General features: G+C 38.7%; 6 protein-coding genes and 3 pseudogenes across 17 annotated transcripts; 6 read left to right on the top strand and 3 right to left on the bottom strand.

The window, feature by feature from the left end:
* Positions 1-6,471: 6,471 nt before the first annotated feature.
* Positions 6,472-8,525, top strand: LOC306667719 (mortality factor 4-like protein 2; annotated as a pseudogene). Its single transcript has one exon. The product of its transcript is annotated as a mortality factor 4-like protein 2 (transcript).
* A 6,253-nt stretch (positions 8,526-14,778) lies between these two features.
* On the top strand, positions 14,779-17,596 carry LOC306668608 (disintegrin and metalloproteinase domain-containing protein 1-like). The gene has a single exon (XM_079152130.1). It carries the CDS (start codon positions 14,904-14,906, stop codon positions 17,409-17,411), a length of 2,508 nt encoding a protein of 835 aa, XP_079008256.1. The 5' UTR covers positions 14,779-14,903; the 3' UTR covers positions 17,412-17,596.
* An 18,241-nt stretch (positions 17,597-35,837) lies between these two features.
* TMEM116 (transmembrane protein 116) lies at positions 35,838-151,445 on the bottom strand. 8 transcript variants are annotated; one of them, XM_079149600.1, is made up of 12 exons: positions 147,269-151,445; positions 138,116-138,162; positions 137,562-137,625; positions 120,725-120,856; positions 48,033-48,137; positions 43,415-43,468; positions 40,751-40,800; positions 39,769-39,852; positions 39,291-39,429; positions 38,789-38,933; positions 37,772-37,845; positions 35,838-37,051 (listed from the first exon to the last, which is right to left on the bottom strand). In XM_079149600.1, exons 2-12 carry the CDS (start codon positions 138,127-138,129, stop codon positions 36,845-36,847), a joined length of 1,068 nt encoding a protein of 355 aa, XP_079005726.1. In that variant the 5' UTR covers positions 138,130-138,162; positions 147,269-151,445; the 3' UTR covers positions 35,838-36,844. The 8 variants fall into 8 exon arrangements, with proteins under 8 accessions (XP_079005726.1, XP_079005720.1, XP_079005724.1 ...); XM_079149594.1 differs by lacking the exon at positions 147,269-151,445 and adding an exon at positions 145,858-146,631; XM_079149598.1 differs by lacking the exon at positions 147,269-151,445 and adding an exon at positions 138,654-138,831.
* LOC306667199 (four and a half LIM domains protein 1-like) lies at positions 71,258-73,692 on the top strand (annotated as a pseudogene). The gene is made up of 2 exons: positions 71,258-71,965; positions 72,144-73,692. The product of its transcript is annotated as a four and a half LIM domains protein 1-like (transcript).
* Positions 79,751-80,766, bottom strand: LOC306667193 (RING finger protein 11-like). Its single transcript, XM_079149660.1, has one exon. The coding sequence runs from the start codon at positions 80,722-80,724 to the stop codon at positions 80,260-80,262; it is 465 nt and encodes a 154-aa protein (XP_079005786.1). The 5' UTR covers positions 80,725-80,766; the 3' UTR covers positions 79,751-80,259.
* On the top strand, positions 112,568-114,242 carry LOC306667190 (high mobility group protein B1-like; annotated as a pseudogene). Its single transcript has one exon. The product of its transcript is annotated as a high mobility group protein B1-like (transcript).
* ERP29 (endoplasmic reticulum protein 29) lies at positions 146,889-154,533 on the top strand. The gene is made up of 3 exons (XM_079149637.1): positions 146,889-147,099; positions 151,452-151,590; positions 153,745-154,533. The coding sequence occupies exons 1-3, from the start codon at positions 146,956-146,958 to the stop codon at positions 154,245-154,247; spliced, it is 786 nt and encodes a 261-aa protein (XP_079005763.1). The 5' UTR covers positions 146,889-146,955; the 3' UTR covers positions 154,248-154,533.
* A 3,112-nt stretch (positions 154,534-157,645) lies between these two features.
* On the bottom strand, positions 157,646-225,598 carry NAA25 (N-alpha-acetyltransferase 25, NatB auxiliary subunit). 2 transcript variants are annotated; one of them, XM_079149521.1, is made up of 25 exons: positions 225,164-225,202; positions 224,569-224,617; positions 216,567-216,652; positions 215,624-215,762; positions 211,777-211,895; positions 204,861-204,935; positions 203,233-203,340; positions 202,793-202,871; positions 198,385-198,496; positions 197,722-197,811; positions 195,361-195,530; positions 192,989-193,101; positions 187,998-188,205; positions 186,831-186,920; positions 182,677-182,857; positions 181,507-181,606; positions 176,638-176,789; positions 175,893-176,018; positions 172,545-172,788; positions 172,024-172,147; positions 171,202-171,267; positions 169,439-169,536; positions 166,784-166,894; positions 164,610-164,756; positions 157,646-160,690 (listed from the first exon to the last, which is right to left on the bottom strand). In XM_079149521.1, exons 1-25 carry the CDS (start codon positions 225,185-225,187, stop codon positions 160,568-160,570), a joined length of 2,934 nt encoding a protein of 977 aa, XP_079005647.1. In that variant the 5' UTR covers positions 225,188-225,202; the 3' UTR covers positions 157,646-160,567. The 2 variants fall into 2 exon arrangements, with proteins under 2 accessions (XP_079005647.1, XP_079005648.1); XM_079149522.1 differs by lacking the exons at positions 224,569-224,617; positions 225,164-225,202 and adding an exon at positions 225,525-225,598.
* A 1,580-nt stretch (positions 225,599-227,178) lies between these two features.
* LOC306667185 (GTPase KRas-like) lies at positions 227,179-229,652 on the top strand. Its single transcript, XM_079149650.1, has one exon. It carries the CDS (start codon positions 227,505-227,507, stop codon positions 228,069-228,071), a length of 567 nt encoding a protein of 188 aa, XP_079005776.1. The 5' UTR covers positions 227,179-227,504; the 3' UTR covers positions 228,072-229,652.
* The last annotated feature ends 7,191 nt before the right edge of the window (positions 229,653-236,843 follow it).

Genomic DNA, 236,843 nt, shown 5'->3' with positions numbered 1-236,843 from the left:
GGATAGATCCTCCAAACAAAAATTAAATACAGAAGCTATAGAACTAAAAAATGCAATTGATAATTTAGACTTTACAGACATACATAGATTATTTCATCTATCAATGACCGAATACACTTTTTTCTCAACAGCAGATAGATCCTTTTCTAATATAGACTGTGATATGTAAGCTATCACATATGTGGGCATGCAATTGTAATACTACCTTAATATATTTTTAGCATCTGTATGTTTATTTTGATTGCCCCCTTTCCATTGATAATAATTTTTGTGTTCTTCCTTGATCAGACTTGTTTGATTTTTATAAACTTTTAGTTGTATTATTTCTTCTCTATTTCATAAACTTCTGTGGCTACTCTTATTTTTTTCCTTCCTAATACCTATTTTGAAAATAATTTGTTAATTTTGCTTCTTTCCGATACAAGTACTTTAAGTTATAAATGTTCATCTGAGGGGCTGAAATTGTGATGTGCCCACCTGGCATATGTAAGGCACTGGGTTTGATCCTCACCACTGCATAATAATAAATGAATAAAATAAAGGCATTGTGTCCATCCACAACTAAAAAATTTTTTTCATGTTCATCTGAGTACTGTTTCATCCCAAAGATTCTGATATCTTAAGCTTTTATTATCACATAGTTCAAAGCCCTTTTTATTTACTTTTCTTGTGCTTTCTTCATTGACCTGTGAGATATTTATAAGTGTGCCATTTAATTTTGAAGTAGTTGACATGTGGGAATTGGCTTCTATATATCTTAAGGTGATTAATTTCTAATGTAATAATGTAGAAAAAAAAACAGTTTGCATGATTTCAAATTTTGAAAAAGTAATGGAAATGCTTTTTATATTGATTGTATTGGTTATGCATGTGTCAAAACATGTCAAAACTGATCAGATTGCATATTTCATATATGTGCATTTTATTGAACTTCATTTTTACCCCAATAGTTATGAAAAAAAAAAAAAAAGACTTAGGTCCTGGGGACATTCTGAGTGTACATGTTGCCAAGATGAGGAAAATTCAGAGAAGAGGTCAGAGAAAGAGGGTCTGGTATGGTAGGAATACCACCAAGGGAGAGCTCTGTCCTGAAAAATCAAGAGAAAAAGTGTTTCTAGAAGAGTCTTACACTACTAATCTAATCTACCAGCAAGTCCTCTTGTCTGGATCTTCAACAGATACCTAGAATGTGGCCTCTCAGCAGTACCCCAACCCTTCAGTGCAGTGAGAGTCACCCTCAATTCCTGTTCGGACAACAGCAGAAGTCATTCACTGTTCTGTCCTTCCACCCTGGTCCCCCTAGTAACCCATGAGGCAGAGGGGTTCTTAAATGTGAGATCACAGATGAACTTTTAAATGTTGCTGATAGACAGGATTAAAGGATGCTCACATAATTTGATAAAGGAGAGTCAGACACTGGCAACCTGCAGTTTGACAGTTTGGTTGGATGGCCAGGGATGAGAGCATTCTCAATAGTAATCACCCTTTAGTAGCATTAATATAGAGATCAACATTTGGAAAGGTGTTGCGAGAGATGCAAAGTATATCACTACATATCATGAACATTGCAAAATGTAAGACTCAAACACCAAACATTACTGAGAATGTATATGTTAGAAATCCCCGCAGTGCTTTGGGACTAAACTGGTGTATAACTGCGAAATACAAATTATATTCTAGTTAAATTTACACTTTACCTATCCCATGACCTAGCATTCTACTTCCTGGGACATACCTGAGAAGTCATGGTATGAACATTACTGGCAATAATGTTCACAGCAACATTGTTCATAGTCTTTCCTAAAGTAGAAGGATACAGATAATAGAATCATTAGTGAATTGTGAGAGATTTGTATAGACACCAGCACAGAACAATGGAAAGAAAGCAACTATGATCTCATGCAATAACATGGTAGAAACCTAAATGAAGTGTGAATGAAGGAAGCCATGAATAAAGTTGTAATTATATATATACATATGATATCTAAAGACGTATACAACGAGATCACGTTACAAGCTGTGTATTTAGAAGGTAAAACTACAAAGAAGTGTGAAAAAGCAGTTACCATAAAAGACCACAATTACTGCTGTACAAGGAGGGCTCTGTATATAAATGGGCATGGAGGTCACTTCTGTGGAGGTTACAGGGTTAACTATCTGACGAAAATTAAGGTCACACAGCTCTTCCATTTTAATAGTTCCCCAAAAATCTACATCTGATTTTAAATTCCACATAGCAGTGAATGTGCTACATTTCACAATTTTAAAAATGTTAGAGCAGAAGACACCACTACCACCTGCCCACACTGTGTCCAGCAGCTTTAGGGTCAGTGGTTGCCATAGTCACAAATGTGAGTCCTGTCTGTGCTGGCCCAACAGGAACTAGGGATGGTATACCTCTGTACATCAAGACCTGGGGAAGGTCTCAGACATGTCTGCAGCTCCAGGATGGCAGCCACCAGGGGTCTTAATCCCTGGCACCACCTGGTACTCACCCAGTGGGAAACAGGGAAAGACTCCTCCCCAACCCAAACCCTTGGGACTGTGGCTGCTGGTGCAAAAAGCCTAGCATCAACTTTGCCAGTCCCTTGGTATCTGGGGAAGGTCCCAAACATGTCTTATAGTGCCAGACAGGTATTAGCACCCCAAACGGCAGCATCACCTGCATTCACCTGGTTGGAAGTAGGAAAGAGCTCCTTCCCAGTCCATTGTCTTGGGATTGTACCTACTCACAGAAAAAGTCCCAGCCTCACTCAAGCTTTTTCCTGGGGTCCAGAGGAAAGTTCTGTCTGTGCCCTGTAACTCAAGGACTGTGGCTACCGATGTCACAAGACTGGGCTCCACTGGAACTCACCCTGTGTGTAGAGACATCCCTGTCCATGTCCTACAGCTCCAGGGCTACTCATACTAAAGCCACAAGGCCCAGTGCCAGCTGCACTCAACCCTCAGGACTTAGTGGAGTAGTCCATGTGCTACAGCGCCACATGACCAAATGTTTTTTTTCACTGCACATGCCCTGGGGGACCTGGGGGTGAGGGGGTCTCCTCCAAGGTCCCAGTCTATGGACTCAAGGTCATACATGTGGATGCCGAAAGCCCTTGTGTCACTTAAACTTCTACCTTAGGACCTGGAGAAGATGCCATATGGGTTCTCTTGCTCCAGGAATGCAGTTACCAGCACCAGAGGCCCCAGCACCACCCACAATCACCCAATGGCACTTAGGGAAGGTCCCCTTTGTATCTCACAACCTGGAGTCCATGGTCACCAGTGCCACAGTCTCTGAATATACCTGTGTCCATCCCACAGTCCTGGATAAAATCCCAACCAATCCTGTGGCTCCAGAACTGTGGTCCCTGGTATCACAGGCCTAGGCATTTCCCGCATTTATCCTTAGCATTCTGAGGAAGTTCTCCTTCACATTCTGTGGTTTGGGTACCAGGGCTACCAGTGCCACACACAACCCTTGGGGTCACCAGGACTTATCCTGAGGGACCTGCGGACAGTGGTGCACCACTGATCTGTGGCACCTGCCACCACAAGCCCAGGGCCATTAGTGCGCAGCTCTGTGGGGCCTGAGGAAACCTACTGCTGGATGTCTTTGTCCACTGCAAAGTTGTAACTACCTTCATGAACCACTACACTCTCAACTAGAGTGGTACTTGAGGTGGTGTCAACACCAATCAAAGTTGAAGAAACCATATAGAAGCTACACATTTGAGTTTACCTACATTCAAGCCAAAGCATCTACCTGATACCTTGGGTCCCATCTAAATGAAGAGTCCTTTCTACAAAACCTAGTCCACCAAACTGCAAGAGGCAATTATTACACCAGATGCACAGACATCAACACAAGGACACAAGAAGCATGGAAGGAAACATGATATATCCAAAGGAAAACAATAATTCTGTGGAAATAGATCCCAATTTGAATAATCTATGAAATGCCAGAGAAAGAATTCAAAATAATGATCCTAAAGAAATTTGGTGAGCCAGGCGCAGTGGCATATGCCTGTAATTCCAGTGGCTTGGGAGGCTGAGACAGGAGGATCACAAGTTCAAAACCAGCCTCAGCATTGGTGAGGTGCTGAGCAACTGAGTGAGACCCTCGTTCTAAATCAAATACAAAACAGAGCTGGGGATGTGGCTCAGTGGTCCAGTGTCCCTGAGTTCACCCCCATACCCCTCCTCAAAAAAAGAAACTTGGTGAAATGGGAAAGAATACAGGCAGATGATATGAAGAAATCAGAATAATAATTACAGGGTATGAGTGACAAATTCGCCAAAGAGGCAGAAACTATAAGAAAAAAACCAAAAACAAGAAACAAAGAACAAAAGAAAAAGAAAGAAAGGGTGAGAGAGAGGGAGAAAAGAACTAAAACGAGAGTCAGGAGTCCCTGGGAGATCATGGGACACGTTAAGGAGACCGAGATCCACATTACGGGAATTCCAGGAAGCACGCACACCAACACGGGAAACGCATCGAAGACATTTTTCATAAAAAAAGTAGCTGAAAATCTCCCTCCTGAATCTTCAGCACTGTGTGTGTCCAGACACAAGAAGCTCAAAGCACCCCAACCAGATTAAACTGAAACAGAGCTTTGCCAAGGCATGATATAGTCAGAATGTCAGAATCACAAGACAAAGAGAATCTAAAAAGAGCAAAAGTATCAAGTCAAATATAAGGGAATGTCCATTAGACCAGAAGCAGATTTCTCAGCAGAAACCTTACAGGCCAGAAGAGAATGGGTTATTTTCAATGTCCTGAAAGAAAAAAAATATATATATACCAAAAAAGAATACTCTACCTAACAAAATTATCCTTCAGAAAAAAAAAAAAAAGAAAATCTTGTCCAGATCAGCAGACCAGCCCCTCAGGAAAGAGTTAATAAAGTCCTACACTAGCCACAAAAGGATGATAATCAACATCATGAAAACACACTGATGTATAAAACTCATTGGAAAAAAATACACAAGAGAAAAATTGAAGAGAATCCAATCTTAGCATGACAGAAAACTACCAAATCATAACAATAAATAACGTGAGAAATGGACAGGAACCAACAAATAAGAAAAAATAGGCAGAAAGTAATTAACAAAAATGATAGAAGACAATTCATACCTATCAATAATGACCTTGAAAGTAAATGGATTAAATTTACCAATCAAAAAACAAAGACTAACTGAGTGAATAAAAAATAAAAACAGGATGCAACTATATACTGCCTACAAGAAACTTACTTCACTGGTGAAGATACACATAGACTAGCCAGGCATGGTGGTACATGCCTGTAATCCCAGTTACTCAGGAGGTTGAGGCAGGAGGATCAGAAGTTTCAGACCTGCTGGGGCAACTCAGCAAGACCCTGCCTCAGAATTTAAAGAGGGCTGGAGTATAGCTCAGTTGTAGAATGCTTGCCTAGCATTTGCAAGACCATGCACTTCAAAGGGGGAGGGGGAAGGTACACAATGACTGAAAGTGAAAGGTTGGAAAGAGATATATCACACAAATGGAAACCAAAAGCAAGCAGGAATAGTTGTGCTCACACAGGACAAGCTGAACTTAAATAAAAAGCCATAAAAAGAAACAAAGAAGGTAATCATGTAGTGATAAAAGAAGATAGGATAAATATGTATGCACCCAACATGGGACTGCCCAAATACTTAAAGCAAATAATATTAGATCTACAAGGAGAAAGGTTCTAATACTGCATTTTCTTCAATGTACAGCTCATTCAGACAGAAAATCAACAAAGAAGCTGCCACGCTGAACCATACTACAGAGCAAATTGACTAACAGATATTTATAGAGCATTTTACCCAACTGCAGCAAACACACATTCTTCTTTTCATCACTGGGAACATTCTCCATGATAGATAAGATGTCAGGTCACAAATCAACTCTCGATAAATTCAAAAAAGTTTGAATCATATGTACCACAACAGGACAAAGGTAGAAATCAGCAAGAAGAAAGGAAAGTAAACAAATACATGGAAATTGAATAACATGAATAATGAATAATTGAAGAAATTAACAGAGAAATAAAAAAAATTCTAGAAACGAATGGCAGTGACCATACAACATATTAAAATCTGTGGGATATAGCAAAAGCAGTTCTTTTTTTAATTTTTTTTATTTTTTATTTTTTTATTGTAAACAAATGGGATACATGTTGTTTCTCTGTTTGTACATGGCGTAAAGGCATACCATTTGCGTCATCATAAATTTACATAGGGTAACGTTGTTTGATTCATTCTGTTATTTTTTTCCCTTCCCCCCACCCCTCCCACCCCTCTTTACCCTCTATACAGTCCTTCCTTCTTCCATACTTGCCCCCCTCCCTAACCCTAACTCTAACCCTAACACTAACCCTTCCCTCAAAAGCAGTTCTGAGAGGAAATTTTATAACAATAAATGTGTACATTAAAAAAATAGATTTAAAATTAACGACCTAAGAATGTACTCAAGGACTCAGTGGTAGAGTGCTTCCTTAGCATGTATGAGGACCTGAATTTGATTCCTACACTGCAGGAAAAAAAAAAAAAAAAAAAAAGAAAAAAGTCATGTACTCAATCAATGACTTAGAACAAACCAAACTCAAAATTAACAGGAGGAAATAAATAGCAAAGGTAAAAGCAGAAATAAATAAAATCAAACCTTAAAAAAATTATAAAAGACCAATGAAAGAAAGAAGCTGGTTCTTTGAAAGGATAGACAAAATTCACAAATCTTTAACAAGACTAAACAAGAGGGCTGAGGCTGTAGCTCAGTGGCAAAGTGCATGCTTAGCACATGTGAGGCACTGGGTTCAATCCTCAGCATCACATAAACATGAACAAGTAAAATAAAGGCACACTGTGTAGGGGATGACCCACAGGCATACTTGGCAGCAGTCACTGAGTCAATGGTGTGAGCAAAGGCCTACCACTCAGGCTGGACTGGAACACCATCCAGTGGACTTGTGATGCTTGACTGTAGCTTTGGGAACATTGGCAATAAGCGGAGTTAATGACTTTTTCGTTCGTTGATGAAGAAGGAGCCTCCTCTCACGTAAGCAGCTGCATAGTCTATGTAACCAAGATTGGTACAAAATAAATGGATTTTGCTTCATCACCACCACAGGCGAGTCCCAGGTGTCTGTGTGTAGGTGACGCTGCTGCCCTCACCCCTCCAAAGAAGAAACCCCTTTCAATAAATACTGTCCATCTACAACTATAAAATTAAAAAAAAAAAAAAAAAGACTAAACAAGAACAAAAACAGAGAAGTCAAGTAAATTCAGAGATGAAAAAATAGACATTACAATGAATATCACAAAAATATGAAGGAGTATGGCGGGTAGAGGAACGGCGGAGATCACACGTTGGCTGCTGGAAAGAATCGGATTCTCATTTCAGATCACCATCAGGAAAGCTAAGCTTGCCATTCAGTAAGGATCAGGAGATCTGATCCTGCTTCCAGAACCATCCCTGATTATGGAATTTGGGGTCGTGTCTCCCATTTCATCTTTCCAGACCATCCCAGAAGATCTGTAAGACTCCATCTGGGAAATCACTAGGAGTTCTTGGAAGGGAAAGGAGGGGGATTGTTGGTTGGAATAAAAACAGGGTTGAATGAGTTCCAGAAAGCAGGGTTCTCAAACTCGTGGACAACAATCTGCCCAAGAAGACAACTTTAAAAAACCAACTTGAAGCAACATGTAGAGAAGTAAGATGAGAGGCAGTCCCTCAGGAAAGAAAACAGCTGGTCCACAGCCAAAGAATCTTGAGCCTGCTCTCCCAGGAAGATGCGCGGGGGTGGGGGTGGGGTCGCTCTGCAGAAAACCCCCTTCAGGATCCGTGAGGAAGACAAGGAAGAACAAACAGAAGACTCCTGGAAATGGAGATGGTGGCAGTACCAGCGAAGAAAAGGGCCCGGGCAGACCCCACTGCGGAAAGTGAAGAGGCATTTAAGAGTAGAATGGAAGGTAAAGTGAAGATTCCTGAAGGATTGAAACCGTGGCTTGTCGAGGACTGGGACTTGGTAACCAGGCAGAAGCAGCTGTTTCAGTTCCCTGCTAAGAAGAACGTAGATGCCATCCTGGAAGAGTAGGCAAATTGTAAGAAAACACAGGGGGATGTTGCTAACAAGGAATATACGGTTAATGAAGTTGTGGCAGGAATAAAAGAGTACTTCAATGTGATGTTGGGCACTCAGCTGCTCTACAACTTTGAGAGGCCCCAGTATGCTGAAATGCTTTTGGCGCACCCTGATGCGCCAATGTCCCAGGTTTATGGAGCGCCACATCTACTGAGATTATTTGTACGAATTAGAGCAATGTTGGCTTACACGCCCCTTGATGAGAAGAGCCTTGCATTATTGTTGGGCCATGTGCATGATTTCCTAAAATATCTGGCAAAGAATTCTACATCTCTGTTTACTGCCAGTGATTACAAAGTGGCTTCTGCTGAGTACCACTGCAAAGCCCTGAGAGGGTCTACTGACCCCTCACTATTATGTCTGGTATCTGTAAACACTTTCTATTCTTAGTCTTTTCCTTGTATAATTGATGTTCTTTAAAATCATTAATGTATAACAGGGCCTATGTTTCAATTTGTTTTCTGTTTTGTTTAAACAAAATAAAAGGAGTGAAAGCTCCTTTCCTCATTTCAAAGTTGCTATCAGTGTATGCAGTAATTAGACAAAGAAGAAACATTCAGTACAACATTTTATTGCCTAGTTGACAACATTGCTTGAATGCTGGTGGTTCTACCCCTTTGACACTACACAATTTTCTAATATGTGTTAAATGCTATGTGACAAAATGCCCTGATTCCTAGTGCCAAAGGTTCAACTTAATATATATACCCAAAAACCCAAGCATTTGTGCTTTTTTTTTTTTTAATGGTGCTTGAAATAAAACAGCTCATCCTCTGCAAATCCATCTATGTTGTTCCTTAGGCATTCTATCTTTGCTCACATTGTTGAAGGATGGTGGTTTGATTTATGATTTTTCTATTTGAGTCTAATGTACATTCTAACATGATAGAGGCAATGCATTATAGTGTAGCCACAGTTTTCTGGAAAAGTTGATATTTTAGAAATTGTATTTCAGATTTTAAATAAAATTTGTTTCTAAATTTCAAAGCAAAAAATATATAAAGAATCACAAGAAACAACTATGAATAATTATATACTAAAAAAGTGGAAAACCTATAAGAATTGGATGAGTTCCTGAACACATACAACTTACCAAAACTGAATCAAGAAGGAGGATGTGAGGGTGGTGATCTGGCTGTGACATCTGTCACCCCATTGATCTCCAGGGTTGATTTGGCTGATCTGGCTGGCTAGGTGGGTGTCCCCTTCCTCCCTCACTACCCCATGTGCGTCCCTCCAGAAGCTGCATGCTTGGTTGAAGAGAGCGACCTTCCCCGATAGAGGACGACGGTTCTTCAGTCAAGAGTATATGAGTAGCTGTGCTCCCCTGCTAGAACCTCCAAACAAGCTCTCAAGAAGAAAGACAAACTCTAAACATAACAATAAAGAGAAATTAGACTGAAGGAATGAATAAAAATCTCCCATCTAAAAAAAGGTCAGGACCTGATGGCTTTACTGGTGAATTCTAAGAACATTTAAAGAAAAGACTAGGGCAAGGCCCTAGGTTTGATGCTGAGTATGTGTGCACACAACACACAGAATAAGGAGAAGAGGAGGAGGAGGAAATTCCAGTTCTTCAACTATTCTGAAAAACTGAAGTGGAAGGTATGCTGCCAAATTTTTTAATGAGGCCAATATTACCCTGAATCTAAAACCACACACAGACACCAAAAAATGAAACTACAGAGCAATATCCATGATGAACTTGGAGGCACAATCCTCAGTGAAATACTAGCAAACAGAATTCAGCAGAACATCAAAAAGATCACACATCATGGTCAAATGGGAATTCACCCCAGAGATGCAAGGATGGATTAACATATACAGATCAAAAAACATGATGCGACACATCAAGAGAATGAAGGACACAAACTGTACCCACCTTTAATAGGTGCAGAAGAGCATCGGTAAGATTCAACATCTCAGAGCTGGTGGCATAGCTCAGCGGTAGATCATGTGCCTAGATTCAACATCCCTTCATGATTAAAAAGTCCACCAATTAGGTAAAGAAGAAACATACCTCAAAATACTGAAGGCTATATATATTAAAAACAAACAAACAAACAAAAATCCAATATTATACTGAATGGGGAGAAGCCGAAAACATATCCTCTAAGATGAGGAAGGACTTCCACTTCAACCACTCTCTTTAATATAGTACTCAAAGCCTTAGCAAGAGCGATTAGGCAAGAGAAAGAAAGAGAGGGTATCCAAATTGAAAAGGAAAAAATTACATATTATCCATTTTTTTAAAATTTATTTTTATTGTAAACAAATGGGATACATGTTGTTTCTGTTTGTACATGGAGTAACAGCATACCATTTGCATATTCATACATTTACATAGAGTAATGATGTTTGATTCACTCTGTTATTTTTTTCCTCCCCCCCCACCCCTCCCACCTCTCTTTTCCCTTAATACAGTCCCTCCTTCCTCCATTCTTGAGGGTGACATAATTTTATGCAATGAGAAACCTAAATGTTCCATTAAAAAGCTGTTAGAATTGATGGATAAATTCAGTAAAGTTGCAGGATACCAAATCAACATAGAAAAAAACAGTAACTTTTTTTAACAGTAGTATTTTTACACAATAGTGAGCTTGCTTAAATAGAAATTAAGAAAGCAATCCCCTTAGCAACAACTGCAAACAAAATTAATGAGGAATAAATTTAAACAAAGAAATGAAAGATCTCTACAACAAAAAATTTAAAACACCAATATAAGAAATTATAGAAGACACCAAAAAAAAAAAAAAAAATGGATAGACAGTCTGTGTTGAAAAAATTAACACTGTTAAAACAACCACACTGTCCAAAGCAATCTACAGATTCGGTGTGATTCCAATGAGAATACCAGTGACCTTTGTCACAAAAAATAGAAAAAGCAATCCTAAAATTCATGTGGAACCATAAATGACCCAGGATGGTTTAAGTAATCTTGAACAAAAACCAACCAACCAATATAGGTGCACCATAACACCTTACTCCCAAAACATTCTACAAAGTTATAGTAATCAAACAGTGTGGCACTGACATCAAAAAACAGACACAATGGACCAAAACAGAGAACTCCACAAATTAATCCATGTTAGTTGTGCAAAGTGATTTGACAAAGGTGCCAAGAACACACAGTGGAGGAAAGAGAAAAAACGGTCTCTTCAATAAATGGTGCTGGCAGAAATTGGATGTACATATGCAGAAGAATCTAAGCAGATCCTTTCCTCTAACCAAACACAAAAAACCCAACTTGAAATGGATCAAAGATCAAAATGTAAATCCTAAAACTTTGAAATCACTACAAGAAAACATAGGGGAAACACTTCAAGCCACTGGTGTACATGGTGAACTTTTAGATAGGAGTGACAACGGGACAAATTACAAGAGGAAAAATGGACAAAAGGAATTTGTCAAGCTTGTGAATAGGTAAGGCATCAACAGAGATAAGAGAGAGCCTACAGAATGGGAGAAAATACCTGCAAGCTATTTATCTGATAAGAACTTAATATCCAGAATCTATAAGGGACTAAAAAAGCTGAACAACAAAAAAACCCAATGACAACAACAAAAAGTCAATTTAAAAATGGGCTAAAAGAACTACACTCACTTCTCAAAAGAAAACATAGCTGGGCACTATGGTACACACCTGTGATCTGAGCAACTGGGGAGGCTGAGGTGGAAGGATCACAAGTTTGAGGCCAGCCTCAGCAATTTAGCAACCTTAGTGAGGTCATCTCAAAATAAAAAATAAAAAAGGGACTGGGGATGTGGCTCAGTGGTAGAGTGCCAGCCTGGCATGCATGAAGCCCTGGTTTTGATCCCGAGTACTGCCAAAAAAATTAAAAATTAAAATAAAAAGGGCTGGGAATGTGGCTCAGTGGCAGCATGCTCCTGGGTTCAATACTCAGTACGGGGGGAAAAAATAACCTGAAAAGAAAACAAAAAAACACACACAAAAAGCCAAGGAGTACATGACTCCATGTGCAATCTCACTAATCATCAGGGAAATGCAAATCAACATGACCATTATCACCTCACCTCCATTTGAAAAGATAAAACATAACAAAAACTGGCAAAAATGTGGGAAAAGGGGAACTCTTTTGTTGGTAGAAATGCAAATTAGTACAGCCATTATGGAAAACAGGATGGAGGTTCCTCAAGAGACTAAAAATAGGACTACCATACGATCCAACAATTCTGCTACTAGGCAAACAGCCAAAGGAGACACCAAAAAGACATGTGTGCTCCTGGTCCTTGCAGCACTATTCAAAACAGCAAGAATGAATACAGAAAATGTGGTACATACACACAGTGGAATGTTATTCAGCCACAGAAATGAGATCCTGTCGTTTACAGCAACATGGATGGAACTGGAGGTCATTATGCTAAGCACCATGAGCCAGAGAGAAAGAAAAGTGCCACATGTTCTCACGCATTTGTAGAGAAAGTAAACTCATGGAAGAATGGAATGGAAGAGTCACTAGGCTGGGAAGGACAAACAAAGGGGGAGGAAAGAAGTTAAATAAGGCACTGAAATCACTAAGAGAAAGAATTAGTTCATTTTTCTAGAGCACAGGAAGGTAACTGTGGTTTAAAATACTCAATGACATACTTCAAAACCAAAACATAGAAATGACAAATGTGTGAAGAGATGGAAATGCTTATCACCATGATTTGATTATTATACACTGTACACATGTATTGAATTACCACAATCTAACCCAAAAGATGTACAAACATTACGTTGCAATACAAAATTTTTAGAAAAATGTTGAAAAATAAGAATGTTAATAATGTTGAAAAGAGGAATGAGGTGATGAAGAATAGAGAGAGCAAGTATGTGAAGTTTTAGAGACTCATTACGAAACAAAGGCAAGATGTGGATCATTATTGGAGAGTGACATAGGCTGAAAGGAAAGGTTTTATTAAGGAAAGATATTACAGCACACCAGTATGTTCAGCCAATGGACAAATGTTTAAGATATAAAAGAGAAAAGGGACCAGTGTAAAAGTGAAGCCCAGGAGAGACAGAAATGAAAGGAGACCCTCACATGCGAGTGAAAGGACCACCTTAAGAAAGGGACCAATATAATGGGGAAGATTTAGGCAGAAGTGGATCCCTCGAGGGTCTACACATGGAAGTGCTTTCTAGGGGTTTTCAGTGAAACACGAAGATGAGGGCTGGGGCTGGGGCTCAGTGGTAAAGCACTTGCCTAGCACACGTGAGGCACCGGGTTCGATCCTCAGCACCGCATAAAAATAAATAAAATAAGGGTATTGTGTCCATCTACAAGTAAAGTAAAAAAAATTTAAAAGAAGAAATTAGATGACTGAAATGATCCACAAACTATAGTAGGAGGGAAATTTGGAGACCATGAGTGTGTATTAGTCAACAGTAAGTGGCATGTGAGCCTTTCCGAAGACCTTTTCTACCCATCTGGACAGACACAAAGCAAGTACAAGCAACTGACATTCAACAGATGAGACGCTGTAGCACCCACACCTAGGAGTACTTCATTCATTCAAAAAACAATTCCTGTTCATCCACTCTTTTTTTTTTTAATGTATTTTTTTAGTGGTAGATGACACAATTTATTTTTATGTGGTGCTGAGGATCCAACCCAGTGCCTTATACTTGCCAGGCAAGTGCTCTACCACTGAGCCACAACCCCAGTCCCTGATCATCCATTTTGGATAAGCAGTCTTCTATCTCTTGGGGAGGGAGAGAGTGGGGTCAGGATGAGCAAGCAGAAGTGGCCACTGCAAACGTGGAGATTATGGTCTAACACAGGAGAGACTTCCAGGATACAGAGCCTTCAACAGCCATAATCAAGGATACCAACATTTCAGGGCGACACTAAGAGGGTATGGTCCTGGAGATACCAACCAATGTGGCATGGTAATCACACTTAACAGAAGGCTGCTCAGCTGGCATTTCCCATACACATCTGTGGACAGCATTATAAAATCAACTTGAGAAATTGATGATGATGATGTTACAGAAACAGTGCTACTGGGCTGTAGTACAGCCAGTGGCGAAGTGCTTGCCTCACACGGGTAAAAGCCCGTGTTCAATTCCCAGGGCCACAAGAAACAAAAAGTACTATTATCCCTTTATCACAGGTCACCAGCTCACTGGGCTCTACAGCAGGTGCAGGGCAGCCACCCTACTAGCTGGATCTAACAGACTGGTCTTTGAGATGTGTACACATCTATAATGCTTCACTGAGCAGGAAAGATCACCCTGGGGTCAGATGTTCATGTGCTACAGAGCAAGGGATTTAGAAGAGAGGAAACGTGTGATGGAGTGTGCCCACTAGAAAGAGATCACCAAGCCCCCTGCTCTGGAATGTTTGGAGGTAGCCGAGCAACTGACAACAGGAGGGGTGGGGGAAGGGTATTCCGTGTGGCCCGGTGGAGGAAGGTATGGAGATTTTGTTTCCTCTCTCAAGATAGTCCTCCAATATACAGTTTGTAGTTCTTCATGATACATCCCTCCATCATGTCAAAAGGACTTTGGTGACGGAGCACTGAAGCTGACTCTGAAAGAGGACATCGCCAGAAATGGAACGTGTCTGAAAGGTATCAGAGAGATCAGAAGGACCAGTTGAGACCGAGCCACAAAGCTAAGCTTTCAGAGGTGGGAAGTAACCACTGTGTAGGCAGCCCATGTAGATCTGACACTCAGACCTGCATCTGAGAGTCTGCATATCAGGAAGGGCTGCCATCGATGGACAGAGGCTCCACAGTATCAACTGACTCACTGGGGCCATGTCAGTGTTAGCCTTGGTGAGAGACTCTGACGCTTCCCCATCTTCTCTACGGAAACCCCACATGGTTTGGCGTGAGGCTAGAAGAGTGCTTCAGACTTGGGCTCCCCAGATGAAGGGTCTGAGGCTGGAGCCAGCACCTGGACTTTTGTGTGTCAGGTTGGTGACCATGTTGCTGCTAGGGATAATTTTTCTCCCACGCATATGTTGTGACATGGAATCCACATATTACTCTTCTTATGAAATAGTCATCCCCAAGAGTCTGACAGTCGAGGGGAGTGAAGACCCAGAGGGAAAGGCATCCTACATGCTGTTTATGCAAGGCCAGAAGCAGCTGCTTCATTTGAAGGTGAGGAGAGACTATTTTGTAAGTAACTTCCCCATCTACACTTACCACAGTGGCATCCTGGGGCAAGAAATGCCTCCCATCTCACATGACTGCCACTACGAGGGCTACATAGAAGGAGCGCCAGGCTCTTTTGTTTCCGTCAACACCTGCTCGGGCCTCAGGGGCATCCTGATCAAGGAGGACACACCGTACAGCATCAAGCCCAAGCTCTCTTCCAAGCAGTTTGAGCACGTGCTATTCACCACGGCCCAACGAGCTCCCGTCTCCTGTGGCGTCCCTTCCCAAGACAGACCGGCGTCCACCAGCCAGCAACAAGGGAGGAGGAATCCTCTTCAATTCCAGGCGCTGTCCTACCTGTGGTCACTCACCAAGTACGTGGAGATGTTTGTCGTCGTCAACAACGAGCGGTTCCAGATGTGGGGCAGTAACGTCAGTGAGACCGTCCAGAGAGTTGTGGACATCATTGCTCTGGCCAACAGCTTCACCAGGGGCATAAACACAGAGGTGGTGCTGGCCGGAATGGAGATCTGGACCGAGGGGGACCTCATAGAGGTCCCGGTGGACCTGCAAGGTACACTCAGGAATTTCAACAGCTGGAGACAAGAGAATCTCTCGAGTCGCGTGAGGCACGATGTTGCCCACCTGATCGTTGGGCATCATCCTGGCGAGGACAAGGGCCAGGCATTCCTCAGCGGGGCCTGTTCAAGTGGCTTTGCGGCGGCCGTCGAATCCTTCCCTCACGAGGATGTCCTCCTGTTTGCGGCGCTCCTGGTCCACCAGCTCGGGCACAACCTGGGCATTCGGCATGACCGTGCGGCCTGCGTTTGTAAAGATAAGCCGTTTTGCCTCATGCGTGAAAATATCACCAAAGCAAGCGGCTTCAGCAACTGCAGCTCTGAGGATTTCCACCGTTTCCTTCAAGAACACAAAGGGACCTGCCTCTTTAACAAGCCGTGGTACCGAAGCCACAAGAGGGAGGAGCCTAGTTGTGGCAACGGTGTGATTGAACAATCAGAGGAGTGTGACTGTGGTACTCAATGTCAAAATAGCGAATGCTGTACCACGGAATGCAAACTGAAGGAGGGTGCTCAGTGTAGTAATGAACCCTGTTGTTCTGGATGTAAATTTCAAGCTAGTGGACACTCTTGCCGTGCTGTGTCAGGAGCATGTGATCTTGCAGAATACTGTAATGGTAGTTCTCCAATGTGTCCTGGAGACAGGTATAAGCAAGATGGCTCAGTATGTCGAAAAACATTCCAGTGCCTTAAAGGTTTATGCATGGACCCTGATGTTCAGTGCTCAAATGTTTTTGGGAGTACTTCAACATCAGGCCCAGCAGAGTGCTACACATCGATAAATGGCAGAGGGGACCGGTTTGGAAACTGTGGCCATCCTACTAGTGAAAATCCAAACTACGTCAAATGTGCAGACGAAAATAAGTTGTGTGGGAAGATCATTTGTACTGGTCTTCTGTCTTTACCAGAAATAAACGAGCACTTCACAGTGCTCCAGGTCCCTCATGGAGATGACTGGTGCTGGAGCATGGACTCCTTCAAAGAGACTGACACCATCGACATCGGGGATGTGAATAATGGCACTTTCTGTGGTGCAAAGAAAAACTGCCAGCAATTTAGTTGTACAGATGCCACTGAGGTCAAATTTGACTGTCAGGCAGATGTAACTTGTAATGGGAAAGGAGTCTGCAACGATTTAGGGAACTGTCATTGTGACTTTGGCTTTGAACCTCCTGACTGCACAAAGGTAGGAAATGGGGGTAGTATTGACAGTGGCCCTGTGGGTGGGGCAGAAGTGGAAGCTCCTCCTCCAGGAAATGACGAAAGTGAACAAAATGAAACCATTAATCGAAAGCGAGAAGAGGCTCTAGACCAAACACTATTAATCTTTATTATATTAATTGTTATAATCCTACTAGTTCTACTGATTTGCTGCTTCTGCATGTTTAAAAGCTCAAAAGCTGCACCAGCACCTGCACCAGAACCAGCACCAGCACCTGTACCAGAAGCAGCTCCCGCAGAAGGACCACCTCCAGAAGCAGCTCCTGCAGAGGGACCACCTCCAGAAGGAGAGGCCCCAGCAGAGCCAGCCCCAGGAGAGGCCCCAGCAGAGCCACCACCGGAAGAACCCGCACCAGCAGAATAGGAGGATGACTCCATATGTATCAAACTCCTCATGCACGGAATGGGAATGACAGACTCAGTAAAACAAAAGTTAAATGAGAACTGAGGGCTTCAGTGGCTCTGACTGCAACTCCACAGGCTGAAACTACACTAACGTGGGAGTATGGATTCCTCCATTTTTATTATTCCTTTAAATAAATGTTTATTTGATATTAAATATTTTAGTACTTTTTGTTTTTACACCTTTTGTTTGAACTTATCACATGTGCCTTTGGACATCAATGTCCTTGTCTCTTTGGGTCAGTGTTTTTCAGTCACCAGAAACTGTTTTTCAGGACATGCTCTCATGTACATCATTTGTACATGTACATGATTATATGATACAGTAAGTTTCTGAATTTATTACCATCACTGGGATTTTCATTTCAAGCAACAACTATCTATTGTGCAAGGACATTTGGTCATGTGCTTGATTGTTCTAACTTGCCTAATAAATGTGCATTTGTTCAGCAGGCAATTTTAAAATTCAGGAAAAAAGTTGCATTGTAGTCATGTTACACATGTCTTCATGTTCTGAATAGGGTAGTTATTGAATCCACTTTGTTCTGTGGCTCTGTGGTAAGGGCTGTATCTGAATAGGAAGAAGATGCTAGTGGCCCCTGGGTTAAGAAGCCAGCATTGAACGTAACCATCTTTCTAAATCTGTAGATGTGTGACATGATGTATATATGTCCAGTTTATTACTATATCCCAGTATTTCTAGATGCTTCCTACAGCCATACTTCCTAATTACCCAAAATATCTTTTTTCTTCCAAAGTATTTTTCCTAAACCTCCTTTGTTCTAATTGTCTAGTGATGAATTTCACACCCCCAGACATTTCATGGTCAAAGAACATCACCTAGAGCTAGGTAATTGTGTTTATACTAATTTTATAATAGTATAAAGATACCTACCTACCCACAGTACTGAGTATGTGTATAAAATTAAAATTTTTCTCTTCTATTTTTCTTTTAAAAATATTTAAATTAATAACTTATTGATTGACCATTAGAAGAAATCTTTCCTATAAGGTAACAGAGTTCTGGAAGTAGCAATTACTTCTCTGGGGAGAAAGTACAAAGCAAAATATTTACATTATTCATTCTGTACCAAGTACCGTGTTAACCATTTTACATTCATTGTCTTAATTTAACCCTCTCAGGATTGGGAATGGCTCAGTCCTAGAGTGCTTGCCTAGCATACGCATATCCCAGGTCCAATCCCCAGCACTGCAAACACCAAAAGGATGTCTTTTAACTTCCCAGTGAAACTTCCATCTTGTCCATGAATAAACAGAGATCAAAGAACTTGCTGTCTTGGGCTGGGTTTGTGGCTCAGTGGTACAGCACTTGCTTAGCATGCATGAGGCCCTGAGTTTGATCCTCAGCACCACATAAAAATAAAATGAAGGTATTGTGTCCACCTATATTTTAAAAAAAAAATTGTAATAAAAAAATTTAAAAAAGAGTTTGCTCTCAAGCTAGATAATAAGTGGTGGAACCTGTACAACTCCCCAGGTATGACTGAACTTATTTTCTATTGCCCCATGAGTACTTCCCTTCAGTAAAAAAATGAGAGGAAGATGTTTAAGTCCTTAATAGCCTAGAACATGGCTTTTTTTCTCAGTGAGTACTGAAACAAGATCCTTTCAAGTGAACACCGACTTCTATGAGGAGCCTACTGCAGGTTGCTTGCTTGCTCTCGGGGTCTCTCACTCTTTCTCTCTGCTTCCTGACTGCTATAAGATGAGCAGCCTTCTTGCATCATAATGTTCTACCTCACCCCAGGCCAGAGAATGGAGCTGGCCAGCCATGGACCCAAATTAAACTTTTCCTCCTCTTAAAAAACACAAGAACCCACTACATTGTGTAGTCATTATGGATTAAAGAGTCTTTTCCCCTTCCAGATCCTGACAGTATGGAAAGGAAGGCTGGCATCTCACTTAGATCTCAGGTACAACTAATTGTAGATGTTCAATAAATGTTGAACAAGTGAACAATTTAAGCAAAGCCAACCTTAAAATATGGACCATGGCTGAGAATGGTGGCACATGCCTGTAATCCCAGTGACTTGGAAGGCTGGGGCAGGAGGATCATAAATTTGAGGCTAGACTGGACAGCTCAGCGAGACCTTGTCTCAAAATGAAATCAAAAGAGGGTGGGCAGAGGAAGTAGCTAAAAAATGGAGCCCCCCTGGGTTTAATCTCAAGTACTGAGGAAAAAAATGGTGCAAGCTGGCACAGTGTGCACTGCCCACAATCTCAGCAATTTGGGAGGCTGAGGTAGAAGGACCACAAATTCAAGGCCAGTTTCAGCAATTTGGCGAGGCCCTCAGCACTTCGTGACACACTGTCTCAAAGAAAAAAAAAATGAGGACTGGTGACGTAGCTCAATGGTAAAGCACCACTGTGTTCAATCCCCAATATATAAAAATAAAACTAGCATATTCATGCAAGGGACCATTATTTAGCAATAAGAAAGAATGAGGTACTGATACATGTTACGATGTAAAAGAACTTTGAAAACATTAAGTGGGAAAAGGCATATATAGTATGATTCTGTCTATACTAATGTTCGTAATAGACATACCCATAGAAACAAAAAGATCAGTGATTGCCTAGAGTGGGGACGTAAGAAGCTGGTGGCAACATCTGAGTAATTGCTAACTGGCATATTTCTTTCTGGAGTGACATAAATGCTCTAAAATTTAGTGTCTTTTCAGACCTTCTTCTAGGTAGAAACTATACAGAATTGTTTTATTTGTACAATATAAGTAACACTATGCTTTTTTTAAGACTCATTATACCTTGGAGAGGGGTCCATGTCATACATAAGCTCTTCAAAGGAAGTGATTTATTGGGATTCCAGGGATTATAAATGATGACTATATTTTAATGCAACCCAAATAAAGCATCAAGATGTTGAGAGAAAAGTACTGTTGTCCCATGAAAAGCAATTCATGTCTCACTAATTCTATGATGGGTTAAATAATTTTAATGATACAGTAGGAAAATTTCTATAATCTTCAAATAAAATTTGATATAGATTTCACATCATGTTCTATGGAAACAAACTGATTCACCACAGATGTCATATTCTAATTTTTAATGACCAGACACATACTTAAATAGGAAAAAGTAAGGGAGATTTTGGAGAAGGTATCAGCAGGAGTATAGTTTTTATAATCTCAGATCACACCCATAAAACCAGAAAAAACTAGGATGGCAAAATCAAACCCTGCAAACAGCAGCTACAATAAAAGCACTGATAAACCTCCAACAAACTCAGAAATATGGGTGGATGAGGACAAACTATATGTAATTTCAAGACTTGAGTGATATTAGCATTCTTAAGTGAGGAAGCAGAGATAAGTAATGAGGTATTTATTGGATCGTAGAACAGAATTCCTGAACATTCAACAGATACTGGAAAATATAGCAAGCCAATGTGAAAATAAGCGCCAAAACTGGAAAGGTTTTGGCTCTTTCTTTCTTTCTTTTTTTTTTTTTTTTTTTTTTTTTAATTGGTACTGGGTATTGAACCCAGGGGTGCTCTACCACTGAGGTATATCCTCAATCCATTTTATTTCGTAATTCTATATGCTTTTTAATCACCAAATTTCAGTTCTTGCAAATGTATTTTTTGAGACTCATAAGTCATCCAGGCTGTCCTTAAACCTGTGACCCCTCCTGCATCAGCCTCTTGAGTAGCTGGGGTTACCGGTATGTTCTACCATGTCCAGTGATATTTTCATTCCTAATGCAAGGGGTTCACTATAAGGTCTGAAGAAGCCAGAGAAATCTAGAGTCCATGAGCTTTTCAAATGAATGTTTCAAAGAAAAAAAAGTCTTATACTATAGAGAACCTACTGGGAGCAGAATTCAAACTAATGAGGACAAAGAGGTAAGGAAAGAGATTTTAAGTAGAAATATTTTCATTGTCTTATTAATTAATATGCTGTTTATCATTAGGTCTTGGGACGTGGTCTTTACCATGTCTACATAGTATCTTGGTATTCCCACTGTCCTTAATGTAGCCATTGTGAACTGTAACCCCATGATGACTGCTGAGTAACCCAAGCTGGTTTTCCCTGCATACTTTCCAGCACACTAAAAATAAACAAAACTAATGTGGTATGTGGTGCTTTACAACAGGGACTCTGGTGATATCTGCATCAGGAATGTACCTGATATCTCTGATAATGGCTTGATATAAACTAGGTACTTTCTGGCTTGGGGATAAAGTCACTTTTGTCTGGACTACTACATAAAACCCCTTCTCCCAGCCCAAATTGTGGGAGTTCACTGGTCTTACTGTTGCCTGGGACCAAACTTGTATCAGTAAGTCTCCAAGAAATTGCAGTATGTGCAATACTGGATCCACCTGCTTCTTTATTTATCCCATGGCACCTTAGGGCTGGTTCTCATACACTGGGACTGGGTATTTCCAGAACAACCGATAAGCCAGCCAGAAGACCAAAATGAGCAAGAGGAAGTAAGTTTCTGCAGGGGAAGTCCTGGATTGGCCGCTTAACTTTTTATGTGGAGTGGTGACCTGTGTATTTGGCCTATATATTACATGTTTTCAGCCTGCCACAGGAGTATGGGGAAGTGTAGAAATGATCCCAGAAGTCTAGTATGATTCCTCCCATAACGAAGAACCAAAATAAAACTGGGTGTGGTGGTGCTTGCTGACAGTCCCAGCTATGCAGGAGGCTGAGGCAGGAGGATCACCCAAGCCAAGGAGCTGAAGGTCAGCCTGGGCAATAGAGTGTAATCCTGTCTCAAAAAAGAAAAGGAAGAAAAAGAAGAAAAGGGAGAAGGAAGGAGGGGGAAAGAGAGGCAAAGACGAGGAGAAAGAGGAAGAAGAATGAGGGGCAGGAGGAGGAAAACAACAGCTACCTCACTGGAGGGTCTGAGACAGCAGTGGAGTGCAGTGGGAGTACTGCATAGATACTGCAGAGCATGAAGATACACTATGGCCTTAAAAACAAAGGACTTAAGCACAAAATACTACTGTTAGGTCTCTCAAGATCCATCCTGAATCAAGAGGGACTTTGTTCAGTGGGGAGAAAAGGTGGTCCCTGGAAGTTACCACTCACACTACAGAGCCTTGAGGCATTTACTAATGGAGAATCCTGTGGTCCTTATAGGCCCTGAGTGTAGTTTGTGGAGCTTCCCTGTTCCATACCACTGCATTCCCCTGGAGAAAGAGCACAGCCTTTATATAAGTTATTCCTTCTTCCACTCAAGCATGGAGGTCATCTTGATACCCACTATTCCCTGGGTCCTATGAAGCAGCTGAGCAGCTTCCCCTACCAGACAGGAGATCCTAGAAACTGCCCTTTCACAGTCCCAGGAAGTACCTTGGAAGCCCACCTTGAGTGGCTCACCTGCAAAGGCCCCAAGAAAACAATTTGGGGGCACTACCCACCCTCCTGCTGCATTGGACACACCCAGGTAGCCCTGCCCATCCACCCCTGGCCTAAGGAAAAAGTCAGGTGACCCTCCACACTCTTCCACTATCCCAGAAGCAGCCAGGTGGCCCCATCCTTGCCTCCTCAGCCCCTAGAAGGTAGCCAGGCAGCCTGCCTTGAGTGACTCAGCCCACAGAGGTCCAGGCAGGCAGATAAGCAGTCCCATCCACCTGTGACCCCACAAATTGAGCAGACTTTTCTGAGTGGCTTGGCCCAGCAAGGCCCTCAAGAAGCAACTGTCCCACCCCAAAAAGCAGATGAGCAGCATATTCTCAGAAGCTCAGCACAGTGAGACCCTGAAATAAATGCTTATCCCCACAAACCCACTCTGGCCCCTAGGAAAACAGGCAGACCTCCCTAAACAGGATGGCCACCAGAGATCTTGTGAAGACATCTCTGCAGCCCTCAGACACTGAGAAGTGACCAATCTGGGCATGTTGGTGTGGTCTGGTTCCCATGAAGCCCTCAGACACCAACAGGCACCCCATCTCACTATAAGGAACATTATTACACCATACCCAGCTGGGCCCACCAAGGCGGCCCCACCCTCACACAACCTGCAGAAACTGATAGGCAACCCACACCCACAGCTTGGTGCAGCTTGCCCAGAAGTACAAGTGAACTTGTCTTACCTAAGGGAGCTGCATCCCAGTTGGCAATGAAATCCTCCAACTCCTGTTAGCCTAGGCCACTGAAACACGTACATACATCAACAATGTTGACTATAGCTAAATAAGCTACATGGATACTACATTAAAGAACCCATTAGGAACCAAAGTCAATGCAGCACATACTGTCAGCAGAAAGACAGCAAACATATTTCCAGCAATAAGTATTTATTTATTTATTTATTAACTATGAGAGCCATCCTGTAAAACTGGTAGAGGCAAATGATCTACCAGATGCACAAATACCAATTTAGGACACAGAAAGCATAAAAACAGGTACCATGACACCTCCAAAGGTGCACAATAACTCTCTAGCAACAGAACCCAAAGAAAAGGAAACAGACAAACTGACAATGAATTAAAAAAATGATTTTGGGAAAACTTCATAGATACAGGAGAATACAGGTAGACAGTTCAAAGAAATTAGGAAGGCAATTTATGACATGAATGAGATATTCAGAAGAAAAGAGAGATCATAAAAAAGAACCCATCAGAAAACTTGGAGCTGAAAAACTCAATAAATGAAACAGAAAATACAGTCAAGATACCCCAGAAGCAGAACGGATCAGCAATAAGAAAAAATTTCTGAACATGAAGAGAGGGTGTTTGGAATAACCCAGTCAGGTAATTTCAAAAGGTTGGGGATGGGGGACAGGAGGAGAAGAGAGAAGGAAGGAGATGTATAAAGAAAAGAAGGAATGAGAAAGAGATGGAGAGGAGGAAAAGGAGGAGAGGGAGAGAAAGAGGAAGGGAAGGGGGACATGGAGAGAGAGAGAGAGAGAGAAAGGAGGAAAAAGGAAGATAAAAAAGAATGAAGAAAGCCACTTAAACTCTGGGACACCATTAAGTGAACGAACATTTGCACTGTCAGGATTCTAGGAGAAGAGAAGGGCAAATGCATAGAAAACGTATTCAATGAAATATCTGCTGAAAACCTTCCAAAGCTTGGGAAACAGATATCAAGTCTAGGAAGCTCAAAGAACCTGTAATAGTTTTAACCAAAAAGATCCTCTCCCCAACATTATAGTCAAACTGTCAAAAGTACAAGACAAAGAATTCTAAAAACAGCAAGAAAAAAACATTAGGTCACTTATAAGGAAATTCTCATTAAACTAACAGTAGAATTCTCAGTAGAAACCTTATAGGCCAGGAAAGAATGGGAAGACAAATTCAAAGTCCAGAAAGAAAGCAACTGTGAACCAAGAATACTATACCCAGCAAAGCTGTTGTTAAGAAGGAGGGGGGGGATTCAAGATGGCGGACTAGAGGGTGGCTGCGTTTCATGTTGCTCCAGGACTCAGGACTCAAGAAGAGGAGATATAGAGAGACTTGGGACCAACTCAAAGCAGCCGGGTGAGTCTCTCCCATTGGGGAGGCGTCCCAGATGGGGCAGTAGTCCCCGAACGCAGGGAACTTTGTGAAGTAGATTTGCCCGACGAAGACACCCCTCCCCCCGCTGGAGCAGTGAACGCAGACAACTGGGAGCATCGGAGAGGAGGCCGCTCAGCACAGCACTTGGACTCGGCACAACCCACCCGGGCTCTGGGAGGCTGCCCAAAGGAGGGGGTGTGCGGTGAGCTGTTTGGACTGAAAGCGACCACCCCTGAGCACAGGGGGCTGCCCAGAGGAGGAGAAGCATGGGCTCGGCACGTCGCTTGGACTTGGAGCAGCGGGCGGCTATCTGAAGGAGCAGTGTGGTGAGTGGTTTGGACTCAGAGCAACCGCTCCTAAACACAGGGGGGTTGTCTGGAGGAGGAGGAGGAGCGCAGCGGGGTGCTTGGGCTTGGAGTGACTGCACCAGGGCTACGGGTGGCAGTCAGGATGAGGAGGTGCACACTAAGTTCCTGGGACTCGTGACGAACACACCAGATCTCTGGGTGACTGCCTGGTGGATGAGGTGTGCGGTGGGTCACTTGGACTTAGAGCAACCACACGGAACACCAGGCGGCTGCCGGAGGAAGAAGAGTGTGGCGGGTCACTAGGACTAAGAGTGACTGTAAGGGGCTCCAGGTGGCTGCTCAGAGGAGGGGCCGCATAGCCAGGCGATTAGGTGCAGAGCAGGGTCCCAGGTCCTAGGCGGCTTCTTGGTGGAAGAGCCGCACAGACAAACTGAGGGGCGGAGCGAAGGCTCCAGGACTGCAGGCAGCTTCTCTGAGGAGAGGCAGCCGAAGGAGATTCGTCTGCGAAGGGCGAGGCTTCCAGGCCCAGGAGGTAGGTCCAGGTCCCTGGGAACATTGCAGAAGAAGGCTGCCCAGCCCAGGCGGTAGTTGTGAATTGAACGGAACCTCTAGGAGGGGAACTGACCAGCGAGACCTCCCCATCGGGTGAGTCCTCCCTGCTGGGTGAGGTTCTCCCACAAGGACTGTAAAACCAGAGACACAGGCCCAAACTGGCCTTGCATCAGCCCACATCCTACTTCCCCTTTGGATGACCATTCGTCAGCAAGTGAAGGTACCTCTGCCCACTAGCAGGGAATATACCCCACCGGAAGGCCACCACCCCTAGGGAGTCAGCTTCCTTGTGGAGCACTGCATTATCAACTTCCTCCAAGACTTCAGGCTACTGAAGGCTAAGAGGGGATATACTAGAAATCTTCAGGGACATTATAAGTCAATAGAGGAAATCTGCAATATCACAGCGGTCAACTGATACCTGAACAATATGAGAAAACAAGGAAAGAAAATGCTGCAAACAAATCTAGATGTTACATCAATGAAACCCAACGAAAGCATGGCAGAAGAAATGACAGAAAGGGAGTACAGAATGTACATAATTAAAATGATCAGGGAAGCAAATGACGAGATGCAAGAGCAAATGCAGGCACTGAATGATCGCACCAATCGACAGTTAAAAGAGCAAATACAGGAAGCAAAAGATCATTTCAATAAAGAGTTAGAGATATTGAAAAAAAAACAAACAGAAATCCTTGAAATGAAGGAAACAATCAACCAAATTACGAACTCCATAGAAAGCATAACCAATAGGATAGAACACCTGGAAGACAGAACCTCAGATATTGAAGCCAAAATATTTAACCTTGAACACAAAGTGGACCAAACAGAGAAGATGGTAAGAAATCATGAACAGAATCTCCAAGAACTATGGGACTTCATGAAAAGACCAAATTTAAGAATTATTGGGACTGAGGAAGGCTTAGAGAAACAGACCAAAGGAATGAACAATCTATTCAATGAAATACTATCAGAAAATTTCCCAAATCTGAAGAATGAAATAGAAGATCAAGTACAAGAGGCTTATAGGACTCCAAGTATACAAAATTACAACAGACCGACACCAAGGCACATTATAATGAAAATACCGAACATACAAAATAAAGACAGAATTTTAAAGGCTGTGAGAGAAAAGAACCAAATTACATTCAGGGGGAAACCAGTACGGATATCAGCAGATTTTTCAATCCAGACCCTAAAAGCTAGAAGGGCCTGGAACAACATTTTTCAAGCCCTGAAAGAAAATGGATGCCAACCAAGAATCTTATACCCAGCAAAACTTACCTTCAAATTTGATAATGAAATAAAATCCTTCCATGATAAACAAAAGCTAAAAGAATTTACAAAAAGAAAGCCAGCATTACAGAACATTCTCAGCAAAATATTCCATGAGGAAGAGATGAAAAACAAAGAAGCAAATCAGCAATGGGAGGAACTATCCTAAAGGAATTGTCAAATAAAGGAAGAACCAAGTCGTGTCAAAATAAATAAATAAATAAATAAAATGGGCCAAATGACCGGGAATACAAATCGTATCTCAAAAATAACCCTGAATATTAATGGCCTGAACTCATCAATCAAAAGACATAGACTGGCAGATTGGATCAAAAAGTAGGATCCAACAATATGTTGCCTGCAAGAGACTCACCTCGTAGAAAGAGATACCCATAGACTAAAGGTGAAAGGATGGGGAAAAACATACCATGCACATGGACTCAGCAAAAAAGCTGGGGTATCCATCCTCATTTCAGATCAGGTGGACTTCAAGTCAAAGTTAGTCAGAAGGGACAAAGAAGGACATTACATATTGCTTAAGGGAACCATAAATCAGCAAGACATAACAATCATAAACATCTATGCCCCAAACAGTGGCTCATCCATGTATGTCAAACAAATCCTTCTCAATTTCAGAAACCAAATAGACCATAACACAATAATACTAGGTGATTTTAACACGCCTCTCTCACCACTGGACAGATCTTCCAAACAAAAATTGAACAAAGAAACCATAGACCTCAATAACACAATCAATAATTTAGACTTAACGAACATTTATAGAATATACCATCCAACCAAGAGTGAATACACTTTCTTCTCAGCAGCACATGGATCCTTCTCTAAAATAGACCATATAATATGCCACAAAGGTAATGTAAGCAAATACAAGAAGATAGAGACACTACCTTGTATTCTATCAGATCATAATGGATTGAAATTAGAAATAAATGAAAGAGTAAAAAACAGAAGCTACTCCAACACCTGGAGATTAAACAATATGCTATTACATGATGAATGGATAACAGAAGATATTAGGAAGGAAATTAAAAAATTCTTAGAGGTAAATGAGAACAAAGAGACATCATATCAAAATCTTTGGGACACTATGAAAGCAGTACTTAGAGGAAAATTTATTTCATGGAGCGCATTCAATAAAAGAAGTAAAAATCAACAAATAAACGACCTAACACTACAGCTCAAAGCCCTAGAAAAAGAAGAACAGACCAACACCAAAAGTAGTAGAAGACAGGAAATAGTTAAACTCAGAGCTGAAATCAATGAAATTGAAACAAAAGAAACAATACAAAAAATTGACAAAATAAATAGTTGGTTCTTTGAAAAAATAAAATTGATAAACCCTTAGCCACTCTAACAAAGAGAAGACAAGAGAAAACCCAAATCACTAAAATTCGGAATGAACAAGGAAATACCACAACAGACAGGATTGAAATACAAAACGTAATTAGAAGCTATTTTGAAAATCTATATTCCAACAAAATAGAAAATTTCGAAGACATCAACAGGTTTCTAGAGACATATGAATTGCCTAAACTGAACGAGGAGGACACACACAATTTAAATAGACCAATTTCAAGTAATGAAGTAGAAGAGGTCATCAAAAGCCTACCAACAAAGAAAAGTCCAGGACCAGATGGGTCTCAGCCGAGTTCTACAAAACCTTTAAAGAAGAGCTCATTCCAATACTTCTCAAAGTATTCCATAAAATAGAAGAGGAGGGAACCCTCCCAAACTCATTCTATGAAGCCAATATTACCCTGATACCCAAACCAGACAGAGACACATCGAGGAAAGAAAATTTCAGACCAATATCATTAATGAACATTGACACAAAAATTCTCAACAAAATTTTAGCAAATCGCATACAAAAATATATTAAAAAGATAGTGCACCACGATCAAGTGGGTTTCATCCCAGGGATGCAAGGTTGATTCAACATCCGGAAATCAATAAATGTAATTCACCATATCAATAGACTTAAAGTCAAGAATCACATGATTATTTCAATAGATGCAGAAAAAGCATTTGATAAAATACAGCACCCCTTCATGCTCAAAACACTAGAAAAAATAGGGATAGTGGGAACATTCCTTAACATTATAAAGGCCATCTATGCTAAGCCCATGGCTAATATCATTCTAAATGGTGAAAAACTGAAAGCATTCCCCCTAAAAACTGGAACAAGGCAGGGATGCCCTCTTTCACCACTTCTATTCAACATCATACTTGAAACGCTAGCCAGAGCAATTAGACAGACCAAAGAAATTAAAGGAATACGAATAGGAAAAGAAGAACTCAAACTATCCCTATTTGTGGATGATATGATTATATACTTAGAGGAACCAGGAAATTCCACCAGAAAACTTTTAGAACTCATAAGTGAATTCAGTAAAGTAGCAGGTTACAAGATCAATGCTCATAAATCCAATGCATTTTTATACATAAGTGATGAATCCTCAGAAAGAGAAATTATGAAAACTACCCCATTCACGATAGCATCGAAAAAAATAAAATACTTGGGAATCAATCTCACAAAAGAGGTGAAAGACCTCTACAATGAGAACTACAGAACACTAAAGAAAGAAATTAAAGAAAACCTTAGAAGATGGAAAGATCTCCCATGTTCTTGGATAGGCAGAATTAATATTGTCAAAATGGCCATACTACCAAAAGTGCTATACAGATTCAATGCAATTCCAATTAAAATCCCAATGATGTACCTTACAGAAATAGAGCAAGCAATCATGAAATTCATCTGGAAGAATAAGAAACCCAGAATAGCTAAAGAATCCTTCGCAGGAAAAATGAAGCAGGGGGTATCGCAATACCCGAACTTCAACTTTATTACAAAGCAATAGTAACAAAGACGGCATGGTATTGGCACCAAAATAGACAGGTAGATCAATGGTACAGAATAGAGGACATGGACACAAACCCAAATAAATACAACTTTCTAATACTAGACAAAGGTGCCAAAAATATGCAATGGAGAAAAGAGCCTCTTCAACAAATGGTGCTGGGAGAATTGGAAATCCATATGCAACAGATTGAAACTAAACCCATATCTCTCACCCTGCACAAAACTCAACTCAAAATGGATTAAGGACCTTGGAATCAGACCAGAGACTCTGCAGATTATAGAAGAAAAAGTAGGTCCCGATCTTCAACACGTCGGCCTAGGACCAGACTTCCTCAACAGGACTCCCATAGCACAAGAAATAAAAGCAAGAATCAATAACTGGGATAGATTCAAACGAAAAAGCTTTCTCTCAGCAAAGGAAACTATCAGCAATGTGAAGAAAGAGCCTACAGAGTGGGAGAATATCTTTGCCAATCATACTTCAGATAGAGCACTAATCTCCAGAATCTATAAAGAACTCAAAAAACTCTACACCAAGAATTCAAATAATCCAGTCGACAAATGGGCTAAGGAAATGAACAGACACTTCACAGAAGAAGATGTACAAGCAATCAACAAACATATGAAAAAATGTTCAACATCTCTAGTAATAAAAGAAATGCAAATCAAAACCACCCTAAGATTCCATCTCACCCCAATTAGAATGGCGATTATCAAGAATACAAGCAACAGGTGTTGGCGAGGATGTGGGGAAAAAGGTACACTCATACATTGCTGGTGGGGCTGCAAATTAGTGCAGCCACTCTGGAAAGCAGTGTGGAGATTCCTTAGAAAACTTGGAATGGACCCACCATTTGACCCAGCTATCCTATTCCTTGGTCTATACCCAAAGGACTTAAAATCAGCATACTACAGAGATACAGCCACATCAATGTTCATAGCTGCTCAATTCACAATAGCCAGATTGTGGAACCAACCTAGATGTCCTTCAATTGATGAGTGGATAAAGAAACTGTGGTATATATATACAATGGAATATTACTCTGCCATAAAGAATGATAAAATTATGGCATTTGCAGGCAAATGGATGAAATTGGAGACCATCATGCTAAGTGAGATAAGCCAATCTCAAAAAACTAAAGGACGAATGATCTCGCTGATAAGTGGATGATGACACATAAGGGGGAGGGTGGGAGGAGTTAGTGTTAGGGTTAGGGTTAGGGTTAGGGTTAGGGAGGGGGGCAAGAATGGAGGAAGAAAGTACTGTATAGAGGGTAAAGAGGGGTGGGAGGGGTGGGGGGAAGGGAAAAAATAACAGAATGAATCAAACAACATTACCGTATGTAAATTTATGATCATACAAATGGTATGCCTTTAACCCATGTACAAACAAACAACATGTATCCCATTTGTTTACAATAAAAAAAAAAAGACAAATTAAAAAAAAAAAAAAAAAAAAAAAAAAGAAGGAGGACTCATCACCAGCAGAATGACCCTAAGGGAGTCCTGAATCAGAAGTAAAACGATGACTCCCATCATGAGAACATGCAGAGGTATAAAACCCAACAGCAGTGCTGAAACACAAAAGAGAAAGAGTCAAACCCTATCATTATTACAGATAGCCACCAAACCGCAAAGATGAACAAGAGAAAGAAAGGATATACAAAACAACAGAAAAAATTAGCAGAATGACAGAAGTATGTCTTTATGAATAATAACCTTCAAAAAATTTTTTTTGAGATGGAGTCGCTGTGTTACCCAGGGTGATCTTGAACTCCTGAGCTTAAGTGATCCTCTAGTCTCAGCTTTCTTTTTTTTTTTTTTTTTTTTTTTGGTGCTGGGGATCAAACCCAGGGCCTTGTGCTTGCAAGGCAAGCACTCTACCAACTGAGCCATCTCCCCAGCCCTAGTCTCAGCTTTCTGAGTGCTAAAAATTCAGGAATGTGCTACCACACTTGGATCATAAGTTTGAATGTAAATGAATTTAATTCCCCAATGACCTGGACTGGCTGAATGGTTTGGAAAAAAAGACACAATGATGTATTGCAAATAAGAAACTTTCTTCGGGGGGCTGGGGTTGTGGCTCAGTGGTAGAGCGCTTGCCTGGCATGTGTGAGGCACTGGGTTCCATTCTCAGCACCACATGTAATAAATAAACGAATAAAATAAAGGTCTATCAACATCTAAAAAATATTTAAAAAAAAAAAAAAAAAAAGAAACTTTCTTCGGCAGTAAAGGCATACATGGACTTAAAAGTGAAGAGATGGAAAAAAATATATTATACACATGAAACCAAAAGTGAACAGCTATACTTCTATCAAATAAAATATACTTTAATTCAAAGCTGTAAAAAAAGTCAAGAAACAATGACAGAGGGATTAATACAACAAAAGAAAATAACAATTATAAATACATATATGCAACAAATGCTGAAACACCCAATTATATGAAGTAAACATTATTAGATTAAAATGAGAGATAGGCTCAAACATAATAATAGTTGGGGACTTCAACATCCCACTTTCATCAATGGACAGATCATCCAAACAAGAAAAATCAACAACAACAACAACAAATTAGAGTTAAACTATACTATGGACCTAACAAACATTTACATAATATTTCATCCAATAGTTATTGAATACACATTCTTCTCATCAACACATGGAACATTCTCCAGGAGAGACCATATGTTAGTCCACTAAACAAGTCTCAACGAATTTTAAAAAACTGAAATCATAGTACGTATATTCTCTGACCACAATGAAGTAAAACTAGTAATAAACAACAAGAGAACTTCAGAAATTGTGCCAATATATGGAAACTAACATACTCTTGAAAAACCAATGGGTCAATGAAGAAATCAGAAGGGAAGTTTAAAAATTTCTTGAAGCAAGCAGGACACAGTGGTGCATGCCTGTAATCCCAAGAATTTGGGAGGCTGAGGCAGGAGGATTTCAAGTTCAAGGCAGGCTTGACAATTTAACAAGATCCTCAGCTGCTCAGTAAGATCCTGTCTCAATATAAAAAATAAAAAGAACTGGGGATGTAGCTCAGTGGTAAAGAGTTCCTAGGTTCAATTCCCCGTACCAGAAAAAAAACTATTGAAGCAAACAAACATGAAAACACAATATGCTAAAACTTGTGAAATACAGGAAATACAAGAAAGCTGTCCTAAGAGGGAAGTTTTAGAGAAATAAGCCCCTCAGTCAAAAAAGTAGAGGGCTGGGAGATGGCTCAGCTGGTAGAGTGCTTGCCTCGCAAGCACAAGGCCCTGAGTTTGATCCCCAGTACCACAAAAAAAAGAAAAAGAAAAAAAAAAAAAAAAAAGTAGAAAGATTTCAAAGAAACAACTCAAGGAACCAGAAAAGCAAGAACAAACTAAACCCAAAACTGGTAAAAAGAAAACTAGGTTTAGAGTAGAAATAAATGAAACGGAGGCTAAAACAAGAAATACAAAAGATCAATGAAACAAAGAGATTGTTTCTTTGAACAGAAAAACAAAATTGAAAACGTTTAGCTAGACTGACCATGACAAAGAGAAAACGCAAACAAATGAAATCAGAGATGAAAAAGGAGACATTACAACTGATGCCACAGAAAGAAAAGACCATCAGGGATACGACTGTATGTCCCCAAACTGGAAAACCTAAAAAGTGCATGAATTTCTGGACACACATAACTTACTAAAACTGATGACTTAGAAACTTGAACAAATAACAAGAAGAATGAATCAGTAATAAAAATTCTCTCAAAAAGAAAATTCAGGACCTGATGGCTTCATTGCTGAATTTTACCTAACTTTTAAAAAAAATCTAAAACCATTCTTTTTAAACTATTACACAGAACGGAAAGGGAATCAACTTCCTTATTTTACAATGCCAGCATCACTCTGATACTAAAACCAAATAATCCCTGATGAACACAGACACAAAAATTCTCAACAAGATAGTAGTAGATACAATCCAACTGTACATAAAACTGTTGTACACCATGATCAAGTGGGGTTTATTTCAGGGGTGCAAGGATGGCTCAACATACACAAATTGCTAGACATGACATCTCATGTTATCCCGCTGCTCACATTGACTCTTTTTCAAGGTTTATAAATGGAATCTCTTTATTATCAAAAAGCTTTCCCTAGGAACCTGATGGTGTTCATAAGACTAGAAGAATAAGTAGAAAAGGTGGCCTAGACTCTGCTCAGATGAGGAAAATGGAAGATCATTAATTTTAAGCAAAAGAAAGGACTGTTGGTCAATAACTTCCCTGTCACACATCAAACTGAGCTTGATATGCCTTTTATGCAAAATGACTGCTACTATGATGGTTATTCAGAGGGTTATACAGATTCTCTTTTGATTATCAGCAGTTACTCAGGGAAAAGGGGAATTGAGATAGATAAATAGATAGATAAAAACTATTTTGGGTATGTGGTTTACATATGGTTTATGGCCTACCAATAAAATCAGGTGAGTCCTGTGCGGTCAGTGGGGATGAACAAGAGGGTCTTCCAACCACTTCACAATTTCAGAGCAGAAGAGAATCAGTCCCCATGTCATCTATGTATGGTCACTTCCCAAATATACAGAACTGTTTATTGTCAATCACAATGTGAATAATGTGAATAAACAACACATGGTAATAGATATCCACACACTGGTCAAGTTTTAGATGAAGGAGCCAAGTGTGCAAGTAGTATTTACTGGGTTAAAGACATGGACAGATAGAAAACCAGTGAAAATACCCCTAAATCTTCCAAAAACATTGCAGTATATCTTTTGGGAAGTGTGAAACATGTTGTTGTTCATATGCCCATTGACCAAAAGCTAAGGAAGCAGCTGGGCCATGCAATTTTCCGTGATATCCTACTAAAATGCAACCACTGTTGAATCTTTCTCTCATGAAGAAATAACTCATTTTTCAGTTCTCCTGGCTCATGAGCTTAGCCATAGCTTGGGAATAAAGCATAACTGTGTGGCCTACAAGTTCCAGGGCCAGAACCTGTGTACTACACAATAAATTTATTACTGTAAATAAGGACTTCGATCAGATGTTGTATGAGCACAATGTTGACTGCTTGCTTAATAAAATGACCTCCAGAGCTCCTTTGGAAACCTATATTGTGAGAATAAGGCTTCATCATGGATGAGTGGCCTCCCAGAGTACTGTAATGGCACCTCCAAGTGGTGACAGACAGACTCGCACAAGCAAGACCGCACCCCTCGCAAAGAACAAGGTTACTGTTACCAGGGCCAGAACTGGAGAAGCATTGCTATAAAATCTTTGGAAAGGGTACAAGAGTTGCCTGGAAAAGTTATCATTACCTATGGAATATGGTTGGAAACCATGGCAGTGAGTCTAAAGAAATGTTTAAGTTCTGTGCAAAATGGATCTAAGGCTCCACACATTGAACAACATCGAGCAACCAGTACCCCATGAAGAAATGAAATGTTGAAGGACTGATGTTTTTGAAGCCACAGAAAGGGCTGATGAGAGGGGAAGTGAAGGATAGTATTCCACATGGTCCACAGAAGATTTGTACCATCAAACCTACTTAGATATCGCTCTATTCTACTATGACCACAAACTTAACGAGTGTCCTGGGAGGGATGTTTATAATTTTAAGAACTGCCTCTATGTCTACGGCTATTGTCGCTTCTAGGGTTAGTGGGATAATTTGAATAGTGGCTCAGCTGCACATGTCATCTCTGACTCTCATTATGACCAAAAAGCCCAAAACCCCCGGTAATTCTTTTTTAATTGGTTTATTTAATTGTTGTGTTACAGTCATACATAAAAGTAAAATCCATTATGAGTTCATCCACACACGACAGCTTGGTTGATTTCACCCTGCTGCTCTTCCCCTTTCCCTCGTTCCTCCTCGACTCCACTGTTCTCCCTTCTGTTCTCATGAGACTCTTTCCCAACACCCCCTCAACTGTTAAGAGCTTATTTTTCTCTAACTTCCCTTGACTTTCTGAAACTGGCTTATTTTACTTAGCATGATGGTCTTCAGTTCCATCCATGTGCCAGAAAATGTCATAATTTTATTATTCTTTATGACTGAATAAAACTCCAGTGTGTGTGTGTGGGGGGTATGACATTTTCATTATCCAATCTTCTATTAAGGGACACCTGAGCTGGTGATGTAACTTCAGTATTATGAATTGTGCTGCTATAAATATTCATATGCATGTGTCACTATAGTATGCTTTTAGCTCTTTTGGATATATATCAAGGTGTGGGGTAGCTGGGTTATATGATGGGTTCATTCCTAGTATTTTCAGGAATCTCTATATTGCTTTCCAAAATGGTTGTACTAATTTGCAGTTCCATCAACAATGCGTAAGTGTACCTTTCCCCCCATGTCCTCACCAATATTTATTATTATTTGTATTTTTGATGATTGCTAGTCTAATTGGAATGAGGTAAAATCTCAGGGTAGTTTTGATATGCATTTCCCTGATTGCTAAGGATGTTGTACATTTTTTACATACGCTTCTTGCCATTTGCCAACAAATTTCTTCTTTTGAGAAATGTCTGTTTAGTTCATTTCCCCATTTATTGATTGGGTCATTTGTTTTTTTTTTTTTTTTGGTATTATGTTTTTTGAGTTCTATATATAGTCTGGATATTAATCTCCTGTCAGAAGAGTAGTCAGCAAAGATTCTCCTATTCTGTAGGCTCTCTCTTCATGCTCTTGTTTCCTTTGCTATGCAGAAGTTTTTTTATTTGAAGCCATCCTACTTACTCTTGATTGTATTTTTTGAGTTTCAGGGGGTCTTGTTAAGGAAGTTGGTGTAGGATATGGTTACCCAATATTCTTCCCAATTCATTAGTGATAAATAATTTCAGTTCCTGGATATTCCGGCATTGTAATTTCAAAGAATGGTGGAGGAGCTAGTGGCAAAAGTAACGGTAGACTCTAATGGATCTAGGCCTCTGCCATAGACTCTCTTCTGTGAGCATAATAATGGTGTCTGGGTATCGACATCACGTTGCGCCTCTTTCTTTAGCTGGTGGAACTTGTGCTGTGTCCATCCATGTACTGCACAGTGGAGCAGACCCTGGGATGCCACTGTTAGAGCCTGGAGGAGGGGCAGGGATGATGGAATCCACTCTTCAGGTTTTGCAGAGACCCAGGAATAAGCCCCACAACCCTTGTTTATGAAGCATGGTTACACTTCCTCTATCTGAAACATCAAGATCTGGTATCTATTTTTTATATTTTTCTAGCTCTTTCTAAACTCACTCTTTACATCTTAACATATTGACTAACAGCTCATCATATTTCTTAGTATATATGTGAGGACAATGAAGTGGCTTCAATGCCCCCCCTTACTGATCCATTTCTTGGAGATAACTTTATCAATTATTCTTTCGTCAGTCTGATAAATGAGGAGAATCATTCCATTACCTCCCACCCGACACGTTCACTAAGAAAGGTTAATTAATCTCATTCAATCACTCTGGATTGGAGAGCATCAAGACTACCAGTGTTTCTTAAGAATGTGCCTGGTAGACCTTTTTTTGCTGCTGTTGTCTTTTCGGTCTACTCATCTCTTAAAAACACATCAATAAGATGAAGTTGACGAAAGATACACATGCTCTGGAGCCCACAGCAGCACTTCTACCAAAGCATCTGCCCTGCTCTGAGGAAATTTTCACATTTGTCATAACAGGGCATAAATAATACACGTTCTCTTTTCCTTCGAGGGTGGGGAAATTGTGCTTACTGAGTAAAGTCTGTGTAAGAGAGTAGGACAAGAGGGTACAAGAAGAGAAATCCTGGATTTTGAAGGTGTTACCTGGAGAACATAAAGGGCCATGTGTAGCTTGGTGTCCTGTGGCTTGGTCAGCTTTATGATTATCAGCACAACAGCTGTGAATATAGAATGTGTAAATTCTGTTGTTAGCCCTCACTGCCTGAAGCATAAACTTCCTCAGTACACATGTCTGAGCATTATTAGAATTGGAAGGTATGAGCTTACTGAATATCAATAGTGAGATTAACCAGTTATGCAAACCACAGGCCTCTGACTTCTAGTCCTTATTGATTAAGGACTAGATCACCAAGGTCTTTCACAAACTTTGCAGATGATTAGTGTGACAACAGTGGCAAGATATACTAGGAAGATGATAAACTTTTTTCTGTACTAGAGGTTGGACACAGGAGAGCTTAACCACTGAGCTATGCACCCAGCCATTATTTCATTTTATTGGTACTGGGGATATCCAGCCCTTTTTTAACTTTCTGTTTTGACACAGGGTCTCATTAAGTTGAGGCTGACCTGGAACTCATGATCCTCTTGCCTCAGCCTCCCAAACCACTGGGATTACAGGTATGCGCCACCATGCCCAGTCTTTTTATCTTTTGAGACAGGGTCTTGCTGAGTTGCCAAGACTGACCTTGAACTTGGATCCTCCTGCCTCAGCTTCCCAAATGGCTGGAATTACAGGCGTGTGCCATCGTTCCCAGAAAAAGATAATAATTTACACTACTTAGAGTATCAGAATTTACCAAGGTCTTTCATAAACATTATCCAATCTTATCCTCACTATCAACTTAAAAGGCAGGTGTTAATAGATGAATTCTGTCATTCTCATATCAGCTTGCACCTCATGCCCAATTACCTTAATTTCAATATAAAAAGGAAAAAGGGTTGGGGGGTCAGGGAAACTGGAAATATGGGTGGGGTCAACATAAATTTTATAAGCTGAACAGGAATCTACAGTTATCTGCCTTGGTGAGATCACTTGGCTTGATCAGAACCCAATATACTATTGCCCTTTTCACTCCCATCTCTTCCTGTTACGATACCTACCTGGGCCCCAGCAGCATAAGAAGGCCACTGGATAGAAGCGCACTCGCTGCTCCCCAATGTAAGTCACTACCTGCTGTTCAGTTCCCAGAAAGTCAGATGATTTCACAAACTTCTTACACACTGCCTGGGCTTGGATGAGTAAGACCTAAACATAAGTGTAACAGTGAAGAGTTTGCCTAAGGCTTAGTAAAAATTCCCATCATTTTAGAAGGATCATTCTCTAAGTATCTTCCAATAGGACAGACCAGGTTTTACCAGCTGAGAACTCATAATCCTCCTGTCTCAGTTCCCAAACAAGCTCTTTTTCCCACTCATCATCTGATTTAGGATACCCAAAAAACTGAGGTGGTGTAATTATATTGTCAAGATCTCTTGGATACTTTCTTGGTGCTAGGACCTTAGGAAGTGCCTCTTGGTCCTATCTTCCCCAGGCCCTGGGAATATTAGTCTGTCTCCTCCAGTCCCCACTCTTTCCACAAAGGTGGGGAGAGCAGTACCATACCATAATAGTTAGGAGGCTGAGTAAAAAGCTAGCCAAGAAAATGGTGATACTATAAAAATAAAGTGTGCTGCAGACAGATGTGTTGGCAGAAGGCAGGAGTTCGGCCATGACTGATGGTGGTGAGAGCATCAGGATACACCTAGGAAACAAATCAGTGAACAGGAGTACTACAATAGCTGTCAGACATGAGATAGTCACTCAGTGCGACAAGTTAATGAAAATGTAACTGCACTTATCATTTTGCTAACTCTTATCCATAAGATTTCGTTCCTTCTCACAGACACATTATCTTGTATTCACTTTGTTATGTTATGTTTTTATTTGTATAGTTTTAGGCTTGACTACACCTTGTTTCACAGCCCTTTTCCAGTACAAGTACCTTGGACAGAAGGTATGTAAAAAGTCTTTTCTCTACATTTATTATAGAAAAGAACAGATGTAATTCATGATAAAAATGACAGATTTGGTTCTTTCTTACCTGTTGCTCTGAAAGAAGTTGTGGAAACATTCACTGACATTGCCCAGACAGAAAACAGGTGTCATCAATAGTAGAGGTATCAGGCTGGGAGGAAAAAAGTTACCATCCCAATATCCAGCATTTTTCATGCTTTTCTCCCTTTGCAGAATTTCTTCCCACCCACAACCACATCACCCCGCTGATCTCCACAAATATACACACTTAATTATTCAAGAAAATACCTGAATATCTTAAGTATCCTTACTTTCCAGTTCCTGGGGAAGTATAGCAGGAAATGGATTTCGTACATTGGTTAATGAACCCTAACAGAGTATCCAGAGAATCTCTGATATTATATGGTTGGATAAAATTCTAAGTGGGTCAAAATGAAAGGAAAATCTACCAAGGAGCTCTGTGTGCAGCCTGTTTCACTTTTCATGGTAGCCAGGAATAACTTCATTCTCATTAGCCCCTTCCTGAGTGCTTTCTCAAAGTATACCATTAAATAGACAGCGAGTTATCTAGTCAAATATAGCCAACTCCCTGTAAGAGATAAAGATTTAGGAGCAAATGTTACAAAGGCTAAAATCAACCCTGATGTGACTGTCACTTGAGGTGAGATCCAGACCCTTTCTGGACTTTATAGTTCTTATAGTCTCACCTAATGTTATAAAGTGGATAAGATCTTGAAGACCTTGTATTACAACTCATAAGAACAGGAATTTGGAGATCCAAAAACACAAAGGAATTTGTTCAAGGTCACATAGAGTTGATGATAGAACTGGGGCTAAAACCCAATTCTGTAACAGCAAATGGATTCCCCAGTTATGTGGGAAAACAGAACTAATGATCACATATTTATTGCTTCCTACTCAATAAGGGTCTGTGAGGACTTAGGAGTGACAATGGACATAAAGGACACCCAACTATTTCTTCCTACCTGGGCACTAGAAAAATGAGAGTCTATACCTTAGTAAGAAGAAAAGAAAAAAAAAAATCTTACCTTGACAAAATGAGGGTGATTTGACCAACTCGACAAGTATAATCTACTACCTGTGAAACAAATAAATGTAAAAACTGTCTTACGACATTGCCAAACACATTATAATAAATACCAGATCATCACATAACACTCTATAGAACAAAAAGGTTTCCAAGAGCCAATTTACTCTCTCAAGCAACGTTTGCTATAGAATTCATGAAACAGATAGCTCCTTAGCATTGTAGATGATACAATTTTATCTGTATTACTATATTCTAAAAAAAAAAAAAAAAAAAACAGAATAAGCTGGCACAGTGGCACAAGCCTGTGATTCCAGTGGCCCAGGAGGCTGAGGCAGGAGGGTCACGAGTTCAAAGCCACCTGGGGATATGGCCCAATGGTTAAGAGGCCCTGGTTTCAATCCCTAGTACCAAAAAAAAAAAAAAAAAAAAAAAAGTGAGGCTGCAGGAAGTAGTTTAATATAAGATTTGAGTACCCAAACAAGTTTTCTTAGGAAGAAAGACAAATATGAAATCACACAGTAACCCTGCATTATTTAATAATAGTTCTTTTTCTCTTTTAGTTTCAGAAAGGTGTGGATTTTTTCAGAGCCTATGAAGCTCTGTCTATAAGATGACCAGCAGAAATTATAATAGGCAAGTATTAATAAAATAGTGCAGAATCAATCAGCTCTTTGGATATAAGACTCTCAGAATCTAAAAGATAGAACACTTTAAGACTCTACTTGTTGCACTGGGCATGTAACACAGTGGTAGTGTCTATGCTCAGCAAACACAAGGCAAGCACTGCAAAACAAACAAAAACTCCTTATTTAGATCAGACACTGTAAAACTTCTAAAAGATTAACCCATCTAAAAGAGGAATCATTTCTCCCAATGGGACTTTAGGATGAAAGATTTTGAACAAAACACTTTAAGTAACAGAATAGAAAACCTTTTTCTTTCTATTTTAAGGTAGAAACCATATCCTACTGTGGAATGGTCATTAACAAATATGCACTAAGTGAGCAATTAATCATAATTAGAGAATGGTCACTGATCTTCCTTGAGAAGTCTGGATCAGGAATAGCAATGATTTTAAGTAGGACAGCTGTTGTTGACTTGAGGGAAATGTGTAAAATTAGTTTTCAGTGACCTCATCCACCAGCTTCCCATCTCCTCTTTTTATTCTGTCAGGTGGTTATCTGCTTTTTAATTATTGTTCTTACCTGACAATGGATCTCTAATAAAAAGCTTACTGCTAATAGTTTATGGGAGAAGTCTTCCTAGGGCATTTAGAAAAGAATTCAAAGATGAAAAAAAGATCTTTGCAGTTCTTAGTATACAGCTATAATGGCAGAATAATAAGCACTAGGGTAGTATTTTAGACTAGAGTTTGACTCCTTGAAACTAATGATATCACCTAGGTTAAAAAGAGTAGTATATGTATCTGTGAGTACAGAAAAGAGACTATCATATATGAGAGCTAATCTTATGTCTCTCCAATTTTCCTTCAAAGATTAATTTATTCCTCTCAGAAACATTCCCCATGTTGTCTCCATCCTTGGCTTCTGGTCTTGGAGCATTTTCTTCAGGAAATTACTTTGTGACTGAATAAGTGCTCACAAATTCCAATCAGTCCCTTGGCTTTTGAATGAATTAGTAAATTAATTAATGAAAATAAAAATGTGAAATACTAACCCTATAAGGCTTTTGAACTTTTTAAGCATTCATCTACCTAAAGAGAGGAAAATGAACTATTTCTTTGTAGTGTCTTCTAGTTCCAGGATTCTAGGATTATGCAGACAAATATGTAAAAGGATAAACAGCCATGGGTCCTTACTAACTTGTAGGGAGCAAGGAAACCATACAAACTGAAGATACAGAAGAATAATTATAAGTGTTAAATGTCCAGAGGTAAACATAAGAAAAAGGTCCCAGAATATAGTCTGGTTGCTTGCAGCTAAACTAAAATGAAGATAAAATAAAATTTAAAATACAGTTCTTCACTCTCACTAGTTACATTTCAAGTGCTCAGTAGCCACATATGGCTAGTAACTACTTAACTGTACAGTGAATAAAATTTTGGGTATTACAAAAAGTTCTATTGATTTCCTCCTGCCCTTTCTCCTTACAGCAGAGAGAAAGAAGCGGGGAATGAGGGAGGAAGAAAGAAAGACAGGAAGGGAGGGAGGGATTTTAAAAACATTCTCTACCCCTGCCCTCCTTCAACAGTGAGCATCTTGAACAAGGCTACCAAAAAGCCAGATAAATATCTTCTTAAGAAGTAAGTTGGGTTGGGGTTGTAGCTCAGCGGTAGAGCGCTTGCTTGGCATGAGCGATGCACTGGGTTTGAGTCTCAGCACCACACATAAATAAGTAAAATAAAGGTCCACTAACAATTAATAAATATTTAAAACAATTTTTTTTAAAAAAGAAGCGAGTCACAGGGCTGGGGTTGTAGCTCAGTGGTAAAGTGCTTGCCTCACACGTATGAGGCACTGGGTTTGATCCTCAGCACCACATAAAAATAAATAAATGAAGGTATTGCGTCCATCTAGAACTCTCTCTCTCTCTCTATATATATATATATAAAGAAAAGAAGTGAGTCAGCTCTCCTGCTTCCTAGTTGCCATGTCCTGAGCTGCTTCCCTCTGCCATGGCCCTCAGTCATGTTCTACCTCACCTTGGGGCCCAGAGCTATGGATTTGGTTGACCATGGACTGAACTTCTGAAACTGCTGTAGTCAAGAAAAGTTGGATAGTCACTACTACAGGTTACCAGAACTTCACAACACAACTAAGATATTCCTGAGTCCTAGAACAAGGTAATATCTTTTGTCATACAAAACAATTCTTTGAAAACTGAATTATAATTATTTATCTATTTGGAAAAATGTAGTTACTAAAATAAGTATTTCTTCTTAAAAATAAATTTCTTGAAATTAAAAAAAAAAAGAGATGAGGATTTCATAGAATCATAGCATCTTAGCATTGGAATGAATATTAAGGACCACATAGGCCAATTCTTCATTTTATGATGAAAAACAGGCCCAATAAAAGGAGATGATGTGCTCAAGGGTCATATAGAGGGGTAAGTGGCCAGAACAAGTGGCTAAAAAATAAATCTCCTGATTTACTTCAAATGTCCTTTCTTAAGATTCTATATGCAGACAAATATGTATAAGGATATACAGCCAGGGGTCTTTCCTATTTATTTATCTAAATATTTACTGAGTTTCATCATGTGCCTAAGAGGATACCCCTTTCATTTGTTCTAAAAGTCATCTACAGGATCTGGAGAAAGGTGTTGGAAGGTCTTCCAAACAATTTTAGTCTATCATGCTCTTTTTTAAAAATTTTTTTTAAAAATTGTTCATGGACCCTTATTCATCAAATCCAGCACCTCACACATATGAGGAAGCTCTCTACCACTGAACTACAACCCCAGCCCTCTACATGCTCTTTTTTTTTAAATTTATTTTTATTGTAAACAAATGGGATACATGTTGTTTCTGTTTGTACATGGAGTAACAGCATACCATTTGCATATTCATAAATTTACACAGAGTAATGATGTTTGATTCATTCCATTATTTTTTTCCTTCCCCCTCACCCCTCCCACCTCTCTTTTCCCTCTATACAGTCTCTCCTTCCTCCATTCTTGTCCCACTCCCACCCCCCATTATGTGTCATCATCCGCTTATCAGTGAGATCATTCCTCTTTTGGATTTTTGAGATTGGCTTATCTCACTTAACATGATATTCTCCAATTTCATCCATTTGCCTGCAAATGCCATAATTTTATTATTCTTTATAGCTGAGTAATATTCCATTGTATATATATACCACAGTTTCTTTATCCATTCATCAATTGAAGGGCATCTAGGTTGGTTCCATAGTCTGGCTATTGTGAATTGAGCCGCTATGAACATTGATGTGGCTGTATCTCTGTAGTGTGCTGATTTTAAGTCCTTTGGGTATAGGCCGAGGAGTGGGATAGCTGGGTCAAATGGTAGGTCGATTCCAAGTTTTCTAAGGAATCTCCACACTGCTTTCCAGAGTGGCTACACTAATTTGCAGCCCCACCAGCAATGTATGAGTGTACCTTTTTCCCCACATCCTCTCCAACACCTATTGTTGCTTGTGTTCTTGATAATTGCCATTCTAATTGGGGTGAGATGGAATCTTAGTGTAGTTTTGATTTGCATTTCTCTTATTACTAAAGATGGTGAACATTTTTTCATATATCTGTTGATTGCTTGTACATCTTCTGTGAAGTGTCTGTTCATTTCCTTAGCCCATTTGTTGATTGGGTTATTTGTATTCTGGGTGTAGAGTTTTTTGAGTTCTTTATATATTCTGGAAATTAGTGCTCTATCTGAAGTATGAGTGGCAAAGATATTCTCCCACTCTGTAGGCTCTCTCTTCGCATTGTTGATAGTTTCCTTTGCTGAGAGAAAGCTATTTAGTTTGAATCTATCCCAGTTATTGATTCTTGCTTTTATTTCTTGTGCTATGCGAGTCCTGTTAAGGAAGTCCGATCCTAAGCCAACAAGGTGAAGATTTGGACCCACTTTTTCTTCTATAAGATGCAGGGTCTCTGGTCTGATTTCAAGGTCCTTGATCCATTGTGAGTTGAGTTTTGTGCAGGGTGAGAGATAGGGGTTTAGTTTCATTCTGTTGCATACGGATTTCCAGTACCATTTGTTGAAGAGGCTATCTTTTCTCCATTGCATATTTTTGGCACCTTTGTCTAGTATTTATTTGGGTTTGTGTCCGTGTCCTCTATTCTGTACCATTGATCTACCTGTCTATTTTGGTGCCAATACCATGCTGTTTTTGTTACTATTGCTTTGTAGTATAGTTGAAGTTCTGGTATTGCGATACCCCCTGCTTCATTCTTCCTGCTAAGGATTGCTTTAGCTATTCTGGGTTTCTTACTCTTCCAGATGAATTTCATGATTGCTTGCTCTATTTCTGTGAGGTACGTCATTGGGATTTTAATTGGAATTGCATTGAATCTGTATAGCACTTTTGATAGTATGGCCATTTTGACAATATTAATTCTGCCTATCCAAGTACATGGGAGATCTTTCCATCTTCTAAGGTCTTCCTTAATTTCTTTCTTCAGTGTTTTGTAGTTTTCATTGTAGAGATCTTTTACCTCTTTGGTTAGATTGATACCCAAGTATTTTTTTTTTTTTTGAGGCTATTGCAAATGGAGTTGTTTTCCTCATTTCCCTTTCAGCTGTTTCATTGCTTGCGTATAAAAATGCTGTAGATTTATGTGTGTTGATTTTATAGCCTGCTATTTTACTGAATTCATTGATGAGGTCTAGAAGTTTTCTGGAGGAGGTTTTTGGATCCTCTAAATATAGAATCATGTCATCCGCAAATAGTGACAGCTTAAGTTCCTCTTTTCCTATTTGTATCCCTTTAATTTCTTTAGTCTGCCTAATTGCTCTGGCTAGAGTTTCGAGGACAATGTTGAATAGAAGTGGTGAAAGAGGACATCCCTGTCTTGTTCCCGTTTTTAAAGGGAATGGTTTCAATTTTTCTCCATTAAGAATGATGTCGGCCATGGGCTTAGCATAAATAGCCTTTACAATGTTCAGGTATGTTCCTACTATCCCTATTTTTTCTAGTGTTTTCAGCATGAAGGGGTGTTGTATATTGTCAAATGCTTTTTCTGCATCAATTGAAATAACCATATGATTCTTATCCTTAAGTCTATTGACATGATGGATTACGTTTATTGATTGACGGGTGTTAAACCATCCTTGCATTCCAGGAATAAACCCCACTTGATCGTGGTGCACAATTTTCTACATGCTCTTAATGAAAAGTCCCCCTTCAAAAAAAAAAAAAAAAAAGGGGAGCAGAACAAATACTGCAGAAATATTTAGTAAGATATGTATAAAAAGATTAAAGTACGCAAGACTTTTAAAGAAATGAAAATTGAGCCAGGTGCAGTGGCCCACACCTGTAATCCCATGTGCTCAGGAGGCTGAGACAGGAGGATCATAAGTTCAAGGACAGCCTCAGCAACTTAGCAGGGATCTAAGCAACTTAGTAAGACACTGTCTCAAAATAAAAAATTATTAAAAAGATCTGAGGATGTGGCTTAGTGGTAAATTATCCCTGGGTTAAATCCCCAGTACTCCCTCAAAGAAGAAATGATAACATCATAAAAAGTGTCATCTACTACTTAGTGATATTGAAAGAATTAGAAATAAACTCAATTTTTATTATACAAGGAAATACCATTTGGCAGTAAAAAAAGATGAATTATTTATACCTGCTACATGAACTTCAAATGCACTATGCTAAGTGAAAGAAACCACAGAAACACAAGAGACCACATATGGTATTACTGAATTTATATGAGAGGTCCAGAAAAGGGTGGTCTAGAGAGAAAGAAAGTAGACTACTGATTACCTAGAGCAGAGAGTGAGAAGGGCATGGTTAAGGGCAAGAAAGATTTTATTGGGGTAAAGAAATATTCTGAAATCAATTTATGATGATTACACAACTTGGTAAATTTAATTAAAACATCACTAATTGTACACTTGAAATTGATGAATTATGTGATATGTAAAATATGCACAAACATGAAAGAATCCAGATGTACTGACTTAGCATTCTCTTCTCTTTTATCATTGTCATGCTGGAGAGTGCCTCCAACTCTGAGAATTAAAGAAGGAAAGACAAGTGTTTTCAGGATTCATCTTGTTTTTGGACTACCACACATTCAATTCCTCTGCACTTCAACAAGTTAATACCTTCACCCACACATAATGAAGAAACAGAACAGTGCAGAACACTTTCCCTAATACCTGTAACCCCAAATCTCATGTTAGTAGACAGCAGCACCTCCTTGACTCTTATCCAGGACCTTCCCCCACGCAGCTTCTTACGCAGTGCTAGGGATGGAACGCAGGGCCTTTCCCATGCTAGGCAAGTTCTCTACCACTGAGCTATACTCCAGTCCTCCAAGACCATTTTCTTTACTCTGCTAACAATGATGGATGGCATGAAGCCAAGGATTTCCCACATTGAATCAAACAAGGCAGGAATGGCAGTACTGTAAATAATGTGTCTCATAATAAAACCTTTTACGTGTATGTGTAAGGAAATGGAGGAGAGGAAGTAACATCAATAAAATGGAAATTCTGTGGAAACATGGTTTTACCTTCACTAACCTCCACAAATTCACTCAGCTAGTGTTCAGTGGTTACACTGTTTATCAGAGATGTATATTTTAGCACACTGTTCTTAACTATCCGCTCTGAATAAACGTACCAGTGGAGATGTGTTCTGTCCACTCTGGCTGTGTTCCATCCTTAGTTCTGTGCACAAATACCAGATGTAATTGATGGTGTAGAGGAATGAGGAAACGTAGAATACCTAGGTTAAAAATTGAAACAATCCATCATATCTGTCCCTCTCTTCCTTAAATTTATTTCATTATTTTCCAATATAAGAATCCTACCTGCAGGCTTATTAGTAACATACCATCTAGTATCCCTACCATTGTAAATCAGTCACATCCAGGAATTCTACTCAGGCCCACCTACAACATGCCCAACATCTTTATTTTATCCTTTTGATTGTTCAGAGGACCCATAGGATTATCTACCTCCTCTCATCTAATTGTTTCACTTTACTTTCTTTTTTTTTCAGTATTAAGTACTGAAACTAGGGGCCTTGTGCATGATAGTAAATACCACTGAGCTTTTTTTTTTTTTTTCCCCCCATTATCTCATTTCATTTCATTTCATTCTGATACAGGTTCTCATTATGTTGCTGAGGCTGGCCTTGAACTTGCCATTCTCCTGCCTCAGTGAGTCACAGGAATTATAGGCATGTACCACTGCGCCTGGCTAACTGTTCCACTTTTATGAGGGTATCACAGAACCTTTTTCTATTATATTTTAATTGAAAAGGCAATAAGAATTTCTATTTTTAATAATGGTAGCTTTGTAAGTCTATTTTTCATCACTATAATAACATTTTTGAGGTGAGTTACTTTTAAAGAAAAGAGATTTATTCTGGTTCATAGTTCTGGAGGTAAAGGGTCTAGGGACCTCTCATTTGGTGATGACCTTCTTGGCGGCAGAGTTTGGGGGAGGCTTAGAGCAAAATAGCAAGAGACAGGGAACACTTGTGTCTGTGTCTGTGTCCCTCTCCCTCTACTTATAAAGCCAAATCATCTCCTAAAGGCCTCATCTCTAAATATCATAGTCAAAGCCATGCGCAGTGACACATGCCTGTAATCCTAGCAATTTGGGAGACAAGAGGATTCCAAGTTTGAGGCCAGCCTCAGCAACTTAGTGAAGCTCTAAGCAATTTAGCAAGATCCTGTCTCAAAATAAAAATGAAAAGGACTGGGGATGTGGCTCAGTGGTTTAGAGCCCATGGGTTCAATCCAAAATTACAGAGTATATTTCCACCCTCTTACTACCATTAATATATATATAACTATGGTGATTAAATTCTTGCTTGAGTTTTGGGGAACCCATATTAACAACCTGAGTTAGGCTATGGAATCAAAATTTCCATTCAAAGTATTAAATATGCAGGATAAAGTATTTTTTAAAGATAAATATATATGTGTGTGTCTGGGTATGTGTGTGGGTGTGTGGGTGTATGAACATGCATGTGCACACAGTGTTGAGGATTAAACCCGGGGCTTCAGGCATGGTAGGCAAGTGCTCTACCACTAAGCTACTTCCTAGCCCTAGAGAATCTTTTTTTAAAGGCTCTTTAAAAGCATCAAAGAATAGACATGATAACAAACAACCAGCAGGACAAAATGTAAGGAAATGAATTTCTACTTTCAGTATTGATAAATAACAGGAACAGAATTCACCCTCCAGGCTTAAGCAATTAAAAATTGAGCAAAATATATGAAAACATTTAGTTGTTAAACAGCAGACAAGAAATAGTGCAGAACAACAATCCCTGAAAGAATAAGGGGAACAGAAAGGGGACTCACTGAGTTCCCCAGCACACTGACTGGAAAACACGTGTGTGTGGCAGGGAGGGGGGATCCTAACAGATCGTTTTCTTGGTTGAGTTCAGTGTTGGAGGAGGAGGCTGCTTAAATCTGTTAACTAGAACATCAAGGAAGAGGTAACTACACGGAGTTACAATGCTCTGGAAATCAGAGATCTCCCAAGACTTTGAGTATTAATCTATGCATGCCCAAAGAAAAGAGCCACCAGAAAAGACTAGGTAGGGAGCTGGGGCTGCAACTCAGCGGCAGGGTGCTTGCCTAGCCTGCATGAGGCACTGGGGTCAATCCTTAGCAGCACATATAAATAAACAAATAAAATAAAGGGATGCTGTTCATCTACAACTAGAAAAATCTTTTTAAAAAATAGGTGGAGCACCTACTCCTAACTTTTTGATTTTTAAATTAAATATAAATTGATCAAGCTTATCTTCCTTAATCATGTGAACGGAAAACAGGAGTACAGTGGTTGTGAGGAGAAGCCTCTAGGGAAATTAGATTGCAAGTAAAAGTATGAGCATGCTCTCTTCTACAGAAATTTTCAAAAGGTTCCCAGGGCTGGGCAGCGGGGGGGGGGGGGGGGGGGGGGGGGGGGTGTTTGTTTTTGTTTTTATTTCGTTGTTTTTCTTGTCATTGGGTTTGATTTTGGTCCTCTGCCTTTCCTTCCAGTTCTCCTTCTTTTATTAATAGGAAAACAGGCAAAAACCCTATTTATGTGTGAGTTTCCCCCTCAGACACCTTTCATCCTGTGTAGCTGCTCTGCACTAGAGTTGCCCAGATCATAATGGTGAGCAATTTTAAGATATTTTATTGAAAGGTAGAAGTTACTTCAGAACTCAATTTCTCTGGTCCTTTTTATTTTTTATTTTTATTTATTTATTTTTTTAGAAATCTAAAAATATTTTAATTAAATGGAAATGAAAATACAACAAAATTTATGAGATATAGCATCAATGATGTTTAGAGGAAAAATTACAGCATTGTATATATACATTAGAAAAGAAGAAGGATCTAAAATTAATAGTCTAAGCTTCCAATTTAGGAAAGTATGGAAAGAAGTATAATCTGAAAGCAATCAGAAGAAGAAATAATAAAAATTAGAGCAGAAATCAATGAAATTTAAAACAGTAGAGAAACATCAATGAAACCAGAAGTCAGTTCTTTGAAAAAAATTAATACAATTGACAAACTTCTGCCAGACTAAGAAAGAAAAATAAAGATACAACATATATTACTAATATCAGAAATGAAAGAGGAGCTATCAGGATTGATCTCATCGACATTAAATGAATAATAAAAGAATGTAACAGAGAAACAAGATGTATCCCATTTGTTTACAATAAAAATAAATTTAAAAAATAATAAAAGGATGTTATGAACAAACTCCAGGCCCACATATTTGATAATTAGGATGAAATGGACACTTCCTTGAAAGATACAAACTATTAAATCTCACACTAGGAGCTATAGAAAACCCACATGGGCATATGTGCACTGAAGACATTGAATCAAGCATTAATAACCTTCCAAAATAGAAAGCATCAAGTCAGCAGGGTTCACTGGTGAATTTTACTGCACACTTAACAAAGAAATCATATGAATCTTCTAAAATCTCTAAAGGAAAAGAGAAGCAGGAAAAACACTTCATAACTCTGTGAAGTCAGCATTACCCTGATACTAAAATCAGACAGAGGAAGGAAAACTACCGATCGATACCGCTCATGAACATAGATGCAAGCATCCTCAATAGAGCAAACTGATCCAACAATGTAACAAAAGAATTATATACCATGGTGAAATGGTATTCCAGGTATGCATAGCTAGTTCAACATTCAAAAAATCAAATGTCATCCATCACATATCAGGCCAAAGAAGAAAACCCATGTGATTGGATCAAAAGGTGCAGAAAAAACATTTGAGAAAATCCAGTATTTATTCATTATAACACCATCTGCAGACTTAGAGGAAAATTCCTCAACTTGGTAAAGAACTAAAGAACACAAACCCCTCCAGCTGACATCATGCGAAACTGGTCCTTTTTATTAATAATATCATTTGGCTTCCCATTGCTCTTTGGAGTTGCTTATTAAATATGTGGTTTTTGACAACCTCCTCATTAAAATTTAAATGAACACTGGTTTGTAAATAATTAGCAACATTATCCATTTCATTTATGAGAAAGAGGAGAACAGCTAATAAACTTTATTGTAAAAAAAAAAAAAAAAATAGGTGGAGCAATCCCCAAAGCTCAATTAGGGGCAGGAATAGCTCATATTCTCATCTGGCAGGGTGGTGAGACTTACTAATACACAGAGCATGATCACAAGAAGAGTTCTGCCTCAGTAAGAGAGATCTGTACATGAAAGGTTGTCTTCTTAAAGCTTAAAGGCTGGCTGGGTGTGGTGAGGCACACCTGGAATCCCTGCAATTAAGGAGGCTGAGGCAGGAGGATTGCAAGTTTGGGGCCACCTTGGCAACTTAGTGAGAGCCTGTCTCAAAATAAAAAATATAAATGACTGGGGATGTAGCTCAGTAGAATGCTTGCCTAGCATATACATGGCCCTGGGGTCAATCCCCAGTACTGCAAAAACAAACAAAAGCAAAAAACACAGGCACAACTTGAAACTTGAAAGGATCAGACTCTGTTAACTGCATCCAAGACAACCACGCCTTCCAAATTAAAGAAATATATTTAAAAATTGGATAACAAACAATGTAAAATCTGCAATTTCTGGCATCTAATAAAATAATGTTAGACACGCAAAGAAGCAGGAAAATACGACCCATAAATAAGAGAAAATTAATCAACAAAAATGGACCCACTCAAACTGGGGTTGTGGCTCAGTGGCAGAGCACTTGCCTAGCATGTGTGAGGCACTGGGTTCAATTCTTGACACCACATATAAATAAATAAAATAAAGGTCCACTGACAATTAAAAAAAAATTTTTTTTAAATGGACCGTGAAATAACACAAATTAAAACTGAGAAGCTGGGTGCAGTGGCACACATCTGTAATCCCAGTTACTTGGGAGGCTAAGGTAGCAGGATCACATATTCTTAGCTAGCCTGGGCAAAATAATAAGACACTGTTTCAAAATAAAATAAAACTGTACGGGGGATGTAGCTCAATGTAGTGTTTGCCTAGCATGGGTAAGGCCCTGGGTTTAATCCCCTGTACTACAAGCAAAAATGTTAAAGGAACTATTAACAATCAATCTCCTATGTCCAAAAATGCATAGAAAATCAGAAAGTATGAGCATAACAAGAAATACAAGATATATATTTAAAAAATCCAAACTGAACTTTTTAGAAATAAAAATGAAATGTATGAAAGAAATGTGGAAGACTAGAAACTTCAAAAAGAAAAATTTAGTAAACATGAAGACAGAAACACAGAAACGTCAGCCATTTAAACTGGACCACCAAGAGAAAAAAAAAAGACTTTGAAAAATGAACAAACTCTCACTGAGCTGTGGAATGCAAGTAGGATAAGAAACATGATATTAGAATTCCAAAAAGAGTCAAGATATAGAGAGAGAACAAAAACAGAAAAAAAAAATTTAAGAAATTCAAAAAAGCGAAATTAAAAAAAAAAAAGAAAAAGAAAAGAGACGGGGCTGGGGCTGGGGCTCAGTGTTAGAGTACTGGTCTAACGTGTGAGGCACTGGGTTTGATCCTCAGCAACACATAAAAATAAATAAATCAAAATAAAGGTATTATGTTTATCTACCAAAAAATATAAAAAAAGATAAAAACAAAGCAGAACAAAGGCCAAGTGTTTCCAAATTTGAAATAAATCATTACATCTGGAGAAGCTTAACAAAATCAAGCATAAGAAATATGAATAAAATGCACCAGAGTAGACTGTAATCAACTTACTGTAAGCAATGATAAACAGAAAATCCCAAAAGCAGAGTAAAAAGACACATTATATACACAAGAATAAAGATAAGAAAAATAGCAGACTTCTTATCAGAAACAATACAATCTAGAAAACAAGAACATCTTGAAAATTCTGAGAGGGAAAAAAAAAAGTCAAACTGGAAATTTCTACATAGCAAAGATGCCTTTCAAGAAAAAGATAAAAACAAACACTTTTTCAGACAAATAAAAGCTGAGAGAATACACTGAGGCAGACCATTACTATAAGAAATGTTAAAGGAAGTTCTTCAAGCAAAAAACAGACGATACCAGATAGAAATCTGGATCTATGCAAACAAAAGTACCAAAAATGGGAAAAGTTTTACCAGATAATTCAGCAATTCAGTCTCAGGCATATACCCAAAAGAACTGAAAACAGGAACTCAAACAAGTACAAGTATATGCATGAGATCAGCCCAAATGTCCATAAACAAACAAATGGATAAACTGGGGTATACGCATATAATGGAATATATTATTCAGTTCTAAAATGAATAAGAACTGATACATACTACAAAATGGATGAACTTTCAAAATATTATGCTAGATGAACAAAGCCAGACACAAAAGTTTTTGAATGATTCCAATAACAGGAAATATTCAGAACAGATAAAGCCACAGAGATAATGCTGACTGATGGTTTCTAGGGGCTGAGGGAATGGAAGATAGGGGGAAACCACTTAAAGAGAAAAGGCATTTTACTTTGAAACTAGACAATATTTGCACAACGTGGTAAAAGTACTAAAGTCACAGAACTCACTTTAAAATGGTTAATTTTATGTGAATTAAAACAATTTTTTTTTCAGAGTTCATGATCAAAAAGTATCACAAGAAAGTGAATGGGCTGGGGTGATAGCTCAGCTGGTAGGGTGCTTGCCTCACAAGCACAAGGCCCTAGGTTCGATCCCCAGTACTGCAAAAACAAAACAAGAAAGGGAAAAGGTCCTACTAAATGGGAGAAAATACAATTTGCAAATGTTATATCTTTTAACAGTCTAGTATTCAGAAAATATCAAAAAATATACAACTCAACAAAAAACAACCCAGTTAAAAATGGACAAAGAACTTGAATAGACTTAGAGTCAAAAAAGGCATTCAAATGGCCAATAAACACAGGAAAAGATGTTCAACATTACTAATCATTAAGAAATACAAATCAAAACCAAAATGAGCAATAAATAAATAAACAAATAAACAGTGCCAGAGATATAAAGTTCCCTGGGTTTAACTCCTCATACCCAAAACAAACAAACAAACAAAAAAACCACCCAGAAAGGAAATGACATAAACACACACAATGAGATACAATGAGTGCTGGGCATATAGCTCAGTTGGGAGAGTGCTTGCTTTGCAAGCACAAGGTCCTGGGTTCAATCCCCAGCACTGCAAAAAAAAAAAAAAAAAAAAAAAAAAAAAAGATACAATGAACATCAGAGAGAATGTAGAAAAGGAGGAATCTTGGTACATTACTGGTGGGAATATAAATATTAGCTGAACTGCTGTGGAAAAGTTAGGTCATTCCTCAAGTAGCTTAAGAGAATACCAGTAATTCCATTTTGAAATGATAGAAAGGAATTGATGAAAAAGTTGGGCATGATGGCACACGCCAATAATCCCAGTGACTTGGGAGGATGAGGCAGGAGGATCACAAATTAAAGGCCAGCCTCAGCAACTTAGTAAGGCCCTAGTAACTCTCTCTTAAAAAATAAGTAAGACTCTCTCAAAAAATAAAAAGGGTTGGGGATGTAGCTCAGTAGTAAAGCACCCCTGGGTTAAATAACCAGTACCAAAAAAAAAAAAAAAAAAAGAAAAAAAAGAAAAAAAAGAATTGACAACAGGTACACAAACACATATGTTCATAGCAACAATATGCACTGTGGAAAGCCGTCCTTATTCAGCAGAATCAGACTAGGTTGAGCCGTGGGACGCAGAGGCCTGGCTTCCAGGAACTAGCAGCCACAGAGGTCTGTCCCAGACTGCCAGGAAGCATGTGGCGCTGCATGGGGGGTGTTCCCTGTCTCCTTCTGGAATATTTCCCCTAAGAGAATGGCTCCCCTAACCCTATCCTGTCCATCACAGAAGAAGCACCTCCTGGTCCTGGACCCCTTTACCTGTGTATTATAAATAAAAAAGAGTTGGGTGCCTTATTTTTGTTGTGAGAGGTCAGAGGTGGTATGATGAGACCCATCATGCCCCCTCTCATTTAAAAAGAGTATTGGCTCTTATGTGTTTATTGAGTAGATAAGTTTTTGGGTACTTGAGTGATATACAGCCAACATCCTCCTCCGGCAGTTAATCCTTTTCTCATCCACGCGGGATGTGGATGAGAGGCCCCCTACAATGCACAATGACTAAAAAGGTAGAAACAGATTAAATATTAATCAACAGATGAATGGCTGGGTTAAGTAAATAAACTGTGATATATATATATATATATATCACATCATATATATATATCACATCATATATATATCATATATATATCACATCATATATATATCACATCATATATATATCACATCATATATATATATCACATCATATATATATATCACATCATATATATATATATGTGTGATGGCATACTAAATTATGAAAATGCACGTTACACTGAAGAAAAACCTTCAAAACATTAGACTAAGTCAAAGAAGCCAGACACAAAAGGTCTTGTATTATTTCAAGTCAATGTTACTCCATTTATATTAAATTTTCAGAATAGGTAAATTCATAGGGACAGAAGGCAGATTTATAGTTGGGGGGAAATGGGAGTAAGGAGCAACTGCAAACTGCTAACAGTCTCTCTCTCTCTTTTTTTTTTTTTTTTTGGTCCTGGGAATTGTGCACTGAGATACATACTTAACCTTTACAATTTTTTATTCTGAAACAGGGTATCAATAAATTGTCCAGGATGGCCTTGAATTTACAATCTTCCTGATTAAGCCTCTGAGTAGCTGGGATTATAGGCAGTGTTACCAAGTTTTGCAGTGCTTCCCTTCCTTTTGAATGATGAAATCATTTTGGAACTAGATAGAAGTGGTAATTGCTCAACATTGTAAATTCATGAAACATCACGGAATTATTCAATTGAAGTGAATAATTTTATGTTATGTCAATTTTGTCTCAATAAAACAATTCTTAGGCAAAAAAAGGTACTGTTAAGCAAATGAAAATACAAGTGACAGCTTGGAAAAAAGTATTCATAAATCACATCTTTGCTAAAAGAATCGTATCCTTAAAATACATTTTATTTTTTAATTAATTCAATTTAACTTTCTGTGTGTGTGCTGGAGATTGAACACAAGGCCCCACACAAGGTAGGCACGTGCTCTACCACTGAGTTACATCTCCAGCCCTGTAATAAATAGTTTAAAACAGCTCTTCCAATACAATATAATGATACAACCCATTTTAAAATAGGTAAAATATGTGAAAAGATATTTCACCAGAAAAGACAGAGTGAAAGTAAGTAAGCACGTGAAAAAAAATGCATAATATCATGAGACATTAGGGAAATAGAAATTAAAGTCACGAAATACACTATACATCTATGAAAAAGGTTGATACTACCAAGTTTTTGTGAGATATATAGCAACTGAATCTCTCATGTACTACCTATAAAAGTCCAAATGACATAATCACCTTGAAAAACAACTTGGCAATTTCTTATGATATCAAAAATAAACATATTAGGATTGGAATGAGTATGGAGATCAATAGTAAAGCACTAGTATGTACATGTCCCTGGCTTTGATGCTCAGAAAAAAAACAAAAAACACAACCTTTTGGGTTATCATATGATCTATCAATTCCACTCCTAGGCATACCAAGTGACATGAAAACATGTATCCAGCTGGTTGTAGTGGAATAGGCCTGTCATCTCAGTGGCTCAGGGCAGAGCCTGAGGCAGGAGGATTGTGAGTTCAAAGTCAGCCTCAGCAATTTAGCGAGGCCCTAATCAACTTAGAGAGACCCTGTCTCTAAACAAAGTATTTTCAAAAAGGGTTAGGAATGTGGATAGGTGGTTAAGTGCCCCTGGGTTCAAGTCCTGGTACCAAAAATAAAAAGAGAAAAAAGAGAAATATTCATATGAGAATGTCCACAGAAGCTCTATTTACCAACTGATGAGTGAATAAACAAATTAGGCATCTCGAGTATCTCTATGCAATGGAATACTACTTAGCAATAAAAAAAAAAACAAACTATTGATCATATCACAGTGTTGATGTACCTTAAAAGTTTTATGCTGCTGGGCATGGTGGTGCGCATCTGTAACCCTAGCAACTCAGGAGGCTAAGACAGGAGAATTGCAAGTTCAAGACTACCCTCAGCAACTTAGTGAGGCCCTAAGAAACTTAGGAAGATCCTGTCTCAAAATAAAAAATAAAAAGGGGTGGAGATACAACTCAATGACAAAGTGCCCCTGGATTCAGTCCTGAATATACACACACATTCAAGTTTTAAGTGAAGAGAAAGAAACCAGACAGACAAAAAACTGCATACTGTAAGTTTTTTGGTTTTTTGTTTTTGATACCAGGGATTGAATCCAGGGGCACTTTACCTCTGAGCCATATCCTCAGCCCTTTTTTAATTTTATTTTTTATTTTGAGATAGGGTCTCATTAAGTTGCTTAGGGTCTCACTAAATTTCTCAAGGTGGCTAAGAACTCTCAATCTTCCTGCCTCAGTCTCCTGAGCCACTAGGATTACAGGTGGGCCCCGCCATGCCTGCTTTTTTTTTTTTTTTTTTTTGATAATAGAAAAAAGCAGTTAGTGACAGAAAGTAGGTAAGTGTTAACTAATTTATGTAGTGTTAATACCATAACTGGTTAAGGATGTAACTTAGTGGTAGAGCACCTGTGGGTTAAATTCCCAGTATTCACCTCCCCCCAAAATTAATTGACAACAAACAAGTATATACATGCACACTGATACGGGCTAGAGGCAAGAGAATTGTGATACATAGTATTTTTACCATACAGATACAATGGACACAGATAACCCCAAAGTAAAGGTGATAGGAGATATAATCAGAAAATTATAGCTCTGAGTACTTATCATGCTTGTTTTAACATAGTATACTTAATTATAACTTTATATAGCTTAATTTTTAACCCTAATTGTTTTTAAAATTTTTTTTAGTTGTTTATGGACTTTTATTTATTTATTTATATGTGGTGCTGAGAATTGAACTCAGTGCCTCACACATGCCAGGCAAAGCTCTACCACTTGAGCCACAATCTTAGCCCTCTAATTGTTTTTAATTTGGCTCATAAAATTCCAGAAAACTTAGTAATTGGTAAAATCAGCTCCAATACACCACTGGTTGCTGAATCAAAAAGCAAGAACTATATATTTCTACATAATGGCAATAATCTGTTATAAATGCCATATATTCATGTTATATATAAAATGCACATATTTTATATAATTTATTTAGCATATAAAGCAAAATATGCAATGTATGTGTGATATATATGGTAATAAGATATATAACATAAATACATACTTATATAAATAAAACATAACATATATAATATGATCGACCTAGGAATAAATCTAAAAACACACAGTCTCTACAAAGAAAATTAAAGTCTGTTGAAAGATATTAAAGAATACCTCAGTAATGGACAATCAATTTCATGAACTGCTGTTAATGCTCTACAAAATGATTTACAGATTTAGAAGTTTTATCAAAATTCCAGCAAGTTTTGTTATTGACTTTCACAAAAAAATTCTGAAATTTACAAGTAAGAACAAGGGCCAACAGTGAAGATACTCTTGAAGAAGGAGACAAGATAGGAAGACTCACCCAAAAACATAAAATAATTATAAACCCATACCATTTAGACTATCATACTGGCACAGAGATAGACAAACAGGTTAACGAAACCAAATAACCAAGAAACAGACCCTTCCATATATAAATCCTTGACATGTGACAAAGTTGGTACTGCAAATTGGGAAGAAAAACTGTACTTCTCAATGGTTTGGGGATAAGTGTGAATCCATATAGGAAAAAATGAAACTTGACTCCAATCTTATGTCATACAAATGACCATTCCAGTATCATTAGAACCTAAACATGACCTAGAAAATAACAGCAAAAGTGGTAGAAGACAGGATATAATTAAAATCAGAGCTGAAATCAATGAAATTGAAACAAAAGAATTGATTCCAAAAATTGACATAACAAAAAGTTGGTTCTTTGAGAAAGTAAACAAAATAGATAAACCCTTAGCCACACTAACAAAGAAAAGGAGAGAGAAGACTCAAATTACTAAAATACATGATGCAAAAGGAAATATCACAACAGACACCACTGAGATACAGAACATAATGAGAAGCTACTTTGAAAATCTGTATTCCAACAAAATACAAAGTACTGAAGACATTGACAAATTTCTAGAGACATATGCTCCTCCCAAACTGAACCAGGAGGACATACATGATTTAAACAGATCAATATCAAGCAATGAAATAGAAGAAGCCATTAAAAATCTACCATCCAAGAAAAGCCCAGGACCAGACGGATTCTCAGCTGAGTTCTACAAGACCTTCAAAGAAGAACTCATTCCAATACTTCTCAAAGTATTCCAGGAAATAGAAAAGGAGGGTACCTTATCAAACTCATTCTATGAAGCTAATATCACCCTCATACCCAAACCAGGAAAAGACACATCAAGGAAAGAAAATTTTAGACCAATATCCTTGATGAATATAGATGCTAAGATCCTTAACAAATATTGGCAAACCGTATCCAAAAACATATTAAGAAAATTGTGCACCACGATCAAGTGGGGTTTATTCCTGGAATGCAAGGATGGTTTAACACCCGTCAATCAATAAACGTAATCCATCATGTCAATAGACTTAAGGATAAGAATCATATGGTTATTTCAATTGATGCAGAAAAAGCATTTGACAATATACAACACCCCTTCATGCTGAAAACACTAGAAAAAATAGGGATAGTAGGAACATACCTGAACATTGTAAAGGCTATTTATGCTAAGCCCATGGCCGACATCATTCTTAATGGAGAAAAATTGAAACCATTCCCTTTAAAAACGGGAACAAGACAGGGATGTCCTCTTTCACCACTTCTATTCAACATTGTCCTCGAAACTCTAGCCAGAGCAATTAGGCAGACTAAAGAAATTAAAGGGATACAAATAGGAAAAGAGGAACTTAAGCTGTCACTATTTGCGGATGACATGATTCTATATTTAGAGGATCCAAAAACCTCCTCCAGAAAACTTCTAGACCTCATCAATGAATTCAGTAAAATAGCAGGCTATAAAATCAACACACATAAATCTACAGCATTTTTATACGCAAGCAATGAAACAGCTGAAAGGGAAATGAGGAAAACAACTCCATTTGCAATAGCCTCAAAAAAAAAAAAATACTTGGGTATCAATCTAACCAAAGAGGTAAAAGATCTCTACAATGAAAATTACAAAACACTGAAGAAAGAAATTAAGGAAGACATTAGAAGATTGAAAGATCTCCCATGTACTTGGATAGGCAGAATTAATATTGTCAAAATGGCCATACTATCAAAAGTGCTATACAGATTCAATGCAATTCCAATTAAAATCCCAATGACGTACCTCACAGAAATAGAGCAAGCAATCATGAAATTCATCTGGAAGAGTAAGAAACCCAGAATAGCTAAAGCAATCCTTAGCAGGAAGAATGAAGCAGGGGGTATCGCAATACCAGAACTTCAACTATACTACAAAGCAACAGTAACAAAAACAGCATGGTATTGGCACCAAAATAGACAGGTAGATCAATGGTACAGAATAGAGGACACGGACTCAAACCCAAATAAATACTAGACAAAGGTGCCAAAAATATGCAATGGAGAAAAGATAGCCTCTTCAACAAATGGTACTGGGAAAACTGGAAATTCGTATGCAACAGAATGAAACTAAACCCCTATCTCTCACCCTGCACAAAACTCAACTCACAATGGATCAAGGACCTTGAAATCAGACCAGAGACCCTGCATCCTATAGAAGAAAAAGCAGGTCCAAATCTTCACCCCGTTGGCTTAGGATCAGACTTCCTTAACAGGACTCCCATAGCACAAGAAATAAAAGCAAGAATCAATAACTGAGATAGATTCAAACTAAATAGCTTTCTCTCAGCAAAGAAAACTATCAGCAATGCGAAGAGAGAGCCTACAGAGTGGGAGAATATCTTTGCCACTCATACTTCTGCGGGGGCGCCTGGCAACCCAACCAGTGCTTGACAAGGATCCACTGGGGGAATGATGTTTGCAAGGATTCATCGTCCCGGGAGATGCCAGATGCTTGCCTCCGGGCTCTGGTGCTTTTTCTGCATTATGTTTCTAATATTATATTACTCATACTATTCCTTGATAGTAATCACTGAGGGTGAAGGGAATACTACAGAATTTCCCAAGAATATTAATAAAACATTAGGGACTAGAACTCCTTCTCAGCCACAAGTAGTAAAAAATCTTTTATCACTGTGTGATGTGTCTTCTTCCTGGGGTGCTTGTTATGAACATGTAATGCAGTACATAAATTTGGCCACGGAACCGTCTGCCTTTCCAACCATGAGTATGCAAAAAGCACCTCCCACAGTAGCTACCAGATATGGACTAGCTTATTTTATCAATGGCAAGCCTGCTACCCCCCTAAAGGCAAGCCCTTAGAGAAGGTAGATATAGATCTCCCCCTGTTTCTTACAGGGTGGTTTAATCCAGATGATGGTTTTGTTTATGTGTGGTGGTAAGGTAAAAGAATAAGGTTTCACAACATTCTTTCCTTCCTACAAAGAATAGGTCACTCCTATAATAAACATTGTACACATGACCTGTTCTGGGAAAAAGAGCTACATAAGACAATGTAATCTATTCAGTAAAAAAACTTAGCCATGGGAACCATTGGGACTGTTGCCTTCCTGTAACTTAGCAAGTTAGATATTAATCAGATGGACCTAGTAGAAATGGTCATGTGAGATTATTTGTCTATCGCTTTAACCGTGAGAATAATAATAGTCTTAGGTCACATAGAGTTTAGATATTAAGGAAATAAACATTGTATTAGCTCATTGACTTAGTTAAATATTTGTAATCTGTACGGTTACTGATTTCTCACAATCTTTCAGTAAAAACAATTTCTGCCTATGCTTTGGAAACTTCTTTGATTTTATTAATCATAAGCCTGTCATCATAGCCTGAAGAAAAGTGTATATAAACCCAGCCTTCCCCAGAATAAAGTGGGATTGATTGCACCAGAACTAGAGTCTGTGTCTTTCATTCTCCATCCATCGCCGACGCTGTCTCCCTGCGCCCCGTTTACCAATGTGGAACCCATGGACTCCTGCTAGGGCTGGACCCCGGCATACTTCAGATAGAGCACTAATTTCCAGAATATATAAAGAACTCAAAAAACTCTGGAACTAAAATGAGTTAGAACTCAAAAACTAAAATGAGTTGGGATGTGCCAGGTACGGTGGTACATGCCTATACTCCCAGTGGCTTGGGAAGTTGAGACAGGAGGATCAAAAGTTTGAGGTGTAAGGTCTTTAGGCCAAAGTAACTCCATTTGAAAATTAGCACCTACCCACCCAGGCATGACCTTCCTGGTAGGCCCACCACAAAAGAGTCCCTAACTACCAAAACCACAGCAAAGACATCAAGTAACAATCACAAAGCCAGACCAATTTTTTAACTACTCCATTGTACATGACTATACAGTTTAGAAGTTTTTCCTGCAGACTGCTGTGCCTTGCAGAGGGGCAGCCTGGCAGACTCCCTCTGTCAATAAACCTTTGCTTGAACTCAGAGCTGTGTCCCTCATGAATATTTGCACCAGTTACCCTAATACGAGGCTACCCTCAATAATTTAGCAAGGCCCTAAGCAATTTAGTCAGTCCCTGTCTCAAAATAAAAAGGTCTGGGTTGTAGTTCAGTGGTAAATTGGCCATGGGTTACAACCCTAATACCCGCCCTCCGCAACCACCCCCTCACCCTGTTAGCACAAAAAGACTGGGCAGGATGCAAACTTCACTGATCATCTCAGTTTTTTATTCAGGAACAGGATTACACCCCCAATGGAACCCACTCTCCTGGTGGAAAATAAGCCACTGGCCAAAGGAGGACTTTGGCCTTATACAGGTTATACTAAAAGATGATTTAGTGCGGCGTATCAGTTTAGGCCTCAGGAATTTGGGTTTTGGGGTTGGGGGTCTGTGGTTAGCACCTGGAGAGGGTTTATCTTGGAGGAGATTAATGTTTCTCAGAGACTATCATTCTAGGTTTGATGAAACACCTGCTCCCTACCTGTGGCAAGCACCTGAAAAAGGATTTATCTTGAAAGAGATGAAAGTTATCAATGTAGGGGTTTCTTTTTTGCGCCCTTTTCCCAGGCTGTACTCTCTTGGGGTTTTTCATTTTCCATACCTAACACCCCACCACCACCAACAAAAAAAGGGCTGGGATGTAGCTCAGTTATAAAGAACGCCTGGGATTAATCTCCAGTACGGTCAAAAAATAAGAATTAAAAAAAGAGCCTCAGGGATGAGGGTATAACTCTGTGGTGGACTGTATGTTTAGTATATGAAAGGCCCTGGATTCAATTCCCCAAAACTAAAAATAACTGTTAAAATGTTATTATTTTTAATTAATTAAAATGAGTCATATTTCTGTATCTAACCATAAAACAGCAACTGGTAGTGAAATTGGTTTTCTTTCCTTTTTAGTTGTAGACAGACACAATTGAAAGCACATGGCGCACAAATGACAGGTGGGAAGCAGACCTCGGATCAGCAAGCTCTTCTTTGTTCAGCGGGGTCAATCAATTAAACACCCCATGTATGTGGCTCATCTTCAGGGGTAAAATGGCTGCTGCTCACCACCAGGTTCTGGGCTTTATATAAAGCCTTAGCAGAGCCAGGCTATGGGAGGAGTTAGTTACTTTTGGCGGCAGGACCTTTTTGGCAGGCAAGGGGCAGGGCCAGGTCATGGGAGGAGTTGGGGTGGCGGGATCATTTAGGGCGGGTGGGAGGACAGGTAGGTAACCATATCCTTAAATTCCTTTATTTATTTACTTTTGTGTGGTGCTGAGAATTGAACCCCATGGCTCACACGTGCTAGGCAAGGGCTCTACCATTGAGCCATGATCCCAGCCCCGGACTTGATTTTCTATCAGAAATAATGAAAAACTGAAAAAATATGTTTTAAAACTGTCTTTATACATGACAATAAGCAGCACAGGACTATGATCCTTAGGAGAAGTGAAACAAATAAACGGAGTCCCGTAATTGTCCCAGTTCCCTTCACGAGGGACCTTTCAGACCACAGTGCAAGAATGAACAACTAAGCAGAGCATAATGGTCTCACGAGGCCGACAAGACAGAGGTTGGAGTTTGAGGAAAGTGAGGTGCTCAAGATTTCAGCACAAAGTATCAGTGAGAAGGGAGTTACACAGAGAGAGGCCTCCACACATCTGCATAAGGATGCCTTTGAGGGCTGGGGAGATAGCTCAGCTGGTAGAGTGCTTGCCTCACAAGCACAAGGCCCTGAGTTCAATCCCCAGTACCGCAAAAGAAAAAAAAAAAAAAAGGATGCCTTTGAATCTCACCGTAAGCTGTTGTGCCTTAATATGTCATAAAGGTGAGCAAAGAGCACCCGTCTGAAAAGCTGAACAATTCCCAGAGTTCGAATATGGCTGGAAAATGTTGGCACACTGATAATTCAGATATAGAGTGTCCTGGGTTCAACCCCCAGTATCACAAGAAAAAAAGAACAAATGACACAAAAAGAAATAATACATTTTTACTAATTATCTCTCTATAAGGAAAAATCCAAATGCAGATGTCACTGATAAATTATATAAAATATGTAAGAAGGAAATAACAAAAATAATGCATGATCTTTTTTTCTAAAAGAAAAAAAAAACAAAGAAGCAACACTATTATTTGTGGACAGAGAATTATCCTGATTGTAGAGCCAGACAGAAATATTAGCCCAAAAAAAGTGGGGAGGAGAGCTGGGATGTAACTCAGTGGTAGAAAGCCCTTAGTTCAGCCCATAGTACCACCAAAAAACAAAACAAAAGGGAAAAGAGAGAAGGAGCGAAAACTACAGAGCAATACATCAATATACCTCATAGACTCAAATCCAAAATATTGCAGTTGAATAACATCAATAAGTAAAAAGGAAAACAACAGGATCAAGTAGGGTTAATGTGAGGAATCCAAGTGTAGACTGCCATTCAAAGTCAAACAGTGAAAACATGATGATCTACCATTCAATATCTATTAGTATGGCTATGATCAAGAGAACAGATAATAAAAAGCATTGGCAAGGATGTGGAGAATTTTGAGTTTTCATACATTACTGATGGGAATGCAAATGTGCAGTTACTTTGGGAAAAAGATTCAACAGAGTTGAATGTAACCCAGCAATTCCATTAGTTATATATTTGAGATAAAAACATGTCCACACAAACACTGTGCACAAATGTTAAGAGCAGCATTATCTGTAACAGTTGTAGGTGGAAACACTGATTCAATGTCTATCCACTGGAGAATGAATAAATAAAATGTGGTATACAATGGGATATTATTCAGCCAAAAACAAAAGTATTCATTTGTACTACAATGTGGATAAATCTTGAAAATATTATGCTAAGTGAAAGAAATCAGTCATGAAGGGCCACATGTTGTATGATTCCTTTGTATGAAATTTCCGTAATAGGAAAAGCTATAGAGACAGAAAGTTCATTAGTGGCTACCTAGGGCTGGCATAAGGAAGAAATAGAAGGATGATGGATAAGAGGTAAAGGGTTTGGGGATAATAAAAATGTCTAAAATTGACTGTGGTGATAATAAGTGTGGGGCCTATAACATACACAAAGGTAATACAGTTGACAACAATATCATAAAGCATGGAGTGTAAATAAAGATAAATTGCAATGAAAAATTATTCCATATAGTAACTCAAATTCACAAAAATAAAGAGAAAAATAGTAAATAAGAAGGTTAACACTGTAACTATAAATATCTTTGTGCTCCACTTTCTTCTCTTAGCTTCCTTAAAATGTATAATATAGAAAGAACTGTAATACTTTATTTGGAGGTTTGTAACATAATATAGACATAATATGTATAAAAAAATAACACAAAAAGAAACAAAATGAAGCCATGCAGATGCTCTTTGATTTAGATCAGGGTTACAGCCCAATAAGCCCATTCTTATGGTTGAGATATGTAGTGTCCCCCCAAAGCTAGATAATATAAGAATGTTCAAAGGTGAAAAGATTAGATTATGAGCTGTGACTTATTCAGTGGATTAATCCACTGATGGATTAACTGAGTGGTGATGGTAGGCAAGCAGTGTGTGGCTGGAGGAGGTGGGTCACTGAGGGTGCGACTTTCAGGTTTATGTTTCATCCCTAGTGAGCAGGAATCTCTGCTTCCTGGCTGTCAAGTTCCGAACTGCTTGCCTCTGTCATGCACTTCTGCAATGATGTTCTGCCTCACCTTGGGTCCAGAGATATGCAGTTGGCCAACCATGGATGGAACCTCTGATACCATCAGACGAAATAAAAATTTCCTCCTCTAAGTTGTTTTTGTCAGGTCTTTTGGTCACAGTCATGCAAAGTTGACTAAAACACCCATCATAAATTGAAAATATCTGTATAGAGGACTGTATAGAGGGAAAAGAGAGGTGGGAGGGGTGGGGTAGGAGGAAAAAATAACAGAATGAATCAAACATCATTACTCTATGTAAATGTATGAATATGCAAATGGTATGCTATTACTCCATGTACAAACAGAAACAACATGTATCCCATTTGTTTACAATAAAAAATAAATTTAAAAAATTTTTAAAAAATTAAAAAAAAAAAGAAAATTGTGCCACAGAGAACACATTTTGAAAGTGGAAGTTTAGGAATATTTCCAATCTATTTGTGATTTTTGTTGACCAAAAACTATGGTATCTATAAAAACTGATGAAACTGCTATTCTAAAACATTAGAAATAGACCATTTCTAGCCTTCCAAATGTAAGGTGAAAACATAAAACTATAATCTGTTTCTAAGAACTGCTTGTCTTCATAGAAATGTATCACCCTTTAAATGGAATTGAAAAACAAGTATCATGATCTAATAAATAGATTGAACAATGCAAAAAAAATTGAAAATATCATAACTGGAAAATACATTTAATCTACATAACCTATTGACCATCGTAGCTTAGCAGCACTGTACACTATAGATAATTGGTTGTTTACTCTTGTGACTGCATAGTTGAATGGGAACTGCAACTCAGTGTTGCTGCCCAGGATCACAACAGTATTGTACTATCCCAGAAAAGATCAAAATTCGAAATTTGAAATAGTTTCTACCCAATGTATATTGCTTTCTTCTTTTTGGGGGGCGGGCGGTGATGGTGGTGGTACTTAACCACTTAGGTGCTTAACCACTGAGCCACATCCCCAGCACTTTATTTATTTATTTTTAATTGGCTAGGTTGCTGAGGCTGGCCCACACTTGCATCCTCCTGCCTCAGCCTTGAGTTGCTGGGCTTCCAGGTGTACGCTACCATGTTTGGCTGCATGTTGCTTTCACATCAACTGAAGGATCGAAAATCAGGGCTGCACAGTGGGTGAGGCACTGGTGTAACCCCAGCAACTCGGAAGGCTGAGCCCAGAAGACTGTAAGGTCAGGGCCAGCCTGGCAAGTCAGCAAGACCCTGTCTCAAAAAAAAAAAAAAGAGTTGGAGATTTGGCTAAGTGGTAGAGCACCCCTGACTTCAATTCCCAGTACCACCGAAAGAAAAAAAAAAAGTTGAACTACCATAAGTCAAGGACCATCTGTATTCTTCTTTTGATACTTTAGATATGTTATCCCACTGCCTTCTGGCCTTCGTTGATCTTGATAAGGCAGCTGTTATTTCTTACCGAGGATCCTCTGTACTGAAAAACTTGTGTCTCTCTTGCTGTTTCAAGATTTTTTTTTTATCTTTGGCTTTCTACATTTTGATTACAATATATCTAAAGGTAGATCTCTTTGCATTTATTTATCCTTCTTGGGAGTTCCTTGAGCTTCTTTTGGTAGATTAGTATTTTTCATCAAATTGAGAAGATTTTAGCCATTGTTATTTCAAATATTTTTCCTATTCTTTTTTTTTTCTAATACTCCTAGTATGTATATTTTGGCATTTTAATAGTATCTTTGTTTTTATGAACTCTGTTCATTTTCCTTCCTTCTGTTTTCTTCCTGTTCTTCATATTATACAATCTGTATTGATCTGTCTTCAAATTCACTCAATTCTTTCTTCTGTCAATTCAAATCTATTGAGTCTCACCAGTGAATTTTTTACTTCAGTTATACTTTTAAACTTCAGAATTTTCACTTGGTCCTTTAAAAGATAATTTCTATGTTTTTATTGATATGTTCTTTTTTAAAAAAAATTGTTCTAATTAGTTATAAATGATAGTAAAATGTATTTTGGCATGTTATACACATATGGAGTATAACATCTCATTCTTCTGATTGTACAAGATATAGAATTATATTGGTCATGTATCACATATGCACATAGGATAGAATGTCCAGTTTATTCTACTATCTTTCCTTTTCCCATTCCTTGTCCCTTCCCTTTCATTTATATGTTCTATTTGATGAGTCTGAGTCAATGTTATCATAACTTCCTTTATTTATTGCTCCTCTTAATGCTTAAAACCTTTGTGTATTAAATCTAAATTTAGGCCTCCTTAAAAGCAGTTTTCTTACTCTCTTATACTATCATAAGCATAATCCACCCTACTTCCCAGCAGTTTAGCACAGAGTTTCATGTGCAGCAGACATCATACAAATCAAGGTAAATTATTTCCAGAACTGTAAATTCCATGAGGACAGGACATTCATCTATCATGTTCATCAATATGTGTTACAGGGTCTAGAAGAATGACTAATACATTGAAAACATTCAGTAAATATATATTTTTTGAGTTCTTTCATCTGAGGCCATGAGCATATGAGTTTAGTTATTTGAGAAAATTCATGGAGAAAGATTCCCAAAACTTTTCCATCATAGTTAAACATCATCATTTCATCATTATACATGTGAGAGAGGTACTGGTCTATAGTAGGAAGTAACATTCTCTAAACTACATGGTTCTCCAAACTAGCATTAAATTTGAAATGTAGTCTGGTTGTCTTACCTTCCCCTCTTCTCTTGTTGACACTTACAGACTGACCATTCTGTGCTAAGAAAAGATGCCTGAAGAAACCAGGATGTCATTATATGTCACAGATTCCTCGCCCTTGCACCAGACTAATATAAACATTCTAAATTTGACCTTTCCTGAAGTTCTCAGACTTAAAACCTTGTAAAAAGTCTGAAAGATACTGTTGGCAACTTTGGTCACTGCAATTAATATAAACATTTTTTATATCAAAGAGGAGTAATTAATCAAATTTATTATCCTATTTTGTATTCTTTTGAGACTCGAGACTCACCAAATTCATCATCTTTAGTCTCCTAAATCCCAGTAAGGCAAATATTTATTTAATGGCTATCATATGTAAGGAAGAATCTATGATATAGAAGATAGATAAAAACTTTCGTGGGCTGGGGAGATACCTCAGTAGGTAAAGTGCTTGATTTACAAGTACAGGGCCCTGGGTTCGATCCCCAGCACCGCAAAACAAAAACAAAAACAAAAACAAAAACAAAAAACAAACAAACAAAAAAAACCCTTTCTACTCCATCTTATATTAGTATTTTATTAGTATTTTTAGATTTTATAAATTCTAAATGTATTCATGCTAACATTTCATTCTGTTTTTATAAGAAAGCCAAGATCATAAGTAATATTTTTTAAGTGACTTATTTAAGGTTCAGTTAGTGACAATTTTCTTCTACTGTTAAATTAATAAGGGAAGGGAAAAAATAACAGAATGAATCAAACAACAATACCCTATGTAAATTTATGATTACACAAATGGTATGCCTTTACGCCATGTACAAACAGAGAAACAACATGTATCCCATTTGTTTACAATAAAAAAAAGAAAATAAATAAATTAATAAGAAACTAAAAAATTAATTAAAAAGTAAGATAAGGAGTTATTTGTTCCAAACCTCCCCTACACCAGCCTAAAGCAGAACCACTAAGGAAACTACAGAGTCTTGGTTTTCAATCAGATCTTTAAAAAAGAAGAAGAAGAAGAAGAATCTTGAGACTAAACAAGACCTTGATGGCTTATTTAGTTCACTCTTTCACAAGATGAACATACCTAAAACTAATTCTTAGGGGGCTAGGGTTATAGCTCAGTTGGTTGAGTGCTTGCCTAGCATGCATAATGCCATGGGTTTGATCCCTAGCCCCACTAAAAAATAAGTAAGTAAATAAATAAAACTAATTCTTGGTCCGCAGCCACCGATGCACTTCGGCCTCGGTGCAGGTAGCAGCCACCTTCGCCATGGAGACAGCTGCGTGGGCGAGCATCCCCAGGCAGCAAGAAAAAGCTGTTCCCAACGGTATCCAACCCTTGCCAATTACATCTTGTTCTCCACTCATTCAGTGTGAGGTCCCTCCAGCTATAAGGTGGGCACTATGGCTGAGAAGTTTGATTGCCACTACTGCAGGGACCCCTTGTAGGGGAAGAAGTACGTGCAGAAGGATGGTCACCACTGCTGCCTGAAGTGTTTTGACATGTTTTGCACCAACACCTGTGTGGAATGCCGCAAGCCCATTGGTGCCGACTCTAAGGAGGTGCACTACAAGAACCACTACTGGCACGACACCTGCTTCCAGTGCCAAGTGCCTTCACCCCTTGGCCAATGAGACCTTCGTGTCCAAGGAGAGCAAGATCCTGTGCAACAAGTGTGCCACTTGGGACGACTCCCCCAAGTGTAAAGGGTGCTTCAAGGCCATTGTGGCAGAAGAATAGAACGTAGAGTACTAGGGGACCACAACTGCTTCACCTGCAGCGCCTGCAAGCAAGTCACTGGGACTGGAAGCGTCTTCCCTAACGGGGAAGACTTCTACTGCGTGACTTGCCACGAGGCCAAGTTTGCCAAGCACTGTGTCAAGTGCAAGAAGGCCATCACAACTGGAGGAATCACCTACCAGGATCAGCCCTGGCATGTAGAGTGCTTTGTGTGTGTTACCTGCTCTAAGAAGCTGGCTGGGCAGCGTTTCACCACTGCACAGCGTTTCACCACGCAGTATTACTTTTATAAGAACTTTGTGGCCAAGAAGTGTGCTGGATGCAAGAACCCCATCACTGGGAAAAGAACTGTGTCAAGAGTGAGTCACCTAGTCTTTAAAGCTAGGAAGCCCACAGTGTGCCACAGGAAACTCACCCTGTTTCCCAGTGCCAACCTCCGGGCAGGCATCCAGGTGTAGAGAGGACTTGTCTCTCGTGGATGATGGCTCTTTATAGAAAAAATCGAGGCTTAGCAGCTCCTCAAGGCCCGGGTTTGGTAAAGGCTCCCATGTGGTGGCCTATGAAGGACAATCCTGGCATGACTACTGCTTCCACTGTAAAAAATGCCCCATGAATCTGGCGCTTTGTTTTTCATGAGGAGCCAAGTGTATTGCCCTGACTGTGCCAAAAAGTTGTAAATCGACAGGAGCCCCTGTCCTGTAAAACGGAATTTGCATCATGTTCTTTGTGTCCTTGCCCTCTCCGTCCAACACCAGCCGTAGGGGAAGAGTGGTCTTTCACCTCTTTAAAGTTGCTCCTTCTGTCTTTTCTCCCATTTTACAGTATTACTCACATAAGGGCACACAATGACCATACTAGGATTTAGCAAAAAGCAACCTTGCAGCAAAGCTCATTTCTCTATGGCTGCAGTGAAAACAACCAAAAAACTTAGATAGATTGACTCTTCTGCATGTTTATCATACAGCAGAAAAGTGCTAACCATTTAGCTCCTTCATGATGTAAGCAAGAAGCACAAATGATGAAGCCCCCACTGAGATATCTTTTGTGGCTCAGCTGGGATCCACCGTGTAGTGACACAACAGGCAAGAGTTGCAGCGGCTGCTCCAACTCACTGCTCACCCTCTTCTGTGAGCAGGAAAAGAACTTGCTGGAATGCATGGTTTAACTTCCTCATCAAAATTCTGACTTTCCTTCTGTTCTTTTGTGCTTTCACATGACTAACACAAATTTCCAGAAAACTGACATTTGAACTTAATGGTAATTCTCACCTGACCTTCCCGTACTAATGTTTGGTTTCCTGGTGTGGCATGTCTTCTGAGTGTTCCTACTTTAAAACAGGGAACGTATGGGTGATTTGGAAAGTGTAAGCAGACCTGAAAAAACGAGCCTGTTTCAGAGCAACAGTGTCACAGCAAATACTTATGGAAGCTTAACAAAACTAACCCTGCTGTCCTTTTTATATTTTTTAACTAATGATATTTTTGTTTTAATTAATAGTAAAATAGTTTATGGGTTTGGTAACTTGCATGACAATATTTGAGCCCCCTCAGACATACCTGTAGTCACTTCCTGCAGAAGTGACTATGAAACTCTAGAGGGGTAGCTGAGAAGGCGCCAGGGCTGTCATCAACGTGGTTAGCACATTTCAAAACCGTGACAAGTTGAATCTCTTGTAACATAGTAGTTGTCTGCTCTTTGTCCGTGTGTTCAACAGGACTGCAAAGTCCCTTCTTTTGTGATTCTTAGGACTTTTCCTTAAGAGTTTAGCTGGATCTCTGGGGCAGTGAGGAGGCCACTGTCCTCACTGGCGGATCCAGATTTCCACTTCCTGCTTCCCTGAAATGCAGGATCACCTACTTACTGTATTCTTCATTATTATATTACATAGTATAATGAGACAATATTGAAAGTAAACATGTAATGACAATTCATATTAACATTCTTGTAGAAGTGGTTATAGAAGCCAATGCCTCATTTCTACATTTTGTCATTAGATATCATCATCTAACATTTCAGTGTATCCTTACAGAAATAAAGCAGCATAGAAAGAAAAAAAAAGACTAATTCCTTGTAAAAAATCTTAAACAGATAATAGCAGCTCAAGTTTATCACAGAAAACAGTTTCCATCAAGTATAAATATATTCTCATTATTTTTATCAATTATATGTGAACAAACTAAAATATTCTGCTTTTGTTAATTTGCAAAAGTTTGTTTTAAACCCTTTTATACTTAAGGCATTAGAAGATCCTTAAAATCACAAAAGTAATGTTATATATATCCCTTGTCCCTGTAAAATTTAAGCCTTGGAATTAGAAGAGATCCAAGAGATCAGAGAGGCCATGAGAATACATTAATGAGCAAAAGTCATGAAATCTGTCCTAGATGGGATAATATTTTCAATAGATCATGTTTTCTATTGCCAGGCATATGCAGAAAGTAACAGAGGAAATTTCACCTGAAGGAAATAAAAAGCCTGCAGGTGAATCTTGTTTTTGGAGGAGGTAGAGAGAGATTCTATTTTACCTCCAAAAATAAGAAGGGTTGGGGATGTAGCATAGTGGTAGATTACTTGCCTAGTATGCATGAAGTTCTGGGTGCAAACTGCATCACTGTAAAAAAACAAACAAACAAAACAAAAAACTGCTATGGGCAAACACTTTTCATTTGTTATCTAATCCTCACAACTACCCTAAGAATCTTACCATTATTCCTATTTTTCCTGAGAAAATTAAGACTTAGAAAAGTAACTTGCTTAAAAATCTCAATTATTTCTGTTAAACTGAAAACACAGCAAAACTCCCAAACCCTCTTGAAGAAAGCAGGGAATTTGTTCCTAACCCCAAGACTTATTTGGGGGACAATTATATACAACCAAATTAATTTTCTCAGTGCAAAGCCAGCCATTAAATGAGATTTTAAAAATCTCCGTTGCTTAGACTATGGATCAGAGACCATCTTTCTGGGCAATATGCTCTACTGCAGACAAAGCTTTCTGAGTCAAATGTTATCCCAGCTGTTACATCTGCTTACTGGTTGACTGTATTAATGGAAGTAGGAAGACTCCAAATCTTCATCTACTGATCAAAAGCTGATAGCTTGGTTCTCAAACATACTTAGAGTCTCAGATAAATTCCAGAACAAAAGACTACCTCTTAGTAAATGATTAATTCTTGCGTTCCAGTTCAGTAGTGACAAGTGGCTTATGGGTACTCCAGATGAACTAAGTCCTTTCTCCTACCTGACAGCTCTGGGTATTCTACAAAACTCTTCATTATCTGAATCAGACAGGAACTCAGTAACTGCAGGCACATAATGAAGTTATAATGATATATGAGATGAACAAGCCTAGATATAATTTGTATCCTCTCAGAGAAACAAAAATTCAAAACAAAAATATCCATGCTTCCTGAAACTTTAGCACCTAAACTTGGAAGGACTTTAAAAAACTATTTAGTGCAATAATTTCCAAGGGTCAATTCACAAGTTAGTGCCAATCCCTGACCCTGGTCTAAGAAATACTGAAAAAATATAGGCAATATAATGAGTTTTTCAAATGACTAAATTTAGTAATTTTAAGAATTCCTAAGTATTTTAAGATTATATTTTATCAAGGTTTTTGTCTCCAATGTTATTTCTTTCATGGAATTAGATGGTAACTGTTTTTTAAATGTTCTTAAGAAGAGAATTTTCATATATAGAAAATATGAAATTAGCAACATTATGACAACTTCCATTTATTTTACTTTTCGTTTGACTTGTTTATAAAGTCCTGACATCTAGGAACTACTGAGCCATTTCTCTAGTGTATCACCTATGTTTTAGGGAAAAAGATCTAATCTATTTTGTACAAGTGAAAATTATGGATACAACTGATAAGGAAATACCAAAGTGAATTTCATGCTCTATTTTTATCCTAACAACCCTCAAGGTTTCTACCCAAGCTGAATTCTTTCTATAACTGTGTTGGCTCATTCGCTTAATTCTGACTCAGTAGAAATGACTACTGCTAACCATTTTCTAAAAAGTTTAGCAACTGTTTTCACAAATAGCAAAGATTTTTCTAAAAGACTTTCTTCCTGCTCAAAGAGTGGAACTGGAAATCTAGATTCAGACACTCGAATATCCTGTTTGTTTAGATCCGGTGACTAGCCCTCTTTCTTTATTATGACTCTCTAAACATCTAGGCCATCTCCTTGTGAATGTACAAATAAGAGAATGCCCTGCTGCTCCCAACCCCCAATTTTTTTTCCCTCAAGAACCAGCTAGAGGTTAACTTGGAAGAGTAGAGATATGACTTTGGAACTGGCCAAATTGAATTAGGCTTGGTGATGTACACTGGCAATCCCAGCAACTCAGGAAGCTGAAGTAGGAAGATAGCAAGTTCCAGACCAGCATCAGAACTTAGCAAGGCCCTAAGCAACTTAGCAAGAACCTGTCTCAAATAAAATATAAAATGGGCTGGGGATGCGGCTTAGTGGTTCAGTGCTCCCTAGTACAAATTTTAAAAAAAGGTCCCGGCATGGAGCTCAGTGGTAAGCCTGGGTTCAATCTCCAGTACCTAAATAAATAAATTGGTGAAATTATAGAAGTAGGGGGTAGGAAAGGGAGGTGAACTTTTATATAGGAATATATCCTATTCCTCTTTAGGATTTTGATTTTTATCAAGAACATGTATTCGTTTTATAAAAACACATATACAACTGGGGCTGGGTTGTGGCTCAGTGGTAGAGCATTTGCCTGGCATGTGTAAGGCACTGGCTTCGATCCTCATCACTGCATTAAAAATATATATAAAAATAAAAAAGCAAAGGTATTGTGTACATCTACAAGTAAAAAATAAATTAAAAAACACATACACAATCTTTTTTACTTAAATTTTTTTTTATTTTTGTGATACTGGGAATTGAATTCAGGGATGCTCTACCTCTGAGTTCTATCCTCAGTCCATTTTATTTTTCATTTCAAGACAGGTTCTCACTAAATTTCCGAGGGTCTTGTTAAATTGCTGAGGCTGGCCTCAAACTTGCCATCCTCCTGCTTTAGCCTCCTGAACTGCTGGGATTACAGGCATGCATCACTGTGCTAGGCTTATTTTTCAAAGTTTTTTTTCCAGCTGTACTGTCTACATTGTAACATAGTTACTATAATATAATATAAAGCTGCACCCCCACCCTTTATGCTGCAGTCATTTCCTCCACCTCCCAACTTACAACCTAGCTGGTCAGTCTGTGATCATCCTAGCTAGCTACTGGTTCATCAGTCAGCTTGCAAGTATCCTTCTCGGTTACTGGTCCCCTGTTAGCCCCCGGAATTTGACTGCTTAAGAATATCTCCCCTGCCATTCTCTCTCTCTCCTCCAGTCTCAAACCAAGAAAAAAAAAAAGTGTCCATTTTAAATTTCTCCTGGGCTGCATCACAGAACACTCTATCTCCCTCTCACCCTTCTCTCTGCCCTTCTCTTTCTCACTCTCTCATGCTATAATTAATGGCCATTATCATTTTTCTTCCAGGTTTCTTTACATTTAAAATGCTAATTATTAAATGACATTGAGTACTCTCAACCCCTTAAATTCCATGGAGTAACATATTTGAACATTATTGGTGCTTTCATAGGTTGGTAAAATTTACTTTTTTTTTTTTTTTTGATTTAAAAAAAATTCATTTAGCAATTTTGACAATCTAGAACAAAAGTTTTGACTAGATAACAGACATCATGATTAAGTAGAAAACACAAGAATAAGTAATTACTTTGTAAGTAATTATCACTGAAAATATTGCACACTTCAGCTGTTTCCTCCAAATTTGCTTTATGTAATTGGATGGATATAAATTAACAAACAGAAATTTAAGCAAGATACATTAACATTTTAACAAAATCCGATAATCTAATTTCTTTCAATTTTTCTCAAATTCATTTGAGTGTTTCCATCATGGTGCTCATAAGGAAATTAACAACATACGGCTACTATAGTTGAATGTCAAATTAAGTACTTATGACATACTAAATTCTTCTATAATACAATTATGAAGAATCTTTAAGTGCGGGGGCGCCTAGCACATAAAACTCATGCCAGGGAAGTGTGCCTGGTGCATAAAGACCCATGCCAGAGGTTGGTAATCTTCCTCTGGAGGACGATAGCAAGGACTCGTCATAAGTTGGGTGCTGCCAAGGCCTTCCCTGGAAGACGATAGCAAGGACTCGTCGTAAGTTGAGTAAAGCTGGAGCCCCTTCCTCAGAGTGTTAATCTCTCTTCCTTTTTTGTTTTTCACCAGAACTCACAATATCACGCGGATTAATCATGTTTAATAAAGTTCTTCGGTTGAAGGATGATGGGAACACAAACAGTTCATATGAGTCAACTCAATTCCAGTAAAATAAAGTTCATTAGTTTACACAAAGCACTAATATTCCTATAGGGAATGGTGGACATTCTGAAGCAATATGTCTTGTGATGCTTTTGTTAACTTTTACAAGACTCCCAGACATCTAGTTGCATATAAGTGATTCTCTTAGCTTCAGTGATCAACATATTTATTACATCTGGTTTCTTCTGCAAAGTAATGAGCCTCCCACAGAAATACATTATATTTAGTTCAAAAGAAAAGTTTTAGTTCTTTTAGATAAAGATTTTTTACTCTAAAGATAATAACTTGGTTCTTAATAGTATAATATGATTTAACATAGCATAGACATGTAATTATAGTCATGAAAAATTAATAACAAATTACTAGAAGTTATAATTAATCTTAGCGGTAAGAAATCAAATAGAAGTTAAACTTCAAGGAAAAACAAATGGTATACATCAACTTGCTTTTGTAAGTTTCGAGTCAAGGATAGTTCATTGTGGGAAAATGTCAAGTAAGATGAATGTGCCAGATGGCGCTAATTGGCTAACTGTGCAGACCTAACTTCTGTTATCTAAACTTCTAAGAACTTTCTTCTTCATATGAAGTCATAAATATTTTTTAATGAAAAGTGTAAGGGTATATAAACTGTAAGAAGAATTCAATAAACTTGTCAGCAACCTAACACCGACCTGAGTCTGTGTGGTTGCTGTCCATCGCCGACGCTGCGCCGCCTAATCTTTTGGGGCTTTTACATTTCAGGCCATCAAGGACCCTTGGACTCTGCTGCTAGGGCTGGTCCCCGGCATTTAAGGAACTTATGTTTTGTATGTAGAAAAGTGTTAAGAGTCAAACATTCAACTCAATAAAAACAAGAAACATTTCTGATTCCTTTGTTAGGTGGAGACTGCTTCTCCTTTTGCTAATGAATGTTTTTTAGCTGTAATATCACTGAGCTGAACAGATAAATCACCTTGAGTACATAAGGAAAAATAAACACATGCTAAATGGATAAACATTACTATTACATCTTTACTAGACCATCTCTACCTCTAACACTTTAGAAGCTTAGAGATTTAGAGTATTCTTACATTAACTGCAAGAAAAATTAAAGGAGAAATTCCTTTTTTGAAATCACAACTATGAAGTCATGTGGTTATACAAATTTTGCATTTGTGTGCAAAACATGAAGCACATTTACCTTTATTCTCCCTACTGAGTCTTGTCAATCACCTAGCAAGACTTAACAGATACCTTTCCAAGAAACAGAGACTAAGATGTATTTATATAACTTCAATTACCTCATCACTACAGTAATGAGAGATGCAGTATCCTTTTGCTATGGTTCAAGACAAAAGGGAAGGAGATCACAAGAAAGAGAAATAAAAATTATTACAACTGAGAAACTACTTCTCATTAAGTTTCACCGGGGTGCCACCTTCATTTTTACATAAGCATGGTGGCATAATTAAAGCTCAATAAATCAGAAATCTTAATATTTAAAATTTACCTTGACTTTCATTTATCACATTAACAACAAAAAGAATTAGATAAAACCCATAGGAAAGGGTAATATTAAACCCACTCTACTGAGTTGATTTATTGACACATTTAACTCAATTTTTATAGAAAAGGGATAGTGCATCTCAGTTTGCTTACAAGCTAGGAGATCACTTAAAATTCTGCATTTCCTAACTGCAAACAGAATATGGCACTTACAACAGGTTATAAATAAACTGGTTTTCAAGCATAGAGCCAGCCCCAACGATAATACACTATTTAAAGGCAATGAATTCCATTTCCAATGGAAAAAAAGAACTGTGCAAACAAGCTTAAAACTACTTTTTTTGTGCCAGTGTTATAAAATGTAGCTTTTAATAAAACCTTGACCCAAATGCCAGTAACTTCAGAAAAGAATTTGGTGGAGAGAAGAAAGTTATTTCATTTAGGAAAAATAACCACTATCTTTTTCCTAATCTTCAACACACACAATTTAACATATACAGCTGCTTTAACACTTTACACAATTCCTATGTACTGGAGCAATAACAAGATCTAAATACAATTATATTTTTACACACTGGGTCAAGGCTTTACATAAAAATACCATCCTACTTTTTCCCCCCTAAGTTTCTAAAATATCACATACTTTCCTCAACATCTGTAGCCATCCAGGAATTTTTAGGAAACTTTTGTGCATGATCTTAATTCCTAATCCCTGGTTCTTTGGGCTCAGTGACGAAAGATCAAAACCACCAAAAATGATGGTTCACTTGAAGTCAGACGGAGACCCTGGCTCAGTCAGTCTCATAGGATGAAAGCAGTGCTGCATCAACTGGCTCCATGCAGGAGGGGCACGTGAAGGATCTCGTCACCCAGTCATCTGTACAGTCCAGGTGATAGATGTGCATGCACGGCAGAAATCGAATTGGGTCCCCATAAACAAAGTCCATCATACAGATCACACACTCCCGGATCTTTTTTTCTGATCCATCTCTTCCAGGGTCATAAACTCCTTTAGGCAGATGCTGTATAAGGCCTATTCTCTGAGCTATCCTAATTTGTTCCTCTCCAGTCAGCTGAGTTGCTAGCCGAGTCTGGCTAGGTGTTGGATGATAAACTGGAACTGGAACTTGTTCCTGATATGGCGGCGGCGGCTCCTGATCCGGCTCCATCCCCTCGCCAAAGCTAGCCCGGTCGGACTGAGACTCGTGAAGCAGGGAGATGTCATCCGAGGTGGGGGATTTGAGGCAGTTCCCCATCCTCCGGAGCTGGGGCGTGTGATCTTTGTACTGTTCTGACAGTCTTCTCCAAAATTTACTCTTAATATTAAGTCTGTTATGTTCTATTCTTTAGAACAACTAGTCTTAAAAATTGGGGTTTATACAATTATGGTTAAACAACAACTGTTAAGAGTTTTGTACTATGTTACAGAGTCTAAATTTTTCTTTAAAAACTAAATTTGGTAATAATTTTGAAATGGTCATTCTTTGTATATACAATGTGTTCATATTTTCCAGGAATACAAGCCTTTAAAGCAGAGAATTTATCAAGCTGCTATTCTCCAAATTAAACTTCTCTGTAATGGTAAGTTTAAACTTATAAGAAGAGTAAAAGTTATTGGGAATTTATTTCTATCATTTAATGTTCTATTATAGGACCTGTCATCAATATAGTATATGTAAAATTTGTTACTTTTTACACCAAGATAAAAAAATGAGAGCCTGATTTGTTTAAAGGTTACTATCATGAAACATGAAAGCATTTTGCCACTTTGCCACACAAAAGGAAAGTTAAAAGCTCTCTCAGCCTTTCTTTAATTCATGTTTTAGGTATAACATTAAATTGTGTTAACTAATGTTCATATAGACTCAGGAATCAATATATGTAAACATATTAAAATGACATTTAAAAAAGAAGCAAAGATCAACAGCAGAATTAAAACACTTCACTTAAGATTTGTAAAGAGCCACGCCTTACCTGAGATAAGGCTCTGTCTCCCACTTTACTGCATGTTAGAGTAGCTTCAAAATAAGCCAGACTCCAGCTTCTTTAAAGTTATAGTCAAAAGATTGATTTTTGTTGTAGAATTACTGTGATCTCAAAAAGAGGAGATATAATGTATACTTCAGCCAAAATTCAAGATGGCTATCATATAAGCTGAATATATTTTTACTCTTGCTAATTTCATTTTGTAAAACTGTTATCTGTTAAAGTTTTGCAGCAGTAGTTGCTTCAAGAACACACAACCTTGGTTAACTTGTGATAATAAACCATCACCTACAGAACAGGTAGTATATAGTGGTAACTTCCAGTACTAATACAGACTCCAGTTAAATAAAAGGGTGAATAACTGTAAAGTAATAGACACTGAAGTTAAGGCCCAGCACTCTTACTTTATGACTGGTGAAAATGGCTTGCTGGATGGTTAAGATCAAACTTAGAGATTGAAATTAAATACCAGTATCTTGCCCTCAAAGTCAGCCTGAACCCAGGGAACAAGAGGACTTCTCTAAGGCGCTTTGCAACTCTGGGTCACACAACCTCCCAATCAGGGAGATTGCTGAGACCACTAGAGGATAACCCGCTGCAGAGGAGGGTCATTGGAAAAGGGAGACATCCCTGATGCTTCCAAGGGAAGCTACCTCATCAAGGAGACCCTGCCTAATGAATGGCACTAAGAAGCCAAGAAGCTGCTCTCAAGTTCCCCATGAGTGATCCCTGTGGGAACTCAGCTGACTCTTTAGGAAGACAGGAACAGGCCAATTAGACCAGCTTGATCTTAGACACCTAGCAAAACAGTTAAAACTAAAATATAGCCATTTTTGGGCATTTAAAAGAAACAATAGTTAAATGTAACTTAAATATATACTTGTGTTAGCCCACTAGAATAAAGACTGGAAGCTACAAAAGAGAGATTCTTAGGCAAATGTGCCTGATAACTATCAAGAGAAACTGCCAGAGTCAGAAGTTTTTAGTCAGTTTAAGGCCTACAGACACAGGTAGGCTTAATCTGTTTGCTAGTAACATAAATATAGAGATCTCTACTATTGTGTTTATATTCCTGATAACCTGGACAATGTTAAAGTTCCCAAATAAGGGCTTTGTCCTCTTCAGCCTTTGTTAGGCCTTGTTATGGTAACAATTTCTCAGTTCTTCCACCTCATGGTGAGAGATTATTGACTTCTGTCATCTTCATGATATTCATTGACATGTTCCAGATTCTGCAACATTTTCTTGTACCAATCTCATTTCAGTACTCATGTCTTTTTGTTCTTCTCTCATAGAAGCACCTACCCCCAGATGCCTTCACAATCTGCTCTTCCCCAACCAGACTTCTACCATGGACCCCTCGATTGACCCAATTTCTAAAAGGGAACTCCAAACTGCTTGCCACATGCTGCCCACTTCCAGCTCAAGGAAGCTAGAGTGGCTGTCGCCCCCTTTCCCTACAGCAGTAAGGAGTTCCTAGAAAGGGGAATGAAGCCAGAATTGGGGACAGGCAGTTAGTGTACAAATAGGGGATTGGGTCAAATTGAGGAAATACAGGCCATAAAAGTCATCTGCCTCTGGAAGTTGGAGACTGCCCCTGGGAGAATGGAATGTCAAGGATCTTCGGAGTCCATTGATTTTCAAATTTACCTGTGTTTGTCAGGGACTATAGGCAGGGAGCTGCTAATTAATGCCTCCTGGGCCCTTGCTTGGATGAATTACTTTGGCTCTACCCCTGCCCTATCCGCTTCTTACTTTTTACACCTCGCCTGTAAAACCAGGCCTAGTGGTGTAGGTAGGAAGGAGAGATAAGGGGGGAGAGAACTGGAGAACAAAAGATCTTATAAAAACAAAAACAGGGAAATATAATATAATATAAAGCTGCTCCCCGACCCTTTATGCTATAGTCATTTCCTCCACCTCCCAACTTATAACCTAGCTTGTCAGTCTGTGAACATCCTAGTTAGCTATTGGTTCATCAGTCAGCTTGCAAGTATCCTTGTCTGTTATTGGTCCCCTGTTAACCTGCGGAATTTGACTACTTAAGAATATCTCCCCTGCCATTCTCTCTCCTCCTCACTTTCATGCTCTCTCTCCCATCCTTGCTTTCATGCTCTCTCCTCCTGGCTTCTCTCTCTCTCTCTCTTTCTCTCTCTCTCTCTCTCTCTTTTTCTCTCATTTTCTCTCTTACCCTGCAGGGAGACACTCTGTTTGCTTAATGAGCTCTCTTATGTGAGTTCCCACATCCAGAGTGGTTTCTGGGTTCTTACAGTTAGTTACACTTAAGTATACATGTATGTTCTTAGTTGATGGAATATTACTGTCTTTTAACCTATGTTCAAGATTTCTATAGATCTGTAAAAAAGTACCTAAGTTCTAACGCTTTTTGGAACATGGGTTAAACCTTCTACCAAAACAATGATTAACTTTGATGTACATAAGGACTCTAAGTGACAGGCACTCTTTACTACAGATCAGACAGGACTACTTTTACAGACAAGTTGCTCTTGTTTTACTGAAGAGCTAAAAAAAATTGTATCTATTAGTTTAAATCTGGATTGCTTTGCTTTTATTAATGACTTACTTGTATTAGTTCTGGCCTAATCTTTCCAAAAATCTTATGTGGCTTAAAGTTGTCTAAAAAAGGTCTTCTGACGCTGACTCAAACTCATGTCCCCTCCTACATGAAAGCATTCAGATCACAGAACAGGACTGGGCTCCCACAGTGCAGCATGGAACAAAGATGCTTCGCAAATAATCAGTAATGTTCTCAGAGGAAACTGTTGAGAAATAAGGGATAAAAATCACAAGGAGTCACTTGGCAAACCCCAAGATACAGAAACAGCTAGGGCGTTATGGAAAGAGTGTTTACATAAATCAATGCTAAAGCCCTTCTGCTAGACAGAGATATTAAATACTCAGAATTTCCCTCTTTCAGGAATAAGCATCTGACTCCTTATGCTGGAGTTCTGTACAAGGACCCAGATTAACATGGAGCCCAATTCTTCAAGACTGAGTGATGAACAAAATGGAAGATTTTAAGTAGACTCCCTATGAAGTGGGAGGTCCCTCTGAAATTGAAGACAACTTCCTCAAGCTGCCAGCAAAGACTGAAAGGCTGCTTGCTCACCTGAATGACGCAAAAAAGCTGAGAAGGGAGACTGCCCCATCCCTAGCCAGTCTAGCACAGGTTAACTAAATCTGCATAGGTGTATCACCTTACTTTTGTTGTAATAAATTATAACTAATTCGAAGGGACAGTGAAGAAGCAATCTAGTTGCTTCTCCCCAGTTCAATCAAACTGCATAAAAGTTATTTTTCCCTTTTCCATCTTCTGCCTATTTATTATGTGGGTGAGCGGACAAATCTTCCAGCTAGGATCCAGGCAGACTCCCTGGGCTAGAAGACAGTAATACCAATGCTGCTGAAGCCAGAATTGGGGATAGGCAGATAGTGTAGAAACAGGGGATCGGCTCAAATCAAGGAAATGGAGGCCATGAAAGCCATCTGCCTCTGGAAGTTGGAGACTACCCCTGGGAGAATGGAATATCAAGGATCTCCAGAGCCTATTGATTACCAAATTTTGTGCTTGTCAGGGACTACAGGCAGGGAGCTGCTAATTAATGCCCCCTGGTCCCTTGCCTGGCTGAATCACTTTGGCCCTCCGCCTGCCCCATCTGCTTCTCACTTTATGCACCTCACCTGCAAAACCACATAGGCAGGAATCTATAGTCACATAGGCAGGAAGGAGAGATAAGCAGGGAGAGAACTGAAGAACAAAAGAGACCTTAACCTATAAAAGATTTAGGGTGCGCTCACTTCTTGGGACTTTAGAACATCAGCCATGGCCCCTTCTCCCCCTCGGGAGAAGTCTGTATTATTACTACTTTTAAATAAAACCTGCTTAATATGCTTGCCTTGGCGTGCTTCTCTGGTGTTCAAACTTCAACATTAGAGGGAGAACTCGTCACTTGTAAATGGCGGTATCATTGCCTGACTTCAAGAATCGCTGTACAGTTAAAATAATCAAAATGAGGAGCAAGGACTTTGGTTTCATTTCCAACACGGAAAGAGCTTGAAGGTCATCACTTCTCTCTCTCTCTCTGTTTTGTTTTGTGGTATTGGGAATTGAACCCAGAGGCACTCTACAGCTAGTTATATCCTCAACCCATTTTATTTTATAATTTTGAGATAGGGTCTCACTAAGATGCCCAGGCTGCCCTTGAACTTGCAATCCACCTGCCTCAATTTCCTGTGCAGTTATGATTACAGTTGTGCACAACAATTCCAGGCACTCTTATTCTTACAACAGGAAAAAAGCTAAACTTACTAAAAATCATTGACTTCTTAGATCTATCAGACACTTGAGATTATAGGACAAACTGCCACCCTAAAATCTGCAGAGGGGTAAAATATACAGAAATAGAGAATACAATTGATATCAGTTTGTTTAAATAAAAAAAAAAAAAACAGGGGCTCTGTACTCGTTAAGAACACTTTAGTGATAAACTGGGTACAGTGATGCATGCCTGTAATTCCAGCCACTTAGGAGGCTGAGGCAGGAAGATCTCAAGTTTGAGGACAGTATCCGCAACTCAATGAGAATGTCTCAAAATAAAAAGGACTAGGGATGTATAAGAGCCCTGTGTTCAATCCTTGGTTCCAAAAGCAAACCAAAAAAAAAAAAAAAAAAAAAAAAAAAAAAACCCTTAAGTGGTAATTTTGACAAATTTTTGAGAAATAAATGCCAATGACCTAATGACCTGGATAAGGAAACCTCATGGTGCCCAGTCTTAAAGAGGTCGCAGATTTATGTGGGTTTTACCTCCAGGAACTCTCCTGATCTTAGGGTAAAAGTTTTCTTTTCTTTAAACTATAGGAAGATTTCACCTATTCAAAATAAATTTAAATATACTGTTTGCGCTGGGTTGTGGCTCAGTGGTGGAGTACTTGCCTAGTGCGTGGGGGTGCTGGGTTCAATCTCAGCATCTCATAAAAATAAATAAATAAATGAAATGAAATGAAATGAAGATAATGCATCTGTCTGTAACTAAAAAATATTTTTTTAAAAAAATTAATACACTTCTTATCTAGTCACTTCCAACTGCCAATAGTTGAAGTAGCCTCTGTATTCTCTGGGTACTGCGCAAGTCTGTTTATGTATATAGTCTGCCCTGTTTATCTCCCAGGCTTTCTGTTTTTTTTACAGTACTTGAGATTGAACCCAGGGCTTGTGCATGTTAAGCAAGCACTTTACCACTGAGCTATGTTCTCAGTCCTTTATATATTTTTTTTATTTTGAAAAGGGTCTCACTAAGTTGACCAAGAAGCCTCGACCTTGTGATCCCCTACCTCTGCCTCCCAGGTAGCTAGGACTAGTGTGTGCACCATACCCAGCCTCCTGGTATCTTCAAGGTGGGATGGCATCTTTGTCATTTTCAAATCTTCCCAAGTCAACTTCAGGGAATATTTATATTCTCAATACAGGTTTTATTTTTATGTTCTGTGTATAGAACCCACGGCCTTGCACATGTTAGGCAAGTGCATTACCACCAAACTACATTCTAGCCCCTTTACTTATTTAACAGTTACTAGTCCAATGCAGGCGCTAGAAGAACCATAGAGTCTGCACTCTTGTAGCTTATGGGCATTGGTGGAGATATGGTGGCCGAGCCGAGGATCAAGTTCTCACAGTAAAGATCAGAGAAAAATCCCCTCATGTTTTAGGCAGGAGAAGGGGAAAGTAAACATTTTTTAAATACACCTGGAAGGTATTTCATAACAAAGACTTGCCTTGCAGAGAAAACTACCTTCCCAGGGCCTTATATGGCTTGGGGGAAGGGCCTTCAGTCAACTCCAGACCTTCTAGGCTTCTAGTCTCCTCTAAATCTCTAAATGGATTAAAAAAAAAAAAAAAAAAAAGAGCTATTTCTGAAGATTCCAGTCTAGGAACGCAGGCCTATGAAAAACACCCTGAGATTTAATCATGAGATTATAGAATGCTTCCCTTTTCCAGTACCTTACCATTACAGTCAGATGGTCCAAGCTCCTCCCCAGGAAGGAAGAAGGCAGGCCATCCACCTTAGAAATATTCAGGGTCAAACTGGTAGGAAAAGAGGTTTTAATCGAAGCCAGCTTTGAAGAAAGTTAATTGTTTCCAAAGTTCTTAGGTAGATAGGAGATTGGTATTTAGAACAAATAGAGAGATACACTGAAAGGAAATGTTAGGGAACAGACAAATGAAGATGGTGTGAACACAGGTTAAGAGAATAATTCTATAAAATGGGTCCACTGTGCTGACCCCCACCCACATGCTTTCTTTGACAAAAAGCAATTTACCTGCAGCCCTGCCTGGCCAATATCACATTCCTTAGCAAACTACCTGTTATCTGCAAGGAAATGCAGGCAGGAAATAACTGATGAGAGGAACTCAAGTTGCTTTGGAGGGAGAGGTATTTGTGACCCTTTTCACAGACCAGATTCCAAAAGATAAGGATAATTCCTTCTAACCATAAAACCTGTAAAAAGGATTAAGACTCCAATTAGGACTGGTCAGCATGGGCCAAGGTGAAATTGAATTGTCATAGAAGTTTGGTCTTGAAAGTCTTAGGTCACCCTGCTGTTAGTCAAATCAAGAGAGGTGGGTCTCTCTGGAAACTTCCCTGGGGCCCCCAATAAAACTGGAATGCAGGAGAGGCACTGTCCCACTCCTGAGAGGACCTACTTTCTCCCTTGAGAATATCCCCTTTACCTTTTGCTGTACCTTCAATAAATCATGTTACTCTGAGTGATATGTCTGAAATCTTTCTGACTTGATGGCAAGAATCAGGGTTGGGGGGGTCTTCGCAATGCCTCAGGTTTTTGGAAGGCCCCAATTCTGTAACAGAAACACAAGCCACTGAGATGCAAAAAGAACAGTTTTAAAATTTTGAATGGCATGCCCTTGTAAAATGAGGGGAATGTGCGAGCAAAGAAAGAAAGAAAGAACTGTGCAGGTCCACCTGCACCTATCTCTAGTTAAGCCCCTCACATTGGCCCTCCATAAGTGTTAACACCGGTGAGTGGCTGTCTCTCCCTCTGGAGATGGCCTGCATTCTCCCTTGAGTGTGTATTCCTGTTGACATTGCCCCTGTTCTCCTTTTGTTGGCATCAGATCTGCTATTTTGCTGCCGCCATTATTCTGCACCCCCACACCACTTTACAACCCAGATCGTTAGCCCGCAAACTTCCTAGCCAGTAACTGGTCCAGACTGTTAGCCCACGAACCTCCTCACCAACCCTTGGTCCGTTGTTATTAGCCCGCAAAATTCCACTGTGTAATACAAAGCTGCTCTCCCTGCCCTTTGCATCACAACCTAGCTTGTCAGTCTGAAAGCTGCTCTCCCTGCCCTTTCTGGTGCAGCCATTTTCCCTGCCTCCCAACCACTTGTCAGTCTGTGAACATCCTAGCTAGCTGTTGGTTCATCAGTCAGCTTGCAATTATCCTTCTCCGTTATGGGTTCCCTGTTAGCCGGGCGGAATTCAACTGCTTAAGGGTAGCTACTGTTAGGTTGGAAAAAAGAGGCGCGCATTTATGGTTCGTCACTAGCTCCCAGGAACGCTCCACAGATACAGGTCTCATACAAGGAACCATTTATTTGCGCAGACAAATTCACGTCTGCTCGGGGAAAGGGGGAAAAGCAAAGAGGGAAGATGGCATACGGTTCATCTCAGACATAGGAATTTCGCGGGCTGAGAGGAACCAATTGCGGAGGAGAATTCTTACAGACTGACTGATGGGCCAATGACATAGTGGGACGTAATGCTGGAGGCAGGAAGCAACGTAAGCTGGAAATTCCTGTAACGTGAGAGGCGGGCTAACAGATTGACAGGTGGTGGGGGAAGCCAGATTCCTTACATTCCCCCATTTCATTTTATATTAAAAAAAAGGTTCAATTTTAAGGTTTAATAAGGTTCAATTTAAATTGGGTAAACTAATAAAAGTAAAATGTCCTTAAAATTAACTCACAAGTCTCTAAGTGGTCAAACTAATAAAATATTAATGTTTATAAAATGTCTAACATCAATTTTTCTAGGACATTTTTTTCAACAGGAAAGAGACGGCAAATACTATTGCCACACTTGTCTAATGTCTTGGTTTTTCTACAATAAGCAACATGTATGGGATTACTCAAATGTGTTTGTTAGAGACATCTGATTAATTTATAAAGCTATTCCATGGAGTAACATATTTAAAAACATTATTCTTTGTATATTAAATGTGTTCATATTTTCCAGGTATACAAGCCTTTAAAGCAGAAAATTTATCAAGCTGATGTTCTCCAAATTAAACTTGTCTGTAATGGTAGACCTATCATTTAATGTTGTATTACCTGTCATCAATAGGGCATACATAACCTAACATTGCACACATATAAAGATTGCTAAGATTGCTAACAGCTACCCTGCCATCTTTTTCTCTTGCTTTTTCTCTCCTACTCACTTGCTTTCTCTCTACTCCTTGCTTTTCCACTCTCTCTAGCGCGTGCCCTTTCTCTTCCTCTCATTTTCTCTCTTACCCTGCAGGAAGACACTTTGTTTCCTTAATAAACTCCCTTATGGGATCTCCCTTCTCTGGCATGGTTTTCGTGGGATTTCTTACACACTGCTTAAGAATAGCTCCCCCGCTATTTTCTCTCTCTCTCTCTCCTCCTGGCTTAAAACTCTTTCTCTCTTGCACACACTCTCTCTCTCACCCTGCAGGGAGAACTCTGTCTATCTGCTTAATAAACTCTCTTGTGTGAGTTCCCGTGTCTGGAGTGGTTTCTGGGTGCTTACACCTTTACTGTGTGCAACAGTGGTCCACTTCATGCTTTGAATATAGCCCTTGCTGTTCTGCCACTGATACTTCTTTTTAAGTTGTTTTTTCCTTATGTTTTTACTACTTCTTCCTCTCCCAAATTAGCAAGTGAATTTCCACACCTATCTGGGCACCCCTGGAATGTAGCCTGTGAATCACCTCTTTAAAAACCCTCTGTTCACCCCTGATGTGCAGAATTGTGAGAAACAGTACAGTGGTCCATTTTCAGAATATAGTATTTAGCTTCAAATGTAAAAATTTCTGGGGATATAAGAAAAGCAGCAAGAGAGAAAATAAAGCAAAGTAGTTATCAGAAGTTAAAACCTGAGTGTGACTGACTGCACCTTGACAAACAGGTGATGGGGGAGGGGCAGGCCTGAGCAACAGAGACAAACTGAGTATGAGCCAAGATGTTCTTACCCCAAGAAGGCCTTCCCACCACAAGAGATCAAAGGGAAGTGGAGACAACTAAAGGTACTGTACCAGTGGTCCACTTTACCTTTTGAATATAGCCCTGACTGCTTATTTTAAAAGGGACATGTTTTTCTTTTCCTCTTCACCTTCTCCCCATCCCTCACCTGGGGGATGGAGAACAAGACTACCTTGAATTATCTGTTCTCCTAAGGAAGGAAATGTCACCAGAAGATCTAGGAAGCGATTAGCTCCCAAATTAACAAGTAAATTTCAACACACCATCTGGGCCACAAGCACTCTACTGACCGAGCTATCTCCCCAGCACCAGAAGAGCTTCTTTAAAAGCCCTCTGTTTTCCCTGATGGGCAGAATCATAGCCTCTGGGACAGGAGTTCCCCATGTTTCTCCTTTGCTAGCAAAGCAATAAAGGTTCTTTCTCTCGAAAATGTGTCCTCATAATTAGATTGGCATTGGGGATAAGGACTGAGCTTTCAGTAACATTTCTTTAAATATTCCAGCAGGAGGCAGTAAAACCTAGGGAATGAAGCCAGAATTGAGGACAGGCATTTAGTGTAGAAATAGGGGATTGGCTCAAATCGAAGAAATGGAGGCCATGAAAGCCATCTGCCTCTGGAAGTTGGAGACTGCCTCTGGGAGAATTGAATATCAAGGATCTCCAGAGTCGATTGATTACCAAATTTACCTGCCCTTATCAAGGACTGCAGGGAAGGAGCTACTAATTAATGCCCCCTGAGCCCTTGCCTGGCTGAATCACTTTGGCCCTCCCCCTGCCCATTCACTTCTCACTTTATGCATCTCACCTGCAAAACCAGGCCTAGTCACATAGGCAGGAAGGAGAGAAAAGGGGGGAGAGAATTAGAGAACAAAAGAGACCTCAGCCTATAAAAGATGGAGGGCGTGCTACTTCTTGGGATTCTAGAACATCGGTCACAGCCCCTTTCTCCCTCCCAGGAGAAGTCTGTATTATTACTACTTTTAAATAAAACCTGCTTAATATGCTTGCCTTGGTGTGCTTCTCTAGTGTTCAGATTTCAACATTAAAGGGAGCAGAACTCATCACCGGTAAATGGCAGTATCAGAAACATCCAGGAAGACTGTGCATCCCATAGTACTCAGCCAACAGAAGAACTGGGGAGGGACCGTGTGCACTAGGGGATAAAATGCTGATCGTAACTGCTCTTCGTGGGCTTGTTTCCCCAGATACAAATCTGACAAGAACATCAAAAAAGCCTTACTTTCTCTGAAACTAGTGGCTTTCAGTCTTTTTGGCATCAGATCTGCCATTCTGCCACCGCCACATTTGACAACTGAGATCATTAGCCCATGAACTACCTAGCCAGTCACTGGTCAGATGTTAGCCCGCATAATCCCACTACTTAAGAACAGCTCCCCGCCATCCTCTCCCTCTCCCTCCCCACCACTTCAGTGCACTCTGCTCATCTGCCTAATAAAATCTCGTGAGTTCCCGTATCCGGAGTGGTTTCTGGGTGCTTTCAAGTCCATTCTTTGGGTTTGTTACTGTAATATAATACAAAGCAGCTCCCCCGTCCTTTCCACTGCAGCCATTTCCCCGTCTTCCAACTTCTTGTCAGTCTGTGAACATCCTAGCTAGCTACTGGTTCATCAGTCAGCTTGCAAGTATCGGAATTCGACTGCTTATGGATATCTCCCCCCCATTTTCTCTCTCTCTTCTCACTTTCATGCTTTCTCTCTCCTATTCACTTTTTTCTCTCTCCTTGCTTTTCACTCTGTCTTGTGTGCACTCTCTCTCTTTTCCTCTCATTTTCTCTCTTACCCTGCAGGGAGACACACTGTTTACTTAATAAACTCCCTTATGTGAATTCTCATGTCCGTAGTGGCTTCTGGATTCTTACAGTTACAGCCTCTGGGACAGAAGTTCCCTATGTTTCTCTTTTGCTAACAAAGTAAAACTTTTTCCTTTTTTTCCCCTCAAAATTGTATCCTTGTTATTGGATTGGCTTTGGGAACAAGGACTGAGTTTCAGTAACAAATTGGCACCCCAGATGGGACCTGAGAGCTGCCTTCCCTCCAGATTTCTTGGGCAGGACTGGCTTTCCAAGCAACCCCACTTCCATGCTGAGGATACAAGGTGGCTGATGAGCTTAAGAGCTGACTCCTAGAGAGTTAGAAGACTTTGTCTCTGTTGAACCAGAGGATCTAATCCTGTGAGTAAAGGGAGGGACTGAGGGACCATCTCAGCAGTTGCTGAAGCACCTTTTGCTTCAGGGAATGCCTGCTTTCTCTTCCTGAAAAAGATTGTTCCATCTTGGTCTACACTGAGAAAAAGGAAACTGAATGCAGTAAATTTGCAACACCTTGGCCCTCTGGTAAGCTCCCCTAGTGTGCACACAGAGATTCTTGAGTCTACAGTCTGTTCCCTCTTTGTGGGGACATCTGTGGTACCACTGCTGTAGGAATAATGGTTATTTGGGCATAAGGAACGTAGGGATTTTGCCCCTATCTGGTCTGTTTTAAAGGGTCCCATCTGTCAACTGTGGTTTTGAGGAATCCTCTCGGAATATCTGTCTCTGTATTTTGGTTAGTATCTATTATTGACCCTTTAAGCCATGAGCAAAACTATGTTGATACAATAGGTAGTCTCTTAGGAAATATCTTGACTGAAAGGACCACCTATAGGTGTAAGCCTAAGAAAAAGATGATGTTTTACTGTAACATTATGGTCTTGAATGATTTTCTGAATTATTGTACAATCTTGTCATTGGAGTTGGTCTGTCAGAGATAAAGTAAGTGGAAGAAATTCTGTATGTACAGGCATTTATGCACTTGAATCATAGGCTGTCTGAACAGCTAGAAACAGAGTTGATAGTGCAAAAAAGCACTGCTTCTGTCTGGCCCCAAGCAGTTGCAGATCATTCCACTGTGGGTCAGGAACATCAATCCTGGGCTCAAGAAAAAAAATGCCAGGAAAGCTACCCAGGTTACAGATAAATGGGCAAAGAGGACCTGGCCTCTGCCCTACCTTCTAGCCCCTTTTGCCCACAGGGGGATGGAGGTTTTGGCCACAAATGGTACGGTATTAGGTTCCAGCATAAAATATGACCCAGAGACAAGAATGATCTCCCCTTTTAAGATCTGAAAGGATACCTCATTTGGCCAGGGGACATTCATTGCTGAGGCAAAGCAATTCTTACTATAACAGTACCCATCAAATTAAATGCATGGGGCAACTGGAAGAAAAAACAGCTGCACCCAGAAAAAACAGGAACTAAAGTCAATCTGTGTTTATTGACAGCCTCTGCAAAGGGATCTCCAAGGAATCGATATATCTAAAGAAAAGGATGGAAAGGGCCTCCTCCATTGAATATTAATTTTCCTACAGAGAAAAAGGTCCAAAAGGAGACTCTGGATAAAACTGACAGTGGGGAACTCACTTAAAGTTGATGGCATTGTGATCATGGTAAGGGAGACAGATGAGACTCAGCAATATCCTGTGCACAAACCGCCTGAATGCAACCTGGGAAGGAAAAGATTAAGGCACAATTTTTTTATGTGTTAGATTGTCTGATCACTCTGAGACAAAATTTGTTGTGCAAATTAAATGTGCAGACAACATTCATAGAGATTGTTTCAGAATATAAATTTAAGAAAGGGTCTAAAACTAGAAAATATAAATAAAGTTATAGTCATGGAAATATATCTTAGGAAAATTGAAGGGAAAAAGTAATGTTTCTGGATAAGAAAGTATTTTGCATGATAAAGTAACATTTTTGTGCTAAAGTCCAAGATGAAAGAGGATAAAACTAAGGATGCAAAGAAGCTGCAGAATGTCTAAATAAGTTGCAGGTTTATGGAACCCAAAAAGTTTGTGTATGTGACTAAATTGGCTACAATTATTCCAATTTTTATGTACTGATATGAAGCAAAATCTAAACACTGATGTACTCTATCAAGATAATTTTCTTGTGTCCATTAGGTTTTATTACTTAGGGAAACTCAGTCTTAAAGAAATTAGGTTTGTATTGGCTTTAAAGTCTTTTAAATGATTACTTCATAACTGGTTAAATAAACAGCTATTATTTAGGTTAATACAATACAGTCAACACCCTAAATTTATGTGACTAGAGATATGGATACATCTGAGAACTATGTTTGTCTGAGCCTTGTCTAAGTGTTATGTAAAAGTTTGTGAAATGAAAGTTTATGTAGGTTTACAGGCCAGGAAACCAATGAGTTCCCTCTTTTATACATTGTATCTGACATAAAAGGGCCACACTTTTTTTTTTTTTTTTTTTTTTTTTTTGGGTACCAGGGATTGAACTCAGGGGCACTTAACCACTGAGCCACATCCCCAGTCCTTTTTTGTATTTTATTTACAGACAGGGTCTCACTGAGTTGCTTAGCAAGACTCACTTTTGCTGAGGCTGGCTTTGAACTTGGGATCCTTCTGTCTCAGCCTCCTGAGCCACTAGGATTACAGGCATGTGGCACCACTGCAGCCAGCCACACTGCCATTTAAAACAAAACAAAACAAAAACTGGCTTACATCTGTTTGTTTTGACTATTTCTGATCATTAACACTGTTTCTTAAATGTATAAGAGATTTAAAGTTATCCTTTGCTACCTATACAGACCTGTGATTATAATTACTGTACACTATGGATTCTAAATTATATTTTAAAAGTTACTTACTTTTAAATTTTACTTTAAAAGTTAGACTTAGTTAATATAAGACTACCTGTTTAACGATGGTGCTAACCATTACTGGCTTCTCTGTATATCAGATGAGTTCATGTTCTTCAAGGATATAAGCCTTAAAATATAAAGCTTAGGAAAACATACTTTACCAAGGTGGTATTCTCCAAACTAAAGTTTTCTGTAGCAATAGTCTCTTTCAGATTTATGTAAAAATAACAAATTTGGTTGGTATTTATCTATGTCATTTACTGTTTTGTAACTGGATAAAGGTAAACAGTTATCAATAAGTTGTATATAAAATTTTCTTTACACTGGGATGGGAATTTAAATGTATTTTTGAAAGATAATAAGGACAGCTTGATTTGTTTAAAGGCTGACAATGTGGAACATGAAAACATTTGCTACTTTTTCCATAAAAATAAAGTTAAGTTTTAGTCTTTTTGTTTGATTCATGTTTCAGATACGTTATGTTAACTGATATTCAGATAGGTGCCTCCTGAGTTAAGGCTCTGTCTCTCATCATTCTCCATGTTAGGATGGCTCCAAAGTAGGCTAGAATTAAGCTTATTTGAAGCTATGTTCAAAAGCTAGATTTTTTGTTATAAAAATTACTATGATCTCAAAATAAACAGGGGACATAATGCCACACTTAAGTATATATTTGGGTAAATTGTATAAGGTATTTAGGTTTGTTAAAAAAAAAATTTGTAGCTGTAGATGGTCAGCATGTCTTTATTTTGTTTGTTTTTATGCGGTGCTGAGGAATGAACCCAGTGCCTCACACATGCTAGGCAAGCACTCTGCCACTGAGCTGTAGCCCCAGCCCTGTAAAAGAATCTTAAAAGAGAGTAAAACTTGTACATAGTTGAGTTGATAAATAAATGGATCTTTTTAGAGGCTAGAGACCAAAGATACACTAATGTTCATTTTGTATTTTCCTTGTAAAACTTTATAATTATTGCCTAATTAATATTTTGTAGATGTACTACTTCTAAAAGAACAACCTGAGTTAATTTAAGACAAGTCATCACCTACAGGACAGATAGGATATATGCTGACTTCCAGTAGTAATACTGATGCCAATCAAATGGAAGGGGTAACTAAAATAAACACATTGAAGTTATAACCCATTACTCTCTCTTTAAGACTGGTGAAACTGGCCTGCTAGATGTTTAAAACCCAAAACTTGGAGGCTAAAGTAAAGGAAGTAAAAGTGTCAAGAAAAAGCAGCTAACATTCTAGTCCTTGCCCACTAAGGTCAGCCAGGATCCAGGGAACAACAGGACCCCTCTAAGGGTCCTAAAGCTCCTGTGAGTCACCCAACCTCCCAATCAGGCAGGACTGAGAGGATCTTAGAGAACAGGAAGCTAGTATACATTTTGCACAGAGAAGGTCAGAGAGGAAAATATCTCTGATGCTTCCAAAGGAAGCCACTTACAGTCAGCAGACCATGACCCATCCTGGCAGATGGCCCAACACATAAAATAAGACTAAAGGAGGCTTCTTATAGGTTCACAAGAGCAATCTCTGAAGACTCTTAGCAGACCCAAAGAGTAAATAAGAGCAAGTTCAATTTTGACCATCTTGGTCTTAAATATCCAGCAGGAGAGTATAACAAAAGCACAGTCATATATTGACATATAAAAGAAAAGAGATTTTTTTTTTTTAATGTAACTTAAGATGAACACTTGTGTCAGCCAAAAGTAAAACAAAAAAGCTGGAGCCTACAAAGGAAGAGTTCTTGTGTGGGAATGCCTAATAATAACTATCCCAAAAGTTTCTAGTGTCATGAGTTTGTCCTAAGTCAGTCGAGCCTAATCTCATAGACCTACAAATCTTCCTAACCTCCTACATAAACTCAATCTGTTTTTCACTGGCATGATTATCTAGCCCCAATATTCATCCATCAGAATGGCCTAAAACATGCAATGCGGCACACAAAAGCCCTAAAATGACACAGTTAAAAAGATCCTTCCATTAAACATAGAGGTAATGCTAGTAAGAAAGCTATTTTACAGAAAACAGATGACTTAGTGTTTTAGTCAGGTTTTTTTTTTTTTTTTTTTTTTTTTTTTTTTTGCTGTTGTGACTAAAGGGACCCAACCGGAACAATTTTAGGGGAGGAAAAGTTTATTGGAGGGCTCACAGTTTCAGAGACCTTAGTTCACAGAAGGCCAGCTCTATTCTTTGGGGCTTCAGGTGAGGCAGAACATCATGATGGAAGAGTGTGTCAGAGGAAACCAGTTTACATGATGATCAGGAGGCAGAAAAAGGCCTCCACCTACCAGATACAAATATATACCCCAAAGTCATGCCCCAATTTCCACCTCCTCCAGTCACACCCTACCACTTCAATTACCACTCAGTTAATCTCTATCAGAGGACTAATTCACTGATTGGGTTAAGACTCTCACAACCCAATCATTTCTCCTCTGAACCTTCTTGCATTGTCTCACATGAGCTTTTGGGGGACACCTCGCATCCAAACCATAACAATTAGATTAACAATTAACAACTACACCACAAAGGGACACCTGCCAAAAACTAAATGTTGTGTATATATTTCTAACAACTCTGCTAATGTTTCTAAAGTCTTAGATGACCTCCACTCACAAATCAATGGTATGTTGGATTCTACCTTCAGCTTTAATGAGTTACTGTCTTCATGGTTTTCAGAGACTGGCTGAAATACTAATTGCTTTGTGCTAATTATTTATAAAACAGTAATATTTTATTGTCTTGTTTATTGTTGTCCTAGTATTATCCCTGCCCTATGTATGCCTTATCCAGTCACCTGCCAACTGCCACCATGGACCTCTATCTTTGTTCCCTCTCAGCAGGAAGCAACTTGGAGATGTCATTGCCCATTTTTCCAAAGAAATGGAAGACAGAAATTGATAGTGGGGGGAAATGTAACAGTGGCCCACTTCATGCTTTGAACATAGCCCATGCTGCTCTGCCACTGAGGCTTGTATTTTTTTAATTTTTAAATATATTTTTTAGTTGTCAATGATCTTCTTCAATTTTATTTATTTATATGTGGTGCTGAGTATCAAACCTAGGACCTCACACATGCTTGGCAGGTAGTTCTACCACCGAACCACAACTCCAAACCCAATTGAGGCTTATTTTTTAAAGGACATGTTTTTCCCTCTTCTCCCTCTCCCAAGTTAGCAAGTGAATTTTGGACACCCACTCCCCCTCAACCCCCAGTCCCCATCTGGACACACCTCAAATGCAGCCTTTCAATCACCTTTTAAAAAACCCTCTATTCCCCCAGATGGGCAGAATCACAGCCTCTGGGACAGGAGTCCCCTGTGTTTCTCTAGCAAAGCAATAAAACTCCTTTTTTCTTTTTCTCAAAACCCTTTCCTATTTTTGGATTGGAATTGGGGACAGGTACAGGAAGTCATCTCTGAGCCATGTGTGAAATGAGCAACATTCAAGCCATTAGACAGGGAAGCCCTGTTTTGGGAACTCCCACGAGGAACTCCTTGGTGAGAAAATGCCCAACTCACCCTGTTCTAGCCCACAGTTCAAGTTCAAACACAGCCCAGGGACCAAATAACCTGTTTACTGCAAAACCTCTGGTACACTGAGAAGTAAGACCCGGAACAAGACTCTTCCCACACTGAAACCTTATACCTGCTGTGCCGCTGTAAATAAAGCAAGCACGGGTTCTTCTTTGTTAGAGCCATATCCTTATGGATGGCTCAAGTGGTCACACCCCTGCTTTAAAAATATTCTTGCCTTTTTGTCTTATTTTCTGATATATTACTTTCATAGCTTTTATTTCACAGTCAGCCCATCCCTCCAATGGGACCCATTCCCTTGCCTACACAGGATGTGATCAAGAAACAAGGACAGAGTTTTTGGTAAAATGTATAGCTATTTTCCTAAATAAACTTCTGTCTATGCCTTTGACAGGTGCATGCTGAGATGCTTTTTCTTCACATATACCAAAACCCTGATGATCCTGAGTCAAATTTCACCTTCTCTCTGGGAAATCCTTGGACCTTTGTTAGAAATACTGGCGTGCTGCAAGGAATCAAACATGCTCAGAAGCAGCTTACTAAGGCAAACTTCACTTCTGCAGAAGGGTGTGCTACCAAACAGTCTGGCAAGCAAGCATACTTGGGCAGGCACCTGTTTTTACCCCTCATGCAGCACTGCCCCTTGCTCTGATAGGAGGAGCTCAGGGTTACAATCTACAGGACAGGCAAATTTCAAACTTGGGGAGGGAAATGGGAAAGGCTATAGTTAAAATGGCTATGACTAGATACAGGTTGGGAAGCTCAAAATGGTTACAACTGGGTCTTACCTTCCAATTAAGGTTAAATACCATATTCTGAAAATGGACCACTGGACTTTCTATTTCTCACACCTTCTCCCATGACAGGCAGCCATGAGCAGGTGAATAGGGGGAGGGCAATGAAGGGTGGTAGCTTACAAGGAAGATATATCAGACATACATCAAAGAGAATCCAGTGGTCATAGGATTGGGAATTACAGGGAATTCTGTCAAAGCAGACAGGTATCTGGAAAACAGGAGCTGGTATGCCAAACTTCCCTAGCTACAGTTAATTACAGTTCCTTAAGGGAATTATTGTTTCAAGACCATGTCACATCTGTGCCTTATGACCAGGTCATCTCTAAAATCATGTCACACCTACCTCTCATGTCCAGGTCATGAAGACCCTCTCACAGAATAAAATTTGCAGTGGGCTATACAAAGGGTAATAAACTACTTCAGGAGAAATGAGAAACTAAGCAAACAACAAAGAAACACAAATTTCTCAAAAACCCCAAACTCGTAAGAGTTAGGCCATTTTCCCCAGAGTTCCACTCAGTGCCTGTACTGGGCATCTGTAGTCTCACTTTTTTGTAATAAACTCCTGTCTGAAATCTTGTGACTTGACTAAAATCCTTCTGCAAGATCTTAAGAACTGGCTGCAAGGACCCCCCTGAGTTTCATCTCAGAAAACCCTGAAAATTAGAAGAACTTTTAAAGGAGAAGAGGTAGGAAGAAAGAGATAGTCTGGGTTAGTGAGACAAAAGACAGGAAATGTATATATGAAGAGTTAGCCAGCCTGTGCTTGGTGAGGTGGGGGAGTGCGGGGGCGCCTGGCTCTCCTTACAGTGTTTGACAGAGTTCCACTGAAGGATGATTGCAAAGACTCATCCTAAAAGGATTGCATGCCAGATGTATGCCTCCCTAGCTCAGATGTCATTCTGTGGAGTTTTCCTAATAATATATTACTCACTTCAGTCTGGGGATCTTGCTAGAGGTGATGGGAATAATTCTACAAATTTCCAGAAAAACATCATGGAGACAAAACACACATTGAAACCCTGTGATGATTAACCTCACAACAGCAGAATGTTTTTATTATGTCAAAAACCAAACACTACATTTACTGGCATAGCCAGAACCTGTTGGGGCACAGAAACTTATAGAAAACAATGTTTTCCTAAGTTCTAAGCACAAAGTACCTCCCATAGTAGCTACTAGATATGGACCAGCTTATTTTATCAATGGCAAGCCCTGGTGATTAAGTAAGGATAATCTGTAAGGTTACTGTTTTCTCATAATCTTTCGGTAAAAACAATTTCTGCCTATGCTTTGGAAACTTCTTTGATTTTATTAGTCACAAGCCTGTCATCAAAGCCTGAAGAAAAATGTATATAAACCCAGCCTTTCCCAGAATAAAGTGGGAATGATTGCACCAGAACTAGAGTCTGTGTCTTTCATTCTCCATCCATCGCCGACGATGTCTCCCCACGCCCCCTTACCAGTGTGGAACCCATGGACTCCTGCAGGGGAGAAAGGGACAGAGGTGCATTAGGGCAAAGGGCAGTAGTTTCAGTTTTTATGACTGAAAGGAGTTTCACAGATTTCAACTCTTCCTGAGTTCTTAGAGCTTCCTGATTATACAAAAAGGAACTGGGAATTCCTGGGGCTAGTATTTGTACCTTCCTAATTTCAGGGGTTAGGATGCTTCCAAATTCAGTCTGTTTCACCAACACACTTAAAGGGCCTGCAGTATAATTACAACTGAGAGAGATGGAAACACAAATTCTACTTAAGATGAAGTTCTTAAGTAAACCCACAGTAAAATCAGGGAATACACTAAGTTAGGACACTGAATTTGGCACCAAAAAATCTGGCATACATTAAACAGCCCAGTTCCTAGTATCATAAACATAAAACCTCAAATTGAAAACTTAATTTCCTCATTTCATATTATATAATACATCACATCCAGCTTTCGTCAAAATATAAGGTAGGCTAAAAAGTCAGAAAAAGTTTGATGAGATAAAACAAGTATAAAATCAAATTAATATAAATCAGATTTTGTAATTGAAGGTAATTAAAAATAATCATGATTAATATGTTAAGGACTATAATGGAAAAAGTACACAACATGTAAAAATAGAGGGAAAATGTAAAAACAGAAACTATAAAGAAGACTCAAAAGAAAATACCAGATATTAAAAATATCAAAAAAGGGGGATCGAAAGTTCAAAGCCAGGGCTGGGGATATAGCTCAGTTGGTAGAGTGCTTGCCTTGCAAGCAGGAGGCCCTGGGTTCAATCCCCAACATCAGGGAAAAAAAAGAAAGAAAGAAAGTTCAAAGCCAGCCTCAGCCATATTGTTGCTTAGCAAGGTCCTAAGCAACTTAGTGAGACCCTGTCTCAAAATAAAAAGGGCTGGGGATGTGGCTCAGTAGTTAAGCACCCCTTGGTACAATCCCCAATTCCAAAAAGAAAAAAGAGCTATAGTTCAAAGGCCCCCTCCAAAACTTATGTTTCTATTTAATTGCCATTTTAAGCATATTAAGAGGTGGAACTTTGAATCGGTCATTTTTTCAGGAAAGCTCTGCCGTAATGAATGACTTAGTGCTATAATCCAGGTGGGTTAGTTATCATGAGAGTGGGTTTCTGGTAAAAAGAATGAATCAAACCCAGTTTTTCTTTCTCTGTCCCTTGTCTACTTACCAGCTCTTCCACCACTGGTCTTATTCTTTGGAGAGGTAAGCCTTCCCCTTAGGTTGTCTCATAAATAATTTTAAGAACCTTAAAATTGGACTCCTCATTAGGCTTAGAACTCAGATCTGGCCTTATCACTAGCCAGGATCAAATCGATCAATATTGTTACTGTTTCCAAATATGCCTATAACATATTCACTTTAACATCTTAATTTGGAGAAAGTGAGGTTTTCTAACTCAGGGAGGGACAACCGTCCTCAATACTAGCCAAACAAGCTGCACTCTCTCTTGCCACCACTCTCAGTCATCACAAACTCCTAATCAGGTCTTATATTCTACTCCCATTAAATTCCAACTTCTCCCTGAAGAAACTAAAGCTCTATTATCCTACTTTCATGATCTGTTCCATCCCAATCTTTACTCCCTTCAACTATTCCTAAAGAATTCCCTAAACCTGTCCTCTTCAGAGTTACTGTACCTTCAACAAATTTCTCAATCTTACACCACTTGTCTCAAGGCTAATTCCAACTCCAATGTGAGACCACCCCCATTCCCACACACCAAGCTAGGGGAGTCCTTCCTGCCATGGACTAGCAACTTGACTTCACCCAAATGCCCCCTATAAGAAGATCTATCGCCTGGTCCTAACTTTAAAATTAGACTATCTTCTCTTAACTCTTATTAGACATATTTTCTTCTGTGTTCCCTTCATCTGGCAGGGAAAAGACCAGAAAATCTCTCACTTAATTTCCTGTATCCAAACCTGGCCTGATTACCCTTACAAGGCTTGCAGAGGTGATTGCCCAAAACCAGTCTGAGATCAAAGGAAAAAAATAAGTGTCACTTTTAAAAGACTGGCTCTCTGATCTATCCTCTTGGCAATCTACCATGCTGCTTTCTTAAAACTTCCTCCCTAAACATTACAGAACAGGGAGGAAAGATGGAATGATCTCATATATACAAGGCTTCTTTATGCTGAGAATCTTTACCCAAGGCTTTCAGGGCTGTCTCATTATTTTAAGTCTGAATGGACTCCAATCTAACCCAAAAGTGCACTCTGATCTGATAAAGATGTTCTGCATGTCCCTTTAATAATTATGGATGTATCTTTTTTTTTTTTTTTTTTTTTTTTTTTTTTTTTTTTTTTTTTTTTTGTGGTGCTGGGGAATGAACCCAGGGCCTTATGTTTGCAAGGCAAGCACCCTACCAACTGAGCTATATCCCCAGCCCTATGTCATTTTTTTAGAACTCCTGTTTTTTAAAATTCTATATTTTTGAGCTCATGATTTTATGGTGAATTCACATTTGATCCTGCATGCCTACATTAAAATATTTTCCTGATCAGTCTTATTTTATAACCGCTTAAAACTAATAGAGGTTTTAATAAACATCTGTAGCATTGCCTCCTACCTGTGGAGATCTACCTACAAACACCTACCAGATCTCTGTTTCTTGTCTGGTTTATGTATGTTTACACACCTGTGCATTGTGTTGTTGCATCTACATATGAGCTTGTATCCATATATCATGTACACAATAACGAAACTGACATATATATAAACGAGCAATTCATAAATTAAAATTTCAGAGAGAAATGGATCCAACTATCTTTTAGTTCACACGACTTAAAAAGTTCAATTTAAATTAGGTAAACAGATTGGAGTAAAGACGTCTTTAAAATTACTAACTCACAAGTTTTTCTATGTGAACAGATAATTAAGAGTGTTGGGTTCTATAAAATGTCTAGATTTTCTTTGAACGGGGAAGAGATAGCTAATACTGTTAAATATACATATCTGATAGCTTGGTTTTTACAGTTAAAATAAGTAAATTAGATTTAACATGAACAATGGGACTAATCACAAAAATGTTTGTTAAAGGAGACATCTGACTAATTTATAAAGTTAAATGCTTAAAAACATCAATTGCTAAATATAAAATCAATCACTCCTGACTTCTTAAATTCAGTAAGATAATATATTTAAACATTAAATGTATTTTTATAAATTGGTAAGTGAAAGAAGAGTTTAAGATTGCTTTGTTTCTGGGTTTTCACTAACACAAGGTTTCTAAGAGTTTAACATTCTAACAGGTATCTGCAAAGAGTCCAAAACGTTTCAGCTATGTTTTCAATTCTAGTAGTGTAAATAGCATAAAGTATTTCATATTATTAAGATAATTAACTGGAAAAATTTAGAAATTTCATAATGAAACTTTTTTTTTTTTTTTTTTTTTTTTTGGTACTGGAATTGAACCCAGGGCACTTACCACAGAGCAACATCCCAACACTTTTTCCTATTTTATTTACAGACATGGTCTCACGGTGTTACTTATGGCCTCACTAAGTTGCTGAGTCTGGCTTTGAACTTGTGATTCTCCTGCCTCAGCCTCCTAAGCAGCTGGGCTTACAGGCATGTACTACAGCACTTGGCAAGGATGGCTTTTCCCTAAGGTCAAATATTAATGTGCTGATATAAATCAAAGTTTAATTCCCTATAGGCTGAAGTAATTAGAATTTCTTAAAACATTAACTTGCTCTTATCTATCAAGATAATTTCTTCTGTCTGTTAAGAGAAACTAGTCCTAAAGAAATTAGTGTTTGTACAACTCTGGTTAAAACAACTGTTACTTTAGAGTATTACACTACAGATTCAGAAGTTTCCTTAATGTATTCATATCTTCCAAATAAACAAGTCTTTAAAGTATAAAGTTTAGGAAAACATTTTACCAAGCTGGTGCTCTTCAAACTAAAGTTTAAAGTAAAATTTGGGATTATAAGAATTATGCTTTTTAGTTCATAGCTATTTATAAACTAATTATGTTTTTACTCTTGTTAATTTCATTTTGCATTTTCCTTGTAAGCTTTCATAACTATTATCTGTTAATGCCTTACAAAAATACAATTCCTAATATTACAACCTGAAATAATTTGAGATAATAAGCCATCACCTACATTAAAGGTAAAACCTAGTACTCTAACTTTAAGACTGGTAAAACTGGCTTGCTGGATGTTTAAAACCAAAGCTTGGAGACTAAAATTAAGAATAAAATGGCCAAGAAAGAAAATAGTCAATATGTGGCTCTTGCCCTCTGAGGTTACCTTGAACCCAGGGGACAAGGGGACTTCTCTAAGGGCCACATAACCTCCCATCAGGGAGATTAATGAGACCCTGGAGAATGGAAAGCCAATGCTGCAAAGAGGAGGGTCATTGGAGGAGACATCCCTGACCCTACCAAGGGAAGCCACATAATCAAGGAGAAATTGACACGTCCTGGGCAGATGGCACTAAAAGAACTTAGAGGTTGCTCACAAGTTCCCAAGAGTGGTCCCCTGAGGGAACTCAGCTGACTCTTTACAACAGACAGGAACAAGGTCAATTTGAGCAGCTTGGTCTTAAACACTTAGCAAAAATAGTTGTAACCAATGTACAGCCATACCTGGGCATTTGAAAGAAGAGGCAATAGTTCTTTTAATGGAACTTAAGATGTACACTTGTGTCAGCCTCACAGCCCTGGTGTCTGGCCAAATTCTGAGGCATTTTTCCTGCGAGGCTCATATTTATTCTTGCCTATTAAAACATGGACTGCTTCTGTACCTTGGTCTCCCTTATTTCTCAAATTGACGTTTTACCTAACAACCAAAGCCTACCCATTCCAAGAACAGCACACACCAAATGTAGGAGCCCTCCAAATTACTGCCTTACTTATAGGGTTAGAGATTTCCACTGGGATTGGCATAGGACAAGAAGGATTGGGGGCCTCAATTCATTACTCCAAAAAGTTATCAGAGGGCTGGGGTTGTGGCTCAGTGGTAGATCGCTTGCCTCACATGTGTGAGACACTGGGTTCAATTCTCAGCACCACATATAATTAAATGAATAAAATAAAGGTTCATCAACTAAAAAAATGTTTTTAAAAAAGTTATCAGAACAGGTTATTGAAGACATCCAACAGGTTGCCATCTCAGTACTGACTTTATAAAATCAACTGAACTCCCTGGCATCTGTCCTCCTGCAAAACTGGTCAGGGAAAAATACCATTTCTATATAAACTAATCAAGATTGGTAAGAGACAAGGTTAAATAGCTCCAGGACCACCTGGAAGAGTGGAGATGAGAACTAGCTGATTTTTGGTAGTGCTCACTGGGAGATCTAAAACGAAGGACCTCCTGGTCACTTCCCTTTATGTCCCCCTTAATATTCATCTTTCTCATACTAACCTTTCTTCTCTGTATTCCTAATTTCATACAGAAACAGCTTCTTCATAAGGTGACCCATTTAGCTCAAAATGCCTCCCAGGAACCCATCAAAGCTATTCTCCTCCAGTGCCTCATAATCTGATTCTCCCAAACCACAAAAAAGGGAACTTCACTTATAATGACCTTAAGGTTACTTCCATACACCTCTTTTTAGCCTAGACCACTGGGATCTCCATATTTTCTCCCAGAATTCTGAAAAGGAGGGATACCTCTACTTTGCCCCTTCTCAGCAGGAAGTAGCCAAATGGGATATCTACACCCCTATTCATTTTTCCCTTTTAGGGTCTGGAATGAAGGATATGGAAAACAACTTCCAAGGAGAAAGGGAAAACAACAAACCTCAGGGCGAAAAGGAGGACACTGGGCCCCAGGGAGAGAAGGAAAACAATGGGCTCTGGACTTCCACCATTTCCCAGCAACAATGGGCTCTGGACTTTCACAACTGTTCCCCCTGACTCCCCAACCGACACATTGTTATGATTCAGTCTAACTGAACCCTATAAAACTCAGACCCCTATAGTAACCAGTTGCCATTTTCTCTCTTGAAAATGTGTCCCCGTGCAGCAGGGCTAAGAAACCGAAGACATAAGCCAGGTCTCATCGAGGTCAGGCTGATCCCTGTGTACGCAGAAAAACTGATAGTGAGACATCTGTTGCCTAGTACTCAGAAAAAAAAAAAAAAAAAAAGGGCATGTAACCTGACTGGACTAAAGGGCACATGAAAAACCGATGGATGCTGGGTGCCTTACCCAGGACTGGGTTGGGGGCTAGCTTCCTTAACACTATAGATTCACTTAAACCCCTAAAATAGACACTCAGTGGCAACCCTCTCTTGGGACAGTTTCTGCTTCAGGAGCTCTGCTTGCTGTGTATTCTAATAAATTCTGTTACTCCACTCTCACCCTTGCATCCATAGATTTGACTGAATTCACAAGATAAAGAACTCACCCAACTCTGCCCAATGCTACATCTTTTGGAGGCCTGTCTGGGATCTACAGAAAGATGAGTAAAATAGATTAATGACTCCATTCAAATGCTTAGTCCTCTTTCTCTCTGAAACAATACCAGGCATCTGTCAGCCACTTAAGAGCATACAGTGCATCTACCAATCTACAAGACTCAAATGACAGGCTTGGTGGGCAGATGGGGCCAATCTAGGCATAGGGAATGTCAGTTCTGACTTGCTTCAGTTTCCTTTCTTGTAGGAGAGAATTCATGCATGCTACAGAGGAAGGCATGAGAAAACAGAAGGCAGAAGACAACTCCCCAGTGCTGCACAAAAGTCTCATGTCCCAAGACAGACCCCAACAGCCCTCAGGGCTATCAAATGTGGATTAATAGCAGTCTTTCTGCTCTTTGCTCCTAGTTTCTGACTCACTTGGCCTGATGGTGGAGGCTGCCTATACCTGACGAATCTTGGTTCCTGAGACCAAATCTTAGGTGTGCTCTGAGGTCTTGGGGAAAGAGATGACCCATTCATCCCTTGAGTATGAACCAGTCTTTCTACTTCTCTGCAAAAAATGTCACTTTTCCACGTACGCCCTAGTGCACAGGCTGATCCCAGCTACCTCATATGTCCTAATGACCCTTAATTCTTTCATCTTTTCTCTCTAAAGTGCCTCAATAAAATCTCTAGGGATCTTCAGGCTTTATAACACTTTTTGAGACCTAAACACCAGCTCTGTTCCTAGTGTCCACCCTTAAACATTGGAACATTACCAAAATTGAGCTCCCTTAGCTTCAAAATTAGACTGCCTTCTCTGGACATTCACACAACACCTTTTCTTTTCCCCTCATCCTGCAGGAAAAAGACCAGAAGTTCTATCTTAACTATAGCAAACTACCACTTATCTCTCCTAGTTTAGGTACCCAGATTATTGGCCTTTTCAATTGGGAATATTACCCAAAGCACTACTGGGCTTGCCTTCTTATTTATATTGAGGAAAGTAACAACAGGCCATGGTCTTATGAATGGAAGGGCCCAAAAAGAAAACAGGAACATTTATGACAAGGGTTACAAGTCACACTGGTAAGGGCAGATAAATTTGGAGGCTTGCACCTTAGTTATAGAGATCATTCCCAGTTTTGGGTTCCCTAGGAGTACACAAAGTGACAATGGTCCTTCCTTCAAGGTGGCTGTCACACGAGGAGTCTTCAAGATATTAGAAATGCAATGTCACTTACTTTGTTCCTGGAGGCCCCACTCCTCAGGAAATGTAGAAAAGATCAATAAAACCCTAAAAGGACATCTAAGGAAATTAATCCCCAAAACACACCTCCCGTAAGCCAGGCATGGTGGTGCACGGCTGTAATCCCAGTGGCTTGGGAGATGGAGGAAGGAGGATCAAGGGTTCAAAGCCAGCCTCAGCAACTTAGCAAGGTGCTAGCCAACTCAGTGAGACCTTGTCTCTAAATAAAATACAAAAAAGGACTGGGGATGTGGCTCAGTGATTAAGCTCCCCTGAGTTCAATCCCCAGAAAACAACAAAATAACATACCTCTCAAGGCTTACTTTACTTGCTATGACCTAATTACACATTAGAAATACCAACCAGGGGCTGGGGTGCTAGCTCAGTGGAAGAGCACTTGCCTAGCATGTGTGAGGCACTAGGTTCAATTTTCAGCACCATATATAAATAAATAAAATAAAGATCCACTGACAACTAAAAAATATTAAAAAATAAAGAGAAAGAAACAGAGGAAAATCTAAGATGGCAAACTAGAGGGAGGCAGCATTCCTTGTGACTCTGTGACTTGGATTTAAGCAGAGAAAATACTGTTCCTCTATGAGGCAGTCATTGCTAACACCGATTTCCTGCTGTTTATGCCTCATTTGTCCACAGTGATCATCTGCCATTTGCCAGCATATCACCTGCCTTTTGAGCACAGATCGCTTGCTGACTCTACCTATCATCTGCCATTTGCCCGTTTGCTCCCCTCTTGCCTGCCCATCACCTGCTTTTCACCTACCTATCACCTGCTGCCTGACATCCACCCACTGATCACCTGCCATTAGCCTGCAAGTTGGGATCGCCTGCTGCCCACCGCTCACTGCCTGCTGTTGCCTGGAAGTCCACTGTTACAACTCACAGGTTTGGTTACATGCAGCTGCTGCCATCTAGGGACACCAGCTAGGGCCTGAAGATATACTGGGGTACCTGCAGGTCTGGTTGTACCTGAGGTCTTTCTGCTAGGTATGCTAGTGGCCGCCATTTGGTTGCTTCTTTGCAGGGTCACTCCTTTGTGCGAGCATATCCCTGGTGGTCTCTTTGCAAGTTGAAAGGGCATTGAAATCTTGGAACTGCAGCAAGGCAGAGCCTGCAGAAGCTGAAGCCCAGGTCCGTCAGATTGCAGCTGGGTCTGTGTAGGTCAGTCTTGGCCTGACAAGCCTGTGGAAAGCTGGAGACTAGGGAAGTTCTCCAGGGAAACACAGGTTGAAGAAACCAAAGAAAACTGGGCTCTCTCCAGCTTAGTGAGTCCAGCTAAAATGGGTGGGAAGACTGGAAAAGGGTGTGAGGGCATCTTGCTATTGGCTCACCCACCCAACTGGTCTGGCACCCAGTGGACTGGAGCTAACATCAAACTTCAGACAACCTCACCTACTGATGGAGAAAGGAAGCTGAGAAAAAAATTTTGAAAGCCAACAGAAGCAATTGGTCAGTTTTCCATTGAAACTTTCTTTTTTCTTTTTCCCCCCTCACACATCTCTACCATCTTTAAATTCAAATATTTTTCATGCATCAATCTATTGAGGAATGGGATGTCTGAATAGTATATTACAGTTGTGTTGGGCATTCTTATATTTTTACTTTTTAAAAAAAATTCTGTATATATTTTTCATTCACCTATTGTCCCCCTGGATTCTTCCTCATTTCTCTCATACTAACAGCCAAACTCTATTAATTCTTCCCTCACTCTTACTATAAATTTTTAACTCTATCTTGTCTTCTCCCTCATAAACATCACATCTTACACCACCTCAGTTCCCTCATTGCCCTCATTTGAAATGGCAAACCCTTTTAGCAAACTTACTGTTTATATTGTAAACAACTGAACACTTCATTTCTGTTTATTGCAACAAAACTGTAGACACGTTAATAGGAGACATTTGGTTTAAGGTTGTATGTTGTTTGCATTGGGTGTTGTTAATATTGGTCTCCCCCTTAAAGGTGAAGTACTGGAAGCCTTCAGGGACACTATAATTCTACAGGGTGGAAACTGTACTACCCAAGATCCATACCACTAGATGAGAAGACAGAAACAACATGAAAAAACAAGGGAATAAAGTTCCTCAAACAAATCAAGATGGTTTAACAACAGAATTTATAGACAACACAGAAGAAATGTCAGAGAAGGAGTTTAGAAAATACAGTTAGGAATTGTGTTAGCAGCCACTGCCACTGTGCTGCCGTCACTCTCTAATGCTAGTGCCGCCTCTAGCTCACAAAGCTCCTGTCAAAGAAGTGGGGTACGGACGTCTTTCTACATGGATCATATAAAGCAGACTTCCCACAAACCAACTAGTGGTAAAGCACCCAGAAACAACTGGCTACAAAAGCCACTTGCAAGAGTGCACCCTCTACTGGAGGGGTGAAGAAACCTCATCATTATAGGACTGATACTATAGCACTCTGAAATTAGACGTTATCAGAAGTCGACTGAACTTTTGATTCACAAACTCCCCTTCCAGGGTCTGGTGTGAGAAATTGTTCAGGACTTCAAAACAGACCTGTACTTTCAGAGTGCAGCTATTGGTGCTTTGCAGGAGACTAGTGAGGCCTATCTGGTAGACCTTTTTGAAGACAGCAACCTGTGTGCTATCCATGCCAAACATGTAACAATTATGCCAAAAGACATCCAACTAGCATGCTGCAGAACGTGGAGAACATGTTTAAGAATTCGCTATGATGGGAAACATTTCATTCTCAAAAATATTTTTTTCTCTTCTTCCTGTTATTGGTAGTTCTGAACATTAGATTTTTTTTCCCACGGGGTCAAAAGGTACCTAAGTATATGATTGTGAGTGGAAAAACAGGGGACAGAAATCAGGTATTGGCTGTTTTTCCCATTTTCATTTGTGTGTGAATTTTTAATATAAATACAGGAATGCAAAGTATTAATGCAAGTCAAAATGTTTCAGTGAATAAATTTCAGCACTTCAAACGTTGTAACAATTATAAATAAAACTGTTAAATTTTTCTGGACAATGGCAGCATTTGGATTTTGTTAAACAAGTAAATTTTTTACTGATGGCAACTAAATGGTGTTTGTAGCATTTTTATCACACAGTCTGATTTCATCCATTCACTATACTTTTCTGAGTTGTCCTCTACGCACGTACATGTTTCTAATGTTGTCCATCTTCTGTGCTGTTCCTGTAAGTTTGCTATTAAAATACATTAAACTTTAAAAAAAAAAAGAAAATAGTTAGATTGATTTTAGAAAAAAAGGATGGTATCAGAGAGAAAATGCAGGAAGTGAAAGATCACTTCAATAAAGAGGTAGAGATTATAAAAGGGAATCAAACAGAAATCCTCAAAATGAAGGAAACAATAAAACAAATTGCAAATTCAATGGAGTTGGGCGGTGGTGCACACCTGTAATCCCAGCAACTTGGGAGGCTGAGATAGGAGGATCTCGAGTTCAAAGCTAGCCTCAGCAAAAGCGAGGCACTAAGCAACTCAGTGAGACCCTGTTTCTAAATAAAATATGAAATAGGGCTTGGATGTGGCTCAGTGGTCAAGTGCCTCTGAATTCAATCCCCTGTACCCCCCCCCAAAAAAAAAAAAATTCAATGGAGATTGCAGTACACTGAGCTTCACAGAGACAGCACCGAGGCAAGTGAGAGCAGGACCGGCACTGGGCGACTCTGTGCCTCGCTGACTCTGTGCCTCGCTGAGTAAAACAACTAAACATGGGCAAAGGAGATTCTAAGAAGCCAAGAGGCAAAATGTCATCAAATGCATTATATGTGCAAACTTGCCGGGAGGAGCACAAGAAGAAGATGCTTCAGTCAACTTTCAGAGTTTTCTAAGACGTGCTCAGAGAGGTGGAAGACCATGTCTGCTAAAGAGAAAGGAAAATTTGAAGATATGGCAAAGGCGGACAAGGCCCATTATGAAAGAGAAATGAAAACCTATATCCCTCCTAAAGGGGAAACAAAAAAGAAGTTCAAGAATCCCAAAGCACCAAGAGGCCTCCATCGGCCTTCTTGTTCTGAGTATCGCCCAAAAATCAAAGAATATCCTGGCTTATCCATTGGTGATGCTGCAAAGCCACTGGGAGAGATGTGGAATCACACTGCTACAGATGATAAGCAACCTTATGAAAAAAAGCTGCTAAGCTGAAGGAAAAATATGAAAAGAATATTGCTGCCTACTGAGCTAAAGGAAAACCTGATGCAGCAAAAAAGGGAGTTGTCAAGGCTGACAAAAGCAAGAAAGGAAGAGGAGGAAGATAAGGAGGATGAGGAGGAAGATGAAGAAGAAAAAGATGATGATGAATATGTTGGTTCTAGCACAGTTATTTTTTCTTGTCTATAAAGCATTTAACCCCCTGTACACAACTCACTCCTTTTAAAAAAAAAAATTGAAATGTAAGGCTGTGTAAGATTTGTTTTTAAACTGTACAGTGTCTTTTTTTGTATAGTTAACACACTACCAAATGTGTCTTTAGATAGCCCTGTCCCAGTGGTATTTTTAATAACCATTAACCTTGCCTGGTACAGTATGGGGGTTGTAAATTGGCATGGAAATTTAAAGCAGGTTCTTGTTGGTGCACAGCACAAATTAGTTATATATGGGGATGGTAGTTTTTTTATCTTCAGTAGTCTCTGATGCAGTTTATACAAAATAGTTGTTGTTCTATTAACTGAATACCACTCTAATTGAAAAAAAAAAGTTGCAGTTGTTTTGTTGACATTCTGAATGCTTCTAAGTAAATACAATTTTTTTAATTAAAAAAAATTCAATGGAAAGTATCACCAACATATTAGACCACTTGGAAGACAGAATCCCACACAATGAAGACAAAATATATACTCTTGAAAATAAAGTCAACCACACAGAGGAGATTGTAAGAAACCATGAACAGAACTTCCAAGAAGTACAGGATAACATGAAAAGAACAAATTTCAGATTTATCAGAATATGCAAAGGTATGGAGATACAAACAAAAGGAATGCACGATCTTTTCCGTGATATAATATCAGAAAACTTCCTAAATCTAAGGAATGAAATGGAAAATCAACTACAAGAGGCTTACAGGACTCCAAATACATAAAATTACAGCAGACCCAACCAAGGCAGATGATAATGAGAATGACTAACATACAGAACAAGGATATAATTTTAAAGGTTGCAAGAGAAAAAAAATCAAATGCATTATTTGTGCAACATATAGGGGTAAACCAATTAGAATTTCAGCTGATTTCTCAACCAAGACCCTCAACACCAGGAGGTCCTGGAATAATATATATCAAGCTCTGAAAGAAAATGGATGCCAACCAAGAATTTTATATCCAGCAAAATTAAGCTTCAGATTTGAAGACGAAATAAAAAACCTCATGATAAACAAAGTTAAAAGAATTCACAACTAGAAAGTCTGCACTACAGAACATTATCAGCAAAATATTCCATGAGGAAGAAATGAAAAACAAAAACAAAACAAACAAACAAAAAGAAAAAACGGAAAATCAGCAAAGGGAGGAACCACATGAAAGGAAAGGTCAACCAAAGGAGAAATTAAGGCAAGTTAAACCAAAAATAAACCAAAATGACTAGGAATACAAATCATATCTCAATAATAACCCTTAATGTTAACAGCCTAAACTCATCAATCAAAAGACAGACTGGCACACTGAAGTTTCAGAAAAGACCCAAAAATATGCTGTCTTCAAGAGATTCACCTTCTAGGAAAAGACGTCCACAGAGTGAAGGTGAAAGGTTGGGGAAAAAACATATCACTCACATGGAGTGTGTAAACATGCAGGGGTTTCCATCCTCATGTCAGACAAAGTGGACTTCAAGCCAAAGTTAGCCAGAAGGGATAAAGAAGGACATTTCATACTGCTTAAGTGAATCCTACATGAACAAGACATAACAACCCTAAGTATTTATGCACCAAACAACAGACCATCTACATATATCAAACAAACCCTTCTCAATTTCAAGTATCAATAGACCACAACACAATAATACTGGGTGACTTTAACACACCTCTCTCACCACTGAATAGATCTTCCAGACAAAAACTAAACAGAGAAACTATAGAACTAAACGATACAATCAATGTTTTAGACTTAACCGACATTTATAGACTATTTCATCATCATCGAGCAAATACACTTTCTTCTCAGCAACACCTTTCCTTCTCTAAAATAGACCATATGTTATGCCATAAAGCAACTCTCGCAAATACAAAAAAATAGAAATACTACCCACCCTGCATTGTATCACATCATAATGGAATAAAACTAGAAATCAACCATAAAATAAAAAAATAGAAGATACTCCAACACCTGGACTCTAAATAGCATGCTATCAAATGACAAACGGATAGCAGAAGAAATCAGGGAGGCAAAAAAAAAAAATATTTAAAGGTAAAGGGAAACACCAATACAACATATCAAAATCTCTGGGATGCTATGAAGGCAGTGATAAAAGGAAAGTTCACTGCACTGAGCTCATACATAAAAAGAATAAAAAATCAACAAATAAAAATGACCTAATATTACATCTCAAAGCCCTAGAAAAAGAAGAACAAATCAACACCAAAAGTAGTAGACAACAGAAAGTAATTAATCAGAGCTGAAAATCAATGAAATTGAAACAAAAAAAAAAACAATTGAAAAAATGTTGGTTTTTTGAACAAAAAGTTGGTTCTTTGAAAAAATTAAAATTGATAAACCCTTAGCTACACTAACAAAGAAAAAGAGAAAATTCAAATTACTAAAATTCATGATGAAAAAGGACACTACTGAAATACAGAAGATAAGTAAAAACTATTTTGAAAAATTATTCTCAAATAACATAGAATATCTCAAAGACATTGACAAGTTTCTAGAGACAAACGATCTACCCAAACTGAAGCAGGAGAACATACATAATTTAAACAGTTCAATTTCAAGCAATGAAATAGAAGATACCATCAGAAGCCAACCAAGAAAAGCCCAGAACCAGATGGATTCTCAGCTGAGTTCTACAAGACCTTCAAAGAAGAATTACCACCAATATGCCTCAAATTATTCCATGAAACAGAAAAGGAGGGAACCCTTCCAAATTCATTCTATGAGGCTAACATAACCCTGATACCAAAACCAGACAAAGATACATTAAAGAAAGAAAACTTGAGACCAATATCCCTGATGAACATGGACACAAAAATTCTCAACAGAATTCTTGCAAATTGCATACAAAAACATATTAAAGGGCTGGGGATATAGCTCAGTTGGTAGAGTGCCTGTCTCACATGCACAAGGCCCTGGGTTCAATCCCCAGCACCACAAAAAAAAAAAAAAAAAAAAAAAAAAAATTGAAAAGATAGTACACCACAATCAAGTGGGGTTCATCCCAGGGATGAAAGGTTGGTTCATCATATGGAAATCAATAAACACAGTACATCACATCAATAGACTTAAAAGACAAGAATCATGTGATTATCTCAATAGATGCAGAAAAAGCATTTGACAAAATACAGCACCTCTTCATTATCAAAAGACTAAAAAAACTAGGGATAGTGTTAACATACCTCAACATTGTGAAAGCTATCTATGCTAAGCACAAGGCCAACATCATGCTAAATGGAGAAAAATTAAAAGCACTCCCTCTAAAAACAGGAAGAAGACAGGGATGCCATCTTTCACCACTTCTATTCAACATCATCCTTCAAACTCTAGCCAGAGCAATCAGAGAGACGAAAGGATATGAATAGGAAAAGAAGAACTCAAACTATCACTTATTTGCTGATGACATAATTCTATATTTATAGGAACCAAAAAATTCCACCAGAAAACTTCTAGAACTCATAAATGAATTCAGCAAAGTAACAGGATATAAAATCAATACCCATGAATCAAACGCATTTCTATACATAAGCAATGAATCCACTGCAAGAGAAATTAAGAAAACTACCCCATTCACAACAGCCTCAACAAAAATAAAATACTTGGGAATTAATCTAACAAAAGACCTCTTGAAGACCTTTGAAGATGGAAAGATCTCCCATGCTCTTGGATAGGTAGAACTAATATTGTCAAAATGGCCATACTACCAAAAGTGTTATACAGATTCAATGCAATTTCTATTAAAATCCCAATGACATTCTTCAGAGAACTAGAAAAGGCAATCATGAAATTCATTTGGAAAAATAAGAGACCCAGAATAGCCAAAGCAATCCTTAGCAAGAGGCATCACAATGCCAGAACTTAAACTATACTACAGAGCACTAGTAACAAAAACAGCATGGTATTGGTGCCAAAACAGACATGTAGGCCAATGGTACAAAATAGAATATACAGAGACAAACCCATATAAATACAATTATCCCATACTAGACAAACATGCCAAAAGTACACATTAGAGAAAAGATAACTATTCAATAAATGGTGCTGGGAAAACTGGAAAACCACGTGCAGCAAAATGAAATAAAACCTCTCTCACACACTGCACAAAAAATCAACTCAAAGTGGATCAAAAGCTTAGGCACTAAAACAGAGACCCTAGTAGAGAAAAAAGTAGGCCCAAATCTTCATTATGTTGGCTTAAGAACTGACTTCCTGGCTGGGGAGATAGCTCAGTTGGTAGAGTGCTTGCCTTGCATGCACAAGGCCCTGGGTTCAATCCCCAGCACAAAAAAAAAAAAAAAAAAAAAAAAAAAACTGACTTCTTTAACAAGACTCCTAAAGTGCAAGAAGTAAAAATTAAGAATCAATAAATGGGATGGATTCAAACTAAAAAGCTTCTTCTCAGCAAAGGAAACAATAACGTGAAGAGAGAGCTTACAGAATGGAAGAAAATCTTTACCACATGCACCTCAGGTACAGCACCTATCTCCAGGATATATAAAGAACTCAAGTAACTTAACACCAGAAAGTAAAAAAAACAGGTGAATTGTAGAAGTTAAACTTGCAAAGTACACAGAAGTCAATCTCCACAATTTATATACCCCTCCACCCCACGGCATTGCCTCCAGCATAGACCCTAGTCAAGACAACTAAAATTCTAATGAACACTTACCTTTAGACCTTTAGGACATAGAAACATGGAAAGAGTCCGTCTTATTTATTTATTTTTTGTGTGCTAGGGATTTCACCCAGGAGTGCTTTACTACAGAGCCATATCCCCATCCCTTTTTTAATGTTCTATTTTGAGACAGGGTCTTGTCAAGTTTCTTTAGGCCTAAGTTGCTGAGGTTGGCTTCAAACTTGTGATGGTCCTGTCTCAGCCTCCTGAGTCACTAGGATTACAGATGTATGCCATAGTAGAAAGAGCCCTTTTAGGCAGCAATGCATAGAAGGAATCCCACAAGTGAGAAATTCAGAAAAGGGGATGCCATAATTTTGTATTTGAATCCACACAAGTCTCAACCCAACCCCTCTATCATGCATGTGCATGACAGTACCAAACAAGCAAAGTCAAGGCTTACAGGATGAGACAGAGTTGAAACATTGTCCATATATGAGGATGTGAATTTACATTCTTGACCTCATCAGGTTAATGCCTACAAAACAAAAACACCAGCAATCTCCACAAAGTTACAAAAATACCAGAGTGTATGCCACACTCAGTACTCAGTGTCTAAGATGTAATCTTAAATTACTTTAACATACAATGAACAGAAAAATGTGACCCATTATCATGAGAAAAAACAATCAACAGACATCAGCTTAGAAGTGATATTGGAAACAGATATTGGAAACATCCAATAAGTATTTTTAAAAGCAACTATTATAATACATATACTCCACGAGGTAAAGGAAAACACATTAGAAACAATTTTGAGGGGTGATGAAAATAGGAATGTCAGATAACTTGAATTATAGTGATGATCTCATGATGTTATACATATATCAAAACTGATCAAATCGTATGCCTTTAATACATATCATTTATTGTACATGTAGCTCAGTACAGTTGTAAAAAAGCAATGTAACAGGGGCTAGGATTATAGCTCAGTGGTAGAGCACTTGCCTACCATGTGTAGGCACTCGGTTTGATCCTCAGCACTGCATATATAAATAAATAAAATAAAGGTCCATCGACAACTAAAACATATTTTTTAAAAAACAACAAAACAGTGTACTATTAGTCAAATCTATACCAAAGAAAAGGTAAATGTTATTAATGGTCATTTTACAGATTAGGAGACTGAAATTCGGAAAGATTGAGTACTTACCCAAAGTCACAAAACTTATCAGGTCTGAGATTCTAATCAGGATTTTTTTTATTTTTAAAAATTATAATAATATTTCTTTTTCTGAAAAAACAATATGGTTTTAGCTCTAACTCATGAATTTATTGGCAGGATTGAGTGGCAAAGAATGTCTCTAAGACATTTTAAACTCAAAAGACAGTAACATATCAATGTACAAATTTCATACCACCAATTACAAGTTATAGGTTCAGTGTCCCATATCTAAAATACTTGGGGATGTTTAGGATTCTGGATTTTTTTCAGATTTTTAGAATATTTATACATGTAAGAAGATATGTTGTGGACACACTCAAGTCTAAACATGAAATTCATTTATGTTTCATATACACCTTTCATACACAGCTCAAAGGTAATTTTATACAAAAGTTTTATATATTTTAATGTATCTGCATTTTGATTGCAAACTATCACATGAGGTGAGGTGTGGAATTTTCCACAGTTTCAGATTTTGGAGCCTTTCAGATTTCTAACTAGGAACACTCACCTTCCTATTAAATTGAAAGAAATCTCTCCTCTACTAATAAATTTCATTAAAAAATACCCAACCATGGGAATAAACTGTATTTTAACCTCTAATTTTTTTACAATGTCAGTTTCAGAATTTAGAAGTATCATATACCGAGAGTACAATGTAGGTTAAAACATTGATAAAATTCATAAAAGGGGCTGGGGCAAAAACTCAGTGGTAGAGTACTTGGCCTAGCATGCATAAGGCCTAGGTTTGATACCCAGCACTTAAAAAAAAATTCATGAAGATACATTTATAAACCACATGTGATTACCTGTACTATTTTTGAAAACTGATGTGTATTATATTCCAATAACTCAAAACCAGTCATTTCAACAGATGTAGAAAAATATTTCCTAACAGCTAGATGTAGAGGCACATGCCTATAATCCTAGCAACCTGGGAAGCTGAGGCAGGAGAATCACAAGTTTGAGGATAGCCTCAATAACTTAGCAAGACCCTGTCTCAAAATAAAAAATAAAAAGGGCTGGTGATGTAGTTCTGTGGCAAAGCACTCCTGGGTTCAATCCCTAGTATCGGAAAAATATTTCATTACATGGAATTATGGTTAAAATATGTTAACTCATAAAAGTAGATTACAAAAAGTATTAACATATTATTGTATACATATGTATCATATATTTTATATATAATGTATTATTTTATACACGGATATGTATTTTATACACATAGAGTTTATATATATATTTTATGCATATGTATATATTTTGAGACAGGTCTTGCTAAGTTGCTAAGGGTGGCCTCAAACTTGCAATCCTCCTGTCTTAACCTCCCAGGTCATTGGGATAGCAGGCATCTGCCACCATGCCTAGCTTAATTTGTATATTTTTAAGAATGTATATTCAGAAAATGATTATAAGGATATATATTTAAAATATTAAAGAGTGCTTATAGCTGTCTGATTTTCAATTATCTACCTTTGTGCTTCTCTGAATTTTCCAAAATTTCTATAATAAATCAATAGTTCTTTTTAGACAAAAAAGATAAAAGATATTGTTTCAAAGGGTTACAATAAACAAATTGGTCTCCATTCCCAGGATGGATCACTCTTGCTTCCTACACTGAGTATGCCTTCCTTGCAAGGTGCTGTCACAGTCTAGGATTGCTTACCTGTCCAAGTACTTGCAAGTTATAGCAGATGATGTCCTTACTGGCCATTGAAATTCCATAGAGAAGTGCCTCAGTAAGCCCACAGATTCCCAGTAGCAGGTCAGACAAGCTCAGACAAAAAAGTGGCCTTATCTGTCAAAAGTCACAAAATTCTCATTTCATAAGTAATGTAACTATGAGAACAATGAATTATTTTTACACTTTATGCTTCAAGTAGAAAACTGAGTGTTAATTTGCCAGGGCAGCAGTCATTGGTTGACTGAAGGGAATGAATGTAAAGGAAGACTCTAGATAGGAATGAATCTGTAATCACAGTTATCCCAACCATCCTGGACTTGAAGTACTTATAGATGAATCAACACTGATCTTCTTACTCTTAGGGACACTTCTTTCTCAAGATATACAGGGTCCCACCATTTGACACAGCTATCCCACTCCTCGGCTTATACCCAAAGGACTTAAAATCAGCATACTACAGTGATGCAGCCACATCAATGTTCACAGCAGCTCACTTCACAATACCTAGATTGTGGAATCAACCTAGATGCCCTTCAATTGATGAATGGATAAAGAAATGTGGAATATATACACAATGGACTATTACTCAGCCATAAAGAAGAATAAAATTATGGCATTTGCTGGTAAATGGATGAAGCTGGAAAATAGCATGCTAAGTGAAATAGGCTGAGCCCCAAAAATCAAAGGCCAAATGTTTTCTCTGATAAGTGCATGACAATAAATAACAAGGGGAAGTGGCGGGGGGAAGAGAAGAATGAAGGAACTTTGGACGGTGTAGAGGAAAATGGGGTGGGAGGGAATGGGGAACAGAAAGATAGTAGAATGAAACAGACGGTATTACTCTATGTATATGAATGATTACATGAATGGTGTGAATTTACATTGTGTACAATCATAGAAATGAAAAGTTGTAACCCATTTGGGTACAATGAATCAAAATGCAGTCTGTAAAAATAAAAAAGATTTTAATAAAAAAAAGATATACAGAGTCAAAGAAAGAATGGAAAGATGAAAAATTCTATGGTGAGACACACCACAAAGGACAACTGAGAGAGCTCTATATGTATAGCCAACATCTAAAATTTAAAAATGAGATCATAGGCTAAGCATTTAGGTGTGTAGCTGAGAACCTAAAAGAAATGAAAATATTTTCCTTTTCAACTTCTGACCACATTGATGAAGTTTGTCCTCTTACTTCTAAGTATCCTTCTCCTTTTAGCCTACCCATTCCCATTTATTTAAAAGTAATTTTGATTTTCCTATGGGAAAAATTATAAAATATTTATTGAGAGGCACTGAAGATCTAAAGTGGTAAAGAAATACATTGTGCTCATGGGGATATTAAGCTTACCCATTTAAAAATTGTTGGAAAGACAGACAAAAAGCACAGAAGCTCCTTAAAACAGCGCAAACACGTATGCCTATAATTCCAGCAGCTCGGGAGGCTGAGGCAGGAGGACCGCAAGTTCAAAGCCAGCCTCAGCAAAAGCGAGATGCTAAGCAATTTGGTGAGATCCTGTCTCTAAATAAAATACAAAATAGGGCTGGGATGTGGCTCAGTGGCCAAGTGCCCCTCAGTTCAATTCCCAGAAAAAAAAAATGTGCAAACAGCTTAAAACCAAATTGTGAAAAGTTGAGCTGGGGATCCACCGCCATCTTGTGGAGACATTAGCTAACTAGTGACCCTCTAAATGGGCATCTTCCCATGCCCAGATAGCTGCAAACTAAACCAGAGGAAAGGCCCCTTCAGTGGCACCTCTTAAATATCCAGCCAGAAAGAATTTCTAGAAGGACCACTACCAGCTTGAAATCGCTGAAATTGCCCTCCCTCTTCCCCCATGGCAAATAAGGGGAACAGAGTGGGCTGGAGGGGAACTGACCCCGGGAAGTGTGCATCTAGCCCTGCTCTGCCTCTGTGACCCAGGCAAGGGCAAAAAGCTCTGCACAGCCTCCAGTTGCTTGCTCAACTCAGACAGAGGCAGCAAAACTTTGGCCCTGAACAAAGGAAGGCAGATTCACCAGGCCCCCAATCACTGACACTGGGGGAAGGCACCATAGGAGGTCAAGGGACAGTCCCAAGGATCTGGATTGCAGGGTCAGGATCACAGGGCCTACCGGAGGGATAATTGTCTGAATATCCAGTGGCATAGAGATGGAGCAGAAAGGGACTGATACCAGCCTTAACAGGTAAACAGCCTGAACTGTAATCACAACAGGCAAGTGAGCAGAAATTATTTGAATACTTAAGGGTCCTTGCATCAGGCTAAGTAAGCAGACGGAATCAACACACAACATTCACAACCTAGGCAGTGGAAAATGGAGTCCAGGTGAACCACTGGAGACCCTTAGCTATGGTACCCCACAGAGCATCATTAGCTGGGAAAATACTTTTGCACCACAGATCATGGGTGGAAGATCCACAGCCAGAGTTCCTGCACCCACATCCAAGCATCAGGACCTTCAATACCATGAAAAAGATCCAAAGGGGGGAACAGGTACACAGTGACACAGCAATCACAGAGACAAGACAGAGCCTACATCCTAAACTACTACACACAGTAGAAACACTGTCCATCTGAGCAGTCAGCTGCAGGCCCTCAAGCTGACAAACCAGAAGCTGATGGTAGGACACTCATAACAACTAGGAGTGGGTCTCTGTCCCCTGCAACTTGGAAGAGATCCACAGCCAAAGATTGATGGACATCTGCTAAATATTCAAACCCCAATGAAATCCAAACCCAGATTCAACAAAAATTTTCTACATCTAGACATGGTATACTGCAAACAACTCTAACATCAACTTTGATCATATAAATAATTCCTTAATCTGAAAAAAATTGTTAACCCAACAGCCAACACTGTACCTCACTGTACCTTCAACCCATTGGAATGTATTTCATCAGATGGTTTAAAGCATTAACCTGAATCAATTTTCCTATGTTTGTTTTCCTAGCTCTAGTTTGTACCTGCTTCTCTTGTCCCCTATTCACCCCCTTGCACTATCTGCTACAATCTCAAATAACACCCATTCATCTCTCTCTCCTTTCAACCTTGGTGTAAATTGACCTTTTACGACTTCTTTCTCTCTTTTCCCTCTCCTATTTGCCCAATCTTATTCTTCCCTCCTTTTAGCCCTCATTTAAGGGCATAAATACGTTTCCTAAATTTAACAACTAATTGTTTGACCTATTCCAGAACTTTATTATAGGTATATACCTGAATATGAGATATAGCAGAAATCAACTGTAACAAGTTTTTGTTCTTATAAGGTTGAACAGAATGAGGTCTGGCTCAAAAGTGACTATAGTAAATAAGGCTCAGTGGCATCACTTAAAATGGGGCTGATATTGGGATCAGCAGAGGTCATACATTGAATTAAAATATCATATCATTATCTGGATATTTACCTGACACGAAGCTCTTAAGAAAAAGGCTCACAAAGTAGTCCTTCACTTAAAAGAAGTCAGACCCATACTGCTAGATGGGAAGACATGTAAATAATATGATAAAGCAAGGAAAAAAAAAAATCCCAAACAACCCAAATGCTTCAACAACAGAATTCACCAACACCACAGGGGAGGAAATGTCAGAAAAGGAATTAAGAAAGTTCATAGTTAAACCATTCTATGAGAACAACAACAACAACAACAACAAACAATGTAAGGAGTGAAATCAGAGGGAAAATACAGGAAGTGAAAGGTCACTTCAATAAAGACATAGAGATACTAAAAAGAATCAAACAGAAATCCTTGAAATGAAGGAATCAATAAACCAGACTAAAAATTCAATGGAAAGCATCACCAGTAGACTAGACCAGTGAAGACAGATTTTCAGGCCTCAAAGAAAAAGTATATAAATTTTTTTTTTTTTTTTTAGTGCTGGGGATTGAACCCAGGGCCTTGTGCTTGACAGGTAAGCACTCTATGAACTGAGCTATATCCCCAGCCCCCAAAGTATATAATCTTGAAAATAAAGTCAACCATAGAGAAAAGATGTTAAGAGACGATGAACATAAAAATCAAGAAATATGGGATAATATTAAAAGGCCAAATTTAAGACTCATCAGGATAGATGAAGGTTCTGAAACACAAACTAAATGTATGAGCAATCTTTTCAATGAAATATCAAAAAATTTTCTAAACTTCAAGAATGAAATGGAAATTCAAATACAGGATATATATGGTACTCCAAATATACGAAATCACAACAGATCCACTCCAAGACACATATTTTGAAAATGCCTTCCATACAGAATAAGGATAGAAGTCAGAGAGTGATGTACTCCTGTAATCCCAGAAGTTTGGGAGGCTGTGGCAGGAGGATCAGAAGTTCAAAGCCAGCCTCAACAACTTGGCAAGGCCCTAATAAGCAACTAAGTGAGACTCTGTCTCTAAAGAAAATAATAAAAAGGGCTGGGGATGTGGCTTAGTGGTTGGGTGCCCCTGAGTTCAATCCCTGGTACCAAAAAAAGAAAAAAAAAAATCAGATTGGCCACAACACAATAATACTGGGTGATTTTAACATACTTCTGTTATCACTGGATAGAGCATCCAAACAAAAACTTTATATAAAGATGCCAAAAAATACAATTAATAATTTGGACTTAACAGGTATCTATAGAATATTTCATCCATCAATGACTGAATTCACTTTCTTCCAGGAACACATGAAACATTTTCTAAAACAGACCATATTTTAGGCCACAAAGAAATCTTAGCAAATACAAAAGAATAGAGATAATAACATGCATTACATCAGATTGTAATGGAATGAAATTAGAAACGAACAAGATAAAAAAAACAGAAACACCTGGAGACTAAATAATACACTTTTGAATGATGAATGGATAGCAGAATAATCAGGGGAGAAATAAAAAAATACTTAGAGATAAAGAATAATAATGAGGTCTGGGGATATAGCTCAGTTGGTAGAGGGCTGGCCTTGCAAGCACAAGTCCCTGGGTTCAAATCCCCAGCACTGCAAAAAAATAAAAAAGAATAATAATAATATAACATATCAAAATCTCTGGGACAGTATGAAAGCAGTTCTAAGAGGAAAGTTCACAGCATTGAGCTCATACATTAAAAGACTAGAAAGATACCGAATAAATAATCTAACATTAGGTCTCAAGGCCCTAGAAAAAGAGAAACATATCAACACCAAAAGCAGAAGAAGATAGGAAATAATTAAAATCAGAGCCAAAAATCAATGAAACTGAGGTTAAAAAAAAATTAAAAGATCAGGGAAACAGAAAGCTGGTTTTTTTCTGAAAGAACAAACAAAACTGACAAACCCTTATGCAAGCTACCAAAAAAAAAAAAAAAAGGGAAAAAACTCGAATTAAACTCAAATTATTAAAATCAAAGATGAAAAAGGAAATATACAATTGACAGTACTGAAATCCAAAGGATTAGCAGAAACTATTTCAAAAATTTTTACTCAAAGAAGCTAGAAAATCTTGAAGATATGCACAAATTCCTAGAGATACAAATTCTATGACCTACTCCAATTGGACAAGGAGGATATAGAAAACTTTAACAGATCAGTCTCAAGAAAAAAAGCAGTCATGAAAAGTCTTCCAACAAAGAAAAGACCAGGACTGGATGGATTCTCAGTCAAGTTCTACAAGGCCTTTAAGGAAGAACTAATACCAAGCCTCCTCAAAATTTTCCATGAAATAGAAAAGAGGAAACTCTCAAACTCATTCTATGAAGCCAGTATCACTCTGATATAAAGATCAGACAAAGACACATCAAGGAAAGAAAACTTCAGACCAATGTCCTTAGATGAACACAGATGCAAAAATTCTTTTTTTTTTTTTTTTTTTTTTTTTTTTAGGAGGGGTGGCCTGGGGATTAAACCCAGGGATTTACCACTGAGCTACATCCCATCCCTTTTTGCTTTTTATTTTGAGACAGGGTCTCTCTAAGTTGCTTAGGACCTCACTAAATTGCTGAGCCTAGCCTTGAACTTGTGATCCTCATGCCTCAGCCTCCTGAATTGCTGAGATTACAAGTGCGCACCTCAACACCTAGCAATGCAAAAATCCTTAATAAAATACTGGCAAGGGCTGGGTTGTGACTCAGTGTTAAAGCATTTGCCTAGTATGTAAGAGGCACTGGGTTTGATCCTCAGCACCATATAAAAAATAAATTAAAAAAAATAAAGTTTTGTTTTTTTTTTTTTTAAACTCAGAAAGAGGTTTCCTAAAAAAAAAAAAAAATACTGACAAACCACATACACAAACACATACAGGCCAGATCCAAGATGGTGGACTAGAGAGAGGCTGCATTCCTTGTCACTCCGTAACTCCAGTTTCAAGCAGAGGATATCTGTTTCTTGGTGAGGCAGTTTTTGCTGCTTATCGATCCCCTGGTGTTTACCCCATTTGTCTGCTGTGATGACCTGCAGTCTGCCAGCATATCAACGCCTTTTGTGAGTGCAGATTGCTCACTGTCAGGCATCTATCATCCACCATTTGCCTGCCTCTCGCCTGTCCATTGCCTGCCTTACCTATCCATCACCCAACACATGAGGCTCACCTCCCGATCATCCGACAACAGTCAGCAAACTGATCGCTGACAGCCAGTGGAGCACCAGCTGCCTGCTGTTGCCTGAAAGTTCTCTGTCACAGTACCTGCAGGTTTGATTACACGTGGCTGCCGCCATTTTGAGACAACAGCCAGGACCTGTAGGACACCTGGCCGGACTGACTGCGCCCCGTCTCCAGGATCCCTCAGCCCGACCAATCACTCCCTGCCTCTGGGGCCCTCACATTGACTGACTGCTCCCTGCCGCCAGAACCCCCAGACCAACTGACTGCGCCCTATCATCGGGAACCCAGACCGACTGATTGTACCCGGCCTCCAGGATCCCACAACCACACCAAACACACCCGACCTCCAGGACCCCTGCCTGACCAACCGCATCCTGCCTCCAGGACCTCCAGCTGACCATGTCCACACCCTGAGCTGCAGCTCCCCATTTGCCAACACATTTTGAAGCCAGAGCGGCCATCTTGGATAATTCTGGAAGTGGTAGCTCCGATCTTCAGGTGGAGCAAATCCCCATCCTGAGACTTCTGCTGGAGGCTTGAAGCTCATTGTCAGGTACCTCTTATGCATCAGGCTACTGAACACTGGGAGGTTTCATTACTATATGACTGTTATACTGCAGATTTTCTTTTTTCTACTTATTGAAAAAATTTAAGTTTTTATTTCTTTACTTTTCTTGCTCTCTTTTCCTTTTACCTATTCCCTCAGAGTCTCTTTCTCCCTTTTTTGCATGCTAACATCCAATTTCTTTTGATTACACTCTCACCCTATTATCTAGAACTTCTGTATATTCTTTTCTTATCCCATTAACAGCCACATTCTACATCCCTCTGCATCCTCTTTGTCCTCCATTTGAAACTGCAGACCTTATTGCAAATCTGTTTGTTTTACTGAAGATAATATATGAACTCATTCTGTTTATTATGACAATTTTGTTATTGTCCCCATAGGGGCTATTTGGTCTAGGATTGCATAGTGTCTGAATTGGGTACTGCTAATATTGATCCCCCCTTAAAGAAAGGGTTTTGGAAACCTATAGGGTCACTATAAGCCTATAGGGGGAAATCTGAAATACCCCAGATCTGCACTGCTAGAGGGGAAGATACTTGAACAACATGAAAAAACAAGGGAAGAAAATAATCCAAACAAATCTAGATTCTATAGTAATAGAATCCAATGACAGTATGTTAGAAGAAATGTCAGAAAAGGACTTCAGATTATACATGATTAAGATAATTCACGAAGCAAAGGATGAGATAAGAGAGCAAATGCAGGCAATCAATGATAATACCAATAAGCTGAAAGAGCACCTGCAGGAAGCAAAAGATCATTTCAACAAACAGATAGAGATTCTCAAAAAAAAAAACAAACGGAAATCCTTGAAATGAAGGAGACAATAAACCAAATAAAAAACTCAATGGAAAGCATCACCAAAAGACTAGACCACTTGGAAGACAGAACCTCAGACAATGAAGACAAAATATTTAATCTTGAAAATAAAGTTGCCAAACAGAGAAGATGGTAAGAAATAGTGAACAGAATCTCCAAGAACTATGGGACATCATGAAAAGACCAAATTTAAGAATTATTGGGATTGAGGAAGGAACAGAGATACAAACCAAAGGAATGAACAACCTGCCAATGAAATAATATCAGAAAATTTCCCAAACCTGAAGAATGAAATGGAAAATCTGTAAGCCATAAGAGGCTTACAGAACACCAAATGCACAAAAATCACAACAGATCCACACCAAGGCACATTATAATAAAAATGCCTAACAATCAAAATAAAGATAGGATTTTGAAGGCCACGAGAGAAAAGTATCAGATTACATATAGGGGGAGACCAATACGGATAGCAGCCAACTTCTCAACCCAGACTCTAAAAGCTAGAAGGGCCTGGAACAACATATTTCAAGCTCTGAAAGAACATGGTTGCCAACCAAGAATCCTATACCCAGCAAAACTAACCTTCAGATTTGAAGATGAAATAAAATCCTTCCATGATAAACAAAAGTTAAAAGAATTTACAAATAGAAAGCCTGCGCTACAGAATGTTCTCAACAAAATATTCCATGAGGAGGAAATGAAAAACAACAATGGAGGTCAGCAAAGGGAGGAACTACCTTAGAGAAAAACCACTCAAAGGAGAAACCAAGCCAACTTAAAAACCAAAAATAAGCCAAATGACTGGGAATACAAATCATATCTCAATAATAACCCTGAACATTAATGGCCTAAACTCATCAATCAAAAGACAAAAACTGGCAGAATGGATTAAAAAGAAAGACCCAACAATATGCTGCCTGCAAGAGACTCATCTCATAGAAAAAGACATCCACAGACTAAAGGTGAAAGGATGGGGAAAAACCTACCACGCGCATGGACTCAGTAAAAAAGCGGGGGTTTCCATCCTTATATCAGATAAAGTGGACTTCAAGACAAAGTTAGTCAGAAGGAATAAAGAAGGACATTTCATACTACTTAAGGGAACCATAAATCAGGAAGACATAATGATAGTAAATATTTATGCCCCAAACAATGGTGCATCCCTGTACATCAAACAAATCCTTCTCAATTTCAGGAATCACATACACCACAACACAATAATTCTGGGTGACTTTAATGCACCGCTGTCACCACTAGATAGATCTTCCAAACAAAAACCAAACAAAGAAACCATAGAACTCAATAACACAATCAATAACCTAGACTTAATAGACATATATAGAATATTCCATCCATCAACGAGTGGATTCACTTTCTTCTCAGCAGCACATGGAACCTTCTCGAAAACAGACCATATGTTATGCCACAAAGCAGCCCTTAGGAAATGCAAAAAAATAGAGATACTGCCTTGTGTTCTATCAGATCATAATGGACTGAGAGTAAAAATCAATGACAAAATAAAAAAGAGAAATTACTCCAACACCTAGAGACTAAATAATATGCTATTGAATGAAACATGGATAACAAAAAACATCAGGGAGGAGATTAAAAAATTCTTAGAGGTCAATGAGAACAACAATAAAACATATCAAAATCTCTGGGACACTATGAAAGCAGTACTAAGAGAAAAATTCATTGCATGGAGCACATTCCAGAAAAGAATGAAAAGACAACAACTAAATGACCTAACATTACAGCTCAAAGCCCTAGAAAAAGAACAGAATAAAAGCAAAAGTAATAGAAGACAAGAAATAATTAAAATCAGAGCTGAAATCAATGAAATTGAAACAAAAGAAACAATTCAAAAATTGACAAAACAAAAAGTTGGTTCTTTGAGAAAGTCAACAAAATAGACAAACCCTTAGCCACACTAACAAAGAGAAGGACAGAGAAAACTCAAAAATTACTAAAATTCATGATGAAAAAGGAAATATCACGACAGACACCACTGAGATACATAACATGATTAGAAGTTACTTTGAAAATCTGTATTCCAACAAAATAGAATCTATCGAAGACATTGACAAATTTATTGAGACATATTTTCCTCCCAAACTGAACCAGGCGGTCATACACAATTTAAACAGATCAATATCAAGCAATGAAATAGAAGAAGCCATTAAAAACCTACCATTCAAGAAAAGCCCAGGACCAGATGGATTCTTAGCCGAGTTCTACAAGACCTTCAAAGAAGAACTCATTCCAATACTTCTCAAAGTATTCCAGGAAATAGAAAAGGAGGGTACCCTACCAAACTCATTCTATGAAGCTAATATCACCCTCATACCCAAACCAGGAAAAGACACATCAAGGAAAGAAAATTTTAGACCAATATCCTTGATGAGTATAGATGCAAAGATCCTTAATAAAATATTGGCAAACCGTTTGCAAAAGCATATTAAGAAAATCATGCACCACGATCAAGTGGGGTTCATCCCTGGAATGCAAGGATGGTTTAACATCCGTAAATCAATAAACATAATCCATCATGTCAATAGTCTTAAGGATAAGAATCATATGGTTATTTCAATTGACGCAGAGAAAGAGTTCGACAAAATACAACACCCCTTCATGCTGAAAACACTAGAAAAAATAGGGATAGTAGGAACATACCTGAACATTGTAAAGGCTATTTATGCTAAGCCCATGGCCAACATCATTCTTAATGGAGAAAAACTGAAACCATTCCCTTTAAAAATGGGAACAAGACAGGGATGTCCTCTTTCACCACTTCTATTCAACATTGTCCTCGAAACTCTAGCCAGAGCAATTAGGCAGACTAAAGAAATTAAAGGGACAAATAGGAAAAGAGGAACTTAAGCTGTCACTATTTGCTGATGACATGATTCTATATTTAGAGGATCCAAAAAACCTCCTCCAGAAAACTTCTAGACCTCATCAATGAATTCAGCAAAACAGCCGGCTATAAAATCAACATGCATAAATCTAAAGCATTTTTATATGGAAGCAATGAAACAGCTGAAAGGGAAATGAGGAAAACAACTCCATTTGCAATAGCCTCAAAAAAAATAAAATACTTGGGAATCAATCTAACCAAAGAGGTAAAAGATTTCTACAATGAAAATTACAAAACATTGAAGAAAGAAATTGAGGAAGACCTTAGAAGATGGAAAGATCTCCCATGTTCTTGGATAGGCAGAATTAATATTGTCAAAATGGCCATACTACCAAAAGTGCTATACAGATTCAATGCAATTCCAATTAAAATCCCAATGATGTACCTTACAGAAACAGAGCAAGCAATCGTAAAATTCATCTGGAAGAATAAGAAACCCAGAATAGCTAAAGCAATCCTTAGCAGGAAGAATGAAGCAGGGAGTATCACAATACCAGAACTTCGACTATACTACAAAGCAACAGTAACAAAAACAGCGTGGTATTGGCACCAAAATAGACAGGTAGATCAATGGTACAGAATAGAGGACACGGACACAAACCCAAATAAATACAATTTTCTAATACTAGACAAAGGTGCCAAAAATATGCAATGGAGAAAAGATAGCCTCTTCAACAAATGGTGCTGGGAAAACTGGAAATCCATATGCAACAGAATGAAACTAAACCCCTATCTCTCACCCTGCACCAAAATCAACTCACAATGGATCAAGGACCTTGAAATCAGACCAGAGACCCTGCATCTTATAGAAGAAAAAGTAGGTCCAAATCTTCAACTTGTTGGCTTAGGATCAGACTTCCTTAACAGGACTCCCATAGCACAAGAAATAAAAGCAAGAATCAATAACTGGGACAGATTCATACTAAATAGCTTTCTCTCAGCAAAGGAAACTATCAGCAATGCGAAGAGAGAGCCTACATAGTGGGAGAATATCTTTGCCACTCATACTTCAGATAGAGCACTAATTTCCAGAATATATAAAGAACTCAAAAAACTCTACACCAAGAATACAAATAACCCAATCAACAAATGGGCTAAGGATATGAACAGACGCTTCACAGAAGAAGATGTACAAGCAATCAACAGATATATGAAAAAATGTTCACCATCTTTAGTAATAAGAGAAATGCAAATCAAAACTACACTAAGATTCCATCTCACCCCAATTAGAATGGCGATTATCAAGAATACAAGCAACAATAGGTGTTGGAGAAGATGTGGGGAAAAAGGTACACTCATACATTGCTGGTGGGACTGCAAATTAGTGCAGCCACTCTGGAAAGCAGTGTGGAGATTCCTTAGAAAACTTGGAATGGGCAGGCCATTTGACCCAGCTGTCCTACTCCTTGGCCTATACCCAAAGGACTTAAAATCAGCATACTTCAGAGATACAGCCACATCAATGTTCATAGCTGCTCAATTCACAATAGCCAGACTGTGGAACCAACCTAGATGTCCTTCAATTGGTGAATGGATAAAGAAACTGTGGTATATATATATATATATATAAAGAATATAAAATTATGGCATTTGCAGATCAATGGATGAAACTGGAGAATATCATGTTAAGTGAGATAAGCCAATCTCAAAAAACCAAAGGACAAATGATCTCGCTGATAAGTGGATGATGACACATAATGGAGGTGGGAGGGGGGGCAAGAATGGAGGAAGGAGAGACTGTATAGAGGGAAAAGAGGGGTGGGAGGGGTGGGAGGAAGGAAAAAATAACAGATTGAATCAAACATCATTACCCTATGTAAATGTATGATTACGCAAATGATATGCTGTTACTTCATGTACAAACATAAACAACATGTATCCCATTTGTTTACAATAAAAATAAATTTTAAAAAACCACATACAAAGATAATACACCATGATCAAGTGGGTTTCACCCCAGGGACGCAAGGTTGGTTCAACATACAGAAATCAATAAATGTAACTCACCACATAAACAGACTTAAAGACATTAAAGACAATAATTACATGATTATCTCAATAGATGCAGAAGAAAGCATTTGACAAAGTACAGAACCCATTCATGATTTTTTTTTTTTCAGGAGGGAGGGTACCTGTGATTGAACTCGGGGCACTTGACCATTGAGCCACATCCCCTATTTTGTATTTTATTTAGAGACTCCACTAATAGACTTCTAGAACTCATAAATGAATTCAGCAAAGTAGCAGGATACAAAATCAACACCTATAATCAATTGTTTATACTCCAATGAATCTGCTGAAAAAGAAATTAGAAAAACTATACTATTCACAATAGCCTAAAAAAAGTAAAATAAAATACTTGGAAACCAATTTAACAAAAGAGATGAAGGACCTCTACAATGAAAACTATAGAACACTAGATAAAGAAATTGAAGACCTTAGAAGATGGAAAGACCTCCCATGTTCTTAAAGAGGCAGAATTTATATCAAAATGGCACTACCCAAAGTGCTATACAGATTCAATGCAAATCCCATCAAAATTCCAAGGACATTCTTCATAGAAATAGAAAAATCAGTCATGAAATTCATTTGGAAAAATAATAGACCCAGAAGAGCCAAAGCAATCCTTAGCACGAAAAGTGAAGCAGGAGATATCACAATCCCGGACCTCAAATTATACTACAGAGCTACAGTAACAAAAACAGCATGCTACTGGAATCAAAACAGGCATGAAGACCAATGAAACAGCATAAAAGAGATAAACCCACATACAGTTATCTGTGTTTATGGTGCCAAAAACATAACACTGGAGAAAAGATAGTGTTTTTAACAAATGGTGCTGGGAAAACTGGAAAATATAGTAGAATAAAATTTAGGTCTTATATCTTACCCTGCACAAAACTCCACTCAAAGAGGATCAAAGACCTAGGAATCAGATCAAAAACCCTGCACCTGCTGGAATAAAATGTAGGCCTAACACTCCAACATATTGGCTCAGGAACTGATTTCCTTAACAAGACTCCTATAATGCAAGTAGAAGAATAAAAGATCAATAAATGGGACGGAATCAAATTTAAAAGCTTCTTCATAGCAAAAGAAACAATCAAGAACATAAGGAGAGCCAGGCGTGGCTCACCACGCCTGTAATCCCAGCAGATCAGGAGGCTAAAGTAGGAGAATCACAAGTTCTCCTTACTGAGGCCCTAAGCTTCTCAGGTAGACCCTTCTCTAAATAAAATACAAAAAAAGGGCTGGGGGTGTGGCTCAGTGGTTAAGTGCCCGAGTTCCATCCCCAGTACCAAAAAAAAAAAAAAAAAAAAAAATTGCCACCTGCTCCTCAGGGCATTAATATCCAGAATATACAAAGAACTCAAAAAACTTAACACCAAAAAAAAAAAAAAAAAAAAAAAAAAACTCAATCAACAAATGGGCAAAGGAACTAAACAGACACTTCTCAAAAAAAGAAATATGAATGGTCAACAAATATGTGAACAAGTGTTCACTCTAGCAATTAGAGAAATGCAACTTAAAACTACACTGAGATTTCACCTCACTCCAGTCAGAATGGCAATTATTAAGAATAAAATAACAATATGTGTTGGCAAAAGATGTCAGGAAAAGGGTACACTCATACATTGTTGCTGAGACTGTAAATTGGTGCAACTATTCTGGAATGGGTTTGGAGATTTCTTAAAAAACTAGGAATGGAATGCACTGGGGTTGTAGCTCAGTGGTAAAGCATGTGCCTTGCATGTGTGAGACGCTGGGTTCAATTCTCAGCACCACACATAAATAAATAAATAAAGGTACACTGACAACTAAAACTCTTTGAAAAAAAAATAGGAATGGAATTACCATTTGACATAATTATCTCACTCCTCAGCATATAGACAAAGGATTTAAAATCAGCATACTACAATGGCACAGCCACATCAATGTTTCCAGCAGCACAATTCACAACAGCTAAGCTGTGGATCCAACCTAAGTGCTCTTCAAAAGATAAATGGATAGGGGCTGGGGATGTAGCTCAGTTGGCAGAGTGCCTGCCTTGCAAGCACAAGGCCCTGGGTTCAATCCCCAGCACCACAAAAAAAACAACAAAAAAGATAAATGGATAAAGAAAATGTGGTCTATATCCACAATGGAGTATTACTCACTCATTAAGAAGAATGAAATTATGACATTTGCCAGTCAATGGATGAATCTGGAGACTATCATGCTGAGTGAAATAAACCAGTCCCAAAAAGTCAAAGGTCAAATGTTTTTTCGGATATTTTGAAGCTAATACACAATAAGTGGGGGAGGGCATTAAAAAAGAACAGAAGTTCAGCAGAGTAGACAAAGAGGAATGAAGGGAAGGGAGGAAGGATAAAAGGAAACAGTAGAATGAATCTGACATATGTACATATATAGATTCACCACAGTGAATCTCACTATGTATACATTCACAAGAAATTGACTGAAAAAGCAAACCCTATGGATTTGACAGAAAGATCAGTGCAGCAGAGGGAAGGGAGCAGGTGGTTGGGAAATGGAAGGGAAGCAGAGGTACTAAGGACTGAATTAGAAGAAGATATAGTCCATGCTTTTACAATTATGTCAAAATGGACTCTACAGTCATGTATAACTAAAAAGAACCAATAAAAAATTCAGCCACAGTAAAATTAGAATAGAAGGCAAAAGATACCATGAAGAGCCAGGTGTGGTGGCACACATCTGCAATTCCAGCAACTGGAGAGGCTGAGGCATGAGGATTGCAAGTTTGTGGCCAGCCTCTGCAACTAAGTGAGGCCCTAAGCAACTTTGCAAGGCCCTGTGTCAAAATAAAAAATAAAAATGACTGGGGATATAGCTTAGTGTTAAAGGGAAAAATAACTTAATAAAAAGGAAGGTTAAGGGGAATATATATCTTTTGAAGGATATAAAGTACTATTAACTAGAGGAAACCCTGTGGAGGTAGCTCAGTGGTAGAACTTCCCTGGGTTCAATCCCCAATCAGAAAAGAAAAAAAAATTTTTTTTTGTAGTACTAGAGAGTATAGTACCAGAGAGTGGTAGGGATACTCTACCCCCACCCCTTCTTTATTTTTATTTTGAGACAGGGTATCACTAAATTGCTGAAGTTAGCCTCAGCCTTGCAATCCTCCTGCCTCAGTTTCCCAAGCTGCTGGGATTACAGACATGTGTCACCATACCTGGTCATTTCTCTGAAAATCTTTACAGAGCTAGCAAATATAACACTCTACCTAGTTCTCTATGAGCCAGGAAGTTATTAACTTGGTTTTTTTTTTTGGTACAAATGATTATTTTTGCTCAAAAATAAATTATAATTGCCTAGAAGGACAGAGCAAAAAAACAAATATCTTTCATATATCAAAGTCCTATGTTCAATCTCCTAGCCCCACTAGCAATTTTCCTAAGTACAGAAATCAGAAACTCACTTCTGTCATCCTTAAAGTGAATACAGGTTTCAGACAACACTGTTTCCTTAATCTTAATTATTTAAAAAGATACCAAAAAAAGATATCAAAGAAATCTACACTTAAGAATTCATCTTCATCTGGATATGGCATCATATGCCTATAATCCCAGCAACTCAGGAGGTTGAAGGATAAGGATCATAAATTCAAGGACAGCCTGGGCAACATAGCAAGACATGGTCTCAAATAAAAAGGGCTGGCGAAGTAGCCACATGAGTAGCATGCATGAAGTCCTAGGTTTAATCCCCAGTACTACAGGGAAAAAAAAGTTCATCTCTAAGAATTCAAAATGATAGCTAAAGACAATTGCCTGGAAGATAAGGGAGCTCTATTGACAAGTTTAAAGCATCTCAATTTATTATAGTGAGGAATTAATAAATTATTTGTAGAATTATTCCATCATTTGCAGGAACTACTTCTCTGTGATTTATTTTAAAGGATTAGTCACTAAAAGTTCAAATTCAAAGAGTGACTACTCACCTCTGAAGAATTCGGTCTATTCTTGAATACAGCATAGGTAATAAGTGAACTTGAACCTATAATACTGAGAGACAGGGTGATGATCATTAAAACAGGACAAGAAGTCTCCTTCACATGTGCTGATTTTTTTTTTTTTACTAATTAAATTGATGTAAAATAAACTGCACATGTGTTTTAAAAGTATGGAATGCTTCATGAATTTGAATGCCATTCTTGTTTAGGGCCGTGCCAATCTTCTCTATCATTCCAATTTTTAATATGTGTGCTGCCAAAGTGAGCATGTTGCTATTTATTGATTTTGCAACCACTCCTGTTGACCAGACTGTCCACTGATTTCGGATGTTATTCCTCAATCTGCTTTTGTTGTTATTGTTGTTTATGTTGTTACACTTTCTTAGTCAGAAAATATCAACAAAGTAAATGAAGAATATAATTTTTCTCTAACTAAAAAGCAAAATCAAATCCCCAGGAGGAAAATGTAGAAATTGCAGAATGTTACAATTTTACTTATACTAGTTTATATAGTCATATTATGTGAGATTAAATAAACATACCTCAGAGTAGCCATAATAAATTGTATCCACTGTATTGCAGAAAAAACCTAAGAAAGAAAAAATTAAACCTTTACATTTAATATTCAACCTAATTTCAATTTTACTGTTTATTAACCGTCTCCTCAGCACAAATGCTTCTTCAAAGACTAATCAAAACATGCTACAAGTCTGAGAATGAGTAAAAAAGACTTTGAAAAGGCCTCTGGGAAGGAAGGATGGCTCCATTTTTCCTTTCTTCTACTTCTCTGGGAAACAGTAAAATAAAAGAATAGAGAGGTGGGTAGAAAAATGACTGAATGAAAAAATAAAACTGAATGAGAAAATTAATAAAAGGAAGAATAAAATGTAGAAGAGATAAAAAAGTTTGAGAAGGGACAGATTTATGAAATAGGGGTAACAATAAAGACAAACAAAAATAAAGTTCACTAAAAGAACAATAAATGATACAGAAACAGAAGAAAGTGGAGAGGTACTGTGAGTGAAAAATACAGAGCACAAAGAAAGGAGAGGGGGCAAAAAAGACAACTTCTGACCTTACCAAATCCCATTTGTCCTCCAGGGTGCTAGTTTCCAGTAATAAGGCCATAAGGACTTCAGTCCCAGCCACCTTTATGCAGTGATCTTTCTCAGACAGGTTCCGATTCCCAAAGAAGTGAACAAGGAGCTCCACCCCTGCCCCAGCCTGGCTCCTCCCCACCTAATCATGCACTGTACCTTGAGGGCGACCAGCCAAGAGAAAAAAGTCAAGCTGAAAGCCCAAAATAGAAAGAGCAGGTGACAAGGAAACAAAGTTTAAGAAGCATAAGGAACTGTAAGAAGGAGCAATCGGTAGGAGTTATTATTTATTTTATTAAAAGAAGCAGAGTGAGTCATAGTACAAAGATAAAATACAGTTGTAAGAGGGAAATGAAACAGCAAAAAAAAAAAAAAAGAAAAGAGAGAGTTAAAGGATGGTCTGTTTAAAATTTGCCCACTTAGAGACAGAAGTCTTTGTGGGAAAGAGAGACTGCATAAAATTTTAATAATACCAGTATAAAGTTAGCAAGATAGGAGGTTATTAACGTTTGTCATGTTTGATACTAACATCTTAAATATTCTGAACCCAAAATTTCCACCAGAAATATAACCATATTACTCTATTCATTGAATGCACTTCATTGATGCTTAAATATCCATGTTGTACAAAGTAGTGTGTCACTGAAGATACAAAGATAAATAAGAGAAAGACCCAGCCTTTCAGGAGCTTACAATATAATAGGAAAAATGGCTTGAAGACCTAAAACTCAAATGATTTGCATATAGTAATAATATATACAGAATGGCATTTGTGAACACAATTTGGAAGGATTGGTAAAATTCTAATAAGCAAAGACTCAGGGAGTGGATGCAGGAAGCTGATGTAACCATTTGTCTTTAATCACATTTTTGTATATTATACAAATATTTATTTTCTTTCTTTTTACATTTTTGGGGAGGTGGTTCTTGGAGTGAGACCCAGGGCCTTGCAAATGCTAAGCACATACTCTACCACTGAGGTAAGCCCCTGGGTCCCAAATATTTCTTAATAACATTTATTAGATCATTTGTATGGCTGGAGTAATTTAAAAATATATGTATATTAGGTTAAGATTATAGTATAGAGCTGGGTGCAGTGGTGCATGCCTGTAATCAGAGTGGCTTGGGAGGCTGAGGCAGGAGAATCTGAGTTTAAAGCCAGCCTCAGAAATTTAGTGAGGCCCTCAGCAACTTGGTGAGACAGTGTCTCAAAATAAGAAAATAAAAGGGCTGGGAAAAATTTTTTAAAAAAAGGGCTGGGGATATGGCTCCATGGTTGTGTCTTTGGGTTTAATTCCTGGTATCAGGGGGTGTAAAAAAAATTATAGTATGGAATGGAAGAGTAGATGTTATAAAATGCAAAGTTTTAATAACTGCTTAAATTATTAGATAAGCAAATAAAATACTGACTTCTGGACTAGAAATTTGCAGAAGGTCTTAGAGAATTTTAAGGTCTCTAATCATAAATCTGTCTAATAAGGGTGAGGAGACTAATGACAGTCTCACCAACCAAGTGATAAGAAAATGATTTTGGACAAAAGACTCTTGTCTCAGTCCAGAACAATTCTGTAATTGTTCAGAGAATAGTCATGCCAAATTAGTCTGCTGCTCTTGGTAACATAATCGACCTCAGAGAACTCTTCTTTTTGGTATTTCTTATAAAATGTCTATAATACTACTGCACCTGGTTTACATACTTTACTTTTACAGCACTTTAAAATCTATAGAAAAATTGGTCAGATAATACAGAGAGTATTAGTTCTTCAAATATTTCAGGTTTCCTATCCTAGAATCTTTCTACAGACTGTTTTTCTTCCTAAACTGATTCATAAAAATCTGAAATTTAAAGCTGGATGTGGTTTGCACACACCTGTAATCCCAGCTATTTGAGAGGCTTAAGGCAGGAGGGTCACAAATTTGAGGCCTGCTTCGGCAACTCAGTGAGATCTTGTCTGAAAGTAAAAGAGTATACAATAAAGGGCTCAGGGTGTAGCTCAGTGGTAGAATTCCCAGCAAGTGAAAATCCCCAGTACTACAACGGAAAATAAAATTTTACAAAAATAAATTAAGTTTTACAAAAAACAATATTTTTTGCCATTTTACATTATGATTAATGACTTGTCTCTTCACAAAAGTATAACTTTCCTTTATTATAAATTATTGTAATTCATAATTATATGTTTGTCTGTATAATTATTTTATGTTGGTATCCTCTGTTAAACAGTTAGCTCCAAGATGGCAGGGAGCTATCTATTTTGCTCACCAGTGTAATCCTTACCCACAGGAGGATATAACACATGGAAGATATTCAGTAAATATCTGTTAAATATGGAAATAATTCTTAGAGGAGAAAATAAAAATATAAATCTTCCTTCCATAACAATTTTTGGCAGATAAAATATGCTTCATTAAGACATCTGTATCAGGTGGACATAGTGGTATACACCTGTAATCCCAGAACCTGGGGAGGCTGGGATTACAGAAGGCTGAGGAAGAAGGATCACAAGTTCAAGGCCAGCGTGGGCAATTTAGTGAGATCCTGTCCCAAAATAAAATAAAATATAAAAAAGGCTGGACCTGTAGCTTAATACTAAAGCCCCCCACATTCAATCCCTAGTACCACTAAAAAAACAAAAAAGACATCAATGTCAAAAGAACCAGTGTTACCATCAACAAAACACTTCAGGTAAGGGAAATACAATTAGTTCTAAGGAAAGGAAGTAATATGTGGTCTAAAGAGGGAATGTAAAAAAAGTCAAAGGAATTTTGAGAGACAGCCTAGTTTCTCCTCATTGACTTGATTCACTTAGTCACTGAACAAATATTTACTGAATGGACACCATGTGCCAGTCACTGTTCTAGATGCCATGGATATCACAGTGAGCAAAACACAAAAAAGAAAAATCTATCCCTCATGAGAAACAGATAACAAGCAAAATCTATACTATGTTACAAATTGGAAAGAACTGAGGAAAAATAACAGGGAAGAGAGATGGAAAACAGGGCAGTATCAGGAAGGAACAAAAAAACATTTTTAAAAATAGGATCTCACTATTTTGTCAATGCTGGCCTCAAAGTCCTGAGCTTAAATAATCCTCCTGCCTTAGTCTTCCAACTAGCTGTGACTATGGTGCACACCACCTCACCAAGGAGACGGAATTTTTAAAGGGATGGTTAGGATAGGCCTCAGTAGAAAGGGTGACATTTGAGGAGACGTCAAGGAAATGAAGAGGCTAGCCATTTGGATATCTTAAAGAAAATTGGTCTATAGAGGGAGAAAATCAATGCATAGGCTCTGAGGCAGGAACATGCCTTGTGTGTACAAAGAACAGTCAACAGGTCAGTGAGGCTTGGAAAAAAATTGATGGTGTTAGGAAAAAAATTATGAACTATATTAACGTACTATGCTACTTTCCTTTCTCCTCACTCCAGTTGCTAAGTGAGTCATATGGACACTCAAGTAACATGCCCCTTCTTCTTTAACTCCATACAAGACCAAGGTGAGCCTTTTGATTTTCAACATGAGTGTCAACTGTAAAATGACTTCTGAACTATGCCAGAACTATGCTTGACTTATTTTTGTAGATTACTGTCAGAGTCCTAAAGCCAAGAATTTAATCATGTGAAATTAAAGACGTCCAGGACATTATTCAAAGAAAGCACTCAGACAATTACTTTTGCAAGTCATAGCAAAAGTGCCAATATTTTCCCCTCCTAAATCAATTCACTTTCTTCAAAATCTGCTTCTAAACCAACTAAAATTTGGCATACACCTATTATCCCAGTGATTTGTGGGGCTGAGGCAGGAGGATTGCAAGTTCAAGACCAGCCTGTCTTACAATATAAGGAGGATGTAGCTCCTTACAATATAAGGAGGATGTATAAGGGGATGTAGCTCAGTGGTAGAGTGCCCCATTCAATTCCTAGTACCCTAAGTAAATAAACAAAGAAACATACATACACACATACATAAAAAATTAAAAAGAAAATAAAGGCCAGGGACATAGCTCAGTGGTAGAGTAACCTGGGTTTAATCCCTAGTACTGCAAAAGCAAACAAAACAAAACTAACTAACAACAACTATTAAGTCACTGCTGATTGACCATTGTAAATAAAAGTATTGAAAGTATTTATATACTCAGAATTGAATAGTTTAAATATCTTATAAAGTTGTCTGAAAGTTTTTCTTTTCTTTTCTTTTTTTTTTTTTTTTTTTTTTGTGGTGGTACTAGGATTGAATCCAGGGACCCAGGGGCACTCTACCACTGATGTATATCCCTAACACCCAGCATTTTTTTGTTGAGACAGGATTTTGACAAGTTACTATGCCTGGCCTCAAACCTGCAATTCTCCTGCCTTAGCCTCCAGAGTCTCCGGGATTATAAGCATGCACCATTCCACCTGGCTTAAAAACCTTAATAGTCCTTGTTGATTACAGAACAGAGCAGAACCATCTTGGTCTGATTTTCAAGATTCTCCCATACTTGGACTTAAAACTGCCCTACTATGTACTATTTTGAGAATTCCTATAGCCAAGTCAGTTATTCCCCAAAGTATGTTCATTACCACACCTGCTCCTTTTTCAATTGTTTTCCACATACAATGATCTTTCTTCCAAGACTTCCCCTACTTCTAGGGAACAGACAGATGCAAACAGTGAGAATGTGAAACTAAAAGAATGATTCTATAAAATGGGCCTACTGTGCTTACCCTCATATGCTTTCTTTTCCAAGAAGCAATTTAACTACAGTCCTGCCTAGCCTACATGGACAGGCTATGTCACATTCCTTAGCAAACTACCTGTTGTCTACAGTGAAATGCAGGCCCAAAATTATGTCAATAAGAGAAACCCAAGTTACCCTGAATGGGGAAAATTTTGTGACACTTTTCATATACCAAATCCTGAAACTCTGGGAGATAAGGATAATTCCTCCGAACCATAAAATCTGTAGGAATGTATGGTTAAGGATCCAATGAGGCAGGGCACAGCGGCACATGCCTGTAATTCCAGCAGCTTGGGAAGCTGAGGCAGGAGGATCTTGAGTTCAGAGCCAGCCTCTGCAATTTAGTGAGGCCCAAGGCAACTCAGTGAGACCCGGTCTCTCAATAAAATATAAAAAGGGCTGGGATGTAGCTCAGTGGTTAAGTCCTCCTGAATTCAATTTCTGGTACAAAAACAAAACAAAACAAAACAAAACAAAAGAAAGAATACAATTAGAACTGGTCAGGATGGGACAAGGTGATGTAGAATTGTCATGGCAATGGATACTGGAAAGTCTGATGTCATCTTGCTGTCAGTCAAACGTCAAGAGGTAGACCTAGGTAGGACTCTCTGGAAACTTCTCTGGATCCCCAGTAAAACTGGAGTGCAGAAGAGGAACATGGTTCCTCTCCTCTCTGATAGGACCCACTATCTCCCTTGAGTGTCCCCTTTCCCTTTTCCTATCCCTTCAACAAACTCATGCCTACTACTCTGAGCCATATGTCTGAAATCTTTCTGACTTCATGGCAAGAACTGGAGCTTGAAAGGGGATGGAGATCTTTGCACTGCCTGTTTTCTAGAAAGCCCCAATTCTGTGACACTACTACATGAAGCCTTCCTTTTTTATTAACAGGTATTAATTGCACATATGAATGGGATTCACTGTGATATTTCCATACATGCATACAGCATGTAATGATCATATCTAAGCACCCTTCTTCCTCCTTGACCTCCCTCCCCCACACCAACTCCCTAGTAATCACTAATCTATTTGATGCCTTCTAACACATTAGTTCATAGCAGTTTTTTCCTCTTGTAATTTCTATTATTTCTCTCAGTAGCTCATTCTATTTACTAATTCATTCAGAAAACTCAAAATAGATTTTTCTGAACTTCCCCTAAAAACACACACATATCTACTGGACTTTTTCTCTCAAAACTTCTAATCAATCAAACTTCTTGTCCAAGATTACATTGTTATCTTTGAAGACTATTTTATAACACACACACACATTTACTGGATAAAGACAATAGTTAATTATGGTGCTAAGCCCTTATAATGCATTATATAATTTATTCTTTTATCCTCAATTTGTTTCTTCATCATAGCCTTGTGAATTCTATCCTATGTGCATTTCTTAATTTCATCATTACTTCTTCAACCCTACTTTTTTTTTTTTTCTTTTCAGTGCTGGGGATCAAACCCAGTACCTGGAGTGCAATGAAAAATCACTCTACTTCTGAGCTACACCACCAACACCAAACCTACTGTTAGGTCCTATTGCTAGACCTTAATTTCTCCCTGCTAGACTACTGCAACAAAGTCTTAACTGGGCTCCCAGGCTACAGATTCTCCTTTCAATCCATTCCCTTTGTTCCCGATTTTTTTTTTTTTTTTTTTTTTTTCAGTGCTGGGGATTGAACCCAGCACTTGAACCCAGGGCCTTGTGCTTGGCAGACAAGCCCTCTACCAACTGAGCTATATCTCCACTCCCAAGTGATTTAAAAAAATTTTTTTGTATTTATAGATAGCATGACTTTATTTGCTTATTTTTGTATGTGGTTCTAAGGATCAAATCCAGTGCCTTGCATGTGCTAGGTGAGTGCTCTGCCACTGAGCCCCAGCCCAAAGTGATGTTTATAAAAACAAATCTGACAACATTCTCCTGGTTAAAACCTTTGTGGCTCCAAATCCTTTAGCTTGGTAAGATGCTTTAAAATCTGCTCCAGTTTACCTTTATACAGATTCATCTAGTTCTCCAACACGTCCTAGAAATGCTTTTTCCCTTTCTAGAAATATCCTGTTTCTCTTTGTCCCATGAACACCTCCACTAGTCTTTTAAGACCCAGCACAGAAGTCAGCTCCTGCCTGTTAATATTCCCACAGTCCTGAGCAGGACTGACTTGTAAATATAGGATCTTTAAGATGGATAGTACTCCTGCAAAGATTAAGAGGGACGCAAGGTGGAAATAAAGATTTTAATACTTACAGATTCTGGGGAATACACCGCAGACCGGGAGACTACATAACACAATGGTCAGGAAACAGGCAGGGAGAGAGGGAGCTGCCTATAAGATCAAGACCTTTCTGGGAACTAAGGTATCCAAACAGGTTTCCTGTGGAGGGTTTTAATTGGTGAGTTTAAAGCAAGAAGACATCAGTTCCATATTACACCACGACCAAGAGATGTTCACTATGCCATACCTGCACATACTGGGTGTGAAGGTCAGCAAGGCTAGTCAAGTGGGTTACCTCCAGCTGTCCCCGAGGGAGGTAGACAGCATAAGGTAGAGATATTTGCATCAAACGCACTGAGAACTGGGAGGAGGTGTAGAACTGGAAACCATCACGGGTTGCTGACCTCCACTTCTGGGACCAGAAAACGCCATTTACGTTCAGCATGGATGCCCAGAAAACGTAAGATGGTAAGACCTCACTACACGAAGGCATCTCAATTTGTGCTTTCACAATACTATAGTCTTACTTCGTGCCAAGGACCAGGTACTGGTTATATTATTATTCCTGTTTCTCCTCCTTCCCCAGTACTGAGTTCCTTCGGCACAGAACACTGTCTTGTTCATTTCTGCGCCGGATTCCACGGGCAAAACAGGGACCTGGCATCGACTGTGCCGTGAGAAAGCAGGTGGACTGCCAAACTTTTCAACCAGGATGGACAGGTATTCGTCCAACAGTAAAGCCCGTCGGACAGACTCCAGCGCCTGTTAGCCCGGCTCATCCCGGTCTGGGTGGCCTGACCCCTGACTGAGGCCCACAGCTCGCGTCGGCCCAGGGAAATGGCAGTCTGACCGACAGGCCTGCCAACCGAGGCCAGTAGCAGGTCCCCACCAACTGCCTGACCGACCGAGGGCAGCAAGACATAATGGTCGGCCTTGTCTTCGAAGGGAAGTTAAAACAGCAAAGAAACTGCGGAAGCTCCGCCACGCACGCGCTTCGCGCCTCTGCCTACGCGAAGAGACGACCCGCGGAGAGCCTCGCAGAGTGCGCGTGCGCGGCCGGCCCGGTTTTCCCGCCCCTCCTCTCACGTGACTTCACCTTCCTGGGACCGGCACGAGCTTGGCCGAGTGCGCGTGCGCGACGGTCCCTTTCCCTCCTCCGCTAACCCTCTGGACACGTACACTCTCACGTGACTCCGCCCCCCGAACGACCCCTTCCTTTTGCCGTAGGCCGGCGTGACCCTCCCGGGTGTCCTCTTGCGCGCGCTCGGGCCCGCCCTCCGAGTCACGTGGCCGCTGTAGTTCCCCACTACGGCCGTCCAACCTCTGACTCTTAGTATCCGGCGTTATGGCTGCCGCCCTGCCCTGCGCCGCTTCTCTCTCCCCGCTTCTTCCCTTTCTCCTGAGCCTCCTGCTCCTCTCCACTCCGCATGGCAGCAGCGGCCTGCACACTAAAGGCGCCCTTCCCCTGGATACAATCACTTTCTACAAGGTAACGGGGTTGGGGGACATTGCGCGCAGGTGCAGCCAGCGTGCCCAGGGGCGCGCGAGCCGGTGGGGAACCTTGGGCACCGAAGGCTGGCGGAAGGCGGTCTCGTAGCGACCATCTGAGGTTTTCCTACCGTGCGGTAGGCCCGGGGGAGCCTGGGACAGGGGCTTACCGCGACTCCGGAGCGCACACGCTCCGGGGTCCGGCCCACTCTTGCCTTTGCATCATTTATGTTTGTTTCCTCTTTTTGGCAGCAGAGCTGCGGAAGGTGCAGCCGAGGGAACGAGGTGCTCCTCTAGGGAACGAGGACGGTGCCGGGCGATGTCCAATCCTTGAGTCCCGAGTGGGAGACTGGAGGGCGGGGCGAAGTCGATGCTACCTGGCTCCCACAGTGGGTGGGGGTGGCAGGAAGAACTCAGCGCATTAGTATGCCTGTCTGTGCCTCTCCTGAGGATGGATTGCAGGCTTGGCAACATGCAAAGAGTACGCCTCTCGCAGAAAAGTGCTGACGTTAAGACTAAGCTACAGGGCTGTTGTAGCTCAGTGGCAGAGGCACTTGCCTAGTACATGTGAGGTACTGGGTTCGATTCTGAGCACCGCATAAAAGTAAATAAAATAAAGGTATTGTGTCCATCTACAACTAGAAAATAAATATTAAAAAAAAAGAATAAACTACAGAAAAGCCAACCTTTAGGATATATCTCAGGAACAAAATGAATAAAATCGGGTCAAAGCATAGACTTTGTCACTACCCCTCCCCGCCGCCCTTTAAAAAATTTGGAATCCTGGCCTAGGTAATGAACCGTGGAAACGTTGAAGGCTTAGTGCAACACCATAGTCCCACTCCTCTTCTCCTGCACCTGTCTTTTAACTTCCACTGTTTGGGCAAGCTAAATGTTGAGAGAGAGGCAGTCGTTTTATTTTCTAATTTTGTACCCTTTGCAGGGAAGTGAAACCAAGAAGTGGAACTCTAAATGTGTCTGTCTCAAGTGGTTGAACTCTTCTGTTGGTTTTTGTTTTGTTTTGTTTTCTTTTTTTTGTAGTTGTAGATGGACAGCATCCTTTTTTTCAGAAATATTTTTAGTTGTGGATGGACACAATACCTTTGTTTTATTTTTTTATTTTCATGTGGTGCTGCGGATCAAACCCAGTGCCTCACACATGGCAGGCAAACAAGCACTCCACCACTGACCTAAGCCCCATCCCCTGCTGTTTTCAAAAGAGTTCCTGTGGTGAACTTCACACTTGTAGCTCACTGAAGGCAAAGTTCCAAGAACTTAGATATGGCTGGTTGGTTGTGGGCACCACATGGCACCTGTGGGTTTTGGTCCTTTATTGGCAAAGTGATGCACCTATCCCTCCCCACTGCATGAGAATTGGGTTACATCACAGATCAAATGTGACTCAGAGAAACGTAGTACCATAAGGTACAAAAAAAAAAAAGGTGCTGTGCCATCTTCACGACTACCACCGTGGCCTAGGCTGTCCTTGGGGTAGACTCCTCATGTCCTCCCTGCTTCCACCTGAGACACCACACTGTGTGATCTGTTCCTTGGTTCCCTCTGCTATTTCCTGACAGTTTTCCCTCATTCTGTCTGCTCCAGCTATACAGGCCTGCATTCTATCCCTGGAATATTCCTAGCTCGCGTCTGCCTTCATACATTTGCACTAACCTTTCCCTGTGACTGGAGTATTCTCGGCCCAATCTTTGAAAGGCTTATTTCTTCCCATTGTTTAGGCTTAGGTTCAGTGTTACCTCTCAGAACCCTTCCTTGATTTCCCCCACCCCCAGGCTGACGTGCCAATCATTCCCCTGTTGTTGTTACTCTATAGAGCACTCATAGCTGATTTTGTTCCTTGTCAATTCTACCATCTGTCTCTCACCCTAGAATTTCATATGCTTGTGATCATATTCTTTCTTCCTGATTATCTGCAAAGCATAACAGGTTATATGTCACAGAGAAGGTGCTCAATAAATTATTGGCTTCATGAACAAATGTTTTCTCCAATCTCTTTCCAATTCTCTCTTCCATCACCACTGAATGTAATGGGAATTTCTTAGTGTTTTGTCCAGCAACCTTGTTCAACATGCTGTGCTTTTCAGTGATTTCTAACATTTTGGTTCCTTTCTCTTCACCATCACTAGAATGTTAGCTTCGTTTGATAAATGACCTACTGTTTTGTTCATTGCTGTGTTCACTTAGAATAGTATCTAGTAAGTAATGGGCCCTTAGCAACTTTATTATGAATGAGAAAAGAATTTATCTCTACTTTGAAGAAGCAAGTTGCCTCATTGTAGATACAGTAGAGTTGATTCCTCAAGGATGAGTGAAGGAGAGTTATAAAGCAATTAGAAGGTCCCTATCTACCTCATAAAATAGCAATTTTTATGCAAATATTTGCCATTCAAAACCATTCTGTCTTACCTAGTAGCTAAGAATGGTGAAAGTAAAAGATGGAGATCTCTCAATTCTATTTCAGTGTTAAACCACTATACAGTTATTAGCATTATTACATAATACAAGTGTAGGCCCCTTGAAGATAGGAATACTATGTTGTGCTTTTAAACTTTCTTTTTCCCCCTCCCCATCTCGAACGCGTAGCATTTGCTACTAAAGGCTCCTAGAGTTCTGTTCATTTAACATGTTTTCAGAGCATCTGCCATATGCAGGTACTGTGGGGTCTTAGCCATGCAGCAGAAAATAGGTCAGACAAGGTCCTTGTTTTCATGAACGTACAGTCTACTGGGAAGGACAGAAAACAGGCAAATAAGGATTTCAGAGAACAGTCAGTGTATGAAGAAAACACATCAGTCTCATGGTAATGAAGCAATCTTAGATGGTTGAGGAGGCCTCTCCATTAGTAATGAAGGGACCATTTAAATTGAACCTCGAATGTAAAGAGATAACCATAGAACAAGTGGAGCCAGGAAAAGGAAGTTCCAGCCAGGAGAGAACAAATACAAAGGCTGCAAGTGGGGTCAAGTGTAGTGTGTTGAACTGAAACAAGGCCACTTGGGCTGGGGGGATGTGATCTGATTTATATTTTAAATCTTCCTTGCCTTTAGACCCTCAGAGCTCAGACTTTATTACATCAATGGCCACTTAAAGATGACCTGTTCTGGTGGCTCCTTTATGTCCCTAGGCACTGTTAAATATTCTTAAAAACCTGAAGTCAAATGGACATCAGTATACAGTAAGAGACACAGACTAGCAAAAATGTTGAGTTCTCTGATGCATTTGGAGTTCTGTGAGCTTGACCATTTATGGACAGTGATTTCCTGTGATGAAAATCTGAGTGAGGTCATCACTGAATTAGAAAAGCAAAAGGTTGTGAGACAAGGGGAAGACAACATTACTGACCAAAGTCAGCTTATTTATTTGTACATTAAAAGAAAACATCAAAAGGAAGTCTTTGGTTTACCCTGTACGTATAGCTTACTATATGACCCCTGCAGTTCCACTCCTAGGTATATCCAAAAGAATTTAATGTGGCTGTTCAAACAAAAACATGTACACATCTTCAGGGCCACACTATTCACAATGTTAGCCAAAAGGTAGAAACAACCCAAACATCCTTCAACTAATAAATGGTTTATTTGGGCAGAAATATGAGTGCAGTACTGATAACACGCTACAACATGGGTGACCATAAGAACATTATGCTAAGGCAAAGAAGCCAGACATAGGAGACTACAGATTTTATTATTCCATCAAAATAGATAAATCCATGGAGGTGGCTGGGGCAAGGAAGAGGATGGGGAGTGACTGCTTAATGGATGTGGGTTTCCTTTGGGGGTGATGAAAATGTGCTGGAGCTAGGTAGTCATGGTATTCACATAATACTGTTAATGTACTAAATCCCACTGAATTGTATACTTCAAAATGAGTTTTGTTTTTAAAATTAAAATCTTGTCCTTCACAGTTTAAGAACCAGAGATCTAGCCAAAGCATCCTTCAAGGTGTCTACACCTTTTTAGATATTTTTTGTTTGATTTTGTCAGATTTACTGAGAAAGGCTTCCTAGGACGATGGGCATGATGGGATATGAATTGCATGCTAAGGGTCTCCTCGGCCTTACTGAAAGGAACAGTGGAGAGGAGGGCCTTAGCTTTATTTACTCTAGATTGAGTTGTATGTTTCTCTTAGTGTGAACATGTACCTAATGGGATGCTCAGTGCAGAGCAGACAGTTGTTTAGTGAATCACAGGGTGAATAAATGAACATTATCTTGTAAGAGCTGGTATCCTTTGTGGGCTTGTTTCCACTGTTTTTTAAACAGGGGCCCCTTGGGAAGGGGAATTCACCCCAAATGTCCCTGGAACGCCCCACTTGCTCAGCTCTATGCGCCCTCAGGTCATTCCCAAAAGCAAGTTCGTCTTGGTGAAGTTCGACACCCAGTACCCCTACGGTGAGAAGCAGGATGAGTTCAAGCGTCTGGCTGAAAACTCGGCCTCCAGCGATGACCTGTTGGTGGCAGAGGTGGGGATCTCAGGTATGCACAAGTTCAAGACCACCGGGAAGGGCTGGGGGAAGGAAGTTAGGTATTCTGCTTGGTAGGGGAGTGCGTGGTGCCTTTCCATCTGAACTGCACACAAAGAGTAAATGGGTTTATGGCCTCTCAAGGAATCTAGTATCTACAGCAAGGCTGGTCTCAGCAGATTCTGGGACGTGGGAACCTCATCTCAGGCTTGAAGGTGCCTAAGGGAAGGGAGCCCCTCTTCCCTCACCCTTCACCCACCTGACATTTATTTTACTTGAGACCTTTGAGCTTTCCTTGCAGGGGGATGGGCACAGGGAGTTCCAGGCCTTCTAGGGGACAACATGGTCAGATCTTTTCTATCTTCGTTTCAGCTTTTATACCAACACTGTTGGGTTTTGTTTTTAGTTCAGATACCCTACTGGTGCCACCACTAATCCAAGGGTAACTCTTAACCACAGTGGCAGCTTTAATAATATGTCGTGTTTATTGGTTTATGGTCTGTAAAGATCTATAGACATTAAAGTTTTAATCTTCACTTGAGTCCTGCTTGAGAAGCAAGAGGTATTGTCTCCAGATTACACTTAAAGAACTGAAGCTCAGGAGCTTACATGACTTCCTAGGCCATGCGGTATGGAATGGCTGAGCCAGAGCTCCACCTAAGGAAGTGCAGCATCCTCCCAACTAGGATGCCTCCATTCCTGAGTGAAATGGGAATTTACTAGAGTCTCTGTCAGTGGATCACTGCCCACCTGTCCATAGCAGTCAGTCATTTTTGTCTCAACTTCAAGTTCCCTTGGGGTTTTTTGAATAATACTCATGACAGTGGCTTACATTCATGTTTACTGTGTGCCAGACCACTGTGCTAAATATTTTACACGTATTTTACCCTTGTGACTGGTACTGTTACCCCTTTTTTCAAGTTAAATTGATGCTTAAGAGTAACTCACTCAAGTTAATAGAGCTGTTAAATGGCACAATTAGGGTTAGAACCCCAGGTTTTTGACACTGTTACCCAAAAATAGTTGATCTCAGCCATTTCTTCTTGCCAAGGGTTAAAAAAAAAAAAAAAAAAAAAAAAATTGTCACACTGGGACTGCTGCTGCTTTTTAGAAAGAATATTGGAGACACTCATGGCAGCTGCCACAGATTAAGCACTGAACTCTAGCTGAATCTCTTGTACATAGTGCCTCCTGGAGTCTGGTAGCAGCTCTCATGTGGTAGGGACTGCTTTCCTCACCTACCACACACTCCCCTTTCTTACTAAACTCCAGCCAAACTGACCCTGGTGATTTTTTTCCCCCTTACAATACTGGGGCTGGGCATGGAACCCAGGGTCTTGCATATGTGAGCCATGTGCTACCACTTGGCTACCTGCCAGTCCTTGGCCTTTGTAATCCTTAAATATTCTCAGCTCAGGCCTGGCACAGAGCTCTTGCACTGGGGTCCTTTCTTCCTGAAACACTCTTCCCAGATCTTCACATGACTGGCTCTGTGGCATTTCAGTCCCCCAGCTTATGTCATCTCTACAAGGTGGCTTTCCGTGACCACCTGAAGTGGGCTTTCTTACCCACTCTGTCACATCACTGTTGATTTTCATCATGGCACTAATCATTTATGTTCACTTGTACACTGTCTTCCTTCTCACCCTTTGAATATAAACTCCTTGCCAGGTGTGGTGACACATGCTATAATCCCAGCAACCCCGGAGGCTGAGACAGGAGAATAGCAAGTTCAAAGCCAGCTTCAACAAGTGAGACCCTAAGCAACTTAGCGAGACCTTGCCTCAAAATAAAAAGGGCTAGGGATGTTGCTTAGCAGTTAAGCACCTCTGGGCTATACCCAGTTCATACCCCACCCCCGGAAATCCTTGAGGTCAAAGAACGATACTCTGAATCACTCTTGGATCCTTAGCACCTCAAACAGGATCATTTAGTGGACATGAAGAATCCCTGCTTTACAAATCAGGACAGTTCAGAGCAGTTAAATGACTTGACAGATGCCACATGGCTAGGAAGTGGCAGAGGAAGAAGTCAACAAGGTCTGTGTAGATAAACCTCACTGAGCCATTACACAGCCAAGAAGATGATTATTCTCCACTCAGGCCTTGTGATGATATCTTACCCCGAGTTTGTCGTGGTCTTACTCATCTCTGCTTTCTGTTCACAGATTATGGGGACAAGCTGAACATGGAGCTGGGTGAGAAATACAAGCTGGACAAAGAGAACTACCCAGTCTTCTACCTCTTTCGGGACGGGGACTTTGAGAACCCAGTTCCATACAGTGGGGTAGTTAAAGTTGGAGCCATCCAGCGCTGGCTAAAGGGACAAGGAGTCTACCTGGGTATGCCTGGCTGTCTGCCTGCGTATGATGCTCTGGCAGGGGAATTCATCAGGGCCTCTAGTGTGGAGGCCCGCCAGGCCCTTTTGAAGCAGGGGCAGGACAACCTCTTGAGTGTGAAGGAGACTGAAAAGAAGTGGGCCGAGCAGTATCTGAAGGTCATGGGAAAGGTCTTAGATCAAGGTGAGGACTTCCCAGCATCAGAGATGACCCGGATCACCAAGCTGATTGAGAAGAACAAGATGAGTGATGGGAAGAAGGAGGAGCTCCAGAAGAGCTTAAACATCCTGACTGCCTTCCAGAAGAAGGGGTTTGAGAAGGAGGAGCTGTGAAGAGGCACGTGGGTGTTCCAGGGTTTGCTAGGGTGGGAAGGGGAGAATTACCTGCAGGCTGTGAGACCCTTAAGGGGGTGTTGGAATTCTGAGCCTGGAGTATGCCTGGACATGGATGCTGATGTGGCCATACTTGGCAAGTCTCTGGGGATAGCTGAAGCATTTACTCAGGTGGCCACTGAAGTACCCCCTCAGAAGGAACTGGTGCTATGAAGGAGGGTACTGCCAAGGTCCTGGACAGGTGTAATTCTGACCTAATTAAAGTTCAGTGTTTTGATGAAGTGGACCTGAAGCCATTCAGTTTATTTTCTATTTTCTTCACATTTATGTTGGCCTATAACCTGCTTACTTCTACTTCTCAGTCCTTTTTTGAATCTAAGCTGGTATGGACTCCACTCTACCAGGGAAACAAATTATCCTGATAATACTGGAAACTGATCCCAGCTTAAGGTAAAACCTTTATTTTTCACTGATGTCTAAACTCTGGTGAATTAACTGGATAGTAAAATGTGTTAGCAGTGTTTTTAGTCCTTAAAACTCAACAGCGGCACCATTTAACCAATATTGAACAGTGCTGCTCTATGAGATGTGTATAGTAAATTCTTAGTTTTACTGACACAATGTTTTTAGAGTTTAGAAAACAAAATGATAGGATTTAGTCATGTTTGATAGTTTAAAAAAAATTGTTTTCAAGCTCAGTCACCCGTCACAGTTGGTTACTCAATAAATACCAACTTTTAAGAAGTGGAGAGGGCTGAGGTTGTGGCTCATTGGTAGAGCACACACGCCTTGAATGTGAGGCACTGTGTTTGATTCTCTGCACCACATATAAAGAATGAATAAAGGTTCATCAACAACTAAAAAAATATATTTTAAAAAATGGGGGTGGAGGGCATTGTATTGACTTCCAAATAGTCTCGAGAAGTGATAAGTAGTTATCTGCACAGTCACATTTCACTATTTGAAAAAATACTGAACTGCTACTCCTGAAATTTCATCTAATTGCATGCCTGCAAAGAAAAGTTAAATGAAGGTGGCAAATAACATTGTTTTGTTTTCCTCCATGTCAGCCACACTGGTATTTAAAGTGTCATTGTGAACAAAACAAAACAAAAAACAAAAAAGGAGAAAAACCCATGTGTCGAATTGGAGAAAACAAAAAATAACCATAGTTGAGGCTAACAGTTCAATCCAATTAGGTAAAAGGTATTCACACCTGAATCCCTGCCAGCCCACAGGTCGCAGCCTGCATATGGTTTCCACATTTGAGGAAATAATGTAACTTTTTTTATAACCTAATAATTTTAAAGTTTCCCCTGCTCACTATTTAAACTTTTTTATGGGGGGGAGTGGGGAGGAAGTTACCAGGGATTGAACTCAGGGGGCACTCAACCACTGAGCCACATCCCCAGCCCTATTGTGTATTTTATTTAGAGACAGGGTCTCACTGAGTTGCTTAGTGCCTCAATTTGCTGAGGCTGGCTTGGGGCCTGCGATCCTCCTGCCTTAGCCTCCCAAGCCACTGGGATTACTGTGTGGGCCACTACCGGGCTTCATTATTTAGATTCTAATTGAAACTCTCAGACAGTCTCTTGGGATGCTTTCAAAACTTCCAAACTTGCTTTAGCTGTTACTGCTTCCCATCTAAGCTGGATTGCTTCTAAAAAAACAAAGTAGTACTCAACTGGTTTAGGGAAATCAAGAGTAAATAGACAGGGCTGTAGCACTTGCCTGGCACATGTAAGGCACTGAGTTCAATCCCTAGCACCACATAAAAATAAATGAATAAAGGCATGCTGTCCAACTACCAAAAAAAAATTAAGTAGACAAATGGCAGACAAGGACTCAAACCAAAAAGCATCCTCAGTCCCTGAATGTGGCTTAATCTTGTTTCTTAGTATGTCCTTGGATGGGTTCAGGCTAGGTATTACTTCTAAAGCCAGGGTGGACTAGATGATCATGTATCAGAGGACTTTTGTTCTTAGCATCTAATAAATATTGTGACTAAAGGCTACATGGAGTGGCTTCCTAGAATCAAACAACTGGGTACAATTTTAAGGGACTTTCTTGATAACCTGAAGCAGAGCAAACACCATATCCAACTTGAAGAATTTTGTTCTAAGGAACTTGGAAATTTCTCAAATGGTGCCAAGAATGATTTTTTTAAAAATAAGTTGTGGATGGACATGATATCTTTATTTTACATGGTACTGAGATTCAACCCAGTGCCTCATGTGCTAGGCAAGCACTACCACTGAGCCACAACTCCAACCCAAGAATAATTTTAATTACCAACAATTCTCAGTAACTAATGCCACAAAAAGTATTGGCGTTATCACATTAGGAGACAGTATTCATACAGAACTAAAAATCTGGGAATTTGTGACCATCAAGAGTAAGAATGAGATGGTGTTGGAGAATAGCTTTTCACTTATTTTTGGGAACCCATGTTTCCTGGGCTATATGTGGACACTAGGTTGCAGAAAAGCTCTGTCCCTCAAGCACAAAGTGCAGTAGGAAACCCACACACAATTTTTATGAGCTTTCAACTTATATTAGCTTTACCCTGCAATCTTCACTGTGAAATATGTGTCTGCATCAAGGCTACACCATCCAAAAATAAGGGGAATGTTAAAAAAATATAAACTGGAGCTGAACTTTTAAGAAAAGCAAGTTAGGTACATGCAAGGACCTGCCTTTAGTTAAAGGAAAAGAGAATACTGGGAGGGAGCTAACTTACAGCTGAAAAAATAGGCCAAAACTGACCTTTCAGGGATACATAAAGGGATTTAATATCACAGGACAGAAAGGATACTGGAAAAACAGCTATTTCCATTGGGTTGTCAATCTGCCCAAATCAAATGTGAACCTCAGCTTGTGGGTACCCTTGGGTAAATCATGTCATCAGTCTGCCTGAAATCCTCCAGTAACTTCCCATTACATTTAGAATAAACTCAGCCCTTCCCCTGGCTATAGGTCCCGACTTGTCCCCACTCTAGTTTCTATCTGAATGCTGACCCCTTTTCACTCCTTTCCCTAAGTTACTGGAACATGCTCAGCAGTTCCCTACCTTAGGGCCTTTCCAACTGTGTTCCTTTTTCTATGACTGACAGATATTCATCATTCATGTCCAGTGTCACCAGTGAGATCCTCTCCTGACCCAATCTGAAGTGACTCACTCAACACTATCACATACCCTGATTTACATTAAATAGGTCTTTGCTACATAACTATTATTTATGGCCTTTCCCCACTTCAACAGCTAATAACTAGGATAGAGGGTTTCATTTCCCTTATATTAACAGAGCCTGAAAGTTAGGAATCTGACGCATGGTCAGTAAGTGCTCAGTAATAATTTGAGTATGGAAGGTACTACTTTTAAGCCAAAAGGAATGGTGGCCTTGGAATACAAATTTTTAATTTTCAAATAATAAAATTTTGCTGAAGATATAGCACTTCAATACAAAATTGAGATGAGTTACACCATTTAGAAGGTTGTAGCATCTAAGAACCTGAACAAAAATGAACCAGGCAGAAATGCCAACATAAAATGAAAATTTTATATAAATAACCCAGTTTAGATTTGCTGTTTCACTTAATTCTGAATAAGGAAGACTATAGACTTCCCATATTAATAAATCACATCAAATAAGCAGGAAGAGTTTCAATAACAAGCCTGTAGATACACTGAAACCCCCTTTTATATTAAAAATGAAAGACAAATCCAGATTGAACATAGTGATTGCAAAATATAATGCAATTTTGAACAATTAAAATTATGAAAATATACAAAATTGATGGGCAACACAACTAGGCATTTTTTTTTCCCATTATGTGGAGAACACTAAAAATTTATCTACCTTTTATCCAGGTAAATGACTTAAACCAAATGTTTAGTTTGGAGAATCTTAACTTAGGGATCTCAGTAGTATAAAAGGCAATAATTTTTCAGTCTGTAAACAGTAGTTGTGGTTTTTTTCTCCTTTTTTTTTTTTTTTTTTTAAATATCAACTTACCACACAAAAACTAAACAAAAAACTCATACAAACCAAAAGCAACAGCAGCAGTGGATTATTTGGGAATTCTCTTCAAATATCAATGACATACAACTGATGGGAGAGGGTGCTTTTTACTCATGTAAGAATATATATATATATGTATATATATATTTTAAACTGTACACAATTTATAGTGCATGACAGTTTCCCAAGGAACAGACTGATAAAAGATATTGGCCATTTCTGCATAATTTCATTCTTTTTACAGTTATCTCAAATGTGAGAGTTGGATCTAACTGAAATGCTACATTTAGTAGGAAAATCAGCAAGTAACAAAGGAAGCATAACTTCAAGGTAACATTATTTGTCAGTAAAACCAGTAGAGGTCCCAGATACCCCAAGGCAGGAGACCAGTTAAGCAGACCATTAGAGTCACAACAGTCCCTGACCAAGGCCAGTCCATTAAGCGTGTATGCTAGATTGATCATAGACTTGTATCAAAGAGCATTTCTATTTCTTTGTACAGTACTTTTTTGGATATGCAAAGAAACATCATTCCAAGAACATAGCCATATGCACACCCTCCCAAATACACACAGTTCCATCTAAAACAGGCCATAGTTACATGAACTAATGATACATTGTCATTAAAGGATATTCAGAATCAATCAGTATGTTCAGTTCATCTTATTCAGCAAAGTTCTTTCCTTTAGGATGGGGTGTGTGATCCCTGTAGCTACTAATTTATATAAAATATATTTTGAAATTACTTGATGGACTAGGTTTCCCAACAAGTCTTACTTTGAACAGGTAATATAATTCTAAAAATTTTCTTGGAAGTTCCAACAGTTATTAACCACTATATCAAATTATGAATAATAAAGTCAAGAAGGAACAAAATGCAAACTTTGCATACACAGATTTTCCCAGTTCTTTTGGTTGCTTTAAAAAAAGTATCACATTTCACTGGAGCAGTGCATAGGAAAGGACTGTGAAAAGGTCTTTAAGACCAATCCTCCATCAGATGCTTGAATTTCCTCATCAAAGTCATTTCTTTGCCCTTACAGAATTACTAACTTTAACTGTATTTAGGTAATTTATAGACCAAAAACAGTAGCAGGAATTCAAACACCAAAAAAAAAAAGTTATCAACGAAAGTGTGAAAATTGTGTAACGTTTTCAAGAGTTTTTATCTTTTTCTACCAGACCAACCTCTGAAGGGACTAAATGTCCAGGTGAACAAAGTAAATACAATCCTGGTATAATTTTTAAGTTTCAAGAAATAGACTGAACATTAAACCCACTGGATAACATTTCTTTTGCCAGCCTAAAACTTAATGCCTAGGTTAAATCCATAATATATATTCCTTCCTCACCAACCCCCCCCCCCACTTGAAAACACTAAAATAGTAATTAATTTTCAAGCATATATATATATATATACACACATATATATATATGATTCATGAATCGAATGCAGTATATAACACAAAACTGATGAAGTAAGGATCAGTATTGCCTGCATAAATTATGTACACATCTCTTGAAAAACAGTGATTCCCATATTTCCCAAATGGATGAATGACAGCAAGCTAGTCCTCAGCAGGCTTGTTAAATGGTCTCCTTTAACTTTCCTCTTTAAACAGCTATAAATTAACAAGAGTCTTCCTTGCCTCCCTATCTGAGATTTAACTTTCACAGGAATGAGGATGGGACTATCTTGGCTATCAGGATTATTAAGCCAAAAAAAATCAGCACCTGTGGTCATCTGAGTGGTGCCCTTCAGGGCAAGTGATTATGCTCAGTCTCACCTGAGGTCTGCTGTGGACCTGCCTGGGGGCAGTGGAAAAGGGCCTGCTCTTGGTCATATCCCCCTCTGCTTCTCCTTTCTGCTTCCTATGGCTCAAGAACAGACTAAACTCCCACTGCTATAATGGGAGGGCCATCCAGCTGCTTTGAGGTCAATGCTTTATGCTTAATTTCTATTGCTGCTTTTAAATAGAAACCCCCTCCCTCCCAGATGTTTCTGGTGATGGGAGGGAAGAAAAGTAAGGGATTCTCTTGTTGCTGCCATATGCATATGAACATTTATAAAAAGTGGTCAAACCCAGATGAGGGTCCTGCTTCTGGTTTATATACAATAATTTAATCAGCTGTATATATTTAATACCTAAAAAAATTAATTCACGATCAAAGTCCTTCATGCATTTTATGAGGAAGTTCTGGATTAAAATGATGGTCAACTAGATGTTGCTTTCGCCTGGGAAGATAGTGTCGTCATTTTCTGCTATAGAATCATCAGTGCCTGTGGTCCACACTTCCTTAAATTTTTAGTTTCTTTGTGGTCTCAAGTCTTTTTTTCAGCAGCTCCCCCATTTCCAGAAGTGAGTGTAGGTAACTGCTCTGCACTTTCCCTTGTACAGTCTTTGAAAATTTTCTTTCTTCCTACAAAGGAAGAGACAAAAATAAGTGGTGTTGCTCAACAATCATTCTCCCAGATTAGAGTTCCTCAGATAAAAGTTAAAACTACCATTACCTCAATGCAAGCTCCATCAGAATAGAATGAGTAATTTTCAGTATCAAAATGCAGAGGCTAGGACTGGGGTTGTGGCTCAGTGGTAAGAGCACTCACCTAGCATGTGTGAGGCACTGGGTTCAATTCTCAGCACCACATATAAAATGAATAAAAATAAAAGTCCATCAACAACTAAAAAAAAAAATCATTTTAAATGCAGAGGCTAAAGCTATTCACAGATGTATATTTTTCAATGTGTTTTTCACCAAGACCCTGTTGCTTCAGCAACAGCATTCCATCAAGTACCTTTGTTATAAGTTATATAAAGTAGGAAAACAAATTTCTTACTGCTAACTTTTCATCAAGAAAAAAGGTGGTAAATTATTACTAAGTAGTTTGGACATAAAATTATTCCTATTTTGTTATAAGCTGCACAAAGTGCAGAGATGTCTGATTTTTTTTTTTGTTCACATCAAAACAACAAAGTAGAAATTTATTACTGTCTTAGACATCATCATAGCCACTACTGAAAGGCCTGCTTTACCAACTATATCTTTTCCAGACTGACAAGTCTCTCTCCACACTGACGGTCTATAGGTATAAGAGATCAAATGATAAAAGACAGAGCTCTCTTAAAGCCTTCTTAAATGTATGAATTAAAAATTTGCTGCCACATATTTGCTATGGTAGAAACCACAAAAAATAAAGGGAAGGAGTGTTCAAACACAAATGAAGATGGCTGAGGACTGGGTATGTTTATATGAAGTTGGCAGAATTGCAAAGCCCAGGACTGCAGAAGAAACCAGGTAACACTTTCTCACCCATGGATACTGCTACTTAAGATCTTATCTAACTTAGAAGTAGAAAGGTTTGTATGAAAAATTTTCACTTAGTATATATAAATGCAAATAAAGCTGGTCCTACACATTCACGGGTTCTGCACTCCATGCATTCAACCAACTGCAGATCCAAACCTCAGAGAGAAAAAAAATCGGTCTGTGTTGAACATGGTAAGACTTTTTATTGTCACTAATATCAGAACAATATAACAACTGTTTACATAGCATTTATATTGTATTAAAAAAGATAATCTAGAGATAATTTTAAGCATACAGGAAGATGTGTTAGGTTTGATACAAATGCTACACCATTTTATATAAGGGCCATGGAACTTGGGTATCCTCAGTGTATGTGTGCATGCATTGCATGTATTCTAGAGAAAGAAAAAGAAAATCCCACACAGATACTAAGGAATGACTGTATAAAGAAACATCCTGCTGGGTGAGGTGGTGCAGCTATATCCCAGCTACTCGGGAGGCTAAGCCAGGAAGATCTCAAGTTTGACGTCAGCCTGGGCAACTTAGCCAGACCCTGTCTCAGAATAAAAAATAAAATAGGGGCCAGGGTTGTAGCTCAGTGGTAATGTGTCCTTGATTTCAATCCCCAGTACCCCACCCACTGCCAACACACACACAAGAAACAAGCTAAAAATGTTCAATGGTTGTGGTGCATTCCTATTTGGAGTACTATGCAGTTACTAAATGAACAAGATTTGTCCATATTAGTTAGCCTGAGCAGATTATGTATGTGTATGGTACTGGGGATGGAACCCAGGAGTGCTTTCACCACTGAGCTCCATCCTCAGTCCTCTTTATTTTTTGCTTTGAGATTCACACAGGGTGTTGCTAAGTTACCAAGTCTGGCCTTAAACTTGTGATTCTCCTGCCTCAGCTTCCAAGTCACTGGGATTACATGCATGTGAGACTGCACCTTGACCTGAACAGATCTGAACAGATTTTGCAGCCAAGCTACATAACAGTAAATCATTTACTTTTTAAAAAGTACAAAATACAATAATACTGTACATTTTCTCCTTGACTATAAATATACACAAAAAATGGTCTTGACACACAACTAAAGGTAGAGTCCAAAGACCTTATACACTGGATTTCAAGTTTAGAAAAAGGAAGGAAATAAGAAATAAACCTAATGGAAAGTGAATTGAAGAGGGTTGGGGGTTTTTTTGTTGTTAACTCAAAAGACTACTCAACACTATATGGAAACTATTTGGTGACTAGTACTCCTCAGTGTACCACATGTATCATGACTTTAATAAAGGATAATTTGTTTAATCCTCACCATGATCCTATGAAATAGGTATTATCATCATCTTCATTTATAGATAAAGAAATTGATGCCCAGAGAGTAACTTCCCCAAGGTTATACTGCAAAGTTAAGGAGAACCTTTAGAATACTGAAACTGAGAACTCTTAGTTCTCATTTCAGAAGGCAATGGTCACAAATCAGCAGGGCTGTTGTGTCCATCACCCATGCAATTAACAGTCCTTCCCACATTCCACATTCTATGCCCCTGCCAACTGACTCACCATGCCAAACATATTTCACTTTCCACCTCTGTGCTTTTCCTGACAACCTCCTACTTGGGATCCCTTTCCTCCTTTTCTGTGTGCCTGGTGAAAATTAATCACCTCTAAAAACACCCACTCCAGTAAGACTGTCTCTCTCACTCATTTATTTCATTGTGAACAAGACTGCTTTCTCTCATCAGTCTTTAGTAATGGCAAATGCTCTGGGCTCTCCTCACAGTAAGCACACTATCCAAAGCTCTAACATGTTTAAGTTTACAAAAGAGAGGCTGACAGTCTTTTAAGGTTGGTGTACCAAGCAAGATTCCATTTATTCTCTCCCCTAGGAAAGTCTGAGTCGAGGTCTGAAACTAGGCTGACATTTGTCCTCAGATTACTGGATGAGTTCCCTCATCAGCAAAGATTCAGGTCAGACATCTATTAGAGGGAAGCATTCTCTAAGATCAGAATTTCATTATCAGAACAGCTGGCTAGAAACAGATTGCTCTACCACTGCACTGCTGACCCCTACCAAAATCCTAAGCCAACTCCAGGGGCTGAATTCACATTCTCCAGAAATAATCCACATATATATATTTTTTTTTAATGAATCACTATTTTAGGAGCTAAGGGTACAGTCTGGTGGTAGGACAACTGCCTACCATGTGAGGTCCTGGGTTCAATCCCCAGCACAAGGGGAAGGAAGGGGAGATCCATATTTTAAAGATAAAACTTTACAGGGATTTTGCTAATAATTAGCAGAATTTTAAGAAAAGGTCCTAAAATAATATCAGGAGACACCTGATGGTTGTAAACACTGATTCATTCATTCCCTTTTTGGCTGGTGTGTTCTAGCCTAATGATCAGTGACATAATTATTTCTGATGCCCAGCATCTCTTTCGTCAGGTGATAACTATTGGGGTAGAAAGAAAGGCAGCCTACTCGGCAGCATGTAAGTTCTTACGGAAATTGTTCCTGAATCCTAAGAGTATGTCTGATTCCATCTGGTACTCAAAACAGGAAACAATTAATAATGCTGGCATTAGTTTTAATGGTATAGGCATAACCCCAAAAATATAAAGAAAGGGAGAAAAACCCCAAAACCAACACCACAACAGAAAACTTGCCAAAGCACCTTCTAATGACAAGTCTTTGTCTTATGCTTTCTGGGTTTTGTTTAGGTTTTGGTGGTTAGTGGTTGGTTTTGTTGTGGGATATAGGAGTCAAGCCTAGAAGTGTTCTACCTCTAAACTACATCCCCAGTACTTTTTAAGACAGGGTCTCATTAAGTTTCCCAGGGTAGCTTGAACTTGAGATCCTTTAACCTCAGTAGCTGGAATTACAAGCATGTACCACCACACCCAACTAGCAACAGGTCTTATAAGGAGAAACTGATGGATTAAAAATTAAATTGTACTTTTGATAAAGATAACATTTTAATGTATATATAAAAAACATTGCTGATTGTCTATAATCTCTTACCGGAGAGAAAGAAGAGTCCTCTAAAATAAGTTCTTCAAGCTTAAGTGTAATTAGATGTGTTTCAAGTCCCTTAATATGATCCACAGCATTAGAAATTAAAGTCTGAAGTCCAGAAACATAGTCTTGGAAACTGGTGAAGACAGGTGGCTGGGAACAGGATTTGAAACATTTTTTTAAAAAATGAACTACTATTAAACACATTACCAATGCTTATAACACATAGGTATTCTGACTGCATGCTATACCATGACTTGTGCTATAACAGGAAAGGAAATAATTTTGGATATTAAGACAGTCTCATACCACCAAACAATATAACTGCAAACTCAAAAAGGATAACTTAAGCATTTTTAAAAGTGAGATTTGATTATATTCTGGAGAACTGGAGAAGAAATTCTACTAGAAAATATGGTAGTTTGTCCTTCAACCCACAGCCAGGAAACTCTACCACCTCTCTTCACATCTTTAAGATTTCCTATAATGTTAATGAATAAAGAAACATAATAGTTTAAGTTCGAATAGAAAAAAGCAAAGGATGGCAACAGACCAGAAAATTCAGAAAAAAGAACAGAGAAGGGGAACAGTGCTCTAACAGATACATTTTGAAGTTATATTAAAGCCAGGTGGTTTTGTAACTAAATTGTATTTATGAATAACCCTTTATAAGTAAATTAACAAAGTGCTGGGAGTGCAGCTACCATGGTAGAGCCCCTAATTAGCATGCACAAAGTCTTGGGTCTGATCCTCCAATTCATGGGTGTGGGGCATGGGGTGGGGCAGGCACAATGAAAGAAAAGAAAAAAGGCCCAAGATAAACTGAAGGATAAGAGGGAAATTAAATGATAGTCAATAAATCTAGAAAGAAGGAAGGGAAGGCAGGAGGGAGGAGGGGGTGGGGGGAGGGGGATAGGGGAGGGGGAGAGGGAGGAAGAAAGAAAGCTTGCTCCAACAAAGCAGCAAAGAAGATCTGGTTAACAACTTCTATAATCATGGGTTGAAAATCCTTTCTAAACATGACACTAAACTAGAAACCATTAAAAAGATATTCTTGTTTTTTAAAAAATTACTATTTTGACCAAAAAATCATTCATTAAAAAACAGATGACAGGGCTGCGGTTGTGGCTCAGTGATAGAGCGCTTGCCTAGTACATGTGAAGCACTGGGTTTGATTCTCAGCACCACATAAAAATAAAGATATCATGTCCATCTACAACTAAAAATTAAAAAAAAAAGCAGATGACAATTTTTTCTTTAAATTGCTTTTTTTGTGATAGAGGATTAATAACATTATTAAGAACCCAAAAGTGTAATAGGTCAGGAACAGTGTGGTAATAAAGCGTACCTAATTTTAATTTCTAGTGAGGTGTGGGGGAAGTTGAAGAAATATGGACATAACAATAAGAAAAATACTTCTACAAGAGGAAATTTGAGCAAAGAACAGAAAATATATCATCAAGCCAGGTGTAGTGGTACACACCTGTAATAGTAGCAACTCAAGAGGTTGAGGCGGGTGATTGCAAGTTCGAGGCTAGCCTCAGTAACTGAGCAAGACCCTAAGCAACTTAGTGAAACCCTGTCTTAAAATTAAAAATAAAGAGAGCTGGGGATGTCCCTCAGTGGCAAAATATCCCGGATTCATTCCATAATACCAAAAGAAAATATCAAAAAATTTTTCAATTTTTTTTTTTTTTTAATTTTTTTTTGCGGTCCTGGGTATTGAACCCAGGGCCTTGTGCTTGTAAGGCAAGCACTCTACCAACTGAGCCATATCCCCAGCCCAAAATTTTCAATTTTTAAAGACACATAAACATGTCATTCATATGTGTGTGTGTGTGTGTGTGTGTATAAAAACATGAGAGACTTAATCAACTAGGAAGGCTAACTTTTCATTCAAGAAATATCAGAAATATCAAAACCATGCACAGTGGCATATTCCTATAATCCCAGCAATGTGGGAGGGTGAGACAGGAAGATTGCTTAAGTCCATGAGTTCAAGATCAGCCTGGGCAAGTGACTATCTAGTAAGATTCTTTTAAAAAGGAAAAAAAAAAAAAAAATTGACGGAGAAAAAGAATACTTATACGATCCTAATGACTCTTAAAACATACAGGAAAACTTTTGAAAAGAAAAAGCAGTCTGTAGCCAGATTATTACTTGTGTTTTTCTGTTATTACCATGATGATGCTGGTTTCTTTTTTCTTCTTTTTCTTTTTTTGTAAATTTAATTTGTATGGTCGCAAGACACTCTCACAGTAACTGGACACCCAAAGGATAATGGAAATAGTCTGAAAGTGGAAAATTTGCAAATTAATCAATCAAGATTACAATATGATCAGGAAGTTAAGAGCAATGGATTAAAAAAAGATATTCTAACTGGAAGTTCTATTTGAATCTCTTCATTTTTTTCTTTTTGGGGGGCGGAGAGGGCATACAGTACTGGGGATGGAACCCAGGGCCTCGTACATGTTAGCCAAGTGCTATAACTCTAAGCTACATCCCGAGACCCTATGCAATTCCTTTCAGTTTCTCCCCTGAATTTATTTTCACTCTCATGTCTTTATTCTTAATTCTTTTGTGGGCATGGGGAGGGGTGGGGAGGGTAGGAGCTGGGGATAGAATCTTAGCCTTTACGCAGCACCAGTCTTTCTTTTCTACAGTCACATGTCGATTTAGCACTTTTTTATCTGCTCAGAATACTTCAAATACCCTACCTACGTCTTTATTCTTTCTTCTGGCTCTCTCAGCTAACTCCACACCCTCCACTCCATTCTACTTCTCTTTCACATCTCTGTAGAATTGGGGATCTATTAACATCCTTTTCGCTTAGTGTAAAGTCCAAATTCCTAGGCCTTGAATCCAGTGATTCTTTATAACATGCCTCTCTCCATATGCTTTGTCAGCCAGGTAAGACACCATTTCACTTGGAAATCTTGACTGAAGATATATGGAGACAGGCATGGTGGCAGATACCCAGAATCCCAGACACTTGGGGGACTGACCTAGGAGGATAGCAAGTTCCAGGCCAGCCTCAGCAATGCAGCAAGGCCCTAAGCAACATAGCAAGATCCTGTCTCAAAATAAAAAATAAAGAGGGCTGGATATATAGCTCAATGGTAGAGTACCCTTGGGCTAAATCCCTAGTACAAAAAAAAAAAAAAGATCCCTCAAGTTAACACAAATCCTGCATTGTATTACATTAGCAATTTACCAATCTTCTCCAGCAGTGTGTGCATATATATGTATGTACAGTTATTGCTCATCTCGGGCACTTCTAATGCTAGTCATCAGAAAAGACGATATTGCCTTCAGGAAATTGGACTAGTAGGGAAGGAGAAGTAAACAACTGTGTGACAGAAACAAAAGAAAAGGGGCTGGGTCATGTATCAGTGGTGGAGCACTTGCCTAGTATATGTGAGGCACTGGGTTCAATTCTCAGCACCACGTATAAATAAATGAATAAAATAAAGGTCTATCAACATCTAAAAAAAATTTTTAAGTAAAAAATAAAATGAAAGAAAAGATAATGGGTTATGAGTATATGCAATCCTCCTTTTTTCTCTAGCTAAACAAAGACAGATGGGCTGTATCAATCCCTGGACTCCTTCATAATGCAAAATATCTCAGTAATTACAAACAATAACAAAAAATGTAAGAAACTGAAAGAATCAATTTAAATTCCAGAATAAAGAGTGAGTCAGTCAGGCGTGGTGGTGCACACCTGTAATCCCATTGTTTCAGGAGGCTGAGGCAGGAGGGCTGTGAGTTGAAATCCAGTCTCAGCAACTTAGCAAGGCCCTAGCAATTCAGTGAGACCCTGTATCAAATTAAAATATAGGAACTGGGGTTGTGGCTCAGTAGTAGAGTGCTCACCTAGCACATGTAAGACCCTGGGTTCAATCCTGAGCAACACATAAAAAATAAATAAATAAAGGTATTTTTCCCATCTACAACCAAAAAATAAAATAGTTAAAAAAAAATAAAATAAAATGTAATAAAAGAGGCAGTGCTTAAATACCACGGGGTTCAATCCCCAGTATAAAAAAAAAAAAAATAAAAAAAATAACAAAGAATAAGTCAGAAATTAGAATGGAGAGAAAATAGCTAGATTTGGAATGGTTCTGGGGAACCTGAGAGATCGTTAAAATAACTTTTTAAAGAAATTTTACCTAAGCATTATGAATTACATCATTGTAGTATTCGTGGAAGGATTTGATTTAAACAGCTTTTCAATGAACAAAAGCAGGATTAGCCAGGCAAGGTGGCCCAGCAGCTCAGGGAGGCCGAGGCAGGAGGATCAAGAGTTCAAAGCCAGCATCAGCAAAAAGTGAGGTGCTAATAAGCAACTCAGTGAGACCCTGTTTCTAAATAAAATACAAAATAAGGCTGGAATGTGATTCAGGTTGAGTACCTCTGAGTTCAATCCCTGGTAACCACCCCCCCAGAAAAAAAAAAAAAAGAAAAAAGAAAAAAGAAAAAACAACAAGAAGCAGGATTAGGAAGGTTAAACTGCAGGTATAGGCTGGATATAGTAGCATGAGCCTATAATCCCAGAAACTCAGGAGACTGAGGTAAAACATTTTAAGTACATGGCCAATCTAGGAAAATTAGGGACACCTTGTCTCAAAAAGAAGCGTGGATAAACTGGGGATGTAGCTCAACAGTAAAACACCACTGGGTTTTCCCAGTATCTACCCCCCATATTATATTTAATTAATTAATTAATTGTAGGGATGCAGTGCCTATTACCTGTTCATTGTTAAAAAATGAATCCTGCATACCATTAAGGAAAATGAGAAAATCATGCTTTCACAAAAAGAACAATAACTTACCTCAACAAAGAAGACAAGATTTTCTAAAAGAGTAGGATGTGTTTTCAAGTTACCATCTTTAACTTCTAAGAGGTCACCTTTACATTTACTGAAGACATCTGAAGACAGAAAAATATCTTTATGGTTTCATTTGCCTTTTGTTCCAAGGCTATTTTTAGGAATAAAATCTACATAATCTAATAGAGAATTAATATAAAAGTTTTAGTTCAGGGGCTGGGGTTTGTGTTTTGTGGTTCAGTGTGCTTGCCAAGCATATGTGAGGACCTGGGTTCAAGCCTCAGCACCACATAATACAAAGTAACATAAAGGTATTATGTCCATCTAAACAAAAAAATTTTTTTTTAAAAAGCTTAGTTCAGAAACTTTTTTTTTTCATTTTCCACAGAGAACCAAAAACCAGAGAATAACTATTTTAAGCCTTTTTATAAAGTCATATTTACTTCTGCTATACAGCCTTCAAAATGTAAATAGTGGCCTTAAAAATAATAATATATTCTATTCAGGTGTAGTGACATAAACCCGTAAACCCAGTTACTTGGTAGATTAAATCAGGAAGGAGCACAAGTTCAAGGACAGTCTAGGCAATTTATTCTGACTGTCTCAAAATAAAAATTTTTAAAAACCAGGTAACAATATAGCTCACTTGTGTACAGTGCTTGCCTAGCCTGCACAAAAGCCCTGAGTTCAATCCCCACAATAAATTAATTAATTATTAACTAATTAGTTAATTAATTCTAGGGTCTAAGACATTTCAAAAACAGGTCATGTATGGTCTCAATAAAATTAAAATTTTGAGTGACTGATTTAGAAGAACTTGTATCATTATGTACTGAAAGACCAAGAAAATACACTATAGAAATGCACCATCACAACAGATGCTATGTGTTATTCTTATTCTCTCAATCATGTTTTAATTTTCAGACATCCTTCATATGAGCAATAAAAGACCATTTAGGTGCCTGAGAACAGACCCTTACAAATTTAAAATGCATATATACCCTTTTAGGAACAATTCCATTTCAAGGAAATTTAATCTCAAAGATAAATAATTACCCAAATATTGTGTCCCAAGATATGAATTTCAATATTATTATAAGAAATAACACATGTATGTGATATGTTGTCAACACAGGAGCACATAAGTAAATTTGGTACACCAATACTTCAGGATATTATGTATTATTAAAAGTGAATATATATACATATGGATAAAATATACACACGTATCCAAGATAACAAAAAAATTAAAATTAAAAAGCCTATATTAGGTGTGGTGGTGCATGCTTTTAATCCCAGCCACTCAGGAAGCCGAGGCAGGAGGATCTCAAGCTCAAAGACAGACCCTGACTCAAATTAAAGAGAGATGGGGAGTGGCTCAGTGGTTAAGTGCCCCTGGATACCTGGGTTCAATCCCAGTATTAAAAGGGGGGGGCTGTGTTATACCTTTTGATATGTTAAAAGAAATTACCACTATGTATTTTCATATATAAGTGAATGACTATAGGTGACATCTATGTGTATTGGCTCCAAAGCATTAAAAGTCTGGACAACTGCCTGGCAAAGAAAGAAAGATACTCACTTGTGTACCAGTTTATAATAGGTATCTAATACTTTTATAATCAGAAATTAAAAGTTAATAGTAAAGAATTGGTTTTTAAAAATTCCAAAATATGCATCATTCTTTTCAAATCCTACTTTATGTATACAAAAATTGAGTTACTGCCAGACAACCAGATACAAAAATCCACAGTAAAAATACTTACCCTTTAACTGTTCTAGTAAAGACTTAAGGCTATTCTCTATTCGCTCCTGTATCTCCACTGTATCCTCTAAAATTGAAAAAGAAAAAAAAATGAAAAACTTTCATTTTTCTTTTTCTTTTTAGTTTTGTAAGTAGTGCTGAGGATTGAACCCAGTGCCTCACGGTGTGAGGCAAGCGCTCTACCACTAGGCCACAATCCCAGCCCACTTTCGTTTTGTTATTAACATAAGAAGGTATAATCAATACTTATACATCTAAATTCCATTATTGAGACAGAGAAAAAGATGAAGGAAAGAAGAAATTAAAAAAAAAAAAAAAAAAGAAGGAAAGAAAGAAAGAAAATGCATTTAATTACCTTTTGCCATAGGTACTATCTGAAATTCTCTTTGAGGATTTGAAACCTGCCCCGGGTGCTTAAAAATATGATAGGGTCTATAGACCTTGTAATTTTGAGAAACAGACAAGGTACATGGAATATTTGTGATTCTCACTGAGTTGAGAGCTTAGAAAAAATTCTCCACAAAATTTGGAACTTAATTTTTAAATCCAATTCAATCTAAAATTTAATAATCTTTCAATTCGTCAAGGATTTCTTCAACTTTTGGATGTAACAAGTGCCTTTAAATACGGAAAGAAATCAGGATTCTAAAACATTACTTTGAAATCTATGCCCTCTTAAACACTAAACCAGACAATGCCAGAGCAGCTTCCAGCTTTCATCTACTCCACATTTCTAAATGTATGAGCTTATGGATATTTCACTACATTTATTAAGTTTTCAATGACAAAGACCCAAGAAATTCACATGCAAGAATATACTTACCTAAACCATTGGTATCCAGCTCATAAATATCATTAACAAGGTAAAAGGAACTTATCTGGCATTGAGAACAGCCAGAATTAAAGAATCCACCCATTCTGGTAGGTACAGGACCAAGGAAAGGATACTGGAAAGAGAGAAAATGATTTCCTTTAATTCATTCAAAATAAGAAAACAAAGCATTGTAAATTACTGGATAAAACCTATTTAGGTGAAAAGCCATTAATCAGCAAACTAATATCTGATCATTATAATAAAAATAGAAAAGGCATATGAATTTGTTGATAGCTATTAGAAATTTATCACACACACACACACACACACACACGTTCTCATTATCCAGTATGGATGTGGAGAAAGCCTCTGCAACTGCTTCTCCATCTAAAATATTTTCCAGATGCCATAAATTGGATTAAAAAAAATTCAATTCTTTACTATTTGACCAACCCCAAAGTCCTATTTTTTAAATGACAGTCATAAATGTAATCATTGCAGCTTTGATGACAAATATTTATGGATGATACCTGAATTTCCTTTTCAATAAATCGCTTTCCTGTCTCCACGGCCACCTCTAGCTGTTGAAGGAGCAAACGAAGAATATCAATGGGAGAGGAAACACCATTCTCGGCAGTCTTCTCAGAGTTCTTTGGCTCCACAGGGTGGTTAAGACTTGGTAGGCCACTGATCAGCCTCAATGTTAAGGAACGGATTCTTAGCCACATGGTCTCCTCCTCCAAGGAAAGTTTCTTATGTTCTTCAGAAACATCCCTTAAACAGAAACATCCTCAGACCATCCATTTTATTCGACCTGTTTGCCTTCAAATCTTTCAACATTCACTTTCACCAGTCAAGATACGACTGAATGGTTCCAATCTTCATTTACTATCTGGATGATCTTGGACAAGCCAAAAATTTTCTGAAACCCCACTGCACTATCAATAAAGGGCGTGATAACCTACCTAACATAATTTTCTTGAGCCTTTTTCTGTAGTAATTTAAGTACTACATGAGACAAGAAGTTTAAATGATAGCTGGATGTGGTAGAGCAGACCTGTAATCCCAGCAGCCTGGGAGGCTAAGACAGGAGGATACCAAGTTAGAGGCTAGCCTCAGCAATTTAGCCAGGCCCTAAGCAACCTAGCTAAACCGTATCTCAAAATAAAATATTTAAAAGTTTAGGGATGTGGCTCAACAGTTAAGCACCCCTGGGTTCAACCCCACTGCTCCTACCTCTCCCAAAAAATTCAAATGACAAAAAGGTAAAAATTAGGAAGGAAAAGTGCCCTAATAACCAAACACCAAGAGTATTAACAAGTTTGGTATATATCCATTCAGACTTTTTGCAAGACAGATGTATAAAGTGTAACTGAAGTAGCTAGGGGTGTAGTTTAGTGGTCCAGCACATGGAAGGCCCTGTGTTTAATGCCCAAATTCAAAATATATATCTACATATGCAAATAAAATTAATATTTATGTGGGGTGGGATTATATTGTTCAGTGGCAGAGCATTTGCCTACCAGGTGTGAGGCACTGGGTTCGATCCTTAGCACCACATAAAATAAACAAATAAAAAAAGGCATTCTGTCCATCTACAACTACAAAAATTTTTTTAAATAACAATAATAAAAATATTATTATTTATGTAACCCAAGACAAATCTGGTTTCAATGTTTATAATACTTTGCAAACTGTAAGTTTTTAATGGAGTGTGGACAATAAAGAGTAAACACCAGGTCTTCGGTCATTATGTTCAGAAGGGTCTACATGCAATGCTGGTCACTGGCTGGTATCTGGGAACTGTACTCCAACCATGCCTTAAATGTCAAGAATGGCAAGTGGTAGAGTGCTTGTCTAGCATGTGTGAGGCACTGGGTTCAATTCTGAGCACCACATATAAATAAATGAATAAAAAATAAAGGCCTATTAACATCTTAAAATGTTTTAATTTAAAAAAAAAAAAAAAGGAACATGGCTCTTTATTAAAAAAAAAAAAAAAAAAAAAAAAAACCTTAGGCATAGAAACACTACACGTTACATTTTTCCCTGCTGAACAAAGAGTGCCCTCATTGTGTTCCCTCACAGAAGACAGCACAGTGGAAATCTATGTATGGAATTCTCCACCGCCTGTTCCTTTTTCCTTGTCATCTATGAGCCTCAGCCATGAGTGACGCTACATGGTAAGCCCCTTTAATCATTCTAGCATATCAGTGAATGTGGTTTTGGCAACCTAGGAGTCACAGTATCTGCAAAATGACCTCATATATATACATACACAGACACTTGGATGCTTGTCCACTTACTCCATAAGGCACTACTTCCCCAGAAGCAGATCTGCTACAGTACAAGATACATGGCATTTGAAATCTTGATACTTATTACCAGAATTCCCTTCATGAAGGCTCTATAAAATTGTGCCACTAAATAAATACATAAGAACAACCATTTCTTCACACAACCACCCATTCTTTTTCTTAGAAATAAAATCTTAATCCCTGTGAGATGCATTTCTTTGAACTTCTTGTTAAACCCTCTACCCACACTGTTTCTTAGTCATCCTCTCTACAGATCTATTGAGTCCTTAGCCAGGTGTGGTGGTATACCACTGTAATCCCAGTGGCTCAGGAGGCTGAGGTAGAGGATCCAAAGTTTAAGGCCAGCCTTGGCAACTGAGCAAGACTGTCTCAATTTTTTTTTTTTTTTTAATTTAAAAAGGACTTTGATGTACATCAGTGGTAGAGTATTCCTGAGTTCAATTACCAATACTGAAGAAGAAAATGGGGGAGGGGGGATTCTCCATACAGATAAGGGGTATTAATATGAATGAAATCAGGGACTAGGGACCCAGCTCAGTGGTACAGCACTTGCCTAGCATGTATAAGACCCTAGGTTTCACCCTCAGCACTAAAAAAAAGTATATGTGTAAATATACATAAAACATGTGTGTGTACATCACATACAAAGAAGTTTACCAATTTATTTACCATAAATTTTTAGAATGTAACAAGTTTGTCATTTTATTTAGAGGTTAAATCCTTTACATTTACATTTCCACAGTTTCTATTAAGAAAGGTTTTCCCTACCAACTTAAAAAACATCTTCTAGCTTTTCTCCTAGAATTTCTAATGATATCTGGCATATAATCTTTAATCCATCAAGAATTGGTTCTCACATGCTGTGAAGTACCAAAGGGGTGAGATGAATTTTCTTCTGGCTTGACTATGTTTTTTTTTTTTTTTGGTACCAGTGATTAAACTCAGGGTCACTCGACCACTAAGCCATATTCCCAGTCCTATTTTATATTTTATTCAGAGACAGGGTCTCACTGAGTTGCTTAGCGCCTTGCTTTTGCTGAGGGTGGCTTTGAACTCACAATCCTCTTACCTCAGTTGGGATTACAGGCAGGCGGCATAGCACCCAGGCAAGTGGAGATTTTTTTTTTTTAATATCAGATTGAACCTAAATCTTCCCACCCACCTGGTACTGGGGATTGAATCCAGGTCTCACACATTAGGCAAATACTCTGCCACTGAGCTACATGCCCAGCCCTTTTTATTTTGCGAGAGTCTCACTAAGTTGCCCAGGCTGGCCTCAAACTTGCAATCCTTCTGCTCAGACTCCCGAATAACTATAGACAAGCACCGCCATACCCAAATGGATTCATTCTCATTCTTTACAAACAAATGGCTTGGCCAGACACAGTGACCCATGCCTGTAATCCCAATGGCTCTAGAGGCTAAGGCAGGAGGACTACTAGTTTAAAGCCAGCCTCAACAACTAAGTTAGGACCTAAGCAATGGCAGAGAGGGAAGGGAGGGGAGTGGAGGGGAGGGGAGGAGAAGGAAAGGGAGGGCTTGGAGTTAAATTCCAGTTACCTGTCTTTTGGATCCCAGCTGAAGAAAACATTTAAGTCTCTGTTGTCTCGCAAATCTTCCCATGGAATGTCATCTTCTTCTGGCCTAAGATTCATTGATTTTATACTTTCTGCTAAGCTGGTTGATCTGCAATATAGAGAATTTATTTTTGCTTTATTTCAATAGGAAAATAGTCATAAAAATGTATTTGACTTTGTTTTATGAGAAAGGAAGGAAGAAAGAATTTATTCTAAAAAACAAGGGCTCTGGGGCTGGGGAGATAGTTCAGTCGGTAGAGTACTTGCCTTGCAAGCACAAGGCCCTGGGTTCGATCCCAGCACTAAAAAAAACAAAACAAAACAAAAGAAACAAGGACTCATGTAAGGTGTAATACAACCAAATAAGGATCATGCTGACTTACTCCATGGCAAGAGAAAACCAAACAAAGTAGTAAATCAGCACTAACTCCTGAAATCCCATTTGTAGTGCAAAAGGAAACTTGTAAGCATAATATGGATCAAGAGAACAATGACCACGGATAAGCTGATTTCTGCAGAGGATCTGAGATGGTTCTGGCAATACTCTACCATTCTTCACATCAGCCAACGTTCTGTTTTTCTCTGTTTCCACCGCTTTTCTCATTCCCCCCATTTTTTCCTTATCCTAAGCCTGTTAATGACATCCATAAGTCTATTAATGGCTCTCAGCACCTGATTTACTCCCTTCATTTGTTTTTGGTTTTTTTCCCCTCTTATGTAATACTTACATATTTGCTTCAAGTAGAAGGTCTAACAGCATCCGTTCAGTACGGACTTGTGCAAAATGAAGAGAATTATTCAGCCTGTTCCTAAAAGCGATAAACTCTGGGATCTTCTCAAACGCACCATATTTGTAAGCTTGAATAATATATTCTGAGGTCTGGGAAGGAAAGACATCATCTTGGTATAAATATTTCACAGGTCAGACACTGTAAACAAACCTTGCCAGCCAAAACAAAATATTGAAGCTAAAATTAAGTAAAGCTTTGAATAAAATCTTTAAAAGTCTTGATTATCAAGTAGAACATCTGTTCCTTAAAGTGTTATTCTTCCTTTCCGTACCTGAGTCAAATGTTTTCTTTACTAATATTACTACTCACTACCATCCCATAGACCTTCTTTTTTCAGTCACATCTCTCAAGACAACAGGACTGGAAGTTTTGTGAGGTGACATCAGTCAAAAATTTGGTTTGTGCCATTCTGGAAGGGATATTACCCCATGTTTTTCTGCTTCTAAAACAAACTTTTATATAAAGGTTCCAAAGATGCCAGAACAATGGAACCACCTCCACAAACCCAAAATAAAAATTTCTCTTTCAGAAAAAGGTTGCTCCTTGGTTTTGTTTCTTTCTGCATACTGTACCACACACATAGGACATATGTGTATTACACCAGAATAGAAAAAGACACCAAAGACCCATAAAAATTGATGTCACAATCAATTCTGAGGACTGAACAACTTCAAGAGCCAAGTTTCCTGTCCATCCAAACTACCTAAGACCTCTTCTAGAAATTTCCACAGACAAGTGAAGGAAACAGCACATGTGTATTAATTGTAGATTAAAGCATATGTATATACAGATGAGACGTTTACAAAACAGAGGCAAGATAAAGAATTCTAACCTGAAATCCTGGCCCAATAGAAGAAAATCTCAGGCAAGAACATTTCAGAAGTGTAGGCCTATGCCAACAGGAATGAAAGACAGAAGATCATCCCTTAGGGTCAAGGAAAGCATTAAGCTAAAAGCTGATGTCTATCCAAATAAAGATTCGTCCTAGAAAAGCCAGTCTTTTTACACAGCCTCAGTTAGTCAGCTCTGCCCCCATCTCCATTATGACTGAGAAATTTGCCCAATAGGAAAATAGGCCAATAGTCAACAACATACCCTCTGATACACAGCCTCGCAGGGTTCATTTCAGGCCGCGGGATTGCGCCACGGGCGCTAATTCAACTGCATTCGATGCGGCTTTTAAACCCCCATGGGACACCTCGGCGAGCTGTTTGCCTGCAGTATCTGGAGAAATTAAAGACGGACGGACACAAGAAAATTAAAAAGATTACTTGTGATCCTGCAGGTTTAAAGAAGGACTATCCAAAAAACTTGAATGTACCTTCTAGCTTGATTAAGGACAGTGATATGCCCCCATCAAGAAGAGGCCAGGACACTAATCATATATGCCTATCCTATGGCCCTCTGGCTGAGAAAACACATGGAGTTTTAGTAACAGCCCTTGCAATAGGAACGTACAGCTTGAAAAACCAGGAACATATAATTCAGCAATTAATCAGGACAGAAATATGACTTTGGTAATTCCAAGCAAATTTATAAATTCCAGTTAAAAATATGCTATGATTAAAACAGAGAACCCAGTCTTATTAAGTGGTCCATGGAATAGCACTTTAGGGAAAAAAATTTTCAAAAAAGCTGTAAGGAAGGAATATAGTTTTCAACAAGCCAATAAAGTGGATGCAGTTCTCTGTGTGCCTTGTTTAGACAGTCCTCCTTAAACACCACAGTGAAGCACTAGTGCAGGGCTAGACCTGCATCTGGCAAAACCAGTAGAACAAAGGTTATGGGAGTATGTTATTTGAGGGACAGCCCCCATAATAGAACCGCAGGCAAAACTGGAGGCCACAGGCACTTAAATTCTGTATGTTGTCCGTACATATTTCTACTCATTTATGTACTAATGTATGTATTTAGATCCCATATGGATTCCTGAAATGAACCCTGGTCACTGTAAAAACTAGCAAAATATATTGAACTCCAACTAATGATCCTGATTACCTAGATAGAAAATTTTAAAGGAAGCTTTTTAAAGTTGTGCAAACATTAAAGGATGTTAGGAGATAGGAAAATCTAGCTCTGATACTCATATTGTAAAAAAATCTATTCCAAAGTAAGATGACAGTAGGCAACACCATATCTAAAAAGAAAGTCCCTGTGCAGACCCTCTAAATAGAACTTTCAGTCCCACAGCACAAAACCATCCTGAGAACCCTGGATTTCCCATTCAAGGAGTAAGTACTCTTCCGAAGAGATAGTTGGGAAGTAAAACACATCAGTCACCCCCAAAAAAAGGCATCTGGGGATCCCCAGAACTACCAAGAATAAAAGCTGTAGAACATGGACCATGGATTTAACGCACAGTGTGACACTACAATCACGACCAGTCTCAGATTCCTTTAGGAGACCTTCCATGCTACTATTTCCTTATTTGGGGATGGAGCATCGAGATCAAGGTACATTTTTCTTGTGTACTGTGTTTTTCTTTTGTCTCCAGAATCCCTTAAGATTATCTATTTTAATATGATACATTAGCTCCATATCAAACTAATAGCAAAATATCCTAGTCCAAGATCAATGCTAGAGTCTTATCAAACTCAACATCACATACATTAAACTAATTAGTCACCCCCTACACACAGCAATCAGCAAAGAATCAAAGAAGGACACAAAAACTAGTACACTAACAAAAAAACACCCCTCACACTGCTCCTGGAAACATTATTTCCCTTTATTACAAAACTGTACATTTTTATTTTGGGGTTGATTTTCCCCAGAAAAAATTCTTCAGACACAATGTTTAGAAAAAACTAAAACTTAATTTTTTTCTTTTTTTGGCAGGGGGAGTACCGGGGATTGAACTCAGGGGCACATGACCAATGAGCCACATCCCCAGACTTATTTTATATTTCATTTAGAGACGGGGTCTCACTGAGTTGCTTAGTGCCTTGCTTTGGGTGAGGCTGGCTTTGAACTCACGACCCACCTGCCTCAGCCTCCCAAGTTGCTGGGATTACAGGCATGTGCCACCGCATCCAGCTTAAAGTCTAATTTTTATCATTATAAAATAATGTGCCCTTATTGACCAAATCTCTATGAATATGACTCTTCAAGAATGCATGGCTGGGGCTGGGTTTGTGGTTCAGTGGTAGAGCACTTTCCTAGCATGTGTGATGCACTGGGTTTGATTCTCAGCACCAAATATAAATAAAATAAAGGTCCACTGACAACTAAAAATAATTTAAAAAGAAAAAAGAAAACTGCATGGCTGATTAAAAACAAGAGAAAAGCCAAGCACTGGGCTTTAAGGATTCCCTTATTTATTCCCACTACTCTAAAGCTAGTTGAGAAACAAAATTTTAAAAAGCATTCTTCAGTAAATCAGAGATGTCTTTATCCTCCCTCCTGGTAAATAAATTATAGCCAAAACAATGAGACTTGAGAAAATTAATTCAGTTGATTCTGAGTTAATGGCATCCCTTAAAAACAGAGAAGAGCAAGCAGAGATAGTTAATATACAGTGAAAACTCACACTTAAGAGATCTAAAAGCCTAGGGCCTAGAGATGCTCTTTCAGCCTCTAAGCACACTCTAAGCAATGTGCTCAGTTGCTGAAAGCCACTTCCCTTCTCTTTCTGATCAGAAGTTATGTCACAATATGAGGTCTGAATATCAATGCCAATCACTGGAAGGTACAGAAGACAAGCTAAAAGTCAACCGATAGGGTGCACAGTTCAATATCTAAGCAGAGAACCCTCCATCCACCTTCTCAGAGAGGTCCTCTCCTACTACAGTCCTCTAAGCCATGCCAGAACCTCATCAGAACATACTACCAGAAGCTAAGAATAACAAACCTTTATTCCATTGTTCAGACACAGTTCTGCCCTGCCTTCCATTTAATATACCCTTAAAGAATTATATGGAAGACACATTAGCACTTACGAAAGGGTTTTTTTGTTTTTGTTGTTATAGTGGTTTTTGATCCTTAAGAGTGTCTGCTAAGAAGAACCCCAGATTATAATTTCCTTGTCAAGTTCCTCAGCTACTGATGGACCATGAGAATGGAGCTTTGGGCAGGCATCTGCCCAGCCAGATTTCAGGCAATGAGTCTTCGAAGAATGTGAAAACCAAGTAGGCAGTGACCATTCTAAAAACAACCTTCTCTCCCCATATTTCTCTTGGGTAGTTCTGCAAGGTTGATCAACTGAGTAGAGACCATATGGTTTTTCCACATAAAATTCTGCTTCACCAAGTGGAGCCCCAGTCCATTTGCAGTGAAAAATATGGTGCAAATCCCATCCTTTCATTATGGCACATTTTTTGCTACTGTACAAAACATACTATTGACCAAAGTTTCTAGAATGTCCTTCAACTGGTCAATTCTATAATTCTAAAATACAAATATATTCACTGTTGGCACAGAGAACAGTGAATGTCAACGTCAGAAATAAAGGTGACAGAGTGTCTGCTATCCTAGACTCTTACACAGCACACGAGGCTATCAACTCTTATGGACTATTTCTTACTTCCTAGGAAAAGTTCTTAGATATCTAAAGACAGCTCTAAGAGGTATAACGCGTCTTAGTCTATTAAAACCCAGTTCTAAATGCCAGCTTTCCAAGGATCCTATTAAACACACCCTCATTCCAACAAACATAAATAGCTCTACCACTAGCTTGGACAATAAGCTATGGGGTAAGGGCATTTGCCAGGAGAGTATGGTGCTCCTCAACAGGTGTGACAGGAGGTAGCACATTCAATCATGTACAGTCAGTAGTCAAGACCACAGTAAGAAAAGGTTTTCACTTACATCTTTCTGGTTGGAGTGGAAAAACCTGAGTGCGAAGTTACAGGATTGGGATGCAGCAGCATACTGACCTAAAGATTCGGCATATCGAGTCAAAAGATAACTAGGTTGGAAGAAAAGAAGAAAAATATATGTTATACTTACCCACCTCTAGTATCAAATGCTATATCTCAAATTACTATGCCAAAGAAATAGTTAAGCATAAGGAAAAATTAAAACATCCTGCCACTTAAAATAACCCAATCAATAAAAACAAAGTATATTCAGTCTTGTGAGAGGATAAAAGTTCTACCCCAGGCTTTCTTTATACCCTGACAATGGAACATAAAAGGTATAAGAGCACATAATAGTCTTCCTAAAACAGCACCAGAGGTGATAAAAATCTCCTAAAGTAATCATAAAAAACAGTCAAAACACAAATTCAAAATGATGTATCAGGTCAACAAATAAAATACACAAGAAAGACTTCAAAACAATGTGTGCTAAGAATAAAGGTTCAAAATACACAGCTGGTTGGCTAGAAGTATAGCTCAGTGGTAGAATGTGTGTTTAGCATGCTTGAGGTGCTGGGTTCAACCCCTAGCTCAAGAAAAGAAAAAGTAAAAACAAATTTAAAAAAATAATTTTTAAAAATATTTTTTAGATGCTGACAGATCTTTATTTTATATATATACATATGTATACATATGTGTATATATTTTTAAGTTGTCAATGGACGTTTATTTCTTTACATGCAGTGGTGAAAATAGAACCCAGTGCCTCACACATGCTAGGCAAGCGCTCTACCACTGAGCCACAACCCCAACCCTGTTAGACCTTTATTTTGTTCATTTGTTTATATATGGTGCTGAGAATCAAACCCAGTGCCTCACACATGCTAGGCAAGTGTTGTACCACTGAGCCACAACACCAGCCCATGAAATTTTTTTTTTTAAAAAGGAAAGTATATAGCTTGTTGCCATCTCTGGGGGAAAACTTTCTTAACATTTAAGTGCCAATTTTAAAATTATCAAAAATTACTAGGTCATATATAAACTCATTATGCTTTGCAATGGGTCATAATAGATATTTATTAATGTCACAAAAAAATGTACTGAAAAAACCTAGAAGTGAGAGTTCCATGTTCCACTCCAGTATAGCTGCTACTCATTATTCAGAGTGTATACTACCAACCCAATAGTGTCGTGCTGGATGTGCTTAGCATCAAGGCTGGAGTAAAGATCCACCACCGGTTCAAATGCACCCAGCATACAGTAGATTCGAACAAGCAGCAATTTGAATTGAGCATTGGAAGGACTATGGGTTAATCCTTCTTCTAGCAAAGTCAGGGCCTGCCACACAGCGGTCTCGTCACCTAAAATCAAAAAAGAACATTGTCCATTTGATAGTAATAAGACTTTTCAAAAACAAATAAAACCTACTGATGTTATTGCCTCCTATAACTATTCTATAAATAATGTCAGGGAACAAATTTTCCATACATACCCGTCAAGTAAACAAAATAGGGAATTCCCTAAATTGTCCCTCAATAGTTATGCTAGTTCTTAAACATGTCCTCTGGAAAAATGATAGAGTTTAAGTGGCCAGATCTTGTAGATAGAAATTATGGAATCTCACAGAATTTCAGATTCTGGGAAGAGATGGACTTTGAAGAACTGGAGTCCACCTGCCTTCCCATTGCAGGATTTTCTCTACAAGATTCCAGAGATATTCTTCACGGATATCATTTTTCTCATATGTAACCCTCTCAACAGGATGTCCTGTATGATGCTTTAAAACACTGTTCATTAATAATCAGCTGGGTAGGGTGGCACATGCCTGTAATCCCAGCTACTTGGGAGGCTGAGTCTGGAAGACTTCAAATTTGAGGCCAGGCTTGGCAAATTACCAAAAACCTGCCTCAATATAGAAATAAAATGGGCTTGCAAGGGCTGGGATTGTGGCTCAGTCGTAGAGCACTTGCATAACATGTGTGAGGCACTGGGTTCGATCCTCAGCACCACATAAAAAAATAAATGAATAAAATAAACAGGTATTGTGTTCACCTACAACTAAAAATATTTAAAAGGGGGGACTTGGAATGCAGCTCAGTGGTACAACACCACTGGGTTTAATCCCTAGTACCATGGTGGGAGCCAGAGGAATCAAACTAAAAAGCCACATTTTTTTAGCCTACTGAATTTTCATCTTAAAGATTAAGTAATTTGAACACATAAAGAAATTATGATACATATACACAATGGAATATTACTTAGCCTTAAAGAATGAAATTATGGCATTTGCCAGTAAATGGACAGAACTGGAGAACATCATGTTAAGCACAATAAACCAATCCCAAAGAACCAAAGGCCGGTTTTCTCTGATATGCAGATGCTAACTCACAATAAATGGAGGGCATGTTAGGGAAGAATAAAAGTACTCTGGACTAGACAGAGGGGAGTAAAGGAGGGGAGGGGTTTGCAGGTAGGAATGTTAGTAGCATGAATCAGACATTATTATACTGTGTATATATGATTACAGGACTGGTATAACTCTACATCATGTACAACCAGAAGAGTGAGAATTTACACTCTATGTCTGATGGGTCAGAATGCATTCTACTGTCATATATAACTAATTAGAACAGATAAATAATAATTTGCCAGAGTCAGCAAATTAAAAAAAAAAAAATTTGTCTTTAAAATCTATTTAAAGAAGGTACTAAGATATACAGATAAATCTATATGCAAAAATATTATTGTGCAATCTAATAAAAGGATGATTGTGAAAATTACAGTAACATACACACCTGGAAACATCATACAGCCATTTGACATAAAGGATTTAATTACAAGGGAAAGTGCTTGCACAATAATGTTCAGTAAACACACAGAAATAAATTTAGGATAGTGTGAAACATTGGCCTCAAAACTACAAAATATGCACAGAAAAAATAAGAAAATATATAAAGATGATAGCATATGATTGGGGTCTGGAGAAGTGAAATTTTAAATTGTTTCCCCAAATTTTATAAGCTACTTTTTTTTTTAAATAAATTTTTTAGTGTAGGTGGATACAATACCTTCATTTTTATGTGGTGCTGAGGATTGAACCCAGGGCCTCATGCATGCTAGGCAAGCGTGCTACCACGGAGCCACAACCCCAGACCTATAAGCTACTTTAACATTCAGTAAAAATAGCTAAAAGGAGCTATCAGTGGTAAAGCACTTGCCTGGCATGCTTGATGCCCTGGATTCCATCCCCATCACCACATAAAAAATAGACAATAAAATGATTTAATAAAAGTAAAAACAGTTAAAAGATCCATGCATTAAAAAAGATTTTAAGATTATTTTACATGCTTTTTTCCCCAAAAGAAATTTAAAAATTAGAATCTTTAGAAAAATATCACTGATAATCCAACCCATACAATGCTAACTACCCATATTCTACTCAAACTATCATTTTTATTTTAATGTATTTCTTCTGAACTATAATCATTTTAACCCAAGGCTATCCCCAAACTTTTTTTAAAAATATTTTTAGTTGTAGATGGACACAATACCTTCATTTTATTAATTTATTTATATGCAGTGCTGAGGATCAAACCCAGTGCCTCACTCACACTAGGCCAGCACTCTACCACTGAGCCACAATCCCAGCCCCTAGGATCAAACTTTTGATCCTCCTGCCTTAAACTCTTACAGGTGTGCACCACTGTGTTGAAAAAAGAAAAAATTGTAAAAATATTTGAGTATTTCCTAAAGCACTCTTATTTATTTATTTATGTATTGATTGATTGATTGATTGTACCAGGGATTGAACTCAGGGACACTCAACCACTGACCCACAGTCCTATTTAGTATTTTATTTCAAGACAGGGTCTCACTGAGTTGCTTAGCACCTCACTTTTGCTAAGACTGGCTCTGAATTTGCAATCCTCCTGCTTCAGTCTCCAGAGCCACTGGAATTACAGGCATGGGCCACTGCACCCAGCAAAAGTACTCTTCTTAATCCTTTTACATTCAAATCAATCTCTTTCAAAACCTTCACTAACTGTCCAATAACTTCTAAATTCCAACAGATCTGACTGGGATTGGGTGATAGCTTAGTGGTAGCATGCCTGCCTGATATACACAAAGCCCTGGGTTCAATCGCCAGGGCTGCAAAAACTAATAATAATAATAATAATAACAATAATGACTATGTCTATGAGTAGAGCACTTTAATATCCCTTTCATCACTGATCTCAAAAAAATTCTGCATCCTTATAAGTTCTGCAATTTCATTTTGCAGATAGTTATGTTTTGAATAACCTCCTGTGGGAGTGCAGGAATGTTCACAGGTGAAATGACAGTGACATCAGTCTAACCTACTTTGAATAGTAACTGCAAGCAGGTGGGGCAAGGCTGGTGAAGGTGATCACTGGAGGCATGCCCTGGAAGGGTTCATTTTCCCTGTGGTCCCTCCTTCACTGCCTCCCAGATGCTGTGAGGAGAGCAATTTCCCTCTGTCAGGATGTTCTGCCTCCCATGGTCCCTGAACAATGGAATTGGCCCTCCATGATCCTCTGGAATTGTGAGCCAAAATAAACTTTTCTTTAAGTTGTTCTTTTTTTTTTTTTTTGAAAGGGGAGGTGAGGGATGGGGGGAACCAGTGGTTGAACCCAAGGGTGCTTAACTACTTGAACCACATCCCCGGCCCTTTTTATTTTGAGACAGGATCTTGCTGAGTTGTTTAGAGCCTTCCTAAGTGGCTAAAGCCGGTTTTGAACTTGTGATCCACTCGCCTCAGCCACGCAAGCTGCGGGATTACAGGAGGGCACTCCTCGTCTCAGGGAGTGGGACCTAGAGAAAAGACAATCCTAATACCCTCTTCAGAATCATCCTTCTCTTCCTCGGTGACTCATAATGCTGCCTTTACCATGAGTTCTATTTTTGTCTCAAAAAGGCCAATCAAAACCTATTTTTTAAAAAATGTTTTCTTGTATATAAAAAAATTGTTTTTAAATGACTACAAAGGCCTATTCCAAGGTTCTATCCATCTACTTTGGAATCAGTTTCATTAAATTCTAACTATTATAGCTTTATAGTGGATTTTTTAGTCATTATTCATTATTCAGAAACATTTAGAAACAGAATGGATATTCACTGATTCAAGATTATCCTGATTACAGGGAGTATGATAAATTAGAAACTTGAGTTCTTCTAGAAGCATCCTGCAGAAGGAAAGGAAGAAAGACCTAAAAGCATAAATCAAATTGATGGATTATATAATTACAATAAGGAAAGAACACAGTAATTCAAATTAATAAAGAATGAGGTTGAATAGAAATCGCTATGACTCACCTGTTTCTCTCCATATATCAATAAGCACATGAACAGCAAGGAGACAGTAATAGTCTGAAAACTGCAATTCTGTTTTCAAACAGGATTTCCCTACAAGAAAGAAAACAATCACATCTTTTAAAACGTCTGTTCAACTATTATTGTCCCAAAGGAGTTTTTTAAAGCAGGAAAGTGACAGGGGCAGAAGAAATAAAGAAAACAGAAATAAGAATAGGATAAATACCAGAAAAAAAATATAAAGACATATATCAAAGGAATCAAAAGAGGGTTGATTTTGATTTTGTACACTCAGCTGGTACAGAAGGAAGGGTTCCAACACACAGAAGCTATCTATGATGATCCCAAAGAAAAATATTGGGAAGGAGGTTTTAGATAAAAAGCATAAACCAAGGGCCATGTATAATGAAAGTAATATTATACTCTTTACTTGGCCTAATATTTTTAATATAGTTAAAGAAATACTGATATTTACTAATCAATTTATATTTCTTTTTTTTTTTATGTTTTTTAGTTGTTGATGAATCTTATTTTTTTTATTTTATATGCAATGCTGAGAATCGAACCCAGGGCCTCATGCATGCAAGACAAGCACTCTGCCACTGAGCCACAACCCCAGCCCATCAATTTATATTCCTATCATATACATCTAGCAAAGTCTAGGCCACTCTGAAAATCATCTACTTTTAAACTAAATATCTTATAATTTATAATATTCCTTTGATTCACTGACATAGTCTATATATTAAAGATATTAAGGCAGGGGCTGGGGTTGTGGCCCAGTGGCAGAGCACCTGCCTAGCATGTGTGAGGCCCTCAGTACCACATATAAATAAAAAAATAAAAATAAAGTTCCATGAACAACTAAAAAAAAGCAAAACTTAAAAATTAAGGCATATTGGCAGAAAATGGACAATTATCATAACTATGCAATTCATGTAAGTCCCAATATAAGAGAGAGCTCATCGAATGAGAATACAAAGAGGAAGTCAACTGCAATTATTTAAAACTCCAAGCTTCAAAAAGTCTTTGTCACATGTAATGTAGTCTTCCTACTTGACAAAATATTCTCCTTAGAAAACTATAACAGGATACTACAGGTGCTTTAGAAACTAACTCCTAAGGCTTAACAGATCAAGGACCTACTGTACATTCTGAAGGATTGCTTACCAAATTCCAGTCCATGTTGGTACCTTAGCATCAATTCCCTGACCACGCTCAGTTTCTGATTTTTATCCATAGTGTGGTACAAGCCAAGTAACCTCGTCAGCTGCACCACACACAAATGTTGCTGCAAAGCTCGGATGTCAGCAGGCAGTGCCAACTTATCCTCTGTTGGTGTCGACAATGGAACAACTCCAAGTAACTGATTAATAAACTGTGAGGTGAGGGGAAAAAAAGAACACAGGTCTCAAACCTCAACTAGCCCTCAGTACGCCATAACCAGAAATTGAAATGGTCTATAAAAGGACATCAATAAAAAACTTTAAATTTCTTAAGTACAACATTTTCTTCTTTTATTATAGCAAATTTTTTTATTTGTTCTAACTGGTTCACATTTTCAATCTACCAAAAAATATTTGTGATAGCACATAATAATTATGAAACTGACACACACATTCATTGCTGGACAAAAGAATACTGTCTGGGGATGGGGTCGTGGCTCAGTGGCAGAGCACTTGCCTAGGACATGTGAGGCACTGGGTTCAATCCTCAGTGCCACATAAAAATAAATAAAATACAAGGTATTGTGACCATCTACAGCTAAAAAAAAAAATGTTTTAAAAAGTATATTGTCAATACCATGTACTATAAACACTAAAGATTTAAAAGATTATGATGTTCTATAAATTATAGAAATTAACAATATATATTATATCAATAAAAAGATTTAATTAGGAAGACTGCAAAAGAGTAGGCTGCCAAAAATTTAAAAAATAAGAACTGAAATCCACAATTACATTGATTTACTTCCCCTTTTTTTTTTTTTTTTTTTTTTTGGGGGGGGGTAATGGGGATTAAACCCAGGGGTTTGCACATGCTAGACAAGCACTCTATCCTTAAGCTACAACCCCAACACTTTTGTTTGTTTGGTTGGTTTTGGGCCACAGTCTTCCAAAGTTACCCAGGCTACCCTCCAACTTTCAATCCTTCCTGGCCTCCATCTTCCAAACTGCTGGTATTACACATGTGCCACCACATCAGGCTACAAATAAATTATTAAAGGAAAGGTCGTACACTGAAGGGATGGTTATCATTATCAGTGATCTTATTTTAAGTTTTTAAATTTAGATAATTGTAGATTCTTGTTCAGTTGTTAGAAATAACAAATCCCATGTAGCATTCACACTATTTCTCCCAACAGTATCATCCTGCCTTAAACTGTCATAGTTCTTTAAGTTTGGTAAGAATTAAAAAAACAAAAACAAAAATCGCACACCAGTTCCAGTTATGTATTTATTAAACACATGCTCATTGTACCTCACTTTTAAAATCCTACTAAGAGGACATTAAGGAATAAAAAAGGAATAAGCTCACAAAGATATTAAAAAAAAACAGTGTAACTCCACATCATGTGCAACCAGAAGAATGGAAAATTATGTTCCATGTATGTACAATATGTCAAAATACACTGTCATGTATATCTAAAAAGAACAAATCAAAAAAAATTTTAAAAGATCAAAACATGTGAAGAGATGACAGTAAATTAAAACAACAAAATTTCAAAGGACAAAAGCAGGAGAGCAGGTGGTAAGCAGTAACTGATTGATAGGGCCACACAGGCTGAAATCTCAGTTTGCAGTGGGAAGGGCATCAAGAAGCACTAAGCTTATTCCAGTACCAGGACCTCAGAAAACTTAAGAAATTTTCAACCACAGAACCTTCAAGACTCAGGAATTAAGGGTACCAAGTGTCTCTGAAGACTAAGGTACCCATGGGATGAAAAGAGAATTTAGTGAATTTGGTCTAAGAAGTTGATCCTCTCTCCAAGGTCACAGACCCACTTCCTGAGGATGAACAGAAGCTGAACCAGAGACACTGTAGACCTGGGCAGAGGTGGCAGAGCTAAAAATAGGGGATAAGGTGAAAATTTGCTTATTCATTGATGAAAGCCCCATCCCCTCCCATACTTCTAAACTAATCCCAGAATACTTAAGCCCAAAATATAAATCCCGAAACAGATGGTGGCAAAAAGGCTCTAGGGAAAGCATTTCTAAGAGGTAGGAGTGGTGGCACACACCTCTAATAGTCGTAACTCTGTCGTTACTTCCATAAATCTAAATTATAGACATATAGAAATTTGTTTATTTTCATAGTTATAGTCTTGATCTACTGGTTCTACTGTAGAATCAGGATTAGCTCCTTTTTTGTACAACCTTCTTTCTATTAGGGTTAATATTTTTTAGGTCCACTAACTCCAATCAGTCTGGCAATACCATAAAAGTGTAAATCTCCTCTTGGTCTGATCTATGACATGAGGTTCTATCTCCTCTACCACACCCCCACCGACCCATGCCTTATACTGGAAAGGGGGAGGGTTTCTGAGAATTGAACCCAGAGGTGCTCTACCACTCAGCTACATCCCCAGATCCTTTTATTTTTATTTTGAGAGAGGGTCTCACTAAGTTGCTGAGGCTGGTCTCAAACTTGGGATCCTCCTGCCTCAGTCTCTGCACTGTTATGCTTACAGGCGTGTGCCACTGTGCCCATTTGCATTAATGGTTTTCATGCTTTTGATTACATGCCTATGTAGTTTCTACGGTCAGCTCTGCCATTCTTAAAAGTCATTTTACATATTAGTTATGTTTATTCTTAATGCATTCCTTAGTGAATCCTTCAAACAGATTTTATTATGAAATAACATGCACAGTTTTAGTCTGTAAAACATTTTTAGTTCTTTTTTTTTTTTTTTTTTTTTTTGTGGTGCTAGGGATCGAACCCAGGGCCTTGTGCTTGCAAGGCAAGCACTCTGCCATGAGCTATCTCCCCAGCCCACATTTTTAGTTCTTTAAAAACTAGAATAATTGTTTGATTCTAAAACACCAAGGCAAAGAAAACAAAAGATTAATATATCATCCTGCATGAACCACTTCAGGATTACTAGATTTGATGGTTCATTCTTAGTGGCTAGTCATACTTGTAAGATCGGGTTCATAATCCATTCCAACAGCAGTTCTCAGTTTGAACCTATTCGGGTAGTTTGAATCTCCAACAAATAGACTTGCTGAGTGACAGAATTTTTCGCTACTGAAGTCATCCTGATAAAAAGTTAAAAAGCTATGACAGCAAAATTAAAATGCACACAGAATAAGGTTACAAAGTAAGATTGCAACAGCTTAATCCTTAGTGTCACAGAACAATGACCATCGTTATCACTGCTAGTATTCCAGCAGGGTTCCTGTGAATAATCTACTATATGGGGGTCACATGAGATGACCTAAGATTTCTGAAAAACCAATCAAGTAGAACTGCTCTGAAAAGTTGCTAGTATTTTAAACTTTATAGTAACAACCTTCATAAATCTCAGCCAAAGCAAACCCATAAAGTCCTCCTGCAACAGCCACCATAAGATGCTTCAACTTATGAGATGATAAGCACAGCAGAACACGATCAGTTGCTTAGGGCTTGGCACCTAATTTGCTTAACAAGCGCTCAGTGAGTCCATTCTACATGGTTAACTAGATTCTGCTTAAATTCCTCCAGAAACCACAAAACTCACATACTGTACTTTTAAAGAATTCTGACTACTAAAAAGATCTTTTGCTCATACTCCAAACTCTGAATTCCCTGTAAAAAGTTCTTGCTGATCCCTATTCTCCTCCCATTTCTACAAGATAGCTTTTTTTAAATATAGATTTTTATTTACTGATGAACCTTTATTTTATTTATTTATATGCGGTGCTGAGAATCAAACCCAGTGCCTCACACATAAGCACTCTACCACTGAGCCACAACCCCATCCCCAAGATAGCTTTTAAGTTTGTGAACAGAATACTACTCTGTCATCACCAGATCAAACTTCTTTTCCACACAACCATTTTTCTCTCTCACAGGCTTTTAAATCCTCCTACAACCCAGAAACCTCTTTTCTGGATGTGTTACAATTTATCCAGAAATTTCTAGTCTTGGCATGAGCTCTATAAACACAGCATCTCAAGATGCAGGGGCTCCTTGCCAGTTAAGGGAATACACTGTTCCATCTGCCTTAGATATGTCACCTCAAGTCTGCTAAAGTACTGAGTCCTGGTGGACTCAAGATAAGACTTACCAAAAAAAATACTCTAGTCATCGTCTAGACCTATGCTCCCAATATGCATCATTCATTCCCCATTTATTAGTAGTTGCCCAGAGAGAGAGAAGCAGGAACAAGAGGTACAGATAGGTAGCTATGGGTCAAAAGGGGCAATGTGAATCTGGACATGGAGGCACATGCCTATAATCCAAGCGATTCAGGAAGCAGAAGCAGGAGGATCACAAGTGAAGTCAGTCTTGGCAATTTAGAAAGACCCATCTCAAAATAAAAAATAAAAAGGACTGAAGATGTAGCTCAGCGATAAAGCACCCCTTCATACACATATACACACAAATAAATGCTTGTAAAACTGAGTAAGATCAATAGATTGCATCAATGTCAATTTCCTAATTATATTACACTATAGTTATTGCAATATGTTACCACTGGGGCAAAATGGATGAAGGATATATGGGCTCTCTCTGTTATTTCTTCAAATCCCATGTAAATCTACAATTATCTCAAAATAATTGTATTTTTAAAAAGGAGAATCCAGTTATCTGCCACAGCTTTCTTCCCACAACAGCTCAATTTGACAAGAAATCAAGCCAGCTACTCCAAAGGCTGAGGCAGAAGGCAACTTCAAGGCCAGCCTGGACAACTTAGCAAAACCCTGTCTCAAAATAAAATAAAAAGGTACGCAGATGTACCTCAGTGGTAAAGTGCCCCTGGGATCAATCCCCAGTACCAGGGGGGAAAAGGAGAAATTGAGCTTTCACTGTGATAGTACCTGGAGTACTTAGCTTGCCAGGGCAGTTATAGTGCTATCTCATATCCACCAGTCCCACACAATACAGGAAGGAAACCCAAACAGTTAACCTACTTTTAGTAAATAGAGGCACCCAATGGAATTCTGACATATACTTACTTTTGTACCCTGTGTAGCAGGCAAGAGGTCAACAAACACCTTAAGGTCTGTAAAACAACATGGTTTATCTCCAAACTTTTTAAAATACTGGAACATTAATTCTTCTGGGTCACCTAAGGGTAGGGGAGAGAGGACATTACTAAATTATTCATAACTAAAGAAATGCCTAATTTAAGTGAAAGGTCTAATTTGGAAATATTTATTTCAATTAAAGTGTCGCTTAACACTTGAATGACAATGAATGAAAATAAGAGAGGACTGAATGCTTCTCAGTTTAAAAATTATACTTTAGAGGTGAATCTTACAAGCTCAGCTTACCTGTTATTGTACCTAGGAAATGTGAAGCTGTCTCATTCAGTTAAAATTTAAACAGCAAATAAGTTTTGGGCTGGGGAGATAGCTCAGTTGGTAGAGTGCTTGCCTCACAAGCACAAGACCCTGGGTTCAATCCCCAGCACCCAGGAAAAAAAAAAAAAAAAAGGTTTGCATTAAATTAACACTAGAATAAAGACAAGTTTATATGCAAATATTAAGCAAACATGCTTCTCTCCACATAGTTCTTTTTTTAAAAGGTGGTGCTGGGAAATGAACCCAGGGCTTGTGCATGCAAGGCAAGAACCCTACCACCGAGTTATATCCCCAAATCCTCTTCACAACAATTCTTGAACTACTTAACAAGCATTAAAAAATGCTAACTGAATGAAAGGTAAATCTTGTTGACCAGCACACCAATAGAAGAGAAAATAAATGGGAAGAGCCACCAGGCTAAATACTGACTGTGGAAAATTTAAACCTGGATTTACAGAGAACTACCAGTTCATTTTATTTTCCTTCCAATTAGAGTTCTCAAACTGACATAAGATTTAAGAAACAAGAATTTTTAATGAAGGGTTTCTGTAAGATTTTAAGACTAAGAATCATTCACTGGTCTGGCAAAAAAAAAAAAAAAAAAAAATTTGGTGGCTACTAGACAAATTCACATATGCAAAGGGCTGGCAAGTGGGAAGCAGAGCCAGGGGATAGATAGAGCAGGTATCAAGACAGATTCAGACACTTTAAAATCCAGCTTTGCAAAGAAAATATGAGCACTTTGATTTGCAGATCTGGAAGTAGCACAGATTGAGGTTACTGAAGTAATCCCAAAGAGAGAAGCCAAGGCTGAGGAGGTAGCTTAGGTAACTCAGTGGCAAAGCACTTGCCTAGCATGTGGAAGGTGCTGGGTTTATGCTCAGCACCACCAAAAAAGAAAAAAAGAATAGGAAAGAGAGAGAAGCTAGCATGGAATTCAAAATTAGCTGTGAATAAGCTACAATGAGAATGCCAGAGGAAGGAGCTGCCAAGAACACTGAATGATTAAGGACGGAGATGTTCCAGGCCAGATTTCAAATACTGGAGGTGCTTATTACATCAGGACAACTGGGCTCCCCCAAAAACCCCTTAAATAACTTTCAACAAGCACCAAACTTTCATATCAATGAGGGGGTGAAAAGTGTCTTTGGAGCTTTCTCCTTAAAAATAAAGCTGAACAATGGAGAGTTCATTATCTTAGATTCAGCGAAAGTCAGGTATGATAAAGACTGTAAGGTAATTTTCAGTATGAGAAGTAGCTGCTTTTGGCGGAGGGGGTCATTTTTTCCAACAAAATCATGAACTAGCACAATATAACACCTTACATTAAAATAGTTAAGAAACTATTTTATAAAAATATCTAAAGGCTTCATCAAATTTCCTAAAGATATCTCTTAATGCTTTACTATTTGTATCATTCTTTTCTTCCTGTATTAATCTTTATAAATTTAAACTTAAAAAAGAAACTTTAACTTTCTCTTCAGATAACTCCTCTAATTCTGTCCAATAGTCCTTATTTTTAAATTTGTTTTTTTAGTTGTAGATGGACACAATACCTTTGTTTATTTATTTAGTTTTTAGAGTAGTGCTGAGGATCGAACCCGGTGCCTCACGCATGCTAGGAAAGCATTCCACCACTAAGCTACAATCCTAGCCCTCCAATAGTCTTTTGTCAAAAATTTTTTGAGTGTTTGGAACAGATTTTCAAGACAACTTTCATCTACCTCATGAAATCCTAAAACTCTTACAAAACTGGCAATTTTTCTTTGGAACTGATTTGACTTTATCGTGTTAGCAAAAGGTCTGGTAGAACAGGGAAAGATGAAAATGTTAGGCCAAATTGAATGTGTGACAGAGGACTAATTTTGTAAGTGATTCATTCATTAGTAAATATTTTCAGATAATGAAGATGTTTCCTTCCTGAACATGATTTTGTCACTATAGGTCTCAGATAATGAATACTGCACTCGGGTACTAAGGTATCCTTGTATCTTCTCCAGTTCCCAAATATCATGTTTTCTTACCTAGTTTGTATTCATCATTACAACCTTGACTTCGTAAGCGCCTAATCAGCTCCAATTTAGCTAGATGTGGTCCTCGGAGATGGCGAGAACTTTTAGATTCTTCTGTTATTCGATCTTCTATAAACTTCACAGCCTCTTCTGCAGAATAATGTACTTCTCCTTCTAAAGAGCTAGGTATAAACACATGAAAAAGGTATTTTATTGCCTCTACCACCCTTCCCAAAGTTTAAAGTCAGGTTAAGAAAATATTTTCAAACAAGAAACAACACTTTGATAATAATAAAACAATAAAAATGGTGTGGTACAGGGTGGTGGCACACACCTGTAATCCCAGCAACTTGGGAGGCTGAGGCAGGAGGATCACAAACTTGAGGCCAACATAAGCAATTTAGTGATACCTTGTATCAGTAAAAAATGAAAAAGGCTAGAATGTAGGTTAGTGGTACAGCACCCCCGTGTTCAACCCCCAGAACTACAAAAACAAGGGGGAAGGGGGATAAAGGATATCTATCAGCATTCTCTAACAGATAATATACTAATAAAATTACTCCTAACTTTGGCATTTGACTATTGTAAAGTGACTAATCACATTACGTCCTTCTTTATAAAAAAAATTAATAATTGTGTATATATCAAACATTGCCTAATAAAAATTAGAAAATTACTTGAAAAACAAAGGCTGAGGGCTGGGGTTGTGGCTGAGTGGTAGAGTGATTATCTAGCACGTGTGAGGCACTGGGGATGATCCTCAGCACCACATAGAAATAAATGAATAAGGACTAGGGATATAGCTCAGTTGATAGAGTGCTTGCCTTGCAAGCTCAAGGACCTGGATTCAATCCCCAGCACCACAAAAAAAAGAAAGAAAGAAATGAATAAAAAATAAAATAAAGGCCCAAAGGTTCATCAACATATTTAAAAAAAAAAAGGCTGAGAAAAATTAGACAACTGAGTTAATATTATGAAGTATGAGCTCATAGTTGGTATCTTTTTTTCCTTTTTTTGTAGTGCTAGGATTGAACCCTAGGGCCTCATGCACACTAAGCCCTCATTCTTCCACTGAATTACACTCCTAGCCCCCATAATTGGTACCTTAAACCATCATATTTCTGCATTCACATTTTAAAAAGATCTCATTTGGACTGGAGATGAAGCTCATTGGTAGTGTGCTTACTTAGCATGCACAAAAGGTCCAGGCTCAATCTGCGGCACCACATTAAAACCAACGAAGAAAAGAGCTCACAAGAATATTGTAGGGCTGGGGAGATGGCTCAGTTGATAGAGTGCTTGCCTTGCAAGCACAAGGCCCTGGGTTCGATTCCCAGCACCACAAAAAAAAAAGAATATTGTATTTATGTCTGTATTATTATCTATATTAGGGAGGGAAAGACCAAAAAAAAATCTAAAACACCCACCTATCAATAGAGGAAAAGTTAAATCAATTGTATCTCCAAAACAGACCTCTCAAGCTACTGAAAGACTGAAACAGATTTATAGGTACAATATACAGAAAGATACCAAAAAAATATTTGAAGGGAGAAAATATCAAGTCGCAAACTATTATGTCTAATACAATCCCATTAAGTTATAATTAGGTTAGTATATAGACAAAAAATAAATTTAGTGGCTGGGATTATAGCTCAGTGGTAGAGAGAACGCTTGCCTCGCATGTATGAGGTACTGCGTTCGATCCTCTGCACCACATAAAAATAAATAAAAAACAAGGTACTGTGTCAAGCTACAACTAAAAATAATAAATAAATAAATAGAGGGAAAAACACCAAATTGTTACCAATAGTTATTTTTGGAAACTAGCATCCTGCACATTTCTGCACTAATAAGATTTTTACAATTCTCACATTTCTTTCATAATTTAAAAAATGAGGGGAAATTTTTACTTTGAAAAGAACATATTATTAAGACAGAAAAGGAGAATTCAATTGGCTTACAATGAAATCCTTAAGCTAGCACCTATTAAAAAAGTGCCAGTAGGGGCTGGGGATATAGCTCAGTTGACAGAGTGCCTGACTCACAAGCACAAGCCCTGGGTTCAATCTCCAACACCGCCAAAAAAAATTTTAAAAAGTGCCAGAAGAGCAGGGCATGGTGGCACATGGCTGTTCTCCCAGCAGCTCAGGAGGCTGAGGCAGGAGGAGTGCAATTTCAAAGCCAGCCTCAGCAACTGAGCAAGGCCCTAAGCAACATAGGGAGAACCTGTCTCTAAATTTTAAAAAAGGGTGGGTGGATGGGGGGTGGGGTGCCTGCCCTGTGGGGATGCAGCTCAGTGGTTAGGTGACCCTAAGTTCAATCCCCAGGACAAAAAAAAAATGCAACTGTAATTCAGAAAAGAAGATGACTTACTGTTCACCTTCAGCAGGAGGAGTCCAGGCCTCTTCAATCAGTCGAAAGACAGAATCGAAATAAGTCAGATAGAACTGCCAGTCATCTGAGCTAAAATCAGATTGAATGATGCACACAGGATTAAACCCAAGTTGTGACAAATCTGCCTTAGGAACCATGATGTCAGCTTATTCATATGTCCCAAGAATAATCAATCCACCACCCCCCCCCCCGCACTTCCTTGGCAGCCCTGAAAGGGCAGCACTCCAGTCATTTTCAAAGTAAAAATTTGTAAGAGACTACACTTTACTTCAATAAAATGACCAAATGTAGAAAACTAATGTTCTAAACAGAAATCTCCCCACAGAGCACTATCAAAATTGAAGGAGGCCTAGGTAGGAGGTAAGCCTTATATTAGGTTTAAATTTAATTTGACAAATGATGATTTTCAGCGTTCATTCTCAAGACCTAACTAATATTCAGCATCATGGTGGTAAAAGTAGCATTATCTCTCTTTACTAAAAGATGAAGGCTGATTGAAAACTTTAAGAAAAACATCCAGGACACAACTACTGTAAGAATACTCTATACCCAGCAATCTCAAAATACACACAAAACAATGTCAACAGGGAGGTCTTAAAGCCTCACTGCAGTCTGATAGCACAAAAAGCAGCATCTACTCACTTTTTTAGTAAGAGGCGCCTGGAAAGGGCATTGCACTCTGGCCACCTGCTGAGCTTCTTGTACATAGCCATGCATTTATTTTCCCGACTCTGAATCTCACTTGTCAGTTTCTCTACAATTAGAAGTTATTAAAGTTGGTGAGCTGCTTTCCTTTCTATGTACAACCAGAATAAAGTCCAATTACAAGAAAAATGTCACATTTTTTTCATTCACACTCCTAGAAAATAGGACTACTATTAGCTACAAACTACTATTTATGAAGGTTATTTTGCTAAAGAGAAAAAAGTACATTTCTGGATTGTTTTTGTTACTGTTTGAGACAGGGTCTCAATGTTACCCAAGATGGCCTCAACTTCCTGACCCAGTCTTATAAGCATGCACCACAGCATATGTGGAAAAAAGTTTATTTCCCGCCCTTAATTTTTATAACCTTCTCAGTAAAATACAAGGATCCACAATACATTAGGCTGAGGATCGAGTATGTGGAATATACTTATAAAACCCCCACAGTATCTAAAGATTGGTAAATTAAGTCCTAAAACAACAAAGAGGATTGGACTGATAGGATAAGCAAAGTGAAGTGGAAGACAAAAAAGAGAATAAATCAAAGACCTCCAAACAATTAGGAACAGAAAGAATGGAACTACAGTTCTGATCAGATAATATCTACCCTGTTCTTTGATCAAAGTTTAGCAGGTTAGGATTATAATAATTACATTATTAATTTCCTACACAGAATCTAAATTTTAACTATCCATAGAATTATAAATAATCTAGTTAAATAAAAACAGAATGGCATTATTTTATCCATCTGTAAGAACACTAAAGTTAGAGAATATGTTACATTAAAAATAATAATTTCTCAGGGATGCAAGGTTGGTTCAACATACGGAGATCAATAAACACAGTACATCACATCAACAGATTTAAAGATAAGAATCATATCTCAATAGCTGCAGAAAAAGCATTTGACAAAATACAACACCTCTTCATGATCAAAAGACTAGAAAAAAATGGGGATAGTAGGAACATACCTCAACATTGTGAAAGCTATCTATTTTAAGCCCAAGGCTAATATATTCCAAATGGTGAAAAATTAAAAGCATTCCCTCTAAAAACAGGAACAAGACAAGGATGCCATCTTTCACCACTTCTATTCAACATCATCCTTCAAACTCTAGCCAGAGCAATCAGAGAGACGAAAGAAATTAAAGGGATATGAATAGGAAAAGAAGAACTCAAACTTATCACTTATTTGCTGATGACATAATTCTATAAGAACCAAAAAATTCCACCAGAAAACTTCTAGAACTCATAAATGAATTCAGCAAAGTAGCAGGATATAAAATCAATACCCATGAATCAAATGCATTTCTATACATAAGCAATGAATCCACTGCAAGAGAAATTAAGAAAACTACCCCATTCACAACAGCCTCAACAAAAATAAAATACTTGGGAATTAATCTAACAAAAGACCTCTTGAAGACCTTTGAAGATGGAAAGATCTCCCATGCTCTTGGATAGGTAGAATTAATATTGTCAAAATGGCCATACTACCAAAAGTGTTACACAGATTCAATGCAATTCCTATTAAAATCCCAATGACATTCTTCAGAGAACTAGAAAAGGCAATCATGAAATTCATTTGGAAAAATAAGAGACCCAGAATAGCCAAAGCAATCCTTAGCAAGAGGCATCACAATGCCAGAACTTAAACTATACTACAGAGCAATAGTAACAAAAGCAGCATGGTATTGGTGCCAAAATAAAAAGGTTCTTCTCAGCAAAGGAAACAATCAATAACATGAAGAGAGCATCTACAGAATGGAAGAAAATCTTTACCAACCACACCTCAGATAGAGTGCTAATCTCCAAGATATATAAAGAACTCAAAAAACTTAACACCAAAAGAGCATATAACAGAATCAATAAATGGGCTAAGGAACTGAACACACTTTGCAGAAGGTATACAATCCATTAACATACAAAGAAATTTTTATCATCTCTAGCAATTAGAGAAATGCAAATCAAAACTACTCTAAGATTTCATCTCACTCCAGTCAGAATGGCAATAATCGAGAATATATGGGCTAGGGAGATAGCTCAGTTGGTAGCTTGCTTGCCTTGCAAGCACAAGGTCCTGGGTTCAATCCCCAGTGCCACGAAAAAAAAAAAAAACAAGAATATATAAGTAATAGTAAGTGTTGGTGAGGATGTGGAGAAAAAGGTATATTCATACATTGCTGGTGGGGCTGCAGATTGGTACAACCACCATGGAATGCAGTTTGAGAAATGGGATGCAGTATGGAGAGTCCTCAGAAAATTTGGAATGGAACCACCATTTGACCCAGCTCTCCCACTCCTTAGTCTATGCCCAAAGGAGTTAAAATCAGCATATTACACATTAAAGTTTATAACAGCTCAATCCACAATAGTTAAACTATGGAACCAACCTAGATTCCCTTTAACAAATGAATGGATAAAGAAAATGTGGTACATATACACAATGGAATATAACTCAGCCTTAAAGAAGAATGAAAGTATGGCATTTGCAGGTAAATAAAGGGAACTAAAGGATACCATGCTAAGTGAAATAAGCGAATCCCAAAAAAGCAAAGGCTGAATGTTTTCTCTGATAAATAGATGTTGCTCCATGGGAAGACAAGGTGCTTAGGAAGAATGAAGGAACTTTGGATTATGCAGAGGGGAGTAAGAGGAGGGGTGGGGCAGTAGGGATGAAGGACAGCAAATGAGAAAGACATATTGCCCTACATACATGTATTATTACACTACTGGTGTGACTCAGCAACAGGTACACCCAGAGGAATAAGAAGATGTTATGTTCCATTTGTGAAGAGTGTGTCAAAATGCCTTCTACTATCATGTATAACCAATCAGAACAAATTTTTTAAATTGCTATAAATCATAATAAAAATAATTATTTTCTGGGCTTGGGTTGTGGCTCAATGGTAGAGCACTCTCCTAGCATGCTTGAGGCCCTGGGTTCTATCCTCAGCACCACATAAAAGTAAAATAAAGGTATTGTGTCCACCTACAACTAAAACAATATTAAAACAAAAATCTTAAAAATAATAAATAATAATATTTTCTCCCAGGCATGGTGGCACATGTCTGTAATCCCAGTGGCTTAGGAGGATCACAAGTTCAAAGCAAGCCTCAGCAATAGCAAAACGAGACCCTCTCTCTAAATAAAATACAAAACAGGGATAGGGATGTAGCTCAGTGGTTGACTGCCCCTGAGTTCAATCCCTGGTACCAAAAAAATAATAATAACTTCTACATTTCACAAAATTTAATAGCATTACAGTTTTATGACTGTACATAATCTAGTAAAGTATATATACTTGTACAAAACAGTCGTTTTATGTTTGCACCTAATGAAAGATCTGGGACTACTCATATACAGTTACTCCCACTGACTAGGAGTGAAAAATTTAAAAACATATGTTTAAAAAAAAAAAAAAAAAAACACACACAGGCTAGTGGGAGGCTCAGTGGCAGAGCACTTGCCTAGCATGTGTGAGACACTGGGTTCGACTCTCAGCACCACATAAAAATAAAGGTTCATTCACAACTAAAACTATACATTAAAAAAAAACAAAAAAAACAAAAAAACAAAAAAACCCACATCAACAAACCCAGAGGTTCAGGAGGCTGAGGCAAGAGGATGGCAAGTTCAAAGCCACCCTGAGCAACTTATCGAGGCTCTTAGCAACTTGGTGAGAACCTGACTCAGAATAAAAAATAAAAAGGATGGGGATGTGGTTTAGTGGTAAAGGGGCTCTCGGTTCAACTTCCAGTACCAAAATTTAAAAATTTAAAAAAGAAAGACAGAGGGGAACATATATCTTTTGAAGGACATAAAGAAATATTAAATGGAAGAGAATCTGGGGTAGGGGTTACAGATCTAGGCTATCTTTCGTACTCCTTGAATTTTCTGAATCAATGAATTATTTTCAATTAAAAAGTAGTTTAGCCAGGCATGATGACACATGCCTGTAATCTCAGCATATTGGGAGGATGAGGCAAGAGGATCACAAGTTGAGACCAACCTTGGCAACTTAGCAAGGGAGGTCCTAAGGACTTTGTGAGACCCTGTATCAAAATTAAAAACAAAAAGGGCTGGGGATGTAGCTCAGTGATTAAGTACCCCTGGGTTTAATCCCTGGTACCAAAAACAAAAACATTTTTTAAAAATAAATTTACAACATGAAGAATATAACAAGGTGAAAAATCACAAGTGATGCTTTTATGTCTTCGTATCTCTGTTTCACATCTTCCTATCTTTGTATAAGGAAGGACTTTCTTCATACACAGGATTCAATTAACAATTTTCCTATTTAAATAGAAAAAAAAAAACCTCTAAGAAAACTTTAAAAGTTACCTCCTAATTTCCCTCTAATGACATCCAAGGCTTCTTGGTACTTTCCCAGTCGTTCCAGGATCATGTAATAAAGTTCAACCTTATAGAGAAATAAACAAGTGCAATCATTAAAACTTTTCAATAAGATAGTCATATGGATGTTTTCAAAAATTATTTAATAGAAGAGAATACTATCTTCAAAGGAGATGAAAATGATAGTGATAATCAGACAAAGGTGTCTTCCCCATCCATACACATCTCAGCTTACAATATTTGCTAGAAACAGCTCAGTGTTCATTATACTTAAACAGAGGGCTTCCAAAGCTTCACCTTTACACAAATGACAAGACTGAAAATCCAGCTATACAACTGGAACAAAGCAACAGTACATAATATTGTAATATAAAATAGTGGTACAATCAAAATAATGAAATCACAAAAATTGGGCTTCAAACACTCACTTCAGCCTCAGCTTCTATTTTGTCCTCTTTCACCATTTTTTCTACCATTCTCTCAGCAAGGGGCAGAAACATCGTTTTTGAGAGGTTTTCATCCTGTGCTGATATAGACTAGGAAAGGGAAAATAAATGTTTAATTCTAATTCTCTGCTTGAACTATTAATGTTACTCTGCATTACTGTGACACTGGCCCATACTTATCACTCTACTCTGTCAAACATCAGATCTAATCTAAATTTTCCAAGTAGATACATTACAGAGTAGTTGGCTTTACAAGAGATTTCTTTACTAAAGATTCATCATCCTGCCAGGTGTGGTGTCCCCAGCCTGTAATTCCAGCTACTTAGGCAGCTGAGGTAGAATTCCAAGTTTGAAACCAGCCTAGGCAATTCAGTGAGAAAGTATCTCAAAATAAAAAATAAAAAGGGCTGAAGATGTAACTCAAAGGTAGAACCTCCCCTGAGTTGAATTCCCAGTGTCACCAAAAAGAAAACAAGATTCATCACCCCATGCATTCTTGAAATACAGAACTTCCACTATATGACATAATGTTTAAATAGGTTATTCATACATTTCTCTAGAAATATATAAAGATCAAGGACATCATGAAGTATTTGAAGAAGAAAGTCTTTTGGATACTTCTTTTTCCTCAAGTCCTTTCAAGTATCTTTATTTTTTCCTTAAGATGTTAACATATTGAGAAAGAAAATGCCAATTTCTCCTATTCATACACTTCATTACTAGCTATACTTCAGCTGATAATTAAAATTAACATGTTAATAATTTTAATAGTGTTGGAGATTCCACTCAGAGCTCACTTATCCCTTGCAAACAACTTTTCAAGGTAAATATTATAAAGAAATGAAGGTTAAGAGAGTCTCCCAAAAGCTCTCTAAGACATGTGGTAAAGCCATGTGTATCTGAAGGCTGACATGTTTGACCCCATAATATCTGTTCTTTATCACCACATTTTATCTCTTTCCTCCCTACACTCTCCTACACAAAAATCTCACTTTGGTCCTTACAGCAGTTCTGGGAGATAAGTGTCTCCATTTTGGAAAAGAGCAAACTGAAGTTCAGAAAGGAGAAATGCTAAAGTAAGACCACCCAGTTCAATACCCTGCTCACTAACATAGTGTCTTTAAAATAAACATCAGATTAAAATACCAAACATTTCAAGGTAACTTGATCCAATAAACCCAGCAATGGATCAAAGATTCAGAGGAAATACACTCCATGCTGCATACAAATAAACTGATATACCAAGTCTGAAAGAACACTAAATATCCCCAATTTAAAAAGTCAACTGACAGGCCAGCACAATGGTGCATGCCGGTAAACCCAGCTGCCAGTGAGGCTGAGGCAGGAGGACTGCAATTTAGAACAGCCTCAACAACTTAATAAGGCCCTATCTCTAAATAAAAATAAAAAGGGCTGGGGATGTAGATCTGTGATAGAGTACCCCTGGGTTCAATCCCAGTACTGGGATTTAAGAAAAAAAAGTCAACTGATAATATGTAAGTCCTTGTTTGACATACACTGCAACTCATTATTACCCAAGATATTCAGAAGACATTAATTATAATGATTTTAAAGACAAACCTCAATTCCATTCTGAATGCCATACTCACTTGCATAATTAAGCTCATCACAGACCAAAAGTAGTAAGGGTTTTTGGGGACAATCTTATACAGAGCCATGCCAGCCTGAAAGACAGAGAGCCATAAATACTTATTTCAGAAAACATCATACAGAGACCAGTTAATAATCTAGATATGTGGCAAGAAGTTTCCCAAGGGAACTGCAACACAATTAAATATCCCAGTTGGTTTAAGTGCCTAGTAACTTCATGGCTACAGCAACAGGGGTAATCACAAAGGTGATATTTCACCTTTGAACAAGATTTTTCTAAAATTAAAAGTCCAATATTTCTAGAATACACTGCAATTCAGTATAGTTCTAGAACACAACCAAGCAAACACAAAATTTGAATTCTAAATGTATAACAATAAGCAATCTTTACTGAAGACACCACATTAGCCAGTTACAGTAAAACAAATGAGCAAAAAACACCAGATAGTATATTTGAACTTAAATATCAGAAAAGATTTACTGGGACATAATTTTTAAAAATAATTCTTAGGAAAATACTTGGATTCTTTCAAGATATCACTAATTAAGAACTAACCTTTTCACAGTGAAATGTATAATATGCAAATACTTCAAAGCAGGGACAGCACAATGGAGTGAAATACATCTATTCAATAACTGAGAATCTGTCCATTATTAGCCAACTAGTAATTGAATCTAAGAACTCCATCAGCTATAATAATTGCTACTTGAATATCTTTTAATCTTTCACCAATCATCAGTCCATTTCCAAAATTACAGGGAGCCCTATAAGGCAGAAGAAACTATCCCTGCCAAAGACAGAAAGATTGAGCCTCTGTCCCAAAGGTTTAGCATGCACAAAGCCCTGGGTTCAATACCCAGCATTACCATTAAAAAAAGAAAACACTAAGAAAAGAAGTATACAAATATACTAACGATAGCAATATAAATCAGTAGTAGAGTGCTTGTTAGCACATGATAGGCCCTGTGTTCAATGTCCAGTGACCCCCCCAAAAAATAAAGAATTTTTTTTAAACAGTCATATACAAAAATGCTATGTTAGGAGCTGGGCATGTGGTACTTGCCTGTAATTAAACAGCAACCTGGGAGGTTAAAGCAAGAGAATTCCAAATTCAAAGCCAGCCTCAGCAATTTAGCAAGACCCTGACTCAAAATAAAATTTTTAAAGAAAGGACTTGGGATGTAGATCAGTGGTACAGCCCCAATACAAAACAAACAAACACCATGCTAGGTATTTCCAAAAAAAGTTACGTTTATTTCCTTTCCTCTTTGTGGAAAAATGGGCAGTCCCCAAGAAAAGATTACAATTATTTTAACAGACTGAGTTGGTATAGTGTATTCTTGGTTATCAAAAATACTCAGTTTTGAGATGTAGCTTTGGGATTTTGAACTGGTGAATACAATATGTGGAAAAGCATGATACACACTATAATCTTAATCACACAAAATGGGATGTTGTATATGTATATGCACAACCTGGAGGGACACATCTAACTAAGGTGCTTGGAACTGGATGACTTTGTTCTTTGCTTCTGTTTTTATTTTTCCTTTAATGCACATATTAATTAAAAAAAAATAAAAGAAGCTATTTTAAAGACCTGTTCCAGGGCTGGGGAGATAGCTCAGCTGGTAGAGTGCTTGCCTTGCAAGCACAAGGCCCTGAGTTTGATCCCTAGTACCACAAAAAAAATAAAATAAAATAAAATAAAAAATAAAGACCTGTTCCTCTCCAAAGCAGCACTCCTCCAGATGGACCATGAACCTCAAACAGAATGTCTCTCCTAGGCAAAGATGGCAGGGTGAGGATAAGTAGGCAAGTACATTTGGAATAAATGGGTGAGTATATAAAATCTGAGTAGGGAAAAAACAAGTCTGAAAAAAAAATTAAAGAAAGTAAGTCAAGAGGGCTCAGTGGTTACAGAGCTTGCCTAGCATGCAGGAAGTCCTGGGTTAGAGCCCCAGAATAGAAGGGAGGGAGGAAGAAAAGAAGGAAAAGCAAAAGACATCTGAGATTAAGGGGAAAGGGTTGAAAGGTAGAGAGAGGTACCTTTGGTGTAAGGATTTCAAAAAGGAGTCTCCAGAAAGTAGGGAAATGATAAATACAAAACTATACTCCTCGAGGAAGAGCACATCAGAAGTACAGTGAAAAGACAAAATAGGAAGAAAGAGGAGAGGGGAGGAGGCTCTAAACCAGGATGAAGTAAATCAAATAGAGAAGAGAATTAAAAGCACTGTGGAGGCAGAATCAAGATGATATGCAGATGGAATGGACATACAGGATAAGACAAAGCACCTGAGAAAACGAACACTAGGGTACACATACTCTGGAGGTAAGGAATAAAAAGTGTTGGAAAGCCAATTTTACTTATTTAAGAAAAGAAAAAAAATTTAGGGGGGTGGTGCCAGAAATGGAACTCAGGTGCACTCAACCACTGAGCCACATCCCCAGCCCTTTATTTTGTATTTTATTTAGAGACAGGATCTCACTGAATTGCTTAGCTCCTCACTTTGCTCAGGCTGGCTTTGGACTTGTGATCCTCCTGCCTTAGCTTCCCAAGCTGCTGGGATTACAGGCATGCACCATTGTGCCCAGCTAAGAAAACATTTTTTATAATGACATTCAGTGAAAAAAAAAAGACTGTATAATATCAGAAATGAATATAAAAATGTAATATAAAATAAAACAAAACTCTCGGGCCCATACCCTATCATCCTGCAGACTTGTAGATACAGAAATTTTTGATGACAGACAAGTTTTAAAAATATAGCTGTAAGTTGGTGACTCAGAACAGGAATGTCATTTACAGGAAAAGGAAAGTCTAATTGTACAAATGAAGGAATGACAACTCTTCATTTACGATGGTTTTAAATATTACCTGTCAAGGATATGATTTAGAATAGAAGACATGTAAATCTTCTGATTCCCTGGCTTCCCTTCCTCAACATAAATCATTCATTCATTTAACAAATATTCAGTATGCAGATGCTACTCTAGGAACTGGGGACTCAGCATTAAACAAAACAAAAGCCTTTATTCTCATGAAACATGACATTAAATTTGTTAAATACCTGTTACCTTTGACACATCACATTCAAAATAAATGTTAAAAATAAATAAAATAAATATGTGTGTTAAAGAATTATAAACTACCTTTTAAACAATAATGAAGGTAGTATAAAAATTACACATTCCAGACTGGGGATGTGGCTCAGTGTAGAGCACTTGCCTAACATGAACAACGTCCTGGGTTCCATCCCAAGCACCACAAAAGTAAGAAAGAAAGAAAGAAAATTAGACTACTTCATTCTTCCAATATAGAATAGAATAATGCAGGCACCGGGCACTGTGGCACACGCACACGTGTAATCCCAGTGGCTTGGGAGATGGAGACGGGAGGATCAGAGGCAGGAGGATCGAGAGTTCAATGCCAGCCTCAGCAAAAGCAAGGCACTAAGCAACTCAGTGAGACTCTGTCTCTAAATAAAATAAAAAGGCTGGGGATGTAGCTCAGCGGCCAAGTGCCCCCAATTTCAATCCCCAGTACCCCACCCTCCAAAAAAAGAAGAATGGAATAATGCAAAAGCAATATATGGTTAAACCATATTAAACACCTTAATTCGTTAAACCACACTAAAGCAAAAATCTCCAAAAATCAAGATTGGCAACATGTCAAGTTAAGATATGCAAGAATGAAAACTGGCTCTAAGTTAAAGCAGTATGGATTCCTTTTCCCTTTTGTCAAAATTTATGTGAGTATCACTATTGTATGAACTTATCTTTTTTTATGAATGTGTGTATATATACAGTATACATGTGTGTATTTTCTGTTGGATTATAAAATTAACATATGCTTTTTAAAAAATGGAAGCAGCTATAGCTCTATACCCTGGTAAAATTTTGGTGCATATTCTTAGAGTTATAAACTTTATTAAGGAGGATGTGAGGGGACTGGGAGAAGGCCATTTACAACCTGTTTCTCTCATTTACATATATTGGGAACATCTTTCTATGTCAATAAAGTAGATATAACTATATTAGGGGGGAGGATATGATACTGCATTTCATAACTGAACTGCATAACTTCTCTTAACAATATCCCTATACACAGGCATTCAAGAAACATTGTTGGGGCTGGAGATATAGCTCAGTTGCTTATGGTGGAGTGCTTACATTGCAAGCTGCAAGGTCCTGGGTTCAATACCCAGCACAGAAAAGAAAAGAAAAGAAAAGAAAAGAAAAGAAAAGAAAAAGAGAAAAGAAACATTGTTAAAATATATTTCCAGCTAGGTGCAGTGGTGTACACCTGTAGGTGGTGCACACCTGTAATCGCAGCAGCTCAGGAGATCGAGATAGGAGGATTACAAGTTCAAGGCCAGCCTCAGCAAATTGGCAAGGGCCTACACAATTTAATGAGAGCCTGTCTCAAAAATAAAAAATAAAAAGAACTGGGGATGTGGTTCAGTTGTAAAGCCCTGGGTTAAATCCCTGGTACCCCAAACCCCCCCAAAAATTATATATTTTTTCCCCAGAAGTAGAAATGTTAAACATTTATATGTTTATATATTTATATATATATTTATACATACATACATTTATACATACATACATTTTTATATATATGTATGCATTGACAATTTTTTTAAATTCCCATTTTACATAAAAATAAAATGATAATCTCTGAATACTTGTTTTGAAAATATTACTAAATAAATCAATGATAGATTTTTTTAAAAGGAATTACATTTGGGCAAAAAATAAATTCTTCGAATTTAAGACCTGTATAAAGAAATATGAATATTGATTTTAAGGAAGACAGATTTATAGTAACATGGTATCTTTCACCCTACCCCAGTTTATCTATTATTATAGTTTAATATTTCAGGTAAATAATAAGATAAAATAAAAAAGCTTTGCTTTCAGAACACATTATACCCACAGAAAAGCAATTCTTTTTGGGGGGGCCAAGGATCAAAACGAGGGGCACTTAACCACTGAACCACATCCCCAGTCCCACCCCCTTTTTGAAATGATATATATATTTTTTTATTGTAAACAAATGGGATACATGTTGTTTCTCTGTTTGTACATGGTGTAAAGGCATACCATTTGTGTAATCATAAATTTACATAGGGTAATGTTGTTTGATTCATTCTGTTATTTTTTCCCTTCCCCCCACCCCTCCCACCCCTCTTTTCCCTCTATACAGTCCTCCCTTCCTCCATTCTTGCCCCCCTCCCTAATCCTAACTATAACCCTAAAACTAACCCTTCCCTCCCCCCATTATGTGTCCTCATCCACTTATTAGCGGTATCATTCAACTTTTGGTTTTTTGAGATTGGCTTATCTCACTTAGCATGATATTCTCCAATTTCATCCATTGATCTGCAAATGCCATAATTTTATCATTCTTTATGGCTGAGTAATATTCCATTGTATATATATACCACAGTTTCTTTATCCATTCATCAATTGAAGGACATCTAGGTTGGTTCCACAATCTGGCTATTGTGAATTGAGCAGCTATGAATATTGATGTGGCTGTATCCTTGTAGTATGCTGATTTTAAGTCCTTTGGGTATAGGCCAAGGAGTGGTTGAAATGATATTTTAATGTGATCGTATTTTTATACCTTTATTTTATTTATTTATTTTTAATTTTTTTACTTGTAGATAGACACAATACCTTACTTTATTTTATTTTTATGTGATGCTACATTTATTTTATTTTTATGTGGTGCTGAGGACCAGACCTAGTGCCTCACACATGCTAGGTAAGTGCTTCACCACTGAGCTACAACTGCAGTCTCCCAGTACCTTCTTATATTCTATTTAGAGACAGGGTCTCGCTAAGTTACTTAGAGTCTCGCTAAATTGCTGAGACTGGTTTTGAACTTGCAATCCTCCTGCCTCAGTCACTCAAGCCACTAGGATTACAGGCATACAACACCACACCCAACTATAAAAAAGCAGTTCTTAAAATATACTAGCTTAAACTAGTCCTAGCAACACACGTTTGTAATCCCAGATACTTGGGAGGCTGAGGCAGGAGGATATCAGGTTCAAAGTAAGTCTCAGCAACTTAATGAGACCCTGTCTCAAAATAAAAAATAAAAAGAATTCAGGCTAACGATAGAGTACTCCTGGATTCAATTCCCAGTACTTGGGAAAAAACAAAAACAGAAACACTAACTTGACTTCCTAACTTAATGAGCTAACAGTACAGGTTTCATTTTTCTGGGACATCAGCTTTACCAACACACTAATTCAAACATGTCCAAAGGAGGTTCCTTCGAATGCATACAAAGAACTCCTATATAGGATAATTGGCAAATATGTCATCACAGGCAGAGAAATAACAAAAGAATACCATCCCAACAATGAGGCATTTTCCTCTGGTGGATGTAAAAATCGCAGCAGGCCAGGAACAAGTTAAGTTTATAATTTGGATATAAACTTTAAAGTTTCTGTAGTCTGTTCACTTTTTGTTCTGGGATTTCTGCCCATTTTCTGAAAATTTAATAGGAATCTGACACAGCGGGACACTTTGACACAGACTTACCAAATCAAACAAAATATACCATCAAGCCACAAAAGAAAAATCAGTTCTTTTAGTTCTTTTTTTTTTTTTTTTTTTTTTTTTTTTTTTGCGGTGCTGGGGATCGAACCCAGGGCCTCGTGCTTGCGAAACAAGCACTCTACCAACCGAGCTATACACCCAACCCCACAAAAAATCAGTTCCTTACCAAAAAAAATTTAAAGAATTTATACAATACATAACTGTTGATCTCCACACACAAATATATAAATTCAGTTCTACACTCACACACACACGCTCACTCATAGCAGTTTAACATTAAAGAGATTTTTACCTAATAGTAAATCCCTTAGCCCAGTAGGTTTGAGGGATCAAGTTACCTGTTGCATTTTCTTGTATTCACCCACTCTGGCATAGGCCATGAAGAGATGGGAGTGATACTCCTCACTATTGGGCACTTTCTTCACAGCTGCCTCATAAAGTTTTGTAACCAACTCCGCTAAGATAAAAAGAAATAAAATTTAGTCATACACCAATAAATTAAACCCTAACAGCATTTTAATTTGTCTCTTATTTCATGAAAAAAAAAAAGATTTACTTTGCCTTACCTGGTCATTACTCTTCCCTTGCTAGATGTTGTTGGGATGAAGCATATATTAGATCAGGCCTCATCACATTTACAGCATTTAGGACCCTGCAGGACCTGGTCTCTCTCTCTCCTCCCTTCCCCCCAGGACTTTATCCTCTAGATACATCAAACTATTTATAATTTCACCAGATTCCCTGTGATGTACCATAACTCCATGCCTTCATACTCTTGCCTCTGCACAGATTCTTCTTTCTTCTTTTCTACTCAGTGAGCATGATCCAACACCAATTCAAAAGTAATCCTCTCTGTAAGACTTTCCCTGAACACCATCTCCGCTTCTCCAGTCCAATTGGATCACTGTCTCCCTCTGTAATCTTAGAATCTTATAAATAACTCTATTGCAGCATTTATTAATATACAAAGCAGTATACAGCCTAATGATCCATTTTCCATTATAAACTATGAGGAATATCAAGGCAGAAAAGAGTATCCTTCATCTTTGCCTCATATCGATATAATACCTGGCACAGAGAGACATTTGTGAAATGTATTTTTTTTTTTTTTGCAGGGGTTGGGGTGGGTAACTGGGCATTGAACCCAGGGGTGCTTTATCACTAAGCATTCCCAGTCCTTTTATTTTATATTTTGAGACAGGGTCTAAGTTGCTAAGAGTCTTGCTAAGTTCCTGAAGCTGGCCTCACTTGAAATTCTCCTGCCTCAGACTCCTGAGTTACTAGGATTACAGGTGTGCACCCATGTGCCCATAATAAACTATTTTTCTTAAACACTGGGGGAGAATCCATATATCTAATTCAATATAGTATCTAAGTAATCAGATATAATACTTCAACTCTTAAGTTTTGTCTTTTATAAAGACTAAAAACAAAACTGAACCATAAAATAACATTTTATGCCTAGTAGGTTGGCAAAAGTTTTAAAGGTTAAGAATACCAAAGAGGGGCTGGGATTGTGACTCAGTGGTAGAGCACTTGCCTAGCATGTGTGAGGCGCTGGGTTCAATTCTCAGCACCGCACATAAATAAAGTTTCATCAACGACTAATAAAAATTTTAAAAAATTAAAAAATAAAAATATCAAAGATTCCGCCAGGCACAACAGTACACACCTATATTCCCATCAACTGAGGAGGCTGAAACAGGAGGATCACCAAGTTCAAGGCCAGCTTTTAGCAAGACCCTGCCTGTCTCAAAATAAAAAATAAAAAGGCCTGGTGATATAACTCTGTGGGAGAGTAGTACTCCTGGGGTCAATGTCCAAAAAAATTAAAGAATGCCAAATATTAGCTTGAGTAGAATGCATGCAGAGAGCATGCATACAACCCTAGAATAATAGAACAAAGAAAACATACCAAGTGTTGACAAGGATGTGAAAAAAATCATAAACTGCCATACAGTTAGAAAATGTTGACATTCATCCTATGACATAACAATTACATGCCCAGAGTCCTCCAATGAAATATTATCTGGCAATGAAAATGAACTGAGCACAGTCACTTGGATATTCAATAAAAAATGCAAATCATAGAGTACACTGTAAAAATCATTTACATGAAGTTCAAAATCAAGTAATAATGTATTATTACTTAAGAAAATAAATGTGGTAAGTACATAAAGAAAAGCAAGAGGGCAAGGGATGTAGCTCAGTGGTAGAGCACTTGCTTAGCATAAGGAAAAGAAGGGAGGAAGAAAGGGAGGTAGGGAGGGAAAGAGGTCGGAAATGAATGAAAGCTGTTCAGGATATAAAGTCTTTCTTGGGGGAACTGAGAAGTCTTTCTAATATCAATAGTGCTTTATAAGGGACTAAGGTTGTGGCTCAATGGTAGAGTGCGTGCCTAGCATGCATGAAGCACTGGGTTCGAGCCCCAACACCACATTAAAAAAAAAAAAACACTAAATAGTGCTGTATTTCTTAAATTGGGGGGTAGGTTCATGAGCATTCATTATTATGCATGAAATTTACTAGTATGTTACATGAAATATACTTTTATAATATGTATTATGAAAAAACGTATTATTTCATAATAAATTATATAAGAAATCAACAATAAACTTTATTTAATAAATATAGTTTAAATAAAAACTTTATTTAAGGCAACTTATTTACCAAATGATAGATATACTCTGAAATACTGTGGAGCAAGATATGGACAAAATAAAATCAGCCATGTGTTAATAATTGCTAAAGATAGACAATCGGTACAATGGGATTATTATGCTATTCTACTTTTGTTTGTTTGAAATTTTCCATATTAAAAAGTTAAAATACCCAGAAGGGTATCCAAAAGATAAAAATTAAAAAATTAAAGCTAAAACAAGGATAAGGACTTTATTTAGCAAATCATAAAGTCACAAATGAATTTGCTTTAACCATTTCAATTCAAGAAACTTAATACAGTAAACTAACCTCTCTGTCTAAAGTTTTCACAAATCAATCATGCTTAACATATCAATCCCTTACTATCAACCATGCAAATCCTGAGTGACAAGTAAATCAGACAAAAAGCAGAACTGGATCAGAACTATGTGAAAACTGCTAGCTGTGGTAGTGGCACACCTGTAATCCCAGCTACTCAAGAGACTGGAGGGTCACACATTCAAGGTCAGTCTGGGCAATTTAGAGAGACCTTGTCTCAAATAAAAAAGGGCTGTGGATATAGCTCAGAGACAGAATGCTCCTGGATTCAATCTCCAGTACAACGAGAAAAAAAAAAAAAACTAGCCAAAACCATAAACATGTGGTATATATGCACACAATGGAATATTACTCAGTCATAAAGAAGAATAAAAGTATGCATTTGCCAATAAATGGATGGAACTGGAGACTATCATGCTAAGTGAAATAAGCCAATCCCCAAAAACCAAAGGCCAAATGTCCTGATATGTGAATGCTAACTCACAATAAGCAAGGGGGGTATGGTAAAAGTTAAATACATTAGACAAAGGGGAATGAGAAGGGAGGGAGTTGGGAACAGGAAAGAGTAGAATCAGACATAACTTTTCTATGCTCTTTTTTTAAATACTTTTTAGTTATTTTACTTATTTATTTTTATATGGTGCTCAGGATCAAACCCAGTGCCTCACACGATAGACAAATGCTCTATCACTGAGCCACAACCCCAGCCCCTTTCCTATGTTCTTATACGAACACACAACCAGTGTAATTCCACCTCATATACAACCACAAAAACAGGAACACTCCATGTATGTATGATATGTCAAAATACATTCTACTGTACATAGCTAAAAAGAACAAATAAATAATAAAGAAAAAAACTGTAAAATTCAGGTTTAAAAAGCAATGGAGGGGGCTGGGGAGATAGCTCAGTCGGTATAGTGCTTGCCTTGAAAGCACAAGGCCCTGGGTTCGATCCCCAGCACCGCCCCCCACCCAAAAAAAAAAGCAATGGAAAGCAGGGTACAGTGGCACATGCCTATAATCCCAACAGCTCAGGAGGCTGAGGCAAGAGGATTGCAAATTCATCAAAAGCGAGACACTAAACAACTCAGTGAGACCCTATCTCTAAATAAAATACAAAACAAGGCTAGGGGACATGGCTCAGTGGTTGAGAGCCTGAGTTCAATCCCAGTACCAAAAAAAAAGCAACAAAAAGAAACTCACGTCGATGCATCTCCCGGTAAAGAATAGTCAGTGCCTGCAAGGAGTTGTCATCTGTGGGCTCAAGGGCTGCCACCTCCTGTGCCAAGGTGAAGGCTTCCTCTTGCTTCCCAGTTCTCTGTAAACCAATTGCCTTTAAAACCTGACAGGAAGGAGAGAGAAATCAGTTTTTACCAAGGCCCTAAAGCAATTTAGTGAGACCCTGTCTCAAAAAAAACCCAAAAAAAACAAGCTGAGGATGTGGCTCAATGGTTAAGAGTCCCTGGGTTCAATCCCTGGTACCAAAAGAACTACAGAAATGTGTAAATAAATACCACAGAAGGCAAATTTATTTTTGTTTTTTCTTCAAAAAAGGCAAATTTGAAATAAGTTGAAAGGTATGCCTTCGATGCTGCTCAATTAAACCTATCTTTACTAAAAGTATAAGCAGGGCTGGGGAGATAGCTCAGCTGGCAGAGTTCTTGCCTTGCAAGCACAAGGCCCTGGGTTCAATCCCCAGCATGGCAAAAAAAAAAAAAAAAAAAAAATAAAAGTAAAAGCAAAGCAAGATTCCTTCCTATTTCAGTCAAACTAAGAGTAAACAATATTGTTTAAAAGAACTATGTGAAAATAAAGTATTCAAATTAGATAAGTAATATCCCAAATATAAACAACTAATTTTGAATTAAACACTATTTATGGCATGTGAAGTGATCAGAAAAGTGCTACTAAATACGCTGAAAAAAAAAACAAACAAAAACATAGTCCCTTAAAAAAAAAAAAAAAAAAAAAATCAAATGTCCTAGGGCTAGGAAATTAGCTCAGTGGTAGAGCACCTGACTAGCATGAGCAAGGTCCTGGGTTCAATCCCCAGTACCAAAAAAACAAAAACCAGAAAACATCCTTTCCTTTTAAAGAATTACAACTATCACACACAAATGAAGTAACTCAAGCACAAAGGTATTACCTTGGCGCAATGAAGATCCTTATGCTTCTTCAATAGTTTATCTGCTTGCTGAATTGCCATTTTGTTATTACCATTATCAAGATAATCTGTGGGGAAAAAATTATATATTATTATATTCTTCAACAACAATTAATGAAAATGCACAGGCTGCTTTCATTTGTTTCAGAAAGTATCTTAATTTGCCATTAAAAAAACACAGTGGGCCCTGGGGTACAGCTCAGTAGGGATGGAGCTTGCACTGGTCTAGCATGCAGAAGACTCAAAAAAAAAGGTTCCTGGAGGGACTGGGGTGTCGTTCCACAGTAAAGTGTATTTAGTACATATAAGGCACAAGGCCCTGGTTCAATCCCAGCACCAAAAACAAAAACAAAAAACAGATGACTTTAATTCTAAAGGGCTAGAGTGGCCCAGAATACGACTTTACATTCCCATAGTCCTTACTCATCCAACAGCAATAAAATCAGGTTATATTAGTCCTTAATGAAGATTCAAGACTACAAGGATGACATATGACATGGGTTTTTAATCTACGAGAAATTAAGGGGTAAGTCACCAAAAAATTGAAATATTTTAAAAATTTAAATATAAATAAACCCTTTCTAATATTCAGGCTTCAAATCTACCAAGCAGATCATTTTTCCTCAATAAAATGTATTTAATAAGTATTTACTTTGCCACAGAGCTAATTATGACTCCATGAAGAAGAAACTAAATGTTTGGTCAAAGCCTAGAAGACAGGGAACAAAGCAGGCCAGGATGTAGAGAAAATAACACTTTCCAAACTGCTCAGAACAGAAGCTAGCACTTACTGGGAAGAACAACTGACTTCTAGGTTTCCCAAAGCTACATACCTATTCAAAAACAACTTTTTATTGAATGTATTTGAGGTGTACACATACATGATATTCAAATGTGGACAATACCTATAGTGAAATGCTTACTATAGTTAAGCAAATTAATATATCCATCACCTTATATCATTACCATTTTGTGGGTGGTTAGAGCAACTTAACATCTGCTAATTTTCACTATATAGCACAAAATTATTAACTACAGTCCTCTTTATTCATACTAAATAACTAACTACAAGTTTGTCCTGAATGACCTACTTCTCCCCTGTTCCTCCCTTTCCTCACTCCCCGTAGCCACTGTTCTGCTCTTTATATATATACTTCTACATATAGCTGTGATAACTCTACTGCCTACTCACTTTTCTGTAACCTAAAACTGCTCTAAAAAGAAAGTCTAGGGCTGGGGTTGTAGCTCAGTGGTAGATTACTTGCCTAGCATGTGTGAGGCACTGGGTTCAATTCTCAGCACCACACATAAATAAGAAAATAAAGATCCATCAACAACTAATACGAACATTTTTTTAAAAAAAAGAAAGTTTATTAATTAAAAAAGAAAGTCTTGGGCTGGGGAGATAGCTCAGTCGGTAGAGTGCTTGCCTTGCATGCACAAGGTCCTGGGTTCATTCCCCAGCACCGCGCAAAAAAAAAAAAAAAAGAAAAGAAAGAAAGTCTAAGCAAAGATACATTTTTCAGAGAAAGAAAATAAAAAGTGTTATAAATGGGAACCAGTCCAAAAGCAGTCAGGCCAGTTCCCGTTTCTCTTTGCTCATTAATAGGTTCCAGATTAGTATAGGCGTGGACAACTCAAATGATCTACGGTCCTGATGGTGCAGATTGTAACCTCAGATTTAAATAACAGAAACAGATTATCATTTTATTATATGGTTTAGATTTTCCACCAATAAACTCTTCAATAAGTCTTTCAACAGACACCCACAAGAATATATGAATTTTATTTCTAGTCTTTCTTCAGTGCTCTTAATGTTGATAAGCATCAATAATGCAAGGTAAAAAGATGAGAAACTTTACTCTGTAGGGAATCATAATCTAGAGAGGAAGATCAAAGACATTCAGGTAGGGGGACTGAAGAATCACAGAAACTGAAAAACATATAATTTTGACCTGAATACCAAAATATCTAATACCAGTTTTCTTAAATCCCTAGCTCAGCTGACAAACCATCATTTATCCTTATAGAATAGAGGACAGATAAACCAACCCAATAAATAACAACTTCTCTTTCTAATCAACTGCTGTTGATCTCATTGAGTCAGTTCTAAGTTACTTCTGACTCAGTCCTTCAAGACACAGATTCACAGAATAGTTGAAGAGTAGACATCTTAGACAGGCATGGTGGCGCACCGTGGTGGCCTGTAATCTCAGCTACTCAGGAGGCTGAGGCAGGAGGATCACAAGTTCAAGGATAGCCTCAACAACTTAGCAAGACCTTAAGTAACTTTGTGAGACACTGTCCCAAAATAAAAAATTTGGATGTAGCTCAGTAGCAAAGTGCCCCTAGGTTAATTCCCTAGTACCCCTCCCCCCCAAAAAAAGGTAGATATCTTAAAAGCAGACTTGTCAAAGTGTACACATATTTCTCAAACACCCAACTCTGAGGACTTACCCATAAATGGATCAGACGGGAGGTCAAGACGTAAGGACATTTTCCTATTCCCTCAGTAGCTGACAGGGTGACATATGGTACCAAAGTACCTATGCCCTCTTTTCTGAGAATGGTTTCCATTGTCCTTGTTGATAGGGTAGAACTAGATGACCATGTTTAGACCATGTAACTACAGTCCACCCCAGGACAAACGTTTGACCCTGGGTAGGTAAATCAGATTTCTTCCTCATAATCTGTAACTATAACACAGAAAGCCTGTATTTTTAGTCTGAATATACCACTGGAAGCTCCAGAATTTCTATTTTGAAGACCCTTTAGAGGACACAAATTGGTTCATGGGGGGCAAACAAAAAGTGCTACCTCTTGACTCTTTGTTCACACAGCATTTATATAGGAATGAAAAACATTAATCATCTTTATCAAAACTCTGGAGGGAAGGGCAGTCCTGAAGAAGCTTATTTGGAGAGGGTAATAAATGACCATTTCTTCGTCTGGTCAAATGGTACGGCCTACAGCGTAAGCCATGAGTAAAGTCATGAGTAAGCAGTAAAACCAGTCTGAATAACCAAGCACAGGAAAGTAGCGATGAGCAACCAGATCGTGGCAGCTTTCCAGTTTCCATGAAGACATGGGGCACACTACCTCCCTGCCCTTGACTCTCGCAAGTTTCTAGCCAAATACTTTAACTTGAGCTGGTTATCAGTGAATTTTGTTCCTTGCACCCAAAAAAGTTTTAACTAAGACACTTCACTACATTAGGTCTGATGTCAAACTCTCCTTTCCTTAATGCATAAGTGAGTGACTATTAATTGGTTGCTAACTTTCTTGGGGAAAATTTATTTTCAATTTACATTACTGACTCTCTAATACAAATTATATAGTCCTTAGAGAAAACAGGCCAATAAAAATGAAATCCTAGGGGCTGGGGCTGTGGCTCTGTGGGTAGAGCACTTGCCTAGCATGTGTAAGGTCTTGGGTTTGATCCTCAGCACCACGTAAAAATAAAATAAATTATTGTGTCCACCTACAACTATAAAATATATTTTAAAGAAAATGACATCCTAAGTTTGTCTTTTTAGTAAATCTTTTAAAAACTTGCTCAAGAAATACTGTGAGGGCTGGGGATGTAGCTCAGTGGGTAGAATGCTTGCTTCGTGTGCACAAGGCCCTGGGTTCAATCCACAGCACCACCAAAAAAAAAGAAAAAAGAAAAAGAAAAAGAAAGAAAATAAAAGGAAGGAAGGAAGGAAGGAAGGAAGGAAGGAAGGAAGGAAGGAAGGAAGGAAGGAAGGCAGGCAGGCAGACTGTGGTTTGGCTATAAGGATTGCTGTTGTTCCCTTAATAAAAGGAGTCAGCCAAAATTAGCCATTCACAAAACAGAACAATAAAAGGCATTGGTTAAAGCAATGTTTTTTAAGTACCACTCCAAATGAAACATTTTTAGGAGTCCTTGCTGACAGCACTAGATAACACTCACAGCAAGAAAGTTGATCACTATCAGAACACAGGTAAGACTTTAACAACACTGTTTTATTTTCATTGTGTCTTTTTTTGGTACCGGGCATCAGCCTAGGGTCTCACGTATGCTAAGGCAAGTCCTCTATCACTGAGCTATACCCCCAGCCCATTCTAATTTATTTTGAGTCATGGCCTCAGTAAGATGTTCAGGCTGGCTGGGTACAGTGGTACACACCTGTAATCCCAGCAATTTAGGAGGCTGAGGCAGGAGGATTACAAATTCAAGGCCAGTCTCAGCAATTTAGAGAGGCCCTAAGCAACTTAGCAAAACCTGTCTAAAAAATTTTTTTAAATAAAAAGGGCTCAGAAGTAGGTTAGTGGTTAAGCGATCCTGGGTTCAAACCTCAGTATCAAAAATAAATAAATAAATACAAGTCCAAATTTACAATCCTCCTGCCTCAGTCTCCTGATTAGGTGAGATTACAAGTGTCTGATACAATGCCCAACTCATTTTACTGTTTTATAAATATTTTTTTAGATGTAGATGGACACAATATCTTTATTTTATTAATTTTTATGTGGTGCTGAGGATCAAACCAGGTGCTTCACACATGCCAGACAAGCACCCTACCACTGAGCCATCACCTCAGGCCATTTTATTTTATTTTTATACTTCTTTGTCTCAGAGCAAGTGATACAAATTTTTCCACTAATGGTAATTATGTGAATTATTATAAAATAAATTTAAGTTTAAAGTCATCTAAGAGGAAAAATATTAAGTAAATAACACCACAAATAATACAGCTAAAATCTTCATATTGAGGACTGGAGTTGTAGCACAGTGGTAGAGAGCTTGCCTAGCATCTGTGAAGCACTGGATTAGAGTCTCAAAACCACATATAAATAAATAAAGGTCCACTGACAATTTAAAAAAAAAATTTTTAAATCTTCATATTCAGTTAAAAGAATGATAGAAAATTTGGGAAGCACTGAATTACATAATTGGCAAGAGATTATCAAAGTTTGCTGAATGAATGTACAATCTGTACTCATAAGGTAACACTTCCTAACACAAGCTCCTCTGAAGCATGCAGGCCTACTTATCCTACAGGAGAAGCCCTGAGATTTATTTCTCTAATCATAACTAGAGATATTGAGAATAGAAAAGGTATATCAGTCTTGCAAATTAAATAGGAAAGTTCCAACCCCACCCCAGAACTGAGGTACACCCTTAGTCCTCTTTATTTTGGCAGTCCCCATAAATTGCCCAGGTTGGTCTCAAATTTTGCAATCTTCCTGCCTCAGTCTCCAGAGTAGCTGGATTACAGCCATGCACCACTGAACGCAGCTGGAAAGCTTTTAAATTGCATATTCAGTTAGCTCCCATCACCTGAAATATCCTACATCATTCCCGCTTCCTAAAAAAGCTTCAGAGACCACTAAGGCAATCGAATCAACTTAGCAAAACACAAATACAAAATAGCTCCACCTTTAAATTACAACATCCTTTACTTAAAAATCCTAAATGTTGTGCTGGGGATGTGAATCAGTAGAGTTTGTCTGGCATACATGAGGTCCTGGGTTCAAATGCCAGCTTCATGAAAATAAACACATAATCTTAAATGTTAGAGAACAGGAGCTTTGCTTTGTAACATGAACACAAATTGTACAAATTTCAACATACTTAAAATGGCTCACAAAGCTGTTCTATCTCACTTCCTCTTATTGCATCTCTACATTCCAATTGTACAAGCTTTTGCTTTGGTCCCCAAGTGGATCAAACTCCTTTTCTCAGGATCTTCATCATGGCAGCCCCATCTCCTCTAATCTCCGCTCTTCTTTCAGGTCCAAAGTAAAACAAGACTTCCACAGGGATCTTTTCTTGACCTGCCCCAAAAGCCCAGATGCCATACTGTATACTCTTGTGGCAAGCTATACTATTCCTTCAAAGCCTTTAGTACAAATGCAGTGGCTATGTGAACTTCCATTTAAAAAAATCTGTTGAGGGGCTGGGGATATAGCTCAGTTGGTAGAGTGCTTGCCTCGCATGCACAAGGCCCTGGGTTCAATCCCCAGCACCGCAAAAAAAAAAAAAAAAAAAAAAAAAAAAATTTGTTGAGACTATAAGATCCTTGAAAGTAAAAACCATTTCTGAACTATTTAGCATTCATTACCTACACCTGCCTTGTGCCTAACACATACCAGATCCTGGAAAATATGGTGAATGAAGAAAAGGAATGCATAAATGAACAAACTATAAAAACAAACTGTATAAAACTATCAGGACAATCAGAGATGCATACATTTATAAGATGATATAAAGTGACAATGGTAGAACACATGCTTTGGAGGTACTGAGTTTGATTCTGTATTGAGGGGAGGGCAACAAAGATGATACAAAATGACCACAAAAGGAATTCAAAGAAAATGATTGATGATGGCTACCAGCTAGTAAGGTAGATTTTTTTTTAGAAACTTTTCAATGAATTTTGTACATAAAAAAAAAAAAAACAAAAAAAACAAAAAACATGTTATGTCTGATGTGATGGGACATCTGCAATTCCAGCAACTGGAAGACTGAGGAAGAGGAGCGTGACCTCTACAATTCAGGAAGATCTGTCTCAAAATAAAAACTACAAAGGGTTGGCAATGTAGTGGTAAAGCACCCCTGGGTTCAATCCCTGGTACAATAATAATAATACATGTAATGCCAAAAATTTTTAAAAAATAATCAACCTAGGTACAAAGTACTCATTTGGCCTTCAGTTTCCCACTATGATCACGATAGTTTTATCTACCCAATAGGGCAGTTCACCCACAAGTAAGCACACAATACAGTAATTAAAGTTTTAACTGGTGGGCAAGCACCACTATAGATGAGCTTGTTCATTTGTCAGGTCGTAAATGTCTGAATTCAAGGATTAACAGTTGTTTAGGAGCATTAATGTATTTAAACAAAAGTCTGGAGTTCAGCTGGGTGTGGTAGTGCACTCCTGTAATCCCAGGGGCTCAGGAGGCTAAAGCAGGAGGATCACAAGTTCAAAGCCAGCCTCAGCAAAGGCGAGGTGCTAAGCAACTCAGTGAGACCCTGTCTCTAAATAAAATATAAAACAGGGCTGGGGATGTGGCTCAGTGGTCGAGTGCCCCTGAGTTAAATCCCTGATACCCAGAAAAAAAGTTATCATAGTTAAAAAAAAAAAAAAAAATTGGGCCAGGTGTGGTGGCTCATGCCTGTAATCCCAGCAGCTCAGGAGGTTGAAGCAGGAGGATCACAAGTTCAAAGCCAGCTTCATCAGCAACTAAGAGAGGCCCTGAACAACTTAGCAAGACCCTGTCTCAAAACAAAAAATAAAAAGGGCTGGGGATGTGGCTCAATAGTAAAGCACCCCTGGGTTCAGTCCCACACCCACAAAATTGGCAGGCAGCTGTTACACAAAGATGTAATGAGTCAAATCATGAACCCATCCCGTATGTATCATCTCTGCCCTCTGAAATATATTCTGGAAGAGTAAGAGTATGTGGGAATATGCAGAAATTGGGAAATGGAAATCAGAGCCCTATCTCTGCGATTCGCCACCTGTGTGACTTTAGGCAAGTCACTGTCTTCAATTCAGAGTGAGGGAATTTCTGGAGTTCAAAGCCTAGATCCAAGAAATACTAGATGAATAGCTTAATGAAATTACACAACATTAACAAAGTTTCAGTTTTCTCATCTGTTAAAAAACAAAACTTTTTTAAAAAGAGAGATATTAACACCTTCAAGAGAATATGTGAAGATTAAATGAGATATTCCACACAAAAGGTCGGACAATGACCGACATAATTAGTGGTCTATACACTTTAGCTATAATAATTACCCACCTCACAACTTTGTTGTTGTTAGAATCAGATAAGATGTGAAAGTAAAGCATTATACAAATTATGCAATAAAGGCAGAACCAACTGTGCCAGAAACAGTTAACCCCCCCATCCAAAAAAAAAAAAGCTAAATGACCTCAGTCATTCAGAGAAGCCTCCATTTAATAAAAATCCCACTATAACCAGGACTACTTTCGCAAAAACCACTGACCTTGGAGCTTTCTCACCATTAACTGAGACAGGTCAGGACCATACAACATCTAAGAGGAAAGGAAATGCAAAAGGAACCATTGTCCAATGAGAGAATATCTCAGGTACTGTTTCTCCCAAACTCGGTTCTATAATTTCTCAAAACCAAGAGGTAGCAAGAGGACATCAAAGTTTACCTTAGAGCCTGCGGGTAAGCGTTGTGGAGTCAGAACCACGTAAAACGCGGAAGGCAAGGTGCAAAGAAAACCACAGGGAAGATGCAGAAAGGAAAAGCACTCCAGCAGCCAGGCATGCCCCTCTGACACCAACTACCGCTGTCTCTTCACCTCTATTTTAGGCCCAAGACCCCCTCCCCCAGCCTCCCACGTGTGCTCAGAGCAGCTGTTTCTCTACCAAACAGCTCTGGACTGGGAGTCTGAGATCCCGGGCCTGGTCCTGGATCTGGGTGACCTTGCCTCAGCCCCTGCCCGTCTCGGTCCCTCAGTTTGTCCACATGCACCGAAACCCATCTAGTCAGACAACCCCGTACGCCCAATTCCCGTAGAGAAAAAAAAAAAAAATTGGAGGGGAATTATCCCCCGGGTGAGCTCTACCACCCTCATGCCGGAGCCGGTTTCCATTTGCAAGGAGACTTCGGGTCTCTCTCCGAGCGACCGTAATAACGCAGCCTGAGAGCAGCGCTCTTCTCTGTGAAAGGATGCTTCCCACTGGGCCTGCCTGTCAGGCCAGCTCTGCTAACCAGCCGCCGCCCGGAGCGCGCCGCTCCCATCTCAGAGCTCAGGAAGGCCGCGCCGGCGACTACGCGAGGCCCGCGGCTGCGGCCTAGTGGCCCGCGCGGCCCGCCCCCCGCGCCTGTCCGCCCCGCGCGGTCCCTCCGCGCCCCTTCTGGGTCTTCGCCCCACCCTCGGGCGCCCTCGACTTGCTGGGTTGGCGACCAGGCTGGCCCCAGGCACTCACCGTAAATGGGCCGGAGGCGCCTGTCGTTAGGGTCCTGCACATGGCCCCGCGTCGCCATGATGACAAGCGCAGAACCACAGTGCGCACGCGCAGGGCAGGCCCCCGGGAAGGGGCTGTTAAAGGGCCAGCGTCGATCTCGCTCCTCTATCGCGATAGTCCAGGTCCTGCGACTGAGCGCGCCTGCGCGGAAAGGAAAGCGTTTACACCTGACACCCGCCTCTGCTAGGCGCTGTTCTTCCTGTGTGTGTCCTTGGTGGAATAATATGGCGAGAGGAGGTGACTGTGGGGAGAGAAGAGAGGAAGGGAAGAAAGCTCTCCAAGTTAGGGCTTGTCTGGTCCTGTTTGTCGTATTAACCCTCTGAAGAATCAGACTTGTTTTTGATTTTTGAGGAATCGGGAATTCTTCTAGGACAGCGAAAAGTGCGGGAAAGAGGGCTAATCAACAAGTAAAAAAAAAAAAAAACCTACCAAAAACATTTCGAGAAACTTCTAACCTCTCTCCGGACTATCCAGCTAAGAAGCATCCTAGACGAATAGTAATCACCATGTGCTTCTTTAAATTCATTCAAGCTCTTTAAATTCACTTAATATTCATAAAGATAGAATTATTATGCAACTTATAGATTAATGAGTATCTTTGGATATGCTTTTCCAGGTGAATCACAAAATGTTCATGGGACTTTTATTTGTAGTGGGGAGGCAATAAGTAAAATGGGCTATTAGATGATGATGATAAATGCTGCTGAGAAAAATGAAGCAGGGGTTGGTAGGTGGGCAGGGAAGGCCCAGCTGAGAAAATGACAGTGATCAAAGACTTAACCCGAAGTGGAAGAGGGAGCCAGGTTGGCGTGCAAAGCTCAATGAGGTCATGACCCAAGACCATGTTAGTGCTCTTCACTGTGAATCAAACCGAGGTCTTTCTGAGTACAGTCAACCCCTTCACTGTCTTATCATAGGCCCAGCACAATTATCAGCCTTCTAAGCCAGGATCAGTTCCTTCTACTGATGGTTACATCCTCTCTTTTCTGGCCCTTTTACTACCCAAAAAAGTGATATTCCCGCTTTAGGTGACATCAAAAACATGAGTTTGCTGGAGTTCTACACCCAGAGATTCTATTTCAGTTATTTCAAAGACGATTTTTTGAAAAATACTAATTAAGGGATCTAGTTCAAAAGTCTTCAGAACCCACCGGAAAAGCTAGTTCCAATTGCAATTAAAATTTTAACCCTGGTCACGCACAATGATGCACGCCTGCAATCCCAGCAACTAAAGAGGCTGAGGCAGGAAGCTCACAGGTTTGAGGCCAGCCTCAACAATTTAGTAAGGCACTCGGCAACTTATTGAAACCCTTTAATATATATATATATACACATATATATATACACACATATATATATACACATATATACACATATATATATACACACATATATAAATATATTTAGTTATAGATGGACACAAAACCTTTATTTAACTTATGTATATGTGGTGGTGCTGAGGATCGAACCAAGCGTCTCACATGTGCCAGGCAAGTGCTCTACCCGAGCTACAACCCCAGCCCGACTCTTTTAAAAAACAAAAAAAAAATTAAAAAGAATCGGGGGCCCCTCCTCGCTCTTCCCACTCCGCCCTCAGCCGCTCCCTCCCGTGCGCAGGTCGGAAGAGGAATCGAGCGCGGAACGCATCGATAGCTCTGCCCTCTGCGACCGCCCGGCTGGAACTCATCGGTGTGCTCGGAGCTCGATTTACCTAGGAGGCGGAGGCGGTGGCAGCAGTGGTGGTGGCGGCGTCGGTGGCGGCGGAGTCCACAGTGGTGGTGACGGCGGCGGAGGCTGCAGTGGTGGTGGTGGTGGTGGCTGCTCGGCCAGTACTCCCGGCCCCCGCCGTTTCGGACTGGGAGCGGGCGCGGCGCGGGCACCGAAGGAGGCGGCGGCCAGAGGCTTGGCGGCTCTGCGGCGCGGGACAGAGGCCGGCTGAAAATGACTGAATATAAACTCGTGGTAGTTGGAGCTGGTGGCGTCGGCAAGAGCGCCTTGACGATACAGCTGATTCAGAATCACTTTGTGGATGAATACGATCCTACGATAGAGGATTCCTACAGGAAACAAGTCATAATTGATGGAGAAACCTGCCTCCTGGACATTCTCGACACAGCGGGTCAAGAGGAGTACAGCGCCATGCGGGACCAGTACATGAGGACTGGAGAGGGCTTTCTTTGTGTATTCGCCATAAATAATACTAAATCATTTGAAGATATTCACCATTATAGAGAGCAAATTAAGAGAGTTAAAGACTCTGAAGACGTACCTATGGTCCTCGTAGGAAATAAATGTGATTTGCCTTCTAGAACAGTAGACACAAAGCAGGCTCAGGACTTAGCAAAAAGCTATGGGATCCCTTTTATTGAAACATCAGCCAAGACAAGACAGGGCGTTGATGATGCCTTCTATACATTAGTGCGAGAAATTCGAAAACATAAAGAAAAAATGAGCAAAGACGGGAAAAAGAAGAAAAAAAAGTCAAAGACGAAGTGTATAATTATGTAAATACGATTTGTGCTTTTTTCTTAAGGCATACCTAAGTAAAAGTGGTGATTTTTGTACTTACACTACATTATTAGCATTTGGTTAGCATTACCTAAAGTTTTTTCTGTTCCATGCAAACTTAGCTTTTATCTTAAATGCTTATTTTTAAATAACAGTGGAAACCTTTTTTTCCCCTATAAGTGCCAGTATTCCCTGCGTTTTGGTTTGAACTAGCAATGCCTGTGAACAAGAAACTGAATACCTGAGATTTCCATCTTGGGTTTTTTGGTGCACGCAAGTTGATTACTTCCTATTTTTCTTACCAGTTGTGAAAGTTGGTGTGAAACAGATTAAAGAACTTTTGAATCATCCCTATTTTGTACTTTATCTAGTTACGTAAATGGATTAATTAGTAATTATAACTTCAGTTGCAATTTTATGATTTGTTTTACTAAAACATTGAAGGATCACAAGTTTATGGGCTTTCTTTCAATTTATCATGGAGACATCATGCCCTATAGTTTGTCATCCTTCATGAATGTAAACAGACACTGTTCACAAAGTCTTTTTCCCCCTTTCCATTGCTATTAGTTGTGGTCATTATCCTAAAATAATTGTATTTTTTCTATAAAAAGGAAAAAAAGTAAGACAATGTAAAATATTAAAAGACCATTGACATTTCACATTAGATAAATTACTGTAAAACACCCAGCTTTTCCTGTTAAGGCAAGTCCAGTATAAAATGGGGATTATAGCAACCATTTGGGAGCTATATTTGTATGCTACTAAATTTTTATAATAATTGAAACAATTTTAACTTTATAAGAATTCTCATAGGAATTAAATGTAGTCTCCCTGTGTCAGATTGTTTTTTCTTAGCATAACTTTGAATCTTTCTTGAACCTCAATCTTTGAAAATAGTTTTGGTTCTGGTAGTGATATTAAAGATTATTTAAGCCATTTTAGCTTAGTAGGTGTTGAAGAGATCAAACTTCATTGAGTTTCTTAGCATGAACCTGTATCCCCATGGTCATGCATTATTGTCATGCATTGGTTTGTCAAAATGGGGACCAAGAGAGAGTTTGGATAGCTCAACAAGATGCATTCTCACTATGTGAGGATTCTACTGACAAGTCAAGAGCATCACTTTTATTTTTTTTTAATTACTTTTACATATAAACTTAAAAGTTGCAATTTGGAGGTGGGAGAGTGCCAGGGTATTCCAATTTTTTTTTTTTTTTAAGCAATGAATTAAAGTTTCAAACTCTCTACTTTTACAGTTCTTTTAACCCTGGCTAAAATAACATTTCATAAATGCTTTTCCAGTCTGATCCATATTTAAGAAAATCTAATGCTTTGAAAATAAAGTCCAGTTCTTACAGTACAAAAAAAAAAAAAAAGAAAAAGAAAAAGGGAATGTAGCTCAGGGTTAAAATGCCCCTGGATTCAATCCCCAATATAAATCAATAAATAATTGAGGCTGAGGTTGGAACTTAGTGATAGAGTGCTTGCCTAGCGAACATGAAACCCCGGATTCTATCCCAAAATAACACCAAAAAAAAAAAAACCCTTAAATACACATATACTGAGGGGAAAGAAAACGTAGATCAATAAAACATAGATCAATAGATACTGAGTTACTTAAACATGCTGGTGTGCAGTGGTGACCAAGGAAAAACCTAAAAAACCCTGTAACTTCATTTGCTTTTTGTTTTCAAGTCTTTTTTAAAAAAATTTGTTCTTTTTACTTATACATGACATTAGAATGTGTTTTGACATATCATACATACATGGAATATAACTTCTTGTAGTTGTACATGATATGGAGTTACACTGGTTCCATATTCATCTATGAACCTAGGAAAGATGACCAATTCATTCTATTGTCTTTCCCTTTCCCATCCCCTCTCCCTTGCCCATCCCTCCCCATCTTCCAATCAATGAGCCCCGCTTCCCTTGTGAGTCAGCATTTGCATATCAGAGAGAATATTTAGCCTTTTTTTTTTTGGAATTGGTTTATTTCACTTAACATGATAGCCTCCGGTTTCATCCATTTACTGGCAAACGCTGTAATTTCATCCTTCTTTATGTCTGAGTAATATTCTGTTATATATCACATTTTATTTATCCATCATCTATTATCTATTGAAGGGCATCTAGGTTGGTTCCATAACTTAGCTATTGTGAATTAAGGTGCTATGAACATTGATGGGGCTGCATCACTGTAGTATGCTGATTTTAAGTCCTTTGAGTATGAACTGAGGAGTGGGATAGGTGGGTCAAATGGTGGTTCTATTCCAAGTTTAATGATGGAATCTCCATATTGCTTTCCAGAGTGGTGCTTCATTTGCTTTTTAAGTGAACCTTAAAAACCATTGATTTTAGAGGTCACATTCCTGAACAATATATTGCTCGTCTGTTGCCAATCAGTTAGTCTATTTCCTAATCACTGCCTAGGAAAGCTTATAGTGGGATAGGAAGGACTCTTTAAAAAAAATTTGATTATGAAGAAAATGGAGAGGGAGTTGGCCTCTTCCCTCACCTCCAAACTTTAGGTGAGAATCAAAGCAGAGCGAAATTGGGTGTAAAATAAAAGCATGTGCAGGGTGCAGTGGTTCATGCCTGTAATCCCAGCAGCTCAGGTGGCTGAGGCAGGAGGATTGCAAGTTCAAGGCCAGGCTCAGCAACAGCTAGGTGCTAAGCAACCCAGTGAGACCCTGTGTCTAAATAAAATAGGGCTGGGAATGTGGCTCAGTGGTTTAGTGCCCCTGAGTTCAATCCCCAGTACCAAAATAATTTAAAAATAAATATGTTTAAAAAATAAAAAATAAAATAAGTGGCGTGGCTCTTGCTGTATGTATTAAAGTTGGCTACAGACCAGGAGCTAGCTACTTAAACCCAACTCCATACAGTACAGGACAAGTTAAAACCAGAAGGAAAGATCCATTTAGCACAGGATGACAAGGATGTGCTATCACAGCACATGCCTATAATCCCAGCAATTTGGGAGGCTAAGCAGGAGGATGGCAAGTTTGAGGCCAGCCTCAGCCATTTAGTGAGGCCCTAAGCAATTTAGCAAGACCCTGTCTCAAAATTAAAAATTAAAAAAAAAAAAAAAAAACTAAGGGCTGGGGATGTGCCTCCATGATTAAGTACCCTGGGATTCAATTTCTGGTACCCAAAAAAAAGAACTTGAGAGAAGCATCTGCAGGTCAGGTCATGACATGACATTGTTCTAAATTGAGGGGACATTGCAAGCCCAGAGCCTGTATTAGGGAGATGGTGACTAGTGAAAATTGGGACCTCCAAATATGGGGTCCACTCAGGGAGTTCACTCATTCCAATGACTCAGAAGCTGAGGCGAAGGGTGAAGATAAAATAGAAGCTAGACAAGCAAGGGCTGGGGATATGGCTCCGTTGGTAGGGTGCCTGCCTCGCAGGCACTGGGGTCAGTCCCCAGCATCGCAAAAAAAAAAAAAAAAAAGAGAAGAAGAAGAAGACCCAGCAGGAGCTGCCTGAGGGGGCAGATCTAGATTTGCTCCCCAGTCCTTAGATATTTACCATCATTAGACCACATACCTGCCATGGAGCTGATGGAACTGGGGTCCAAGTTCAGAGAGAAAAGGAAGGAAAGCGTACCTGCATGGCTGTTCGGCTGGCAGGATGCTGGAGCAGGTGGGATAATGTTGAATGATTTAGAATTGTCCAGAATGATTTTGATAACGGCTCACCCTGCTTTACATCAGAGATTTCATGTCAATGCCACTGTCGAAAGTCATTACAAGCCTAACTGCTTCTTGCCACCTGCAATAGGTGGCCACATTCAGAAGGCATTCCTACACCCAGAGGCCCCTGGGGCTCCATGCTAGAACTACAGCTACTTTGCAGGAACTGGGGATGAAATGCGCTATTTATGTACAGCCTTCCCCAGGACTGGACAGTATGACTTTCAGTGCTGGGATGACGATTCCATGTTATACCAGCCCCTCCATCCACTTATGCCGCCCTGTCGGTATTATCCCCATTAGTACGGCAGTCCCTCCAGCAAGCAGTGCAACTGATAGCAGACCAGGGGGGACGGATTGCAGCAAACAAATGCGAGTCCATAAAACCCAGCCAATACCAGGAGGACCACTTTGAGACTGCCATGGGTGCACAGATGTGGGTGAACTTAATGAAAAGAAAATGGATGATCACACTAATGCCACCCTAGTGCAGTTATGGAAGCAATTGCCAAAGGACCAAAGATTTCAGCCATTACCTCTCAATATGGAAAAGAAAAAGGAGCCAGTCCTAAAGGTAAAGGTAAAGGTAAAGGTAAAGGTAAAGGTAAACGGACTGCTACTCCAAAAAGAGACAAAGACAAGCTTCTCCTGTTAAGAGCTGTATTAAAAACAGAGCTCACAGCTCACCCTGAGTTGTCTTTGAGCCTTTGGTTGGGAGTTGACTAGGTGAAAGGTCAAGGTTCACTGATCCGAACCCTGTCTCTGGACCAGAGGTCATATATAGAATTGTCAATGCGTAGGTCTTCAAACAATATTTAGAGCGGAACAGCATTGGTGGACAAGGAAGCTGAGTGTGCATTGTTATAAGGTAATCCTGACAAATCCTCAGGCAGGTGAGCTGTTACCAATGGATCAGGTGGGGTGGGGAGCGGGAACAGTGAGTCCCAGCCATGACGTTGACTCTGCAACTTGGATGACTGTTGCCAATACAGTCTCAATACTGATATCTTGTGGGGTAAATGCCCACAAACTACCTTAAGGAAGTTCATTTGCATTGTTGGGAGACGAAGCATGTGTCAGCTATACAGCCAGTGTTAAGGGGGCATGCTAAACACACCCCTATTGTTTTGCCTGCACCCTGCTAAATTGTTGCCACCAAACATGATCAGCTCCCCAGGGGCCATCTGAGATATTGGAGAGGGGCTGGGCTTGTGGCTCAGTGGTAGAGCACTTGCCTGGCATGTGTGAGGCACTGGGTTCGATCCTCAGCACCACCTAAAAAAATAAATAAATAAAATGAAGGTGTGTAAACATACAATAACATTATTTTTTTAAAGACTTTTTTTAAAAAAAGAGAGAGATAATGGAGACTATACATGAATTGACTAAAGTAAACATAATTTACCCAATCCACAGCCCTTTTAACTCCCTTGTGTGACTGGTTAGAAAGCAGAATGGAACTTGATGCATGGGAGTGGATTATAGAGAGTTAAGTAAGGTGAGCTCGCCACTCTATGGAGCAGTTCCCAACATAGCCATTATTCTAGAAGAGTTAAGTATTCAACTGGGAACACATCAGGGTGTTTTTTGTTTGTTTGTTTGTTTGTTTTTTGTTTTCGTACCAGGGACTGAAACCAAGGGCACTTAACCACTGAGCCAAATCCACAGCCCTTTTTATGTTTTATTTAGAGACAGGCTCTCACTGAGTTGCTCAGGGCCCCACTAAGTTGCTGAGGCTGGCTTTGAACTCAAGATCCTCCTGCTTCAGCCTCCCAAGTCACTGGGCTTACAGGCCAGAGGCTTACAAATGCCTTCTTTATCACAGATGAAGCCTTGGAGTCAGGGCTTATTTGCCTCCATGTGGAGAGAACAACATGATGTTCGTGGTGTTACCTTAAGGATATCTCCATTGCCCCACCTGGCATCGGCGTCTTCCCCTGTACTTGTGAGGGCCAGATTCCAACGTGGCAGGCTTTCTCCCTCTCCCCAAGGGATCAGTAAGTAGGACAAACCACTGGGGGCTAGCTTGAACAGTCCATGGCCAACTAATACTCCTTGTTTCCTACATGATGTCTTCAGAAGCCCACAACAACAAGCTATTACTTGTGCCCCATGTTGGTTTAGGAACACGCTCAGTGGAGGTGTCCTTTATCTGTAACCTCCACCCTGGTGGCCATGGGTGAGATAACAGGAAAGGCTGCAGGCTGCTGATGTCTGGGTTTCTCGGTGCCTCAGGGACATGGGAAGCCCACCGCTGCAGAGAGCTGCCTTTAGTCCTTAGGCTTCTGCCAGCAGGGCATTTATTCCTTTAATTAATCCAGCTCCTTTTGGATTGTATGGCCGCTGGAAAATATATGGTATGTCTGGTCTTGAGCCTACTGTGGTATGTCACGGCCTGTGAAATGGTTTCCTCGATCACTCTCAACCACCAGTGGATTATGGATGCAATGCGCCTCCAGAGACCTGTCCCGAGGGCCTCGGGGAAGACTGGGGGTGTCGTGAGATTGTGAGGGACATTATGGAGCTTGCAAGGCGCTAAAGAAGTGGAGTGTTAGGTTACACACTAATCCACACCTAGGAAAGCTGTGCCGTGGGATAAGTAGGACTCTAAAAAAAATGTGATAATGAGCTGGGCATGGTGGCACATGCCTGTAATCCAGTGATCCAGGAGGCTGAGGCAGGAGGATCACAAGTTTGAGGCCGGCTTCAGCAATTTAGTGAGAGCCTCAGTTACGTAGTGTGAGACCTTGTCTCAAATCAAAAAAAAAAAAATGAGAGAAAGGGCTGGGGATGTGGCTCGGTGGTTAAGCACCCCTGGTTTCAATCCCCAATATCAAAACAAAATAACAACAAAAAAATGATAATGATGGAAATGGAAAGAGGAAGCTGGCTGGCCACTTCTTTTATCTCCAACCTTTAGGTGAGAATCAAATCAAATCAGAGTGTCCTTGGTTGTAAAGTAAAAGCATGTACTCATAAAGCAGCTGAAGATCCCCACCTGCACTGTGGGCATGCACTCCCGGGCTTGTGGGCACAGTCAAGTCTCCTCTGTGTCCCTCTGCCACTACACAAGAGTGTGTGACAAAACGTCCAAAGCCTCTTGCTTGAGTCCTCTGAGTTCTTTCTTCAGGGTAAATAAACAGTGCACTGGAGCATTTGCAGTCCCAGGGCTAAACATTAGCCCTCTCCTAGTTTTACTGTAGATGACACCTTTACATCCTGAAAATTGTTGCCTAGGTTACTTTTGAGGAACTTGAAAGTCAGTTTTGCTGAAAGCACCAACTCTTGACTTAGGCCTGCAAAAATGTCCAACTGGTGGCTAAAACAGGATGAAAAGATTTGTCATCTCAGCTCTCGAATTATATGGGTCTCCTTTGCTACCTTAATCTTTGGATCAGGTTTCCGCTCAATTCTGCAGGTAGATATATTAGTCATTCAAGGAATGTTTATCTGGGGCTACTTTTATAAGATGGATCTGCCTAAAATCACCTAATTTCTCGCCACCTCCTTCAAGGCTAAAGACACTAAGAGTAACTAAGGTATTTTGGAGATTTAATGGAGCATCACAGCCTGTGATTGTGTGTTTACCAGCTGCCAGGATTCGCAACATCCTGGAAACACTACTGAAAACGCACCTAGAGGTCTCCAGTTTAGTTCTTTCCCAACCTAAGCCCCTGCTTCTTTTCCCCTTCCCTGAGGATAAAAGGAGCTTGAAACATTTTTCAGGGCACAAACCTGCCGTCTTCTTGTTTTGCTGGCATTCAAAATAATTTTTTTTCTTGTCCCAACAACTTGTCCTCAATTCACCTCTTTTTAAGCAGCAAGTAAACAGACTTGGGTTTGATAATACTATTTTACAGTAGGGGGACTATAAGTTATAAATAATGATCCTACCATATTCCATTAAGCTAGAATAATGAATTTTGAAAGATTTTACCATAAAAGAAATGGTAAATGTTTGAGAAGATATGTTTACCCTGATTTAAACATTACATGGTGTATACATGTATTGAACTATTAGCTGGTGCTGGGTGCAGTGGTACACACCTGTAATCTCAGCTACTCGGGAGGCAGAGGCAGAAACTTTGCAAGTAGGAGGCCAGCCTCAGCAACTTAGTAAAACCCTGTCTCAAAATAAAAAATAAACAGGGCTGCGGACGTGACTCAGTGGTTAAGCACCCCTGGTTTCAATCCCCAGTACCTAAATAAATAAATAAATACAAATAAAAATTTTAAAAATCAAAAGAATGAGGGGCACCAGGGACATGTCAAAGAGACATAGAAGCTGGGCACAGTAGCACATGCCTGTAATCCCAGTGGCTCAGGAGGCTGAGAAGCCAGTCTCAGCAATTTAGCAAAGTGCTAAGCAACTCAGTGAGACCCTGTCTCTAAATAAAATACAAAATAGGGCTGGGGATGTGGCTCAGTGGTTGAGAACCCCTGAGTTCAATCCCTGGTACCCACTCCCCCACACAAAAAAGAGAGAGAGAAACATAAGAGCTAAGTTAAATAACCTGAAAGAGCTCCCAATAGCCAAAACTAGAATGATTTGAGCAATAAGTAACCTGGATGGATACAGTAGTGCTCACCTGTAGACTCAGCTACTCAGGAGTCTGAGGCAGGATGATCACTTGAGCCCCAGTCTGGGCAAAATTCTGGGACTGGGACTGATCAATCATTGTTTTTACAAGCCCTTTGGAAGTGTGATTCAGGTGACAGTTTGAGAATCAGACTCTCGGATTTAGTTCAGAGTGGGCAAACCGTGACGCCTGGGCCAAATCTAGTTTGCCTCGAGTTTTTGTAGAGCCTGTAGGCCAACAATGGCATTTATATTTTTAAATGGATGAAAAAGAAAAAAAAAAAAAAAAACAAAGTTTCATGAGATGTGGAACTTATATAAAAGTCAAATATCAGTGTTCATAAATAATTCTATCTTGTGGTGTTAGGGACCAAACCCAGGACCCTGTGCATACCAGACAAGCGCTACCACTGAGCTACATCCTCAGTCTCCATTAAAATTTTACAAAACACAGCCATGACCATGCATTTCTGCACTGTGTGTGGCTGC

Source organism: Sciurus vulgaris, assembly GCF_902686455.1.
Source record: "Sciurus vulgaris genome assembly, chromosome: 8".
Classification (NCBI taxonomy): domain Eukaryota; kingdom Metazoa; phylum Chordata; class Mammalia; order Rodentia; family Sciuridae; genus Sciurus; species Sciurus vulgaris.
The sequence above is the reverse complement of the archived record's forward strand: the minus strand, read 5'-3'. Positions and strand labels throughout refer to the sequence as shown.

Bases quoted from the DNA above. Each gene is read 5' to 3' on its own strand.
- LOC306668608 (XM_079152130.1), top strand. From the start codon at position 14,904: ATGTCAGTGTTAGCCTTGGTGAGAGACTCTGACGCTTCCCCATCTTCT.
- LOC306667193 (XM_079149660.1), bottom strand. From the start codon at position 80,724: ATGGGGAACTGCCTCAAATCCCCCACCTCGGATGACATCTCCCTGCTT.
- TMEM116 (XM_079149594.1), bottom strand. From the start codon at position 146,103: ATGCCTTCGTGTAGTGAGGTCTTACCATCTTACGTTTTCTGGGCATCC. The intron at 120,857-137,561 runs GTGAGTAGTCAC...GACTTTTGACAG, and splicing joins ATAGACCGAATTCTTCAGAG to ATAAGGCCACTTTTTTGTCT. The intron at 39,430-39,768 runs GTAAGAAAGAAC...TTTGTTTCCTAG, and splicing joins AACTTCTTTCAGAGCAACAG to GTGTATCCTGATGCTCTCAC.
- ERP29 (XM_079149637.1), top strand. From the start codon at position 146,956: ATGGCTGCCGCCCTGCCCTGCGCCGCTTCTCTCTCCCCGCTTCTTCCC. The intron at 147,100-151,451 runs GTAACGGGGTTG...ATGCGCCCTCAG, and splicing joins ATACAATCACTTTCTACAAG to GTCATTCCCAAAAGCAAGTT. The intron at 151,591-153,744 runs GTATGCACAAGT...TTCTGTTCACAG, and splicing joins GGCAGAGGTGGGGATCTCAG to ATTATGGGGACAAGCTGAAC.
- NAA25 (XM_079149521.1), bottom strand. From the start codon at position 225,187: ATGGAAACCGGCTCCGGCATGAGG. The intron at 176,790-181,506 runs GTAAGTGAAAAC...TTTCCTTCCCAG, and splicing joins TCCACTCCAACCAGAAAGAT to ACCTCAGAATATATTATTCA. The intron at 171,268-172,023 runs GTAAGTATATTC...TTTCAATTTTAG, and splicing joins GCTGGATACCAATGGTTTAG to AGGATACAGTGGAGATACAG.
- LOC306667185 (XM_079149650.1), top strand. From the start codon at position 227,505: ATGACTGAATATAAACTCGTGGTAGTTGGAGCTGGTGGCGTCGGCAAG.